The following is a 288,358-nucleotide window of genomic DNA, read 5'->3' as shown; positions in this document are numbered from 1 at the left end:
TTATATTAATAAGAAATGTACAATTTTTGTACCAATAATGTATTTTAGACTATAAGAACAATATTTTTATGTTTTTTTTTGATGTGTCTTTTTTCTTGCTTTTTCAACTTATTACTGAAAAATATATTACATTTTCAGACATGATAGAGAGACCCAAGCAGAGGTATCTGAAGGAATGCTGATAAATTATAGAATGAGAGACAATAGGAAAACATGGAAACCTCTTCTATTTAAAAAAAAAACACCTTTATAAATATTGACATTTGCACATGAGTAGTGTGCACAGAATACATGGGAGTAATGAAGTCTGAAGTTTTTCTATAAATTAAATAAGGTTTATTCTATACTATTAAGTGTGTATGTGTTTGTCAAGTTTTCTTTTGTAATTCCTATGGCTTGTTTAGTAATTGCCAGCAGTACCAAATCACAGGATACATAGGATACAGATACAGAAGGTTTGACTGAAGCCCTTTTTTTCATGGACATAAATGGTGTGTCCTGTTCCTCATGTGAATAAAATCTGCATTAATACATGTTGCTCCATCTTTATATACTTAAGGGGTACAATTAGAAATATTTCCAGGGTTCCTGGGCTGCAATGGCTCAATGACAACATGCATGGCTTTTAAAATTGGTGCTAGAGCAGCACTCCCAACAATGATGAATATTCAGCAATCTAGCATTTTTAAATTAATATTGAGAAAACGTCATCTAGTTATTTGTCTCTTTAGGTGCAGCAGGTCATTGTTACACCTCTCCCACTAAAATAGATGCTGTGGCACAGTGTGATCAAATCAAAATGCAAAAGCTCCATCTCTGCCTACACTCCATGCCAGTATGCTTGTGATTATTGTATTTGCTGCTTTGATCTGGTATAATGATGATGATGATGAATTTGGTATCATTGCAATAAACTTTACTTCTTGTGGTCACTTTTCTGCAGTAGAATGCACTCCTTGGACTGGCTGCTGATACTGAGCTGGGCTATTTACACAAGCAGTGGATACCCAGGTTGTAAGTTGCCATCAGAAAATCTGAAATTTTATGATAAAGACGGAGACATTATTTTTGGAGCTCTTATCCCTGTGCATCTTGAACCAAGTAACATTAAAGTCAGTTTCACTTTAAAGCCCTCATTGGGGAAATGTAACAAGTAAGGCTGTTTTCTACTTCTGATACTCTTAAATGTTAAATACATTGTCAGCAGGGTAGTGATACTGTACAAAAGAGTGAAATTCTTAATATTTCACTTCCCTTATTTGTATTACCAAATTTGTCTTAATAGAGGTAGAAGCAAAGGGGGTTATTTATCAAAGTCCGAATTTATCTCAATATTTTCTGCTGCAAACTCCAATCAAATCCGCTCGGCTTTTTTGCACTTATTTATTATTAAATTTTCCTGAAAATTTGCTTTGCTGAAAAAAAAAAATCAGATTTTCATGTTTTTTTCGGATTTTTCATCCGATTTTCACGAGAATTTTTGGATTTTTCACCCGAAAACTCTGAAAACTTCGGGGTATTGCATGAAACCCAGCACACATCAAAAAATCATTGGGACTTCGCCCATTGACTTATTTGCAACCTCAACAGGTCTGAGATGCCGGATTTTCTGACTTTTCCATCCTCGGGGTTTAATAAATTCAGAAAAATCTGTGATCTTAAAAGTGTGATTTTATAAAAAAAATCACAAATTTTTTGTGATTTTTGTATTTGGAGTTTAGTAAATAAACCCCCAAATGTAATGCGATACAAAGAGGGAAATGCATCATGCACAATTTGCTAATAACAGAAACACAAGGCTTTTTGTAGTACAGGTATGGGATCCATTATCCAGAAACCCCTTAGCCAGAAAGCTCCGGATTATGGAAAGGCCGTCTCCTATAGACTCCATTTTATCAAAATAATTAAAATGTTTAAAAATGATTTCCTTTTTCTCTGTAATAATAATTTTTTTTTAAAACATAACATAAACATAAACCAATACAAAGCCTTATATCTCAAAGCATAACAAAGTAATGTACAGCATTGTTAATCAGACATTGCATTGGAGTTTTTTAATAACACCTCTGGGAAAACATTAGAAGATGTTAAAGATGAGAGAAAGAAAGTTAGAAAACAGAAAAGAGAAAGTATTGGGAAAGAGAAAGTGATGGAAGTTTGGGAGGGTATTCCATGCATAGTAATAGAGAGCACAGTAATTTTCTTGGACGGAACATACACAGAGTACCAAAGATATTGTAAACCCAGTTGTCTATGGATATTTAGGGCCAGCTCACCCAAACACCTAGATGATGCATTACATTGTCAAGTTTACATTGCCAGTCCATATTTGGTACAGTTGAGTTTTGAGGTCTATTCTAATAAGATTCGTTCCGCAGTATCCACAACGACCATGTGTTGGTGAACTTGGAGGGACAGCCTCTAGCTGTATATATTTGTTCCAAAACTGGGAGTGTTTGTTCCACCAGACCTATCCAGAAATTGAGTGTGGGCGGGTGGTCATCTTTCCACTTGATTGCAATGGCTTTTTTAGCCTGAAATGGCAGAAATATAAGGAGAGTTCTTTCTGATCTTGAAAGAACCATGGCTGCCAGATAGTTAAGAAGCAAAACAATAGGATGAAATTCAATTGGTAATGCCATTAACTGAGAGAGGTAATGTAAAGGTCCAAAAGTGCTGAATCTAGGAGCAGTTCCAAACCATGTGGAAGAAGTCAGCTTGGGAACCTTTGAACCTATTACACTGGTCCGGTACTGCCGGGTTAATTTTGTGGAGGAGGTAAGGGGTATAATAATTTCTGTGGAGATATTTGAATTGTATAAGCCAATCCCGGGACTTTATCAGGGGACGCAATGAGTCCTGTAAAATAATTTCCCACTGTTCAGAGGTAAGATCATGAATATTAACAGTCCATTTCTTGTAGAGATCCCGGGTGGCAGAGTATTTGGGTTGTTGGATATGATTGTAGATTACAGAGAGTGTTTTTTTGAGCTGTTCTTTTCTGGGCAAGTCCTCAATGGAGGACTTGGATTCGCATTGTTCTGGGGGAAAATTGCTGTGCCAGCGCATGCCTCAGTTGCAGATAACGGAACAACATCTTATTTGGAAGGTTAAAGTTGGTCTTCAGTTGTTGAAATGAGAGTAAATTATTGTCCACATATATATCTTTAATATATTTTAAATTGTATGGAGCCCAAATTCGAGGGTCAGGTATTAAGAGCAATTGCTCCAGGGACTCGTTATCCCATATCGGGGTGAATGGGGATATATTGAGATTTGTTATTTCATTTTTAGAGTGAGTATGTTTCCATGCCCTGACAACATTGCTCATCATTGATGTACAACGAGCAGGATCAGAAGTTTTTGTAAATATCAAATTTCTCAACCCTTCCTGGGAGCCTACAATTTGGGCCTCTAGCAAGGTTACTGGGTCTTCTGGGTGGGGTTCCAACCACCGTCGTAGAGGTATTAGTTGGGAGGCTATAAAGTACCCTTGCATATCTGGTGCAGCTAAGCCCCCCTCGCTAAGAGGGGGAATTAGTGCTACATATTTGACTCTTAACGGATCCGGAGACCAAAATAATTTGGTAAGAAGGCTACGTAATTGTTGAAAAAAGGCAGGGGAGATCCAAATAGGAGTTTGCCTAAATAGATAAAGGAATTTAGGGAGGAACTTCATTTTAAAAAGATTAATTCTTCCTATCAGAGATAGCGGGAGTTTGAGCCATCTATCCACTGCTTTATGCAGAGGCCATAAGAAGGTCTATGTTCATTTGTTTGTATTTCTCAAGCTGTGGGTGTATGTAGATCCCCAAGTACTTAATTGTATCTACTTCCTCTAGTGGAAGGTATGGGTCCAGAGCCTCTGAGGCTCGTGGGTCAAGGAGCAAGAGGGTAGATTTGGACCAATTAATCTTGAGGCCTGTGTATAAGGTATGGGTGTTTATCAGTTGGAGAGCTGTTTGGAGGGATGAACCAGGGTCATGTAAATAGAGAAGGGTATCATCGGCAAATAAAGATATCTTTTCCCTAAGACGACCAAGTTCAAAACCAGACTTCCGGGCTTGACCTTATTAAACATTCTAGTGGCTCCATTGCAAGGGCAAAAAGACCCGGGGAGAGCGGACATCCTTGACGGGTGCCTCTAGCTAGGGCTATAGGGGAGGCTATGCCAAGATTAGACAGCACTTTAGCAGTGGGGTTAGTATATAAGGCCTGTACCCATGTCAAAAAAAAATTTCGGAATCCAAATTTCGCCAAGGTTTCCCATAAATAAGCCCACTCGACAGAGTCAAACGCCTTCTCATTGTCGAGGGAAGGTTGTCATGGGTAAGTATTAAATTGGTATATAGCCTTCTAATGTTAAGTTCGGCTGCTTTGTGGGGTATGAAGCCTACCTTGTCTGAAGCAACCACTGAAGTAATGACAAAATTTAGCCGTCTAGCCAGAATCTTTGTTAAAATTTTATAGTCCGAATTGATAAGGGAAATAGGTCTGTATGAAGCACAGGATAGGGGGTTCTTACCAGGTTTTAATATGAGAATAATGATAACTTCTCTATAAGAAGCTGATAATTGGGCTGTAGTCAGAGTTTGGTTGAAGATGTTAGTTAAGTGGGGGACTAATAGAGAGGCATAAGTAGTGTACCATGAATTTGGAATCCCATCCGGTCCTGGGGTTTTCCCAGTAGTTAAAGAAGTGATAGCTTCAAGTACCTCTTCCTCCAGGATGGGAGTATCTAATAGAGTCCTGAACTCCAAAGGTAAATATCGAAGGTCGAGTTGGTCAAGGTAATCTGCAGTTTCAGAGGGGTTTTTTTGAGTTTAGAGGAATATAGGTCTTGATAGAATTCGGCCAAGGTTTATATCTAAGGGGTGCGTAAGAATCTCGTTGTCTGAATTTTCAAGAGCATGTATAGCTGTTCTAGAATATTCATCCCTGACCAAAAAAGCTAACAACTTTCCATTTTTATTACCTTTTTCATATAAGGCAAATTTATGATACAGTTGCCCTTTGCGAGCTAGTTTCCACTGTGCCTGTGCAAATTTTCGTTGTGCTATTATGTGGGCTAGCTTGTTTTGTTCATTGGGATTTTGGATGTACCTCTCCTCCTTACATATGCTATTTTTGAGATATATTCCCCTCTAATCACTGCCTTCATGGAATCCCATACACAGGGCAAGGGTGCAGAGTCTAAATTAAGATGGAAATAGTTTTGTATTGTCTGTTGAATGTCTTTCTTGATGTCAGGGTGAGATATCCAGTAGGGACTTAATCTCCAGATTCTTTGAGCGGGCCTCACATGTAGACGCCAGGTTACCAATAGTGGGGAGTGATCAGAGATCCGTCTAGGGAGGAGCTCTGCTCTTATAATTTTGGGAGACAGGTCACTTGAGGCGAAAGCGAGGTCTATCCTTGACATGGCACCCCTAGCGTAACAAGAGAACATGCGTTGATTTGGGTGACTAGCCCTCCACACATCAACAAACCCAGAGGTTTCTGCCCATGCCTTTAATGCACTAGAGCCAGTTCTTCTTATAGGAGCTAGGGAGAGGCGATCCTTTTCACACATGATACGCCTGTGCAATCCATGTTTTTTTTTTTAGTGCATTTGGGTTAGAGGATTTGCAGATGAGTCTCTTGCAAACAGATAATGTGGGGGGAGTACTTGCGAACAAAATTAAACACAAGAGATCGTTTTAATGGGGAATTTAGTTCCCTAACATTCCCTAATATAGCTGTTACATCTGGCATAAATTACATCTACATTATTGTTGCCAAGATCTCTCCCACATGGAAGAAAAGAGAAAGAGAGAGAAGAGAAAAGATCAAGATTGAGAAACAGTTGAGAGAGTATACCAATATCCCCCACCCTACTTACTCCGGTATTGGAGAAGCCTTGAACCATTAACATAGTAAAATTCTGGGGGTGTGCACCAAAACTGAGAAGCGCAGTAACCAAGTTTGCAAAACCTAAACAGTCGTTAACCCATTAAAGGGAATGAAAATCACCAGTGATGTGAAGCAAAAAAAAAAAACGGGAAACAAATAGTGGTTCCCAAAACCAAAGACTCCGAGTAGTGTAGCTATATAGCATTTTGTAGCCATAGTCCGCTACACCGAGGAATTTACCAGGTGGGGGTAGAATGGGCTAGAGTGATTGTCTTGGGTGCTGCGGGCAACCATAGGCCCCGAAATAAGAGGCTGCACGGCTTTCCCCGGATTAGTGGTGAGGTTTTAGCTCTGGGTGCCAACACTTAACATTAAGCAGGACCATGTATGCTATTATGTTCGACTGGCTTCGTTTGGGGAGCTGAAGAAGTATGTCTTACCATCCGACGAGACCCGCAGTTTAGCAGGATATACCATAGCATATTGGAGGCCAGCATCCCTGAAGCGGCGTTTCACCCCCATAAATTGTTGGCGTTGTTTCCGTAGCTCATTGTAAAAATCAGGGTATAAGGAGATGGTTGTGTTTTCATAGTGTAGCTCCCCTTTCCGTCTTGCTGCTGCAAGGGCCGCATCCCTGTCTCTGTAATTATGCAGGCGAGCTATCATAGGCCTGGGAGGGGACCCTGGTGGTGGAGGCCTAGCAGGTATACGGTGTGCCCGTTCGATGACAAAGGCAGAGGAAAATGCACCATCACCGAATTCTCCCTTAAGCCATGTTTCCAGGAATTTTGTGGTGTCTGACCAGGGCCGGAACTAGGGATAGGCAGAGTAGGCAAGTGCCTAGGGCGTAAAGCTGGGAGTGCGCCAGGCACGTACCTCCTCTGTCGCCTACCCAAAGTCCGGTTCCCTTCTCTGCCCAACTCTCTGCATTTCTTCTCGCTTTTTGCGCTTCTGCACATGCGCGCGAACTTCAATTCGCGCACACGATCACAAATTCGCTGAAGCGCACGCTAAACAGGCACTGCGACTGCCGGGCCTGCCTAGAGCGTCTTCCCAGCGTGGCCGGGCACTACGTCTGACCTTTCCGATCTCTCAGGGAAGCCAACGAACCGGACGTTGTTCCTTCTGAGCCAGTTCTCTAAGTCGTCATATTTGGCCTCTGCTGATTCTAGCCAACGATGAAGCTGATCCAGGTACTCGGGTAGTGGGTTACAGGAGTCTTCTATGTCACTCAACCTGCATTTGACTTCAGTAGTTCTTTCTCGGACTTTCTGGAGATCCTGTCGCAGGATCGCAAAATCAACTCTCAGCTCGTCCACCTTTGCAATGGTTGCAGCGTGACAGGTCTGTATAGTGGATTTGAGGGTCGCGACAACCTCTGCCAGTGTCAGTTCCTCGTCAGCCACATGGCTGTTTGGCACCTGTTGCTAGAGGTCTGAGGCTTGTACCCTGGCTCCCTTATCGCCATCTTCTGTGGTAGGTGAGGCATGTGCTCTCTGTGCAAGCCTTGAACGCTGTTCTTTAGGCGAGTCTGGTTTGGACTTGGCCATTTTGGAAGGCCTCAGAAAATCACAGAGATGCGGCCTTATGTCTGCCGTGGCCAGCTTTTTTTTGCCCATGAGCTTACTCATAGCCCTCAGAGCTAAGTGGTGGGCAGTACAGAGGCTGGTAGTATCAGGATAAACACCGGATAAAGTGGTGTAGCTGCAGAGCTAAGGTGGCATGCGTCTACTCACATCAGTAGTTGGCCACGCCCCCATTATTTAATGTTTAAGTGATTTTTATGGTAGACTTAAAATATGATAATCCAAATTACAGAGCAATTCATTATCCGGAAAACCCTAGGTCCCAAGCATTCTGGATAACAGGTCCCATACCTGTACACCTCCTAATCAGGTTATATTAATATGTAATTTATGTATCCACCCTACAGTGAAGAATATGTTGCCATTCTAAAAATTTATATTTTTGTTAATAAAAAGCAAATACCGTACTGAATTTGTCCCATTGCAATCCCAACTGTAACAACAATTTATAATATAAATAAAAGGCTACTTTCTGATGTCAAATTAAACTGTAAACTCTATTTTTTTCTTTTAAACAGTTTGTATTTATATGTAATTGATGTTTACACCCCGCAGTAAGAAATATGTTGGCATTCTTTCAATGTGTTTTTATTAATTATTGTAACAAACTGTTAATTCTTACATTATTTGCCACATTTTAATCCCAGCTGTAACATTATAATTGCTAGACGCATGTATAAATTCAAGGAGTGAGTAGTTTGAACTAGACCAAGACAGAACAGGGTAAGGTTAACACAATAGTGAACAATTAGAAATTGGACAAGAAAAAAGTGAAGATACAGTTAAGGGTTTCACTGGGTGGGATAACATATGGAACCAGAACTTATCCACTTCACACGTCCTTACCCGACTGTAACAAATAAACTACAAATAGGAATTGTGACCTGTAAAGATAAGACAATATTTCAGCCCAGGTTGTATTGATAAGCCTGGACATTTTATTTTTTTCCCCCTTTTATTTCCCTCCCCATCCTATTTTTATATATTATTTTTGACCAGATTGCACTACATTAAGGTTGTTTACTATCGGAAGCATAACGAAGGCGGATTTGTCTGCTCTATGTGAGGTTATTTTGTCTTGTCCACTTTTTTAGTCTCTCTCACTATATGCAGATAATATTGACCTTAGTAGTATATATCGTACTATGTTATTGAAGTGTTAATCTATTTGCGCTATGTTTACTGACCATGTGCAATTTTTTGTAACATTTGGTTTGCTTGACAAAAATAAAGATTTAAAAAAAAAAAATATTTCAGCCCAGATATTGATAAGCCCCCAAGGGTGAGCACTTTAGTTTTAGTCAAGGAAGCAAACACTAGTACAGTTAGCACCTTGTTGTGAGGTGAAGTCAACTTAAGGAAAGTGTCGTTTAAGATGTAGATTGTCCTTAACTGTGTTCTTTTCTATGTGTCAAATCCCTTAGTTATAGTCATATCTGGACATAAAACTCCTGTCTGTGTTGAGGCCACACTCTAGGGTGTTAAACTTTTGCATGAGTCTGAATTCCCACTTCCTTCTGTTTCTGTTGTGTCTTGAAGTTACCCTTTAAAACTGTGACCCGAAGATCTTTGATGCTGTGGGTATTGCTGCAAAAGTGTGCTGCCACTGGGGCATCTGTGTTGCTATGCTTGATGTTAAACCTGTGGGAGTTCATCTGTTGGCGCAGTGTTTGTCCTGTTTCTCCCACATAGAGTCCTGTAGTGGGGCATTTCAAACACATTATTAGATATACCACGTTGTCTGATTTGTAGGTAAATGAACCTTTTATCTGGTGTTAATGTTGACGGTGTGGTATTGGTACCCGGTCTACTGCGTGTATGTGTGCACAGGTTTCACACCTTTTTTGCAGGCAAAAAGATGTGCCATTTCCTGCAGAGCCTTGTAAAGATTGGGGGGCTGTCTGTATGCTAGGAGTGGAGGTTCTGGAATTATATTGTGCAGCCAGTGGAACCCTTACCTGTATCTTCACTTTTTCTTGTCCAATTCCTAATTGTGCACTGTTGTGTAAACCTTAACCTATTCTGTCTTGGTCTAGTTCAGACTATGTCACCTGACTGAATCCAGTTCCCTGGACTATTTACAACCCACCCTTATTACTTTTTTTTCTCTACAAGTTATCTCTGTCTATCTGCCCCTAAACCCTTTTTCAACAGTATACATGATGTGCCTTTTCAGCTTTTATTTGTATTTTGCCTGATGAAGGGGCCTGTGTGCTCCGAAAGCTTGCAATTGTTACTCATTCAGTTAGCCAATAAAAGGTATCACCAAACTTTACATTTTATGCATTTTTGCAATGGCTTACACGGTACAACATCTTAAATCCTAGATACTTGACAGCCTATGTTGCACTTGATTTTGTGTTCTTTTCAGGCTATCGGTTTTCTGTTACTTACAAGTACTCGCCATGGTCTTTGCTATTAATGAAATCAATGAGAATCCAGAACTTCTGCCAAACATTACACTGGGCTTCCGTATATATGACTCCTGCTTTAAAGAAATGCAGGCTATTAATGGAGCGCTACAGCTTATGTCTGGGACCCATTTTGCAATTCCAAATTACATTTGCCAGAAAAAATCTAAGATAGTGGGATTAATAGGAGATCTTCAGTCTTCCAATTCAGTTGCAGTGGCAAGAATTTTGGGGCTGTATCATTTTCCTCAGGTAAGTCAATATTATGTAGAGAGTACACCAGTAAAGGAAAGCCCTGGAGCTATAAGCACAGGGGCTGCATGACAAGAGAGCCAAATAACCAGCAGCCAAATTATACTGGTCTAGGTTAGAAATGGGCAGAATCACATGTAGCTGTGTTTAGGTGAGAAGGAATTAATTAAAGCAGGAGATGTCTGGTCCCAGAGGCAGAGTCAAAGAGGGATGTGATGTCAGGGGAAGAAGCAGTTCACTTCCTTATCATCTGATCAGGTAGAAACATCCCACCCACCCTCCTCATTTTGCATGTTTTGTGAAATGTCAGGAATTTTCTTCTTTATCTTTTCATATTATCCATTAATAACGGAATATGGATGTTTTTCCTGAATGTGTTGTTACTTTGTGGTTTCTGTATCTTTATACAGTTTCATGGTAAAAGTCTGTATTGTATTAATTTATGTTAAATGAATGTCAAATGCTTGATCCAGGGAATGTTTCCGATCGCCATTGGGGCCATTAAGGATTTTTTTCCCTCTTGAGGCATAATTGGCACTGGCTTCAGGCTGGGGTTTTTGCCTTCCTCTGAATCAAAACAGGGGATATATGATCTTATATTTGAAGTTTTATTTGTCACAGCAGTGGTAGGACCTTGCCAGAGTACTGCACAGGTAAATTTAGAAGAAGGAGAAAGGAGGTTCTCTCCTGTGACTGCACGGTGGGTTGATTAATATAGATGCTTCTACTGCTTGTGCTAGGTGACAGCCTGATTGGATTTTCTAATATCGAGATTCAGGAGCAGCAGGAGGACTGAGATGCAGTTCCTGCTGGTAGCAGAGTTTGGGACCATCCTCTCTGTAGGTAGAGGCAGCCTTATATACAGTGGATATAATGACTTAATGCTGATCTCATTTTTCAGCAGAGCATAGCAATGATCTCTTATGGAATTCTGGTTTTGAATAATGCTATGGGTGAGGCTGGCAAGGTCCTCTTTCTTTGAATAAATGTGAATAAATGCTGCGACCAATTGACCCCATTTCTGGCTCCTGGTGTTTCATTAAGGTATGTCACAATGGGGTTCAGTGGCAAGGCTGAAAGCGAAGGGTCAGTTGAGGAGTCCCCTTGTCATGCAAAATATAGTCAATAAGGTACCCCCTACTGTAAAATAATTATTATAATATATACTATTAATATAATTATAATAAACACGTTTCAGTCAATTATGTGACAGAAATTACATCACTAAGCACCAATTATAAGGATATCATTTACAAGATATTCATGGCTCTTGTGTATCATATGCTGCCTGCCTACCAGAATTTTCATGTGCAATCTTTCAGTTTGCCACACAATGTAAAGGGATTTTAATAATCATTTAAATGTAATTATCATTAAAATAAACACAATTACTTTTCCAGATAAGCTTTGGGTCAGCGATGGCACATCTAAGCGATAAAATCAGTTTTCCTTCTTTTCTGCGCACTATTATAAGTGATAAGATAGAGCCTTTTTATTTCAATTTGCTGATGCTCCATTTTAACTGGACCTGGGTTGGAATTCTGGCTGCTTATGATTTTGACGTGTATGACAGTGAACTTCTGAGAAAAGACATTGAAGCATCAGGGATTTGTGTGGCTTTTTTTATGCGGATATCTGCCCAACACACCAGAGATCAGACACTCTCTATTCTCCAAGTCATCAAGAAATCAACAGCCACAGTTGTGGTACTTTTCTGCTCATTGCCAGAACTAATCCCTTTTATGAAAGTCGCAAGTGAAGAAAAAATAACTGGAAAGGTCTGGATTGCCAGTGGCAGTGTTATCACTTCTCCTATATTTTCCTACAAAGAATTTTGGAGAACATTAAATGGTACTATTGGGCAACAAATGCCCTTAACAATTATCCCCAGATTTAAAAAGTTTCTTTATGATATACATCCATCTTTATATCCCAATGATATTTTTATGAAATCATTTTGGGAAGCGAGTTTTGGTTGTTTTTGGCCCAATCAAACACCAGTCAATGGATCATTCTATTGTACAGGGCAGGAAAATCTTTCAACGTTAGAACACCAAGGTTATAATGAAGCAACATCATTGTTTGCCAGCCTTATCTACAATGCAGTTTATACACTGGCCCATGGTATCAACAATATGATTTCCTGCAGATCTCAATCACCATGTTTATCCATAAGTGAAATGGAGCCATGGAAGGTATGAAAAAATATACATTTCCCTTGCTTGTGTACCAGGAATATAGATTATCATTCTCTAGTTTCAACATACTCCATTCACACAGAAGGTGCTGTGCAATCAGTAGGGATGCGGTAATGTTACATTTCTATAAAGTACCTCCAGGTGGGACGAGGATATATGGCACCTACGTTACACTCTGCCTTGGATTGGGAGAATAAGAACGATTTGGGCAGCCCCAGCTGGAGTTGCAAATCCAGTATGGAAGTGCCCCATGTGAAATAAAGCATCAGGTGACTCCCCACATTAATAAAAAAAAATAAGAATGTTGTCATAGTACCAGTGGTAAATGACAATACATTGAAGAGTAGGCTAAATTGCAAAGTATTTATTGCCAAACAACATGCTTTGGTCTCAGATGCCTTCACACATACTACACTGTGTGCTTCATTTAAGGGGAACATTCATTAAGTTGGTAAATTCAAATTTCAATGTAGAATTTTTTTTTGGGTCAAAACTCGCAAATTCTAATTTTAAATGTTAGATTTATCACACCTCAACCCTGGAAACAGTTATAAATCGAATATCCTCCACCTAATACCTGGCGAGTTAATTTACAACTCAATGACAGAGGTCCGTTGAACCATATGAAGATATTAATTGCCTTCCTCACATTCAAGTTTTTTTTCTGAGAAAATTCATTTAGTTCTTATTCAATTGAATATTAGACGTTAGAGTTTTTTCATTAATAACCTCCCATTCGAGTTGTGAATAAATTAGAATTTTCAAGATTTAGGGGCAAATTCATCAAGGGTCGAATATATTCGACTGGGGAATGAAAATCCTTCGACTTCGAATGTTGAAGTCGAAGGATTTTGCGTAAATACTTCGATCGAACGATCGAAGGAATAATCGAACGATTAAATCTTTCGAATCGAACGATTCGAAGGATTTTAATCCAACGATCGAAGGATTATCCTTCGACCAAAAAAAGTTAGCCAAGCCTATGGGGACCTTCCCCATAGGCTAACATTGAGTTTGGTAGCTTTTAGGTGGCGATCTAGGGGGTCGAAGTTTTTTCTTAAAGAGACAGTACTTCCACTATCAAATGGTCAAATAGTTGAACGTTTGTTTAGTTTGAATCCTTCGATTCGAAGTCATGGTCGAAGTAGCCCATTCGATAGTCGAAGTAGCCAAAAAAACACTTCCAAATTCGAAGCATTTTTTCTTCTATTCCTTCACTCGATGGGCCCCTTAGTATACCCCAACGGTGCAAAAAGTCCAAATCCAAAAATCCGTTATCTCAAACCTGCTGAGGTCATGTAGAAGTCAGTGGCAGATGTCCTTTTTACAATTTGAAGATATCGTTATCTGCACTGAGTTTCATCTGATAATCTGGAGAATTTGAGGTTTTTCTGGCAATAATCCGGAAAAAAAACCAGCAATTTGGGTGCTCAATTTTATCGAGTTTTTTCCTAAGTTATTTTATTGATAAAATAGTGTATGGAAGTTTGGTCGAGCTTGGTTTGATAAAATATCAGATAAGTTTGAAAAAAAGTTTTAGTAAATAACCCCTACATGTTGATCATAAATCACTGCCAAATTCCTTAAAGTATGTGATACAGAAACACTTTTGTTTGACCAATGGTGGTTTTTGGGGGGGGGGTCACTCATTTGTAATCCTGTCTGCATAGTACACAGTGAGGCACAATTATTAAAGGTCGAATTTCGAATTCATGTGTGTTTTTTTAAACTCTATTAAATTCGAATATACTCTAAATTCGATTGGGGGGTTATTTAATAAACAAATCTAATATCTGAAACTCACACTAATTTTACCGAATTTCTACCAAACTCAATTTGATTTTTTTTCTCCGCAAAAACTCAAATGTCAGGAAGGCTACTAACATGTCCAAATTGGTCCTTGGACTTCTCCCATTGACTTATACATGAACTCGGCAGGTTTTAGGTGGTGAATAGTTAAATTTGAGTTCTTAGGGATAGAGTGTGATAAATGTAAAAATTCAAAATAAAACTCGAATTGAGTTTGGATAATTCACAATTCGAGTTTTGACCATTAAAAAGTGTAAAAAAGTTGAATTTGAATTTTCACTTCAACCCTAAGGGGCACATTTACAAAGCTCGAGTGAAGGATTCGAATTAAAAAAACTTTGAATTTCAAAGTGTTTTTTGGGCTACTTCGACCATCGAATGGGCTACTTCGACCTTCGACTACGACTACGAATCGAACGATTCGAGCTAAAAATCGTTCGACTATTCGACCATTCGATAATCGAAGTACTGTCTCTTTAAGAAAAACTTCGACCCCCTACTTCGGCAGCTAAAAGCTACCGAAGTCAATGTTAGCCTATGGGGAAGGTCCCCATAGGCTTGCCTGAGTTTTTTTGATCGAAGGATATTCCTTCGATCGTTGTATTAAAATCCTTCGAATCATTCGATTCGAAAGATTTAATCGTTCGATCGAAGGAATAATCCTTCGATCGTTCGATCGTAGGATTTGCGCTAAATCGTTTTATCGAGTCGAGTCGAATATCGAGGGTTAATTAACCCTCGATATTCGACTCTTGATGAATCGGCCCCTTAATAAATCTGCCCCTTAATAAAGGCCTCTGCAGCCAAAAGTGCTACATATATGTTTCATTCAAGTCTAGTAGAGAATCTAGGAGAATTTGGAAAGCTTGTTTTGTAGTAATTCAAGGACTCACCTACTAATTCCAGGGCAGTTAACCATAGCAACCAATAATATTTTTGCTTTCATATTCTTCCTGCAGCTGACTGAAGAAAGCTAATCAATGGTTGGTTGTTACAAATTCCTTCTCAGGTACACATTGCACATTTACTAAGCTCGAGTGAAGGATTAGAATAAAAAAAACATCGAATTTTTAAGGTTTTTGTTGGCTTCTTTGACCATCGAATTGGCTACTTCGACTACGACTTCGAATCGACCTATTCGAACTAAAAAACGTTCGACTATTCGACGATTCGATAGTCTAAGTACTGTCTCTTTAAAAAAAACTTCGACCACCTACTTTGCCACCTAAAACCTACCGAGGTACAATGTTAGCCTGTGGGGAAGGTCCCCATAGGCTTTCCTAGCAATTTGGGATTGAAGGAAATTCATTCGATCGATGAATTAAAATCCTTCGATCGTTCGATTTTTCCTTCGATAAAAATCGGTAAATCGAATTGCGGTAAATCCTTCGACTTCGATATTCGAAGTCGAAGGATTTAACTTCGAGGTTCGAATATCGAGGGTTAATTAACCCTCGATATTCGACTAATAGTAAATGTGCCCCTAATAATTGAACTTGATAGATTGTACACAATAAATTCCACATTGCTGCTTAGTATCAATATTTACAGTAAACAGACATACTTACTCAGCTCACACCTCTAACGCATTTAAATTGTAAACTACATAAATACCATATAAAAAAGCACAGTAAGCATAAATTGGTGTTTAGGTTCATGACCATGCCAAAACCAGGCTAACAGTAGCCAGATAGTTGTTGGAATTTTCAAATGATCCTTTAGTCTTTATAGCAATTAGAATGCTGGGGACTATATAGATATAGTATTAACAAACAAACACTGCTCAATCAAGTTGGGCAATGATAATAATTAATAATAATGTGCACAATGATCCTGAAAAGGGGTAAAATTGCTTGGCCACTTTATTTGTAAGATGCAGTTACAGGTATGGAACCTGTTATCCAGAACACTTGGGATCTTTCTGTAATTTGAATCTTCATACCTTAAGTCTACTAGAAAATCATGTAAACATTAAATAAACCCAATAGGCTGGTTTTGGTTCCAATAAGGATTAATTACAGTATATCTTAGTACAAGCTACTGTTTTATTATTACAGAAAAAAGGTAATCACTTTTAAAAATTTGGATTATTTGGATAAAATAGAGTCTATGGAAGACAGCCGTTCCATAATTCAGAGCTTTCTGGATAACGGGTTTCCGGATAATGGACCCCATAACTGTATTTAGTCCGTGATTGTGCTAAAGAATAGTTTGCAACTATAGATATTCAGATATGTGTATTTAAATAAATAATATTTATATAAGTGACAGTATGTACCGAATGCGCTGAACTGCAGCTGTAATCTCCTTTTAATATGTTTTTAATAATAATTCATAGATAATGTACTAATAACAATCAGTTATCATACATATATCATACATATCATATCCATATAATTCTTAATTATAACATAATGAATTGCATTGAATTCATTAATTTAATTAATATTACACCACTTACTTTATATTTGAACAATTATAATTCATTGTGTGTAGATATATATATATATATATATATATATATATATATATATATATATATATATATATATATATATATATATATATACATAGAAAAATGCTGAAGCACACCAGGGTTTCTCAATCAAAAAACTCATTTATTCGATCAATATATATATATATATATACATATATATATCCAATAGGTTGCATGTGTAACAATATATATTTTTTGTTAATTCCCCGTGAAAATTCCCTGTGTTGCTGCATTTCTGTGGATGCATTTTTTCTTACTGTGCATCGGGTTTGAGACTTTAGACGGTGTGCTGTCCATTGCAAAATACTATATACAGTATATATATATCTATGTGTATATTTGCTACTGTTGTTTATAGATTTTGCAGTATGTCAAGCGTGTGAGGGTAAAAAACACTGCTGGCCAGGAGTTGTTCTTTGATGGCAACGGAGACCTGATATTTCCACTTGAGTACGTGAATTGGCAAGCTCTTCCCAATGGTGAAGCACAATTTATCAATTTTGCAACAGTAAAAGAAATTCCTAAGAGTCATATTGTTCTAAGTAACAACACTATATTCTGGAGTGGAGGTTACACAGCAGTAAGTACAACTAGTATTGTATAATCCATTGCTAACTTGATAAGGCCCCAAGGCTCAGCTCTTTCCACTGCTTGTATGTATTAGTGAAAATGAAAATCACTACTGACAGCATCATCCGATTGGTGGGTAACAGGGTCAACACTATTTTTGGTTCAGTAGTGCACCAGCTACATATTGGTGTCTGAGCCCACTGAAGCGCATTAATTGAGTCAATCTGTAAGAGGAATTACATATAATAAGCATAATGTATTCTTTTTACTATGTACCACAGCTTCTTCTGAACATAAGTAGCTGTAAGAGCATTGACATACACTGCTCAAAATGCATTTTTATAATTAATGGAATCATTTATTGTACAACACTGCAGAATATGCTACTATTATATTACTCAGCTAACTCCTGCCTCCTTTAATCTATTCTATGTACCAAACTTCAGGTCATAAGAAAGGAGTTCTGGGGAATTTTGTCCTACATATATGCATCTTGGATAGGGGAAAAATAATGTTAAAGGAAAAGTAAGACAATTTTTTTTAAGTAAAAAATCTATTCTATCATGCATTAATATTAGCTCTATCCTGCACAATGTTCAATATTTTAAATGTTTTATTAAAAATATTTTGCTAAAACTCTGCTTCTGGTCTACTGAGAAAGATGAAAGGGCGACATTCACTGTGCAGGATCCAACTTGTGGTGCTCAACTTCTCCTCCGAGCACAAACAAGTAGAGAAAAACGACATTGTGTCAGACTGATTTATCTCTGTAAGAACTGTGAGCAGTAAAGGCAGCACCCAGGTCAGCTATAAATTTAAGGACTACAGAAGACCCAATAAAGTCAGTGCACTCTGTACTACTCGCTCTTTACTACTCGCAGCTCTTACACAGTCTCAACCATTGACAAATTTTTTCTCTGCTTGCTCGGGCTAAGAGGAGAAGTTAAGCACCACATGTTGGATCCAGTTAAGTGAATGTCGCCCTTTAGCCTTTCTGAGTAGACCGGAAGCAGAGTTTTAAGCAAGGTATGTTTAATAAAGCATTTAAAATATTAAACATAGTGCAGGGTAGAATTGTGTTACTTTTCCTTTAATGTTGGGTACTCATTGGGTAATCTTTCTCTACTAGCTCAGTAAGTCCTTGTTCTGTTACCTATGCCATTTAGTAAGGATGATTCCTTCCTGAAGGGCAACTATGGAAAGTTCCTGTCCACAGGCAATAAAAAAGGAGGGACCACATGGCTCTTCCTCTTTGGATTCTACCTCTTACCAGGGCTGGTTGCTGCTGAAGAACCTCTAGCATAAGGCCCCAGTTGCCTTAGTGAGGTCAGGGTGCAGGGCCTCCACGAATGAGGTATAGCATTAGATAATGACAATGAAGTTCCTGTCATAGTACACCTCAAAGGTGCAAGACAGTCAGGATGGCTTAAAAAAGCAGCACTCTGATCCAATGACGACTGGAGGTAGCTCTCCCAGGCTATACCTTGCATAAAGTAATGGTACAGTCAGCTGGAAAGAAACTCAGACTAGCTTTAATCGCTGACTGGAGACAGTTAACCTTCCTTAATGTGTATGGGGTGTTGCCAACTGTAGCCAAAATGGGGAATACATACAAACCCATTCTATTAGTGATCTGCTTAGAAACTGTGACAAGGATCCCAGCATTGCTAGTGACCAACGTTTACATATTTGTAACTAAATGCCACACACTCTCATGGTGATTCATGATGTTAATGAATGCTGTAAGCACAATATATGTTGGTTGTTAGTAATATAGAAAAGTAAAATGATTTAACTTTACAGTCATTTCATGATAAATATGTTATAATTGTGTAAATCAGGCACCGGAGTCCACATGCAGTACCAGCTGCCCTCCAGGATACAGAAAGGCCCCACAGAAGGGACAGCCTGTCTGCTGCTTTGTCTGTATCTTATGCTCCGAAGACGAGTTTAGCAATGAAACAGGTAGGGAAATACTGTGCCTTACTCAAGGTTTTCAGCTGATATATGAAATAAGAATCCACATTAGTAAAACTGAAAGCAAAACTTTTATTTGAACGTATTTTATAACAATTAGATTGTTGGTCAACAAGCGTTTTTATTGAGATGTAACTTATTGAGAGTAAGAGCACTTATGGAAAGTCTCTGCCAGGTCACTACAACACTGCACTGGAGTCAGGGATACAGCTCGGTCCTATGTGCCACACTGCATGCTAGCCAGTTTTTTCTGACCCTAGGTAAGTCACTTAATAAAATGTAATAATAGAAAAAAAATAATTAATGGAAAAATAATCCCTCTGCACAACATTTTCCATTTCACAAATGTAATATTAACTTTTATGAACCAGGAAAGCTTTTAATGACTCCAAGTGCTAACTATATTAGTGATGTGCAGGGCAAAAAAATATCAACCAACGTCTGACCCAACTCCGCTTGCTTCCAACCTGACCAAGCAAACTGTATGTATTTATAGACCCGCGCCCCAACCTGCCCATTACTGATGTCCCCGCAGGGGGTGGGGTGCAGCGGGTGCGTTTATAAATACAGACTGCTGGAGGAGAGAATGGGAGAGTTATAATAACCAGACAAGATTCCTCTCACATTTCTTTTGTAGGACATAACCCCCGGGGGTTTTACAGATACAAAACTTATCTACCAAAAAATTTGCAGCACCACAAAAGTTTTAGGGATAATATATCTGAATTTTTGCCAAATAAGCACCAAAGCTTAGTAACCTGAATGTATTTTATTGACAAAAGAAGAATACAATCAGTTTTATTTTGTTTTATTAGATTCAACAAGATGTATGAAATGCCCTGAAGACATGTGGGCAAACGAGAAACATAATGGATGCTGGATGAGGAACTTGGAATTTTTGTCTTTCAAAGAAACTTTAGGGGGTGCATTAACCTTTGTCTCTGTTCTAGGATCTCTCCTTCTTCTCAGCATCCTCTTAATTTTCCTAAAAAATGCAGAAACCCCAGTTGTGAAAGCGAATAACCGGAATCTCAGTTACATCCTTTTAGTTTCCCTGTTCTTCTGTTTTCTCTGTGCTTTAATGTTCATTGGTCGTCCCATTACTATAACCTGTATCCTCAGGCAGTTTATATTTGGGATCAGTTTTGTCATGTGCATTTCATGTATCTTGGGAAAGACAATAATGGTGGTGATCGCCTTCAACCTCACCCAGCCAACAAACAACAGGAGAATGTGGTTGAATTCTCGAGTAACTAACACCCTGGTGCTTGTGTGCACAGCTATACAAGTGATTATATGTGCTGGGTGGCTTGTACACTCTCCACCTTTTGACTACCAAGACAATAAATCTAAGATGGGCACCATTATTGTGGAATGTAACAAGGGATCGCCTGTTGCTTATTCATGCACAATGGGATATATGGGATTTTTGGCTACATTATGTTTTGTAGTTGCTTATTTGTCAAGAACATTGCCAGGCAGTTTCAATGAGGCCAAACTGATCACCTTTAGTATGTTGATATTTGGAGCTGTTTGGATCTCCTTCATCCCAGCCTACCTCAGCACCACAGGGAAGTACATGGTGGCAGTGGAGATATTTGCAATGTTATCTTCAAGTGGTGGATTAGTGGCATGTATATTTTTACCTAAGGTTTATATTATTGTTCTAAGACCTGAGATGAACAAGAGGGACAGAAAAATATATATCAAATAAAACCTAACACAATAGTTGTATCAGTTAATACCACTTACCTTATACCTGAACAGCAATACACTTCTATAAAATGGGCACCACTACTGGAGAAATGTCTTTAATGACAGCACCAAGATTGCAGTGCTTTACATTTAACACTTTGCTTCACATTTTTGTGTAGAAAAATGTAGATTTTATATTGTCTGTTACTTTACTTGCCAGCGATGTAAAATTGATGTTATTGATAGGAAAAGGGTTAATGCCATTTATGAATACAATTTTGTGACATCTGATGGCAATATACCATATCCATAACCCCGTTAGAAAGGTTAAATAAAGAACGACAATAATATGAATAATAAAATCTTGCTAGAGATTAGTTACTAATTTAAGAAATCATACAATAGCCATTGCATATCATTATACTATATTAACATTGATTAAAGATAGTCTTTCAGTAATGGGATTGTTTCTAAGTTCCTGTGGATAATTTTATGGTCAGACATACTGTACATTTTTCTGGTAATGGTTATTTCTGGGTTATTCTCCATGTTAGCAGATGAATGAATGTATATATCAACTTTAGCTATGTAACAAAGTAAATAATGCCAGTCATTAAATTGTCCCGTTGACCAGTATACCAACACTTAATTTGTTCTTATGTGGGGTTAGGTTAGTATGAACATATTAATAAAAACTTTTCGTAATGTTTATTTATCTTCTCTTTATTGATAAGAGCCATAGCAATGAATGACCAAGGCAGCCAATGTAAAAAGGTGAACAATTCATAATTTTTTGAATGGATATTTGTTCTTACAACTATTAAATTAAAATTACAGATGTCTTTATAGCAGCACTCTGTGTTTTTTGAATGCCACACTGTCATTGTCAGATAAGTACTATTGGACTATAGCACTATAGAACTGAAATGCACCCAGCACGGCCAGAAAAATCAATGAGGTTTGTACACAAATAGGTTGTATAACCAGCCTCAGAACCCTTTGTACACTACGGGGCAGATTTGCATAGGGTCGAATATCGAGGGTTAATTAACCCTCGATATTCGACAGCCGAATGTAAATCCTTCGACTTTGAATATCGAAGTCGAGGGATTTACCGCAAATAGTTCGATCGAACGATTAAATCCTTCGAATCGTTCGATTCGAAGGATTTTAATCCATCGATCGAACGATTTTTCGAAGTATGGGGTCGAAGTTTTTTTAAAGAGACAGACACTATTCGAATGGTCGAATAGTGGAACGATTTTTAGTTTGAATCATTCGATTTGAAGTCGAAGTTGTAGTCGAAGGTCGAAGTAGCCAATTTGATGGTCGAAGTTCGAAGTTTTTTATTCTATTCCTTCACTCGAGCTAAGTAAATGGGCCCCTACATGTTTTGCCACACTGCACTAGCAATCTAATTGGCCAAATAAGCAGGCCTATGATTTGTTGTCAAAAAAGACAGACTGAAGATTGTCGCCTTTGAAAGCCCCTAGGTACATGATTTGTTGCATTTGGTCATACCCTACAGAAAGCTGAAATCTGATTGCAGAGATTTTTGTAGGCAAGGATGTTGAAGTTGCTACCAGTGACTGCTACTCTCCCAGCCAGGTACCAGATGGGCCTTTACTTTAAGAAGCAGGAATGGAATATGTTGATGTAATGAACCAATGCAAACTTTTATTAAGCATATAACATTTCCCAGAGGATCCTCTCCAATCCTCATACACATAGGGGCACATTTACAAAGCTCGAGTGAAGGATTCGAATAAAAAAAACGTTGAATTTCGAAGTGTTTTTTTGGCTACTTCGACCATCGAATGGGCTAGTTCGACCTTCGACTACGACTTCGACTACGAATCGAACGATTCGAACTAAAAATCGTTCGACTATTCGATCGTTCGATAATCGAAGTACTGTCTCTTTAAGAAAAACTTCGACCCCCTAGTTCGGCAGCTAAAAGCTACCAAACTCAATGTTAGCCTATGGGGAAGGTCCCCATAGGCTTGCCTATGTTTTTTTGATCGAAGGATATTCGTTCGATCGTTGTATTAAAATCCTTCGAATCGTTCGGTTCGAAGGATTTAATCGTTCGATCGAACGAATAATCCTTCGATCGTTTGATCGAAGTATTAGCGCTAAATCGTTCGACTTCGATATTCAAAGTCGAACGATTTTAGTTCCTAGTCGAATATCGAGGGTTAATTAACCCTCGATATTCGACCCTTAGTAAATCTGCCCCATAACATTTCTCTTACGAAACCTCCAGTACCATTGTCATGTGGATGGACACTAGCAGATTGTCATTAGCTGTTCCAGGGACTTTTCTCCTTCACTCTATCCATTTCTGTCATGTCCACATACAGTACACAAGTGTCTAAAGACTGTAGCTTCCCTCTAACCTACTCCTTAATGATTTAATTCCCTAACTGATGCAAATTTGCCCAGGAGCTGTAACCCAAATATTCACTACTCAGTGAGACTCAGCTACCCTAGCTTTCTCTCACTTTTACAGCGAGCTATCTCTCACTTTTACAGTGGGCTGGTAACAATCACCTACCTCTCTATCCAACTCTAAAAGAAGTCATCATTGACCTGATTCCAAAGGAAGGAGAGGAAAGTAAATTAAGATGTTTCTTGCAGATGGGGACCTGAGATGTCCAGGGCCATTGCATACAGGATATGATGTTTTCTAAAGCAAAAGTAGTTGGTGATGTCCTTGTGAATAAGAGGATAGTCCCTGAGAATCCCACACGAGGCAGGTATTGAGGTTGTACAAGATCTGAATGGCCAACTGGTCCTAAGTTGTTTTTGACTTAAATGGTGAATTTCTCTACAGTTAAATGGGCAGTATTATATGAATGAAACAATTGTATGCATTTGTTCATTTGTAACATTACAATGTATCTGCATTGTATCTGTATCCCTAATGTGGGCCGAAACTTTGCATGCACAAGTGATGTTTGAATAAAGATTTTCACGCATTTGAAGAAATCGGAGTGCAGATCCATTTTCCACTTTGAATAATCGAGTACCATGCATTACCAGAGTGCCATTCTCAGCCAGGTAAGAAACTTTGAGACTTTGGAACATAGTGATTGTTCCAAGGTTTGCACCCGACATTGAGTGCTTTGAAAAAAACAAGGGGCAAGATGAACTGTGGACAAAAGAATTGATACAGCTGTGATCAAGTGGAGAGATCCCAGTGGAGAGAGAATCAGGAGATGTGATTGCCCTGAGGTTGATCCAGTGACCACTAGTGATGGGCGAATTTATTCGCCAGGCGCGAATTTGCGCGTTTCGCCGCCAGCAAATAAATTCGCGAAACGCCTGCGAAAATTCGCGACAAAAATTCGCCGGCGTCAAAAACGGGCGCCGGCGTCGAAAAAACGGGCGCCGGCGTCAGAAAACGGGCGCCGGCGTCAAAAACGAGACGCCGGCGCAGTTTCACAAATTAGCCCATCACTAGTGACCACTACTGGAATATGTCGCAGAGGTGAAGTGGGATACCTGCCAGGTCTGTCCCCAGGGAGTGTCAGCCTGTGTCTGCTCTAGGTGAGCCTGCCTGCAGATCTTTGTGATCTCTCTATATGCTGTTGCCTCAACTCCTGCGTGAGTACAAACCTGATGTCACTTGCCTCGTGCATAGTTCAATAAACCTTGTTCCTGTTTTATTAAGAACCTCCTGGCGCACAAGTCTTTTGTTATTGCACAGTAGCCTGTGGGAGTTGAAGTTACACTACACCACACCACACCTTTAATCTTCCATTTAGCGAAGGCCCTAACCTGAAGTGTTAGAGTCACGTGTAACCCATGCTCTAGTGCACTAGCTGGTGAATTAACCCTGTATGGCCCAAATAGGTGTTACAGATATAATTACATACTGCTGATCTTAAGTCTTATTGGCAGAGCATAGTAGCGATCTCTTATGGAATTCTGGCTTAAGAATAATGCATTGAGTTAGGCTGGCATGGTCTATTTAAAATGTGAATGTATGCTGTTGCTATTTTACCCCATTTCTGGCTCCTGGTTTTTCATGTAGGTATGTAACATTGAGGTTCAGTGGGATGGCAGAGACTGAAGGGTCAATGGAGGAGTTCCCTTGTCATGTGAGAGTAGGCAACTGTCCTGGATGCAACTACTCTCTGAATGAGCCCTGAGGGTCATGATTTTGTGCCCCTTTGTGTTCTAGCTCTAGAGCAGGGATCCCCAACCTTTTTCACCCGTGAGCCACATTCAAATGTAAAAAGGGTTTGGGAGCAACATAAGCAAGAAAATAGTTCCCAAGGATGCCAACAAAGGGCTGGGATTGGCTATTTGGTGGCCGATATGTGAACTGGCATCCTACAGGAGGCTCTGTTGGGCAACACAACTGGTTTTTGTGCAACCAAAAATTTTCTCCAAGCCTGGAATTCAAAAATAAGCACCTGCTTTGAAGTCACTGAGAGCAACATCCAAGGAGTTGGGGAGCAACATGTTACTCACAAGCTACTGGTTGGTGATCACTTCTCTAGAGTATGGGGAAATACATGAAACCTGTGGTGCATTGTGCCTGTTTTTGCACCTTACAGCTTGAACCCAAAAAGGTGCATTGGCTTATCCTGACACAGTGAGCAAAGTGCAATTTGGAGTACAATCATTTTATTTTTTTCCCTACAATGCAGGATTTTCCGCAGAATTCCAGTGTCAGTTTGGGCACGATGTGGGTGTTAAGCCAGAAATCTGCCTGGCAATTAGTGTTGCCACCTGTCTGGTCTTCACCCGGACAGCCCAGATTTTGAAAGAACTGTCCAGGTGAAGAGTTAATGGCATGGTGATCAGCCACTCGCTGATTGCCACGTCATCAGTCCCGCCCCTGATGTCAGCAGCCCAAATTATATACAGGTATTTGAATAATGAATTTATTATCAACAAGGTTTAATACGTTTAATAAGAAGGAATGGGTTCCCAGTGAGCATTGGGGACTCAGTCTTACCCTTCATCGTAATTCACTCAGGTGGCAGCGATAGTAATACTGTCAAAAGTGAGAGACAGAGACCCCCGGGTAACTTGAAACCGAAATCCACATATTTTATTCAGAGCAGGATCTACTTACAAAACCAGAACAGATTGGTTCACTGGTATTCTGCATATATAGGACCTGACCATTAAAACTGTTGCACGAGCAATAAAAAACCTTCTTTCTACTTCCTGGAGAGTTCCCTCACAGCTGCTGACCTTTTCCCAGGTGGAGAATCAGTCCCTGTGCCATTCCTGAAACGTATTATTCTGTTTTTCCCTAGTGCAGGCCTGCATTTATATGGACCCTGAAGACAAAGATAATTATATGGCTTTTTATAAACATGGATCTCGTACAATTAGCAGTATTATATATCCGAAAATCAATGCACTATAAATACAGAACTATTTTTCTGCTATCACAATTACAGACATTTTAAAACTCTCCTATACAGCATGCAGTTGGTGGCGCTTCTTCGGTAATGTAATACTCATCTTTTACATCTTACTTAATAGAACAGAAATCAGATCTATTATCCAGAAGTCCATTATCCAGGAAGGTCCAAACTATAGGAATGCCATTTCCCATAGATTACTATTTAAGCAGCAGCCTCTTGTTTCTCTTCTGTAATAAGACGGTACCTTGTACTATATGGTAACTGTACTTTTTGGCTGTAAGAACAATATTTTTATATTTTCCTTATTTTATGTAAATGATCTTGTTTTTTTCTTAAATTACTGAAAAATGTATTACATTTACATACATAAGGAAGGAGAGACGCAAGAAGAGGTATCCAAATGAATACTGATAGATCATAGAATGAGAGAGAATATGAAAGCAGAGAAAAACATGGAAACTTTCTTATTTTAAAAAAACTTGTATGAACATTTACGTTAGTATATTAATAGGATGCACAGGAAAAAATTTAGTAAATCACTTAATGTTTTTAAGCTCATTCTTGGATTGTAACTAAATACGGTTTATACTATACTGCTATTTGTTTGCCAAAAAATATGACGAATATATCAAGCTTCCTAATCTATGATATTGTTAACAGCATGTTATGAAAATGATTTCAGTTCAGCCTTTTAAAGAAATAACTATAGGGAGGCTAGAAAAATTGCATTAACAACTTTTGATCCATCGGTATATTATTTAAGGGGTACAATGAGAAATATTACAAACTTTTTTTTTTTTTTTTGAAAATATTTTATTTGATTTTCATGATAAATAAATAATAACAGTATGACAGCAAATTTTATGCAGATGAAAGACAAGTTAGAGCAAACGTTATATAGACATGTGGCTCTTCAAGTCCTGCAGGTCATTATAACACCTCTCCAACTAAAATAGATACTGTGGCATAGTGTGATCAAATCAAAGTTCTCCAAATGCAAAAGCCCATTCTCTGCCAACACTCCATGCCAGTACTCATGTTGTTATTATTTTTGTTTTGCTCTTGTATAATAATGGTGAGCAATTAATTATCACTGTAATGAACTGTACTTCTTGTGCTTACTTTATTGCATTAGATTGCACTCACTGGACTGGCTGCTGATACTGAACTGGGCTATTAACATGAGCGATGGGGATCCAGGCTGCAAGTTGCCATCAGAAAATCTGAAATTTTATGAAAAAGATGGAGACATTATTTTTGGAGCTCTCATCCCTGTGCATCTTGAACCAAGCAACATTAAAACCAATTTCAGCTCAAAGCCCTCAATGGGGAAATGTAACAAGTAAGGCTGTTTTCTGATATTCTCATTTTGGAAATACGGGGTGATATATATATATATACATACAGTAAGGGATGCACAAAATCCAGGATTCGGTTCGGGATTCTGCCTTTTTCAGCAGGATTTGGATTCGGCCGAATCCTTCTGCCTGGCCGAACCGAATCCAATCCTAATTTGCATATGCAAATTAGTTGTGGGGAGGGAAATCGCGTGACTTTTTGTCCCAAAACAAGGAAGTATAAAAATGTTCCCCTTCCCACCTCTAATTTGCATATGCATATTAGGGGTTGGATTTGGTTCAGTATTCGGCTGAATCTTTCACAAAGGATTCGTGGGTTCGGCCAAATCCAAAATAGTGGATTCGGTGCATCCCTACATACAGTTTATCAATTGAAAATACTAGGAGTGAAGGGTTAACAGGGCTTAACTTTTAGTAGTTTAGGGACCTCAGGGTACAGAGCTCTTGCACCATATAATCCATCTAGTAACTGTAACAGCAACATTATAAGCAATCAATTCAGCTATCAACTTTGATAAATGTGTTTATTTATTAAAAACTGTTTTGATTGTGAGCCATCAGTTGCAAAACAGATGAGCTTGCTGAGAATTATGGGATGCCTTTATCCAGAGAGCTCCCAGAAGCTATGGGAAGGCTATCCATTTTAAGTGAATAGTTCAAATTTTTAAAAAGGTTTTTGTAATAATAAAACAGTACCTTGCACTTGTTGCTAACTAAGCAGTGTGAATCCATATTTTTTGGAAAAATAATCCTATTGGGTTTATCTAATGGCTAAATGATCTTTAGCAGGCTTCAGAAATACCTTATCCAAAAAAAACCATATCCCAAGCTTTCCGGATAATGATCCTATAACTGTACAATAAATCTACCCCTTAGATGTCTGACAGCCTAATTTGCACTTGATTTTGTGTTCTTTTTAGGCTATCTGTTTTCTGTTACTTACAAGTACTTGCCATGGTCTTTGCTATTAATGAGATCAATGAGAATCCAGAACTTCTGCCAAATATTACACTGGGTTTTCGGATTTACGACTCTTGCTTTAATGAAATGCAGGCTGTTAATGGAGCACTACAGCTTCTGTCAGGGGCTGAAAAAGCAAATCCAAACTACATTTGTCAGAAAAAATCCAAGATGGTGGGATTAATAGGAGATCTTCAATCTTCCAATTCCGTTGCAGTGGCAAGAATTTTGGGGCTGTATCGTTTTCCTCAGGTAAGTCAAAACCATGTAAAGGGTTTATCAGTATTGTAATATAAGAGTAATGTTGATCAGTTCAGAAAAATGCTCTGTCCAAAGCACTTTCAATGTAAGGACAATGGTAGACTCCAAGGGATTATCATTATGGCTTTAAAAGGGTCACACTGGAAATATATATTTATATACATAAAATGACACCAGGCAGACTGTCCTATTTACGCAGTTGGATCCATTTTGCCAAATCGAATGCATTTGTGCTGGATGCACCACAATTGCATCCAATTCAAAAATCACATTGTGTCCAAAATGATGCATTAATTTATAGGGAAAAAGATGGAGCTTGCTCTTGAAATGCACTTTGTTCACTGTGTCAGGATGTGTGAATGCACCCTATCCTTATTCTTTGAGCTGTCAAAAACTATTTTATACTATGGGCCAAGAACTTACAAGTCTACTCCAAATTAAAGTGGACCTGTCACACAGACACAAAGAGCTGTATAATAAAAGTCCTTTTCAAATTAAACATGAAATCCAATTTCTTTTTTCTATTAAAGCATTCATAGCTGTTGTAAGCGCATTTAAAAATCTTAGCTGTCAATCAAATATTGTCTGCTACTCCTCTATGCCGTGGGCAGGCGGGGCAGACAATTACTTGTACTTTCCATTCAGCACTTCCTAGAGGTTGCTGCTCTCCCCACATTCTGTTAACTGTTTAATGATGTAGCCAGGGCAGGGAATGGACATCAGGTCCCTCATTCTGGTGCACAAACAAGATTCTGAGATGATACAAGGCTTGTCTTAATAACAGTGTCCACAAAATGGCTCCTGCCTGCTTGCTATAATTATGAATTCCCAGACTGAAGGAAACAAGATTCAGATCATTGATATTGTGTATTTAAAGTTTATTTTGCTTGACAAATGTGACAAAATAGGATTTTCAATAATTTTTTGGGGTGATGGGTCCCCTTTAAGTGGAAAAGGGTAGAAATTGTGGGATTTTTTGCATCCTATGTAAAATTTATCATAAAACAAATCTATGGAAAATTCCTACACATTACTTTTTTTTCCACTTAATAAAAACTGCGAGGAAACAATGTTAAATACATTTGCATTAACTAACAACGCAAAAGCTTTTCGCTGGAAATAGAAGTAGAAAAAACATTATTTTTCTTTAACAAATTTGATTCAAGTAACTGTATGAGTTACATCAATGTTACAGTTTTTTTTTTTTGATGAACAATACAAAGGATTTTATTAATATCATTAAAATACACAACTTCTTTTCCAGATAAGTTATGGGTCAGCATTGTCTTATCTAAGTAATAAAATCAACTTCCCTTCCTTTCTGCGCACTATTATAAATGATAAGATAGATTCTTTCTATTTCAAAATGCTGATGATCCATTTTAACTGGACCTGGATAGGAATTCTGGCTGCTGATAATGATTTTGACCTGTATGACAGTGAACTCATGAGAAAAGACATTGAAGCAGCTGGGATTTGTGTGGCCTTTTTTATGCGGATATCTGCCCAACACACCAGAGATCAGACACTCTCTATTCTCCAAATCATCAAGAAATCAACAGCCACAGTTGTGGTACTTTACTGCTCAATGCCAGAACTAATCCCTTTTATTAAAGTAGCGACCAAAGAAAATATAACTGGAAAGGTTTGGGTTGCCAGTGGCAGTGTTAGCACTTCTCCTATATTTTCCTATAAAGAGTTTTGGAGAACATTAAATGGTACTATTGGGCAAAAGTTCCCTTTAACAATAATCCCTGGATTTGGAAAATTTCTTTATAGCATTCATCCATCTTTATATCCAAATGATATTTTCATGAAATCATTTTGGGAAGCAAATTTTGGTTGTTTGTGGCCCAATGAAACGCCAGTCAATGGATCATTCTATTGTACAGGGCAGGAAAATCTTACAACTTTAGAACGCCAAGGTTATAATGAAGCAGCTTCAGTGTTTGCCAGTCTTATCTACAATGCAGTTTATATACTGGCCCATGGTATCAACAATATGATTTCCTGCAGATCTGGATACCCGTGTTTAACCATAAGTAGATTGGACCCATGGAAGGTAAGAAAAAAATATACATTTTCTTGGTTATGTACCAGATATGTAGATTATTTTACCATTTGCTCAAATTTAAAGCAGGAAGGCCATAAAGGAACAATACTGTGAATGAACAGAAAGTGCAGGGGTATATTTCATGGCAATATACTTTAATATATGCACACAGCAAAATATTCAATGTATGATGTCTCTAGTGAGGGTAAATATAGAAAACTATGATCAGATACCTCATATTAATTGGCATAAAACAAGGGGCAGTTTTAACTTTTTTCATCTAGTGTGTCAGTTTTGTCTTTCACAGAGTTATTAAATCCTTAGTGTTCTTATATCCTCAGATCTTTCCACTGGTTTAGCAAAGGACACTTCTTTTGCACATCAGCTCTGGGATAATCCTTGATTCTTCCTTAAAGGAGTTGCAACCCTGATACTTCTTACCAATTATGAAGCTGTTTTGAGGGCAAAATCTCACCTTCCAATGTACTTACTTTTCACATAGGTATTATCATCTTGCATGGGTACTGCAAACAATTTCAACTCCACAAGCACTGTTTCATTGGCCTCACTTTATAGCTCGGACATTTAGATATGAATAAATTTCAATTTAAATGGCACTGATTAATGCACAAATAAGGCTAGTAAATATCCTGCAGGGTTTAATATGAGTGAGGAATGAGCTGAACTTGGCACCATAATGCACTCCCTGATATAGAACTATTGACGTATTTCCCATGGTTACAGTAGCCACAGGCAGGTCTGGACTCTGAGTCAAAATAGGCCCTGGCAACCGCCCAGTCCACCACCAGCCCACTAAATAGTGACTGTCTATGGAATCTTACAGGAGCCTCTCTGGCATTTGCCAAAACTCACAGGTTGCCAGTCTGGACCTGGCCACAGGGAGTGGGTTAAATCAATCATAAGCAAGATGAGCATACACTCGAAAGATCTGAAATCCTTAAATTTTGAGACTGAATCACCAACTTTATATTTAAACAATTATACACATTATTGTACAATAATGGGTCTCCAGATAATAGATCTCATACCTGTATATGTTTTTTACATTTATTTGTTGGTTGTTTTTAGATTTTGCAGTTTGTTAAGGGTGTGAGAATAAGAAACACTGCTGGCCAGGAGTTGTTCTTTGATGAGAATGGGGACCTGAATTCTTACAATGAGTATGTGAATTGGCAAGCTCTTCCCAATGGTGAAACACAATATGTCAATTTTGCAACATTAAAAGAAACTCCTGAGAGTCACATTGTTCTAAGTAACAACACTATATTCTGGAGTGGAGGTTACACAGAGGTATGTGCAAATAATATTTTATTATTCTTTGCAAGAGAATAAACTAGCAGATCTGAAGCGTGCATCAAAATACACTTTGTCATTTTTTGTCATATCAGCCTGTACATTTAGGAAGAGTAGGGCAATGAACAGGGCTGGCAACGAACAGGGCTTTGGGGTAATGAATTACTTAACTGAAGAATAGGCCAACATTATACTAGAAGAATATACTTTACAGCTATGTAAAGGAAAAAGGGACATTTTTATTAAATTAATTTAGGAAGGAAGCATCATTTTATATCCCTGCACCCGCTATTTTATTTGTGTATATCAATATCTTTCTATCTTGTTTTGCTCTTATCTGACAAATTTGTCGCACAAAATGCTATCTTGACTGTATTCACAATTTAGAATACAAACCGGAATATTTCAGATTAATCATATTAAAGAAAACTTGCCAAGATTCTCTAGACGCCAATATGAAGTGATTCTTCAGCATTCAAGTTTATATTTGTTTTTTTTCTAAGAATTTAATGAATTTTACCCTACATAGTCCCCCCCTCTTCTCCCCCCCCCCCCCAGCCTAGCTTTTACCTTCGGAAAATGCAGATTCAGCGAAGCGGAGCCCACGGGCACCATCTTCCGGCTCTTCAGATCTTCAGATCTTCTTCTGGCACTTCAGCAATTGCAGTCAATTTCGGCACATGCGCAGTTGTCAAAAACGTAAAGTCAGCTCCAACTGCGCATGCGCCAATATAGCACTTACTTCCCGAAGAAGACCAAAGAGAAGATGAAGCCTGTGAGCTCCACTGTGTTAAATCTGCAAAGAGAGGTAAGTAAAGAGATAGGGGCATTTACCGAAGGTAACAGCTAGGCTGGGGTGGGAGCAGGGAGGGGGGTCTATGTAGGATTGGGGGTAGGGGTTTTTATAATTAAGGGTTTTGTTCTAAAAAAAAGTGCTAAAAAAAATTAAAACAATATGTAGTAAACATGGACCTAAACATGTTGTGCCAAATTCAGCATTAACTAAATGTCACATATCTGTTAGTTTTGTAACTGATTAATGATCTAAACACCCTGACACAATAGGCATTGGGTTTGTTTTAGTACTACAGAAAGGTATAAGCAAAGCTGGTATTTAACTTAACAATCATCTTAATATAAATGTAATATAATCATGTATATTGTACATTAGGCACCGATGTCCAAATGCAGTGAGAGCTGCCCTCCAGGATACAGAAAGGCCCCACAGAAGGGACAGCCTGTCTGCTGCTTTGACTGTATCTTATGTTCAGAAGATGAGTTTAGCAATGAAACAGGTGATAAAAATGAAGTGCCTTGAACTTATTACTCTTATTTGCAGTGAGATGAAGGGCACCCAATGGAGAAGTTTTTTACTGGAAATGATGACTGGTGGACCTAGCAGAGACTTCAGAGCCTCTTCATTTTATTTAAAAAAGTGGTCTCCCCTGATCCCTCTTTATCATAAACAAACATGAATGAGAGACAAAAGAAATAAACGTTGCTCTCACATCACTTTTGTTTATCAGGACCGTAGGGTTATACAGATACAGAAGGTAGATACTTTGCACCACTATGATATGTTTCAGAAAAAATATATCTACTTTGTACCTCTTATTGTCAAAAGAAGGATGTCTTAACCACAGGAGATGTATTAACCTCCATAGACATATTATGTTATTAAATAGCACTGTAAGTGATATAAAGTGGCCATTGCTCATCTTAAGTTTTTTTTTGTGTTATTAGATTCAACAAGCTGTATGAAATGCCCTGAAGACATGTGGGCAAATGAGAAACATAATGGCTGCTGGATGAGGAACTTGGAATTTCTGTCTTTCAGAGAAACCTTAGGAGGCTCGTTGGCTACTATCTCTGTTCTAGGCTCGCTCCTTTCTCTCAGTATCCTGTTAATTTTCATTAAAAATGCAGAAACACCTGTTGTGAAAGCAAATAACCGGAATCTCAGTTACCTCCTCCTTCTTTCACTTTTTTTCTGCTACCTCTGTGCCTTAATGTTCATTGGTCGTCCCATTACTATAACCTGTATCCTCAGGCAATTTATATTTGGGATCAGTTTTGTCATGAGCATTTCATGTGTCTTGGGAAAGACTATGATGGTGGTGATCGCCTTCAACCTCACCCAGCCAAGGAGCAACAGGAGAATGTGGTTGAATTCTGGAGTAACTAACACCCTGGTGCTTGTGTGCACAGCTATACAAGTGATTATATGTGCTGGGTGGCTTGCACACTCTCCTCCTTTTAAATACACTGACAATAAATCTAAGATGGACACCATCATTATTGAATGCAACAAAGGATCACCAATTGGTTATTCATGCACAATGGGATATATGGGATTTTTAGCTACTTTGTGTTTTGCCATAGCTTATTTATCAAGAAAATTGCCAGGCAGTTTCAATGAGGCCAAACTGATCACCTTTAGTATGTTGATATTTGGAACTGTTTGGATCTCCTTCATCCCAGCCTACCTCAGCACCACAGGGAAGTACATGGTGGCAGTGGAGATATTTGCCATGTTATCTTCAAGCAGTGGATTAGTTGCATGTATATTTATACCTAAGATTAACATTATTATTTTGAGACCAGAGATGAACAAGAAGGACCGAAAAATGTTTATCAAATAAAGCCTACCACATTACTCAGTTATAACATGTTGCCTGAACAGCAGCAATATAATTGACTAAATTCCCATATAATATTCACATGGAACAGTTGCAAAAACCTTAAAATTATGCCTCAATGCCTATGGAGTGCAAAAGGGTTAATTTAATATGAGTAGCTGCAAGTACTGAAAAAATTATCAAAATTGCAATAAGCATTTCCAAATCAAGACCCAGGACAATGGGGAAACATGAGTTAACTTATGCCCCAGTATTTTCTGGCTATTTAGTTTGTTGTTACTTATCTCTTGCAGTTGTCTGGTCTAGGTCTATACAGAATATCATACAAGTAAACAAGATTAAAAATGAAAGACCAAAGAGAAGTCCTTGTTACCAGTTTTGTTATGTTTTGCATTTGTGAAACAGAACAGTGGTTTATTTCTAGCTTCATGTTGCTTGAATGCTAAGGGGGTTATTTATTAAAGTCTGAATGCTAAAAACTTGAAAATATTGAGTTTTTACTATGATAAATACAAGCAAATCGTGGATTCTAGTTTGGTCTGACCTCTTTCATTTTAAAAAAATCAGAAAAATTCAGATTTTGATAAATATGAAAAAGACAGAAACATAATATTTGGAGGCCTTATACTTTCATTGGCTAAAGTATAAAGTTTTAAATCCCAAACATACAAGGTGCTGTTTTATTATTACAGAGAAAAAGGAAATCATTATCTAAAAAATTGATTATTCGGACAAAATAAGAGACAGCCTTCTCGTAATTTGCTTTCTAGATATTTTTTTATTTCTCCAACCTGAAAAATTTATAGCTTTGTAAATTTCATCATCCAAGCAAACAAAAACATTCAAGAAAAACAGACCCAGAAATTGTAGTGAAAAAAAATAAACACTTAGAATAGTTTTTTTTTTAATTTCCCATCTGAATCTGAATGCAACTGAGAAAAACAAATAGATCACATCCCAAAGCAACAGGATGATTATAAAATATGACTCAATAAACACTCATAATATAATAATAATTTTTTTGAAGTACTGTCTCTTTAAAACTTCGACATCGACCATTCGCCATCTAAAAGCTGCCGAAGTGCTGTTTTAGCCTATGGGGGACCTCCTACAACCTGTATAGAGGCAATTGTCTCTTCGTTTGAGAGATCGAAGGTCGAAGTTAAAAAAAACTTTGAATCGAAGTAAGATCATACGATTCGAAGTAGGCCGAATTTGGCCCACTTCAACCCCAAAAAAACTTTGACCTCCATTCGATTGGCCTTTTTGAATTCGAAGTTCGAAGTTTTTTTAACTTCGACTTTCGACCTTTGATAAATATGCCCCCAGTTGTAAGTTTAAGTGTACAGTATATTGATAACCTAAGATGATTCATCCCTGTAAAAGTACATGAAAAAGCTCTGGAATATTCTTTATTGACATTGACAGGGTTATTTACTAAAATCCGAATTTATCTCATTTTGTAAATAAAAAAACCATGACCAAACTCTAATACCAGATTTTACCTTATTTATTATTTAAAAAGCTTGACTTAATTGGTTCAGGTAAAAACTATATAAAATTGAGCGAAAACCAAAATCGTACAATTCAGTTTTTCCCGAATTGCTCGAAAAGGTCGGATTTTTCGGCTAATTTCTAGCGCAGACTACAGAAACTTCAAAATATGATAAGGGGCCTTTGACTTTTAAACAAACTCGCAGGTCTGAGATTTTTGGGTTTGGGCTTTTGCTGCATTGTGCTTTAATAAATCTCGAAAAATTTGAGTTTTAAAAAAAACCCAAAAAATTCTAGTTTTGCCCCAAAAAACCCAACCTGAGTTTAAGTCTTTGGATGTGCACAGTGATTTATTTTGTCTGCCTGTAAGTGTGGTATAAATGCTTTTCCAATCTCTCGAACGCTGGCCAGCAAACCTGTTTTTCTTCCCATTTTTCTTCCTATGCAGACAAAGTAAAAAACTATGCTCTCCACATTTTATCCAGCATTACAAGAATTAAAAATATTACTTACCTAGGGGCAGATTTATCAAGGGTCGCATTTTGAAGATAAAAATACTTCGACATTTGACCTTCGAATTAAAATATTTGGCTATCCTGCGGTTGAAATAATCGAACGTTTCGGAGGATTTCAGCGATCGATCAAACTATTTTTCTTCAACTTCAAAAAACTGCTCTAGAAGGTCCCCATAGGCTAACATAGCACTTCGGCAGGTTTTATTTGGCGAAGTATTGAAGTTTTTTTAAAAAGACAGTATTTTTCAAATGGTCAAATATTCAAACTATTTTACTTCGAATCTAATTTGAAGTCGAAGTCGTAGTATCCTATTCGATGGTCGAAGTATCCAAAAAATTACTTCGAATTTAGATTTTTTTTACTTAGAAAATTCCCTCGAATTCACTTCAACCCTTGATAAATCTACCCCTTAGTGTATCTGTTCCCATTTGGTATAATGTGAGCAAAACCTTAGCACTGGGTATTTGCAGGATGCATGCACTGAGCTTAATTAGCAATTGGTAAAAGCTGCAGCAGGTCACATGTAAACAAACTGTACTTTTCTTATATGATGATAATGTGGTTTTGCCTTTTGTTTTGTGAATAATAAGATTGTAAGCTCCTTTTATGGGAAGATAGAAAGTAAAATGTATATTTATAGAAATTTATTTTTTCTTGTTAATAGTTTCAAGTTTGTTGTAGCTGAATGTACCTTTAAGAGCACGGGCTGCTGGGAAAGGCAGATTTACATACTTAAGTAACATACAAAATTCTGTTTCGAAGAACTCCTGATCTCAGAGCAAGCAGTGTAGGGTGGCTGCCTGGAAAAAGGTAGTTGCAAAGTACTCTGTTTATTTTTGTTATATGGAGTTGGAACAGTGCTTTCTGTGTTAGCTCTGGAAATAAATTTACCTTCCAACAACTGCCGGCTACTGCCGGCTCCTGGTCCTTGATGAATGCAGGAAGAACTCACATCCCAAAAGTGCAAATGCTTATTTTTTTCTAAAAAGCAAATATGTGTTTTTTGTAGAAGAAGTTGGAATGTTGACCTGATATGTGGTGCTAACTAAATGACAGTTAATCTGTTTTTTTAAAGGGTATCTGTTGATTGTTATCTACATGTACTTGCCATGGTCTTTGCGATTAATGAGCAGACTGGGCAAGTCAATCTAAAATGGTTGGTTTCATAGGAGATCTTTTATCCCTTTCCTCTGTAGCGGTTGCAAGAATTCTGGGGCTGTATCGAATTCCTGAGGTATGTAATCTTTTTAAATATAAATAGCAAGTTTGCTCTTTAGTTCCAATATCCATTCCAGCCAATCAACATGCACCATTTACTGGTCAGCTATTAAAAAAAGGCCAAGGCAAAGTGTAAACCTTTTTTACATAATTCTGCTAATAACTTCTGTAAAGTAGCAATGGACCGATCACTAGCCCTCAGGAATATCTCCTCTTCCTTAGACATATCCAATATAAATCACGGCAGTTAATTTTCATTTCTACATTCTGGTGGCTAAAAAAAACTTTAATTTTTGTTCTAATGATTCATTTTCCCAAAAAATATAAACATATGCATAAAGTCTCACCAAATTACGACGTGCATGTTGTATGCAGGATAGAAGAAGTCTTTTTAGTTTTTTGTAGTGCTAACAACTGTTGTTTTTTTTCCAGTCTTAGAGGATGATCAAGTTACATTGATTCTGGATCCCATTCCAACAAAAGTAGATGTGCCACAGGAAACCCAAGAAATGCAGATGCAGCCTGATCAAGAGCAGGAGGAAACAATCAACCATAATGAGACTGATCCTCTTGAAAAATCCTTTCACCACCTCTCATCAAGGACTGCAGAAAACAAAAAAACACTCAACAAATGAAACAAGCCTTGATTCTAATCCATTTGGACTTTATGGAACTAAATCAAAATTTACATGATACAGCACAAGTCTTGTTTCACTTGAAAAGGCAACAAATAGATCTTATTCTCAATCAAAATCGCATTCTTAACAACAGAATCAGCAAATTATGACTCAAAAGCAGGTACTGAAACAGCAGCAACTTGAGCAAGAAAAACATCATTATTTATTGAGGTTAACAAACACATCTGGGGACAACCTGCCATTCTTTCTAACCAAAAATCTTCCATGCTAAATGGGTGTGGCCCTCGAGTTAGGGGGAGGGCTTCAAGGGGCCAAACAAAAATAGTCCAGCTTGATTTGTGATGTATTGGTGCCAGCTACCTGAGCAAATACTCATTATTTTGCATTTTGTCACACACCATTTGAACATTTAAGGAATGGGTGTTCTTATGATTCCTAAACTGTTCGTCATGTCAATCATGACATGTGTGCAGTCTATGGCCCCAGCACATTGGGCATCCCACCAATCTGATAGTTCCCCATCTTAAGATCTTGCCAGGCCTGGTTAGAAAATGGGAAGGATAGATAATGTAACCCTAATTTGGTAACTGTCTCTTTAAAAAGCAATTTACCCTTGGCAATCCAGGGGCCCTGAGTCCCTTTTGCATATGAAAAGTACCGGGAACTGGGAATTACAGCACACACCTCAGGGGGATTCCACTAGGGATAATAAAACATACAGTTTGCAAATGAACAAATATAAACTTTATATAAACTGCAGTAAAACTTGGGCCAACTAATACACCATGCACTCCTACACTGGGGACACGTGGGACACTACCTAAATCACTATTAGGTACTTAACTGTTGCTCAAACACAGTCCTTTTTAATATCAAAGTCCCAATCCTCTGGAAGGGGTTAATAACCACACAGTTCAAATGAAATGTCCCTTCCCCAGAGCTCTTATTCCCCAGGTAGTGCTACCATTTCCCAAAAGTATCTCTCCCTTTGGAAGTTAGCAGCAGCTTCCATGTAGCAGGTAACTACACAAGACTTGTCTTCACTTTGGGGCCCCACGCTTGTATCCGTGCCAGTATCCTCCCTTGGGTGGCTTACTCACCAGGGTGCTCTCAGAGATAATCACACTGGAGATTATAGGCAGCTCTGCAGCAGGATCAATCTCGCCAGTGGCACCTTTCTCCTTCTGTGTCTCTAGCAGCTTGGCAGGGAACAGTCCGTGCTCAATCTGTACCTCCACATATTCCACAGATTTAACAGCTTCTCTGTAGTTGACAGTCTTACAGCTACTCATGCTGGCTCTGCTCAGCTCTCTGGGAGACCCCTTGCATTTGGCTCCAAAGTCAGGCACACCCTCTTTTCCAAGGATGCACTGGGTGACCAGCCAATCGGATCGCTCTCCAGCCTATAACTCGGCTGGATGATGACACATGCAGAAAAACAGGGGAAGGATTCCTCTTGTCCCCTACAATAATGTTGCGCTTGTTTAAGGATAACATCAAACACTTGGGGAATGATTCCAGAAAATGATGGCTTATATTTCTCAAAGTGAAGTCTGACATTGCCAAGGTCCACTAGAGTGAAATTCCACCACTCTGCATTCATTTGTATTTTTAAAAGAGTGTTTATTCAGTGTGTGAAAGTGAGAGTTTACCCTTTGATTAACACTCTTTTAAAAATCCCATTGAAATTGGGAGTGGCAAAATTTCACTGTAGCAGACCTTGCTAATCTCACACTTTACTTTTTCAGAAATAGACCCATAGTAGGCTGGCTGATTGCCATTACTTGAGATATGACATGTTGGGAGCTGCCATTAGCTAGAAAATCTAAGACAAAGAGAAGCTTACACATCACAGCCACAGCATGACTTCTAGCCATCAAAGGTTGAAGGTCTTTGCTTATATGAGCAAATAGCTCCAGAATTGCCTGACGGTTCAAATGAAACATTAGCACAATTTGCTAATGAGACAAATTCTCAACTAATGCCAATCTTTCAGGGAAGATTGGAGCCCTTCCATGTTAAATGTTCGTGGCTCGTCGACTTCTAAAAGGGTTGTCCCTCAAGTTAGGGGGAGGGCTTCATCAAAGGGACCAAAAGATAGTCCTGCTTGATGTGATGTATTGGTGGCATGCATTTCTTGAAAAATGTAAATAAATATTTGAATGTAAAAATGGAATGTTTTGATAAATTGTTTGATTTGTAAATGTTTTTTTGTTAAGGTCAAAACTACCACATGCTACATTGTAATAGAAAAACAAATTTGATCAGGTATTGGGGGTCATTTAAGTAGAAGTTATATTATCAGCAAGTTTCAGGACTATCTAGATATGTTTGGCAGCAATGTCATTTAACTACCCACATGTTTTCCTTACAATCTAATAACATATTTTTATTAAAAAAAACAGACTTACCGCAAAACAAGAATAGATTTTGTATGGAACAAATTACAATTTAAGCTCCTAAGAAAAAAAGTGTGGTTTTGGCATTAATGAAAATCTATTTATACACTGATTGTTTGAAGTGAAGTTGTTGAAATGTAGTGGCCTAGTAGGGAAAAGTGAGGCAATTAGTTCTCTCACACGCCTTCCATCCTCAGTAGCATCTTTGTGGCTATTTGGCATGGAAATTCTGGCATCTGGCTGGTATTTGAACAATGAATTTATTATCAACAAGTTAAGGAATGGGTCACCAGTGAGCATTGGGGACTCAGCTTTACCCTTCATCGTAATTCACTCAGATGGCAGAGATAGTAATATATTTTCAAAAGTGAAAGACAGCGACCCCCAGGTAACTTGAAACCGAAATCCGCCTATTGTATTCAGAGCAAGATCTACTCACAAAACCAGAGCAGACTGGGTCATTGGCATTCTGCATATATATAGGACCTGACCATTACAACTGTTGCATGAGCAAAAAAAACTTCTTTCTACTTCCTGGAGTTCCCTCACAGCTGCTGACCTTTTCCCACCGACTCCCACAGCTTCTGCTGTTTCCCGTAGAGCATATCTGGGAAAGATATTCCTTCTCTCTAGGGTTTCTCCAGTGACTGTGCCATACCTGAAACATATTATTCTGTTTTTCCCTCCTGCAGGCCTGCATTTATATGGACCCTGAGGACAAAGATAATTATATGACTTTTTATTAACCTGGAACTCATACAATTAGCAGTATTATCTATACAAAAATCAATGCACTATAAATACAGAACTATTTTTCTGCTATCGCAATTACAGTCATTTTGAAACTCTCCTATACAGCATGCAGTTGGCGGCACTTCTTGGGTAATTTAATACTGATCTTTTACATCTTACTTAATAGAACAGGAATCAGATCTGTTATCCAGAAGTTCATTATCCAGTAAGGTCCAAACTTTAGGAATGCCATTTCCTATAGATTACTATTAAGCAGCAATTATTGTTTCCCTTCTCTAGTAAGACACTACCTTGTACTTTATATTAACTAAGCTGAATGAATCCATGTTGTTGGCAAACAATTCTACTGGAATTTTGAAAATTGAAATGGTTTTAGCAGACTAGGAATGGTGATCTAATGGTGCTCTAAGTTACTTGAAGGCCCTTTATCTGGAGAACCCATAGTAGATCCAATATCTGTAATTTGAACAGTGGTGTATAAGAATAATACTGTACTTTTTGACTGTAAGAACAATATTTTTATGTATTGCTTATTTATTTAAATGTTCTATTTTTTTCTTAACTGATTGAAAAATGTATTACATTTACATAGATACGGATGGAGAGACACAAGAAGAGGTATCCGACGGAATACTGATTATAGAATAATGGAAAATCATGTAAACTTTACTATACTATACTTATATTTGATAGCCAGAATATATGACGAATATGTCATGCTTCTTGATCTATGGTAACAGCATATTATGAATATGATTTCAGTTCAGCATTGTAAAGAAATGACTATAGGGAGGTTAGAAAAATTGCATTAATAAGTTTTGCTCCATCTGTGTATTACATAAGGGGTACAATGAGAAATATTGAGCAAACTATATATAGACATGTGGCTCTTCAGGTCCTGCAGGTCATTATTACGCCTCTCCCACTAAAATAGATGCTGTGGCACAGTTTGATCAAATCAAAGTTCTCCAAATGCAAAAGCCCATTCTTCATCTGCCAACACTCCATGCCAGTACTCATGTTATTATTATTTTTGTTTTGCTCTTGTATAGTAATGGTGAGCAATTAATTATCACTGTAATGAACTGTACTTCTTGTGCTTACTTTATTGCATTAGATTGCACTCACTAGACTGGCTGCTGATACTGAGCTGGGCTATTTACACAAGCAGTGGATATCCAGGCTGCAAGTTGCCTTCAGAAAATCTGAAATTTTATGAAAAAGATGGAGACATTATTTTTGGAGCTCTCATCCCTGTGCATCTTGAACCAAGTAACATTAAAATCAATTTCAGTTCAAAGCCCTCAATGGGAAAATGTAACAAGTAAGTCTGTTTTCTGATATTCTCATATGGGAAATGTGGGGTGATGATACTATACAAAAGAGTGTAATTCTTACTATTTCACTTCCATTGTTTTTATTACTTACATTTGTCATAAAAGATGTAGATGCAGAATGTAATGCAATGTATTTATCCCATTGTCGGCCCAGCTGTAACATTATTAACTATTAGATGTATGTAGAAATGAATGGAGTGACTGGAGAAGAATACAGTACATACATATATATATATATATATATATATATATATATATATATATATATAAAACAAGGGAAAGTTGTGCTCACCACTATTTTTTAAAACCATTAGGCGGGGGTGCAATGAGGGCGTGACTACAAAATACATATAGTCAAACACAAGAGTCCTCTGCACGCAACCCATTATCAATATATTTAAGACAGAGACATTTTGTGCATACTGCTACTGAAAAATGCCTTACCCTTTAAACAAAACAGGGATTGTTTGTCCATATATTGCAATATATTTAAGCTGGCCAACTACGTCAAAGTCATCCCATATCTGGCCAGTCCTATGCTCAATTTTATCAAATAAAATCAGATAAAAGTTTTGAGCCGAAACGTTGAAATAAACTTACACTATTTTCTACATTTTGAGCAAGTCCTGAAAGTGCGGTTCTTTTTTGAACTTATATATATATATATATATATATATATATATATATATATATTTATATATATATATATATATATATATATATTTATATATACAGTTTATCAATTGAAAATACTAGGAGTAAAGGGTTAACAGGGGGTAACTTTTAGTAGCTCAGGGACCTTGGGGTACAGAGCTCTTATACCATATAATCCATCTTGTAGCTGCAACAGCAACATTTTGAGCAATCAATTCAGCTATCAGCTTTGATAAATGTGTTAATTCATTGAAAACTTTTTTGATTGTGAGCCATTTTTATAAATTGCAAAAAAGATCAGCCTGCTGAGAATTATGGGATTACTTTATCCAGAGAGCTCCCAGAAGCTATGAGAAGGTCATCTCCTATAGAGTCCATTTTAAGCATTTTAAGGATTTTGTAATAATAAAACAGTACTTTGTACTTATTGGTAACTAAGCAGCATGAATCCATATTTATTTGGGAAAATAATCCTATTGGGTTTATCTAATGGTTAAATGGTCTTTAGCTGACTTCAGAAACACCTTTTCCAAAAAAAACCCATATCCCAAGCTTTCCAGATAATGATCCTATAACTGTACAATAAATCTACCCCTAAAGCTCCCCATAGACGCAACGATTCTTCTTGCCTGAACGACTGATTTTAGGGAAGTCCGACCAATCCTTCGAAATTATCGTGCGGTTAGTGGGATTCTAACGATTGTACATCTTACGATTTTTCGTCAGGAAATTGATCGGCCAGGTCAAAAAATCTTTGTCGGTCCCAGTGCAATCTATCTATGTTTGCAGGGCCAAGCAGGCAGCTCCCCTTTGTTTTCGGATCGTTCCGAGAAAATCGTGGTCTCACGATGAGGATCGGATCTTTTAAAAATCTCAACATCTCTGGCCAGCTTTAGATGTCTGACAGCCTAATTTGCACTTGATTTTGTGTTCTTTTTAGGCTATCTGTTTTCTGTTACTTACAAGTACTTGCCATGGTCTTTGCTATTAATGAGATCAATGAGAATCCAGAACTTCTGCCAAACATTACACTGGGTTTTCGGATTTACGACTCCTGCTTTAATGAAATGCAGGCTGTTAATGGAGCTCTACAGCTTCTGTCAGGGGCTGAAAAAGCAAATCCAAACTACATTTGTCAGAAAAAATCCAAGATGGTGGGATTAATAGGAGATCTTCAATCTTCCAATTCCGTTGCAGTGGCAAGAATTTTGGGGCTGTATCGTTTTCCTCAGGTAAGTCAAAACCATGTAAAGGGTTTATCAGTATTGTAATATAAGAGTAATGTTGATCAGTTCAGAAAAATGCTCTGTCCAAAGCACTTTCAATGTAAGGACAATGGTAGACTCCAAGGGATTACCATTATGGCTTTAAAAGGGTCACAAATTTTATAATTTTATAAAATATAAAATTTTATTATATACATAAAATGACACCAGGCAGACTGTCCTATTGTGCATTTGTGCTGGATGCACCACAATTGCATCCAATTCAACACTCACATTGCGTCCAAAATGATGCATTCATTTATAGGGAAAAACATGGAGCTTGCTCTTGAAATGCACTTCGTTCACTGTGTCAGGATGTGTGAGTGCAACCTATCCTTATTCTTTGAGCTGTTAAAAATGATTTTATACTATGGGCCAATAACTTACAAGTCTACTCCAAATTAAGTGGAAAAAAGTAAAAATTGTGGGAATTTAATTCTAAGTAAAATTTATCATAAAACAAATCAATGGAAAATTCCTACATCTCAGTAATTTTTTTTACTTTTTTCCACTTAATAAAACTGCTAGGGAACAATGCTTTCCACTGGTAATAGAAGTAGGAAAAACATTATTTTTCTTTAACAAATTTGACTCGAGGAACTGTATGAGTTACATTAATGTGACATAATGGGTTTTTTTTGATGAACAATACAAAGAATTTTTTGATATCATTAAAATCTACAATTTATTTTCCAGATAAGTTATGGGTCAGCATTGGCTTATCTAAGTAATAAAATCAACTTCCCTTCCTTTCTACGCACTATTATAAATGATAAGATACATTCTTTTTATTTCAATATGCTGATGATCCATTTTAACTGGACCTGGATAGGAATTCTCGCTGCTGATAATGATTTTGACCTGTATGACAGTGAGCTCCTGAGAAAAGATATTGAAGCAGCTGGGATTTGTGTGGCCTTTTTTATGCGGATATCTGCCCAACACACCAGAGATCAGACACTATCTATTCTCAAAGTCATCAGGAAATCAACAGCCACAGTTGTGGTACTTTACTGCTCATTGCCAGAGCTAATTCCTTTTATGAAAGTCGCAACTGAAGAAAATATAACTGGAAAAGTTTGGTTTGCCAGTGGCAGTGTTATCACTTCTCCTATATTTTCCTATAAAGAGTTTTGGAGAACATTAAATGGTACTATTGGGCAAAAGTTCCCTTTAACAATAATCCCTGGTTTTGGAAAATTTCTTTATGGCATTCATCCATCTTTATATCCCAATGATATTTTTATGAAATCATTTTGGGAAGCAAGTTTTGGTTGTTTGTGGCCCAATGAAACGCCAGTCAATGGATCATTCTATTGTACAGGGCAGGAAAATCTTACAACTTTAGAACGCCAAGGTTATAATGAAGCTGCTTCAGTGTTTGCCATCCTTGTTTACAATGCAGTTTATATACTGGCCCATGGTATCAACAATATGATTTCCCGCAGATCTGGATACCCGTGTTTAACCATAGGTAGATTGGACCCATGGAAGGTAAGAAAAAATATAAATTTTCCTGGTTATCTACCAGATATGTAGATTATTTTGCCATTAGCTCAAATTTAAAGCAGGAAGGCCATAAAGGAACAATACTGTGAATTAAATCCTAAAAGTTCTTATATCCTCAGATCTTTCCACTGGTTTAGCAAAGGACACTTCTTTTGCACATACTAATCAGCTCTGGGATAATCCCTGATTCTTCCATAAAGGTGTTGCAATCTTTGAGGAATCACTGATTCTGTTAATGATCATCATGTTCCATTAAATGTTCCATTTACTGAGGTTTTTTGGTCCATCGCTAATACTTCTAACCAATTATGAAGCTGTTTTGAGGGCAAAATCTCACCATCCAATGTACTTACTTTTCAGGTATTATCATCTTGCATGGGTACTGCAAAAAATTTCAACTCCACAAACACTGTTTGCTGGATCATTGTAGTATCTATATCTATAATGGCCTCACTTTATAGCACGGACATTTAAATATGAATACAAATCCATTTAAATTGCAGTGATTAATGCACAAATAAGACTGGTAAATAACCATGAGTGAGGAATAAACTGAACTTGGCACTATAGTGCTCTCCCTGATGTAGAACTATTGACTTATTTCCAGGGGTCCACCCGAAAACCTTAGACTGTGGGCCCACTTTCCAAACTATTATTCCTCCTCTCCTCACTCAACCTCTTTATTCTCTAACGGGGGAATGTAATAAAAATCGCTAACGGAAAAACTATTCGCAATGCGAAAAGTTATGCCTTTGCGCGAACAAATTTTGCTTTGTGCGAATTTAATATAGCTTTTGCGAGCCCGGAAACTGTTTAGCGACCACTTCCGACAGTGAAAGACCGTTTGCGAATTTTATAGTTTGCGCCAATGCGCAGTCAATGTAATAAAACTTCTTACTGAAAAAGTCGTTATGTTTGCTCCAAAAGATTACGACACCTTCAAGCACTTCTTATGAGTGCGCAATTAAAATTCGCAATGCTCAATTAAAATTCGCAGTGCGCAATTAAAATTCGCAATGCAATAACCGTTTAAGGAACAATATTACATTGCGAGATGTGGATTTTTAGTCTTATTGGTGCGAATTGTTTTGCTCTTTGCGACTTTTATTACATTCCCCTGTAAGTCTTTTATCTCTACATACTATAGTCTATTCTTCCATTATTGAGCCTCTTTTTTCCCATGAATAAATAGGGAATGCCCATGAAATAGACCAAATGATTAGAGGCAAGAGGGCCCACAGACACCTGGACCGACCGGGAGTTTTCCTGGTATCCCAGTGGGCCAGTCCGACACTGCTTATTTCACATGGTTACACTCCGACCAGTAGCCACAGGGAGTGGATTAAATCAGTCTTAAACAAGATGAGCAGGCACTCCACAAGATCCCCACCTACAGGCTAATTACTTAAAAACAAATGGGGGAATCTAATATGTTTCGCTAGCGCAATAAACACTTGTTTACGTTATCAACAATCATTGCTTCCTTTTTGACTGCTTAAAGACCTCAATGGCTTCATTGCAAAGTTTGCAAACAAATGGCCTTTGCCAACATTCGCAGCGTATGTAATTAAATTTCGCAAGCTTAAGATCTTTTTAGCGACAAAATATTTAACAAAACTCCAGAGCAGGTGTTAACGCTAAACTTTTGCTTAGAGAAAATGCAATGTCCAGAAAAAAATGTTTAGTGGGAGCACTTACCGGACACCAGATTCAAACATGCTGCACAGCCAGCCGCCATCCCATGCGGTCAAAGGGATCCCAAGGATAAGAAGAAAAAACAGCGGAGCACCGTAAGAGTCCAGTAAAAGTATTAAAAAATGAAAAATGTTTTATTCAGTAAGCATATAAAAACAGGTTACATGCAGAATGTAATATTCGCCAGTGACTGATTTTACATTGTGAGCAGTGCTAAACATTTGCAAAGACACCACGTTAAATAACACTTGCCACTTTTAATTACATTCCCCCCAAATTGTTTTTATTATGTTTACATGTCCTAAAAAAAAAAAGCCTTGTGCATTTCATGCTACAAAGCACACTTTAGACAATCTCTAAAACCACTTGATTAGAAATACTGATATTTTGATTCTGAATCACCAACTTTATATTTAAACAACTATACTCTTATAAAACATAATTGTACAATAACGGGTCTCCAGATAATAGATCTCATACCTGTATACGTTTTTATTTTTCACATTTATTGTCTGGTTGTTTTTAGACTTTGCAGTATGTTAAGCGTGTAAGAATAAGAAACACTGCAGGTCAGGAGTTGTTCTTTGATGAGAACGGGGACTTGAATTCTTACCATGAATATGTGAATTGGCAAGCTCTTCCCAATGGTGAAACGCAATATGTCAATTTTGCAACAGTAAAAGAAACTCCTGAGAGTCACATTGTTCTAAGTAACAACACTATATTCTGGAGTGGAGGTTACACAGAGGTATGTGCAAATAGTATTCAATAATCCTTTGCAAGAGAATAAACTAGCAGATCTGGAGTGAGCATCAGATTCAAAGGACTTCCACATCCACTTAGGTCCCACCAGTGGTAGAGTTTGCAGACATTCACAGTACATTAATAAAAGACCCTTGACAAGGGTTCATGGAGGCACAATAAATAAGTTGTGGATCAGTGAGAAGACATATACAACACAAATGCTTTAAAGGGGTTGTTCACCTTTGAGATAACTTTGAGTATGATGTAGAGAGTGATATTCTGAGACAATTTGCAATTTTTTTTTCATTTTTTATTATTGAAGATTTTTGAGATATTTTGCATTTTATTCAGCGGTCCTTCAATTTGCATCTTAAACAATCTGGTAACTAGGGTCCAAATTAACCTCGCAACCATGCATTGATTTGACTAAGAGACTGGAATATGAACAGGAGAGGCCTGAATAGAAGGAGCAGTAATAAAAAGTAACAATAACAATACATTTGTAGCCTTTCAGAGAATTTGTTTTTTAGAAGGAAGTCAGCGATGCCCATTTGAAAGCTGCAAAGAGTCAGACGAAAAGCGAATAACTATAAAAAATAAATAAAGAAAAACAATTGAAAAGATTGCTTAGAATTGGCCGTTTTATAACATAATAAAAGTTACCTTAAAGGTGAACCACCCGTTTAAAGATGTCACACATAATAACCATCATGTATTCCTTCAACTGCTTCTGAACCTTGGTCTACACCTTTAGCAGATGTAAAAGCCATGACATACGCTTTGTAATTTCTCGTCATATCAGCCTGTACATTTAGGAAGAGTAGAAGAGCTGGCAATGAACAGGGCTTTGGGGTATTGAATTAATTTATGTTTTTTGACTGAAGAATAGGTCAACATTATACCATAAGAATACACTTTACAGCTATGTAAAGGAAAAAGAGAAATTTTCATAAAATTAATTTATCAAGGAAGCATCATTTTATATCCCTACACCCGCTATTTTATTTGTGTATATCAATATCTTTATATATTGTTTTGCTCTTATCTGACTAATTTGTGGTTTAAAATGCTTTCTTGACTGTATTGACAATTTAGTCCTGAATATTCCAGATTTATCTTTTTAAAGAAAACTTGCCAAGATTCTCTAGAATTCAATCTTCAGCATTCAAACCGTTTAGATTTAAGTTTTTCTCTAAGAATTTAAGACTGTTGAGATTTTACAGCCTCATTGAAAATTTTTTGCAACAACTTTAATTGAATGTTTCATAAATTGATAATATATTTTTTATATGACCACATTTATATGAGAACAGCCTATTCCAATGATGGACAAATGGTTATGTGTCAGAGTGTAAGAATAATAAAATCTAATAACAAATGCCCCTATCATTCTGACGCTGCAATAACCACATGCCCAAGGCAGGAAAGGTGAAGGGAGAGGTGATGTTCCCCCATTTATTTATTTTCTTATTAATGACACCCAGTGATGAGAGTTCACTTTGTAAGTTACTGACAGAATTCAGAGTGTCAGCAGATACTAGATGAGGCCCCTTTCTTCAGAAGTGTTTTCTTCATTTACTGGGTCCCACCCTGTGTCTGCTGTTAACAGATAAAGAACTGCAAGGCTATGGGACAGTTGTGAGCGGGAAACTATTTTCAGTGCAATATCTGTAGCTAAGAACATTCAGTCCTCTTCCAACATTTTGGGAGGGTTCAAGTTATATAACGTATGTATGTGTACTCCCATTTTAATCTATAAAAGGGGAGTGTCTTTGGCAAAACGCTCATGGGACACTTCGGTGTAACATTGACTGTTTTCAAAACCATTAAATATTCTTTGCTAAACTCAATAAACCTCATTCCATTTGAAATAGCTTTATCTCGATGTTTTGCTTTCCATATAACGAGGTCATAGTAATAAAATTATCAACAAAATATATGTATCAAATGAGAAAAGCTAGATTTGTATAGCATTCACAATTTTATAGCATTCACAGATTAAATGAATAAATCTCCCAGTAAAAGTTGGCATGCAAATGTCAATGAAAGTTGCTGATTCAATCCTTCCGGGTGGGCCTGCCCGACTATTAAGAGAAATCTGACAGAAAATCTCCTAGCTATTGCTTGGGTTGGTTTCAAAATCCCATTGGGATAGGGATAGTATTGCCCTGTATTTGCTGTGGCCTGTTATCGCCCCCCTCAAGTTGTGCACATCGGAAAAGATACGCTCATTTGCAGGCCCGGACTGGTAATCTGTGGGTTCTGGCAAATGCCAGAGGGGCTGCTATAAGGTCCCATAGAAAGTCACTATTTAGTGGGCTGGTGGGGGCTGTTTGGGCCTCTATGTGGGCTGATTTGGCCTCTGTGTACCTGAAATGCCAGGGCCTATTTAAATTCTCAGTCCGGACCTGCGTCATTTGTTGACCTTGCCATAGAGGAGATCTTTTAGTGTATGGCCAACTTAGGAGTTTCTAAAACTGACCAAGGTTAAACTGACCTTGATTAAAGGATACATTGCTGCTTTCTACAACCACAACAAGAAAAAAAAGGTTCCTGCTACAGTATTGAACATTAAAAAAGGACTAAAATTAAAACAATATCTAGTAAACATGGACCTAAAACATGTTGTGCCAAATACAGCATTAACTAAATGTAACATATCTGTTAGTTTTGTAACTGATTAATGCTCTAAACACCCTGACACAATAGGCCCTGGGTTTCTGTACTACATAAAAGTATAAGAAAAGTTGGTATTTAACTTAACAATCACCTTAATATAAATGTAATATAATCATGTATATTGTACATTAGGCACCGATGTCCAAATGCAGTGAGAGCTGCCCTCCAGGATACAGAAAGGCACCACGGAAGGGACAGCCTGTCTGCTGCTTTGACTGTATCTTATGCTCAGAAGACGAGTTTAGCAATGAAACAGGTAAGAAAATGAAGTGCCTTGAACTTTTTACAACTCTTATTTGCAGTGAGATGAAGGACACCCAATTGAAATGTTTATTACTGGAAATGATGACTGATGGACCTAGCAGAGACTTTTTAAGCCTCTTCATTTTATTTAAAAAATTGGTCTCCCCTGATCCCTTTTTCTCATAAACAAACATGAAGAAAGACAAAAGAAATAAACGTTGCTTTCGCATCACTTTTGTTTTTCAGGACCTTAGGTTTATACAGATACAGAAAGTAGATACTTTGCACCACTATGATATATTTCAGAAAAAATATATCTACTTTGTACCTCTTATTGTCAAAAGAAGGATGTCGTAACCACAGGAGATGTATTAACCTCCATAGACATATTATGTTATTAAATAGCACAGTTAATGATATAAAGTGGCCATTGCTCATCTTAAGTTTTATTTTGTCTTATTAGATTCAACAAGCTGTATGAAATGCCCTGAAGACATGTGGGCAAACGAGAAACATAATGGCTGCTGGATGAGGAACTTGGAATTTCTGTCTTTCAGAGAAACCTTAGGAGGCTCGTTGGCTACTATCTCTGTTCTAGGCTCGCTCCTTTCTCTCAGTATCCTGTTAATTTTCATTAAAAATGCAGACACACCTGTTGTGAAAGCAAATAACCGGAATCTCAGTTACCTCCTCCTCCTTTCAATTTTTTTCTGCTACCTCTGTGCCTTAATGTTCATTGGTCGTCCCATTACTATAACCTGTATCCTCAGGCAGTTTATATTTGGGATCAGTTTTGTCATGTGCATTTCATGCATCTTGGGAAAGACAATGATGGTGGTGATCGCCTTCAACCTCACCCAGCCAAAGAGCAACAGGAGAATGTGGTTGAATTCTGGAGTAACTAACACCCTGGTGCTTGTGTGCACAGCTATACAAGTGATTATATGTGCTGGGTGGCTTGTACACTCTCCTCCTTTTGAATACCAAGACAATAAATCTAAGATGGACACCATCATTATTGAATGCAACAAGGGATCACCAATTGGTTATTCGTGCACAATGGGATATATGGGATTTTTAGCTGCTTTATGTTTTGCTATAGCTTATTTGTCAAGAAAATTACCAGGCAGTTTCAATGAGGCCAAACTGATCACATTTAGTATGTTGATATTTGGAGCTGTTTGGATCTCCTTCATCCCAGCCTACCTCAGCACCACAGGGAAGTACATGGTGGCAGTGGAGATATTTGCCATGTTATCTTCAAGCAGTGGATTAGTTGCATGTATATTTATACCTAAGATTAACATTATTATTTTGAGACCAGAGATGAACAAGAAGGACAGAAAAATGTTTATCAAATAAAGCCTAAGACATTACTCAGTTATAACATGTTGCCTGAACAACAGCAATATAATTGACTAAATGCTCATATAATATTCACAAGGAACAGTTGCAAAAACCTTGGAATTATGCCTCAATGCCTATGGAGTGCAAAAGGGTTAGTTTAATTTAATAGTAGCTGCAAGTACTGAAAAACTAGTGCAAAATTGCAATAAGCATTTCAAAATCAAGACCTTAGGGCAATGGGGAAACATCAGTTAACTTATGCCACAGTATTCTCCAAGAATTTAATCTGGTGTAACTTATCTTTTGCAGTTGTCTGGTCTAGGTCTATACAGAATATCATACAAGTAAACATGATTAAAAATGAAAGACCAAAGAGAAGTCCTCGTTACCAGTCTTGTTATATTTTGCATTTGTGAAGCAGAACAGTGGTTTATTTCTAGCTTCATGTTGCACCTTGAATGCTAAGGGGGTTATTTATTAAAGTCTGAATGCTAAAAACGTGAAACAAATTGAGGTTTTTTTACTATGAAATCCAAATTTTTAGTGGAAAAAAACCTCAGATTTTTCAAGATTTATTATACCCTGAGGCAGCAAAAGGTCTAAATATGAAAATACTCCTTCAACCTGTCGAGGTCCTGTAGAAGTCAACGTCAGAGGTCCTATTTGCAATTTGAAGATATTGTTGTCTGCACTGGGTTTTGTATGATAATCTGAACATTTTCAGATTTTTGCACAACGATCTGAAAAATTTGCGTTTTCCCTGATCTGATTTTTTTCTAGTTTTTTTAGGCTTTTTTTTATTTTTATTTTTTTTTTATAAACAAGGGATTGGTCTGACCTTTTTTATTTATAAAAACTAACAAAAAATAACCCCCTAAAACTCCAGAAAATCTACACACAAATTTGTGTAATGAAGGATATATTAGTAACTTGCTCATAGCTCCTTCTACATTAGCCTCTCTTTCTCTTTGCTTCTCTGATCTCCTGGTCCATTGTCTTTTATAAAGTAAATATGCTAAATAGCCAGATTCCTATTTACTATATTTTACAAAGCAAGTATATTTCTCTGACATGACCTGTCCCTCATAAAGTCATGCTGATTCCTGCTTATAATTCCATTCTCCAAAACAAAATCTTGAATGTGATCTCTTGAGAAACCTTGATTTACAATCCTCACTACACATATTTCTAGGTCTCTTATTTGTCTGATTGAGGCCATAAACCCTTTTTTAAAGGGATAGAGATTTCTGCTGTTTTTAGTGCAGCAGTGCCAAAACTCAGGGACCCGAAGGTCAGTAGGTTCTGTAGAGCACTGTCAATAGGACTTAGGGGGCAAATTCACTAACCGGCGAAAATTCGCCAGCGATGGCTTTGCGCACATCGCAAGACTTCGCCAGGCGTAAATTCGCCTGGACAACGCTAATTCACAAAGAAGATCCAAAGTTGCGCACAGGGTACTGAACGCTGGCGAAATTACGCTCAGCAGCAAAGTTACGCTACCATTAGCTAATTAGCATACGGCGTGCAGTTAAAATACAATGGCCGTATATGTTGCAGCAAATACATTACACTACACAAGGCCAGGGGACCTTAATAAAATAAAATAGAGATGTTATAATGCCCTACACATGTGCCCACTGTACAGTTTAGGTGCCATATGTTAGGAAATCTAGGAAGGGTACCCCAAAAAAATTTACGATCTTTTTCAGCCTATCACCTTTAAAAAAGTAAAACAAAGTAAACAGCGTTTCTTGGGAAATGTTCAACTTTTTTTTGAGGAACTCCTATCTACTCTATTGCTCTTCGCCTGGTCTGCGGTGGCGAAGGCAAGTCTGGCGATAGAGGTAATGTTCAGTAAAATCAAAAACGTAGTGAATTTGTGTAGGAACGCTCTTTCGCCAGACCGAAAATTCACCTGGCGTTAGAGTGCACCAGAGTCTATCTCCTTGGCGAAATTACGCCAGCTACCATTAGTAAATCGGCGAAGTGACAAAATTATGTCACGCTGGCGAATTTTCGCCAGCGTTAGCCACTTCGCCCTTTAGTAAATTTCCCCCTTAGAGAGAGAAAAAGTAGTGTTACTATTTTTTATTCCTTAAATAAGCAGCCAGCTACCAACTGACTAAACATGTTCCTTTGGCAATCAGATGTATCGTTGATTTGTTGTAGACCAGAAAATACAGTGTTTAGAAAAAAAATAGACATCTAGAAGATATCAGGTCTGGGTGAAGACTGTGCTGCACTATTTAAAGGGTTGGTTCACAATTAACTGTTCGTATGTTATAGAATGGCCAATTCGAATGAACTTTTCTTCATTATTATTTCTTTTTATAGTTTTTTTTTTTACATTATTTGCCTTCTGACTCTTCCCAACTTTCAAATGGGGGTCACTGGCCCCATCTAAAAACAAATGCTCTGTAAGGCTACAAATGTATTGTTATTGCTACTTTTCATTGCTCATCTTTCTATTCAGGCCTCTCATATTCATATTCCAGTCTCTCATTCATATAACTGCATAATTGCTAGGATAATTAGGACCTTGGCAACCAGATGCTAAAATTGCAAACTGGAGAGCTGCTGAATAAAAAGTTAAATAACTCAAAATCCACAAATAATAAAAAAATGAAAACCAATTGCAAATTGTCTCTACATCATACTAAGGGGCAGATTTATGAAGAGTCGAAGTGAATTCGAGTGAATTTTCTAAGTAAAAAAATTCGGAATTCAAAGTAATTTTTTGGATACTTCGACCATTGAATTGGATACTACGACTTCGAATTTACTTCGAATTAGATTAGAAGTAAAAATAGTTTAAATATCTGACCATTCAATAATCAAAGTACTGTCTCTTTAAAAAAACTTTGACTTCAATACTTTGCCAAATTAAACCTGCCGAAGTGCTATGTTAGCCTATGGGGACCTTCTACTACCATTTTCTAAGTCTTTACACATCGAAGTAAAATTTTTGATCGTACGCTAAAATCTTTCGAATCGTTCAATTCGATTGAACGATTTTACTTCAATCGTTCGATGGCCAAATTCGAAGTATTTTAATTCGATGGTGGAATTTCGAAGTATTTTACACTTCGAAATTCGACCCTTGATAAATCTGCCCCTAAAAGTTAACTCAAAGGTGAACAACCCTTTTAAGAAGTGCAAAAAATTGTTGTGTCAGTACAGCTTATTTACAATCGTAGCCACAGTTCCATAGAAATGGACACAGTAGTTGTGTAAATTCATGGCATTCATTAATTGCTTCCAAAGTTACTCCATTCACTTCCATATAGTTGCACTGGAACTACTGCATCCATCCCTCCTCTATTTTGAATCTCAAGCAAGTGTGTGAATTGACACAGAGGCAGTGGCGTAACTACTGGGGGAGCAGGGGGTGCGATTGGGCCAGGGCCCGCACCCCCTCGGGGCCCCCCGGCAGCTCGCACGCCACTCGTAAATGGGAAATGCTGGCGTTTCCGGCCGTACGGAGGGGGGCGGGGCCCGGCTGCACATCCCGCGCCAGGGCCTGCCCCCCTCTAGTTACGTCTCTGCACAGAGGAGTCCTGGAACTACTGGAACCTTCAAGCTGTCAGGATCTCCAGGGTTCCAAAAGCAGCCAGTGTCAATATGCACAGTGGATTTGTGCTAAAGAATCAGGCATCAGACATCTAAGCAACATTGGGGCTTAGAAAACTTTTACTTCAACTGTGTTCAATTTGCATCAAAACACAAGTGCACATGTTTTGACACACCAGATGCAACACCCCTTGCTGATGCAATTATGCTATAATTGTGGGTAAAACATGGCATTCTTGGTAAAAAAAAAAAACCATGACTTATTGCATCTGATATTGCACTTTGCACACTGTCCTTTCTGCTGTAAATGACCCATAGTATCTGTTATATTGGAATTAAATGTGTCCAAACATTTGGTACCATATCAGAGAGAGGCGTAGCCAACCCTATTCATTATTTCCCTTGTTCATTTTCTTTCCTATTCATTTTCTTTCCCTTTTCATATTCATTTCAGTTCCTTTTTTCAAATTTGAAAAATGATAAGGTCTTTGAAATAGGAGCTGAAATGTTCTTAAAACTGGTTGTGATTAGCCTAGTTAACCAATAAAGATGTCACCTTTGCATATATTTTATTATGCTTCATAACAAAGGTTTTACTCTACAACATTTAATTCTTCCTTCCAACACCATACTGACCAATCAGCAATTATTCTATCTTAATCACTAGTGATGGGCGAATGTATTCGCTAGGTGCGAATTCGCGGCGAATTTGCGCGATTCGCCACCAGCGAATAAATTTGCGAAAATTCACGCAAAAAATTCGGCATCAAAAAGGGGAGCCTGCGTCAAAAAAACGGGCGCCGGCATCAAAAACGAGATGCCGGCGCCGTTTCGCAAATTTTTCGCCATTTCTCGAATTATGCGCGAAATTCGCTAATTTTTCGGCAAAGCGAAACGGCGGAAATTCGCCCATCACTATTAATCACCTAGCAGCAATAAGACTAATAAAATCAAAACTATATTTCATATATCACTCTTGCACGAGGCTAAATCTTAACAATGTAGTTTATTTAATAATGATTAAAATAGAAGACTGAGCCCTCACAAAATGCGTTTTATGTTTAGACCCTAGGGTCTATTATTAAGTGCTAAGTGGTAAGCATGAAATGCATTGGCATTATTTTCTGGGGTCAGTCTTCTATTTAAGCGAAATTAAATAAATGAATTATCTTAAGCACTGTGCAAGAGTAATATTTAAGATATTTATTTAGATTTTATAACCTGTCTAACTGTGTGCCATACATGTCCCACACATTAAGAAAATACATTTGCAAGAGTTCAAGAGTAATATTTAAAATTTGTTTAAAACCTATTTTAAAGGACAAGGAAAGGCAAAAAAATAAAATCCCATTTTTTACTTTCTTTAATGAAAAATAAACCTATCTCCAATATACTTTAATTACAAAATGTGTACCGTTTGTATAAGAAACCTGACCGTATGCAGTGAAATTCTCCCTTCATTTACTGCTGTGGATAGGAATTGTCAGACGGTCCCTAACTGCTGAGCAGGGAAACAATCATACTTATGAACAGCAGGGGGAACCCCCGCCTTACTTCCCAGCCATGCAGAATTCAAGCAGCTTTGTTTATGACGATCCCTAAGCAGCCCAGACCACACTGAGCATGTGCAGGGTCAGGGTCAAGAAACATGTTTAACAAAGTTACAAGATGACAGCCCCCTGTGGCCAACTTTGAAAGCATAAATCATTTGTTTGATTAGGCTTGTGGTGCAGTAAGTTCATGTTTATGTTTAGTATACAAAATACAGCATTTCTAACCTTATTCTATTTTAGACTTTACATGCACTTTAATGTGTTCGATACAATGAGAAAATACATCAAAACATGGGGAGCCTTACTTACAAAATCCAATTTTTTCTTACCATTTAAATAAAAATGTCCAGCAAAACTAGAACCCACCATTGGACCTTATTTATTATTAAAAAAGCACAATTTAATTGGATTGGGGACAAACATGAAAAAAAGGAGCATAAATCTAAATAGATTTTTCTTGAAAAGCCAGAATTTTTCAGATTTTTGCCTAAAAAGTCCGAAATAGTCGGATTTTTGGGCTAATTCCAGCTCAACCCTCAGAAACTTCCAAATAGGATAGGGACCTCTCCCACTGACTTACATACAACCTTGGTAGGTCTGAGATGCGGATTCGGACTTTTTCCATCCTCAGGGTATCATAAATCTCGATAAAGTTTTTTCCCACTAAAAATTTGGATTTTGTAATAAAAAAAATGAATTTCTCAAGTTTTTGGCATTAGGACTTTAGTAAGTAACCCCCATAGAGTTCTTAATAAAAATGAAAACACGTCCATTGACTAATCCATTTGGACTAAAAAGTTGCCAAAAGAAAAAACAGACATTGACTTTAATGTAATTGGAGTGAGAAAAATTGTCACATTCGTAAAAAATTGTCACGTGTAAAAAAAAATTAGACACCCATTGACTTCAATGAGTTTCGAGATTTATTGAAGTATAAATATAGTGGTACTTTCTTATCACCACCACCAGCACAGAACTGCATGACTCCTATGCAACATGGTAATACAGTTATCATCTTTACCATTTACTATGCATTAATTCTTTATTTTTATCCATGAGTGACTTTCCATAGACTTTTAGTCATAAATTAAATTTGTAGCTATAATGTAGTCATTCTATTTCTTAACCTTTTTTTCACAGGACCGAGATATAATTAGGGAGTCCGTTTTGTGGTACAAGATAAACCAAACTGGCACACAGATGCGATTCAGCTTCATGGGCACCATAGCGGAACATGATTTGCCACAGTTCAAAAAAATTATACTCACCTAATCATGGGCTGCACTTGTAAAAGCAGGATGCCGTGAGGATGCCGCAAAATTGCCGGTTATATGAGGCTCCCAATGGGTATCGTCTAGTTGATCGGTGCATCACAAGAAGGAATTTGGCACTATTTTTCCCTCACACATGGTGCTTCAATCCGGGCTAATGACTTAAGGGGTTATTTATCAAAGTCTGAATGTCAAAAACTTGAAAAATTTGAGTTTAAAATCCGAATTTTTAGTGGGGAATTTTTCAGGATTTATTAAACCCAGAGGCTGCAAAAGGTCTGAATCCGAAAATCCAGCATCTCAGACCTGCTGGAGTTGGATATAAGTCAATGGGAGAGGTCCCTATCCTATTTAGAAGATTCTGTGGTCTGCGCTGAAATTAGTCCGAAAATCTGACTATTTTGGGCTTTCAGGCAAAAATCTGAAAAATTCAGACTTTTCAAGAAAAAGCGATCCGATTATATTGTGCTTTTTTAGCACGACGGTGAATTTTCGCCATTGAATTTTCGCAGGCGTTTCGCGAATTTATTTGTCGGTGGCAAATTGTGCAAATTCGCCGCAAGTTCGTGCCTGGCGAATAAATTCGCCCATCACTAATTGTGAATAAAACCAGGAATTTACAGACGTCCTTGCTTAGTGCCAAGTTAAATTATACACAAAAAGGCAGGTCCTGAGTACAAATCCAGCTATAGAAAGACAGGACATACACTAGAAATCAATTCTTCACTTCATTAGGTCCACAAAAGTATTCAAGTGCCCTCACTGTATGTACTCACTGAAATATGTAAACCCAAGCAGAATACAGAATTAGTCAGGAAATCTTAGTCAAATGTAGAAGACAACCATAGCACTAATAATAACAATGGAAAAAAAGATAACTGATCCTGCACAATAAGCCCTCTGCTAAACTTTCCTTAAAACGCATTATTATATTGTCTTTCCGTCATGCAGGCCTGACATTATCTGGACCTTACGGAAAAAGATAATGATACAACGTTTAATTTTCACTAATAGCCTGGATACAGTATAATTATCCTACTACATAATAGGGAATTTTCTGAAGTATAAATACAATGTAACTTTCTTGTCAGCATCACAGACTCTACAAGACGCCCACACAACATGCCTCTCTGGTAATAGAATTATCATCTTTATCATTTACTTTACATTTATAAATATCTGTTTAAAATGTGAGTGACATTTCCATAGACCAGGGATGCCCAACCTTTTGAACCCATGAGCAACATTCAGAAGTAAAAGGAGTTGGGGAGCAACACTAGCATGAAAAATGTTCTTGGGGTGCCAAATAAGTGCTGTCCGGTATTCAAAAATAAGCACCTGCTTTGAGGCCACTGGGAGCAACATCCAAGGGGTTGGAGAGCAACATGTTGCTCACGAGCTACTGGTTGGGGATCACTGCCATAGACTATCAAAGATATTTGTAGCTATAATGTTGTGATTCTTAACCTTTTTTGAGGATATGTGCAATGCTCTGGTACAGTTGTTATAATATCAGTGTAATGTGGATTGCAATGACTCTTCTCTTGTTATTACTGCTTTCCAGTAAATGCCACTGGCTGAACTTGCTGCTGCTACTGAGCTGGGCTGTGTATATTAATAAAGGGAACTCCGGCTGCAAGTTGCCATCAGAAAATCTGCAGCTTTATGAAAAAGATGGAGACATAATATTTGGAGGCCTTATCCCTGTGCATCTAGAACCAAGCAGCAGTAAACCAGATTTCACTACAAAGCCATCACGGGGGAATTGTAAAACGTAAGGCTGCCTATTAATCATTGACTACAGTATAAATCCCAAACATACAAGGCACTATTTGATTATTACAGAGAAAACAAAATCCTTATTTAAAAAAAATGTATTATTTGGATAAAATGGGAGACAGCCTTCCTGTAATTTGAAGCTTTGTAGATATTTTTTTTATGTATCCAACCTGAAAATTTGCTTTGTAAATAGCATAATCCAAGCAAACAGACATTCAAGAAAAACAGACCCAGAAATAATTGTAGTGAAAGAAAAAACAGATAGAATAGTATTTTTTTTTTTATTTCCCATCTGAATCTGGTCCAAACATTATTCAATCTGAGAAAATGCAACTGAGAAAAACAAATAGATCACATCCAAAAAAAGGACGATTTTTTCGTGAAAAACATCCAATTTTAAAGATTTGTTGAAGAGTTGAATTTTTTTTGTAAAAACGTTTCAATTTCATGATTTTTCCATGAACTTTCCGATTTCACGACTTTTCGCCAATTTTTTGGGAAATTCCTGAATTTTTCAGCAAGGGAAAAATTCGCCCTTCGCTTCAACCTAGTACTCTTTGTATAGAGGACTCATTAGTTGTAAAGTGAAGTGTATATTGATAACCTAAGATGATTCATCCCTGTAGAAAGTAAATGAAAAAGTCTGTTTTTAGCTTGTGAATTGCTCTGGAATATTCTTTATTGACATGGGGGGGGTTATTTACAGGACTAAAATCTGAATTTATCTAATTTTTTTAAATAAAAAACCATGACCAAACTCTAATATCCGATTTTACCTATTTATTTTTTAAAAAAGCTTGATTTAATTGGTCCGGGTAAAAATTTGATAAAATCGAGTGAAAACCCAAGTCATACATCGAGTTTTTTCCCAAATCGCTCGAAAAGGTCTGGTTTTGGGCTAATTCCACCGCAGACCACAGAAACTTCAAAATTGCATAAGGGACCTCTGCCATTGACTTATACACAACCTCGCAGGTCTGAGACGGCGAATTTTTGGATTTGTGCTTTTTGCTGCAAAAAAAAAAATATTAAGCTTTAAAAAAAAAAAAAAATTCTAGTTTTGCCCCAAAAAGCCCAACCTCAGTTTAGTAAATAACCCAATCTAATTTCTGACTGTAAATCTTTTGTGCAAAAGTTTATTGTTTCCTTAAAAGCAAACATGTGTTTTTTGTAGGATTGAAGAAGTTGGAATGTTGACCTGATATGTGGTGCTAATTAAATGCCAGTTAATCTGTTTTTTTTAAAGGGTATCTGTTGATTGTTATCTACATGTACTTGCCATGGTCTTTGCGATTAATGAGATCAATGAGAATCCACAATTTCTACCGAACCTTACTGTGGGATATCGTATATATGACACCTGCTTCAATGAAATGCAGGCTGTTGAAGGAGCGCTACAGATTCTGTCTGGAACAGATCGAGCAATTCCAAATTACAGATGTGAAAGTAAATCTAAAATGGTCGGTTTCATAGGAGATCTTTTATCCCTTTCCTCTGTAGCGGTTGCAAGAATTCTGGGGCTGTATCGAATTCCTCAGGTATGTAAACTTCCCTATAAATATCTATAGCACGTTTGCTCTTGGTACATGTTCCAAAATCTATTCCAACATATCAAATTCCATTCCATACCATTTACTGGTCAGCTGTTTAAAAAAAAAAAAGGCCAAGGCAAAGTGTAAACCTTTTTTACATAATAACTTCTGTAAAGTTGTAATGGACCCCTCATTAACTCTCAGAAATATATCCCCTTCCTTAGACATATCCAATATATATCACAAGCAGTTAATTAAATATTCTTACTCATACAGTCCTAAAATGATGGCCAGCCAGCTTAACAATACATATACTATAGACAGCAAGCTACTGTCTATTTGTTTTTAATTGTGAAGCCAATAAAGGCTACAATTTTATTTTAATTGGAATATGTGCTTCTGTTGTGAAGTACTATTGAGATATTGGGATGGCCGAGGACTGTGCAGCCTCTCCAGTTTGGATGGTGAGCTGGGATTGGCTTTTTCTTTACAACCTATTTATCAATAAATATATAACAACAAAGAAATTGCAAAAATCCTAATTTATACATCTATTAAACACCAATTCATAAGGTTTAAAAATGCAGTTTGTGAGGCATCACAAAGTTCATCAATGTAGAGTTAATTCCTTATAAAGAGAAAAAAATGTGCATCTTGTGTAAGATGGGGTAACAGGAGGATGTCAGGAGCAATATTTTAAGGGGTATGTCTCACAAGGGAATCTTTAAAGGGGTTGTTCACCATTACATTAACTTTTAGTATGACGTGGAGAGTGATATTCTGAGACAATTTGCAATTGGTTTTCATTTTTCAATATATGTGGTTTTTGAGTTATTAAGCTTTTTATTCAGCAGCTCTCCAGTTTGCAATTTTGACAGTCTGGTTGCTAGGGTCTAAATTACTCTAGCTAGCAATGCTAATTTTACTATGTGCTGTAATTTCATGTAAGGAATGAACAGAGGGGAAATAGTGGGCCCCGCTGTGTGAAATTACAGGGCTCATTTACAGCACAACTGCAGGTGTGGTGCACTAAAATGCACGTAAATGCCGTGCTTTATGCCTTGTGCATGATCTTTCACATGTTTCTTGCATTTAGCACCCCAATGCTTCCCCCTGCTATGTTGAGATAGATGTCAGGTCCCCTGGAAAGTCAAAAACACAAATAACTAACAAACACTCACTTTCTGTCAGCCCTTTGGATTTAGGATTCAAATCCTGGCCTTTGGGTTATTCGACCATTGCATTGCTCTATTGTGACACTGGAAGCTTTTAGAGTTCAATGTTACTAGTAATCCAAATAAGTATGCACTACCTCTGATTTTCTCACAGCCTCCACCTCTGGTTTCATTTTGGTCATTAAACCCTATAGCTGTGATCTAGCCTGCTGGTTATTCCCAAAGCTTCTGTATCCCTTCCTGGTTCCTGAGTCCTTGACTTGCTCCTGTGCTCTTGTGCTCCTGTATGGTTCCTGTACTTCTGTGTTCATTGCCTAGTGGATTACCCGGTTCTAACATATGGCTTGTATAGCTAGAATCAGCTGTGCCTACTGCCTGCCCTGATCTTTGGCCTAAATATTGGACTCAGCTTCTACCTGCACAATGTCCTGTCCTCTGGTCTGTATAATTTTTCAATATTGCTCATGCGACCATTTACTGATGTTACTCAGCATATAGGTTCCAGTCCAGCTACATCCAGCTGTTTAATCCAGACTTCTACAATATTAATTTATGTGGAGGGGGGGGTGAAAACACATATGGACAAAAGTAGGTTAGGACTTGCCCATCCAACATACCATTCCCAGTTCAAAGTGATTAATATGAATGAAGGTTTTCATTCATCCAGGTAATGGCATATCTTGTAGAAGTAAATCTAGAGCAAATTGTCACCTCTCTGGATAGTTACATTGAACCATTGTGATTGGATTATTGGAAGAGTTTATATGCAGGGGATTTCCCATAACAGTCAGCTGAACTGATGAAGCTGATCAGATGATTAGTGAAACATCTTCAATGATTACTCAGCAAGTCCAGTTGCTCTAGATTTACTTCTACTAGATATCATTTATATGAAGTTGGCCCTCTCTTTGCAGCTAAAACAACCTTATAATCTCATGGGAAGGCTTTCCACTACATGTAGGAACATTGCTGGTAGGATTTGTTTCCATTCATACTTGAGAAATTGGGAACTGCAGTTGGATGATCTTATTGTCCAATGCGACTTCTTGGAGCAGGAATCACAATCAGCAATTACTGTTAGAATAAATATTAGCGATTTTAGCTCTCTTTTTACATTTTCATTTCTGCTATGTTGTTGATTCCTTGTTTTTGCCAATACACATTTGATTACACAGTAAGGAACTGGAGTTTTGACCAGCAATCTTATTGTGTAATATATTATATGTATGTATATTTTTATTTGTAAAGCGCTCCTTGAGGGCAAAGCACTGTACAGCAAAACAATAAATTAGTAGTAACAAACAAGGGGTCATTGGAATAAAAAGTAATAATAAGTGCATAATTAGAAATACAATTCTACAATATTGTTTATTGATTTTATTTTTGTGTTGCATTTCCAGATATTGTATTGCATTGTTTTTGCCTATATGATCTATGCTTTATATAACTCTATATAACTCATAAGGCAAATTCACTAAGATGCAAAGTTGCGCCAGGCGCAACTTCGCCGCGCTTCGTCGCACTTCGCCAGGCGTAGTTTCGACAGCGCTCCGCAAATTCACTAAAATCCGAAGTTGCGCTCAGGGGTAGCGTAAGGTTGCGAAGTTGCGCTAGCGTTGATTCGCTATGTAAAGCGAAGTTACGCTAGCGAAGGCTAATTTGCATACGGCGCGAAATTCAAATTTCAATGGAGGAATACGTATCAGCACTACAAATGCCTAGAAAACCTTCAAATCTGCAAATAAAAATTTTATTTTGCCCTACACATGTGCCCACTGTCAGGTAAGTTGCCATGAGTCAGGAAATGTAGGGGGGAAGGAGGGGAGCCCCAAAATTTTTTTCGATCTTTTTCAGCCTATCACCCATCATGTAGAAAACACGCCAGCGTTTTTTGGGACTTAGAAAAAAAATTGACTTTTTTTGAAACAATCCCTATCTACTCTATTGCGCTTCGCCAGGTCTGAGGTGGCGAAGGAAGTCTAGCGTAAAAGGTAGCGTTCAGTACACTGCGCAAGTTAGTGAATTTGCGTAGTTACGTCGCTAGTGAAAATTCGCCTGGCGTAAGGGTGCGAAGTAACACTAGCGAAACTACGCCAGCGTTCATTAGTGAATTTGCGCAGTAACGAAAATGACAAACGCTAGCGAATTAACGCTAGCGTTCGGCGCTTCGGCGCTTAGTGAATTTGCCCCATAGTTCTTAAATCATCGTGTTTATTGGCAAATGGTAGCAAGCTGTTCAGACAATACCTGGAATTAATATTTATGATGTTTCTCTTTGTATAAACGGACAGGTAATAGAAAATATGCTCTAGAGTGAAACCTTTAAGACAGCTTTCAGAAATTTACATTTTAAATTTAAATTTAATTCACATTTTAAATTTAAATTTGTCAGAATGTGTACTTTCCAAAAATAAATGTTTTTCTACAGTCAATGTTAGAGGCTTTAATAACACATGAATTGCAGGCATTGTGTTGTTTACACAAAACACAGAAAGTAATCACCAGCACACGCTGTGGTGTTAACTAGTTGCTAGAAGCCCCCTTGCGTTAGCGCTCGGTCTAAACCATATTCTGGAGTTGACCAGCTGCTATAAATGCCATAAAAGCCATTATTTGTACACAAAAAAAGAAAGAAAAATTGCCAGTGCACTGTTTGCCTTTAAAAATCATGAGTAAAGGGTAAGTGCACTATGATCTTACTACTCAGTCACACTGTTTGTTGGGGGATTTAACTTCAAATGCACTACAAACTTAGAATGCTAATAGATAGGACACAAGGAGGGGCTTTAACGTGAGCTTAGATATTTTGGCCAAAGTGTGGTACTAACACCTCATATTTGTAACAATTCTTTTTAAAGGCAATCCATGCTCTGGCAATTTTTCTTTGTGTTGTTTTTGCAGTAGCCAGGGTGTCAGTCATTAATATTTCTATGTACTATATTCATATTTAGTTATTTACATGTTTTGATATTGGTAAGCATAGTGAGGCTATTAATAATCAGTATTGAACTAGGGTGTCTGGGTCCCACTGTGGCCGCAACTTTAAGGGCCCCTAAAGGGCCTCTCAAAATCCACCCCCCCTGCATAACTTTTAACTCCTTCCTTCTCCTTACCTTTGTGGCTGTGTTTGGGGGTAGGGGGAGTATCCACAGCTTCCATGGGGAAAATATTTAAAGGAGACCCTGTTAATATATAGGATTTATTTTTATGTCATTGAATATTTAAAAAACACAGGGACATAGGTTATTCTTTCTAAAGAAACAGTTAGCATGTATAAGCATCTGAGGAAGTGCCAGCTGCCATATTGCTAAGGTATAATTTAATATTATCCATATATTCTAAAAAAAATCCAGAAATTCCAGAAAGAGAAAAACAAAATAATTTAACAAAACAAAATATTCATGTAATTGCATCTTACAGTAATCCATTGGACTGGCCATTACTTTATTTATTAGTTATGAATGTGTTTCTTTCTTTCTTGTTCTTTTCAGGTTTAAGAATAATAATGTAACACTTGGGTAAAAATATACATGCCAATAATCCGCTGCTTGAAGACAAAATGGCAAACACTTCCACTGCCACCATGTACTTCCCTGTGGTGCTGAGGTAGGCTGGGATGAAGGAGATCCAAACAGCTCCAAATATCAACATACTAAAGGTGATCAGTTTGGCCTCATTGAAACTGCCTGGCAATTTTCTCACCAAATAAGCAACTACAAAACATAAAGTAGCTAAAAATCCCATATACCCCATTGTGCATGAATAAGCAACAGTTGATCCCTTGTTACATTCCACAATAATGGTGCCTGCTTTAGCTTTCATATCATTGTACTCGAAAGGGGGAGAGTGTACAAGCCACCCAGCACATATAATCACTTGTATAGCTGTGCACACAAGCACCAGGGTGTTAGTTACTCCAGAATTCAACCACATTCGACTGCCACTCTTCGGACGTGTAAGGTTGAAGGCGATCACCACCATGATTGTCTTTCCCAAGACACAGGAAATGCTCATGACAAAACTGATCCCAAATATAAACTGGCCGAGGACACAGGTTATAGTTACGGGCGCCCAGTGAACATAAAGGCGCAAAGAAAGCAGAAACACAGCGAAAGTAGGAGGAGGTAACTGAGATTCCGGTTATTTGCCTTGACAACTGGAGTCTCTGAATTTTTTATGAATATTGTCAGAATACTGAGAGGAAGTAAAAAACCCACAACTGATAAAGTAGCCAATGTGCCCCCTAAGGCCTCATTATATGTCAGATACTCCAAATTCTTCATCCAGCATGTCTTCAGGGCATTTAATGCAGCTTGTTGAATCTAATAAAAGAAAGTAAAACATGAATTTCATTCTGAGAAATATTGACACCTGCAAGTTAAGTTTCCTTAGTGTCAGGAGAAAAGGGACATTTTAGCTAGAAGTGGAATTAACCTGTTTGGTGTCAGCTGACTTTTGAATTCTGTAAGCTTTTTTTTCCCTTTAGGAGGCATTTTCTGTGAAAATGTGAACTTTTACTTACCTAGGAAAACAATTTTTTTTTCAGGACAATGTAAGACAATTAGGGATGCACCGAATCCAGGATTCGGTTCGGGATTGGGCCACAATTCGGCCTCTTTAAGCAGGATTCGAATTTGGCCGAATCCTTCTGCCCAGCTGAACCGAATCCAAATTAGGATTCTTTTGCTAGCGAATTGTCCTTTACGCCTGTTGGATTTAAGATTCAGCCGAATCTTTCGCAAAGGTTTCGAAGGTTCGACCGAATCCAAAGTAGTGGATACGGTATATCCCTAAAGACAATTTACTCTAAATCAGACTGGAGTTTTATGTAATTCTACCAACATTTCATATTTTTTATGATATAGAGAAATATGCAAAGATGATTTGGAAAGCCCCTTTTCACCCCTAGCACACCAATAGAAAATAGATTGTATAGGTTTATGGACATTCCTGACTTCTATAGCTCAAGCAGCCACAGCACTATGCTATTAAATACACATTCTTATTAATCCAAAATGGGCCTGTATGTCTTTCTTCTCCTAACTATCAAACATCAAAGCTTTATTAATATTAAATTTCTTTAAACAAATTAATATGTTGCATTCTAAACTACCAAAGTGCAAAAGTCAGTTTTTATGAAAACTCCAAAATCAACTTAAATCCAACAGGCGTAAAGGACAATTCGCTAGCAAAAGAGTACATCGCTAACAAAGTTTCACACCCTTTCACCAGGCGAATTTTCACTCAGACAAATGATCGTTACTCTGCAAATTCACTTAAGTGTAAATTTTCCATAATGTTACCCCTTTCACCAAAGTTTTCTTCGCCAGCTTATACCTGGCGAACTGATAAGATGAAGCTACATCCTCCTCAATCTCATGTCAGTGACATCATATCCTGTATGCTGAAAAGTTATAAAACAAAGCAGAAACACTGGCGTTTTTTTCATGTTTTAAAGTGGGATTGTGTTTAAAAGTTGTAACTGTTAAATATATATTTTTTTAAATACATTTTTTTAATCATTTGAGGGACATGCCATAATTGTTTTAGGATGGGCTCATGTCTAGGGCATTAGAGGATCTCTTTTGTCTTTATTTTGCTTCCTTGAACACTTTTAATAATAAGTGGTGACCCATTGGTCCATTGTAAACTGGTTCTTTCCTAAAGCAGAGGTGTCAGCAGGGCCGGATTTACATAGCAGGCACCCCTAGGCCCGCTGTCATTCATCACCCAGTCCCCTCCCTCTTATTCAATCAAATTTTCATCATCGGGACCAGAGCAATGTGGATTGGCGTACAGGAAATTTTAAAAACTATCGTATCTCCTGCACCTTCCCAATGTTTCTGAACCAATGTGGGTGTGGTTGGGCAGCATGCCGCCCCCTAAAATCCTGCCACCCTACACCCAGGCCTAGGTAGCCTCTCCACAAATCCGGGCCTGGGTGTCAGCCTTCCAGAAGTGATTTGTTTAGAAGTTTTTGGCTAAACCCCCAATGCCCTGTTGCTCACAGACATTTACCTCAGCCCAGTATATAAATCCACAAAACTCCTATAAAAATCTGGGATGGCTGACACACCTTGATAAATTCCCCATTCATTTTACACAGCTTTTTACAATGTTTTTTTTATGTGTTGGCAAATTTTGTTTTACATAATAAATAGGCCCCTTAGTTTGATAGCTGGTTAGTTTGTAAAAAATTGTATTTGATTACCTGTTTCATTGCTAAACTCTCCTTCTGAGCATAAGATACAGTCGAAGCAGCAGAAAGGCTGTCCCTTCTGTGGGGCCTTTCTGTATCCTGGAGGGCAGCTGGCAGTGCATGAAGAAAATGGTACCTAATGATCAGACGATATGAAAAGAATGTCTGTAAATTCACTATAGAGATATTTAGACAATTTCTATAATGTTTAGAATTCACTGTTTCTTTTATTTAGAAGCTGTATTATGAATAGTGGACAGTTAGCCAAAAATTGAATCTTTACAGGCTGGAGTGACTGCATGTCTAACATAATAGCCAGAACGCTTAGAAAGTTAATACAATTATGATATTTTACAAATAAATGATGGTGTCAGACTGTAGGTCTTAAAAACCCCTCTTGGACCATTATCCTAAAGCTGGGCAGTACTAATTCACAGTATAATTTCCACTCACCTCTGAATAGCCTCCACCCCAAACGAACGTGTCGTTAAATGTAGAAATAAATCGCTCAGGAAATGCCCTTGCAATTGCGAAATGAAGGGATTTTGTTACATCATTGGGGAGAGCCTGCCAGTTCACATACAGGACAGTATCACACAACTGGTCTCCATTCTCATCAAAGGACATCTCTTGGCCAGCAGTAGTTTTGGCCTTTACTTGTTTCACATAGTGCAAAATCTGGCATCAAACAGACAAAACATAATTAAATGATTTATTTTGTTTCATTTGGAAGTGGAAAACTTTGGATATCCTTCAAACATGTTCTGATCTAGGCTTCAATTAGTAGTTAATACAGTGGGTAGAGAGAAGTGAAGTCCTACAAGACAAGTAGCAGTGGGACACATTTGAATCAATGCTGAAGCAACAGGATTATGTTTTTACAGAACACACATATCTAGGCAGGAGGTTGTGAGAACCTATTTGTATTTGGACGCAGAATAATATTCCTTGGGTACCTCCACTGGACAATACACATTCCTGGCAGATAACCAGAATTTCCTGTATGTTTCTTACTTACCCTCCATGGGTCCAGTGTTTTTATATCTAAACATGGTGCTCCTGGTCTGCAAGAAATCATGTTGTTAATGCCATGGGCCAGTGAATAAACTGCATTATAAGCAAAAATGGGAAATGGGGTTACATTCTCTTGATACCCTTGGTTTTTTAAATATTTCAGATTTTCTTGCCCCGTGCAATAAACCAGTGTTCCATTGTCTGGATTTTCTGTGATATTTTTCTCATGCCATAAACAGCCAAAACTCGCTTGCCAAAATGCCTTCATATACATATCATTTGGGTACATAGATGGATTAATCGTATACATGAACGTTTCAAATCCAGGTATTAATGTGACAGGGAAATTCAACCCGATGGTACCATTTAATATTCTCCAAAACTGTTTGTTAATAATAAATATTGGGGAAGACATAATGCTGCCACTAGCAATCCAGAGCTTGCCTGTTAAATTTTCTTCAGCTGCTACTTTCATAAAGGGTATTAATTCTGGCAAAGAACAATAAAGTAACACAACTGCAGCTGTGGATTTTCTGATGACTTGGAGAACAGAAAGTGACTGATCTCTGGTGTGTTGGGCAGATATCCGGACAAAAAAGGCCACACAAACCCCTGATGCTTCAATGTCTTTTTTTAGAAGTTCACTGTCGTAGAGACCAAAATCATTATCAGAAGCCACAATTCCTATCCACGTCCAGTTAAAATGTATCATCAGTATGCTGAAATAAAAGGGCTGCAGTTTATCACTCACTATAGTGCGCAGAAAAGAAGGGAAATTTACTTTATTACTTAGGTCAGATAACGCTGACCCAAAACTTATCTGAAATGACAGTAAACATATTGTTTTAAATACAGGTAATGATTTTTAACAACAGACATTGTTAGTTAAGGGGCTTATTAAAAAATATTTAAAACATTTACCAACATTCAGATTTAAAAATGTGTTTTTGCTCTAAAAATACAAGTATTTAAGAAATTTCTTTAAAACTCCAGATGTATAAACCATGAAAAACTCTAATACAAAACTTCTCCAAGTAAAAGCAGTCAAGGTCCCAAAAGAAGGCAATGGGAGCTGCACTGATCCTGTTGGACTGTTTTTTCCACTGGTAATCATCTGAAAAACTAAATTTAAAGAGGTTTTAGAGACATTCATATTTTATTCTGCACTTTTTTCTGTTAATACTTTTTATCAGATCTTTAAATAACTTTCTTGGCATTCGTGATTTTAGAGATATAGAATTTAATTGTGGTTTCAAAAAGCTCTAATAGCACTAAAATTTGACCTTTAATAAATGGGCCTCCCAAAGACATTGTACTTATTTTGAAGATTAAAAATGCAAGCTCAGGGTTCAGATAGGGATAATATAGAAATGAGCCCTTAATTAAGCATTTCTTTTTCTAAGAGTAAACAATCATATCAAAGGCAGGACGTTCCTATAGTTTTAGATAGTTACCTGGCCTAAGGAATTGTGAAAAAATATTGGTACATCTTACAAGTAGATCTAAAATGAACTCCTTTTATAGGGAACAAACCTACAGATGAAGCCAAAAGAGATTGTGTGTCTGCTGCACTGTAACTGACGCCTGAACAACTTTTCCATTGTGAGCCTTTTGTAGCTCTCCCATGACAGAAATCGGCTCAACAAAGTATACTGTTATTTCTCCAGAAACTGGAGTACAAATGTAATATATATATATACACTCCAAGTGATTCCAGTCAGCCTTTTACTCCAAGGTTCAGTTCCCTGCTGCCACCATGTTAAGAAGAGAGACACTCATCAAGGAGGTACTTACTCAGGATCTAGTAGTGCAGTCTTTATTAGCTGATCCCAATCGAATCCATTAACTGCTGCACACACAGGGGGTCATTTATAAAGTTCGCACAGCGCATATTTATTCGCAAATGTTTGTATTGCCCATGCTTTTTTCTGAATGCTAAAAATGCTATTGCACTGCTGTGCCAGTCTTTCCAGATTTTCGCAAATTGCATTGTGAATACATTTTTGCAAATTGCCTGCAAATGAGACGGGTGTTTGCGTGAGTGCGCGAGGTTGTTGTGTGCGAAAATACCGTTGACAGTAACTTAAATTCGCAATTTGCAAAACTGTTTTGTGAATATTTTCTCCCAGCCACCAAATTTGTGGCATAATTCAGATGCAGAGTATTCGCAATTTGCATTTTTCGCCATATTTAAAAAGCTCTTATGGACATTTGCAGTGTGAAAAAATTAGCCATTCTGTTTGCACATTAAGTACACCACTCTTAACCAGCTTTATAAATATAACACTGTGCGATTCATTCTGCCCTGCGCAAAGTTTAAAAGAGCCCCACAGTCTGTATCTACCAACAAGTCTTTCCAGCTAACCCTAGCACAAGCCAAAACAGTGAGACCTCTAGTGGCCAGTTGTAACATATATTGCTACACACATATCTACCAAAAAAAATGTAATTGAGAAATACTAGGGTTGATTGCAAAATTCAAGGTTTTACTAGTGTTAAATATTGATGGGCAAATTTATTTGCCAGGCACAAATTCGCGGCAAATTCCCGTTTTTTGGACGCAGGCGTAATTTCGCCAAAAACGGATGTCAGCATCAAAAAAACGGACGCCGCCGTCAAAAAACGACACCGGCGTCAAAAATGAGACGCCGGTGCCGTTTCGCAAATTTTTCACTGTTTTGCAAATTTCACTTGAAATTCGCAAATTTTTGGGCGAAACGAAATGCCCCAAATTCACCCATCACTAGTGTTAAACTTGTTTGTGAATCAGCCCTAGAATTACATCATGCACAAATTTGCATGGAGCCATATTTGAAAAAGATTTCGGAGAAAAGATTTGTAGATGGCACACAAATCATATGAAGAATAGTTGTGGTAAAAATGCCTTAACCACAATCTAGTTTTGCCTTCCTATGGACTCCAATGCCTTTGGGAGAAATGATGTGGTGTCACCAAATTTTTAACAGTTTTGCAAACTTTTACCCAAAGCAAATGCAGCATTTGCTCATCTCTATTGACAACTGACAATTGTATTAAAGAGACGTAAAACATAAATAAATACAACTATTATATTAAAATGTGGATATAACTTAAGAATAGGTTTGAGATCAAATCCGGGGACACATGCTGCTGTCTCTATGGCAGAGAAGGTTTAAGGGGAGACTGAGATGAACTGAGCAAAATGGGTAAGAGCAGACCAGCAGTGGGTATTGAACTAGATAGGTCGGTGCTGGAAAGTTGCAAAGAGAAATCTCCTGAAGGTTTTGACTTCTGCACCTCCTTATCAGCTAACCCCATCCACCTCTCTACCCCCAATTTCTTCTTTTATAGCCAGGTCCCTATCTTACCTTAGTTCTACAGGATTTCTTACTGCTTCCTTCCAACATGTCTAGTTGACAAAATGCTCATGAAGAATATTTTATAAAGGTAAAGTCACACAGAATTAATTGCTTATTTTCTTATTAATTATTGCTTATTTTCTTCCTAAACTAGAGAAAATGAGAGGTAATCCATACTGACCAATCAGCAATTATTCTTATTCACCTAGCTGCAGTATGTCTAACTGGTTCCTATGACTTATTAATTTAGAGTGAAATGTACCAATGCTTTATGACTTTCATCCAATTTTTTTCCCAAAATATTCTTTATTGGTTTTAGCATCAGACATATGCATCATAACAACATAAGTATATAACACCCAAAGGTTTACAGTTTTGGGGGGTAGGGCACCGCATTGCCATCTCTGATCTATTCCTGATCGTTTTATTTATACTCTGTATGAAGCTGGGTCTGTTATAATAATATAATAATAATAATAGAATAATAATGTAATTGCAAAAGTGCAGAGAACAGCACTCTGAGCAATTTTGAATTTATTTGTTTTTAAGGTGTATATTTAGCATAGTGCAGCTGTCTGTAGGTGATAAAACTGTCAAGATCAGCAATTATTCAAACTCTGGGGGTGTGTTCCTGGGACTGTGTCAGGAGCGCCGGTCGGCTCGTGCTTCTCCGACGACGTTGCATCCAAGATGGCGATGCCCATTGTTACCACGTGGGTATCAGCACGCGCCTGACGCAAAAATAGAGAATATAAACCTTTCCAGTCTGGATATTGACCACGATTACACCTGATCTTATTTGTACCGTGAACTTGGACTTAAAGCTACCTTCTTGGTCCTAACTAATCCTGCTGGGAGCAGATAGGCCCCCTGACAGACTGTACACTTTCAAGTTGAACCACTTGAGGCTAGTACGGCTGCTCCTGACCAGTCCTCCTACTTATTTATTCATTGTATTTTCTGCCTGCTCCCTTGTCTCCGCCCACCTCATTAGTCCCATGTGTTCTTCATCCTGTAATCAGGACCCATTATAAACCTGTCCCTGACCATTGCTCCTTGCTTGGTCATTTTGCTTCCTAGCCCTGATCTTGCCAGTCTGACTCATGTTCCAAGATGCCTGTTCCTGGATTCCTGTTCCCGAGACCTCCCTTGTTCTCTGATTCCCAGCCTTGTTCCTGTGCTTCTGTCCCCTCCTAGCCTTTCTTATTAGATTTCCCAGTAGTGATCTCTGGCCTGCTCCTTTGGCCTGATCATTGGACTCTGTTTATGTCTGCCGATTCCTTCTGTCACTGGCTGATATATTTCTTTATATTTTCATTGAACACCTGTTTAGTTACTTTGACCGTGACTCTAGGACTCAGTTCCGCTCTTTACGGGTAAACCCAGGGTTCCCCACCATATAGGCTTCCCATCTGTTTCAAATCAGTGTCTGATTTTTACAAAAACACATAACATGGTGAGATGTGAGCAAACCATAGTAAATAAAACGGGGAACATGTTGTACAGTCTAACTTAGTGGCAAGGCAAATCATCCACAAAGAGGCAGGTCCTGAGTACAAATCCTGTCGTGGACGTACAAGACATACTCTAGAAATTTTCCATGTTATCAGGTCCATAATAGTAATCAAGCAAATGCTCATTTGTCTAACCAGTTTTCTTTATTTTGAAACACTGGTACGAAGATAATGCCATTATGTACCTGAAGAAACACCACATGAGTTGACTGATCATACAGTCCAACACTGATCCCTCTGTAAAATTCAAAATATCTATGATTTAAGTTTGTGTAAGTACTATGAGCAAAGTACCACTCTCCAAGGTGATAACAAAATGTATTTATTGTGTGGAACGGTGTACATACATTATGCAGTGGACAGTACTACTCTGATACTGGGTGAACAAATTCTACACCCTCCATTCTGTCTCCGCCTAGTCCCATCCTTGGATGTAAAAGTATTCACTGAAATATGTAATCCCAAGAAGAGTATAGAACAAGTCTGGAAATCCCACCCAAAGGTACAAAAATAATTATATAATAAAAAACATAACTGATTATGCACATTAAGCACTTAAGTTAACTTTTGCTTAAAGTTCATTATTATAATTGTCTTTCCATCATGCAAGGCCTGTCATTATCTGGACCCTGAGGATAAAAGCCTGGATGTGGCCCAATTATCCTAATTACATGTTAATAATTTACTCAAGTATAAATATAATGCTCCTTTATTATCACCAGCACAAACTCTGCAAGGTTCTATCATGCAACATGCCTCTCTGGTAAGAGAATTATCATCTTTACTATTTACTGTGCATAGACTATTGGTCATAATGAGTTAACTTTTATTATGATGTAGAGGGTATTTGCAGTTGTTTTTTTATATTTATTATTTGTGTTTTTTAGCTTTTTATTCAGCAGCTCTCCAATTTCCATTGCAATTTCAGCAATATGGTTGCTAGGGTCCAAATTACTGTATCAACTGTGCATTGATTTGAATAAGAGACAGGAATATGAATAGGAGAGGGCCTGAAAAGATGAGTAATCAAAAGTAGCTGTAATTATAGGTGTGTAGCTTTATAGAGCATTTTTGTTTTTAGATGGGTCAGTGACCCCTATTTGAAAGTTACAAAGAGTCAGAAGATGAAGGCAAATAATCAAAAAACTATAAAAAAAATTGGAAAGTTGCTTAGAATTAGTTCTATAACATATCATAAAGTTATCTTAAAGATGAACCACCCTTTTAACCTGTTTATGCAGGGGACCAAGATATAATTGGGGAGTCAGTTTTGTGGTACAGGTATGGGATCTGTTATCTGGAAACCTGGTATCCAGAAAGTTCCGAATTACTGAATGGCCGTCTCGCATAGACTCCATTTTATACAATAATCATAATTATTTCCTTTTTCTCTGTAATACTAAAACAGTAGCTTGCAGTTGATCCTAACTAAAATATCATTAATCCTTATTGGAAACAAAACCAGCCTATTGGGTTTATTTAATGTTTACATGATTTTCTAGTAGCCTCAAGGTATGAAGATCCAAATTACGGAAAGATGCCTTATCCGGAAAACCCCAGGTCCCGAGCATTCTGCATAACAGGTCCAATACTTGTACAAGCTAAACCAACCTGGCACAAAGATACAGTTCACTTTTGTAGGCACCATAGGGACCCACTCTAAACATCACGGTGACCCGTGGGGGGGTCTCAATTTACAGGTTCTTCAATAAGCTTCATTGTCATTGATACTATATCCATGGGAAGATACATATGAATATTACATTTATTTAGTGGCATGGGTGGTAGAACACTACATTTCACATATGTTTGAAAAGGTCACAACATTATTATTGTTAAACAAAAAAAAATTAGTTGTATCATGATCTTTTAAGCATCTCATAAATTATTATTGCAGTTCTTAAACTGCAGATGCCCTTAAAAAGTTTTTTTTATTTGGAAAGACAGAAGTAAAACCCCCCGCTCACTTATTGCCAAGAAAAAGTTATTAATAAATAACTTGTGAATTCAATTCATTAATTATAATAATTTAATTGGTGAAAAAGTGTACAGAATTAAAGTGCTAGTGCTTGAATATTATAATTGATACCTATAAATATCGAATTAATAGCCTATATTTTTAAATATAATTGATTAAATCCTTAAAAACTGTACCATCAATTGTGAGAAAATAAATTCAATTAAATTAATGAGATTACTAGTGTTCTTGCTGAAGAATCGCAATTGAATTAGCTTAACAATTGTGAACTTGAATTCATTAAGTTAAAGTGCTAGTGCTGTGAAATAAGTTAAGGTGAATTAATTAAGTTAAAGGTTAAAAATCTTATGTCCTAGACCGTCATTTGAAGATTGAAATGGGAATAGGAAAATGATAGAGGTGGATAGGTCCCAAAAACTTCAGAGGTATTTTCTATGCCCTGGGACTCCACACGATAAGAAAGTCAAACACTGGGGACTGTGGTCTCAATTGTAACCATATCTATCTCATTGGGAGAGGCTAAACTCGATTATAAAACCACAGATCCTTCCGTGGCATTATTAGTAGAGAGAATTAGGAGAAAAGGATATCAAATGCGGTACTAGGATGGCCAAAGAGTGCTCAATTGGGTTAAAAAATCCAACCGTTTTTTAAAAAAAAGTTTGGTGCGAATTAAAGTTAAAACCAAGCTACCAAGGTGAAGGAATATGCCGACGCATTTTGCTGAAAAGCTTTTTCAAGGCAAAATTTATTTTCTCACCGATGAATTCTATACACTTTTTCACCAATTAAATTATTATAATTAATTAATTGAATTCACAAGTTATTTATTAATACATTTTTCTTGGCAGTAAGTGAGTGGTGGGTTTTACTTCTGTCTTTCCAAATAAATTAATTTATACCAGTAAATTGTACCTCCCTCTCTCTGTAAGGTGAATTTTCTAGAAGAATAGGTCTGTTTCCCTTTTCGGACCTAAAAAGATGTAATGTTATCTATGATAATGATATATATACAATGCTCTGGTACAGTTGTTATAATATCAGTGTAATGTGGATTGCAATGACTCTTCTCTTGTTATTACTGCTTTCCAGTAAATGCCACTGGCTGAACTTGCTGCTGCTACTGAGCTGGGCTGTGTATATTAATAAAGGGGACTCTGGCTGCAAGTTGCCATCAGAAGATCTGCAGCTCTATGAAAAAGATGGAGACATAATATTTGGAGGCCTTAACCCTGTGCATCTAGAACCAAGCAGCAATAAACCAGATTTCACTACAAAGCCGTCACGGGGGAAATGTAAAACGTATGACTTTTCTCTGATTTTGATACTTTTATTGTACAAAAAGCATTAATTACAGCATGATGTTTTAAACCCCAAACAAACAGAAGGTTGAAACCTCTTACAGATCATTCAATACTAACTACGAGCAGAAGCAATATAGAACTAAAACAATGCAGCATTACAATGGGGCAAATAATGTGATATGTACCTTATATATTTTATTGGAAGTTCTCATTTATATTAACTCCTTATGATTTACTAACAACAAAGTGCGGGTGAATTAAAGGGGAAATATTGCGAAAATGAAAATTCAATATCTGCTTCATTATACTGAAATAGGACTAAATATAATAAGTTAAAAATTCTTAGCCATTTCTGAAATATTAAAGTTACTATTCACTATCCCTATCTCAGCATCTGTTTCTCTTCATTTTCTCTTCATGCAGGAGTTAGGAGTCTGATTTTGAATGGCAGATCCAATATATCTTTTAGGGGAACTCCTTTTGCCTAGAAGATGTATTAGAGCTCACTCTATTAAAATTACCAGACATCATGTCTCTCTACATGCAGAATTTGTGCCAAAAGCTGTTATTTTGGTGTGCGGGTGAATTAAATGGTAAATATTGTGAAAATGAAAATTCAATATATGCTTCATTATACTGAAATAAGACGTTTTCTAAATATAATAAATAGGGATGTACCGAAACCCCGAATCCTTCACGAAAGATTCGGCCGAATACCGAACCGAATCTGAACCCTAATTTGCATATGCAAATTAGGATTCGGATTCGGTTAGGCCAGGCAGAAGGATTCGGCCGAATCCGAATACTGCTGAAAAAGGCCGAATCCCGAACCGAATCCTGGATTCGGTGCATCCCTAATAATAAATTAAAAATTCTTAGCCGTTTCTGAAATATTCTATAAAATCACTAGACATCATATCTCTCTACATGCAGAATTTGTGCCAAAGGCAGTTATTTTGTTAGATTTTGTTTGTACTTGAATCAGTTATTTGAGTGAGCTCTATACATCTGCTAGGAAGACAGAATGAAGAGAAACAGATGCAGAGAGGGGGATAGTGGAGAGTTGCTTAATTATTTCAGAAACTTTTTAATTGATTGTATTTAGAAAGTTTCTTATTTCAAAATGCCCTCTGTGCCATCAGCCATGGTCAGCAGTGTAACAAGTGCATGCCAGGCCCCCCACAAACAATGTCCCAATGTAAAGGGGAGTAGTGGAGTAGTATTGTAAATATCACAATTTTAGCAACAACCTATTTTGAGTTTAATGTTGTATTTCTGCTTTCCATTAAGAAATAGCAACTAATGTCTGGCAGCTCTATATGACAGGTATCAAGTATTCCCATTACTTTCCGGAATTTCCCTTTATCTTATTGAGTGCCAAGGACTCATTTAAACATCAGTTTTTTTCAGTTTTGCTTTTCCAAGATGTTGAAATCACTTGATTTGTAATTTATAATTGTTTATGTTTAATATGTATCTGATACAATCAATCTGTAAAATGCAAAGGTGTGAATGATCTGATCTAGGCTAACAGACAGATAGCATTTAAAACAACAGATGCATGGCAAATGAAGCCTAACAGAAAAACTGTATTGAAAGCCAGAATCAGATAAAACAAAATATTTTATTTACCATTTGAATATGCTCTGATTTCTTTTTTAGTCCCAAAAATGTTATAAAGAAAAATCAGACCTACATGAAGCAATATTTATTAAAATAATACAGACTTGACTACCACTTCTGAATATGTGCCTTTTAATATCAGGGAGAATGAAAGAAGTCAGAATGTTAACCTGATTTTTGGAACAATATAATTCCAGTCAATCTTTTTTTTTTTTAAGGGTATCTATTATGTGTTATCTACATGTACTGGCCATGGTCTTTGCTATCAATGAAATCAACGAAAATGTAGAATTTCTACAAAACCTTACTGTGGGATATCGCATATACGACTCCTGCTTCAATGAAATGCAGGCTGTCGCAGGAGCGCTACAGATTCTGTCTGGAACAGACAAGGCAATCCCTAATTACAGATGTGAAAGTAAATCTAAGATGGTTGGTTTTATAGGAGATCTTCAGTCCCTTTCCTCTGTAGCAGTTGCAAGAATTTTGGGGCTGTATCGAATTCCTCAGGTATTTGAACATCTAGCTGCAATATGCATTCCAACCAATTGACATTTAGCATTTACTAGTTGGCCATTAAAAAAATGCAAATACAAAGGGGGGTAATTTACTAAACCTCGATTTTTTCTGCTCAAGGTTAATTGGGAAAAAGAAAACTTAAATTGTTCAAGATTTATTATACCCCAAAGCTGCAAAAAGTCTGAATCGGAAAATCCTCCATCTCAAACCTGTCAAGGTAATTTAGAATTTAATGGAGATATTCTTGAAGTTGTTTCTAGACATCTGGATTTGCGCTGAATTATCTGAAAAAGTCTGAAATTTCATCAGATTATTCGAAAAAGTAGAGTTTTCGAAACTAAAATTCGATAAGTTGATGATGAGTGTCAATTGTATGATACCAAAATTTTCGGATTTGGATTTTTAGCAGCTTTGGGGTATGATAAATCGCTAAAAATTTTATATATTTTTCTCCTCGAAAACTTCTAGTTTTCCCCTTTAAAATCGCGAGCAAAAAAATTAAGGTTTAATAAATGGGCCCCATAGAGTATAAAAAACACAAAAAAATCACTAGATCCAAAAAACAGGTACAGTGAATAATGTAGTACCAAACTTCATGCATCAAACTTTATGCACTGACCTATTTTGCTGGTATGTTTATCTCAAACTGCCCTGGAACCTTATTCTCCATACAGACAGTGTCAGGTCTCCGGATGTGATCTCTCAACTTTCTTCTATGGATGGGTTGACAATGCTTATCTAATATATGTGTCTCTCCACCCTGTTTTGTATCCGTAAATCTTTAACTGATTTTTTAAAGGGTGCATATTAATTTGGTCTTGCTCACTTTCAACATCTCATGAATCATTATCAATATTCTTTTAAAACCTATTTATCGGCCACAATTTCCTTTTTTTGTTTTTGTTGCTTTAAAAAAATAAACCTGGGTGTGTTCTGTATATAAGGAGTTAATTCTAGATCTTGCTGTTACCAATATTTCTTTATTCCATTTGCTGTACAAGCAAACTGTTAGCATTGGAATCTAATACTATAGGAATGCTCTCCTTTTTGTATGCTGAATTAGTCTTAGGGCAAAGTAATTCTATCTTTTTTCTAAGAGATAATTGATAGACGTATTACTGTTGTCTTAACCCTTTTGTAATAACAGTTTTAAATAATTCAGGCATGCATTGTAAAATTTTCCCAAGTATTTTCATGACCATTAATCATTGAATGTGGCTAAATTTATTAATGTTATTTTTTTCATTTTAGATAAGTTTTGGGTCAGCGTTATCTGACCTAAGTAATAAAATCAATTTCCCTTCTTTTCTGCGCACTATACTGAGTGATAAACTGCAGCCCGTTTATTTCAGCATACTGATGATCCGTTTTAACTGGACGTGGATAGGAATTGTGGCTTCAGATAATGATTTTGGTCTCTACGACAGTGAGCTTTTAAGAAAAGACATTGAAGCATCAGGGATTTGCGTGGCCTTTTTTGTTCGGATTTCTGCTCAACACACCAGAGATCAGACACTTTCTGTTCTCCAAGTCATCAGAAAATCAACAGCCACAGTTGTGTTACTTTATTGTTCTTTGCCAGAATTAATACCCTTTATGCAAATAGCAACAGAAGAAAATCTAACAGACAAGGTCTGGATTGCTAGTGGCAGTGTAATGTCTTCCCCAATATTTACATACAAACAGCTTTGGAGAATATTAAATGGCACTATTGGCTTAAATTTCCCTATCACATTAATACCTGGATTTGAAAAGTTCATGTATACGATTAATCCATCTTTGTACCCAAAGGATATTTATATGAAATCTTTTTGGGAAGCAGGTTTTGGCTGTTTATGGCATGAGGGAAATCTCAATGTCACTGAAAATCCAGATAATGGAACAATGCTTTATTGCACAGGGCAAGAGAATCTGAAATTTTTAATAAATCAAGGGTATCATGAGGACATAACACCATTTGCCAGTTTTGCTTATAATGCTGTTTATTCACTGGCTCATGGCATCAACAACATGATTTCCTGCCGATCTGGATCACCATGTTTAGGTTTAAGGACACTGGAACCATGGAAGGTAAGTAAGAAACATTTGGAAATTTGTTTTCAGCATTTAAACAAAGTAGTAATAAATACAGTAAATGTCTATCATGCAAAACTAATAAGGAAAAAAATATTGCCAATCAAATATAAGCATATATCTGTATCCTTACTCGAATCACCCACATACTGTACTTCTTCATAAAAGGGACACACATTCAGGCAATGGGCATTGGGACCCAAAGGTGCATTATATGCAGTGAAATGGGCTTTGATAAACAAAAATGCAATACAATATTTTTCACAGCACAAAATACAATATTATATGTTTTCAAAGTTTCTTTTGGTATCAAGAACCTTGTTGTTACAAATAAACGATCAGTATTTGACACAGTCTATCAGTGCAATGTTTTCACACATTGGTTAACTGAGCGTCTTTTTAGCTGCAGAAAATTGCCCTCTTTCTTAAGCCCTGTCTTAAACTCTTGAGGCATGTGACAATTTCCCCTTCTGTTGCCCCCCCGTCCATCTATCCTTCCTACAAAATTTCTGTAACATAATCCTCTTAACCCTGTTCTCAACTACACATTGCCTTAACAACACCCCTCTCCACCTACCACAGGCACTCCTACACTCTCCCCACCTACTCCATTCTCACCTACAATAGACTAATTGCCTTAACACAAAACAGCTAATTGCTTCCATAACCTTCCTTATACCAGTCGTACGTTCCCTGTTATTCATTTCATACTCTGATTTCACAAAATATCCTTTGATTTGTTTATGAAAAAAACATGGCTCTATAACATCGGGTTTTGTATGCAAATTTGTGATTGCAAATAGTGACACAGGCAATACTTATTTTATGTACATTTTCCCATGCTGTGGTGTGTACTTTTCTATGAAATAAAGAAAATCATTAAGGCAACTTTATAAATAAACATGATGATTTTACACAGAGTAAAACTCACTGAACAAAGAAAATAAGTACAGAAAAGGTACTTTAGTTAGTACACCAATTATTCATAGAAAAACCTTGACATCATATTACATAACACAGTTTCGCTTGCACCACCAGTTATCTGCTTCCAGCATTCCAGGATCTCTCAGGCTGCCATCAAGAAAATTCACAAACTACCCTGGTCCTAAGCCTCTGGTCCCTACAGTCACCTTGAGAACTATATCAGTGTGCTATGACATATGACACCCTATGCCTTACTAAAAGTCTTCCTTCATGAGGTCCATTTCCCTGACTTCTAATTCCTTACGGTACTGCCTTCTCTTTTCTCAGACTTTCTTTCTCTGGCTCCCAGAGCTCTACTTCTCCCCTTATGTTTCATCCCCTTCTCCATCAAGTTTTATCCCATTAGTGGTGTGAAGAAGTGTAGGATGTTTTAGCTTTTAAATATCCATAACACATCCAGGTCAACAGGAGCAAATCCCCCCCCCCCCACAGGACATATTTAACACTCTTGGGGGATTTTCCATACACTTTCCCTACAGCAGAGTAGAGGGGACACTGGCTCTATTCATATTAGAGAATCTCGGAGACAACAACCTCCTCAGGATATTTATGGCCACGTACATTGCATTCTTAGACCGCATGTCCATAAACCATGACCATGCCCTGACCAACCCCAATGTAGTCCTGATCATCTCTCTCCCCCAAAACCAGGTCTATAAGTTTGGGATCCAAATAGGGGAGAATATAGCTCCATATAGAGAGGTTGTATTGAGCAATAATTAATGGTCAATACATTATTCACACTTTATTAAATAGAGACGGCTAAGTATTTTTTAGAGGTTTCCCTTAGATTTACCACTGCTATTTTCAGCCTGATTACAGCGGTGGTTTCTCAACCTGCTATCATTAGTCTAGATAAATATGGCTATGATTTAACACAAGATTACAAACTAAGCCCCCGAAACCCCATAAAAATTAGATAAAATTATGACTTTATGAAACCTCCATCTCATGAATGTTGGTGTTGCTGGCTAATTAAACCCTATTGGCATAATGTTTGGTTGTTATGGGTTCTTCTAAAACAACTGGGTAATTCTAAAACAACTGGACTTGCTGAGTAGCCATTAAAGACACTACTCATCAACAGTCTGTTGCCTTATATCACTGGGTTTAAATGGGGTATCATACTACACTCCTGTCATTGACCAAATGATGACAAATGATAATGTCTTTGTGTATCGAATAACTCACCATTAACTAGATTCATATTTATAAACTATACTATTATAAGTGTTCTTTTCTTTTCTGGCTGGTATGATTTAGTGGGGCATATTTACTGAAATCATTTTTCCCGTATTTCGTTTTTTAAAATGTAAATACACCAAAATGTTGCTGGTCTAATTACACAAAGTTTTTACAGCAAAACTTTGCTGCATTTACATTATTAAGTTGCTACCAAATGTCCATGGGAAAATGACAAGGTTGAAAATGGATATTGGATTATCCAATGAAATAACAATTTGAATGCTATATTGTGAGTTTCCAGGTGTCAGAGTGGATCTTGTTCTGTCCTCCCATATGTGATATAGATTAACAGGCAGCTACAGTAATCTCCTTCCTTCATCAATTTACTGAGACCAGATTAGCATGTTTCAGCCTAATTCACAAAGGTTAGTTAAAACAACTAAGCTACCACAGGGCTAGATGGGGGTAGGATTGCTGCAGATTAGGTTGTTTAGCTTTGAACACTAGAAAGATAATGGTTATACTGATCATTTCCTGGATTTAAAAATGGTACATCCTAAAGAAAGGTTAGCTCATGAAACGAGTACAGATAAAGGAAAATATGTGCATCAGTCATGTAGCCATAGTTCCAAGAATATCTAGGACACCACGTGAGACTCAGATTAGAACATACTCGAATGGTCTCCAACTGTCCAACCTCCAAAATTAAACAAAATAATTCCTTTGTGTATGGTTTTCCTGTTTGTTTCCAGATTTTGCCCTACGTGAAACATATAAAGGCCAAAACTCCTGCTGGCCAGGAGCTGTCCTTTGATAAGAATGGAGAGCAGTTGTATGACAGTGTCCTGTATGTGAACTGGCAGGCTCTCCCCGAAGATGTAATAAGATCTCTTATTTTTGCAATTGTGAGGGTATTTCCTGAGAGATATATTTCTACATTTAACGACACGTACATTTGGAGTGGAGGTTATACAGAGGTGAGTGGAAATTATAAGGTACATCAGTGCATCCAAATGGAGGACTGTGGACCAGATGTCACATTTCTGTTTTTTTAATGAACCCCTTAACCTGTTGAAAGGTTTTAAAACAGTTTTTTATTGTATTACATCATCATTTTATTAAAATCTCATCTCCAGTTGTTGGCATAGTGGATATCACTGACACGCTATCTGGAAAAAAAATGAACAGAATCCCTGTTTAATTTATTGTTAGTATACTGTAATCATGACTTAATCAAAGTAGAAACTTTATATATACAATTTGATCATACTATTTAATTAGAAAATAACGCATGTCCTGTAAATACAATACGACTCATTGTAATACCACAAGCCATGAGTGCAAAGTACTAGTTTAGGTGCAAATCTGAGCACACATGGGCGCTATTTATAAATGTAGTTGACCTCATATATGCTCCTAGCAACCTGAGACCACTATCAGTCATAGGATTTGCACCCCTTCAGCCTGTTTTGAGCCCAACTGTGTGTAGGGATGTTGGTGTACCCTGGAACAATCGGCAGCTTGGATTTGGAGTCAATATAAAGATCCAGAATCCTATGTTTGGAAAGAGGTAGCATTAAAAGGGAAGTATAGAGTACACCTACAGCAAATATTATTTTCTGGCCTAAAATATTTTGAAAATGCCTTCTGCCAAATATTGCTGAAAATGCCTTCTGCCAATCCTTTTATGTATAAAGCATTAAGGGATCATTGTTTTATGTTTACATTCCTTTGATTAGCTGAGCTGAGTTATTTTGTTTAATACATTCTACTGGTAATCAGATAAATTCTCTCTCCCTCTTCCGGCATTTGCCCCAAGAACCAGGAAGTTCCCTGTTTTGCTCAAGAAACAATCAAGGAAAATATTTGTTTCCTACCTACCTGTAATCAGCTGAGTTACTTTAATTGCTTTTATACTAATACCTCCTTGTAATCAGCCAAGTAGTTTAATGAATATAAGCAACCCCCCCCCCTCCATTCCCTTATTTGTAGTGTCTGGCTGTTTAGTCCAGTATGCAGTGGGCACCGTTATTTACATAAATTTCCTTCTGGTCCTCCTGCAAAAACAGGATGTTTGAACATGAAAATAGTTTCAGGTTCTTTGCCCTGTTGACAACAACTAACAAAATTGATTTTCTTTATTAAAACAAATGACAAAAATACATTTTAAGAAAGTGTTATAGTGCCCCATAGTCACATGGTCTATTTTTCACCATTGTTCCTGACAATGTAGCCTGTCATTTTCTTTAATGGAAACAGTAGGTGGAATTTGACCGGCAACTTTTGGTGGAGAATACGTCAAATGTGCCATGAGCTGTATGCAACTATTAAAGTATGTATATCTTTTTGAACAAATAATATACTTTTTAAACACAAGAGAATTACTTAAATAAGATATATTGTGATTTGGTTTAATATGTTTCGGGATCATGATTTACAGAACTTGTACAATCATTAGGTTCCAACTTCCTTATGCACTGCCAGTTGCCCTCCAGGATACAGAAAGGCCCCACAGAAGGGACAGCCTGTCTGCTGTTTTGACTGTATCTTATGCTCAGAAGATGAGTTTAGCAATGAAACAGGTAAGCAAATAAAATGTACTATACAAACTAACTGTACACTTATATTAAACCAGCAGTAAATGATTAAGACATGCAGACTGGAGGTTCCAGGCCTTCCGGGGCCTCCACCGCAAGGGCCCACCCTGCCATCCCAGTTGCAAACTCTCCCACCACTGAAAACTCACCTCCCCATCACAACCTTCCTGACACCATACCTTTGGCCATCTTAGAGCCGCTCCAAAATTATTGGGTTGGGGGACAAGGTAACCCCCATGGGCTCTGCCAGCCCAGTCCAACCCTATTTGCAGAGCTGTCAAACCTCAGTCCTAATTTTTACAGTCTACTGGATATATATGTACTGGGCTGGGGATATTGTGCAGGAGTATACCACCACAGTTCCAGCAGCTTGAGACACTTCTTTTTGCAGACAAGAAGTAAGACATCATAGAGATCTAAGGTAAGGACTGTATAACAGAATTGTGTTGCCCACTCAATGTATAGTTTAGGGACTATGGGTTGAACATGCTGCCCTATAAAAGTGAATATGGAGTGGTTTTTGAGTGATTATTTAATGACACAGAAATTAAGTGGTGCCTTGATTTTGTACTGATTATGGCTATGAAATGATTTTTAGTTACGCATTGAATAATTATGAATTAATTGATTATTGTGATTAAATACAATTGTAGTAATTCAAGAAGGAGCGTGGGAGTAATTTAAAAATATTGATTGCAAGGCTTAAGTGCTCTTTTTTGGGCTCCTTTTTTCCCTGGGTCTTTCCCATTTATATGAAGCAGGTAACCTAAATGAAAATGTAATTAAATCCTAATCTGTTTTACTTTGTTTTATTAGATTCCACAAGTTGTAAAAAATGTCCTGAAGACATGTGGGCAAATGAGGAACACAATGGCTGCTGGATGAGGACCTTGGAGTATCTGACATTTAATGAGGCCTTAGGGGGCACATTGGCTACTTTATCTGTTGTGGGGTTTTTATTTCCTCTCAGTATTCTAACAATATTTATAAAAAATTCTGAGACTCCAGTTGTCAAGGCGAACAACCGTAATCTCAGTTACCTTCTCCTCCTTTCCTTGTTTTTTTGCTATCTCTGTGCTTTATTGTTCATTGGTCATCCTGTTACTATAACCTGTATTCTCAGGCAATTTATATTTGGAATCAGTTTTGTCATGTGCATTTCATGTGTCTTGGGAAAAACAATCATGGTGGTGATCGCCTTCAACCTTACAAGGCCAAAGAGCAGTGGGCGAATGTGGTTGAATTCTCAAGTAACTAACACCCTGGTGCTTGTGTGCACAGCTATACAAGTGATTATATGTGCTGGGTGGCTTGCACACTCTCCTCCTTTTCAGTATAATGATATGAAATCTAAATCAGGCACCATTGTTATGGAATGTAAGAAGGGATCCCCAATTGCTTATTCATGCACAATGGGATATATGGGGATTTTAGCCACTTTAAGTTTTGTAGTTGCTTATTTTGCAAGAAAGTTGCCAGGCAGTTTCAATGAGGCCAAACTGATCACCTTTAGTATGTTGATATTTGGAGCTGTTTGGATCTCCTTCATCCCAGCCTACCTCAGCACCATAGGGAAGTACATGGTGGCAGTTGAGGTATTTGCCATATTGTCATCCAGCAGTGGGTTATTGGCATGTATATTTTTACCTAAGGCCTACATTATTATTTTAAAACCAGAAATGAACAAGAAAGAAAGAAATACATTCATAAATAAAAAATAAAATAATGGCCGCCCAATGGATTATACTGGATAATAAATGTATAAATAGAAGATATACTATACATTCTATAAATACTTGTTTTGTTAAAATGCGTTGGATCTTTTTTCGAGAATTAAAGTGACATAATATTAAACATTTTGGGGCATCGTGTATATGGATTTATAGATGATATTTCTTTATACATCGAAGGATGGAAAAGAAAGCTAAGGATGCAACATGCAGCTGCCACTTCCTTAGATACAGTTATAAACATTTGTCTATAAATTAACATAACTTTAAAACCTTTATTTTCACAGCCTGCAGGTATAAATGTCTCTTGATTAGTCTTCACAACCTATGGACTTTGAGAAGTTACAGAGTTACATACAAACACACACACAGACAAAGTGTCTGCACTCTATCCCTGCTTTTTGTTTGAGGTGCATGGTCAAATAAATGTACTGTTTTGCAGGCACCAATAAAAAAATTATTCACATACAGTACCATCTGTGTCCAACGTTTTGGTCCTCATTAGAACGTCTATCAAAGATCTTATTCTAACTATGTATATATTAGTTGGAAAATACACATCCACCAAGTTCACTCTCACTTTGTATAGTACTTACACTTCTATGTTTGGTTCAGGGGGACTTTTTTATTACCCATTGTCTAATGATCAGGAATGTCATTCTAAGATGTTAACATCACCGTCACCCCTCACTGGGTTCAAGATTGCTTTCTAGCCCTCTATACCAAGTCTTCTTTCTTCCAACCAGCCTTTTATTATACCCAGGACGTACCCAATGTACTCCAAATGCACCAGCCAACCCCCTCCACAAACACAGGTGCTGGGATTCTTTAAGCTCAAGGCACATGATATTGCCTGCAAACTCTCCATTATAACTGACAGCTGGAACTTTTCACATGCTGCAGTCTCTGGATGCTTCCCATGTCAGTTTGTTTTTCCATGATCATTGTAGTTTATCCATTCACATGTGGCAAAAATCATACAATATCTGGTCTGTTGATAATTTAATCAGATATCCATGAAATAAACCCAAGCACCTTTGCTACCATATTTCAGGTATGCCATAAATCAAAGCAGTGTCTTTATTGACCATCTCAAGGGGTTCCATTAATTACAGTGAAAAAAGAGTCTTTCTATGCTCTCAAGGCTTCGCGTCCACAATCCACAATTAATTGTAAAGGAAAAAAAAAAAGAGTCTCTTTTGGCCAGTGTGCATTTTCTCAGCCTTACACTTAAGGACTGTTATTATATTCTCTTATGCCAACCTGTCCTTATGTGGTCCTCCAAGGACGAAGATAATTAACAACTTTCTTATTACTTAATTGCTACCAGAATCTAGTGCAATTATCCCTATGGTGTTATTGTACAATGTTACTGTATATGTGGATTGAATGGAGTATAAATACATCATTGCAATTGATGCCTTCGTGAACCAACATGAAACATGCTGAATTTGGGACATTTCAGGTAATGCAGCTATTTGTTCATCTTATAGAATCAACAGTTTTAGGGGCACATTTACTAAGCTCGAGTGAAGGATTCGAAGTAAAAAAACGACAAATTTCGAATTATTTTTTTGGGTACTTCGACCATCGAATAGGTTACTATGACTACAACTCGATTCGAACGATTCGAACTAAAAATCGTTCGACTATTCGACCATTCGATAGTTGAAGTACTGTCTTTAAAAAAAAACTTTGACTACATACTTCGGCAGTTTAAACCTACCCAGGTACAATGTTAGCCTATGGGGACCTTCCCCATCAGTTTTCTAAGGTTTTTTCGATCGATTAAAATCCTTCGATCGTAGGATTTGCAGTAAATCCTTTGAATTCGATTGAATTCGAAGAATTTTACATCGAGGGTCGAATTCAAGGGTTTATTAACCCTCGATATTTGACCCTTAGTAAATGTGCCCCCTAGTGTCCCTATAACAAGGTTGCCTATTATGCATTTTATGACCCTGTACTGCTTTTTTTGGTGGAAACTTGTTTTTAATTGCATTGCCAATTCTTCATTAGTTTGCTGCTTAGCTTGAGGGGATGTGGGGGTCAAATCTCAGGTAGGAGATTACAGACTACAAATAGGCTGTCTGCATCATATCCCATGCATGGGATATTATAAAAACTCCATTGTGTGCTGCCTAATATTACCTTCTGCATCTTTCTTCTTCCAAGAGCATAGCTTGCTTCCTCCATCTGGGCAAGAGTTCTAGAGTCTAGACTTTTGCCTGTTATTGATAACAGTGTAAGAGCTAGTAACATTTTCTTGCAAGTGTTTTTTGCAGCTCAGTAACTTCTGTTTATGTCTGACACTGGTAAAGAACATATACTGGGTAACAGTTCTTGGTTCTTTTCAGAATATATTGTGATTTTTGGGGGTTTTTTCACCAAACATGCAGGCCACTCCACGTTAAAGGAAACATTTAGTTTATTTTCTTCGGTTCAAATAAATCTCTCACAGACAAGCAATGGCATAAAAATCAAAAGAGCTTCAGTTTAGCAACAAAATAAGTCCCAACAAAAGAGCCGTGTACTTGCCAAGAAAACTTGCAGTGTACAGTCTGCCGGGAGTGACCTCCCTAGTCTTTTAGAAAAGAACTTTCTCCAACTCCACAGTGAGTAGCCACACATGAAAACCAAACTTTTCTGTTTAACACAGCAGTGAGTTTCCACCCCTGAGAAAAAACTCCCACACACCTTTCACCTGCTGCTCACCTCCATTAAACACCCCTTGGATGTCCAGCCCACCTCTGGCTGGTTAACCCCATGGTGTCTTTTAAAGAGGTAGTTTTAAAACCTAAAGAATGGGGATATATATCGGTCTTCTACAATATATCCCCCCCAGCTTCTACAATATATATGTTGATAAATGTCATGCACCTGGGATGTAAACATTTTCAAGCCATTTATACCCTTAATAGGACTGCACTAGGCAAATCCATAATGGAAAAGGACCTTGGAGTCCTTGTAGATAAAAATTTGGCTGTAGCAAGCAATGCCAGTCAGCAGCATCAAGGGCAAACAAGGTCTTGAGCTGTATTAAAAGGGGCATAGAGTCACAGGAGGAGGGGGTTATTCTTCCACTGTACAGAGTGCTGGCACAGCCCCATCTGGAATATATCATATAGTTTTGGTCTCCAGCACTCAAACAGGACATTATTGTATTAGAGAGGGTACAGAGAAGGGCAACTAAGCTGGTAAAAGGTATGGAAAATCTTAGCTATGAGGAAAGACTGGCCAAATTGGGGATGTTCACGCTGGAGAAGAGGCGCTTAAGGGGTGATATGATAACTATGTATAAATATATAAGGGGATAATATAATAATCTCTCTAATGCTTTATTTACCAGTAGGCCCTTTCGACTGACCTGTGGGCACCCTTTTCTGATTAGTAGAAAGAAGGCTCCATCTTAATATTTGAAAGGGGTTTTTACAGTGAGATCTGTGAAGATGTGGAATCCTCTCCCTGAATCAGTTGTACAGGCTGATACATTAGATAGCTTTAGGAAGGGGTTGGATGGCTTTTCAGCAAGTGAGGGAATACAGGGTTATGGGAAATAGCTCATAGTACAAGTTGTTCCAGGGACTGGTCCGATTTCCATCTTGGACTCAGGAAGGATTTTTTCCCCCACTGAGGCAAATAGTAGAGGCTTCAAACTTGTTTTTTTGCTTTCCACTGGATCAACTAGCAGTTAGGCAGGTTATATATAGACATAAAAGGTTGAACCTGATGGACATGTGTCTTTTTCAACCATGTTACCATGTATACATGACGGATGCCCACCCTGCTGCCCTCCCACTCTGATGCATCTGTAGTCTTATCCTATCTTCCTCTAACACCCACACTTCCTCTTATATTTGTTCTTTCCCAGTAAATGTCATTGCCCAGAATGGCTGCTGATCTTCATCCTGGTCTTCACTAAGAGCAGTGATTCCAGCTGCACATTACACTCAGAAAATCTGCAAGTGTATGAAAAAGATGGAGATGTTATTTTGGGAGCCCTTATTCCTGTGCACCTGCAACCACACAACAATAATCTCAATTTCACTATGAAGCCCTCAGTGGGGAAATGTGACAAGTAAGGCTGCATTTTCATATTGCTTCTCTTATCATCTTAACAGATGTCATTGTATAGTTATTTTAATATTACCGTATATACTCGAGTATAAGCTGAGTTTTGCAGCCCCCAAAATATGCTGAAAAACTCTACATCGGCTTATACTCGGGTCAAGCGCAAAAACTGTCGCCGACGTCTAAGAATAGTCGCCGCGCCTAGGAATAGTCGCCGGCATCCAAGAATAGTCGCTGGCATCCAAGAATAGTCTCCAAGAATATTCGCCGGCATCCAAGAATGGTCGCCGGCATCCAAAAACGAGACGCCGGCACCTCCAATGGGAGCAGAAACCTTCAATTTTTTGATTGAAACTTACCAGAAGCTGCTGCATTTCTCACCCTCGGCTTATACTCGAGTCAATAAGCTTTCCCAGTTTTTGGAGGTAAAATTAGGTACCTCGGCTTATACTCGGGACGGCTTATACTCGAGTATATACGGTAGCTTCATGTTGTGCATGAAGTCAGAAGGCAGCGTGTCTTCACAATTTAGTGGTACAGGTATGGGATCTGTTATCCCAAATGCTTGGGACCTGGGGTTTTCTGGATAACGAATCTTTCTGTAATTTGGATCTTCATACCTTAAGCCTACTAGAAAATCATGTAAATATTAAATAAGTCCAATAGGCTGGTTTTGCTTCCAATAAGGATTAATTATATGGATGAAGTATAAGGCACTGATGTATTATTAAAGGGAAAAAGGAAATCACTTTTAAAAGTGTGGATTCTTGGGTAAAATGGAGTCTGTGGGAGATGGTATTTCTGTAATTCTGGGTTTCCAGATAATGGATCCCTTACCTGTACAGAGAAAAAAATTGTCTTGTAATCGATAGTATCCGATCAGCAGGTAGCATTTACTTGTCCGCTTTTTAAAAACCCACATCTGATTAGTTGCAGACCTTTTATTATATTAACATGACATGGCTATCTAAAAGAATGCTGGCTTTTCCCATAGCAGGCAAACTGCAGAATACAGTAGAACCCCCAATTTACGTTTTTCAGGGGACCAGAAAAAAAAATTGTGTAAAATCCTGGAAAATGTAAAATCAGGGAATGTATATCCATAATATATGGGTGGGACCACAAACAACAATGTAAAATGAGGGAAAACTTAAAATCAGGGGATGTAAAATTGAGGTTCCACTGTATTAGATTGACTAGAGGACTCAAAAGGACAAATGGCCCAGCAGCCTTTTCAATATTGTCTGAAGTCACTGGGGGCTCTTCATAACCAGAACAAATTTAGCTTTTCTCATTGCCTGTACAGACATATAATATGATTCTCCCTTGGATCCCCATGAACTAAGCACTGTTCTGCAGGAAAATCCAATGGCATATTGGCCCTTTATTGTTATTCCCAATTTAATTTACCTGTATTTTTAATCAAATTGATTCCCTTTGTTGGTATTAAGACTTCTTTCTTTAATCCCAGGCTGTCTAACCTGTGTTATCTACAAGTCCTTGCCACAGTCTTTGCTATTAATGAAATCAATGAGAATCCAGAACTTTTATCCAACATTACACTTGGCTTCCGTATATATGACTCCTGCTTTAATGAAATGCAGGCTGTTGAAGGAGCAATGCGAATGCTGTCAGGGACAGAGAATGCAATTCCTAATTACATTTGTGATCAAAAGTCCAAAATGGTGGGATTAATTGGAGATCTTCAATCCTCCTGCTCCCTTGCAGTAGCAATAATTATGGGTCTGTACGGATTTCCTCAGGTATGATAACCTTTCAGTTTATAACCAGATTAAAAAGGATTTTCTCTTTATGATAGTGAACTAGTAAAACACTCTTGTCCACAACACTTGGGGAAGATTTCACAGAGTGTGCTGACATGTAGACACATTGTTAGTAGGCATACTCTTTAGAGTTATTGGCTTCCCAGGAGCAATAATCAGTGGGAGAGAATGTCTGACTACAATAAATGGAGGTTAGTATTCCTTTAAGTCTGTAGAAGCTGCAAGGGTTTGTGTAGTCATCTTGAGATGGTAGTGAGCAGCGCCGCCCCTAGGTCGCACGGTCGGACCAGGCGGCTGCGCGGTCCTAGCACCCACCTCACCTCCCCTTCCCAGCGCCGGCGCAGCTGCTGTAATTGAATGGGGACGCACACGTCCCCATAATGCGGCTAGGCGGCATGCCGCCCCTATTTTTTTGCCGCCCTAGGCCCGGGCAAATCCGGGCCTGGTAGTGAGAGACCAGGGCTGGAACTAGGGGTAGGCAGAAGAGGCACTTGCTTAGGGCACAAAGCTGGGAGGGTGCCATGTACATACATTCTCTGTTGCCTACCTTTAGTTCCCTCACTGCCCTGTTCTGCTCCCCCTCATAATCCAAGCATGCGCTCGAGTCCCTGTTTACACATGATGTGCACGCCAGCGGAGTGGGGCAATGTGGCTGGCCTGGCTACTGTGAGACACCCATTTGTAATTTAAGAAATGGGTTAAAATGACCCATAGAGTAATCTCATATATTCTATATATATATATTCTCTTATATACTGTATAACTGCAAATAAAGGGCAAGGTTTTTCATTTGGACTTTTAACAGTATTCAAAAAAAAACTTGTGTTAGTACCTAGTGAGTATCAAGTGTAGTTGTGTATCATTTCTCCTCCATTTTGTCATGTACTACACACACCAGAAAAGTTAGTGCCTATAATTTGTTTTGGAATTTGTGTTATTTCGTATCTGGAACTGGTGCTCCATTCTTTAAAAATCATACTGGCCCAAGGTAGTTTTTGGCAGGGAAGTTGGCTGCCATTTATCTCTTTGTTCCCAACCAGGTCAGGCTTGGTGCAAGTGAAGACCGGGTAGATTATGGCGGAATGGGAGTTGGCCATCTTTCTTCTTTTCCCAGCAATCCTCTTTGCCAGGTCAAGCTTTACCCTAACCCTTTGGGAAAGTTGGCCTTGACCCTTCACCCAATAAATCACTGCTTGCTCTTTCATTGTTCCATCTTCCTTTTGACCTCTACACTAAGCATTTTGAAAGGGATAAAAGGGCTCTGTACTTCATTGTACTACTACGGTGCATATGGTTGATTATGAACTACTGGTGTAAATGGCTCTGCATTTTACTCCTGGGCAAAGGCAGTAGGAACACAGGGGCTCCATATTTTACTTCTCCATTGTACTGCTAGGACACATGTGGTTGTGCTGTTAAGGCAATATAAATGTTGGAGGTCATTACATAAACAATTAGAAAACATGCACACATATAAATATTTTACCTTTCATTACAGATCAGTTATGGCTCAGCTTTCTATGAGCTAAGTGACAAAATCCGTTACCCTTCATTTCTGCGTACTATAATGAGTGACAAGGTACAGCCATATTATTTCATTAAGTTGATGATCCATTTTAACTGGACCTGGATAGGAATTCTGGCTTCTGACAATGATTTTGGCCTGTATGACAGTGAGCTCATGAGAAAAGACATTGAAGCAGCTGGGATTTGTGTGGCCTATTTTATGCGGATATCTGCCCAACACACCAGAGACCAGACTCACACTATTATCGAAGCCATCAGAAAGTCAACAGCCACAGTTGTGTTACTTTATTGCTCAATGCCAGAACTAATCCCTTTCATGAAAGTTGCAAGTGAAGAAAATATAACTGGAAGGATTTTGATTGCCAGTGGAAGCTGGATGTCATCTCCTATTTTTTCATTCAAAGAGTTTTGGAGAATATTAAATGGAACAATTGGGTTAGCTCTACCTTTAACAACAATCCCAGGATTTGGAAATTACCTTCATAGCATTCACCCATCTTTGTACCCTAATGATATTTTCATGAAACCATTTTGGGAAACTAATTTTCATTGCTTGTGGCAAGGCAGGAATGAGACAGAAACAACCACTAATTTAACAACAACCTACTGCACAGGGCTAGAAAACCTTAAAGCTTTAGATCACTATAACGAAAAGACATCAGCATACGCCATTCTTATTTACAATGCAGTGTATTCACTGGCATATGGTATCAACGACATGACTTCCTGCAGATCAAATGGTCTGTGTTTTAACATAAGTAATCTGGACCCATGGAAGGTAAGAGATACGAAGACAGAAATGTTTTTATGATGTGTCTGGTGTCCACAACACACACAGGGTTCCCATTTATTCTGTGGGGTAAAATGAACAATCAATACTCCATCAGTATGTTATGTAATGAAACAAACTAATCCTGTGTTGCATACAATGACAAATAGGTTATGTACTTTGTTTGTGTCATCAGCTTTCCGTATAATTGTTAATGGTTATAACTGGGGCTTAGTGCAAGCAAATCTTGAATGTATGGACTTAAATACAGGTGGGTCCTAATCATTATTACTTTTACAGTTATTAGCAAGATTGCAATTAGTTTCAGAACCACAAATAGAATTTCATTTTTTTCTTCATCCTTGCGACTTCTGTGAGTCGCACTCGCAATAACACATCATAGACAGGCTGGACTTGACTATTTTTATGTTGAGTCCAGCCTGTCTATGATGTGTTATTGTGAGTGTGACTTACAGAAGTCGCAGGGATGAAGAAAAAAATGCAAAAGGGAAATTCTATTTGTGGTTCTGAAACTAATTGCAATCTTGCTAATAACTGTAAAAGTAATAATGATTAGGACCCACCTGTATTTAAGTCCATAAATAACCAAATGGAATATATACAGATACCAAAAGGGTAAGATTAATAAGAAACCTGACCATCCCACCACCTGACCAGTTCATGTACCCCAGATCAACCACCCATATAATTAAAAACATCACCATCCATAAAATCCGTAAAATAATGTAAAGCCTAAAGGTTGACTACAACTTAACAGTCATGGTTTACAAATAGAGATTCAAACAGTACCCCAATACAATTAGTATTTTCTTTATCTGTATAAGTTGGAACCTAGACCAAGAGTCCACCTATGTACCCCTACATGTTTCACCACAACAGTAGCTTTATTAGAGGCAAATGTGACTGATGAATCAGTGATGAATGTGATTGTAATTATATACTGTAAGTTTTAAAGGCATCAATTAAGATCAAGATTTTGTGCTCATTATACACTACTGGTTGACTTGAGGTACCTAAGACTGAACTGGTCCACTTGGAGTGATGGGGATGGGCAGGTTCTCTTCATCCTTAATTTTCTGGTGTCACCATTCTAACCTCCCAACACTTCAAATATTCTTGACATCCATCCTACTACTTTACCTAGCTTGTTGGTTGAACTGATATGTCCATGTTAATGTTTATATTCCTTATAACATATTATATATTAGAATTACTGTTTTTTATTATATTTTACAGCGCCAACATAGCCCTGTTTATACCACCCTATCATGTGAATAACTTCTCAGTTTTTTTTACTGATACCACATACAAAACTGGTTTGATTTCTCTTGTTTTTTTTCAAGATTTTACATCATGTAAAGAATGTGAGGATGAAAACAAATGCAGGGCAGGAGTTGTTCTTTGATGATTATGGAGATCATCCATATAAACAAGAGTATGTGAACTGGCAAGCTCTCCCCAGTGGAGTAACACGATATATCAATTTTGCAAATTTAATAGAAGATCCTGAGCCTCACCTTGTTATCAGTAACAATACTATCTGGAGTGGAGGTTATAGGGAAGTAAGTAGCATTGTGTTGTAATAGGAATATATCATTTGGTGTATTTATTACCTGATCGGTTAGAGAAGTATGGTAAGCAATGCATGTTCCAAAAACACCTGTTACGGTTGAAAATGTATAAGCAAACCAGGTACCCAGGACAATGCTGAATCTTTCCAAGCAGCTTACATGGTATGCTTCACTGAAACAGAGAAGCAGGAACAATACTCACTCTATTAGGACATTTACCCCAAAACACCTCTGTAGATAAATCCCTAAGTGGGTAGGTTGAGTAGTGGAGTGGTGGAGTAGTAGTCTCACCAGCATCTGTAGTCTACTATACAGTAGAAATACATATACAGTAGAAATAGACTCAAATAGTTGTAATAGGAAAATTACATTCATTTTTTTCTTTTAGGTACCAAAATCCTTATGCAGTGAGAGCTGCCCTCCAGGATACAGAAAGGCTCAACAAAAGGGACAACCTGTCTGCTGCTTTGACTGTATCTTATGCTCAGAAGATGAGTTTAGCAATGAAACAGGTAAGCACAATAAAACATACTGCACATGTTGTTCTATATTATTCAAATACAATGTAGGCATGCACAATATTGTTACATTATAATAAAGCAAGCAAAAAGTAATTGCATTCAGTAAACCCAAAAGCAATCAGTGATACATTCACATTCAATAATAAAAGAGACAAATTGTGCCCAAAGTTGTCATAGTAAATGCAAAGTGGAATCTGGAAAGCGGGATGACTATCTAATTAGAGTGTCATTTTATTTGTAGATGATATTGTATTCTATGAAATGCTTACACTTTTTGTATTTTCTCAGATTCTACAAGTTGTTTAAAATGCCCTGAAGATATGTGGGCAAATGAAATGCATGATGGCTGCAGGAAAAGAACACTGGAGTTTCTTTCATTTGAAGAGTTCCTAGGTGGTACTTTGGCTGCTCTTTCAGTTATGGGCTCTCTCTTTCCCCTAAGTATCCTGTTTATCTTCTTAAAAAATGCAAATACCCCACTTGTGAAAGCGAATAACCGGAATCTCAGTTATATTCTTTTGGTTTCTCTGTTTTTCTGCTACCTCTGTGCCTTGATGTTCATTGGTCGTCCAGTTACTATAACGTGCATCCTCAGGCAATTTATATTTGGGATCAGTTTTGTCATGTGCATTTCGTGTATCTTGGGAAAGACAATGATGGTGGTGATCGCCTTCAACCTCACCCAGCCAAGGAGCAGCAGGAGAATGTGGTTGAATTCTCGAGTAACTAACACCCTGGTGCTTGTGTGCACAGCTATACAAGTGATTATATGTGCTGGGTGGCTTGCACACTCTCCTCCTTTTGAATACCAAGACAATAAATCTAAGATGGGCACCATTATTGTGGAATGCAACAAGGGATCACCAACAGGTTATTCATGCACAATGGGATATATGGGATTTTTAGCAACTTTATGTTTTGTAGTTGCTTATTTGGCCAGAAAGTTGCCAGGCAGTTTCAATGAGGCCAAACTGATCACCTTTAGTATGTTGATATTTGGAGCTGTTTGGATCTCCTTCATCCCAGCCTACCTCAGCACCACAGGGAAGTACATGGTGGCAGTGGAAGTGTTTGCTATTTTATCATCAAGCATTGGATTGGTGGCATGTATATTTATGCCAAAGGTCTTCATTATTATATTGAGACCAGAGATGAATAAGATAGGAAGAAATAAATAATAAAAGAATAATGACCAGATTATGTTATACTGTATAATTATACTATGAGTACAGTGATATTTATGATCCATTATTCCTAATTTAAATATCTTTTATAATATTAGATGTGGAATTCATATGGTTGCCAATTTAATTAATAATTTAATAATTTAATAATAAATAATAATTTAATAAGGAACTCACCATCTCTTTCTAGGTTGTGACCTGGGGAATCACATTTGAAGGTCACACCTGATCCTACCGGAATAAACTACAGATGCTTTCTAAGCTCTTGTAACTTTTTGTGCAGTTTAATGTCTCAAATATTCTTTTTAGCTTGTTACTGGACTACTGAAGTACTGAGGGCCACCAAAATGTGTCCCTGGAGCCCATAAAAAAAGCACTTGTGCCTCTATGAAATGGTGCCAGATTGAAAATCCAGTTCAAGACAAACTTTAAGCTTTATCATACTGAACTAAAAAAAATCTAAAATAAACAGTTTACAATTCTGCACTGTTTCTGTTTATCACTCCTCTCAGCAATCTGGACCAGGATCATGGAATCATGGCTTGATTTATACAATTTTATGAGGTGCAGGTGATATAATTTGATGTTACTTGGTCAAAAAGCAAAATCATTTTTTGATCCAAACCAATTATATTTCTGCTGTAACAATCCCTTCCATCCAAGATTCATCTGCTGTGGCCATCCAAAAAATGGCCATGTGTATTTTTGAGCTGTTTACTTTCATGTCAATGGCAGGTGGCCCAGGCAGTAACAGGTACTTTTGCAACCAGATTGCTGAAATTGCAAACTGGAGAGCTGCTGAATAAAAAGCTAAATAACTCAAAAACCACAAATAAAAAATGAAAACCAATTGTAAATTGTCTCTGAATATCACTTTCTACATCATACTAAAAGTTAACTTAAATGTGAACAGCCCCTTTAAAGAAGTAGCTAATTCCTTTGGGGTAGTGGACACTTTGTTATTCTGTTTTAATGTTAAACTCTTGGGGGAAAGTTAATGATAATGATTTACCTGGTACAATTATCAATTGTTTTTCTTCTGGTGCTATGACAGTATAATACAGAACATTACAGTATAAATACCACTTTCTCATTTTAGTATTATTGTTTTTATTTGGAATTAAAAACTCTACCATGTGCAACATGGCATTTGCCTGGTAAGATTATTCTATTTCCATCTGTTGTCATTTAAAAATAATCATTGCTTGTTGAGGAGGAAACTTTGGATCTTCAAACATCCGATTAAGGTGATACAAAATAGCTGTCATTTCTGGGAGATATTCCATTAAAGAACAAAGGCCATAAAAAGTCAGAGTTAGAAAAGGTATGGCCCTGACAATATAGCAAGCCTGAGGTAGGAAATTACATAAATCAGCAAAATTTAACTAGTGGACCTCTAAGTTCTATTGAACAATCCTGATGTGTATAGTATAAATATATAGCAAAGATCAGTACATGTATCGGATCCGTTATCCAGAGCCCTGTTTTCCAGAAAGCTCTGAATTATGGGAAGACCATCTCCCATAGACTGCATTTATTCAAATAAACTAAATTTTAACAATCATTTCCTTTCTCTCTGTAATACTAAAACAGTACCTTGTACTTCTAATTACACCTTATTGGAAGCAGAAAATCCTATTGGGTTTATTTAATGTTTAAATGATTTTCTAAAACACATGAAGATCCAAATTATGTAAAGATCCATTATCTGGAAAACCCTAGGCCCTTAGCATTACCATTAACCCTTAACAGGCCCCGTACCTGTATATATAATTTGTCCTTTGTGCTTTTAGTTTCATTGCTCCAATAGTTAATCTCCTTTGGGCCATGAGACTTGCAGTATTGTTTTTTTTCATTATTGGATATAGGCATAGACACATTAGCTTATTTATTACAAGACTGTACAAATGGTAGAGCTATCTCGAGGAGAGGCCATGAATAGCTATGAATATTAATTCATTATGTGATATTGGGTCATTCACACCTGTCTTGGCCCAAATTATTATACCATACAAAAGGTTATGCACTCTCAAAAGAATTTTACAAATATAGACTCAGGTGGTATCAAAAAAAATCTTGTACTGTTTAAAACAATTTGGCAAAATACAATTGTGTTAGCAAAAGTTTAGTTTATACAGCAATGATATACAAAGTAATAGTATACATATGGTTTGTACAAAGCAGAAAAAAGAAGCAGCAAGGAGCGGATATACTTGCCACAAATGAAAATAGCCCCAACGTTTAGGCACAAATGCCTTTGTCAAGGGGGGCCCAAAATTATGTTTTGGCTACTCGCAATGATGTGGCGTGGAAGGTATGGTCTTGTTATTGCACTGCATTAAAGAAGCTACAAAGAATGAATTTTAGATGGCAGTAGTTATTAAAAAGGGTTTATTGAACAAAAAGAGTCGTACCCACTTATTACATATGAGGTAATGTTTTTTTGGTGACATTCATTTATAAAGCAGAGACTGGTACCATGTACTGTAGGAGCAGGACTTGGTAAGCTAACACTTACCTTGGGATATTTGCTATTTGTCTGGATCTCCTCTATTGGAAGCCTCTCAGGGAGAGTAAAATGAGCCTGATGGCTTGTTCAGCTGGGTGTCCACTCAGTATTACCTGGGAGAGACACCTCCAGGATACCAATTGATGTCGGAGCCAAGCGCTGCTATTTCTAGATTGAAATGGTTGTTACATACTGGTATTTTTCTCACAAATTAGGTAGGGACACAGTGAGCAAAGTGCAATTTTAATCATAATCATAATTTTTTGTGAACAGGAATTAGCTCTTTCTTTCTTTCTTTTTCTCTCTCTTTCTTGTGAATTAGTCTGCATATGCTTATCTCAATATCGAACTGGTGACTTACTGACAAAACACCAAATTCAGTTGAATTACGATGCCACTTGATTTGAATGAATCTCTGTAATATAGTTTATGGTATTGTGCTTGCTGTAACCCAGGATATGTTGCCTGCTGATCTGTCTCAGCTGTACTGTCTACATCACCAGAGGGAATTCTGCCTGCCAGCTCCCATCTAGAAACTTGCAGGTTTATGAAAAAGATGGAGATATTATTTTTGGAGCGCTTATCCCTGTGCATCAGCAGTCACACAGAACTGAAACAAATTTCACAGCAAAGCCAACATCTGCGAAATGTGACAAGTAAGGAAGAGTCTCTGTTTGAAATTCAATTATTGTAGGTAATTTAAAAGTACAAATGATAATGATTACAGTGTAGAATCTACATTTTTATTTTCCCCCCATGATCATAAATTACAATTTGTGCATTTGGTGGAGCAGACTCAATTTTATTGTGGATTTTTCTTTTTCAAGATAGGGTCACTTGCCAGCAAAGTACCTTCTACTGTAGAGTTTTATTACTAATAATAATAAATAATAGGACTTCCTTTGCCCCCTTTGGTTGGTATGATCGTTCCTTGTGGATATAGGGCGCCCTTTATCAAAGTATCTGGTGCAAGAGAGGAGTGTGCAAAATTTCCCTCATCTGAACCATCAAAGTAGCGAACATGGTCTGCAGCACTTGTAATGGGACTGTGGCTGTTGTAGCAGATACAATAAGCATTGAATAACTTGCTAGCCTATACAATACAACGTTAATTATGAAGACAATAAGGCACAATGGAGACAATATTAACTGTCCTTTTTTCCATTCATGCAAATTGTGGGGCTAAGTGACTGATTCAATCTCCAGATCAAAGCAGCAGCAGTCACAATAAAATGAAGGCAAAAAAGTGACATTGGTCCCCAGGTATGACACAGGTTTCACTGGCTTAGTTTCACTGACCCAGGCCTATTGCCATTGACTTGTGCTGCCATTTTTTCGGTACATTGACAGGTGTTGAATCTTTCATCCTTTTACTTGTTTAAATAAATTATTGCAGTACAAATAAATATGGTCATTATTTGCTTTGGAATGTTCTTTATAAGAGTACAATCACAGTAAAGCAATCCCATGTTATGGTGTTCTCCAAGGTTCTACATTCAGCGGTATCTAGAAGTCCTTGCCGCAGTCTTTGCTATTAATGAGATAAATGAGAATCCAGAATTTCTACCAAACATTACACTGGGTTTCCATATATATGACTCCTGCTATGTGGAAATGCAAGCTGTTCAAGGAGCTCTACAAATCCTATCAGGAATAGAAGGGGCAATGCCAAATTACATGTGTAATAAAAAATCCAAGATGGTGGGTTTGATTGGAGATCTTCCGTCTTCCTCTTCCATTGCAGTGGCAAAAATTCTGGGACTTTATAAATTTCCACAGGTATGTGAAAACAACTCTTGCTGTCCCACTCCCTTTAATTTACTCATCTTTAACAGATTTTAAGTATTAAAGGAGAAATGAACCTGCAGGGAAAAAACCCCGTACCCCCCACCCCAGGTAGACCTCCCTCTCTCCTCTCCCCAGGCTAACTAACCCTCCCCCAGGGAAATGCCCTATACTCCATAATTACCCCTCGGCGCAGATTCTTCCAGCGAAGTTCCACGCTTCCATCTTCCAGCTCCTCGGTAAGCTTACTGAGAGTTCGGCAATTTCCGTGTAATTCCGCGCATATAGCATATATCTTATAAAGGACGCGGAATATGGACGCGTGGAACTTCGCTGGAAGAATCTGTGCCGAGGGATAAGTATGGAGTATGGGGCATTTCCCCGGGGGGAGGAGGGAGGTCTACCTGGGGTGGGGGGTATGGGGTTTTTTCCCTATAGGTTGATTTCTCCTTTAAGGAAAACTATGTAGAAATAAAAGGAGCAAAGGCAAGGCTTAACTTATCTCTAATTAGACAAGTATTCAAGTTTGAGTTCAGATAACCTATGTTTACTCCCCTATAAGGTTATAACTTATGCCCTGATGTTACACCTATATTCTTAAAGAACCCAAATATGTTGGACTTGCCTGCAGGGTGAATATTTTACCTGTAAAAATAATAAGCATTTTCACTGTCATTCCAGATAAGTTATGGGTCAGCACTTGCAGAGCTAAGTGACAAAACCAAGTATCCTTCCTTTATGCGCACTATTGTGAGTGATAAAGTGCAACCTTATTCTTTCAGTAGGCTAATGATTCATTTTAACTGGACCTGGATAGGAATTCTCGCTGCTGATAATGATTTTGGTCTCTACGACAGTGAGTTCATGAGAAAAGACATTGAAGCATCAGGGATTTGTGTGGCCTTTTTTATGCGAATATCTGCCCAACACACCAGAGATCAGACACTCTCTATTCTCCAAACCATCAAAAAATCGGCTGCTACAGTTGTGGTACTTTACTGCTCAATGCCAGAACTAATCCCTTTTATGAAAGTCGCAACTGAAGAAAATATAACTGGAAAGGTCTGGATTGCGAGTGGCAGCTGGATGGTTTCTCCTATATTTTCATACAAAGAGTTTTGGAGAATATTAAATGGTACGATTGGTGTAACCATCACTTTAATTCCAGTCCCTGGATTTGGAAAGTTGCTTACTAGTATTCACCCATCATTATACCCCCAAGATATTTTCATGAAATATTTTTGGGAAACAGGCTTTGGATGTCAATGGCAGGAAGAATATAAAAATTGGACACAAATACAAAGTCAGGGAGGTGGACCCTATTGTACAGGGAAAGAGAACCTTACAGCTCTAGAATCTCTAGGATATAATGAATTAAAAACAAGACATGCCATGCTTATTTACAATGCAGTTTATTCCCTGGCTCATGGTGTCAATAATATGATTTCATGTAAATCAGGATCACCGTGTTTTAACATTATTACACTGGATGCATGGAAGGTGAGAAACATGAACATATCATGATATTGAACAACATTCATTTACAAATTTAAAGTGTTAGAATGGATGCAAAATTGAGCATGCATTAATGAAATCCAAAAAGGTACAATGTACTTGCTTCTTGGATTTTGCTGGAAGCACCTATGTATTTATTCAGCTTGCTTTGCAGAACTGCATTCACACCCATGATATAAACTTCGTCTCCATTTGTTGATATAACCCCCTCTACTGGTTTTTTTTTTTATATTTGGAACACTGTCAGTAGATGCCAAAAGCATTAATGAAGTTGGGCACTGATGCTTGGAGATCAGGACTTGCTTGCTGTTGGAATTCAAGTTCATCCCACTGTAGCGGAACTGAGTTAAGGTCAGGGCCCTGTGCAGGCCAGTCAAGTCATTCCACTCCCATCTCAGAAAGTCCTTGTTTTGTGTATGGGGCATCCCCGGATTTTTGCCCCATAGTAGGAAGCATGGAATTGTCAAACCATGAAAATAGAATCATTATTCTTCCTCTATTAAACTCTACAGTTGGCATTAAGAAAAAATTCATCAGTTAAGGTGGCCATACCTAGGCATCTTCAATCTGTCGATGTGGGCCCTTTAGACTGATTCCCCAGTTTAGCTGCCCTTGTATGAGGTCATCCAACAGGCCCACCTGATCGATATCTTGCCAAACATCATCCAGATGTCAATTGGTTTGATTTTGCCATCAGATCAGGGATCACATGGACTAGTTGATGCAGTCCTCACTCCCACAGCTTGTTTAGATAAAAGCCCAATATTGTCCACCTTAGGTAACCAAGAAAGATCCCCCCAAGGTTGCCAAATAAGCACACCTTAAATGTTCTTCTGGCATGGGTGGACACGTTTCCACTGTTTCATAATCCAATGCCAATGACCATTCCAGTGGACACTTATGCGTTGTGAATGGTGATGTAATGCCTGGGTGGGCTGTTGTTCCATAAAAAACATGTTTCCAAATAAGTAGTTCTTGTACTGATGTTGCTTGTAGAGAAGGTTTGGGACTCAGCAGAACGAGTACATGGGGGTATCTTGACCATGCCATATTATTTGGCCAGATACTTTTGGCTACAAATAGTGTGTATTATTATCCCATTCACTGAATATTGGGTGAAGGAAGTCCACATTTCTTCAGTGGTAGTAACTTAGCTACATACAGGGGCATATTTATCAAAGGTCGAAGTGAAAATTAGAATTAAAAAATTAGAATTTTGAGCTAATTTTTGTATACGCGATTTAAATTCGATTTAAATTTGAAAAAAATTTGAATATCGAAATTTATCATGTACTGTCTCTTTAAAAATTAGACTTCGACCATTCACCATCTAAAACCTGCCGAATTAGCCCATGGGGGACCTCCTAGAACCTATTTGGAGTCAATTGGTGGACTTTGAAAAATCAAAGGTTTTTTTTGGAAAAACTTAAAATCGCATTCGATCCAATGCACTATTACTTAGAGTCATATGATTCGAATTCGATCAAAAATGGACCTATTTGGCCAAAAATTTTGATTTAATTTCAGTTGGTCCTTTTGAATTCGAATTTCAAAGTTTTTCAAATTTGAAATTCGACCCTTGATAAATCTGCCCCACGTAGTTACATAACAAAGTTCATCAAGTTCAACCCCTCCAAATGAAACCCAGCACCCATACATACATACATACACTCACACCGACCCCTCCATACACTCACATAAACTATATATATATATATATATATATATATATATATATATATATATAACAATATCTTTATTAATTGTAGATTTTAGTATCACTATATCCTTAGATATAATGCATGTTCAAGAAATCATCCTTATCACTACTTTTTCACCAACTGTATCTATGTATATTTCATTTTAATATCATTTATTTTAGCTTCTCCACTACACAAAGTGGGTAAAGACTTTCAATAGTGCTGGCCTGGAATTGTCCTTTGATGTTAATGGAGACCAACCTTGCAAATATGAGTTTGTGAACTGGCAAGCCTTTCCTAATGGCACAACCAAATATTCAAAATTTGCAGAACTTGCAAATGACCATACTGTTGTGAATGATAATGTTTTATGGAGTGGAGGTTTTACACAGGTGAGGTAAAATTAATATTAATAATTAAATACATTCATTAAAAAAACAGTAGTTTGTTTTTGAAGGACATAGTATATATTTTCTTTTTTGACCCTCAGGATCTGCTAATAAACAATTTTCCCTAGAATACCTCTCCCTGACTTCTTTTCCTAATTTTTCACAAAAATAGATAGGGTCCACTTACATTTCCCCAAGACTGAATATAATGACAGAAAAAAAATCAAACATAAAAAGGCCTTCCCTAAAGTTTATCTGGCTAAAAATGTGTCTAGATACTTTGGCCATATACAGTAGTATATGTAATTTCTCACCAGAAAGGCTTCCATCACATCTTTAACCACAGCCAAAGAATCCCTTATTACCATGTGCCTGGTAGCATTGTGACACATTTATAGACCTTGTAGTACAAAACTTTTTCTTCTGTCTCTTAAGGGGTTATGTAATTAAAGGCACTAAGTTTCAGTATTTAATATTGAGTAAATCAGTGCCATTTTTAGGGAAAAGTATGTAAATCTACTTCTATTAAGAGTTACAGCCACTTTGCATGTGTGCATTAGAATCTAGTTCTGTCATTGGATTAAATTAGCAGTCCTGGTAGAATATTTCATTTTTTGACCCCAAAAGACTGCAATATATACACACACATACTCATATCTATATTCTAACATATATAAAAAATATACGCCAATACCAATATGCTTGTTAGATCTTTAGATATTTAGATATTATGCTTGCTCAAGAAATCATCTAAGCCACTCTTGATAGAATCTGCCATCATATCATCAACAGGGCATTCCCCAGCCTCAGTGCCCTCACTGTGAAGAACCAATTATGCTCCTTCAAATGAAAGTTTTGTTCCTCTAGTCAAAAGGGGGCCTTTGGTGCTGTGATCCTTTCTATGGGAAAAAAAGATCCCCCACTGGCCTGTTTAAACGTCCCTTTGCAAGTGCTTTTTCAAAAGAGAAAGCAACCCCAACCATCATAGGAAACAGTCTTTCCTATAGTTTATTTCTTCAATTCATTTTACGAGTTTAGTTGCAAGTCTCTCCAGCTCAGTAATATTCAGAGCCCAAAACTGCACCACAAACTCAAGGTGAGGTCTTACCAGGCACCAATAAAGCTGCAAAATTATTTTTTTAACCCTTGAGTTAATGCCTTTTTTTATGCAAGACAGAACTTTATTTGCCTGGTAGCCACTGAATGCTACTGCCTAGACACAGCTTGTTATCCACAAAAATCCCCAGATTTTTCTCAATTAAGGAAATCATACTACCATTTAGCGTATAACTTGAATTTATTTATACCAAATTGCATAACCTTAATAACTTATTAACATTGCACTATGTTTGCCACTTTGCTGACTAGTTTTCCAATTTAGTCAGATAAATCTGCAAAGTGGCAACATCTTGCAAAAAAACTTTTGGTATTGAACAATTTAGTATCCTCAGCAAAATTTGAGATAGTAATTTCAATGCAAAAGTACAGACCCCTGCGGTACTTCACTAACAACACTAGCCCAGTTAGAAAAAGTTCCATTTACCACCACTATTTGTAATCTATCCTTCAGGCATTTTTCTATCCAAGTGTTTTCCAGGCCATATATGCTTAGGATAGCACTTTTTTTGTTACATTGTCCTTGTTTTCAAGACTGTAACTCCCTAAACTCCTAGGTCCAAGTTACAAGCAAGTGGTAAAAGTTAAATTGCTGCCCATTTCATCTATGGGACCACACAGCAGCCAGATTTACTAAAGCATTCATTAGTATATGAGGTTAAGATTTTTAAGGCTGCTGGACTGCCCTAATCTTTTAGATTAAACATGATTAGGACGGTGTTACCTAATACTAGTGTACTTATATTCAGCAAGTATAATACTGAATTGGCATTTATAGAATAATAAAACAATAAAGCACGTGAGTTCTTCAGCCAAGCTGGCAATCATTTTGAATAAACTCTTATCCTACATGTTGTATATTAGGCACCAGCGTCCAAATGCAGTGAGAGCTGCCCTCCAGGATACAGAAAGGCCCCACAGAAGGGACAGCCTGTCTGCTGCTTTGACTGTATCTTATGTTCAGAAGATGAGTTTAGCAATGAAACAGGTAAAAGAAAAGAAAATGCCTTTTATTAGAAAATATGTTTCTGCTATTAAAAAAACTGTTTACACAGTAGCTTGTTCTTTAGTAGCTTGAGAAGAACCATATAGGAGCTATGGGCAAAGAGTTAAAAAGTGGATAACAGAAACTGACTATAAGGGGGTTATTTATCAAGGTCCGAATTTATCTCAATATCGGCCGCTACAAACTCTGATCTAACCCGCTCGGGTTTTTAACGCTTATTTATTATTACATTTTCCTAATAATTTGTTTTGTGAGAAAAGATCAGATTTTCAAGATTTTTTCGTGAATTGTCCGTGAAATCTCAGAATTTTTTTTCACCCGAAAGCTCCGAAAACATTGTGAAATTGCCCGAAACCCCCGACATAACCAAAAAGCAATGGGACTGTTGCCATTGACTTTTATGCAACCTCGACAGGTTTGAGATGCCGTGTGTTTATATTCTGGCTTTTTAGCCCTCGGGGATTTAATAAATTCTGAAAAATTTGTGATTTTTTTAAAAGTCCGATTTTATAAAAAAAATCCTCATAATGACTAGATTCTAATGCATACATGCAAAATGGCTGGTTCTCTTATTAAAGGTAAATTAACATACATTTCCCTAAAATTGCACTGCTTTACTCAGTATCTTTAATTACATAACCCCTTAAGAGACAGAAGAAAAAGTTATGAACTACAAGTGTGTCACGGTGCTACCAGGCACATGGTAATAAGGGATTCATTGGCTGTGGTTAAAGATGTGATGGAAGCCTTTCTGGTGAGAAATTACATACACCACTGTATATGGCCAAAGTATTCCAGACACATTTTTAGCCAGATATAATTAAACAATCCATCTAAAATGGCTTTTCCTCAGTTTGAAAACTTTAGGGAAGGCCTTTTAATATTTTAGCATAATAATAACCCAATGCACATAGTGGAGTCCGTACATAAGGGGTTCACCAAGATGAGAGTGGAAAAAAACGACTGGCCTGAACAGAACCCTTATCTCAACCGAAATTAAACCATTTGGGAAGACATGGAATGCAGGTTGTGAATTAGGTCACTAACCCCACCAGAAATATTCCAACATCAGTGGAGATCCTTCCCAGAAGAGTCTGTTACAGCAACAAAGGGAGGACTAACTTTATATTAATACCCTTGGTGTTAGAAATAAATATTGAACAGTTTCTGGATCCACTTGCCCATATGGTGTATATAGTTATGATTATTAATACAATACATTATTTAGACTGGCTTCTATAATCCTTTAATGTGTTCTGTATTTTCTCTAGACTCAACAAACTGTTTGAAATGCCCAGAAAATATGTGGGCAAAGGAAAACCATATTAGCTGCTGGAATAAAACATTGGAGTTTCTGTCATTTGAGGACAACTTAGGTGGCACCTTGGCTACATTTTCAGTTGTTGGTTCTCTTCTCCCTCTCAGCATCCTGACAATTTTCTTAAAGAAATGTGAAACTCCAATTGTGAAAGCAAATAACAGAAGTCTCAGTTACCTTCTCCTCCTTTCCCTGTTTTTTTGCTATCTCTGTGCCTTAATGTTTATTGGTCAACCTGTTACCATTACTTGTATCCTCAGGCAACTTATATTTGGCATCAGTTTTGTCATGTGCATTTCGTGTATCTTGGGAAAGACAATGATGGTGGTGATCGCCTTCAACCTCACCCAGCCAAAGAGCAACAGGAGAATGTGGTTGAATTCTGGAGTAACTAACACCCTGGTGCTTGTGTGCACAGCTATACAAGTGATTATATGTGCTGGGTGGCTTGTACACTCTCCTCCTTTTAAATACACTGACAATAAATCTAAGATGGGGGTCATTATTGTGGAATGCAACAAGGGATCACCAACAGGTTATTCATGCACAATGGGATATATGGGATTTTTAGCTACTTTGTGTTTTGTAGTTGCTTATTTGGCCAGAAAGTTGCCAGGCAGTTTCAATGAGGCCAAACTGATCACCTTTAGTATGTTGATATTTGGAGCTGTTTGGATCTCCTTCATCCCAGCCTACCTCAGCACCACAGGGAAGTACATGGTGGCAGTGGAAGTATTTGCCATTTTGTCTTCAAGCAGTGGATTAGTGGCATGTATATTTTTGCCAAAGGTCTACATTATTATTCTGAAACCTGAGATGAATAAGTCTGGAATAAAAAAGAACAACAAAAGCATGAAATAAATCCAATCTTTTAAATTAAACTGTATTTTTTGTGTAAATTGTATTGTCTGTCATAGCTGGTTATACAGTATGGTATTGCCCCATGATTCTGAAATAAACGGTTATATATATATTTATTATTTTCTTATGATGTGACTTTTGGAATCACCTTTGAAGGAGACGCCTAATTTTTCCTTACCACTTACAGTTTGTGAACCTTTTAAAGGACAAGGAAAGTCTAAAATAGAATAAGGCTAGAAATGCTGTATTTTGTATACTAAACATAAACATGAACTTACTGCACTACAAGCCTAATCAAACAAATGATTTATGCTTTCAAAGTTGGCCACAGGGGGCTGTCATCTTGTAACTTTGTTAAACATCTTGGCCTGACCCTGACCCTGCACATGCTCAGTGTGGTCTGGGCTGCTTAGGGATCGTCATAAACAAAGCTGCTTGAGTTCTGCATGGCTGTTAAGTAAGGCGGGGGCTCCCCCTGCTGTACATAAGTATGATTGTTTCCCTGCTCAGCGTTTAGGGACCATCTGACAATTCCTATCCACAGCAGTAAATGAAGGGAGAATTTCACTGCATACAGTCAGGTTTCTTATAAAAACGGTACACATTTTTTAATTAAAGTATATTGGAGATAGGTTTCTTTTTCATTAAAGAAAGTAAAAATTGGATTTTATTATTTTGCCTTCCCTTGTCCTTTAACTCTGATTGGTGCAAGAATGTGAAAAAACAGACTGCACACATGAGTGCACATATGCTTGGGCAAAAATCATGGGGGGGGATGTAAAAGACGATTGATGCTAAATGATTGTGGTGAATGCAAAGGCTTGAAGCACAGAAGCCCCACAGTGCTCTAATGACAGTTTAACCTAAGATTCTGTAATATTCCAGAAAAGACTTAAGCCTAAATTCTATCTGGCCAGGATCTGAATAGTGAAATAACAGAAAGGGAAAAAGACGCGGTCTAGGCAGGCGGTAATCAAGTCTACAAGAGTTAATCAAAAGAATGGTAAAAGGAACCAGCCAGTCAGTAACAATGAAAAACAGAACCAGTATAGTATTCAGCAATTATGCATACAGTAGGTTCAGTTTCAATGGAGGGTGATTAGCCTGCCTGTATGTTTTGGATTGTGGAAGGAAACCAGAGTACATGGAGCAGTGTTCGTCAACCAGTGGCTTGTGGACAACATGTTGCTCACCAAACCCTATAATGTTGCTACCAACGGCAACAAAGCAGGTGTTTATCTTTAAATTCTTGGTGTAGAGGAAAGTGTTGCTTAAAGACTAGGGGGCAGATTTAGTAAGGGTCGAATTGAAAATTCAAATTCAAATTTTTTTTTTATTTATAAAACACTCAAATTCGAATTGTGAATTATCCAAACTGGATTTGAATTTGAATTGAATCTATCAAACTCTGGCCCTTTAAAAATTATAATTTGACTATCGCCACCTAAAGTCAATGGGGGAAGTCCAGGGACCCATTTGGACATGTTACATGTTTACGGAGAAAAAAACTCTAATCCAGTTTAGTCAAATTCGAATTTAATTTGAGTTGGTAAAATTTGTACGAGTTTTAGATATTCGATTCTTTTATTAAATAACCCCCAATCGAATTTTAAATACATTCGAATTTATTAGAGTTAAAAAAAATACTCAAAATTCGAAATTTGACCTATGATAAATGTTCCTCCATATGTACTACCAAACAGGGCCTCCTGTAGGCTGCCAGTCCATATAGGGGCTACCAATAAAACCTATCACAGCACTTATTTTGCACCACCCAGGAAGATTTTTCATGCACGTGTTGCTCCCCAACTCTTTTTATATCTGAATGTGGCTCACGGGTAAAAAAGGTTGGGGACACGAGGAGGACATACAGACAACTTGCACTGCAGATGTGAAAACCAATTAGCTTCCATTCTGCCCAATAGTTTACAACCTCACCCTTGTCCACCATCCATCTTACTTAGCTGACCTCCTACTTTTAGACAGGGGTTGTACAACAAACCTACGTTTGTTTAGGTCTGTGGGATAAAAACCATTGCCATGTTATACATTTTAAATTGCTAAACTGTCTTCTTTATTTACAAATAGTAATTCTTCTCCACTTTTAAAGAGCTAGTCCAAAAGAAAAAACATGAGAATCTTATTATGCCCACTTTTACAGAAATACTTATTCACTTCTGAAAGCATATTATATTTATGTAGAATATATTTAACTCAGTCTGGCTCCATGACAAATAAATTGTTATTTTGGAAACAGTGAGTTAGCCTTCTTATTTGAACTGGGTCTACAGAGAGTTTCAAAAATAAGACACTTGTAACAAAAACCAGATTATAAAAACCCACACATTGTTTCATTGCCTGTTTATGATGCCAGGCTGTGTCTGTAATTTGCAGAATATGCTCAATAATATACTATTCAGCTCTCACCTGGGTAAAACTGAAGGCAATTGACTCATGCATGAATCATGGAAAGCTAACCAATAATAATAATGAGATTGCCTATCATGGCATGGAAATATTTCCTACAAACTCTATTGTAAAGTTTTTGTAAAAACTACAATGAAACAATATTTATTTTGTATTTATTATTATTGTTAATGCTTTTAGCTGATGATAAAAGGTTTGTTCGGTTCTTTTATGTTTTATCTATGAAGCTGAAAATGCTTGAATCAAATTGTATGATGCAATTGAGATCTCAGTCCATCACAGGTGAAAATAATATTATTTCATTCGTTTTACTGGTGACAACTTCAATATATTTTGTTGGTGTCAAAGGGAACATAGAAATGTGTCTGCTGAAAGGCACAACACTGCAAAGTTCCTTCAGAGATGGTGATGTTATTTTGGGAGCTGTAATGACACTGTATATTTTTTCAGAGTCAAAAAACCATAGATTCAAGGAAAAACCTCCTCCGTGCACATGTTCTGGGTAAGCAGTTTTATACAGCATATCGGGAGGGTTAATAATCATGGTGAGAATCTCCCTGTTACTTTTTATTTAATGATAATACAAATTAGATTACAGGTGAAATTAGTCTCTTAAAAAAGATAATTTTGTACATTTTCTTTCTACATAAGCTTAGCAAATATTCCATTAGGGTAAAAATGTAAAAAGGTCCAATTGACACATGAAATTTGTAGATGTAAAAAATTTTTTAGATATCACATTTAAAGATGAAAAGAAAATTTAATATAAGCTTCAGCATACTGAAATAAGAAACTTTGTAAATACAATCAATTCAAAATTCTGCAATGTTCAGAAATAATCAAGTTTATGTTAGCTGTCCCTCTCTCAGCATCTCTTTCTCTTCATTCTGTCTTCATGCAGGAGTCGGGTGTCAGATATTCATTGACAGTTAGATCCGATATATCTTATAGGGAGGGGGGCTTCCTTTCCTAGCAGATGTATTAGAGCTCACTCAAATAACTGATTCCAGTACAAACACAATTTTACAAAATAACTGCCTTTTGCACAAATCCTGCATGTAGAGAGACAGCCTGTCTGGTGATTTTAATAGAGTGAGCTCTAATACATCTTCTAGGCAAAAGGAGCCCCCCTATAAGATATCTTGGATCCAACTGTCAATGAATATCTGACACCCAACTCCTGCATGAAGACAGAATGAAGAGAAACACATGCTGAGAGAGGAATAGTGAAGATAAACTTGATTATTTCAGAAACAATACCGAATTTTTAATTGATTGTATTTAGAAAGTTTTTTTATTTCAGTATGCTGGCTCTTATATTAAATTTTAATTTTCACGATAGTTCCCCTTTAAGTTCAGTGACCATGTAAATGCAAAAGACAACAGGCCATCCCCATGCCTGATTTTACCTTATTTATTAATAAGAAAACTCTAATCACATCTGTAAAAAAAACAATAAAATCGAGCAAAACCCCAAATCGTCCGATTTCTTCAGACTTTTTTTCGGAATCATTAGATTTTTTTGGGATTTTGCCCGAAAACCCAGAATTTTTCAGATATTCGGGCAAACAACAATAACTTCAAATTGAGCTTGGTGCCTCTCCCAGGACCTCGACAGGTCTGAGATGCTGGATTTTCAGATTCAGGCTTTTTGCAGCATCGGGCTATAATAAATAAATTAAAAAAAATTGAGGGTTTATTTCCCCCGAAAAATTTAAGTTTTTGCCCCAAAAAGCCCGACCAGATAAATTCAAAGTTTAGTAAATAACCCCTGAATGTATATTTAAATCACAGTGGCCAGAGTTGTTGCATTGTAGTGCCAAACTCACATTCAGTTCCAACAAGGGAAATTGTCTGCATTGTTTTAGAATGTTCTGCCTGTGTCTGCTCTTTTCCTCTCGGTGTGTGCTTCCCTCCCACACAACAAAAACAAACAGGCAGCTTAACAGACTCCTGGTGAAACTGATATTGTGAGTGATACAGTATGTGAGTAGGGAAGGGGCAAGTGTAAATGCATGAACATTCTCTGTAAAACAATGCAGAATATGTTGCTGCTACACATACAGTATACAAAAGAATACTTATTGTAAATAATGATGTATTAAATAATACATTGTAGACACTTAATGCATATTGAATAGGCTTATTATACAGAGTCTTGAATGCTGCCATCTTGTTGAATCAGTTCTCAGTGATGAGCAGGTTCTATGTAACGGAATAATGTTGTTTTCTTGATGTGTGAGCACCTATTCATTTATTTAACTAAGGAAGAATGTATTGTATTTCAGAGTGTTTCTGCGATATTACAAACATATCCTAGTAATTATGTTTGCTGTAGAGGAAATTAACAGGAATCCATCGCTTCTCCCGAATGTTACATTGGGCTATGAGATTTATGACTCGTGTGGCTATGTGTCTAAAGCAGTGGAAGCCACTTTGAAATTGTTCTCTGGGAGACAGGATCATGTTCCAGGCTACAGATGCACAACCAAAGGGCCACTGGCTGGATTTATTGGACTGCCGTATAGCATGGCAGAACTTACGCAAATATATAGATACCCACATGTAAGTACAGAACAGTATTTAGACCTGTCAATGTATGTAAAGTATACAATGAAAAGGACTTTTATATATGCAGTGCCATAGCCAGGTTCGGAGTTCCTCAGTGCCTTGTCTTGCCAGCAGTCCTTAGCTTGCTCATCTGAATGACACTCAACCTGAGGCAACTTCTCAGTACTGTCTATCTACCACCCCTCTTTATTGCCGGAGTAAGGAGTTGTACTACATAGTCCTTGTTGCTAACCTTTGCACCTTTTCCTGCCATCATAAATGGCCACACAGTTGGTAACCTTTTTAAGCCCTGTTTCTGGCAAGTTTTAATAATAGGAGGAGCTGGCCTATCAGCCTTTGATATGAGATCTCATGCTCGAGGCGCTGGTTTAATTCCCTGTTGCAACTCCTTGTGACTCTGGACAAGTCACTGCATTTGCTAGAGTCCCAGCATACTTAATGTGCCTATAATGGCTGCAAATACTTGTTGTATAGCACTTTAAGTATTTGAACACTCCTTTAGTTCTCAGTTTAGTTACGTACTTTCTTTTATGTCCCTAGATGAGTTATGGAGCCCAAGACACAGTTTTAGATGACAAAACATTATTCCCATCTTTCTTCCGGATTGTCCCTAATGACCGTTCCCTGTATGCCGGCTTTGTACAGCTCCTTCATTATTTTGGCTGGACATGGGTCGGACTTGTTGCATCGGATGAGGAACATATTTTGAGAACAAGTCAGGAGCTAAAGGCCGAATTGCATAAAAGTGGGATATGTATTGCTTACTTTACAGTCTTTCCAACCCACCATAGTTTTAGAGCCTTCAAAGTCATTGAGAAGTCAAACGCCAATGTGGTTATTACTTTTTGTAGCCACTTGGATCTTGTGGATTTGATTTACACAGTTACTGTACATGCAGAGCTTGGGAGAGTCTGGATCATTTCAGCATCACTTTCATTTTTTACAGACAGCTTACTTGGTCAATCTCTCAGTCTTCTCAATGGTTCCCTACAGTTTTCAGTACATAGAGAGGAAATTCCTGGGTTCAAAGACTTTCTTATCAACATGAACCCAACCACATTTCCCAATTTCTTTACATCTGTTTTTTGGAATGAAATATTTCATTGTCTTCCCCCAAATGAAAGCACGTATAGGAAAATTGTTGCTCCACTAAATAACTGCACTGGAAAAGAATCATTAAAAAACATTTATACTATTTTCAACGTAAACACTTTCAGAGTAACAAATGCCATTTACAAAGCCGTGTATTGGTTTGCTGCTGCGCTGCATGAAATGCTGTCATCCACACAAACTCCTCGTTATAAGTTAAATCTCAGACATAATTTTCAAGCTCCCATGGTAAATTAATATTTTACTGTTAAAAAACAGTTGATAGATAGATATTTAGAAACAGACATTTAGATTATAGATCTAAAATGTGTAATGCAAAATCTATTCAATGATAGATAATTAATAGGAAAGGATAAAAAGAACATAGATTTTCGATTTCGTTTATGGATCATTAACCATAGACACCTCCAGCAACTTTAAGGGGCAAATTTATCAAGGATCGAATTTCGAAGGGTAAAATACTTCGAAATTCCACCATCGAATTAAAACACTTTGAATTTGAATATCCAAGTCGAAGTATTTACCACCGAGTTTGGCCATCGAACGATCAAAGTAAAATCAATCGAACGATTCGAACGATTTTAGCGTACGATCGAATGATTTTACTTTGATGTGTAAAGACTTAGAAAATGGTTGTAGAAGAACATAGCACTTCGGCAGGTTTAATTTGGCGAAGTATTGAAGTCAAAGTTTGTAAAAGAGACAGTACTTCGATTATCGAATGGTCGAACATTCAAACTATTTTTACTTTGAATTAGAAGTAAATTCGAAGTCGTAGCATCCTATTCGATGGTTGAAGTATCCAAAAAATTACTTAGAATTTCGAATTTTTTTACTTTGAAAATTCCCTCAAATTCACTTCGACCCTTGATAAATCTGCCCCTAACTTTTCCATGTATTTCTTACATCTTTGCACATGATTAAAATGAACAGCACCTGACTTTAGAATAAAGAAGAATAATAGACTAGACTTAAAGCGTTTGAACGGAAAAAAATGGTGAACGATACAATAAAAAAATTAATATCTCTAAAACCGATTTTTTTTTTCAGACAATTACTAATAAAAAAATTTGAAAACCTTTAAAAGTCTGAAATAAAAAAAAAGCTCCAATAGTATCAGTGCAGCTTCCATGGACCTCTATGGCAAGAGCTTTTACTTGGCTCAGTTTTGTATTGGAGTTTCTTTTTCGTTTTTACACGTAATGAATCTCAACGATTCTTGAAATAATGGAAAGCCACATGTTCGGGGCAGTCAATAGGCCCCTAAGTTGTAGCCCTTTACATTGTACTTTTTATATTTGTGCTACTAACATAATCATTTCCATAAAATGTTTTAATATGAATGCCATATTGGTATTTTTCATAATTAACTTTTAGATGTTTTTGCATATTGTAACAATATTTGGTAAAATTTTCCTAGCTTAGCCAGTACCTCAAAAATATTCATCTACAAACAAAAAACAGAAAAGAATTTTATTCTGCAAATGAAGGACCCATAGGACAATTTGATATCATGAATTTGGTGACATCCAATAGACCTATTACCCTTACTCAGGTTGGCAGCTTCTTCCCATTTTCTCCTCCAGGACAACAACTGATAATCAACAAAAGTAATATTAAATGGAATCACAAATTTAAAGAGGTAACATATTCATCCAACCATAGTCCAACTAAAGTAGTTTTTTATTTTTGTAAATGTGTATGTGTGTATAACCTTGCCCTCGCAGACTAATGTACCAAATTGCACATTTTAAAGCACAATCATGGGGCATTTTAGGACATGACCATGGATTTAATTCCTCCCTTAACATGTAAGCCAATCTATTTTTGGCTAAACTCAATTTAACATTGTTGAAAAGTAGAGGACAAAGAGAACCAAAACATTTTTATGTCTCAACTCCTGCAGAATTATCTATTACCACCTATTACCTACTTCAGAGGTACAAGCTACAACAGACCCAAACAGATGTTTTTTATATTCAATTTGGAAATCTGACATGGGGCTAGACTTTTTGTCAATTTCCCAGCTGCCCCTGGTCATCTGACTTGTGCCTGCACTTTAGGAGAGAAATGCTATCTGGCAGGCTGCCGTTTTTCCTTCTCAATGTACAGTAACTGAATGTGTCTCAGTGGGACAGGGGTTTTTACTATTGAGTGCTGTTCTTAGATCTATCAGGCAGCTGTTATCTTGTGTTAGAGAGCTGTTATCTGGTTACCTTCCCATTGTTCTTTTGTTTGGCTGTTGTGGGGGAAAAGGGAGGGGGTGATATCACCCCAACTTGCAGTACAGCAGTAAAGAGTGATTGAAGTTTATCAGAGCACAAGTCACATGACTTGGGGCAGCTGGGAAATTGACAATATGTCTAGCCCCATGTCAGATTTCAAAATTGAATATAAAAAAATCTGTTTGCTCTTTTGAGAAATGGTTTTCAGCGCAGAATTCTGCTGGAGCAGCACTATTAACCAATTCATTTTGAAAAAAAATGTTTTTAGCCATGACAGTATCCCTTTTAGGGGGCTGTAGATTTGTACCCTACAGCACCATTATTAAATATGTTCCAAACTAATGTTAATTTAGAAACGTGCTAAAACAGTATTGAGTTTTAGGATCATAGCGCAAGTGGTGTTTTCTCCAGCACTATTTTTCCATTTTAGGAGCTCTGTCTGTATTCGATTTTCGTTTATAGGCAATGGGAAATGCTCCATGTACCATGAGCCTTTGGCCTGCATTCTTAGCTAGAAAAAACTTTTTTAAACTCAGAAAAAAATGAATTATTGCTAAAGTATTGTTTTCATTATTAACCCTTGTAACCCCTTAGCCTAAAGGGTTTCTATCAGTAGGCTGTAAAACAAAACAGGATTCACTTTTAGATTCCAAAATCCATATGCAGTGAGAGCTGCCCTCCAGGATACAGAAAGGCTCAAAGGAAAGGACAGCCTGCCTGCTGTTTTGACTGTATCTTATGCTCAGGAGATGAGTTTAGCAATGAAACAGGTACAGAAACACCCAACAGAAACTACTGCATTTGTTTTGATAATGTTTTAAAATCATTAACATATAGGGGGTTATTAATCGATGGTTACATTTGTGAGGTTTTTTCTACCTCAACTTAAATGTTTGCTTATTTCTGAAAAAACCCAAACTGCAATTGGGGAAAAAAACTTGAGTACCTTGAATCAAGTTTATAGGCTAAAAACCTCAAATACTCAATTTTATCGAGTTTTCGAGCGCAAATCGTAAAAAGAATAAAATCATGAAGGCAAAAAACATCTTCAAATGGTTAAAGGGACCTCTGCCATTGACTTCTACATGACCTCGATGGTTTTTAGCTGGAGCATTTTTGGATTTTAGCAGATTTGGGGCATGATATATGTTGAAATATTCGACATTTATTATTAAAATAAATTGATTTTTTTTAAAAAACTCAACCTTTAATAAACAACACCCTTGGGGGCAGATGCATCAAGGGTCGAATATTGAGGGTTAATTAACCCTCAATATTCGACTGGGGAATGAAAATCGTTCGACTTCGAATATTCAAAGGATTTTAATCCAGCGATCGAAGGATTTTAATCCAACGATCGAAGGATTATCCTTCGACCAAAAAAAGTTAGCCAAGCCTATGGGGACCTTCCCCATAGGCTAACATTGAGTTCGGTAGCTTTTAGGTGGCGAACTAGGGGGTCGAAGTTTTATTCTTAAAGAGACAGTACTTCGACTATGAAATGGTTGAATAGTCTAACGATTTTTAGTTTGAATCGTACGATTCAAAGTCGAAGGTCGAAGTAGCCCATTCGATGGTCGAAGTAGCCAAAAAAACACTTCGAAATTTGAAGGTTTTTTTTCTTCTATTCCTTCACTCGAACGTAATGAATGGGTCCCATAATGTTGGCACCACAAACATGATATTGTAACCCAAAACAATGAATACATTTTTCATTTCATTATTAAAACTGCACTATATAAAACATGTTTTTTTTTCCTCGTTTTCTCAGATTCCACAAGCTGTATGAAATGCCCTAAAGATATGTGGACAAATAAAATACATGATGGCTGCAGGAAAAGAACACTGGAGTTTCTGTCATATGAAGAGATCATAGGTGGCAGTTTGGCTGCTCTTGCGATTCTGGGATCTCTCCTTCCCTTAATCATACTGTTTATCTTCTTAAAGAATTCTGATACTCCAGTTGTGAAAGCGAATAACCGCAATCTCAGTTACATCCTTTTGGTTTCTCTGTTTTTCTGTTTTCTGTGTGCTTTAATGTTCATTGGTCGTCCCATTACTATAACCTGTATCCTTAGGCAATTTATATTTGGGATCAGTTTTGTCATGTGCATTTCATGTATCTTGGGAAAGACAATGATGGTGGTGATCGCCTTCAACCTCACCCAGCCAAGGAGCAACAGGGGAATGTGGTTGAATTCTGGAGTAACTAACACCCTGGTGCTTGTGTGCACAGCTATACAAGTGATTATATGTGCTGGGTGGCTTGCACACTCTCCTCCTTTTGAATACCAAGACAATAAATCTAAGATGGGCACCATTATTGTGGAATGTAACAAAGGATCGCCAACAGGTTATTCATGTACAATGGGATATATGGGATTTTTATCTGCTTTATGTTTTGTAGTTGCTTATTTGGCAAGAAAGTTGCCAGGCAGCTTCAATGAGGCCAAACTGATCACCTTTAGTATGTTGATATTTGGAGCTGTTTGGATCTCCTTCATCCCAGCCTACCTCAGCACCACAGGGAAGTACATGGTGGCAGTGGAAATATTTGCCATTTTGTCTTCAAGCAGTGGATTATTGGCATGTATATTTTTACCCAAGGTCTACATTATTATTCTGAGACCAGAAATAAATAAGATACGAAGAAATGATCAGTCTTTAATATTATACTGATTGTAGTTTTACTGTACATTTCATTGTCTGTCATATGTGATTATATGTAAGGCCCAAGACTTTATGATATTATGTGCAAAATGTGTTTAATTATATAGGTTTAAGGAATTCAGATCCACTTTATAGGACGTAACCTGTGGAATCAACTTCTAGTTCTTCCTTATCATTTCCAATTCTTGTACTATACCTTTTAATGCTGCTTGGTGGAAAATCACGGACTGTAAACATGAGTTGAACATGACAGGGACATGTGCTGCAAAGACAGAGCTAAATGAATTGCGGGCAAAAACATTTTTGTGTCAGGTTTTTATTTTTGCATTTTGCTACTTCCCTCCTTTAGAAAGTGAGCCCTAATAGAACATTCTTCATATTGCTCCTCAAACAGTCTGCAGTAGAAGTTTGGACAATCAACTGTCAACATTCAATCTGAGTTTCCTGGGATCAAGATATGCTCTTGTAGGACTTCGTATAGGCTTGAAATGAAAAGAAAGGGTCACTGCAACCAACTGAAATAAAGGGTCTCTGTGCACAATTATGCAGATTATCTTTGTGCCAAAAGATGTGTCATGACTTTATAGAAGGTTTAATTTGCTAAATCTATTATTGAGATGCATGACCTTATTCAGATTGGGTCTATGCGACAGCTTCTATTCAGCTTCCATAGTTCTTCAGTTTCACCTCTTTGTTGCTTTCCAGTCTCAAATCCTCTGCTCTGTAAATGAGCACTAAAGGTGCTCTTACAGCAGTGAATTTGTAAATTTATATACTGAATTATGTTTATTTCATAAACAGGTGTCATTAAAGGAATTCATTTTGTACACTTGTATAGGGAAATGCAAGCCCAATTCAGGGCAGAAAGCTAGTGTTTTAGTTTGTAGGTCAAGAAGATTACAAAAATTTGGAGGATTGCAGAATAGCCAGCAGCAATGGCAGAAAGGGCAACTCTATAGCAAGATGGAATTAAATTGGGCTTGATACCAAATCATTGTGGTGTATGCAAAAGCCTGAGGAACAGAAGTATCACAGCTGTGCTCTTATACACGTGTTTGCTAAGGATCTTTAATATGCCTTCAAAGTGAGCCTGACAGTGACAGTCCATGTGCTTAAAGATGCACTAGACTGGGTGCTTAACATTATTTAGATAAGAGGCAGTTAGTGATGTTGGATAAATGTCAAAGTTATAAATGGGGTGAATAATACATATTTGTGTGTTATATTACATATGTGACATTCAAACCCATAATACGAAACTAGATTTCTCCGGGAAAGAGATGTGAAAGAAGAAGAGGAGGAGTACATTTTAGCATCGTTACATTGAAGCACTGCTGTTATCAGTAGTAACCCATTATCATGTAGTTGTGATCAGTTTACATCAAGTTAAATAATCAGTAGTAACCCATTATCAAGTAGTTGTGATCAGTTTACATCAAGTTAAATAATAATTTCATCTGTGCTATGGGAAACTGCACTGGTGATGTTTCTGGTTACCCTGAGTATCACATAACTAAATGGCATTTTAGAGGTAAGAGAAGAACCAATTAAGATAATTTTTAACTTTGACCAAGTGACATAAATTGTCCTTAGACTTTGGCTGGGGTATTCTGCATTGCTGGCTCTGGCATCTTTCTCTGTGAGTACAATGTTGCAAATAAAGTGGAGCACAATGCAAAGTGTAAATGTACTATGTAGTGATGCAGGACACCTAAATATACATTATAAACTGTAGTGTATGATGCACTTGGATTGGTCCATACCATTCCTGAATTTTCTCAACTCACATCAAAAGTGTTCCAGAACAGACATTATAACAGTAACTTTGTTATTTAGAATGTTTAAAAACATGAAAATGATACATAAAATGACTGCCCTAGAAGCCTGTATTATGAAGAGCAGCAGTCAGCAAAAAAGACCATAAAACTAATTTACAAATGCAAGTGCAAAAAGAGATTATGGACACAAAACTGATTGAATATAACTCTAGGAAGGTAAATGTGTCCATATATGCTGTTTAGCACCTTGCCTTGATTGAAAATGCACCCTCAGCCTGCTTTTATGAATTACATACAAGTGCATATATTGAGTCTAGGGAACCTTGAAATTACCTATAGCATGGGCTTGGTGAAAATTTTTAGGGTTCTCCTGGTGGGTTGTATTAAAAGCTACACATGGACTTTGACATGTGAATTAGATACAAATGCCATTATTAATGCTGCATGCTCTATGTGACGTCATTCATGTACACAATTAAGATGTAATTCTGGTAGGAAATGCTGTATTGTATGTAAGAACATGGCGATTTGTGCTGTAATTTTGAATGAACCATCACATGTTGCAAGCAAATAATCTGGATACGCAAGAAAACTAAAGAAGAAATGATTCCCTTTGGGATTAGTGGACTGAACCTTTTTTTATCAGGCATGACAGTCTTTAACCCAAACCTCTTGGGGAAAGTTAATTATAAAAATTTATCCAGTACATTTAGTTTATTTTAACTGTGCTACTATCAACACATTTCAGTAAAAAATTAAGACTTTCTAATTCTTATTATAAACACTTAATAAAAACTCTTCCTCGCACAATGGTATTTGACTGGTAGAACTATTTTACTTGCTGTAATGAGAGCTGTTATATATCATCTGAAAATATACTGGGGCTTTTTTGGAGGATGACATTTTTGCTCTTCATAAATCTTCCTGTAGAGCTCTTCTACTGATTTAAAATTATACTGTACTTGTCACTTCTGGATGACGCTCCATTAAAAATATAATACAGAGCGTTTGCTAAGACCCAGCAACGTAACTAGGGGGGCGGGCCATGGCCCTGGCACCCCCTGCTCCCCCGATAGTTACGCCACTGCTAAGACCACAGAGACCCCTGGCAATGAAAAAAGCTGGGGTGAAAGAATTAAGGAGGATTTTATTATAAATAGGGGGGGGGAAACTTTTTCTAATTATTCCTTACTTGTAAACTGAAACACTAACAATTATTATACAATAATAATAATAATATCATTTATGTTCTACAAGTTTTCGAATCCATAAAAACTCTGTTGCCACTATTCTAGTTTTGAGAACTAGATCCCAGTTTACCATACTTCACTGAAGTCAATGCCTCTGATGTAATTGCAGAAGTTATTCGCTTCGAGAGGTAAGTGGAGGAAGAAAAATTGCATTCTTTTGCCAACTTCTCCAAGCAATGAAGGTTTACCATAATCCTGGCAACCAGACATGGTTTTTATGATGCCTAGCAACATGACGAGGGGGTGGGGCTAGGGTGGAGCTGGGGGTCAATGGGGGCAGATCTAGGGTGGGTCAGAGGTAGACCAAGGAGAATCATTGGAGGCGGGCTGGGTCTTCTGTGAAGTTAATTTACCCTTCTTCTGCAAGTCCAGGCAACTGCCACTGAAGTGAATAAGTGATTCTGGGTGTTTTGCTACCCACCTGCAGAGGACTAAAATGGAAAGATCTGCATACAAAGTGGTCAGGAGGATGACATGGCAATGATACATTTTTAAAATATTTTTATTTCAATATGAGGCATTACCCTACCCTTCCCCAACACTAGCATATAATGGAAGAGCCAAAGAGTTCAGGGTGATAAGGATGAAAAAGAGCCAATAAGAATTCAACTTTGCAACAAATGCTGTAAATGCCTTTTTAAAATTGATGGTGTTCACTTCATTCTACACTAAAAACAAGGCCTAAAAACAAAAACTTGTGGGTTTAAACTCTCATTTTCCCATTAAGTCTGGGGACATACAAATTACTCCTACACAGCCAACATTTATATATTGGGTAGATTTGTAGAAAAATGTTCTTATCATTTGTAATACTAGTGTCAAATTCTACTACTGTGAGGCAGTGAGAGAGTTCATCTGAGTTCACAGAGGGGCAAATTCTCTAAGATGCGAAGTTGTGCCAGGCGCAACTTCGCCGCACTTCGCCGCACTTCGCCAGGCGTAGTTTCGCCAGCGCTTCGCAAATTCACTAAAATCCGAAGTTGCGCACAGGGGTAGCGTAAGGTTGCGGAGTTGCGCTAGCGTTGTTTCGCTATATAAAGCGAAGTTACGCTAGCGAAGGCTAATTTGCATACGGCGCGAAATTCAAATTTCAATGGAGGAACACGTATCTGCACTACAAATGCCTAGAAAACCTTCAAATCTGCAAATAAAAATTTTATTTTGCCCTACACGTCTAGGTAAGTTGCCATGAGTCAGGAAAAGTAGGGGGGAGGAAGGGGAGCCCCAAAAAATTCTCGATCTTTTTCAGCCTATCAGCCATCATGTAGAAAACACGCCAGCGTTTTTTGGGACTTAGAAAAATTTTTGACTTTTTTTGAAAAAATCCCTATCTACACTATTGCGCTTCGCCAGGTCTGAGGTGGCGAAGGAAGTCTAGCGTAAAAGGTAGCGTTCAGTACACTGCGCAAGTTAGTGAATTTGCATAGTTTCGTCGCTAGCGAAGATTCGCCTGGCATAAGGTTGCGAAGTAACACTAACGAAACTACGCCAGCGTTCGTTAGTGAATTTGCGCAGTAGCGAAAATGCCAAACGCTAGCGAATTAACGCTAGCGTTTGGCGCTTCGCGCCTTAGTGAATTTGCCCCAGAGTGTGAAGCATCACTTTATATGACTGCTGAACTGATGCCAAGTCTCAGCCATATCTTCAAAAAATCCTTTAGTGTACAATGCTTTGAAAAGCTTGAGCCTGGCAACTGTGATTGATCTGGAATGGTTGAACAGTGGATATTTTACCAGTATTAATAATTGTTATTTATACTGTCCTTTCAGATACTGTAATTATGGGTCAGCCGGGTGACAAAATCAAATGTTCTTCTTTTCTGTACAGTGTTGTAAGTGATAAGGTACAACCTTATTATATAAACAAGCTAATAAAGAATTTCAAGTGGATGTAAATAGGAATCCAAGCCAGAGTGTAGAATTCTAATGCAATAGTCTTTAGGCTATCATTAATTAAAAACTAGACATTAAGTGCCCCTATCGCTGTTACTATGAGTGCTGATGATGGAGCACTTACAGTATCCATAGCCATACACAACAATCCCAGCATCCAGGAAATATCATTAGCTGGCAGACTGGCACTGAATATAAAACTCAATAAGTCAATAATGACATACTATTGTACATCTCACAACTAGGGTTGCCACCTTTTCTGGAAAAAAATACCGGCCTTCCTATATATTTATCTTTTTTCCCTATTAATAACATTGGGCTCAGACATCATTTTTACCGGCCAGGCCAGTAAAATACCGGCCAGATGGCAACCCTACTCACATCTATCATTTAATTGCAGAAACTAGATAACTAGCAGAACTAGACAAATTTGAAACATACAGGCATTTTAACTGGAAACTAGGCACCCTTGCCTGTCTCAAAGAAAATGTTGCATTTATGTGGTCACAATCTCATTTTAAATATCTAGGGGTTCTGGTTCCTAAAAACTTGATAGAAACATACCTCCTTAACCTTTCTTGCAACAGTTCAGTAAAGATCTTGATAACTGGAACAAGCTGAACCTTTCCTGGTTTGGTATAGCAAATGTAATCAAAATGAATATATTCCTCAGACTGTTTTACACGCCATATGATGCCAAGTTCCTTATTCTTTCTATGTAGACACCTGGGGGCTGAAAATTTAGTAGGATCTCCAGGCTATACGATGTCTGCTCTTTGCTCCCTGTATGTACCTTACTCTGCCTGCCCTATGCTCCCTGTGTGTGCTATATTTTGCATGTCTTACTCTGCCTGTGTGTGCCATACTCTGTCTGCCCCATGCTACCTGTGTGTGCCATACTCTGCCTGCCCCATGCTCCCTGGGTGTGTAGTACTCTGCCTGTCCTATGCTCGCTGGGTGTGCCGTACTCTGCCTTTGTGTACCATACTCTGCTTTCCCTATGCTCCCTGTGTGTGCCATACTCTGCTTGTCCTAAACTTCCTTACCTTTTTTCACATATGAGTGATGAGTGAAATCCCTGCAGTGAGCACCAACCATTTGTTTTTTGGTGTGCTACCACAATTAGTATGGATATGGTCTTGTGGTAACATGGGTGTGGTTTCAAGTGGGTGTGGTTTAAAAACAGGGAGTGGTCAATACTGGCTTCCACTATTGGCCTTCCGCCATGTAGGCCAGAAAAATTCCGGCCCTCTGTACCACAGAAGTTGGACAGCACTGATCTAGACAAAGGCACATCAGCTTCAACATTTACAGAAAAGTGAGTCTACATTAATAACAGAGAAGATCTCCGATAAGATTCACAAAAACCATTCTCGGGCAAAGTGATGGTAGGGAAGTTGAAAAACTGTTTCAGAAAATGTGCCCAGAAAAGAGAGCTTCTAGGCATAGTATTGAGAAACAAACAACACAATTGACACAAAACCACTGTAGCACACAATCTATGCATTCACACAAAGTGGTACAAAAATTATTTTCAAATACCATATGCATTATTCCAACCCAAAGTCTACGGTGGTTTAACATTGAGTCTGCCTTCACAGTGTTCAAAGTATTTAATCTGACACAGTTCTTATTATCCCAGTTCATGCTCCACAGGAAACATTAACATTGTTCCCAGTCTCACTCAAGGCATGCTTCACAATATAGGAGTGCATTTTTTGTGCATCCTGGGGGTTTTAATATTCCATGAAATTACAGTTCCTTTTCCTAAATTCCAACTCTGGCTAATGGAAGTCCTTAACATGAAATAAACCAGTGTTAGGGAGACGACTGTTTCTTGATTTATAAAACATTTTTGTAAATCAATACTATACAATACTATTCTTTGTATTATGTATTAAATACAAAGAAACACTAAGGCTGAAATACTGGCCATCATGTTCATCCTTTCACTAGTATAATTTGTATTATTTATTAGCTGACAAGATCAATGTCAAAACTCACATAAGAAGTGTTGTTAAAGCAGCATCAAATGTCGCATGTTCTTCCACTCAATATTTTTACCTCTAAGTCTCTTTAGACAGAGTGAACATGAATAAGCCTAACCAATTATTATTTATTTGAAGATCATCTTATTTGAACTAGGTCTACAGAGAGTATCAAAAATAAGACATTTGAAACAAAAACCATATTATAAAAACCCACACATTGTTTCATTGCCTGTTCATGATGCGGAGCTGTACAACTGACTATACTGTAGTTTGCAGAATATGATCATCAACACAATATTCAGGTCTCATTTGGGTAAAACTAAAGGCAGATAACAAAACATTATTTTGCGATTTTTTTGCATAAATCATGAAAGGCAAACTATTACTAATAACAATATGATTGACTTTCATGCCATGAAAATATTTTCTACAAAACAAACTGTTATATTGTTTTCAATGAAAATATAAGTATTTCGTGCTTATTATGTTAATGCTTTTAGCTGCTGAAAAAAAAACATTTTATCAGTTCTTTTTATGTCTTATCTATGAAGCTGAAAATGCTTGAATCAAATTGTATGATGCAATTGAGATCTCAGTCCATCACAGGTGAAAATACCATGATTTCATTGGTGTTACTGGTGACAATTTCAATATATTTTGTTGGTGTCAATGGGAACATAGAAATGTGTCTGCTGAAAGGCACAACGCTGCAAAGCTCCTTCAAAGATGGTGATGTTATTTTGGGAGCTGTAATGTCACTGTATAATTTTCCACAGTCAAACAACCCAAGCTTCAAAGAAAAACCTCTTCCGTACATATGTTTTGGGTAAGCAGTTTTATACAGGAGATTGGGAGGGTTAATAAGCATGGTGAGAATTCTCCTGTCCCTTTGTTTTTGAAAAAAGTTATTCATTGTACTATAATTTCATTAATTAAAAGGTACATTTTGTGCTTTTTAGGGTAATGGCACACTTATTTTTGGTCTCCCCTGCATTTTTTTCCGCTCTTTGGGATGAGGGGAAATGCTAGATATCACCCATTGGAATCTCTGGGCGTCTTTTTTTGCGGCAAAACTTGACAAAAAATTTCACTCATCACTACTCCTGATATGTGTGATATGCAGCACCATTTCTGCCCCCGCATCGCTAGTGCAGTGAGCGCAGAGACTAATTTCCGTGTTTAAAAATGGAAATTCGTCACTTAAAGTTACCGGAGGCAGCTTTTTGCCACCCCCTTTTTGCCATAACTTGCCTCTCCATGCCGCCTGAGGGAAGGTTCTCGCTCATCAATCAAGGACTGATCTGAATAGATATTTGTTTTCATCAAATTGTAATTTATACAGTATATAAAATGTTGTGCAGGCACCTATTTATTTGTTTTATTATATTTTAGAGCATTTGTGCGATACTACAGACATATCCTTGTAATTATCTTTGCTGTAGAGGAAATTAACAAAAATCCTGTTCTTCTCCCAAATATTACATTGGGCTATGAGATCTATGACTCGTGTGACTATGTCTCGAATGCAGTGGAAGCCACTTTAAAATTGTTCTCTGGGAGACAGGATCATGTTCCAGGCTACAGATGTACAACCAAAGGGCCCCTGGCTGGATTTATTGGGCTGCCGTATAGCATGGCAGAACTTACCCAGATCTATAGCTACCCACATGTAAGTACAGAACAGTATTCAAAAAGAATGTACAAACTTCAATGTGTGAACAGTGAAGAAATATTGATGTATTCATTTATTAAATTCAGTAGTTTAATTTATCAGATTTATCAGACTGCTGCTATTGGCATGACTAGGAGTTAAGTCTATGGTATATAACATTTTTCATGCTCGTATAAAATGGTTGTGATGAAAAATGCTGGAGGCTCCAGTATAACATTTTGTACAGGACCACACCTTTTCTGATTTGAATGCCCATTTTCCTATTCATTTATCAACCCATGTCCTCCTTACACCTGCTTATGGGATCTGAACTTCCTCGCTTCATACAGTAGTTTTTTCTTTCAGTGAAATTCTCCCTTCATTTACTGCTGTGGATAGGAATTGTGCAACAATTTTTCAGTGCAATGCATATTTCTTTGTAAATGAGCCCTCATGTGCAATATTATATTGCTGCATAAGGTTTATAGATGTATCAGAATCAGCATTAGCTCACACAGGCCTCATTCCAGGCTCAACATGCAATGCTCCAAATAAAAATAACTGCCTGACCAGTTGGTTAATTAATGCTTATGGGAAGCTCCCGTGTTTACTGAGGCACCATAAACAGGGGATTTAATCAAGTACAGTATTTGTCCAAGTGAGCACTATATTACTAATAACCACCTGCTCTCCAGTGTCTTTATTCAGAGTATCTTTTATTGCTAGAACATTTATGAATAATTTGTTCAATTTTAACCATTAACTATCTTTTATGTCCTTAGATTAGTTATGGAGACCAAAATCCAGTTTTAGATGATAAAACATTATTCCCATCTTTCTTCCGGGTTGTACCTAATGACCGTTCCCTGTACGATGGCTTTGTACAGCTCCTCCATTACTTTGGCTGGACATGGGTCGGACTTGTTGCATCGGATGAGGAAAATAATTTGAGAACAAGTCAGGAGCTAAGGGCAGTGTTACATGAAAGTGGCATATGCATTGCTTACTTTGCAGTTGTTTCAACAAAATATGTTATAACCTATGTGCATGTCTCGAAAGTCATAGAGGAATCCAAAGCCAGTGTGGTTATAACATTTTGTACCCACGTCAGTTTTTTAAATTTGATTTACTCAGTTTCTAAAGGTCCACAACGTGGTAGAGTCTGGATAATACCAGCATCATTTTCATTTTTCACAGACACGTTATCATCAGCTTTGAGTGTTCTCAATGGTTCCATCCAGTTCTCAGTGCACAGAGAGCAAATTCCTGGGTTTCAAGACTTTCTGTACAGCATCAATCCAACCACATGTCCCAGCTATTTTACTTCTGGTTTTTGGAATAATTTATTTCTGTGTCCACCCCCAGATAAAGCTACATATAGGCAATTAGTTAAGCCAAATAATTGCACTGGAAATGAGTCATTAAAAAGCTTTGATATTATTTATGAAATAAAGAGTTTTAGAGTAACGTATGCTGTTTACAGAGCTGTGTATTCATTTGCTACCGCACTGCATAAAATACTGTTGCCCATGCAACTTTCTGGTTACCAGTTAAATCTAATGAAAACTTTTCAGCCTACAATGGTACATTTCTGTTTATTGATTACTGGTAGATGTACTGTAGATATGTAGAAATAGATTAGATACATATATGTCTATCAAGTTCAGGTTCCAATTTTGGCTCTCAGGAAGGTGAAAAAAGACTACAGTGGGGAGAGGGAGAATACATTCTTTACTGGCCTTATTATGGTAATCATTCCTTTGATTTATGGCTCTTACTAGTGATGTGTTGGTCCCTGACCCGCACCCGACCCTAACCCGCCCTGCTACAACCCGCGCCCGCCCCCACCCGTGCTTCCGCGGTCCTTTTATAGACCCGCGACAACCCGCCCCGCCGATGACGTCACAATGACGTCACAAAAGGGCCGGTGCGAGCAGACGCAAGACTATAAAACCGGAACCCGGAAGTCGGATGCCACCCGCGAGGAGCAGTGCGAGGTCGACCCGAACCAGCCCGACCCGCGGGTCCGGTGGGTATCGGGTCGGCCCGCACATCACTAGCTCTTACACACAGGTGTTCTTTTATGCATTTAAAGTCCTTTTGAGACGAAATTAAAAAGTTTTACGTTTGCTCCAAAAGTTTATGCCACTTTCAAACAGGTGCTAAAGGTTCACAATGCGCAATAAAGATTTGCAATGCAGTTAAAGATAATGAATAATATTGCAATACGACATGTGACTTTTTATTCACAAATTTGTTCTTTTGTGAATTGTGTTACATTTCCCGCAATGTGTGTTTTTATGCATTTAGCATTGGATTCTAAATGCATAAAAAAGCCTGTGTGTAAAAGTCCTTTTTATGAACCCCTCTTTCATGGTGAAATCTAATCAATGAAATACAAGATATACAAATAAATAGAATGATGTAACATCTTATCTAATATAGCTAACTGAATAAGACCAAAATATGTTAATTTAGGGTTGATTGCTATTGGTTATGGGACTAGTAAATAAGTGTTTTGATAGTAAAAGTGCCTTTCTTAGTAAATATGATGGCTGTTTAATAGAAGCAATTGCCATATAATTTTTTTGTTTGAGTTTCACAGCTATTTGAAGTCTAAGGGGGTTATTTATCAAAGTCCAAATTTATCTCAATATTTTCTTCTACAAACTCGATCAAATCCACTCTGGATTTTTATGCTTATTTATTATTACATTTTCCCGAAAAAGTGCTTTGCAGGAAAAAATCTGATTTTCACGATTTTTTCAGATTTTTCATCTGATTTTTAAGATTTTTTTTTTTAGCCTGAAAACATCGGGATATTGCACGAAACCCAGCGCACATCAAAAAATCATTGGGAGTTCCCCACTGACTTATATGCAACCCCGACAGGTCTGAGATGCTGGATTTTCCAGCCTTGTGGTTTAATAAATTCTGAAAAATTTGTGATCTTTTAAAAGTGCAATTTTATAAAAAAAAATCATTAATTTTTTCGAGATTTTTGCATTTGGAGTTTAGTAAATAACCCCCTATATGTGGGGAATCGTCACCTGGTATCACATTTCAATACATACTTTTTACCTTGGTGGCATATATGAAAGACTTGTATCCTAGAATAGAAAACATTAGTTAGGATTACGTACACTCAGCTTTAAAAGGATTAATTAACCTATAAGTAGAGACCAAAATAGGTCCCCATGCTCTTTAGGGTGGATCTTCCTGATCTATTTCCTACTGTAGAAACTAACACTTAATATGAGGTGCATAGCTAATTTTGAACAAATTAGTAGTTTGTGAAGATCATTCCCGGAATGAATTTGGATGCCTTTAAAAAAAAGGTGAAGGACCACTAATTTAAAGGAATGCCATACAATTACATTTTTCTTACAGAAAGGTGTACAAACAATACTTGTTCTGAGGTTTTATAATATCTCTAGGCAAGGGTATAAGAAAGATTAATATGGAGAATTCCATCTTCAGCTGTTACCAACTGGACATGCCCTCATTGGACAGATGTGATCATCCCACTCTCAGCCAGCCAGTAAACAACCCCCCCCCCACTGGCATTTGGTAAAGTTATTATTACACTATAGGACTGCTACAGAAGGTGATAAGGAAGGCAGTGGACAGATAATGGCAGAGTAAGGCCTATACCTTCAAATGTGACCAGTAAATGCTACCTGCTGATTGGTTGCTATATGTGATAGGAAGTGTAGCACACTTTGCTCCTGATATTGCGTAACCCCCCCTTATAAAAGCAAAGCATTGTGGATGGCACTGGCAATGAAATGTCCAGCCCAGTGTGCCAGCCTTGTAGAATCTGTATGTACAGGTTCAGGGTTGGACAGGGGCTTCTAGGGGGGCGGTGACAGAGGTAGGGGAGCCCAGAGGGGGTGGGGGCCCTGTTTGCCGAAGCCCCGTTGGACCTCCAGTCCGATGCTGTACAGGTGTCTGGTGCTTCTGCTAAGGGCAGTGTGTTGTCAGGCAACACATGATTCTGTTGGTTTTTAATATTCCCCTTTGACAAATTCATTGGGGTAATTAAGAAAGCTGAAGGTGTAGACACTTGTAAAAGTCCCTTACATTCTAATCTAAAGCTTTAACTAACAAAGTTGTTTCATGACAATACATTTCCCATAGAAAGCATACATGAGACTATGAATGCCATATTTGTACTTTCAACAATGTATATTCAGCTGTATTTCCACATTGTAACAATATTGTATATCTGTTTGTAATATAGCTGAGCCAATACCTCAAAAATATTCATCTCCAAACTAAATCAGGAGAAAAATTGTATTCTGCAAATGAAGGACCTATAGGACAATATGATATTATGAACTTGGTGATATCCAGGGGAACTGATACCCTTAGTCAGATCGGCAGCTTCTTCCCATTCGCCCCTGCAAGGCAGAAACTGATAATCAACCAAAGTGATATCAAATGGAATCACAAATTTAAACAGGTAACATATTTAATTGATAGAAGAGGTGTCTCTTCAAAACCACAGCAACTGAAATGTAGATCACTGTGACTGTGACCCTAATTCTCAGCTGAGCCTTCAGTGGTCATGTCTGGGGGAAAAGTGTTATTGTGAACTGTAACTTTCAGGATGCACCAGTTTAAAGAATGAAAAAAACGAGTCAGTAGGTCCTTACCATGAACGGAAGGTTTACTGAACAAACAAAAGGTACTTCCTTTAAACAATACTCAAGGAGGCAATAGATTAGTGTAGAGACAAAATATACTCACACACTCAGGTGTGCTAGAGATGGATAACTCAGGAAGAACACCACAGTGAAACTGATCCCCTTCAGTGGAAGCCCCATTCTAACTATCGTGCCTACTATTTCTCCTTGGTGGAGCATGTATGTAAAATTGGTATAATATTAGAACTGAACTTAATTCTAATCAATGCTTCTATTTATTTTCTTTTAGGCACCAAAATCCATATGCAGCGAGAGCTGCCCTCCAGGATACAGAAAGGCTCAAAGGAAGGGACAGCCTGTCTGCTGCTTTGACTGTATCTTATGCTCAGAAGATGAGTTTACCAATGAAACGGGTAAGCACAATGAGAAATACTGAATTTGCGTTTCATAGTTTACCTTAACATGTAATATAGACACAATCAGAATCTTGTAATCCTAAATAATCCCTATCAAGAATTTTACTTCCATTATTAAAATTCACTCAAACCATATTTACTGTAAGGTCTAAAGAGGAAATCCAGAGAGCTGGATGGCACTCAATACAAACCATTTTTTACTGGCACTTTTCTTTTTATTGTAGGTTACATTTTATTTGTTATTGTAGGTTACATTTTCTTTTTTATTGTTAATGCTTTGTTTAATTTTTCAGATTCTGCAAACTGCATGAAATGCCCTGAAGATATGTGGGCAAATAAAATGCATGACGGCTGCTCGAATAGAACACTGGAGTTTTTGTCATATGAAGAGATCTTGGGTGGCACTTTGGCTGCTCTTTCTATTCTGGCATCTTTCTTTCCCCTAATCATCCTGTTTATCTTCTTGAAGTATTCTGAAACTCCAGTTGTGAAAGCAAATAACCGCAATCTCAGTTACATCCTTTTGGTTTCCCTGTTTTTCTGTTTTCTCTGTGCTTTAATGTTTATTGGTCGTCCCATTACTATAACCTGTATCCTCAGGCAGTTTATATTTGGGATCAGTTTTGTCATGTGCATTTCATGTGTTTTGGGAAAGACAATGATGGTGGTGATCGCCTTCAACCTCACCAAGCCAAAGAGTAGTGGGCAGATATGGTTGAATTCTGGAGTAACTAACACCCTGGTGCTTGTGTGCACAGCTATACAAGTGATTATATGTGCTGGGTGGCTTGCACATTCTCCTCCTTTTGAATACCAAGACAATAAATCTAAGATGGGCACCATTATTGTGGAATGTAACAAGGGATCACCTTTTGTTTATTCATGCACAATGGGATATATGGGATTTTTAGCTTCTTTGTGCTTTGTAGTTGCTTATTTGGCCAGAAAGTTGCCAGGCAGTTTCAATGAGGCCAAACTGATCACCTTTAGTATGTTGATATTTGGAGCTGTTTGGATCTCCTTCATCCCAGCCTACCTCAGCACCACAGGGAAGTACATGGTGGCAGTGGAAGTGTTTGCTATTTTAGCTTCTAGCAGTGGATTAGTGGCATGTCTATTTTTGCCAAAGGCCTACATTATTATTCTGAGACCAGAATTGAATACGATAGAAATAAAAAACACAAACAAATAATGACCAATCATATTATCATATAATTCAGCTGTTAATTATATTGTCTATCTAAAATAATTCTGTATAAATGATCCATTGTTTCAAAATTAAAAATGAAGAGTGCAATGTATTTGTTTAGTCTTGTAAATTTAGTAAGGTGTCCACTATCTCTTTCTTGGTATCACTTTTGAATATTGATTAGTTGGGAAAAAATGGAGGTTTGTTGAAACACTTTCCATCTCCCTCAATTTAGTAATTACGCCTAAATGAACCTTTCTGCAAATTGTTCCTCAAACACTCTGCAGTACAAGTTAGGAAAATCCATTTGCATATGACAATTTGATCTTACTGGCTTTTTATTAAAAATGTTATCATTGAAATTGGAGGCACTATAAAAACTGGACCTATGAGACATGTTATGTTTTAGTAGCTGAGGATGAGTAGAGTATAACAGTGCTTTATTAGCAGGCTCATGCAGGCATTACACAACAGTAAGCAACTCTAATACCACAAGCTGTATGCACAGTATGCACAGTATAAGTCTTGAGCACAGTGACATCTACAGGCCATTTGTATAAACACCACATATTCCTCCTATAGTAGGAAAGCATTTGGACAACTACAATAAACAACAACAATTAAATAGTATGCATTTTAAAACAATATTATACATTCTTGACATCACAAAGTCCTTGGTCCATGCAGATAGTTTTCTGATTATCTCAGGACGCCTTTTAGGTTCACTTTCTTCAGGCCTATTGCAGTTGACATCAGGAGTAGGAAAATGTCCTTCATCAAATGGAGCTTCTCCAAATCACATCTAACAGGAGCAAGATGACTTGCATTCCTTAAGCGTCCATCAACAGTTCATATGTGTATGGTCCTCGCTGGCGTCTCACTTCAAGTGGTGTAGTAAATTTAGATGGAAGTTTGATGTCTGCAAGATGTAACTTAGTGCACATTTGTCTGCCATGTAATAATTCAGCTGGAGATGATTGGGTTGTTGCATGACACATTGCTCTGTAGTTATGTAGGAACTCTGTTGTAAATACTTTCCAAGATTTCCCAGTAAGGGCAAGGCCAGACGTGGCGTTTTTGCAGCGTTTTTATGTTGCGTTTTTAAAAAGAACAGCCAGGCATAAATACGCCACTGAAACCACATGCGACCGTCAACATGCGTTTTTCAAACGTTTTTCAGCACGCAGGATTCTTTTCCCAACATGCACTTCTCATTGTTTTTATTGTTCTCATTGAGAATTTGGATGCCATATTTAAAATATGCTGTGTATTTACGCAAAGTGTGGTTTCAAACGTGCAGATCCCATAGAGTCTATTGATTTGGTAGTTTCTTGACGTATTGGCGTTTCTGCTAAAAAACACCAATACTGGCGTCCTGTGGCGGATTTCAGCTTGCAAGCGCCCTGTGTGAATTGCCATAGTGCGTTTTCCATTCGTTTCAGTGGTAGTGCAGTTTATGCGTATTTAAGCCTGGCTGTTCTTTTTTAAAAACGCAACGCAAAAACGCCACGTCTGGCCTTGCCCTAAGATATTCTGTCTGTAGTTCTTCTTTCAGACTTCTGTTGAATCGATCGATTTCTCCATTTGCTTGTCGGTAATACACTGAAGATTTCCTATGCACAATATTCCTCTCTCTCAGAAAGGATTCAAACTCAGATGAGACAAACTGTGGTCCGTTATCTGAAATTGTACAGTCACTGGCAAGCAACCAAGCACAGGGATTGAATCCTTTAAGTAACTGACCAGTTTCAGGGCAGGTGCAACAAGCGGATCTTTTGCAAAGTATTTCAAGAAAATATCCTTTGGTAGTATAGAAACAGCTGAACCTGTATCAAGAATCAGGTTAATGGAGTGTCCCTTGTCAGCAGACACAGTATTGACACTGACAGTGCATATAAACTTGTCTGGAATAAATGTACCAGCTTTATCCACACTTAATACTGTGACATTTGTAGTAGTGACTTCATGAACATCTTTAGCAGAACTACGGCAGATCTTAGCAAAATGCCTTACCTTTTTGCATTTGCGGCACCGTACAGCTTTTGCAGGACATGTAACATAATTTGCAGTGTGTTGTCTTGAGCCGCAGCGAAAGCAGTATTTTTTATTTGTATTTGCTGCTCTGTTTTGCAGTGTAGGTGAATCCCTTTCCTTAGCAATGTATTTTGCCTGTGACTGTGCATTATTAGGCCACAGTGCTGAATTCACAGTCTGTACATTCCCAGCAGTTCCCTGACTGAGAGTTTTGGCCTCTGCCACTGCTGTTTCAATTTGGCTAGCAACTGTAATAGCCTTTGCAAGGGTCAAATCCTGCTCTAGGAGCAGTTTCTCTCTAATGCGAGGTGAGTTTGTTTTTTTCCACTATTTGGTCTCTTAGCATTTCATCTGTTAGATTCCCAAACTCACAGGTAACAACCAGCTCTCTCAAAGCTGCTACAAATTGTTCTGTGGATGCTGTCCATGTTGGCGGAATATATATCTTTCAGCCACCACATTTACTCTTGGCACAAAAAAGTTTTTTATAACAGTAAGTGCAGTTTCATAAGTCTCATTAGGTAATGGTGATGTATAGAATATACGCTGTCCCTCTGCTCCCAGGCAGTGAATAAGTAAAGCATGCTTTCTAGCAGCAGAAATCTCCCCTTGGTCAGCAGCAATAATGTAATTTTCAAACATACGGATCCAAGCAGTAAAAGGTATGGTAGGTTCACCAGGGTGTGGGAGAAAAGGTGCAGGCTGCTGCAGAGGTAGAAGAGACATCTTGTCACCAATTTGTTATGTTTTGGTAGCCGAGGATGAGTAGAGTATAACAGTGCTTTATTAGAAGAGACTCATGCAGCCATTACACAATAGTAAGCAACTCTAATACCACAAGCTGTATAGAAAGTATGCACAGTATAAGTCTTGAGCACAGTGACATCTACAGGTCATTTGTATAAACACCACAGGACAGTTCTGAGTTTGAGCTACTTCTGTGTTTTCTTCCCTTGGGTTTTTTACTAAAACTCACCATAACAAATGTTTCAGCCCTATACGCTATCATTTACTAGAAAAAAAAGATAATTTTTGCAATAAACATGCATGTTGTTCTTCTACATCTTTGAGCTAAGCACAATTGGGCCTGCTTAGTCCATATAATAAATCGTGCAAAAGTTTGTCAATCAACACCATGGAAATCTTAAGCTACCTATACTGTGAATAAATAAAAATTCCAGGGTTCCCGTTGCAGGCTGCATCGCTACAATTTCATATATAAGGAGGAGCTGGTCTAGATGTTGTGACCCTGGACAAGTCACTTAATTTCCTGAAGTCCCAGCATACTATAATGACTGCCTTGCTTATTGTAGTGTGTTTTAAGTCATATAGAAAAAAAATAAATATATAAAAAAAAATTCTCTTCCAAACTAAAGAATAACATGCAAGTGTTATTTTGAAGCGGAGCACTAGAAATTACTCCATCTTGGCTCAGCTTAGCTCAAATTTGTCTTTTTCAGATAAAAATGCACAGCACAATTGTGTGTGTTTTAACTTAAATTTTGGATAAAATGCTGCTTTATGGTTTTGTAAATAAGCCCTCTGGAGTTTAACAAGTTGTGTCTAAAACAATGCAACACTGCAGAACATGTGAAGTTAAAGAAAATAGCTGCAGGATTGTAAGTGGATCCATATAGAGTAGCTATGCAGTGTAGTGCAATCTGTATAACTACGTATAAGAAATTCATTCATTGAGAGAATTGCAGAAGACAACACTTCGGGGCCCATTCATTAAGTTCGAGTGAAGGAATAGAAGAAAAAAAACTTAGAATTTCGAAGTGTTTTTTTGGCTACTTCGACCATCGAATGGGCAACTTCGACCTTCGACTACGACTTCGACTTCGAATCGAACAATTCAAACTAAAAATCGTTCAACTTTTCGACCATTCGATAGTCGAAGTACTGTCTCTTTAAGAAAAAACGTCGACCCCCTAGTTCACCACCTAAAAGCTACCGAACTCAATGTTAGCCTATGGGGAAGGTCCCCATAGGCTAGGCTAAGTTTTTTTGGTCGAACGATAATCCTTTGATCGTTTAAAATCCTTCGAATCGTTCGATTCAAAGGATTTAATCGTTCGATTGAGCGATTATTCCTTCGATCGTCCGATCGAAGTATTTGCGCAAAATCCTTCGACTTCGAAATTCGAAGTCGAAGGATTTCCATTCCCCAGTCGGATATCGAGGGTTAATTAACCCTCGATATTCGACCCTTGATGAATTTGCCCCTTCAAATCCATTAAAGGGATGCTTCACCTTTAAGTATGTAATAGAATGGCCAAAAGCAATTTTTCAATTGATCTTCATTATTCATTACATTTTTTTTTGCCTTTTTCTTCTGACTAATTCCAGCTTTCAAAAGGGGGGTCACAAGTCACTGACCACATTTATCAAACACATGCTCTGTGAAGCTAAAATTTATTGTTATTGCTAATTTTTAATACCCATCTTTTTATTAATTTCCTCTCCTATTCATATTTCAGTCTCTAATTTAAATCAATGCATATTTGCTAGGCTAATTCAGACCCTGGCAACCAGATTGCTGACACTGGAAACTGGAGACCTTCTGAATAAAAAGCGAAATAACTCAAAACCAAATAATAAAAAAATTCAGAAAATCTCAGAATATCACCCTCTACATTATACTAAATGTAAAGTCAAAGGTGAACAACCCCTTTAATATTGCATATGATGGAATTTATCAGAAAACAAATGACTGACTGAACCAACCTTACTGCCCAAAATGTGAAATGTTGTATGTTATACAGTATATGGCAAAATATAGCCAAATATATTTCAACATTATAAGACGTTATAACTAAACAAATATATAATCTGAATTAAACTCCAAACTGACTATATGTTTGTAACTTTGGTGAAGGGAAGTTAATTTACTGTAAAAGAAATGCAAAAATGTTAAAGAAATGGTCAACCGCATCACAGTTTGTCCTTAAAGAGTTAGCAATAAGCCTGCTTTGATGGCTGGTCAGTGCAAAGGGTGCTGTTTAATATGTATTTTATGTCCTAAGTAATATTCTTTTAAATATTTTTTTTAATAACAGATTTCATCATGATTTATAATCTTTACTCTTAAAGAGTATTATAAATAAATGCTCAAGCATTGGATTTGCACTAGTGCAGAAGAGCAGTAGACACTAAAAACTATATATTGCAAAGCAAATAATCTAGACAAAGCCTTTATGCAAGGTTATAATTAACAGCCCCAAAACGTACTTTAAAAGGACAACATCAAATATGTTTGTAAATTTTCAGCATCCATACGTCCACCATCATGGTAATTCATAATGTCACTTCCCTAGGCCCAAAGCCTAGTCCTCCCTGCTGTTGAGATCCCTGAGACAGATGGGGCATTGTTACAAACTTTTATACATCTATTCTGCATTTATTTGGGCCATTGATTACCTCTTCAAGGAAAAATGTACCCCCCCCCCCCGTTGGACATGAGTTTGTTCAGTTGGGTTTAGTAGAAAAGAAGTATAAACACTATCTAAACTTCCAAAAATAAATGAAAAAAAAAATTTTCTTTACAGAGACAGTCCTGTTTCCACAGATTGAAAGGAAACCATTATACACTGATGAATCATTTCCCAACGTCCCTGAGGCTCAAAGTATAATATAATAATATAGCAAACCCTTCCTCGTCTTGTTCCTTTGTGAAGTGATGGATTCTGGGACTTGAAGTCCTTCTGGACGGTGGATTTTTTGGAAAGCAGTGGGATTTGCTGGGAGCTACCTAAGCAAATGGCATTTTCAGGGTTATTAACACTATGGTATCAATGCCAAGATAGTTATTACCTTCTTATATATGTCCATAATCCCTGGGGTGATGAAATCTGAATAAGTTCACTATGTTGGTTTTTTATAATTAATTAGAACAATGATGATTTTTTAAAAATTAAATCCAAGTAAAAGTTATGTTTCCTCGCTACTTTAGTTATGGTTCCTGGTAGAATGAAAAACAGTAGTGTCCAAATAAAAAGGGTTTCGGGTGACCATTCTGAAGGAAAAAGAGTCTTTTGATGTGGGTCTACAGAAATACCCAACTGCATCAAGACGGAATTATCTAAATCATTTTCTGTTTTGATCTGTATATAAAGCCCCTGTCCCAGTAAAGACCATAAAATAGAGTTTATATAGTTTATATTTCCACGTGGTCATTACGGCAGAAATGTGATGAAACGGAGAGATTCTACAAGACTTCTCTCGGGCTTCTGCTTTTCTCTGGAACTCTCTGCCTTGAGCTGTCAGACTTTCTCCTTCTTTCCAAACTTTCAAACGCTCCTTAAAGACCCACCTGTTTAAAGAATCTTATTCAATGTACCTTAGTTAATCAATCATTGCTGTATCATAAATCACAAAATAGTTTCTAAAATCCTAATGTCTCAAACCTTTAGTTTCTAAACTCTCATGTGTAGGGCCCTCTAATCCTCTGTAAACCTGTGTTTGTTATTCACTATTTATTCCCTGTTTGTTATAACTATGGTAAAGCACTGCGGAACTTGTCGGCACTATATAAATAAATGATGACGATGATGATAATGATGATGAAAAGTCATGAACAAGATTCAATTTGAGGAGAAGAAACTTCTCGAAATTCAGTTCTTCAATAGAGTTTTCATGTGATATGTGATAAAACGTGGACTAATAACTCCCTTGGTCCACATTTATAGAAATACTTCTTTGTCTCTGAATGCATTTTATTTTAAAAGTTTAACCTAAAACAGTTGGCTCTGAAGCCAGATAGGTGGGTTGTTGGCAGAATTCTACAGGAATCAGGGAAGAGAAGTAAAAGTAGAAAACATGACTGTGAATGACATAAAGATTTTCTTTTTTAGGCAAGAGAGTACATGGTATTTTGAAACTCTAGAAAAGAGGTAATTTAATAACTGATACTTATCACTTGTTTGTCAATATATTGCAATATATTTAAGTTGGCCAACTACGTCAAAGTCATCCCATATCTGGCCAGTCCTACACTCAAATTGCATCTGATTCATTAAGAATTCTATTGCTTCATTAGACATTTTACACAGGGACTAAGTTTTACCTGAAACTCACTTGCTGCTTTCAAAGTAAAACTCCCGAACTTGGTTGTCCTTGGTTGGCCACCAGTGGGATCACATGACTATAACTGGGAAGGGTGGCCAGCTTAAATATATTGCAATATATGGACAAACAATCCCTGTTTTGTAAGACATTTTTTAGTAGCTGTAGGCACAAAATGTCTCAATGTCTTAAATACAGTATATTGATAATGGGTTGAGTGCAGAGGACTCTTGTATTTGTCTAAACACTAGTATGACATGAACATCTAATGGAGTTGCACACTAGCATTGTATCTACTAAACTGGCCATACCAAACATTTAAAAAAACCATATTTGTTAGGCCCACCCTATGACTATGGCTTGCTTACTATTGTTTCAGATAGCTTGCCTTCACAATGTTCATGTAAATATGCTCACATGATGTTCAAAGTATCTTATCTGGCAAGGCCCTCATTATCTAAGTTGATGCTCAACAGGAAACAGAAGGCTACAAGGCTGGTTCTACTGAACTCTTCTTTCATTTAAGGTATGCTTCACAGTATATGAGCTCCATTTATGTGCTCCCTGGGTGTTTGATAATCCTTTGAGATCATATAACCTTTGCCTAATCTTCAACTCTGGCTAGGGTGTCCTAAAAGATGAAAACCATCTTTGCAATAAATACTTTTATTTTTTGTTTTGTGAATTAAATACAGTGAGACTACAGAGATGGCAAAACTGTCCACAAAGTTCAGTCCTTCATTGACATGTGTTTTTATAGTTGACCAGGTCAGAACTAGTCTAGAATCTAACTAGAATCTGACAAAAGAACTGGACAACTTTAATAAATAGTGAGTAAATAGTGAGTAGGGTTAACAAGTATTTCAAAAGCAGCACCCAAATGGCACCTGTTCTTCTGAAGTATTTTCACCTGTTGGTCCCTTTAGACCAATATGTCAAACCCCTAATTACTCATTCCAAGTTAGTCACCTTATTTGAACTGGGTCTACAGAGAGTTTCAAAAATAAGTATAAAAACCCACACATCGTTTCATTGCCTGTTTATGACCAGGGCTGTACATCTGGCCATACTGTCTGCTTGCAAAATATGCATTTTTAGAAAATGTTCAGGTCTTTTTTGGGCAAAACTAAAGGCAAATGACAAACTTTTATATTCTGATTTTTGCATTCACAATGAAAAGCTAACTGAAAATAATAATAATACTGTCTTACCTGAGTAAAATACCAGGCATGGGGATCATATGGAAGTATTTTCTACAAACTCTATTCTAACATATTTTGCAAAAAAAAAAGTACAACGAAAATGCAATTAAATTCTATGATGCCGGTTAGACCAGGTGAATTTATTCTTATTTTACTGGTGACGATGTCAATCCCTTTAACTGGCGTCAAAGGAAACAAAGAAATGAATTCAAAGGCCATGTGTCTGCTGAAAGGCACAACGCTGCAAGGCTCCTTCAGAGACGGTGATGTTATTTTGGGAGCAGTAATGTCAATGTATAATTATCCCTCGGACACAAAATACAACTTCAAAGAAAAACCCCTTCCATACGCATGTTCTGGGTAAGCAGCTTTAAACAGCAGACTAGGAGGGGGGCGGAATTTCCCTGTTGCTTTGTTTTTGAGTTCTTTCTTGTTTTATTAGTTTTAAAAAAAGTGAGAAACGTGATCTTCTTTAACAAAGACAATTTTTGCTTAGTAAAAATGCAATAAATATTGCAAAATTGTGATGTGTGAATATGGAAATTGTACAGGTAAAAACTATAATCAGGGACTCATCAAACCAAATAATTTGTATGAACAAAGACGAGAGCATGTCAGGTTAGGAAGTATCTTATACAGGTATGGGACCTGTTATCCAGAATGCTTGGGACCTGGGGTTTTCCAGATAACGAACCTTTCTGTAATTTGGATTTTCATACCTTAAGTCTACCAGAAAATTATTAAAACATTAAATAAACCAAATCGTCTGGTTTTGCTTCCAATAAGAATTATATTTTAGTTGTGATCAAGTACAAGGTACTGTTTTATTATTACAGAGAAAAAGGAAATCATTTTTAAATATTTGGATAAAATGGAGTGTATGGAAGACAGCCTTTCAATAATCTGGAGCTTTCTGGATAATGGGTTTCCCGATAACAGATCCGATACCTATAGTTAGTTGCCACATTTCTCATAGGATTTAGGAGTTTTCAAAATACAAGTAGTTTTTATGTATATAGAATCCCTTTGACATTACACAGAATCAGTCCAGTGTAAACTTTGGCCTAGACAATAGGGATTTCTAAACTCTGGTAGTACTAAATCAGCAACAATAACCACTAACCCTCAGACTGCGCTTCCCCATCTTTTGCAAATTATAAAAGTTTTTGGTGATATCTCTTATTACAGAATTAATGCGGAGAAGACTCAGGCATTGCCCATTGGTCTCAGTTCCCTGGTTGTGTCTGATCTGCAACAATGTTATTCTTTTGATTGGAGAACTGACTATCTTAATTACCTTGGTGTTAAGCTCACCAAAACTGTACATGCTTTGTATAAACATAACCATTGTACTTTGACAACGGTTTTGAACAAAGAGCTTTTGCAGTATAAAATGACATATGTTTCATGGTTGGGTCGTGTTGCTGTGGTAAAAATGATGATGTTACCGAAAATTTTGTATATGCTCAGAACGATACCTATCATACCCCCAGATGTTTTTTTTATGTCTGTTCAAAGGTTAATGCTAGACTTTATATGGAATAGCAAGATAAGGCGGGTTGCTAAAGACACTCTGTTCAGACCACGGACTTCTGGGGGCCTGGGTTTTCCGAATCTTAGGGAATACCACAAAGCGATATTGTTGGAGGCAATTCTTTATTGGTCGCTCACGCATCCAGATAAGCATTGGGTTAATATTGAAAAGCAAGCTGCTTGCCCGCTAAGTCTTGCGGAAATTGTCTGGTCACCGAAAGCGGTAAATCCGCTTAAATGTAATTTTACCTTGCAAACCATCAAGGATCTACTCCTAGTATGGAGTCGTGTCAGGAAACACAAGATATTTGCATTCACCATGTCCTACTTACAACCGATTTCTAGTTTTGAAAAAGCTATTCCGGGCTTATCTTTGCAATCCTGGAAGCTCCATGGCATCCGTACTGTGGCATCAATTGTGAGTAAGGGCTATATTCAATCATTTCCCAACCTAGTACTGCAGTATGGACTACCCAATGCAGACCACTACAAGTACCTGCAAGTACGCCACTACCTCACTACACAAACAACCTTCCCTCTGGGTCAGAAAACCTGGTTGGAAACTGTTTGCCTCCAAGATAAACCACTGAAGGGCATGATATCCTCCTTATATAGGTTGCTGCTTTCACCTTATTCTGAGTCAAAGAGTACTCATATGGTCAGATGGGAAACTAAACTTCAATTACAGTTAGAAGTGGCTGATTGGGAAAGAGTTATACAACGAGTTAAAAGGGCCACCAGGTGTGGCAACCATCTAGAACAATATACTAAGCTTTTGCTTAACTGGTACCTGACACCACATCAGTTAGCTCGTATATATCCTAACACTTCTGCTCTCTGTTGGAGACAATGTGGAGATGTTGGATCCCTGCTGCATGTCTTCTGGGACTGCCCCAGGGTACAGGCTTTGTGGCTAGAGGTTGAGAGCCTTCTTCACACTCAGCTGAATATCACAATTCAACTTACCCCAGCAATAGCGCTGTTACATATTTTCCTGTCTACCCTAGAACGTGGGGAGGAATATATATTACATCACATGATGTTTGCAGTGAGGGCCTCCATAGCTAGACTGTGGAAAGCAAGTGCAGCGCCAACTCTACATCAAGTACTTAGAGATGCCCACTATAATATGTCAATGGAGGTATCCTTAGACTGCGATATCCAGAGAGCAACCCACAACACCGCTGTTTGGAAAATTTGGAGACGTACACAATTGCTAGATCTATGTCGGCAAGCCGGCTCAATTTCAGGTTCATCGGTTCCATTGGCCTGATCTACTGACACGGGGTATTTCTGTGTGGGATTTTTCTTTGTCTGGAGCAATGTGCTTTTGGGTTAAATTTGGAATGGGCCTTTTTCTTCCTTCTTTTGTTCTTTCTTTCTTGCTTTCCCTCTCACTAACAACCTTCTCCCTTTCTCAACGGTATACTTGATATTCGTAATGGAAATTGTATGATACATAAGACTATGCTGTATACCTATACTGCGTTTGTTTTTCTCTCTTTGAAAATAATAAAGAATATTTGGAAATAAATCAGCAACAATAACTAATATGCATAATATATGAGGATGCAGTGATTTTGCATCACTGCAGCAGAGACTATTAATAATACTGCAAGCATTTCATATACTTGTAATTTAAAAACATAAAACATAAATTACACATACCTGTACAGATTTCCTGAGATATGGCAATAAGCCTTGTTTTCTTATGTAAGAGCATTTGGTGGGATCTCAGTAAATTGGTATTGTTTTTGCACATGGCATGTGTCTTTTGTATTGTGATTTATGCATCTGTTATCTGTATCTATATCTTTATATTTATATAGCAGCACAAATGTGCACAAGTGTTCTACAAGGCATAAACACAAACAGAATTTGACAGGGAAAATAAATACGTAATTGCTTGGTGTATATGTGCACAGTTGGAATGAGGTGCCTGCTACAAAGAGCTTACAGTCTATCTTATTGTATCCAAATACTATTCAGGGCAGAAGAATTTTATATAAGCCATAATGTACCTCTTAATATAAGGACAGCACACATACAGGTCAAGTGCCTTTATATTTGTCACTTATTTTGGAGTAGAAAGTACATTAACTTTAATAATACATGAGGGTTTTTGGTACAGGTATGGAACCTGTTATCCAGAATGCTCGGGACCTGGGGCTTGCCAAATAACGTATCTTTCCATAATTTGGATCTTCATGCCTTAAGTCTACTAGAAAATCATTTAAACATTAAATAAAACCCAATAGGCTGGTTTTGCTTCCAATAAGGATTAATTATATCTTAGTTTTGATCAAGTACAAGCTACTGTTTTATTGTTACAGATAAAAAGGAAATCATTTTTAAAAATGTGGATTATTTGGATAAAATGGAGTTGATGGGATTCAAAAGCCTTTCTGTAATTCAAAGCATCCTGGATTACGGGTTTCCGGATAATGGACCACATGCAGTACCTGTATAGGGATGTGCTGTGTGAACATGTGTAGAGATAGCACAGAGAACTAAAACTGTGAACACTCAGAGGGGCTGTCAGGATATATTTAACTGTATTTTCAATGTGCACTGGCGCCGTGGCAAGAGGTGCTGCCTTGCATTACTAGGAACCTAGGTTCAGTTCCAACAAGGGCAATTCCTGGGTTATTTGAATGTTCTGATTGTGTTTAAATGGGTTTCATCTGAATTTCCTCCCAAAACATACAGCCAGTTTAACTGCCTCCTGATTAAATGAATCCTGTTCAGTTTGATATGTGCCTGGTATAGGAACAGGTATGAATGGATATTCTTTGTCATATGGTAGTACAGGTATGGGATTCGTAACCCGGAAACCTGTTATGCAGAAAGCTCTGAATTTCAAAAAGGCCATCCGTCTCACATAGACTCAATTTTATCCAAATAATCAACATTTTTAAAAACAATATCCTTTTTCTCCGTAATAATAAAACAGAATCTTGTACTTGATTCCAACTAAGATATAATTAATCCTTATTGGAAGCAAAACCATCCTAGTTGGTTTATTTAATGTTTACATGATTTTCTACAAGACTTAAGATATGAAGATCCAAATTACGGAAAGATCCGTTATCCGAAAAATGCAGGTCCCGAGCATTCTGGATAACAGCTTCCATACCTGTACTACATGTACATTAAATATAATTATACATATGCAAATTGAATGGGCAGGCACTAATGTATTTAACAGACTGTATTTTCTTACAGAGTGTTTCTGCGATATTACAAACATATCCTTGCAATTATGTTTGCTGTAGAGGAAATTAACAAGAATCCTTTGCTTCTCCCTAATGTTACTTTGGGCTATGAGATTTATGACTCGTGTGACTATGTGTCTAAATCAATGGAAGCCACTTTGAAATTGTTCTCTGGGAGACAGGATCATGTTCCAGGCTACAGATGTACAACCAAAGGGCCCCTGGCTGGATTTATTGGGCTGCCGTATAGCATGGCAGAACTTACCCAGATCTATAGATACCCACATGTAAGTACAGAACAGTATTCAAACCTACCAATGTATGTACAATAATTACAACAACCAAAAATGTACATATTGTACAAATACAATGTTGTTATTCATCAGTTGCTATTTACATGACTAGGAGGAGTAAAGGTTGAGGGCATTTTACATTGTTCATTTTGACTAGCCATATACCCCTATAAACCCTACATGTGGGATTGGAAATCAGGATCTTCGTACAGTCAAGGGTTTTTATTCTTCAGAGACAAATCTTTTATTTTAAGCCATATGAGCCATAGCCCAACTGTGCTCATAAACCTTGCAATCCCTGTAGCTGTATTTATAACTACCCGATGATTGACAAAAGAACATCATACTATTTATTAAAGAGAAATCAAAGACTCTATTAAACATGTCCTGATTAAAGAATAGCTCTAATGCACAGGACTGCTGTGAATCTTAAAGTGAATTACAGGTATGGGACCTGTTATCCAGAAGGCTTGGGACCTGGGGTATTCCAGATAAGGGGTCTTTCTGTAATTTAGATCTTCATACCTTTTAACAAATAATGTAAACATTGAATAATTCAAGCAGGCTGGTTTTGCTTCCAATAAGGATGAATTATATCCTCGTTTGGATCAAGTACAAGGTACTGTTTTATTATTACAGCGAAAAAGGAAATCATTTTTAAAAATCTGAATTATTTGGATAAAATGGAGCCTTCCCATAATTCAGAGCATTCTGGATAACAGATTTCCTGATAAAGGATCCCATACCGCAAAACAGGATTTTTAAATTGAATTTTAATTGCCCTTTAAATGTTGACTTCTGGATGCACTATGCACCACATTTTTAAGTAGCCCAAAGCACAGTACCAAAACACCCAAAATAGTACCCATAGATTTTAAACATCTGACAAGTGTTTGTGATAGGATCCTGAAAATGCATCTGCATACAATTACATGATAATTGCTGCTCTAAGTGCTTGTCGGACAATTGCAGTGTAGGTTCATTCGCCACTATTCTGGCTACCTAAAAATATAGTGCTTAAAGCATCCCTGCATACAATGACCCCAAGAGCCATAACTAAACGGAGGGACATTTCTAAGAATATTAAATATATTAAGATGAGGAATAGAAAACATGCACAGGGCTGTCTTAAAATGCAGATTTAACTAGGACACCTAATAGGACACCTAGGGGCCTATTTATCAACCGTAACATGTTTGTGGTTTTAGTGGATTTTGAAACCAGGACTAAACTCTAAAATGACGAATGGCGTGAGATTTATTACAAAATCCAAATAAAAAAGTAGGAACGTAAAATTACACTGAACGATGCACTAAAAGTACGAATACCTTGAAAACCTCTAAAAATTCAAGTTTTTCAGACAATTCCTAGTAACGGAAAAATACGAAAACGTAATTGATTTACAGATCTGCGCAGCTCTCACTGACTTCTATAGGACCTCGACAACTTTTACCTGGCGAAGTTTTAAATTAGTGGTTTTCGTGGTTTTCACACCAAATAAATGTCAACATTTTAGAGCTTTTTAAATAAATAAGAAAACCAAATTTTTTTGAGAATATTATCCCTCCTATAGTCATTGCACTGGTGTATCATTAAATATCACTAAACAGATACTAATTAATTGGACAGTCACATATGTTGCTTGAGTTAATAAGGACATATTGTACTTTTTAAATAAGAATTAAAATATTAAACTGTTAAATCTAGCTCATGCCAGAGATGCAACTTGTGACACCATTTTTGTGTAAGTGCAATCATGCTTTGTTAATACTGCAGGTCTGTCTTATATTTCCACTATACATGTCTAAGTTATAACTCCCATCACTTGTTGGTAGATAGAGATGGCTCTGAGGAAGTGCCAGTTACAAAACGCGTATGCAAATACACTTCAATGATGTGCGTTTGAATAAAGGTGGGGTATTTTAACATTAGGAATCTCCGTGAAGAAGTGTTGGTGTAAAGCCTCTACAATGTGATTTGTATATTAATAGCGATAAAGCCAGTGGGTATTACCCTGTAATCATATCTAGATGTATTACATTTCCCATATTTTTTTTGCTGCAACACTGCTTATTTCTTAGATTATCCAATATATATCTTTTGTTTCTCCAGATTACTTATGGGACCCAAGATCCAGTTTTAGATGATAAAAAATTATTCCCATCTTTCTTCCGGATTGTACCTAATGACCGTTCCCTTTATTCCGGTTATGTAAAGCTCCTCCATCACTTTGGCTGGACATGGGTCGGACTTGTTGCATCCGACGAGGAGCATAATTTGAAAATAAGTCAGGAGCTAAGGACAGTGTTACTCAACAGTGGTATATGTATAGCTTATTATGCAGTTTTTCCAACCCAAGATATTTTCTCCTTTCTAAGTGTCTTTAAAGTCATGGAGAATTCAAATGCCAATGTGGTTATTACTTTGTGTAGCCAGTTGAGCTTTCTGGATTTGATTTACACAGCCGCTATACGTGCAGAGCGCGGGAGAGTCTGGATCACTCCAACATCACTTTCATTTTTCACATACAACTTATTTGGCCCTTATCATAGGGTTGTCAATGGTTCCTTGCAGTTTTCAGTACACCAAGAGGAAATTCCTGGGTTCAAAGACTTCCTTTATAGCATCAATCTAACAACATTTCCCAATTTTTTTACTGCTGTTTTTTGGAATGAAATGTTTCAGTGTCTACCGCCAAACGAAACCACATATAGGAAAATAGTTAACCCACTGCGTAATTGCACCGGAGAGGAGTCATTACAAAATGTTGATGCTAATTTTGACATAAAGACTCTCAGAGTAACTTACACTGTTTACAGAGCTGTGTATTCATTTGCCAATGCGTTGCACAACATGCTATCATCAAAGAAAAGTTCTGGTCAGAAATTAAATCTATTAAAGGATTTTCAACCTTCAATGGTAAAATAATATTTTACTGTTAATGATTGATAGTTAGATTGTTAGTTTTAACAGATAGATAATAGATAGATAGATAGATAGATAGATAGATAGATAGATAGATAGATAGATAGATAGATAGATAGATAGATAGATAGATAGATAGATATTGAGTTGAGGCCTAACATGAAATGTACATAGAAAAATAGATAGATGATAGATAGATAGATAGATAGATATTGAGTTGAGGCCTAACATGAAATGTACATAGATAGATAGATAGATAGATAGATGATAGATAGATAGATAGATAGATAGATAGATAGATAGATAGATAGATATTGAGTTGAGGCCTAACATGAAATGTACATAGATAGATAGATGACGATAGATAGATAGATAGATAGATAGATAGATAGATAGATAGATAGATAGATAGATAGATAGATAGATAGATAGATGGATAGATAGATAAAAAGAAAGAAATCTGAATTTATTGAATTTTTTAAATAAAAAACTATGACCAAACTTTAAAACCCGATTTTACCTTATTTACTATTAGAAATGCTCTCTTTAATAGGTTTGGCGTCCAAAATGGTCAGATTTTGAGACTAATTACAGTGAAGATCACAGAAACTTGAAAATAGGATAGGGACCTCTGCTATTGAATTATACACAACCTCAGCAGGTCTGAGATGGCTCATTTTCAGATTCTGGCTTTTTGCTGCATTGGGCTTTAATAAATCTCGAAAAATTTGAGTTTTGAAAACCCCTGAAACATTCGAGTTTTACCCCAAAAAGCCCAACCGGAGTTTAGTAAATACCCCCTGAAATGTACAAAGAAGCAAAATCATAACCTCATCTCTTGCATCTAGGAAATGATTATGAAGTTGACAACATAAACTAACTGATGGTTGGTTGCTATTGGTTATGGGACTTACACACTTGCACCTTATTGTTTTACTATGAAAGGGTATATGAGCAAGATAACCCTAGATAATTCCAACTTTTATTTCCAATTGTCTGCATCACCATTGTATAGATATCATCATTCCCTTATCCAGTAGGTCACATACCCTGCTGGTTCTGTGTAAAGGCGTTATAACACTTTATAGTTACTATGGAAGGTTAATAAGGAAATCTGTGAAAAGATAATCGAGGATAATGGAAGTTCAAAAGCATAAAGGTAGAGGAGAATATTTACAAAATCCATGTGGGATACTGTATATAACAGCGATTAAGGTATAAAAACTAGTTACGTTCCTTATATCCTGATTTGAGTTTCTAATTAACATTTCTAATCATTTTCATAAAAATACATTTTCTAGAGTCTACGCATTGCATCAATGAATTTAAGATATGAATGCCATATCAGTACTTTTTAAAAATATACTTTAAAACATGTCAAATATTTATATATGTTTTATATATGATTTATATATGTTTATATTTTCCTAGCTGAGCCAATACCTCAAAAACATTGATTTTCAAACAACATCCGGAAAAGAATTTCATTCTGCAAATCAAGGACCCATAGGACAATATGATATTATGAATTGGGTGACAACCAATAGAACTATTACCTTTGCTCAGATTGGCAGCTTCTTCCCATTTGCTCCTCCAGGGCAACAACTAATAATCAACAAAAGTGATATCAAATGGAATCACAAATTTAATGAGGTAATCATGACAATGATATGAAACAGTCCAATGACACAATTTTTTTAATTTCCTATAAATGCAAATCTATATATAACCTTGCACTCGCAGGCTTTCTTGACTCCTGAGTTATAGTTGTTAGCATATTGAAACAAAACATTAGGCCACATCCAGTTATGCACCCAATGTGCACAATATTCTGTATATTTATGGGTAAAGCCAAACCATTATTGCAACCCACTTGGTTGATTATACTATAACCCACTTGGTGGTCTATACCATTTGGCATACTGGGTCACGTGTTAAAAAGGTATGTGACTGCATTATACAATGCTGCTGGAAAACAGAAGACTACAAAGGTACAAGTTGTTTCCTTCTTGTATAAAATAAGCAGGCAGCATTAACTGGTCTGTAGTTACAAAGTCAACATCTGATTTATTGCTGTGGTTCTCTGGAAAAGGAGCAAACATTGCACTTTTTTAACATTATTTTATTAAATGATGATTTACCCCAGTTAAATACACATGTAAAACACATTTCACATGTGATACACATCTATACAATCCCAAACAGTAGCAACGTCTAGCTCTAATAATGGTTGTAGCCCCCTTGTGTGCCCCCCACCTACCTGCTGTGTTTGCTTACCATGTGTAAACTTTAAATGGTATCACTACAGAGGTAACTGACCCCTGCATTCAGGGGTGCTTCGCCAATGAGGCGAGTTGAGGCTATCGCCTCAGGCGGCAGTGCCCCACTAGGTACCAGGGGGCAGCAAAAATGCTGCTACTGGTACTTTAAGAGCGAATTTCCAGGGGAGGGGGGGCAGCAGTAACTGCTGCTGCCTCAGGAGGCACAGGGGCCAGGATCGCCCCTGCCTGCATTGTTTAAACCTCAAATTCAGACGAATTCCCTGTATTGTTCACAAATGTAATCCCCCTGCATTGTTCCCACTTGTAAAACCTCTATTGTTCACACCCAAAGCCCTGTACTGTTCATACCTGAGACCCAGACTGAAACTGCCCATATTGTTCACCTGTTCACACTTTATTTTATACAAAATGCTAATGGGGCACCAGCACTGTGTCACTGTATGTAGTACATATTAGAGTGGTCCTGATGGGGTTCCCTGTCTCCTGCTCTATTCTGCCTTCCCTATGCTCCCTGTGTGTGTCCTACTCTGCCTGTGAGTGACATACTCTGCCTGTGTTTGACATACTCTGCCCTTGCGTGCCATACTCTGCCTGTGTTTGCCCTGCTCTGCCTGTGGAACATAAGCCTGGTATTTGTTCTGGGGTTTGTTAGCATTTGAAAATAAATTATTGTTAGGTGTTTAATCATGTGCTAGGGGTGCTGTGTTATCCACAGGGGAGGAGAGGCATATGGATTTAAGGGTATGTCTTAATATGACAACTTTTGTCACAAATGAGTGATGAGTGATGTCCCTGCAGTGAGCAACAACCATTTGGTTTTTTGGTGTGCTACCACAATTAATGTGGACATAGTCTTGTGATAACATGGGTGTGGTTTAAAAACAGGGAGTGGTCATCACTGGCTTCCATTATCTGCCCTTCACCATTGTAGGCCAGAAAAATTGCGGCCCTCGGTAACGCAGAAGTTGGCCAGCACTGATTTTGATTATATGTTCTTTATGAAATACAGTAATTCAGTACCATTTCCCCTAGCCTTGGGCAATAAATTGAATGTATGTGTTGGTACCACCTTAACTCATGCTTCATTTCTTGCTTTTTAAAGGGAAAAGAAAGTACATAATAAACTCCTAAGTAGTTCCTTATACTAAAAAAACACTATTGGGGTTATTTATCAAAGGTCAAATTTTTTTATACGTTGAATAAACTCACAACTTAAGAAAAAACTGGAATCAGTGAGTTTGGGGTTAACAATTTTCAGATGGAAAAAACTTGAATTGCTCAAATTGATCGAGCTTTCGGACAAAACCCTTCAAATAAAACTCAAACATCATGAAGGCTATTAACATCTTCATATGTTTTCAGGGCCAGGGCACACGCTGCTATTTCAGGAGATTAGTCGCCCAGCGACAAATCGCTTCTTCTTCGGGCAACTAATCTCCCAGAACTACCTTCCCACCGGCTAGAATGTAAAATCGCTGGCAGGATGGCAGTCGGATCGGCTTTCCGAAGTTGCCCGAAGTTTCCTTGTGAGGCAACTTCAAGAGACTTCGGAAAACAAAGCACTCTAAGTGCCATCCCGCCGGCGATTTACATTCTAGCCAGAGGGAAGGCAGAAGAAAAAACAATTTGTCGCTTTATGAGTAATCTCCCGAAATAGCAGCGTGTTCCCTTACCCTAAGAGACCTCTGCGATTGTCTTTCACATGACCTTGTTAGGTTTTAGTTGGTGTATTTTCTAATTCGAGCTATTTCCAGGGTCGGGTATAATAAATCTTGAAAAATGCAAGTTTTTTTAATAAACTCAAAAAATTCAAGTTTTTTGTGGTAAACACAAATCGATTGATCCTCAATAAATCTGCCCCTATTTGTTTTGTCTGTTGCTGTTTCTAAAGCTGGGTGTGGTTCTGTTTAAACTACATCTGTGCTGAGAAAACATGTTTACAAAAAATTCATTAGCATTCATATATCTAACTGAAATGAATCCCATGACCACTACAGTTGACCCATTGTATGCACTTCTGGTCAAGATCTCACCTTGTCTGCCTATAAATGCACAAGTGACCCCTGCTGCCATCTTGCAGATGTTTAACCAGAGCAGCAACACAGAGCATGAGCTACCTGAAATTTCCCAGGCCCCTAGGCAGTCCCATTGATCCTCTGTAATGAAAACCTATGCATGTCTAAATTAGAAATGTATTCTGTAATGAATATGGAATAACCATTTTTTATTATCAATATAAATCATTAATTCAATAAATCTTTTCATTACATCTCAGACACCACTTTCATTGTGCACCAACCAATGCCCACCAGGCTTCAGGAAAGCTGCCAGGAAGTTGGAGCCCATCTGTTGCTATGACTGCATTGCCTGTTCAGAAGGGGACATAACCAACTGTACTGGTGGGTTTCATGTTAGCCTAATTATGAGCATAATGACATTCTGTAAGTGTTAATAGTTTTGCTTTAAAGTATAAGAACCGTTTATATCTATGAGAAAACAAGTGTTCCTAAATGTTTGAGTGTTGGATAGCTAAATTGTGGTAGCTGTCAATTATTTTTATTTATAATTTAACCAAACCAGTCACGTTGTAAAGCTTAAAAATGGTCTTCATTCTAGAGGCCCTTCAATTTTCATCACCTCTGTCAACCACCACATATTTAACAGAGATGGTTATAGATTTGCAATTGTTCTCAATTATTGTCTGTATTGCTTTTACCAGTCTTCAGAAACCTGCATTTTTGGTTAGACACACTGACCCAGCTGTCCCGGGCTTAGGTTTTGCTATGTTTTCTTCTTGTGGGAAAATTAAGTGGGGGACATTATTCAGTGTGATGTTTTTATCTTGAACATGAGATGCCTTAATATAGGTCTCCATACTTTTGCAGGGGTATATGACTCCTGGCACATAAGACGTCCCTACTTATCTACACTAAACTATTGTTATAAATAGGGATGCACCAAATCCACTTTTTTGGATTCGGCCGAACTCCCGAATCCTTTGTGAAAGATTCGGCCAAATACCGAACCGAACACTAACTTTCAAATTAGGGGTGGGAAGGGGGAAACATTTTTTACTTCCTTGTTTTGTGACAAAAAGTCACGTGATTTCCCTCCCCGCCCCTAATTTACATATGCAAATTAGGATTAGGATTCGGTTCGGCCAGGCAGAAGGATTCAGCTGAATCCGAATCCTGCTTATAAAGGCTGAATCCTAGCCGAATCCTGGATTCAGTGCATCCCTAGTTACAAAAATTGTTAAAAAAAATATATATGTTATAACAGAATAATCTATTAAAATAAAGATATTTTATAAATGTTTTTGTTTCCCTAGCATTTTTTCCATCCACAAATGTAGATCTCAGTTACTGTTGTAGATCGTTTACATGTGAATCATCTCCTATCAATCCATTAAATTCACAACATTTCTTCTTTTTGGCAACACAAGCAAAACAGCCACTACTCACCCCTAATGCAGTTTATATATATATATATATATATGTATATATATATATATATATATATATGTTTAAAAGGTAAAAATGTTTTTTTTGGCTACTTCCCCTGGATTTGCCATTGGCACTTCTGGTGCTCAGTGAAAAGGTTGTATTTTCAGGCTACTGAAACTTAAAAAAGTATGATTCAAAAAAAGTTGAATCTGTTGATGACAACGGGGCAGAGTGCAATGTGAAAAAAACCTTCTGCCAGTCTCCATTTTTTAACATACTTTGTATCCAACCTTGCACTAGAACCCACGTGTGTAGGTGAACCTGTGTTTTCTGCGTGAATAAAGCAATGCCAGTGATCCACAGCATATGTTCATAATGGGTGGCCAGATTGAGATACATAGTCATCCAATGTCTTTATACATCCGCTTTAGAATTGAATAAAAAATGTCAGCTTGTTTAAAGAACTGATTGCTACTACATGTATCTCATTACTTTCATGTTATTTTTATTTAGATATGGAAAACTGTATGACCTGTGCTGAAGATCAGTGGTCAGATGAGAAGAGGACTATGTGTATCTCAAGAACTATCGATTTCCTCTCCTTTTCAGATGTACTTGGTATAGTTTTAGCTTCTGTTGCCATTTTCTTTTGCCTTATCTCCACGGGAGTTCTTGTAATCTTCTTAAAATATAGGAACACGGCCATAGTGAAAGCTAATAACAGGGAGCTAAGTTATATTTTGCTTTTATCACTAACTATGTGTTTTCTGTGCTGCTTGTTATTTATTGGACGTCCAGAGGCCACAACATGCTTCTTTCGACAAGCAGCTTTTGGAATTATTTTTGCAGTCGCAGTATCAGCAATTTTAGCTAAAACCATTACTGTTGTTATTGCATTCAATGCTACCAAACCTGGGAGCCGAGCAAGAAAATGGGTAGGATCCAGAGTATCCACTTACCTCGTGAGTTTGGGTACATTTGGAGAAGCATTAATCTGCCTTGTTTGGTTTCTCCGCTCACCACCATTTCCAGACTTTGATACAAGGGAAAAATCTGTGAAGATGACTCTAAAGTGCAATGAGGGATCAGAAACAGCTTTCTACTGTATGATGGGATATGTTGGACTTTTGGCTGTTTTAAGCTTTGTTGTGGCATTTCTAGCAAGGAAATTGCCCGACACTTTCAATGAAGCAACACATATAACTTTCAGCATGTTGGTTTTTTGCATTGTCTGGGTTTCTTTTATTCCTGCTTATGTGAGCGCCAAAGGGAAATACTCGGTGGCTGTTGAAATATTTGCCATCCTGGCTTCCACTGCTGGGCTGTTAGGTTGTATATTTATCCCTAAATGCCACATTATAGTGATCAGGCCTGACTTAAATACCAAAGAACATCTAATTGGAAGAAAGGGAAAAACTTACATAGAAGTAAATTAATACTGGAACATACATGTTTGTCTAAGTATTGCAATTTTACAGTAGAGGTATGGATCCATTTTACAGACTGCTCTTAAATATACCATGTCCCATAATGTCCTATTCAAACAAACTTCCTTAAGGTTGTCCTGCATAGAATGCCTGCTATAGGTATGCATTAAGTACAAAATTCATTCTGCTCTTTGTGACCTCCAGTTTCCAATTGTGTGGCTGTGAATGAGGCACAAGCTAGTGGTTGTTTTAGGGCATGCCCGTTTGTTGCCAGCCAGACCTGCATGAATATGGCTTTGCTAAATGCAGGCAGTTCTGTACAAGTTTTTAAAAAGGCGCAACACGGTGTTTATTGTTAATAAAGTATATATCTGGAAAGATGCCCTTGATGTGTACGACAATGATGTTATAATAATGTAGTTATACTAAATATTTACAGGTATAGGATCCATGCAAGCCTAGAATCTCACTTATAATTATCTTTTTTTGTTGCTGTCAGTTGTGCAATGTACTTATGTGTCATTTAGATATTTGGTAGTTTGGACTCCTGATCAGCAGAATACACACAGAGAATCAAATTTTACTTTCAGATACACAGAGGCAAAGATGTTTAACTGTTCTGTTCTTCAAAGCTGACATTGGTTTAGCATACATTAAGAAAGCCAGTCTAAAATCTCCCATAATGCTAAGGATTATTTTAAAGAAGGAGGAACTGAAAAATGGATAGCATTTCAGAGTGGTATTTGACATGGATACGTCGGTTGAGCGGTGTGCATATAATATGTTTAGGGGAAGTAATTGGAGGCAGGTTTATAAACCTCTTTGTACATTGTGCAGGTTAGGAGACTGACCAGCATTTACTTAAAGGGATACTGTCATGGGGAAAAAAACTTTTTTCAAAATGAATCAGTTAATAGTGCTGCTCCAGCAGAATTCTGCACAGAAATCTGTTTCTCAAAAGAGCAAACAGATTTTTTTATATTCAATTTTGAAATCTGACATGGGGCTAGACATTTTGTCAATTTCCCAGCTGCCCCCAGTCATGTGACTTGTGCTCTGATAAACTTCAATCACTCTTTACTGCTGTACTGCAAGTTGGAGTGATATCACCCCCTCCCTCCCCCCCCCAGCAGCCAAACAAAAGAACAATGGGAAGGTAACCAGATAACAGCTCCCTAACACAAGATAACAGCTGCCTGGTAGATCTAAGAACAACACTCAATAGTAAAAACCCATGTCCCACTGAGACACATTCAGTTACATTGAGAAGGAAAAACAGCAGCCTGCCAGAAAGTGTTTCTCTGCTTAAGTGCAGGCACAAGTCACATGACCAGGGGCAGCTGGGAAATTGACAAAATGTCTAGCCCCTTGTCAGATTTCAAAATTGAATATAAAAAAATCTGTTGGATTTCAGTGCAGAATTCTGCTGGAGTAGCACTATTAACTGATGCGTTCCGATGACAGGATCCCTTTAACCAATGATGCTGAAAAGCAGGGACATGCATCTGCACATGCTGTGGTGGATCAAGAAAAACAATTAATAGTTGCATAAACAGCACAAGGTAACTAGGGATAAAGCTGTTAGAAGATCAGTCATAGTTAAGCAGGCTGTGGTTGGCAGGAATGGCAGGAATGGTTCAGATCAAAAAGCAGGCAGCAGAGTAGAATTCAAGCAGGAGTCACAATGAAAGGCAGTCAAAAATAATGCAAGACTCACAAAGGTGGGAACTTGATAAAAATGAAATCATAGCCCTGTGAGCTACACCAGTAAGAATTATTACAGATTATTTATTTACCACCTAATACACATTATTCAAACCAGTCCCTGCCCCAATGTAGCTTACACATAAAGGCTCATACTGTCTAGACTCCAGGGCCTTTTGCATTATAACTGATGCCCAACAAAACTGGAGCAAAGCTTGATAAATGGCAGGGACGGGCCACGCTGGCCATGCGCCCTAGGCAGGCCCGGCAGTCACGGCGCCTGTTTAGTGTGCGCATGCGCGAATTTGCACTTGTGTGCGCATGCGTGAATTGAAGTTCGCAAGCATGCTCAGAAGTGCAAAAAATTAGAAAAAATGCAGAAAGAAGGGAACCGGACTTGGGGTAGGCGACAGAGGAGGTACATGCCTGGTGCCCTCCCAGCTTTGCACCCTAGGCACATGCCTACTCTGCCTACCCCTAGTTCCGGGCCCTGATAAATGGTGAAATTTGCGTTTGTGTTTTTAAAAGTGTGTGTAATACAGTACTGTATGTAGACTGAGGGGCATATTTATCAAAACAAAAATATATTTATACCATTGGCAGTGGCAAAATGTACTCTTCGTTTCAGATGAAAAATTCTGAGCAAAACGCAGAACACAACTCATTCTCATTCAAGGGAGCCCTGCAAACAAAAAGAGCAGGTGAATCAATGTCTGTTATTTCTAGAAAATAATAGTGAATAATCCTGACAAAATACAATTTTTTCCATCTCATATTTTTTCTCCCCAATTTTCATATTTAAGAAAAATCTTGATTGCCTTAATCTCGAACATAACCAAAAACAGTATCGTTATTGTGTGGAAAAAAATTATTAATGCTTGACTTGTTGGAATACTGATGACACCTTTCCAGTTAAGTTAAATGGCAGATTTAGGTGTCGAGATATTCTATGAATTCATTTTGCTAAAACATGGGCAACAAAAAACAATATTGCTTTAAAACACAAATTGTGTATTTGATGAATAGGTTCAAAATCACAACCCTGAGTATTAATATATTTGCCATGAGTTTCCCTGGTCCTTTGCTTATCCTAGAATTACCTAACTTGATCACTCTGAATGAAACACAAGATAATGGTGTTTCAAGTAATGCCCATGTGCCCACCTCCAGCCCCTTCTTTAAGTGGTGTTGCTAAATGAAGACAGTCCTGTATACAGAGCCAGGCATAATCCTTTGCATTCTAAAAAGGACTGTGCAAAGTAATAAAAACAAGGTGCCGTTTGCCCTTTTTTTTGCACCTTGATTAATTTCATTCATGAGCCCCTTGGCCGAAACGTCTTGTCTAGTTGGTAAAGATCATCTCTTAAATTTAAACTGCAAATGGTATTCCAAAGATGAGTTTTTGTTCTCTAGAGGGTATATTTTTATGACTGCTACACTTATAATATGAATGTATAATTACACATAACTCAGGTGCAGAAATGTGCTGTGTATTTTGTATGTCAGAGCACCAGCTGTCAAAAGCTCTGACATTTCTGACCCTTGCTGACTAATGTGTTTACACTCATCTCTCAAGGTGAAGGGGTGGATAAGGCTAACCTGTCATTATATCTTACACACTAGCTATTTGATTTGGGATGGGTCTACAGAGAATTCGAAAAATTATAGTAGGAGTTTTAAAACAAATTATAGCATTGCCATTTATGAAATATATAAAAGCTCCTGGATTCGTTCACGTTTTTATTTATGGTGCTGTGTTGGAGAAAAGGCCACACAGTTTCCATCCTGAATTTGGAGACTTCGTTTTTTTTATCTATTTTGTCAAATCTGCATGCACTTTTCATTGAACAGGTTTACTACTTTTGAAACAAGGAATATATGATTATATAATATATATATTTTGCACTTCATTGCAACACAAAATTAGCATTAGATCCAACATGATTCTTATATATTTTTAGTGGAAGCAATCACACTCATTTTAATACCAGCTGGATTTCACTAGAGATTCACACGATTTTTTCTGTAACATAAATCAATATATATTTTATAATGCCAATGAGTAGTGCAAATATTCAAGATGAAATCTGCATTTTTGTATCAATATTATTAATTGCAGCTTTCCTCCCTCTTCCTGGTGTTCACGGGAGCAGCATCATGGAATCAAACAAGACTTGTGTACTGAACAGCACATTCGTGGAAAGCTCTGCCAGAGATGGAGACATTGTTTTGGGTGCAGTTATGCCATTGTTTAACTTTCCCTCCCCGAATCCAAATACTTTTCGCAAAAAACCTATTCCACACATCTGCTATGGGTAAGCATTGTGCCTCTATTTTGTCTTACAGTCAGACTACTGTTTCGTATTTGTGGTTTTCAAAGCAATTCGGAATACTTGGCAATTTGTGATAAACCAACTTTTTAAAAATGTATTTGTCTCTCAAAGAAGATGAAACGCAAGCAATATGTGTAGAACACAGCACTAGGGTTGACATCATTTAATACACTGGACCCAAAAAAAAATAATTGCAAAAAAAAAAGATTTGTACAAGACAAAATCCATAAACAGGTTTATTTGTTATAGAGGGTGTATATGCTGAGCGTTAAACAATGACTTTGTTTTATTGTATGACTGCTTGTTTTTAACAAACACAGGAGACTTACAGGTATGTTACTTTTGTGCCTAAATACAGTGTCGGACTGGGATGCCAGGGGCCCACCAGTAAACCTCAGACAGTGGGCCCTCCAGAAACCATTAGACCATGGGCCCACTTTCCAAACTATTATTTCTCCTCTCCTCACTTAACCTCTTTATTCTCCTAGTCTTTTATATCTACTTATTATACTCTATTTTTCCATTATTAAGCATAAGAAATAGGGAATGACCATGAAATAGGCCAAATGGTTAGAAACAAGAGGCCCATTGATACCTGGGCCCAATGGGAGTTTTCCTGGTATCCCGGTGGGCCAGTCCGACACTGCCTAAATAAATTGTGTTTCTATTTTTATTTTATACATGGAATTAAATGAAGGTAAGAATGGTTTATTCCCTATTATTTATAGAAATCCCATTTGTCTAACACCTGTTCTCACCTGAACTTTCACCAATATGTTGGGAATTTATTCTTGTAAAAAATTGGACAAAATTAATTGAAAGTGAAAACTATTTGTGATTGAGTTTAAATAGAATTTAAAAATCAATTAGGGCACAGATCAACTTCAACATTGCAATTCAAATGATTCTACCCTTGAATATAATCCGCTTCAGTACACAATCTATGCTTTTATGTATGAAAATATCTCATATGTTCTATAGTGATTTGCTGCTGAAAATGGCAATATATAACACAACTACAGAATTTTCTATTGGGAAACACATTATCCAGATAACTTTGACGTTTCCTACAGATCTATATTTCAGGAAATAAATCGAAATATTTGCTTTTTCTTTTGTAGAGTTTAAGTACTTAACATGAGTGAGAAATTAAATATAAGTTGAATATAAAGGAGCCTTTTTTTTTAGCAAACAGTAAAATATAATTTGCCGCAGTTGATAAATATGCCCCTAAAAATCCCATGCAAGTAGATATGCCCCAAAAGTAAGAACAAAAAGGTGATATTTTTGGTTGTTCTGTAAACACTCTGATATTCACAGAAAGTTTAGGTATAAACATAACCAAATTGATAGAAATCGAAATATATTGTATTATCTACCAAATGTTCCTAAAGCCAAGTATTGCCCATTGTTAGATCACCTTCCTGGCTGCTTTACAATATAAAGATTGTTTTAAACTGGCTAGAGACATGAGGGTTTATTTACATGTAACAATATGCTGTTTAATATTGTGTTTTCTCTTGTACAGTAGCATACAGACGATTTCCTTTGTATGGTACAGTAGATCATAATGTGATTACCTAAAGTAGGCCCACACTTTTTTTGCAAACAGGCTAAAAGCTTTCTTATTGAACAGACTGTACCCCTTGCAATATTCTGTATATTTTTCTGAAAATGTTTTTAAAAGAACTCATGGTGCCCAAGTGACATGTGCACTGTGAACACATTTATTTTTCTTATTCTGCACATATGAATGATGTTGGTATTGCCAGATGTTTCTGCAGTACAGGTATAAGATCTGTTATCCGAAAGCCTGATATCCAGAAAGTTACAAATTACGGAAAGGCTGTCTCCCATTGACTCCATTATAATCAAATGATTTCCTTTTTCTCTCTAATTATAAAATAGTACCTTGTACTTGATCCAATCTAAGATATAATTAATCCTTATTGGAACCAAAACCAGCCTATTGACTGTACAGGTATGGGAGCTGTTATCCAGAATGCTCGGAACCTGGGGTTTTTCAGATAATGGATCTTTGCGGAATTTGGATCTTCATACCTTAAGTCTACTAGAAAACCATGTACACATGAAATAAACCCTATAGGCTAATTTTGCTTCCAATAAGGATTTATTATATCTCAGTTGGAATCAAGTGCAAGCTACTGTTTTATTATTACAGAGAAAAAGGAAATAATTATTTGAATTAAATGGAGTTTATGGGAGATGGGCATTCCGTAATTTGGAGATTTCTGGATAACGGGTTTCCAGATAACAGATCCCATACCTGTATTTTATATTTACATGATTCTAGTAGACTTAAGGTCCAAATTACAGAATGATCCGTTATCCGGTAAACCCCAGGTCCTGAGAATTCTAGAGAACAGGTTCCATACCTGTACAAGGATTCTCCCTATTCAGGTTTATTGCACAGTTTTTCAACCCATTTACTTTGTGTACGTTATAAAGTATGTACATTTGTTGTACGGTACTGTATAATTCCTCTCGTAAATAAATAAAAATCATAACATACAATCTGCAATTTTTTAAATATTATTTATTTATATATATAATTTATCATTTAAATATAATATTGCACACAATTTTATTGAAATGAATAATATAAGAATCCTTATTTTTCAGGATGTATCTTCGATACTACAGACATATCCTTGCTGTGTATTTTGCTATTAATGAAATCAATGAAAATCCCAACCTTCTCCCCAACATTACCTTGGGGTATGAGATATATGATTCCTGTTCCTATGAAACTAAAGCGGTGGAAGGAATATTTAAATTAATGTCAAGGAAACAGGACGCTATTCCAAGCTACCAATGTAGTGCCAAAAATGTCATCGCTGGGGTCATTGGTGAATTTTTATCTACTTCAACTTATAACATGGCACAAGTTACTGGGATTTACAGGTACCCACAAGTGAGTGCCGCAAATACAAAATGAATTGCCTCATGAATAATAATTGCAAATACCTGAAAAATACTTTACATTATTTTGCAAAGCAAACAATATTCAACTGTATCTGAACTGAAAATATGTTTTAATGGAAGGCCAATGAATTTTATTAAATATGCTACATGGTTTAAAGGACACTGACATATTTGAATTATTAGGGTTTAGTGGATCCCCAGTGTTCCTTTGAATATGGTCTTTTTTGTGTTCTAAAAATGCCCCTGTAGAATGGTAATGTTTCTTTAGCATCTGCACTACTGACACTGGGGAGCACGGGATGAGGGTGATTTTTTTTTTGTGTGGAGTGGCTAAAGGTGACTATGCAAACTGATTTAAAACTGAACCATAATTTCCACTGGTGTAAAAAGAAGTCCTTGATTCATGCTTTACATATCGCAGGTTGTCTATGTGCGGCTCTGACCCGTTTCAGGTATACGTGGGGGGTTATTTATCAATGTCTGAATTTATCTCAAACTGCTGCAAACTCTGATCAAATCCGCTCTGGTTTTTTGTGCTTGTTTATTATATTTTCCCAAAAATTTGCTTTGCGGAAAAAAAATTCCATGATTTTTTTTGGATTTTTCGTCCGGTTTTCACGATTTTTCGAATTTTTCATCGAAAACTCAGATTTTTGCCAAAAAACTTTGGGGTATTGCACAAAACCAAACGCACATCAGAAAATCATTGGGACTTCTCCCATTGACTTATATGCAACCTCGACAGGTCTGAGATGCCGGATTTTCTGATTCGGACTTTCCTCCATCCTCAGGGTTTAATATATTCCCGAAAAATTTATGATTTTTCAAAAGTCCGATTTTATAAAAAGAAAATCACTAATTTTATGTGATTTTTGCATTCAGACTTAAGTAAATAACCCCCTAAGGGTCAGACAGCACTCCATCTTAAACTAAAGCATAAGTCTATGGCAATGTACACCTTACATACTATTGCCCCTGGCATTGCCAGAATATCCAGAACTATTCCTGGGCTTGACACTAGCAACATTAGTGCTAAAAAGCTGATTTTCCGGCACTCAATGGATTTTTCTCCTGCCATTTAGACAACTGTGCTATTGCTGCACCACCAACATTGTGGCTACTAGGCATATAAGCAACTCCTGATGCAAGGTGAGAACCCTGACTCAGATAGCAATGTGCGGCAGGTTTCCAGGGGCAGCAAAAAGCTGCCTCTGGTACCTTTAAGAGCTGATTTTTTTTTTAAGCAAATTCAGCTCTTTTACTTCAAAGAGTGCACTAGTGCACTAATAAATAGTAAATGCCCTATTTTTTCAAACTTTCATAACCTGCCAAATTTTGTAAAATGAACATGGTAATTAGGGGGTGTGGCCACATAAAGGGCGTGGTCAAGTATGAAACATTTTTTGGCCCTCTTTTTACTTCCAAAATGTTGGGAGGTCTGTACTCACATTCTATTTATTGCTCCATGCTCTTTGCTTTTCCATTATTTCTCTTTTGTTTTCATGTTTTTTCTCCTGCTCCTCCACTAGCCCTTTTGTGTGTTTTTTGTTCTTTCTTCCATCATTTCCTGTTCTTTAAAAAAAATCCAACTAACTTAATGGCAGACTATTTGTCAAACACTACCCCTAACCACCCCTTCTGGCCCATGAATCAGCCCTTTGCACTTCTCAGAGATCCCCTCTGTCATGGTGGCCCTGCTTCTGCCTATAACCTCCTTTCTGTTCTTCTTTCTCATGTGGGCTAGAACTAAATGTATACGTTTGTGCGGCTGATACACTGGGATTTTTTATAAACATTCCTAACACGCAAAGGGATGCACTGATCATTATTTAAGAGCAATCTTTATTTCATCCAACAATGGTCAAACTTCTTTAAGTAGCATTATTTCTAAGTATTATTAGATTGCCTTATTTAAGAGCCCACTAAATTAATGACATATAATTCATTTCTTACAGATTAGTTATGGAGCACAAGATCCAGTTTTAGATGATAAATCATTATTTCCATCCTTTTTCCGAATGGTACCTAATGACAAAACCCAATATGAAGCTTTTGTACAACTGTGTCTTCAGTTTGGCTGGACATGGGTTGGTCTTGTTGCAGTGAATGATGAGCGCAGTGTGCAGAGCTGTGAGGAAATCAAAACGGAGCTTATGAAAAATGGAATCTGTGTTGCTTACTTTGAGATTATCTCACTGACAGTTCTAAATGGTTATCAACGTGCTGTTGATACGATCAGACAGTCAACGGCCAATGTAGTCATTGTGTATTGTAGCGCTGTCAATTTCTTTTCATTTATCTTCACTGCACAGCTCTCAGAGATATCTGCGAAAGTCTTTATCATACCAACGGTACTTTCAGCTGCTTCGGACTCTATATCCAATTCTTTCTTTAGTGTATTAAATGGCTCGCTCCTGTTATCAATACATAAAGGAGAGATTCCAGGGCTGAAAGACTTCCTTTACAGTGTCAGTCCATACACACTTCCCAATGATTACTTCACTGCAGCAACATGGAACTCCGCATTACGCTGTTTGCCTGTAAATGCAACAGAATTTAGGAAAAAATTTGGTCCAGCTAGGAACTGTACAGGGAAGGAGACTCTAAAAATATTTGATTCATCATACGATGTCAACTCCTTCAAAATAACCTACGCTGCCTATAGAGCAGTATATGCCTTCGCTTCTGCGCTACATGATATATTTTCCTCCATGCAAAATAAATCTGTGTTTATGTCATATCTGAAAGAGACATTCCATCCTTCAATGGTAAACAAATATGAAGAATAATTTGTTAAACACATTACTGCATGCTAAATATAATATAATATAACTACTACATATGCATACTTATATTGGCTATTTGGTAATTATAGGAGTACCTATGTCTATGGTGGGCAGTGTGCAGGCAGAGGCTAGGCTGGCTTCCTATGCTATGCATGCTGGGGAAAAAATCTTTGAGGGTTATTTATATGTTGCTCCAACTTAAGTACAGCACTCAACAGGTCTTGTGCAAACAAAAATAAGTTTTATCTTTTTAACCTTATTTTTGTTTGCACAACACCTTTTGAGTGCTGTACTTGCAGACAATATGTGGAGTGCTCCTCCATTGGGACTATATATATATATATATATATATATATACAAAGAGCATAAACTGGAGCACTCCCAAGTCAAAATCAATGCCTAGGTGCTGGTTAAATAATTAATATCAAATTGGCAAATAAACCGCACAACCAGGTCTTGCATAGAGTGTAAAAATCACAAACTTATTTATTTATCGACGTTTCGGCTCCAAACTTAAGCCGTCTTCAGGCTTCCTCCTGAAGACGGCTTAAGTTTGGAGCCGAAACGTCGATAAATAAATAAGTTTGTGATTTTTACACTCTATGCAAGACCTGGTTGTGCGGTTTATTTGCCAATTTGATATATATATATATATATATACTCACAATTTGGAATAAAAAATTCCCAGGCTAGCACTTCCCTTAGTAAATCAAGTGATTTTTTTCACAGTGCTCCAACGTTTCGGTCCCTCTTGGGACCTTTTCTTTGATTGATATTTGGCCGTGCACCCCTGAAATTGCTTTGTTGGAGTGTGGATACTGAAGATATAATATAGATATATATATATACTCAGTCTTGCTTCTGACTGGTTCCTTTCACAGGGGCAGCTGCCGGGGCAGTTATATTCATAACTGCAGCTATTCTCTTTTTTTTATATGATGTTTGACTTCATTTTGTAATTTCATGCCTGAAATGGTAAAGGAAAGCCAATAAAGGTATTAAATTTATGCCACCGTTCTTCTTACCTGGAGTTTTCTAGATAAGTGGCTTTTCCTTAATTTGGATCACCAAACCTTCAGTATACTAAAAATATCATTTAAACTTGAAATAAACCTATAGGACTGTTTTGTCTCCAATAAAGATTAATTATATCTTAAGATCAAGTACAAGGTACTGTTTTATTATTACAGAGAAAAGGGAAATAATTTGATTAATATTGAGTCTATGGGAGATAGCTGTAGCTTTTTGGATAAATGGCTTCCAAAGAACAGATCCCATCCCTGTAGTAAAACTTTTTTACTGTTTATTTTATACGTGTATTATTACACTATATATTTACATTTAAAGGAGAACTAAACTCTAAAACTGATTATGGTTAAAAATGCCATATTTTATATACTGAACTTATTGCACCAGCCTAAAGTTTCAGCCTCTCAATAGCAGCAATGATCCAGGACTTCAAACTTGTCCCAGGGGGTCACCATCTTGGAAAGTGTCTGCGACACTCACATGCTCAGTGGGCTCTGAGCAGCTGTTGAGAAGCTTAACTTGGGTTGTCACAAATTGTCAAGCAGAAAAGGAGATTGGCCTGTAATATAAACTAACGCTACAAGTCTGATAATTAAACTCTGATGCAAGTTGCACTGGTTTCTGTGCTGTCATGTAGTAATTATCTGTATTAATTAGTAATCAGTCTTATATTGTAACATTTATATTCTATGTTTACTGTATCTTGTGTGTCGGTCCCTAAGCTCAATAAGTGACAGTAGCACAGAGCATGTGCAGGGAATCAGCAGAAAAGAAGATGGAGATCTACTGGGGCATCTTTGGAGACACAGATCTTTACTACTCAAGGGCTGGGGTTCAGCATTTCTAGACTACTTCTTTGGTTAGGCTTTAGTTCTCCTTGTAAAGGATGCAGTTATTTTTCACTTATTACCTTTTCGTTGCCAATTGTCTCAGAATATGACTGGCTACATCATGATGAAAGTTAATGTCTCAAGCAGCTCTGACCAGGAATTGTTTGGGGTGGCTGAGATAATGGCCCTATACATGGCTAACAAGCTGTCGGTTTGTTCAGGAACAGTCAAGTCAGCATTCATGTAATCAATCAATTGCAATTTCTTTTTACAGCTGAACAAATACATAAGAAAGGTCAATTTTAAAACAAAATCTGGTGAGGAATTCTACTTTGTGAATGGAAGTCCTGCAGGGCAATACGATATTATGAACTGGGTGATTGCACCCAATCAGTCTATTATCACTACTCAGGTTGGCAGCTTTCTCTATACTGCACCCAAAGGGCAACAACTTTTCATCAACAAAAACAAGATCATGTGGAATGCAAGATTTAACCAGGTAACTATTGTAGTTATTGCTTTAATTTCTAGTTCAGATACAAATACCCAAAACGATGCATGATTATTAAATGGAAATTCTGTGAAATGCTAGAAAACACAGGATCTTATTTTAGGGTTTCCTTGTTACTGTATTCATTAATATTATGACTTTATTGTTATAAAGTATCGCAGGATGTGATGTACAAACTTAATGTACCTTAAACCTTCTCAGACGCCACGGTCCGTGTGCAGCGAGAGTTGCCCCCCAGGGTACTGGAAAGCAACTCGGAAATTAGAGCCTATCTGTTGCTATGACTGTGTCAGCTGCTCAGAAGGGGAGATATCCAACAGTACCGGTGGGTCCTCTGTAGGGGTAATTATATCAGTGCTGGTATTTTGTATATGTTGAGCCCCTTGTTTTACATTATGTTTAGTAATTATGATTTTTGGACAGTCTGCAGCATAAATAAGGCAAAATCCACTACAGTAGCTAAAGTGGTAGTTTCCATTCAGTGGCCCTTAAATAGATATGAATATTCTCATATAATGAACAGAACATTTCTTTGTTTACAAATATTTGAATATTAGCCATATTGTTTGACTCTACTGCAACAAAGACTCTGGGGCAAATTCCCTTCGCCAGGTCTAAATTCGTTACAAATACACTAATTCACTAAAATGCAAAGTTGCGTCTCTGTAGCCGAACGATGGCAAAGTGTCGTTAGTCTGAGCATTTCATAGCGAATTTGCGGATTAACGACCGTTCATCTGAGTGACAATTCGCCTGGCGATAGAGCACGAAACTGCCCTATTGATGGTCTCCTTCGCTAGCGAATTGTCCTATACGCCTGTAAGTAAATTGAGTAAATTTGGTAAATAATGAAAGAGGTGTTAGAGTGCAGTGCTGTTTCTGAGTTCTAACATCTAACTGAGCAGAATGGCATTCAACAGCATTCTGACGGTTTGAAACTGGCATATTCATGGCTTTATTCAAGCATTGCTCAGAGTTATTCATGGGATGCTATGCCCTAAAAATATTGCATTAAAATTCTTCTTATTATAGGTGAATACCAATATATAGGAAGAGGGTAAAAATTAGTAAGATGTTACATATCTGATGCAATATTTGTAGCGTCACCTGTTTCTGTTCAACTTACTCTAGTATAAGAATTTATATCAGCATTACTATTTATTATTTGGTTTAGAATATATTAAGCAACTTGTTTTAATAACTATTTTCTTTTGGGGGCAGAAATTTCACTTTATTGAAGACCCACCCTAGACAGCATTTTGGGTCCTAACCCCTAGTATAGGATGTGTTTCCTTTTAATATCCAGTCACTGTAAATCTGTGTATTCTGTGTATTTGCATTATGTGTAATATTCTTATCAGACACTGTTTTCTTGCTAGATATGGAAAAATGTATCATGTGTGCTGAAGATCAATGGTCTAATGAAAACAGAACTATGTGCATCTCCAAAACCATAGATTTCCTTTCTTATGAGGATGCTCTGGGCATAGCCCTGTCAGTCACTGCTATTTTCCTTTCCATTGTCCCACTGGGATTGCTGGGAATATTCCTAAAACACAGTGAGACGGCCATAGTAAAAGCCAATAACAGGGAACTAAGTTACATTTTGCTTCTTTCTCTCTCCCTGTGCTCTCTGTGCTCCTTGTTATTCATTGGACGCCCTGTGGCTCTGTCCTGCTTCTTCCAACAAGCAGCTTTTGGAATCATTTTTGCAGTTGCCGTTTCATCAATTCTGTCTAAAACCATTACTGTTGTTATTGCATTCAGTGCTACCAAACCTGGGAGCCGAGCAAGAAAATGGGTAGGATCCAGAGTATCCACTTATCTGGTGAGCCTGGGTACATTTGGAGAAGCATTAATCTGCCTTATTTGGTTTCTCTGCTCACCGCCATTTCCAGACTTTGATACAAGTGAAAAATCTGAGAAGATGACTCTAAAGTGTAATGAGGGGTCAGAATTTGCTTTCTACTGTGTGATGGGATATGTTGGACTTTTGGCTGCTTTAAGCTTTGTTGTGGCATTTCTAGCAAGGAAACTGCCTGACAGTTTCAATGAAGCAACATATATAACTTTCAGCATGTTGGTTTTCTTCAGTGTATGGATTTCTTTTATTCCTGCATATCTGAGCACCAAAGGGAAATACACAGTGGCTGTTGAAATATTTGCCATTCTGGCTTCTACTGCTGGGCTTGTAAGTTGCATTTTTGCCCCTAAATGCTACATTATAGTGATCAGGCCTGATCTAAATACCAAAGAACATCTAATAGGTAAAAAGGTCAACCGATATATTGTAGAGCCAGCCTGAACTAGATTTATAGACCTACTAATTGTTCATCGCTCTCTTCTGGAACCCCATGAGATTCAGTCACCATATTTTCAAATAGAACATAGTATATTTCCTCTGAAAAGGTGTCAGTATTATTTAACCTTCAGAATAATAGAGTTTAATAAATCTGTGTAACAAATTCTTTTTTTTTTCTTTTATGTTTTTTGGATAATTGTTTTCTCAACCTAGCATTAGTTTTTGTTGCTGCTACCAATACATTCACACAGGAGCCACAACTGACAAAGAGTATTGTTGAGTTGCTTGCAGAAGGAAAAAACTAAATTAGTCTGAAGTAGCATACAAATAAACCTATATCTCAAAAAATACAATTAGAATTAATAAACATCCACCACACTTATATCAAGGACTTTTGCCCTTTAGGGCTGGACACACTGGGCGATTTGGGGAGATTTAGTCGCCTGGCGACTAATCGCCGCGACTTTCCACGACCAATCTTCCCCGAATGCCTCCCCTCGCTCTGCGCCTGGCTAAAATGAAAAATCGCCTGCGCTAATCACACGCGGCGATTTGTTTTCCGAAGTTGCCCGAAGTAACTGCGGCGACTTCGGAAAACGAATCACCGCGTGTGATTAGCGCAGGCGATTTTTCATTTTAGCCAGGCGCAGAGCTAGGGGAGGCATTCGGGGAAGATTGGTCGTGGAAAGTCGCGGCGATTAGTCGCCAGGTGACTAAATCTCCCCAAATTGCCCAGTGTGTCCCAGCCCTTAGAAAGAAAGCTAACATTATTTAAAGATGAGGCCCCCAACAGGAACTCTAATTATGGATTTTTAGAGTTGAATGTGCCCAAGTAAATTATCTTCTTAGGGTTGGTTTTATATGGAATCCTCCTTAATCTGAAATATAGCAGTAACCCATCCATATGTAAGAAGGAATGTTCTGTGTTCACATTATGCAATTCCCTTCATATGAAATGTTAATTTATTTAAAAATTAGTAACAATAACAATAAGATGCTTTCAGAGTGTGAAAAAATATTTTTTGTTTCTTACATATATGGATTCTTTCCTTTATGTTTTAAATGTTCTATAGTACAGAAATATAGAAATAAAATTTGTTTTACTACAATATTTGTAAAAAAAATTGTGTAGCTCCATTCAACAACAAAAATTGTTTGTTTTAAATACATTCTCCCCAAAACCTTATTGTATTTATATTATTATATTGAACATTTAGGGATTTAAGATACAATAAAAGATATGTTTTCCCTGTTGTGCAAATTCCCTGGCTCCTTACCCATGTAGCAACTCCGAAAATGTAGTACTTAATATTCGGGCAGTTCCCCCCTTTAATTAGGTGGTCCTTTGTTAAACCTTGCACTTACTTCCCTTTCCAGGGTCAAGAGTAATCTGAGACCAGTTCAAGAAATACCCAGTAGTTGGTGGTGTGTGTAGGAATATAAAAGGCAGAACATCCATGTGGTCAGGGTCTTTCCTGGGACCTACAGTACTTCCCTTTCCAAGGTAAAGAGTAATCTGAGAACAGTAAAAGAAAAATGCAGTAGTTGGTGGTGTGTAGGATATAAAAGACAGAACTCCCATGTGCTCAGGGTCTTTCCTGGGACTTACTTCCCTTTCCAGAGTCAAGAGTAATCTGAGACCAGTCCAAGAACTACCCCATAGTTGGCAGTGTGTAGAAATATAAAAGGCAGAACACCCATCTGCTCAGGGTCTTTCCTTGGACCTTTTCTTGCCAGGGAGGTGGATACAGGACCAGAGCCTGAGAAAGTGATAGAGTATGTTTTAGTGTGTGGTAGTAAGTTTATTATTATAATCACTCTAGGAGCAAAAGGTAGGCTCGGGGAAGGTAGCTGAGCAGCCCTTTTCTCCTAGGAATTTAGTGGGGTTAGGACCCTGTGGTGATCAAGCCATTAGGGTGGTGAGCTAAGGACCTGGTAGGGTTCCCAGGAGCAAGATACCATTGTGAGACCGCCTATACTTGGGAAAGGATTAACAGATAGAAGTGTGTTATCTCACGGGAGGAGATGTATTTCCAAGTGTGAGGTTAAATCTGAATACTGTTGTCATGATCAAGAATCTGGCCATATTATGTACAAGTGAGTTACTACCGATATAACCAGATGCTAAACTACCTGGGAGTTAATAAAGAAGTTCCTTGTTTGAAAAATACACCTGTGGTCTTGATCATTTTGCCAAATCTGTTGGTTGACAAATATTTATTGCGTGATCTTATTCTCAACTATATGTCTGGTACACACCAGAGTGAGAAGAGCTGAAAGTAATATGTTGAAGGCAATTGTTGGGAGTTGTTCACTAAACACTGGGTCTCACAGGGCACACAGCAAGGAGTATACACTTGTATCACTCTATAACTATATTTCTATAGCACGCTCACAGGCAGGCCTCGACTGACAATCTGTGGGTTCTGGCAAATGCCAGAGGGGCTGCTATAAGGTGCCATAGAAAGTCAGTATTTAGTGGGCTGGTGGGGGCTGTTTGGGCTTATGTGTGGGCTGATTGGGCCTCTGTGTACCTGAAATGACATGGCCTATTTTAATTCTCAGTCCGGACCTGCTCACAGGTGGGCTACATAGCTTTACCTGCTAAGTACAACTTAACTTGCAATAGCATATTGTCCCAAAGTTATTGCTTGTTAAACAAAGAAACCACTCTGCCCTTTTCCTCGACATCTTTGGAATACCATTGCATTTCAGTCTATATATGATGTTTTCTGTTAAAATCAATCCAATAAATTTGATTGAAAAGTAGCAGAAAAAAGTGCAAAATAACCTGTATTAGTATATTTAATAAAGACTTAAAATAAAGTGAACATTCACTATAATTACAAAGAAAGTATCTATATCCTTACCAAGCCAAACTTCAATTAATGTTGTGGGCACATGCATCATGAATGACGACTCATCCCTTTTCCTTATGATTAAAAAAAAATGTGTTGAAACTGTTGAAAATAGCAAAAGCTGTTTTGAAAATATCACTTCCTTAACTTGGTGTGAGTGACAGTTAGCCCATAAAAACACGCACACCCATATAATTGTTAGAATAATGATTTTGGGTCAATTGTCAAGTGAGACTGCAAGTGCCTAGGGTGGAACAGTGGGGAGGGAGATGCCAGGCATGTACCTCTTCTGTCTGCTGTCCAAAACAATCCTATTGGGTTTAATGTTTAAATGATTTTTAGTAGGCTTAAGTTACGGTCATGCAAATTATGGAAAGATCCCTTATCCAGAAAACCAAAGGTCCCAAGCATTCTAGATAATGGATCCCATACCTGAACTAATGAAGTAAATCCTACTATAGTTAAACAGCTTGTAATTCTCATCTTAGTTCTTAGAGCCCTGTGGAGCTCCTTCATCTCTTTGACTACACCAGAATTGTTAGCATAGGTGATTAGTCACCATCGTAATGTTATAAGTAACAGCTACAACTACAGTATATTTCCATACATGTGCAAATGGGAGGAGGATCTACAACTCCAAATCATGTCAGAGCAATGGCAGGACATCCTCTTTGAGCCAAAAGGAGTCACTTGCTGCACAAAACATATTGAAACATATTAAGCCAACTTTATGATTCACTTCAGCATCTCCAAACATCATTATTGCACTTATATCCAGCAGACCTTCTGTGACTTATGTTAACACACTAGGCTCTCTCATTGCAAAACTATGGAAAAAACAGACACCCCGTGAATTCAACATCTCATTCAACACATGGATCACAGAGCAACTATGGAAAAAGATTATTTCTACAACTACATCCCTAAAAGCTAAATCTGCCAAAATATGGGACAAATGGCACCAAGGATGAACCATATACAGTACATCACCCTATCCAAGGGCCCAAATCCTTATCTCTGGACACTACTCCACCCAAAAGATAAAAATATTCTTGTCATCCCTTTTATACATCCATGTGCTATTAGGGTTTTATTTATTAAAGGTTGAGTTGTGTTTTCTCAAAAAAATTGAGTTTTTCGATGTTAGTTTCACTAAAAAACTTAAATTGTTTTGGGGGGGAAAAACTCGAATTGTTCAAGATTTTTTATACCCGAAGCTGCTGAAAGTCCAAATCTGAAAAAAACAGCTAAAACCTCTCAAATTCATATAAAAGTAAATGGCAAAGGTCTCTTTAACTATTTTAAGATGTTTTTTGCCTTTATGATTTTTGAGTGTTTTACACTGGCTTGTGCTCATAACTCGATCAATTTGAAGTAACATAGTAACATAGTAAGTTAGGTTGAAAAAAGACACACGTCCATCAAGCTCAACCTTTTAACTATTCGAGTTTTTTCCCCAATTACATTCAATCAAGTTTTTCACATTTAAATTTTTTCATAAATAAACAAACATTTGCGTTTGTTTAAAATGTGAGTTTATTTGAGGTAAAAACAAAAAACTCACAAGCTCGACCTTTAATAAATAACCCCCTAGAGTTAAAATCAAGCAACCTGAATCGTATGTTATTAAGGATTTGTATAAGCTTTGTAGCTTTGTGAACAGTTTCTCAAGGCAACTGAATGCTATTCCAAATTGAACTATCTGAAGATGTTAATAGTAGCGATGAGGCAAATTTTTGCCAAGTTTGGTTTAAAAAATTGTACCCCATAGACTCCAATGAGAGAAAAAAAATGTTGTGCGTCAAAACAAAATGTTGCGCATTTGACACGCAAAAGTCCAGGGTTTTTTTCCGCGGAAAACTCAATTCAAGTTTTCAGGTCGGGACTATCAAATTTAAGACTTTTGAATTTTTTCATAAATCATATACCATTTGAATTGTGAATAAAATGGAATTTATTATAGCTTCCATTTTCAAGGATTATTCACTCAAGGATTAAACAGAATCAAACTTTTGTTAGATCTGTTGTATGTTTGATGGTATCTTACAGTGCAGTACATAAAACAGACTCCTTTTCCTCTCCTAGCCTTGTTTGTTGGCGGAATGCTGCTTGTGCGGGGGCAAGAAATACTGATTCTTTGAGCAGCAGTCCTAGTAGGTATGACATGAGACTTGGTTACAGAAAGAAGCATGGGTCCCGCCTGCTCTGTGTGGATTATCGGCGATTAGGGAGGTTATTTATGAAAAAACTCAAACATATAGGGGCAGATGCATCAAGGGTCGAATATCGAGGGTTAATTAACCCTCGATATTCGACTGTGAATGAAAGTCTTTTGACTTCGAATATCGAAATCGAAGGATTTTGCGAAAAAACTGTGATCAAACGATCGAAGGAATAATCCTTTGATCGAACGATTAAATCCTTCGAATCGAACGATTTAAAAGATTTTAATCCAACGATCGAATGATTATCCTTCGACCAAAAAAACTTCCCCATAGGCTAACATTGGGTTCGGTAGCTTTTAGGTGGCGAAGTCGAAGTCGTGGTCGAAGTAGCCCATTCGATGGTCGAAGTAGCCCAAAAAACACTTTGAAATTTGACGTTTTTTTACTTCGAACCCTTCACTCGAAGTTAATGAATTGGCCCCTAACTGTCTGCACCCACCAGGATTGTACAGATTGTACACTTAGGGGCCAATTCATTAACTTCGAGTGAAGGGTTCGACCATCAAATGGGCTACTTCGACTACGACTTCGAATCGAAGGATTCGAACTAAAAATCGTTCGACTATTCGACCATTCAATAGTCGAAGTACTGTCTCTATAAGAAAAAACTTCGACCCCCTAGTTCGCCACCTAAAAGCTACCGAACCCAATGTTAGCCTATGGGGAAGGATAATACTTAGATCGTTGGATTAAAATCCTTCGAATGGTTCGATTCGAAGGATTTAATCGTTCGATCGAAGGATTTAATCGTTCGATCGAAGGATTATTCCTTCGATCGTTCGATCGCCGTTTTTGCGCAAAATCCTTCGACTTCGATATTCGAAGTTGAAGGATTTTCATTCCCAGTCGAATATCGAGGGTTAATTAACCCTCGATATTCAACCCTTGATGCATGTGCCCCTTAGACTGTAAGCTTTATGGAGTAGGGACCTCCTTTCCACTATGTCTCTTAGCACTTAAACTCTTTGTCCTGATATGCTTCTGTATATATTTATTTTGTGATTTGTCATCCCTGTGTATACTTTTATATATATATATATATATATATATATATATATATATATATATATATATATATATATATATGTGTATATATATATATATATATATTTTTTACTTTTATACTGTACAGCACTGTGGCTCCTTAACAGCGACTTACAAATAAAGTTATAAATACATATAGGATGCGTACCCACTGCTGCAAATTGAGGTGCTATTGGCCAAGTTGAAGCGGGCCGCTTATTTCTCCTTGTTGGACCTGGCCAGTGGCAGTGGGGTCGGAGGACCCGGCCAAGACTGCATTCATCACTTCCATGGGCCTATACAAGTTTATCAGAATGCCGTTTGGCTGGGAGATATGAACTAGGACAAGATGCTCATATTGGTCGAACGATTTGAATTAGATCGAAAACAGCTAAATTCACTCAAAAAAAAAACTTCTAATTTCTACAATTCGATGGTCGAATTTCTAAGTTTTACCACTTGGAAAATCGACCCTTAGCAAATGTGCCTCTAAGTAAATGTGCCTCTAAATGTACTACAGTATGAAAATATAGCAATAAAATATTTTTAATACTGAAAAAAAATGTTGTCTCTATCTAAAAATTGTTTCTTTGAAATGCTCTTTTGTTACTTACTGCTACATTCTCTTTAACATATAAAAATAATAATATGTTTTATTATTACAACTTAACTTATTGCTCCAAAGTTATTGCTTGTGAAACTAAGAAATCACTTTACCCTTTGACATCTTTGGAACTCTGTTTTATTTCAGTCTATACATGATGCTTTCCTGTTCAAATCAATTCAATAAGTTGGATAGAAAATTTGCAAAAAAAAAAATGGCAAAATAACCTGTATCAATATATTTTATTAAAATATTTACAATTAAATAAAGTGAATAGTCACATAATAGCAAACAAAGTATTTTTTTATCCGTATCAAGCCAGACTTCAATTAATGTCCCGGGCACATCATGACTGCCGACTTGTCCCTTTTTCTTATGATGAAAATTTGTATTGTGCACAGCTGTTTTGAAAATAACACTTTGTGGTAGTGACAGAGTTAGTCAGTAAAAATATACACTCCCATCTAATTGTTAGAATACTGTTTTTGGGTCAATTGTCAAGTGACTGCAGTCTAACAAAAATACATCCAGGGCCGGAACCAATGGAAGGTAAAAGAGGCAAATGTCTAGGGTGCAACAGTGGGAGACATCGGGTACTTCTTCTGCCTGGTGCCCCTAGTTTTTTGGCTGACTGAATCTTCAAGTTTTGGTGAGCGAGTTGTGTGAACATGAGCTGGAGGGCAGTTGCATGCAATGAAGAAGGTGTTGGGGCAGCTGGGCACAGACGCAAAGATTTGATCGTACCAATCTCCGTTTTGGGTGAAGTGTCCTGTCATTTTTTGTGCCATGGTGATCAGTCGTTCAGTTGATCAGACAGGTTAGAAAATTTCTGATGGCTACCGATAATATCTCTGCATGTATTACCGATCTGACGATATCAGTGGGAGACTGTCACCAGCTTTTGTCATAACTTTCGTACGATTGCTGTCAGGGTCAGAACATCGTCTGATCTGTTCTTTTACTACTTTAATCTGAATGGTTAGTGGTAGATAGGGAGATGGCACAATCGTCGTCCGATATGAAGGTAAATCTGCACGTCTATGGCCAGCTTTAGGCCCAGCACTCATATTATGTCATGCAATAATACCACACATATTGCACTTGGCAACTACACATTGTAAAAAAGCATAAAATAAATGGTAGCTAAGGCAAAAAGCTAATGTTATCATTGGGACCATTGTGAATTAGATTAATAGAAAGTCCCTAGGTCTGCAAAATCATTTTATTATGGATATGGGACCCCTTATCCATAAACCCACTATACAGAAAGATCGACATTACAAGAATCTCATCTTCCATAGTCCATTTTAAGCAAATTATTCCAATTTTTAATAATGATTTTTGTTTTTTCTGTAATAATAAAACAATACTTTGTACTTGTAATTAACCTGCATGAATCAATATTGGTGGCAAACCCATTCTTATTGGGTTTATTTAATGTTAAAGATTCCTTATCTCCGGAAAACCCCAGTTCCAGATAATGGATCCCATACTTGTACTAAAGAAGCAAATCCTGCAATAGTAAAATAGCTTGTAATTCTCACTTTCAGAAGATATTTTAATTCTTATTAGAGCCTGGTGGTGCCACTTCATCTCTTTGACCACACCACATTTGTTAGCATCGATAAGTACGGCACGACTTTTTAAATAGAATCGGTTAATACCATTTTAACCAAACCTTGGGGGTGTTTTTAAGGGAATCCGCATAAACGTTGATCTCTTTTTCTTCTTGCTCAGAAATCACAACTACTTCTCTAGTCATTCTGTTTTCTTAAGCCCCCTGTGATTTGTGGTTTTATAGGAAAGTTAGTTCCTTATACCAGATAGACAAGGTAACTTTGAGGCCACATTCACAGAAGCGCTGACTTCTCCATCTTTGTGGGGTCACAAGGTAGCAAAGTACCAGTTAGGTTCTACGGGACTTCTCCACCTGCTTTTATTTCAATCTCCTACTTATCTATGAAATCTGAGCAATGATAGTAATTTAACTGGATGAATTTTGATTTTATTAATTGGCACACTCACTTTATTGTGAATTAATGGGTCATTAGTTAACCCCTTCTATATTAAGTTGCAATCATTGTTGTTAATTAATTGTTAAGGAAACACAAATCATAATTAACCTTCAACTACGTTTATCAATACAGTCACTTTAACTCTTATGAGGAGAGGTTAATGAATTGACTTTATTTATGCACTAGCACTTTATATTAAGCACATGGTCTCTACGTAATTGAGCTCTGTATATGTGGGCAATTAATTTGATATAATTCAGTTAGTTCATTTTAAGATACACTATTACTGAGGACAATTATGCAGTTTGTTTTTTTCTCAAAACTGTAATATAGATTCCTTCAGCTTATTATCAATCAAGAAGGGGTATCTTTTGTTCTACTCAACATAGCATCGATAAGTAGTCACAAGCTTGAGTATCTTGCACTAACACAACTATAGGTCAGAAGTGATGGAACTAGACTTCAGGATCTGACACTGAAATGCTCTAGTTAAGGCAGGCAATTTATATAACTAGTGAGTGCATGAAGGTTAAACCCAAGACAATTTGATTCCCTTTGCAGTTGTTTAGGACTGTGAGGAACTTCTCATGAGAGAAGACCACTTAGGACATAGTTTTCTCATTTATGTAAGTAATGTACCTCCTAGTGTACTCCATAGGTTACTATAAATGGAGCAAAAATAGCACATTTTAGTACTTAATCACTGCTTGATAAATGTGTGCCCAGAAAACTTTAACAATCTAAAGCATGGTATAAAATAATTTAGTTTTTTCTGTTTCCTTTTCAGGATTCGTGGATTTTCTTAGCAGCCCTTAAAGCAGATTTCATGGCTGTTTCTATCCATCCATGCGGATAAGCCACATGCTCTCCTGCAAAATAAATTCTTCCTTCATTTTTAGTTAGTTCTGCTGCATAATCTGTCATTTGAAATGGAGTGAAAGCTGCAAATGCTCCAAGGCTGTATGGATCCTGGCTCCATTTCTTCACAATCCCAGATCTGTCCCAGTATTTAAAAACTTTATCGTGACCATGGATCCTAGCAAGATCATTTGCAGCTGCATTCATGCAATCTTCGTCACTTAAACCATCAAATAGCTTGGCTTCGTCTGACCAAGTATAAGAAGCCAAGATCACTCCACCATTTACATTTTTAAATACATGGCTAGGGTAGTAGATGAATCGAGAGGGGTGATCTGTTATCGACTTGCCTCCAAAAATTCCATCATCCTCCCAAAAACGAACATTAAAGTATAAATAAATCTTTGTAGAACCAGAATAATGAATGTTCTTGATAGCTTCAAACTTTTTAGTTGAAAGTGGAGGTTGGAATTCTACCATCTGGAGAGCTTTGGCAGTTGGAGTGAGAAGTATGTAGTCAGCACTGATATTATGCTGTTCCTGCTGTTGCCAAAATAATACAGACCCCCCATGTTTATTGTGTGACACGTTCACCACTTTGGAATCATAATAAATAGGGCTAAAAAGCTGTTGGTAGAATGCTCTTGGGAGATTGTCAAAACCTCCAACAATCTCGTGGTACCTGTATAAAAGTTAACATTAATAATGTCAGAGGCATACAAGTACTTTGTATGAGACTTTAAAATATGTTTTTAATAATCTCAATTGACAGTGACAAACACATTACAGGTTTTCATTGGCAGATATAAGGCAGTTTATTGCATGAACCTAACAGTTTATATTATCCCCTCCCACAACAGATTATTATACAGTATACCCCTCAATCTTCTTATTTCTCACTGTAGGTTTCTCTTACTTTCTCTACCTTCCCTCATACTTTACTGAACGTTTACACATTGTGCCTAACCATATTTTCTCATCCACTCTCTCTTTTTCCATTCCTCCCCACCCCCATATTTTTAAAAAACAATTTCCTGTTTCATTGTAATAATAGAACTTTACCTTGTACCTAATTCCTAACTAAGATATAATTAACCCTTATTGAAGGCCAAACAATCCTTTTGGGTTTAATATATAAATGATTTTTTAGTAGACTTAAAGGGGAACTATCGAGAAAATTAAAATTTAATATAAGCTTCATCATAGTGAAATAAGAAACTTTGTAAATACAATCAATTAAATATTCTGCATTGTTTCTGAAAAAACAAGTTTATGTTCCCTATTCCTCTCTCAGCATCTGTTTCTCTTCATTCTGTCTTCATGCAGCAGTTGGGTGTCAGATATTCATTGACAGTTAAATCCAATATATCTTTGCCTTTCCTAGCATATGTATTAGAGCTCACTCAAATATCTGATTCCAGTACAAACAAAATCTAACAAAATAACTGCCTCTTGCACAAATTCTGCATTTAGAGAGACAGTATTTCTAGTGATTTTAATAGAATGAACTCTAATGCATCTTCTAGGCATAAGAAGCCCCCCTATAAGATATATTGGATCTAACCGTCAATGAATATCTGACACTAGTGATGGGGAATTTATTCGCCAGGCGCGAATTCGTGGCGAATTTGCGCGATTCGCTGCCAGCGAATAAATTTGCGAAACTGCCGCGAAAATTCGCGGCAAAAATTCGCCGGCGTCAAAAAAAAAAATTACGAAAAAACTGACGCCGGCGTCAAAAACGGGCGCCGGCGTCAAAAACGGGCACCAGCATCAATAAAATGGGCACCGGCGTCATAAACTAGACGCCGGCGCCGTTTTGCGAATTTTTCGGCGAAGCGAAACGGCGCAAATTCACCCATCACTATCTGACACCCAACTGTTGCATGAAGAGAGAATGAACAGAAACAGATGCTGAGTAGAGGAATAGTGAACATAAACTTGATTATTTCAGAAATAGTAAAGAATATTTAATTGATTATATCTAGAAAGTTTTTTATTTCAGTATGCTGAAGCTTATATTAATTTTTCATTTTCACAATAGTTCCCTTTTAAGGTATGGAGATCCAAATTACTGCAAGACCTCGTATCCGGAATACCCCAGGTCCCAAGCATTCTGGATAATATATCCTAAACCTGTATGAATTCCTATTTTACATTTCTGTGAATCAATTGCTGCAGTTTAACAAATCACCAATTAGCTTGTGCACTGCAGATATTAGAGAAAATAGTTATTTTATTGGTGGTTACAGGCTACTGCACTGTCACAAAATTGCCGCTGAGGGTAAATGTTAATAAAAAAGCCATTTGTTAAACATATTTCAGATTGTAAGATATTTTGGCCAAGGCCCTCTTTGCCTCTTCTGTTGGCTATTGGTTGTATTTTTGTTTGTGATTCACCGAATCCTGGATTTGGTCGATTTCAGCAGGATTCAGGTGAATCAAAGTGCCTGGCTGAAAAGAATCAGACTTTTCATCACACATACACGTAAGTAAAAAAATTTCTGACCGAGTGCTGTCTCTTTCACCTGTCTTATTATAATAATATAGTTTTTATTAAAATTATTAGGGATCTGCACCCTGCATCCCTCCAGCTTTTGTTGAGCTACATCTAACTGTTATGCCAGGGGCCCCTAATAAAAAACTTAAGCCCTGCTTAATTTTTTGTACTATATTTTCTTTACTTTATAGGCCCAGATATATGTTGAGTTGCCGCCATTTACAATGCACTTTACCTAAAGCATTTGTTTATTCAGGTTATTATTTTTTGCTCTACCCTAGAGAAGGAAGTTTATCAATTAAGAAAGTATCATTTTTGCTGCGGCTTACCTGACGGTGTCATTGATATCGTATTGAATTTGCAGCATTTCAGGGAATGACAGAAACATAAAGCTCTGCATGTTCAGCAAATCTCCAATCATTCTGATAGCTTCCCAGCTCAGATTGGATTTCTTAATGAAGTATTCCTGTTTGATAAGAATGGGTTCATTATGGAGATATATGAAAATATACTTTTATACATTTTATAGGTTATGAAATTTTGCATTACGGTAAAATACATTTATAAAGAGTTATTGAAATTTCTTTAATATGCAGTTTTTATGCAGTGGTATCCATGTAGCTCAACTGAAAATGCCGGCATCTTCAATCTTCTATCAATGGAAAATCACTCTTAAATCACACTTATTCCATTGTGCTGCAGAGATTGGCGCAGGCCACTGTAGGAACCCAAGAACTAACACCTGGTTAGGAGGTGCTGGTAGCTCCAGGGTTCCTGTGTCAAAAGGTGCAACTGTGCAGAACTTGACCGGAAGAAGTAAGTGGAACCAAATACAACTACACAAAATTAAAAGGAGTGCAAGTTGAAGCATGTAACTTTAATGGATCGTTAATTTTTTTTTGCACAAATGAATGCAGTCAATTCAAGATGAACACAACAGCATTTGTGCTTGTAAATGACACTTTACAATAATTTTATTTATCGAAGGCCAAATTTTAAAGGTTTGTGAGCTTTTTTAGGCCTCGACTAATCTCACAACTTGAATGGTTTTTAATGTAAGAAAAACTTGAATGGAAAAATTTGAGCGAAAACCCCCCAAAAAAACTCGAACATCGTGAAGGCTACAAACATCTTCAAATGGTTCAAGGAACCTCTGCCATTGACTTCTACATGACTTCAACAGGTTTTAGATGGTGTATTTTCTTAATCAGCTTCAGGATTTAATACATCTCGGAAAAAGATTTTTATTTTTAAAAACTCTAACGTTGTGGGGGTTTTTTTTAGCCTGAAAATTTCAGTTTTAACTGAAAAATACCCTTGAACACCTTTTCATTGAAAAAAACAACTCAACTTTTCTAAATAACCCCCATTATCTCTTTATATAGTGTCGACCACAAGGTTACTTCAGAATACTTCTGTGATTGAGAGCCCAGAGGAATAATGCGGTTTGTAAATTAAAACGACACTGCACTTGTTTGTTAATGTACTTTTTCAACACAATTTTTGTGAGTAAAGGTATTGGACCTGTTATCCAGAATGCTCAGGACCTGGGGCTTTCCAGATAATGGATCTTTCAGTAATTTGGATCTTCATATCTTAAGTCTACTAGAAAATTATGTAAACATGAAATAAACCCAATAGGCTGGTTTTGCTTCCAATAAGGATTAATTATACCTTAGTTTGGATCAAGTACAAGGTACTGTTTTATTATTACAGAGAAAAAGGAAATCCTTTAAAAAAAAAATTGGATTATTTGGATAAAATGGAGTCTATGGGAGATGGTCTTTCCATAATTCAGAGCTTCCTGAATATTGGGTTTCCAGATAACGGATCCTAAACCTGTACTTGCTTTGATCTATTGAAGAATTCTGGGTAAGTAATTGCACTATTTTCAGTGTTATGAAACCTGATAATACGTAGGTGTATGTCCGGTGACTTTGTCTGTGAAATTCTGGTCTGATTTGTACACTAAAAATATACACTTAAAATGAGCACAGAGCAGTTATTACTGCCCACCACATAAGGAGCCAGATTCCATTTCCATTCATGGTTTATCAAGTAAAAAGTCATGGACAAGATTCAATTCAAGGAGAAAAAAACTTTCCTCCAAATTCAATTCCAGTTTATTCCCATAGACTTTAATTTAAACCATGAGATATGTTTTTCTGAAGTGAATGGCATCTCAAATTGAATCTTGTCCATGAGTTTTTATAGGATAAAACATTTTCTCAATGAATTGAATCTGGCCTAAGACATTAATAAAGACGAGTGTGTTACTATAAAGGCAAGAAATTAGGTGCAAGAAAGAAATAATGCAAAATATAAAGTACCTTGACAGTGTGGGAATCATACATGTCCATCACTTTCTCACAGCTGTAGTTGCTAGCCTTGAAGTCCTCTAAAAACTTTAAGACATTGAATAACAAAGTCAAAGATGCTCAACATATCCGCTTTGATAATAACAAATATAGTTCTACATAATTACAGTGATAGCATTAAGTAATTCAGTGACTACATGATATTTTATACCCTGGGGACCATTGACTTTTTGGGTGGGAAGTTTTGTTTTGATATTGTTTATTTCTTTCTAACAACCAGTGTGTTATTCCTACATGTCACATTACCTCAACTACTATATCTACATAAATAAATATATCACTTTAGACTAATTTATACCCATTTAGAGCCACAGTTTATGAGGTGTTTGTGCAATGCCTAGGCACATTCTGATCACCGATATAAGCAATAGCATACCTTTGTCTGCCATCTATACCAGAATACACCAGCCCCCCCACCCACATTATAAGAAAATTGGTGGCCAGGGCCCCTCAAACATACATGCCTTCCCGAAGTCAGCAGCTCTCACAAAGATGGGGGGCCCGGCTAATCAGTAAGTGTGTCGTGGCTGGGCCCCCTTACCCTCGGGCCCCCTACAACTCTCCCCCCTGTCCCCCCCTGATGGCTGCCCTGTGTGTAGGTGTACTGTATACAACATTTGTGTGTCATCCAGAAAAGTGTTTTTAAGATGAGTTCAGGTGTGAAGAGAGATGCAAAGAAAAAGAAACATGGTAGATCGCGAATATATATGAAAATGATTACCTGAGTCAAGCTATCTTGAAAAAGCTGATCAGGAGATTTTCTTTTTTCAGATTTTTTCACCTTGTAATCCAACAGGTCAGGATTCTCATTTACAGCATAAGTTCTTTTAAGAATGTTATTTGCAGCAATCCATGTATTTCCATTGTACTGAACAAACTCAGAGACGTCAAGGTGAAACTTCTTTATGTACGTCATGACAATCCTAGGAAATATTTAGTAATTTTGGTTAAATAAATATAGTGTACAAGTGAAGATACCTATCATTGAAACATTAAAGGGGAACGCCACAAAAACATAACTTAAGCTTTATGAAAAATAAACATAATTTCAAGCAACTTTGCAATATACATCAATTAAAAAATATGCAGGCTTTTCATGATTTTTAATGGTTTCTGACCATAGGCCTAGCCCCCTGCTCTCCTGCTGATCTGTCTGGCTACTTTTTTGAGCTGGCTGACTACTGTTACTGTGTATCAACAGCCAGCTGTCCTTAGCCTTCATCCTCCAAACCCACAATTCCCTGCACACATGATTTCAATAAGGAATGGAACATGTGGGTTATGTAGTTCCTGCATGCTGTCTGTAAGCTGTGGAGAAGGTGCTATAATTTGTAACATCAGTGTTTTAGTCCCTCCTTCCCTGCCAGGATTTCAAATGATGCAGAAAGAGAAGAACTGTTGGATTTGAGCATAGAAAATGGCATTTATTCATAATTTTTGATTTTTAAATATGATGGGTATATCAGAGGTGTATGTGTTATGTGGGCCTCAAATTTTTGTTTGGAAGCCAGAGTTCCCCTTTAAATAAACCCAATGGGATTGTTTTCCCCCCAATAAGGATTAATTACATCATAGGGGCCTATTTATTAACAGTCTCATTTTAGTGGTTTTAGAGATTTTTGGAACCCCGACATGGTCCAACTGGATAAGCGCAGCTCCCGCTAACTTCTACAGGACCTGGACAACTTTTACCTGGCAAGGTTTTGTATTAGAGTTTTTCATGGTTTTTACACTTAAAAAAAATCTTGAATTTTTTGAGTTTTATAGAAAAATAGAAATAGCAGGTAGGCCCCTTAGTTTGGATCAAGTACATTGTAAATGTAGGAGAGCTGTGTACACTCTCCTCTGTTTTGATTCTGTGCAAGGAAGGAGAAGAGCACCCTCTGTGAGCTGACAGGAAGAAAGAGGGAGAGAGAAAGGGCTGCTGCGAGAGAGAAAGGGCTGCTGGGAGAGAGAAAGGCCTGCTGGGAGAGATAAGCAGAGATTACAAGCAAAGTGTGCATGCTACCAGAGTTTGTGTGTGGGAAAGTTAACAGGGAACCCCAGTGGCAGAAAAGCACACTCTCTTTAGGGTGCGGAAGGAAAGGGGGTCCTTGTCAGGGCTCTGAAGAACAAAGCGTGTTCTTCTCAGGGCATGGAAAACCAAAGGGAGTCCTTCTCAGGACTTTGAAGCAACTGCCACATAAGTGGGGATTCCCCTCAGTAGTTCAGAGATCATCAGCTGCATTTATTCAGTGAAGTTGCTCCTGGCTGGCAGGCTACCTGTATCACTGTAATTTAAAGGTATAGTAAATAAAATAAATAAATCCATCAACCATTCCACTGTGTATGTCTATTGTGAATCAGAGATGTTCCCAGGGAGGGGTGTTACAGTTCAGCCTGTCCTGACCTTGGGTGGAGGCACGCCATATTAAAGTGTACCTGCTCTCCCATATAGCGAAGGCACAGGACTCCTGTAGCGCCACATGCAACTAAATGCGTGTTAGATCTCATGCAGTAGCAGAAGAGGGCTATATTCTGTTTCATTATTACAGAGAAAAAGGAAATGTGCTTTGGATAATTTGATTAAAAAGGAGTCTTGGGAGATGACCTTGACATAATTCAGAACTTTCAAGATAACAGGTTTCCAGATAATGGAGTCTATCCATGTATAACAATCTTTCCACTTAACCCTGTTAGGTTTTGCAAGGGTGTTTATAATGTGAGATACCCATGGTGTGTGTTGCACACAGTAGAGTCCTCTGCGGGTCCATTTTTTGGGACCCGTACCCGACCCGTACCCGCAATCCGCAACCCGGACCCGCATTCTTACCCGATTGGAACCGCTACCCGACCCTAGCCGCAAGTATCTTACCCGCAACCAGGACCCACGACCTGCTGACCATCAAGAATCAGGAAGTGCTGTCATTGTAAGCCGGAAGTGACATCATCGCAAGTAGACATGATCAGAAAAAAGGGAGTAAAACAGGAAGTGCTGTCATTGTAAACCAGAATTGACGTCTTTGGAAGTAGCCGTGACCAGAAAAAAGGTGTTAATATCGCTATTGAGAAGACCAGCGGCCCGAACCCCGACTGCAGAACCGCCGACCCGCGTCTTTAGCCGCATCCAAAACTTCTCCCCTCCACCCGCAAGGTACCGCAGGTTTTTGTGGGTACCCGACCCGCTGCATGACTCTAGCACACAGTACTTTGGCAATTATGGTCCTCTAAGTGAGGAGTAGTTCAAAAAAGAATGGCAGCCTGCTTCCCTTCCAGTTAAATAGGGAATGCTAGCCACTAGACAATATTAAACAATGCCAACATTTAGGCACTCCAGCCCAGAAAGAGCCATTTACAGCAGTCCTTTTCTCCCTAAGAGGACTGCAGTGGTTAAAAGGTGCATGTGATATGATCCTAGCTCTCCCTATATAGATTCTCTGTTATCTCTCTTCTTCATTCTGCAAAGCTCTGGCTCCTTGGACCTGAATTCTGGATTATTGTATCTGGATTCAATGTAAACTCCATACGTAAGAAGTTTGATACAGCTCTACACCTAACACCTCTGCTTATATTTTCAAGTACTTATATGACAAATACAAAGACTTTCCTCCTCTCTTGCTTCCAGTCAACACTCTCCTTTGAATGAGACTTACTTGTGGTAATCAGGAATTCTCATTGCTCCTAATTCAGCATACCATCCAGTTTTATTCCTGTAAGTAAGTACCCGTCCTCCTATACGACTACTGGCTTCCAGTAATATAACCTGTTCAGGAACATAAGATAAAATAAATTTTTTCCAAATTATGTTGTTCTGCCTTACTTTTTGGTACAGTGTTATAGCCAATATATTAAATGTATATATTTATGTTCTGCCTGGAGTTATATATGTTACTAGCTGATGTGGGACATTATAACGAGTGGATTTGTTTCTGCAATTAATTATAAATTGTAAATGACTGTACATTTTTTTTTGCCATAAAATTTCACTTTCCAAAAAAAATGCAAACACTCTTCCTTTTTATACTTCATCATACATTTAACACAGTGGTATAGACTCTTTTTCTCTGCTATTAACACATGATCCTCAGTGATTCTTGTCCACTCCAAAAGAGGGTACATATTCATATTCAACAGATTGTTATTACTATTTATTATGTACATTAAGGTACTCTTCTTTTGGAAGAACTGGCTGGCATTATCTGAATCAGCTCTACATCATCAGTTACAACCTTACCTTGTGCCCTGCATCTTCTAGAACCTTCGCTGCAGTTAACCCAGCGATTCCTGCCCCAACAATCAATACACGTTTAGGTTTTGACGTCTTCTCTAGACCTCTTTCTGCTATTTTTAGCAGACCGTTGTAGTCTTTATCTTGGAAACATTTTGCCAGGGGACTAGTATCTCTTGGATATGCAGTCACCCAAAGAAAGTTCGTTGCAATCAATACTAGAAAACAAGAAAATATATTGTTAGTGTAGGGATGTGAAAATCTTAGACACCCTTACACTTTACAGACAGGCACATCCCTAGTAATATGGAAATATAATATTCAGAGCAAGCTCACCAAATTTCGTTGTTGGCTTCTTCCACAGGTATTCTGTGTATAATACCCAATAGTTCAATGCATTCAGTAGTTTGTGGAACAAATCCAGGGCAGCAACAAGGGGACCTTGTGCTTATAAGTTTCCCAGAGTAAGTCTTATGCCCCTGAAGAAGCCGGGTTTCCGGTGAAACGCGTTGGGTGGCATAGGTGGACAGTGGGGGACCAGCTCCCATCTGCTCCCTACGTAGCTAGGCAGATTCACTCTGGGAAACTCATGGAAGGGTGGTCTGGGAGGGCTGGCTGTGCTAATGACCAGTTTTTGGAGCATACTCTGACGTTTGGCTACTAAAAGGCACATTTATTCTTTGGCTAAAAGGAAAAGCCATCCTTTTCTGGTTCTCTGGAACTAACTACTAATAACCAGAATTAATACTGGGCTTCTCACTATCTGTTTATATATAGATAAGAGCAGGGGAATAATTTACCTATACCTCATCACTGATTATATCTGCAGAGATAGTGGCTGATTGGATATCAGTGCACTATTTCCCCACTGGTCCATCCTATGTGTTTTTAAGTTATATGTATTTAATGGACATTGTCCAGCTTCATTGAGGAGGATCCCCAATGATGTGTTTTTGTAGCGTGATCTTTTAAGTGAACTTAATAAAAGTTGAGTTTTAATTAACAAATTACCTCAGCACCTGAACTAGTTAACTGGAGGATTGCAGGTGGGATACAGAAGCAATTATGTGTTCCACCTTGTATTTCCTCAATAGATATATATGACCTTGTGCTTATGTAACCCCTGTAATTCACACAGTGTACACCAGATGGCACTGTGCCAGAGTATAAAAGGTTTAGGAACCATGTGCTCTGGGTCCATGGCTTTAGCCCAACCAAGCAGGCTGGAAGGGAATGGGTAGTGCTGACCCTAGGCGACTTGGCCCTAGTAATTAGACAGCTATACTCGTTTTATAAATCACTCTAGGAGTGATAGAGAGGTTAATTAGTTGCGCAGCTCAAGGCTCCGCCGAGGAGATTAGAGGGATTAAGATCCTAGGGTATTACTGACCCAGAGTAAGGAACCAAGTGTTGAGATAGGGATGGTAGGAGTTCCCCTAGTCTGCCACTGGAAGATATCCTGAAAACTGGGCAATACCCATCACATGCTGTCAACTTACTCTCTGCTGTTTATTCCCTAGCCTGTGGGGATTCAGCCTATACGTGCTGTGATTATATGCTTCCTTTATGCTGCTGTGTATGTTCTATGCTCCATTGTGGATCAATGTGCTAAATGATCTATGTGCTATTGTTCAATAAATACCGTTCTTTGTTCAACTGTTAAAGAACTACTGGCGCCCATCATTGTGCTATCGCACATAGTTACAGTTACACTACACCCTTGCCTCCACCGCGTTGCGAGGGCTTACCCCTGAGAAAGAGAGCTCATCTTTGGTCTCAGCCCACAAAGGAAAGTAGCTAAAACTGCCCTAGCACAAGTCAGTTTACTATAGCGCTACATTAGTTTATGGTTTTTTTTTAATATAAGATGGATAAACTTGCAGTGCAGGGGTACTGAGTTCAATCCCATCCTGGGCATTATTTGTAAGGTGTCTGTACGATCTCCCCATGTCTGTTAGGGTTTCCCCGAAATACCTTGGCTTCCTCCCACACTCCAAAACGCACAGACAGGTTAAATGGCTCCTAATAAAACTGAAAATAATAAAGGACCCCTAGTAAATGTTATGACTGCAGTTAAAATGCAGGACTATAAACTAAAGGAATCAGTTTTCTAACACTATTGTATCATACCTAAAATTAAGCAATTTTTGTAAATAAAATCTTCATTTACTTTTTATTTATGGTAATGGCATTTGTTTTCCCTGTAGACAAGAATGAAACCCGGAGATATAACTTGTTTATGTACGTAAGTGCTCTGTGCAAAATGTTATATCTAGTGAAAGAAGCCATAGGTTTTTACCCACAATGCAGCATTTTTCCTATGATTCCATCATAATAGTGGATTCAAGGTTGGCATGCTCAGCACAATCAGATATGATTCGTTAAGTGCAGGTGCATGTGTTTTAAATCACCAGTCACTCTTAAAGGGGAACTAAAGTCTAAAATAGAATAATACTAGAAATGCTGTATTTTGTATACTAAACATAAGCATTAACTTACTGCACCCGAAGTCTAATTAAACAAATGATTCATGTTCAAAGTTGGCCACAGGCGGTCATGCTCTTGTAACTATGTAAAACATCTTCGCCAGACCTTGAACATGCTCAGTGTGGTCTGGGCATCTGTTGGGCGCTTAAGCTTAGGGATCTTCATAAATTATCAAAAGTCAAATAATATCTGCCATAGAAGCTGATAAAAAAAGACTGATTAATAATCAGAATATGCAGACTGCACTAGGTCCACAGATACAAATCTCTACACAGTCGCTGGCTGCTTTACAGGGAAACAAACAAAGCTGTTTGAGTTCTGGGAAGTAAGGTCGTTTGAAAGTATGATCGTTTCCCTGCAAAGCAGTTAGGGACTGCTATCCACAGCAGTCAGAGCAAGTAAAACAAAGGCCGAATTTCACTGATTACTGTCAGGTTTATTATAAAAGCGGTAGACGTTTTTTAATTAAAGTATATTGAATATAGATTTATTTTTCATTAAGGTAAGTAAAATGGGATTTTATTTTTTTGCCTTTACATCACCTTTAAGTGAGGTGCATTGCCACCTTGAGGCCACTATTACAGGTCAGCTGCTTTAATTAAAAAAGGCCACTGTGAGAACCTTTGTTGGGACCAGCAAACCATGTTTCAAGTGACCACATCCCTTGTATTTGACTATATGTATTTTGTGGTCACAGCCTCATTGCACCCCCGCCTAATGGTTTTAAAAAATAGTGGTGAGCACAACTTTCCCTTGTTTGTTATAGTTATACAGGAGCAGTGACCAGCTCCATGTTGTAGCTCCCACCCCCTCCCAGCTATAGTCAGGTGATCCCACTGGTGTCTAATAAAAGGGCAGCCAAGTATGGAGGTTTACTTTGAAAGCAGCAAGTAAGTTGCAGGTAAAACCAAGTCCCTTTGTAAAATGTATAATGAAGCAACAGAATTCTTAATGAATCAGATAAAATTGAGCATAGGACTGGCCAGATATGGGATGACTTTGACGTAGTTGGCCAGCTTAAATATATTGCAATATATGGACAAACAATCCCTGTTTTGTTTAAAGGGTAAGGCATTTTTTAGTAGCAGTATGCACAAAATTTCGCTGTCTTAAATATATTGATAATGGGTTGAGTGCAGAGGACCACTTGTATTTGACCACATCCCTTTATGCCCAAAGTACACAAAATAGAGCCAAACAGAAGATGGTAGTCATGGTAACCACTGTACTTTAAACAACAACCTCCCATATCCCAGGAAGCAGAAAGTGAGCGTGGGACATTTTGTCCACTTCATTTCATGTTCATGTCCCTTCAGTGGAGTGTTAGCCATTATTGTTTTTACCTTACTCTGCCCTACTCCTCAACATTTGGCAGTGTGTGTGCTGGTTTCCACATGGTATCATGATGCTAGGTAAAACTGATCAGGGCTATATCTGGTTTTGTCAAGCCAATGGAGATTATTTAAGCAATCATGGTCTAGTGAACTCCTGATTACACCGACTGCTGACCATGGTAACAATTGTATTACCTAAGCAAACACCCTGTGGTACTTTTATTGACATTTATGTTACTACTGAGGTTGGGTGGGTGGCATTTAGGCATTCTTAGCTGCCAGAGCATATCCTTCTGCTTGTCTTATTCATATAATGCTGATCTGATAGTCCTAGTGTGTTGGGGTTTTCCTGAATTGAGAAGGATCTATGGTTTTTTTTTGTAGATAACAAGTTGTCTGCCTATTCCCTTTTGCATATTCATATAATGCTGATCTGATAGTCAGAGTGTGTTGGGGTTTTCCTTAATTGAGAAGGATCTAGGGTTTTTTTGTAGATAACAAGTTGTCTAATTCCAGGCAGTGTCATTATGTGGCTACTAAAGAAAATAAAGTTCTGTCTTGCATAAAAAGGCAATTAACGCAACATAGTTTTGTTTCTTTATAGATCCCTGGTAAGGCCTCATCTGGAGAATGCAGTGCAGTTTTGGGTTCCAGTCCTTAAAGAAATACTGACACCAGAAATTAAACTCTTTTTTACATCTATCATGATGTTGCCTTAGGCTACTTGTAACTTTGCCATAAAGTACTTGCAGGATGCTTTTACATTATCTGTCTGATACCCCATGTTCATCTATGAGGAGGCTGCCATATTTGTGCAGCAGAAGTCCGTTAGCATTAGAAACTTTAACTGACAGTCTGAGGTGGGACAGTCAGGTTGGCAAAACAGTCAGGTATTGAAACTTCAACTAACAATTACTTACAAAAACAAACCTCTCAGCAAAAAACAATCAAAATGACCTATAGGTAACTGTTAATGTACATTCATGTTTTAAAAAGTATTTTTTTAGTGTCAGTATTACTTTAAGTAGCTAAGTATAAAAATGAGCTGGAGTGAGTGTAGAAAGGTGCAACTAAACCTAAGGTATGGAAGACTTCAATTATGAGGGTAGATTGTCAAGGTTGCGGTTGTTTTCGCTGGAAAAAATACGCTTGTAAATGGACATGATTACACTTTACAACTAAGCCCTGTGATTGAAACCAATGCCCAGGTCAGGAGACCTTTATTTCAGGTAATGCTTTTATGCAGGGAGGCTTTGGCATTTGAGTATTATGACCAGAAGTAAACAGTTAGGGATCGCCATATGGGTTTTACCTTGATGTGGTATGGTGGCTTATCAATTTTATGATCATAATTTTGTTACTTAAAAAACCCCTGTCTTTGTAAGTACATGCATCTATATAGATTACTTATGCGACAGGGGACCAGGGAATGTGCATTGATCAATCTCTCTTCTTTTTCTCTATGTCTGTAGTTAATTTGGCCAGATCAGTAGCACTTCCATTGTATTATAGTATTTAGCCATGGAGTGCTCCCACAACTTTTCTCTTTTTGCCTAATAGACAGAAAACGGGCGGTCTATTTTTCCATAAATAGATTGCCGCACCATAGGCCACCCCTTTAAAAAAGAAGAACAGAACTTAATTTGAAGCTGAGTAAGTGGTTTTTCACAGTAAGGACAGTGAGGTTGTGGAATGCACTTCTGGGTGATATTTTGATGGTTGATTCTGTAAATGCTTTTAAGAGTGGCTTGAATGATTTCTTGGGCAGACATAATATCAAAGGCTATTGTGATTTGTGTCCGCACTCGTCTGCAAATAATTTGTTGAGGTGCACGGTCAGTTAAGTATGCATATGATTGGTATGGTTGGTGACCAGCACTCAGTATTCAATTTAAAACAAAAAACTCATTATTTCACATATCACTTGTGTCCAATGTTTTGGTCCACATTAGGATCTTTATCAAGGATACTGGTATATACAGTATATAGTTTATACAAGTGTATGGACAGGTTGGTGTGTGTATGTAAGGGCACTGGGTTTCATTTGGAGGGGTTGTATTCGATGGACTTTGGTCTTTTCAACCCAACTCAATTATACATGCAAATATTTAAATATAAAGACATATTAATGTTGTAGGGATGTGATAATTTAGACACCCTCACATAATATTGGCAGGCACATCCTAAAGGTTTTAGATGCCTAAATGGGTCCTAATGGGGACTTGTGTCAATGCTCTGCTTATATAAGCCCCTGTTGTTCTCTCAGTGTACTGTAGATGGCACTGTGCAATAGTATAAAGCTCTAGGTAACCATGCGGTCTGGTTCCATTTTGCTTTAGCCCTTACCTGAGCAGGCAGGAAGGGAATAGGCAGTGGAACCTAGGTGTATTAGGCCTAGTACAGGATAAGCATACTCCAAAATAGGTCACTCTAGAGTGACAGACAGGTTATTTAGTTGAGCAGCTCAAGGCTCTGATGAAGAGAGTCAGAAGGATTAAGATCTCGGGTACTAATAAAGGAGAAGTATGGACTAATTGCATAGACTTAGGGATGTAGAGATTCCCCTAGGTTCAACTTAGGGCACATGCTGAAAGCTGGGCGTACCTTCTCAATTGCTATTTAACAACTGCTGCTGTAACTGTTGCCTTGCCTGCAGGGACGAAGCTGTTTCTCTGGTACAGTGAGTATATGCTATCCTTAATGCTATTTGTCCTATGTACTCCTATGTGGATTGTTCTGTTAAATAAACTCAGTTCTATGGTTAAGCATAAAGAACCACTGGCGCCCACTTATTGTGCATTGCACTTTATTACAGTTCCACTACACCCTGCCAACATAACGTTGCAAGGGCTTACTCCTGAGAGAAAAGTTTTATCCGGAGCACAAATATATATAAAAGTAAGCTCATAGTAGAGACGGTGCCACTTAGTTTACTATACTACCACTTTCAGTATTTGATTCATGCTGTTTTATTAACACATTGTCTAACACCACACATTTTACTTCCTGGGTCTTGTGAGGTTGTTTCACTGGTTAACATGACTAATAGCCTCTGTTTGGCACTGTTTTTTGTACTTTGCTTGATAAGGATAAATTAACTTGCAACATTTTCGAATAGGAATGAAAATGGTCACTTCAGATTCAAATCAATAACCAGTAAGGAAAAAATACTCATTATATATAATATGCATGTAGTATGAATCAAAATATCATATTCTTACATAATATTTTCATCTTCCAGACAGTCTTCTGCTCTTGATGTCAATTACAATTTCAGTGTAAACTGCCAAATTCATAAAAAGGACAATCAGAAATTAGTGGGGAAAGAAGATAAGTTAGTAGCATTTTGGTTTTTTAAAATTGTTCTCATGGTCTTTCCGTAGGCTAATGCCATACGTCTTCTTCATTGCCTGCGCCTGGGAACATTGTGGTGGTCCAAGTGCAGGCACATGGGGTAGATTTGAGTTAGTGAGTATGCATTTCAGTGGTGAAATCCGTTATATATGCCTGCACCCGGGCTGGCTCAGTGGTTCTGGATGCAAGCAAGAAATAAGGCTAATACTAGCAGAGGGGTTGATTATCTGCCTGTGTCTTTTGACCGAGAATCAGCCCTGTGATTAGTTTTTCTATTAATAAATAAACTAAAATGGGGCATGGGAGTGTTTTTTTTTATTTAAATAAAATCTGAGATAAATTCATATCAGTAGTAAATAACCCCTGAAGAGTATCATAATGGACAGAAGATGGCGCCTGTGTACTCTGCTGCGCTGATCTGCTTTTTTATCTGAGGTTTTGAAATAGGAACACCATTCTACGAAATAGAAATCTGGGGACAGAGAGGTGAGGGGGGCCGAAGGATGGTAGTTAAGGGGGGCTGTTGTGTGTGTCTGCCATGACAACACGGCATACTCTCTGCCTGGCTACAGCCTGAAATTTCTTACATGTATCTTTACTGTGCCTTCACCTGCTCACATGATGCTGTGTATGTGTGTAAGAAAGAAAATCTGTCCTAGAAAATGAGGCACACTCAATTATTGTGAAGGGGGCTGTACTCGCATAAGCATCAAACGCAGGTGGGACACAGCATGTTGCATTTCACCTGCGTTCGGCGCATACATGCGTCTGTGTGAGTACAGTCCCCATCACAATAATTGAGTGCGTCTACTCCTGCGGCTGAATGGAAGAAAGCGCAATGCAGGGGAGTGCAGGAAAAACCGCCCGTGTATAAGAGCCCTAAGTTAGAGCCCAACTGTGGCAAGGAATTTGTTTTCTTTTATGCTTGGTTGCTCACAAAGTCTGTACATGTGAACAATAAATGCACTTTTCCCTGTTAAAGAACTGTCTGTTCGTCTGATCATGCTCACAATATATATAATATAATATATATATATATATATATATATATATATATATATATATATATATATATATATATATATATTAGGGATGCACCAAATCCACAATTTTGGATTCAGCTGAACCCCTGAATCCTTCACGAAGGATTCGGACGGATTTGCATATGCAAACTTAGGATTCGGATTTGGTTGGATGGGCAGAAGGATACAGCCGAATCCTGCCGAAAAAGACCAAATCCTGGCCCCATCCCGTACCGAATCCTGAATTCGGTGCATCCCTAATATATATTTATATATCTCTCTCTCATATAGCCCATATAGTGGAACTAATGGATAGCCACATAAGTGACTGCTTTTGGTTAAATGTTTTTAAAATACTGTATTTAACATAATGACACTTTAAAGAAAACATTTACCTCACTATTATGTGTTATTTTAAAAAGCATAGGCGAGTTTTGAGTGTTATAGTTAAACAGCAGCCTGAGCAAGGCAAGGCAGCATTTTTTAATGGTACAGTATAATTGCTGATTTGGGACTCTCTGTGTGTAATATGCAGATATGTGAAACTGTTTGTAACAGTTGTGAGTACAATTATAATGTGATTAATTCTGCTCTCTGTGAATCTGTGAAATGGAAATACAATATGTCACTATGTGGCTACTATATTAGATATTATGTTATATATATATATATATATATATGATAATTGATGAATGTGATATTGGTATTCTAGCAGAGACTTACTGAGATATATCTGTGTATATAGGAAAAGTTTTGCAGTACTGCTTTTAAGAGCCCACTTCCAACTATTTTTGTTTTTTCTTGAACCAAAACAGAATAAATCTGTATTATTTGTTTCCTGCCTGCCTGAAAACACCAATGAACAGTTCCGCCGCTTTTCTTCCATCTGTGCTATTATGTGTAGGAAGGGGACAAAGAGAAAATTAAAATAATTTCCCAAGTACAGGTATGGGAACTGTTATATAGAATGTTTGGGACCTGGGGTTTTCTGGATAAGGGAACTTTCTGTATTTTGGATTTCCATACCTAAAGTCTACTAAAAACAATATATAGGATTGTCTTTCCACTAATAATAATTAATAATATTTTGGTTGGGATCAAATACAAGGTACTGTTTTATTATTACACAGAAAAGGGAAACGTGACTCTACATTAAAACATCTACATGCTGTATCATCAGATGTTCCTGCTGGGTACTATATGGAATATTTCTGTATATTATGTTAGAAAACTGATGCACCAGAGTCCATGCATAGTTTAAATATCATGGATATTTGTCACAGTGTAATGTAAAAATGACAGAACAGGAAATTCTGTATAAACTAACTAAACAGTTACAATTTTACCATGGCTTTAAAGCATAGAATAGAGTGTGTGCTCCAACTTACCTCCTCCTCTCAGCCTTGGGACAAAATGACTAAGTGGCCTTCTGTAAAGGATCTCCGCCTTTTCTGCTCTGGGTTTGAAAGAGTGCAAGAGATTTTATGGCTTTGGGCAGGTTCAATTACATGGTGATTTTTCAGACTTTCGTTTCCTCCTAAAAATGAAACCAAAGTTTCTTCTTTCCAATTTGGTCTGGTGATTCATTATTGTTAAAGAGATCCTGGCACATTTTTTTTGAGTTTACATGATCATACAACGCTGGCAGGGGATCTTTAGAGAATGTAGACTGTCCTGCATCCGGACATAGGTGTGGCAAGGTATTTGAGACCAGTAATATAGTACGAAATGTTTCTATTTTTCCAGCACCAACTAATGTAAATGGTACACAGCATTGTGATTGATTCCTCCTGTCCCAGCTCACTGGTAGCACTCTAAAATGTGCCCAAGATTGTAATGGGTTTTGCCTCCTGAAAGCAGCAAGAATAAATACATCCAATAAACAGTTGATTATTTGTGGTTTATATCTTTTTATCTGCTGGCTTAGAAAAAATAACCTGTGTGAAATAAGTGTTGCATAAAACTTTTGTGTTAGATAATAATGGGCATTTTCAAAAATCCTAAATAAGCAGGATCATTATGTGCAAGAAAAAAAGCACCCCATAAGACATATTTTAGCTTTCTATATATGCCAGTACCCGGCTTTCCCCCTACATTTCTTAACATATGGCACATAAACTATACAGTGGGCTCATGTGTAGGGCAATATAACAACTCTATTTTCTTTTATTAAGGTTCCCTGGGCTTGTGTAATGTATTTGCTGCAACATATACGTCCATTGAAATGTAACTTCCAGCCATATGCAAATTAGCCAAAGCTAGCGCAAATTCGCTTTGCTTGCTGAATTAACGCTAGCGAAACCTCGCCATCGTCCGGCGCCCTGGACGCAACTTTGCATTTTAGTGAATTAGAGTTGTCCTGGTGAATTTTCGCCTGGCAAATTGTGGCGATATGAGCGAAGCCGTTGCTGGCGAATTTCCGGAGGTTAGTGAATTTGCCCAATAGATATGCATTCTAAAATGCTGGCCTTTATTTTCTAAGAGTCGGCATATATTTAAACAACACCCCTGTAATTTGTGCCAATTAAGGGTGTGATTCACCTTCAAGTTAAAGTTTATTATATTATAGAATGGCCAATTCAAAGAATTTTTTCAGTTGGTTTTTATTTATTTTTTACAGTATTTTAATTATTTTCCTACTACTTTGGACTATTTCCAGCTTTCAAATGGGAGTGACTTTCGCTCTGTGGGGCTACAATTCTATTGTTATTGTTACGTTTTATTACTTAGTTTTCTATTCATGTCCTCTCCTATTCATATACCAGCCCCTCATTCAAAAAACATGTCCTGGTCCCTATTAATTAAAAATAAAGGCAAAGTGTCATTAGAATATTTTTCTCTACATCATACTAAAAGTTACCACAAAGGTGAACAATCCCTTTAACTTGATAGTTCCATTTGTGCATACCATCTGTGTGTGGTCTCTTTTTACCTCTGTAAAATCATGCATGTGTAAATGAATGCCCATGTGTTGCCCTGCCCACCTGACTCTCAAAATGACACCTGTGCAAGCTATGTGCCATTTACAAAGCGGTCCATTTTTTTCTCTGTAAAATTCTGGCCACAATTACACTGTAATGGTGGGAAGAGGCAACTAAGGAAAATAACAAAGTATTGACCCACTGTGGGATAAATAGGAAAACTGCAATTCTTGCTCTTTTCACTTACAGACACTTTTTCTTAACTGCGGATCCAGAAATGAAAACCAGTGTTCCGCCCACGCTGTTTTGGCCAGGCACAGTGCCCGGCTGTTTTCCCCTTCCACACGGCTCCTCTCCGCCCCCCACTCTGCTCTCATATGGAGTGCCAAGTTGAAATCTTCCTGCTGACACTGGTAGACCTGTGTGCGTATTTGCTGCAGTGCACAGTACTATCGACATTTGTTTAAAAAAAATACATTTTAGAGTGGGAGGCACATATTTTATTTTTCTTCCCTGCCCGATTTTTTTTCTGGGGCGAACTCTAATGCTGTGATCCCTAACCAGCAGTTCCTGAGCAACATGCTGCTCACCAACCCCTTGGATGTAGCTCTTAGTGGCCACAAAGCCGCTGCTTATTTTTGATTCCTTGTTTGGAGGCAAGTTTTGGTTGCATAAAAAGCAGGTGTACTGACAAACAGGCTGTGCAGGGGCTACCAAATTGCCAATCACTGCATTTATTTTGCACCTCCGAGAATCATTTTTTTATGCGTGTGTTGCTCTCCAACTATTTTACATCTGAATGTGGCTCATGGGTAAAAAACTCAGTCTAATGGCTTGGGCCTAGGGCGGCGAAATTTTAGGGGCAACATGCCGCCCCACCGCATTGTAAATTACATTGGGAACTCTGAGTTCCCTTGCACTAAGGCGCATGCACGTGCTTGCGGCGGGGGGGCAGATTTACACATGGCCGGTGGGCGCTAGGACCCATAGGCCTTGGGGCGGCAGGCAGTGAAATCCGGGCCTGATGGTTCACATTTCATCAATCATCCTTTTGATTTAGCTGTACAATCTATTTAAAACACAGGCACCCAGAAGATGTTTATAGTAAGTCCTACCTAGCCATCTGTTACCAATTATCTGTACTGCACACAATGCCTGTATAATTGGTACAACAATATATCCAACTATGCTTGCCAGAATCCACTTATGGGTCAGATGATTAACATTCAGTTCTGGCTAAGCTTACAGACAGGTGGGACAGCACAAATGCTAACTCTTTCTAATTTTTTAAAGGCCAGCAACATACAACCATACTGGCACTGGTGCTACAGTCACAGGTAACAATGAGTCTACATTTCTGGGTTCCATGTTATTCTATGGTGGTCAATGAAAGTGAAAGGGGTTGTTCACCTTTACATTAACTTTTAGGGGCTGATTCACTATGGGTCGAATATCGAGGGTTAATTAACCCTCGATATTCGACTAGGAATTGAAATCCTTCGACTTCGAATATCGAAGTCGAAGGATTTAGCGCAGAAAATTTGATCGAACGATCGAAGGATTATTCCTTCAATCGAACGATTAAATCCTTCGAATCGAACGATTCAAAGGATTTTAATCCAACGATCAAAGGAATATCCTTCGATCAAAAAAACTTAGGCAAGCCTATGGGGACCTTCCCCATAGGCTAACATTGACTTTGGTAGCTTTTATCTGCCGAACTAGGGGGTCGAAGTTTTTTTTAAAGAGACAGTACTTCGATGGTCGAAGTAGCCCAAAAAAACCTTCGAAATTCGAAGTTTTTTTACTTTGAATCCTTCACTCGAATTTAGTGAATCAGCCCCTTAGTATGATGTAGAGAGTCATATTCTGAGACAATTTGCAATTGGTGTTCATTTTTTATTATTTGTGGTTTTTGACTTATTTAGCTTTTTATTCAGCAGCTCTCCACTTTGCTATTTCAGCAGTCTGTTGCTCGGGTCCACATGACCCTAGCAACCATGCATTAATTTGATTAAGAGATTGGAATATGAATAGGAGAGGACCTGAATAAAAAGATGAGCAATAAAAAGTAGCAATAACAATACATTTGTATTCTATGGTGATCAATGAAAGATAAAGGGATTGTTCACCTTTACATTAACTTTAAGTATGATGTAGAGAGTGAATTTACATTTTTTATTATTTGTGGTTTTTGACTTGTTTTTTATTCAGCAGCTGTTCAGTTTGCATTTTTTAACTGTCTGGTTGCTAGGGTCCAAATTATCCTAGCAACCATGAGACTGGGATATAAATAGGAGAGGACCTAAATAGAAAGACGAGCCTTACAGAGCATTTGTTTTTCAAGGGAAACTATCACGGATATAAGCTTCATCATAGTGAGATAAGACGTTTTTAAATGTAATCAATTCATCATCATTTATTTATATAGCGCTGTCAAGATACGCAGTGCTTTACTGCAGTTATAGCAAACAGGGAATAAATGGTGGATAACAAACAAGGATTACAGAGTACAATAGAGTTAGAAGGACCTAGAGATTAGAGTTTACAAACTAAAGGTTAGGGTACAATTGAGACACTAGGATTATATATACACTTTGTCATTTTTGATACAGCAATAAAATTCTGACTCTTTTAATAATAATAATAAATAATTTCAAGATACCCTTCACTATCCCTTGTCAGTATCTGCCTCTCTTCATTCTGTCTTCATGCAAGAGTTGGAAGTCTGATATTGAATGACAGTTAAATCCCATATATCTATTAAAATAATCAGAAACCCTGTCTCTCTACATGCAGGATTTGTGCAAAAGTCAGTCATTTTGTTAGATTTTGTACTGGAAACAGTTATCTGAATGAGCTCTTATACATCTGCTAGGAACGGAAGCCCCCCTAAAAGAGATAATGGAACTGACAATGAATATCTGACACCCAACTCCTGCATGAAGACAGAATGAAGAGAAACTGATGCAGAGAGTAGAATGGTAAATATAAACTTGATTATTTCAGAATTTTACAGAATTTCAGAATTATACAGAATTTTTTTTTTGATTGATTTAGAAAGTTTCTTATTTCAGTATGACGCTTGTATTACATTTTCATTTTTGTAATAGTTCCCCTTTAAGATGGGAGTCAGTGGTCCCCCTTTTGAAAGCTGGGAAAAGCCAGAATAAACAAATAATTAAAACTACTATTAAAAATAAATAATGAAGGCCAATTGAAAAGAATTAGCCATTCTATAACATACTAAAAGTTAATATAAAGGTGAACTGCCCCTTTAAAGGATAAGCAAACCTTAAATATAAGTGAATCTAAAATTAATAAGGGCGCTATTCTAAGAAGTTTTCCAATGTACATTCATTTTATTTTTTTTAATTCCAAGATATTAAAGGTTACATGTACTGTTGACATCAATTAATTCTGTTACAACAGCAGCACCTGCTGGTCATTTTCCGACCTGTCTGAACACCAAGTAGTCAAGGAGGTTGTCAGGAGAAAGAAAGAGGCTGCTCCAATGTTTTTCTGGTTAGGAAAGATCTGAGAAACGTTTCGAATTTTTTTCCTAGACAGAAGAACATCAGAGCAGCCTCTTTCTCTTGACAACCTTTTTGACTACCTGGTGGTCAGACTGGTCGAAAAAAATAACCAGCAGGTGGCTCTGTTGTAACAAAATGAATTCATGTTAACAGTACCTGTTTAATATCTTGGAATTTAATATCTTGGAATTTAAAAAAAAAATAATGAATGTACATTGCACAAGTTCTTAGAACAACACTCTCATCAATTTTACATTCACTTATTTTTAAGGTTTACATATCCTTTAAGGTTCCTCCAACCCTCAGTAAGTCCAACTTGACCATGCAATGACTACGATCAGAGTGGCACATACACAAAGGCAGATCTATTTCTGACATAACAGCCCAGCTGCTGCTGACATTAATATGGGAAACCACAAGATGCTTAAAGCTTTGGTTGTCTAAGCCACATTCCTTTTTTTGTTGGGACAGATATATTCCTTATGAAATGAAACTACAAATGGGGAAATTCCGTATTCATTTCTGTGTAATTCATGCTAATGGAAAACACATAGTTTAGCAAGGCAGAAGTCATCCCGTAATATTGTTATAGGTCATATGATGTCACTGATGGTGATCACTAATTATATGGTGAGGAAGCTCTGGAGAGATAAAATAAAACATAAGGTTATTTCCACATTTCTAGAATTTCCTTGGTTAAGATAAAAATAAATAATAATTATCACATGAAAGTGAACATGTACCTGACTACGTGAAATAAAATTCTATAAAAAGCTTTTTATTTATTCTTTTATGCACGTTCACATTAAATTCCCCTAAATCTGGATAAGCAGGTCTTATGCATAGAGTCTTCTGCTAATCAGCCTTAGTACAGGTGTGGGATCATTTACCTGGAAACCCATTATCAAGAAAGCTCAGAGTTACAGGGGCTCATTTATCAACACAGGGCTAATTTGCCCATGGGTAGTTACCTATAGCAACCAATCAGTGATTAGCTTTTTGAAGCCAGCTGCAAGTAGAACAATGAATGCAGCAATTTGATTGGTTCCCATGGGTTACTGCCCATGGGTAAATTTGCCCAGTGTTGATAAATGACCCCCACAGAGAGGCCATCTCCCACAGAAATAATGATTTCCTTTTCTCTGTAATAATATAACAGTACCTTGTACTTGACCCAAACTAAGATATAATTAATATATATAATATAATACAGAATAAACATAATATAACAGGTCTTATACCTGTTCCAAACGACTTTCAACTGATGCCTTGAATTTGCAGCTACAGAATCAAGTACGACTGAAATTGTACATATTTTAATGCATCAGAGCATAGCCACCTAGCATTTGCAATTGTGGGTTCAAAAACATGGAACCTTAAAATGCACATTGCACGCTGCCCTTGCACTCCATTTAGTAAATAAGCCCTTAAATCTTTCCAATCTATAAAGAGGCATCATTTAACTCATAACAAGGCTGCACATATACAGAAACATAGTCACTGTGATAGATATCCTGAGTAATGCAGGCAATAACTTAAAGGGGTTGTTCACCTTTAAATAAACTTTTAGTATGCTGTAGAGAGTGATATTCTGAGAGAAATTGCAATGTGTTTTTATTTTTTATTATTTTTTTAGTTATTTCGCTTTTTATTCAGCAGCTCTACAGTTTGCAATTGAAAAATCTTGTTGCTTGGGTCCAAATTACCCTAGCAACCATGCCTTGATTTGCTTAAGAGATTAGAATATGGATAGGAGAGGGTCTGAATAGAAAGATGAGTAATAACAAGTGGCAATACATTTGTAGCCTTACGGAGTATTTGTTTTTAGATGGGGTCAGTGACCCCCATTTGAAAGCTGGAAAGATTCAGACCTTGAAGTAGAGTTGCCACCTGCCGATTTTGACCCGGGCTGCCCGGGTCAAAACTACCTGCCCGGTTTTCCAGTATTTCCTATAATTGACATGGCGACTGGCCAATCGCCGCATTATTGCCCCGCCCCTGATGTCACAGTCACTGCCACGTCATGGTCCTGCCCCCTGCTGAGATGTCAGGGGCCGAAAGTTGGCAACCCTAAATTGAAGGACAAAAGTTGCTTAGAATTAGTCATTCTATAACATACTAAAAATTAAAAGGTGAACCGTGCTCTCCTCTGCCCGTTGTTTCCTTTATTGTATCCTTTATTTCCAATAAATTTTAGCTATGCACTTGCATTTATAAGTCCTGCAAATGTCCCGGTGCGCATTCCGATGATCCTTAACTTAGAGGTGAACCAGCTTTAATCTAGGGACCCATATGTTTAAGCATGCCCCTATGCCCCTATGACTTTAAATTCCTACACTTCCTTATTTTCCTAGTTGCTGGGCAGATGCCCATGTATCTAGTTGCTAATTTACATATTCCAGTTATTGACCTACTGTCTTATGACCACATTGTTCCACACTGTAGCATTATGTTTGGTTAGGGGTGGATCTTCCTCTTTGGCTTCTGGTTGCTAATCCAGCTGGGTGTTTTGCAGGGAGCCTGGGTTCACCAAGGCCCAGTAAAGCCTTTCTGCCCTTGAGGGACCAGTACCTCTAGGGATAAATCGGAGAGCAGGGACCCCGTGAATATTTCCAGGTAACAGATCCCATACCTGTATCTAAATCTAGTGGATCAATCCAGTAAAACTAGAAAAATATGTCATGGTCTACTAACCCATAGCAATCTATCTGATGATCTCAAACAGGTGACTGGTAAATGCTACCCACTAAGTTGCTACAGATGACTAAACTATCCAGAAGTATATGTGATCTTTTTCTCAGGCTAAAGAGGAAGGAAACCCTCTCACTTTGGCATTTTTAACTATTAGCCCCTGGCACAATACCCCCTTCTCCCTTGCTCAGTATAAAACATATCTGTAACCCTTATTCCTGCAGTCTAAAAGCAGGCTGAGAGATTCCACTTTGTGATATTGCTGTTTGGATATTCTAAGGCTTATAGATTGACACTGTAAATTGCAATGTTGATTATATTGGCATAAATGTGTAACAGTACTGCTTCTATATCACATTTCGGTAAATTCCATTAGAGCTGTGGGAATACGTCAGATGTGTGACTCTGTTTCCTCTTTTATGGGGTAATCTACCTTAAAGTTAGTTTTAGTATGATTTATATAGTAGCACATGAATACAATTTGCATTTAGACTTCACTTTTTATTTGTTGTGGCTTTCAAAATTTTCACGTTTTTTGGGTATGAGATTCTCACCCTTTGAATTTCAACTTTAAACTAGTCGCTATGGATTATTTTCCCTAGCAACCAGCCCATCCTTTTGAAGTCCAGAAGACCACAAGGAAAAGGCCTCAAAATAAAACTATACAGTGTACATTTAAAATAGAATAACAATAAATAGCAGAGCTGAACCTTCACAGTTGATCTGTAGAATAGAATAGGGATGCAGAAAATATAAACATAAATATATCATGACAAATAACAAAATGTGTAAATTGGAATCATAAGTCTAATAGTGTATTTTGAATCATAGCGCTTGGCTATTGCAATACATGATAATGGGAAGGATCTAGAATAGTGATGGGCGAATTTGCACCGTTTCGCTTCGCTGAAAAATTAGCGCAAAATTCACGAAACGGCAAAAAATTTGCGAAACAGCACCAGTCTCATTTTCTACGCCGCCGTCCATTTTTTTTACACCAGCGCACATTCACTGGCGAAAATGTGGCGCACATTCGCTGGCGAATTTTCGCTGCCGTTTTGCGAATTTATTCGACAGTTGCAAATTGCGCAAATCCGCCGCAAATTGGCACCTGTCGAATAAATTTGCCCATCACTAATCTAGAAGCCTATACAGTAAGTGTAGGACGGTTGTTTTAATCATTAAAGATAAGGCGGACATGCTCATAATGTATTTCATGAAAAGAGTTTTAACACGTTCACTCTTAAAACTTGCTCTTTTTTTAAACCAAGCTCTTATGTAACCATTCAAAACTAAGATGATGATAATTATCCATAACGGTATTGAAATAAATGTACATGACAAAGTTGCATAGGGATAGGGTAAAATAAGTTTAAATTCTTTGTTTAATTGACATACCTCCCAACTGTCCCGTTTTTAGAGGGACAGTCTTTTGATAGCTCAAACTGCAGTCCCTCATTTATACTGGAAAGCCTGCTTTTCTCTGCACTGAACAGCCAGAAAAAGAAACAAAGTTTCTAACTTAATTGGCTTTTGGCAGAGAGCCCAGAACAGCTACAGCAGGAGATAAGATACTTTTGTAACAACGTCGAGATAAGGAAATAAGTCATTGTAACAAGATAAGATAACAGGTCCCTTGAGAAAAGTTAGACTTACAGCTTAGGGTAAGGGCACACCTGGAGTTTCGGGGAGATTTATTCGCCCGGCGACTAATCGCCTCTTCTTTGGGGTGACTTATCTCCCGAACTGCTTCCCCATGTCTTCCACCTGATTCAATGAAAAAACACCTGCGGCAATGCACTCACGGCACTTCGATTTCCGAAGTCGTCCGAAGTTTCCTTCGAAGCGCCACACCTTCATTAGCAAAACTGTAATAACTGGAAAAAAAACACAGAAATATGTTCAAACTTTCATAACCTGCAACATTTTGTAAAATGAACATGATAATTAGGGGTGTGGCCACAAAAATGGGCGTAACGCACGACTTTTTTGTCCCTCTTTTTATTTCCAAAATGTTGGGAGGTATGAATTGACTACAGCACCTATTGTGCTTTATAAATCTATATCCCCGCAGATAACATGATAACATGATGGTGTTGGTGGAGCACCAATGCTATAAAGGTTTATTTAAGTCACATTAGTGATTTGTGGGTCGACAAAATGTCTACCCGCAGCTGAGCCTAACCAGCCTTTCCGCATACACTTCTGACCCTTACCCAGGGCACTTCCCTATTTATACACAGTGGCGGAACTACCGGGGGAGCAGGGGGTGCGAGCGGTCCAGGGCCCGCACCCCCTCAGGGCCCCCGGCAGTCCGTTCGCTGCTGAAAATGCCGGCAAATTCGGCCGTACAGAGGGGGGCGGGGCCCGGCTGCGCGTCACGCACCAGGCCCGCCCCCTCTGGGATCGCCACTGCTCGCAACCCAGGAGATGAGTCAGGACAAGAGTGAGGAGAACGTTAATTGGCGGGTTCTTCGAGGCCGCGGTGTGCTCTGCGGTGCGCTGCGTGTGACCTCACTGGTGGCGCACTGATATTGCGTGTGATGTCGCCTCTCAGGTACTGCTAACTACAAAGTTCAGTCAGATCATGCACTCGCTCAGGGGACAGACCGCAGGTAATATCGCAGAACCCGCTGTCACAGCCTATTGTAGCACACACCTGAATATTGACTTTGTTGCCCTAAGAACGACAGGGCATTGGCACCTTTATTTAGTCAGCTTACAGAGTGCAGCTATGTGTTACCAATAGTTGTTCTGCCACTGCTTACAGTCAATTCCAAAGGGTTCAGTTGTCTATCTGTCTGCAGTCGCCTGGCATCTGTTTGTTTATATTTCTCCCTCAGAGTCTGACCAATCAGGGGCTGGCAGCAAGTGTAGTGAGGAGAGAGACAATTTGTCTGGGTGACAAGGGATAGATTATGGGTGGGGTGGCTGTGAAGAGTGGGGGTTGGGAGGGGTGAAAGGTAGGAATTATATTGTAATATGCAGTGGGGGAAAAGGGGGCTGTACATTTAGGGAAAGAGCTACTCTACCAAACTTTATTGGATGCTGTGTGATGGAGAATGTCCTTTCTCAAGATGAGGGTAGAAGCTTGGCAATGCTTTGTGCTTATTTTTCATTATCTTTAGTTTAGACTGAGGTTGGATGCAGTGCAAAGCAGTACATATAATACAGGAGCAATAAAGTACCTATAAAATAGATGGTGAATAAAGTACCCCCTCTTGTAAAATATAAGGATATTATACTGTAAGTTACAGAGGAGATTCATTACCATATAAAAACACGAGGCCAAAGGATACAGGTCATGGAACTCCGAGGTGACTTCAAATATCCTCATATTTTGCAACTGGGGGTACTTTACTTATTATAATACACAATTTCAGTGAGTCATGTGACAGAAAGGACATCAGAACTCACCGTGTATAACTGATGACATCAGAACTCACCGTTTATAAGGATATGATTTACAAGATATTCATGGCTTTTGTTTATTATATTCATATAACACACAAGAGCCATGAGTATCCTATATAATATGTCCATATAAAGATAGCTTACTGATGGTTTCTGTTATAATCAGTGCTTAATGTGGTAATGAGCCAAGGTATGGCCCAAACCCTATTTTTGGAATTCCGGTGAACCCCAACTCTTTCAGGAAGGATTCAGGCAAATCCTGAACCGAATAAGTTCCCCTGAAGCGGGAAGTATTTCGATCACCTTAATCATGCACCCTTAAGTCCCATCATAAGCCACCCCTTATTAGGTTATGTGAGTGTAATTAGAGCAGGAAGCACCTCCTCCTAAAAGGGGCCGCTGAGATGTTGTAAGTAGCGAAAAGCCAGTTTGCTGCAAGTCTGTGATCAGCTCTAATGGTCCTGGCTTGAGTTTGTTTAGGTCAGTAATACTGTGCTCCAGCTAGGGTTGCCACCTGGTCAGGATTTTACTGGCCTGGCTGGTAAAAATGATGGTTGATCCCAATGTTATTAATAGGGAATAAAGATAAATATATAGGAAGGCCAGTGATATGATCCCAATGTTATTAATAGGGAATAAAGATAAATATATAGAAAGGTCAGTGATCCCAATGTTATTTATAGGGAATAAAGATAAATATATAGGAAGGTTAGTGATATGATCCCAATGTTATCAATAGGGAATAAAGATAAATATATAGGAAGGCCAGTGATCCCAATGTTATTAATAGGGAATAAAGATAAATATATAGGAAGGCCAGTGATCCCAATGTTATTAATAGGGAATAAAGATAAATATATAGGAAGGCCAGTGATCCCAATGTTATTAATAGGGAATAAAGATAAATATATAGGAAGGCCAGTGATCCCAATGTTATTAATAGGGAATAAAGATAAATATATGGGAAGGCCAGTGATCCCAATGTTATTAATAGGGAATAAAGATAAATATATAGGAAGGCCAGTGATCCCAATGTTATTAATAGGGAATAAAGATAAATATATAGGAAGGCCAGTGATCCCAATGTTATTAATAGGGAATACAGATAAATATATAGGAAGGCCAGTGATCCCAATGCTATTAATAGGGAATAAAAAGAAATATATAGGAAGGCCAGTGATATGATCCCAATGTTATTAATAGGGAATAAAGATAAATATATAGGAAGGTCAGTGATATGATCCCAATGTTATTAATAGGGAATAAAGATAAATATATAGGAAGGTCAGTGATATGATCCCAATGTTATTAATAGGGAATAAAGATAAATATATAGGAAGGTCAGTGATATGATCCCAATGTTATTAATAGGGAATGAATATAAATATATAGGAAGGTCAGTGATCCCAATGTTATTAATAAGGAATAAAGATAAATATATAGGAAGGTCAGTGATCCCAATGTTATTAATAGGGAATAAAGATAAATATATAGGAAGGCAGGTATTTTTTTCCAGAAAAGGTGGCAACCCTAGCTCCAGCCCAAAGTGTGGAGGTGGGGGGTCGCAGGAGTTAGGGGGCCCAGTTGTAAATTTCTGTACCAGGGCCCTCGGAGGTCTAGTTACGCCACTGTTTATACACCCGCACCACCCTGCTCTGACATCACAGAAGAGGCAAACCCGCCAGTGCAGAAGTTTGCCCAAATGACTTTTTTTTCCCGGTTGTCACCCAGCTGGCATTGCACCAGACTAGTTAGTAAATCAACAGTTAAAGCTGAAGGTACCATTTTATTATAACAAAGAAAAAAGTAAAAACTAATTTCTTATTTTTAAATTTAAATAATTTTAAGAATTATTTCATTAAAATTAAGTATATGGGAGATGGTCTTCCTTGATGAATTCTGGATAATGAATTTCTGGATAACAGATCCCATGCCTGTATCAGTGATGCAAATTCACCCCCGGGGCATTCAAGTTCAGGAATAAGGCATTCAAGTTCAAGGTTGTCATCATCTGTATTACAGATTTGCAGGCAATGTACTTGTCTGAACATTTCTAATGCCTTGCCTTCCCCTCACCTCCCTGATCTGTTCCACTACCCAACCCACCCTTTAAAGGAGTGGTTCACTCCTTTAACTCAAAAACCACAAATAATAAAAAATGAACCACTCTCTACATCATACTAAAAAGTTATCTCAAAGGTAAACAACCCCTTTAAGGCCTCAATCCCCATTCCCACATCTAGATCCCCAACCTGCCCATTTTTTGCCCCCAAACTGCCCTTTCCCCACTCTAATATTGTCTCCACCCTGTTAAAAGGGGAAGCAAAGCAAGCTTTTGTTAAAGCTGACCTGTCACCCAAACATATAAAGCTGTATGATAAAAGTCCTTTGCAAGTTAAACATGAAATCCAGATTCTCCATCCATACCTGTGTAGGGAAGTGTTATTTGCCCTTTCCCTAACTGCATAACCCTGTGACTTTAAATCTGGATCCACCAAAAGCATGGCTGCTGCTTGCACTGCAGTGAGACAGTTTTCAGCCACAGCCTGGCCAATCAGCAAGAAGGATTTGCTTCTGACCTTGTGACCTCTCTGAAAGAAGTTTGGAGCCAAAATGAAAGTGAGGCTTAGGTTAACCAGGAAGAAGAGTAGAGGAAAGCATGGACTAATACACTGAGAGCAGCCTGCAATCTCTCCTTCTCTCTTGTGAGTGTTCCTGCTGATTTATCTGAGTAGGAAGCTAGGGATTTCACCTATAGAACATGTACCCATATAGGGAATCCCATAATTAGAGCACAGGGAGTTAGTTAACCCTTTCCAGTCAGCCATCATAGTGACTGGAACTAGTGCAGCTGCCTGAGCTATTGTTAGGGAAGTAATCCCTGTAGGATAGTTAGGACTTCAGCCCTGTAGTGAGTTGCCAGCGTGTACACCAGATCTGGACTGTGGATTTCCCACCAGCCTCCGTGACAGTGGATCTCGTCAGGAATTCAGGAAGCCTTTCTCTACACCAGCATTTCAAGCTCAGTGTGAATTAAAGCTGCCAGACTGCTTCCCTGTATCTGCTCTGCCTCACAGGATCTCTTTCTTCTTTCATTATCACTGGGAGTTGGTGAGACCTTCACTTTACACACCCCGGGTGCATCAATCTAGTGTTGCAACACATACCTCTTCTATTACTACTTTGGTATATACTCTCAGACCCCTAGGGGCAAATTCACTAAGCGCCGAACGCTAGCGTTAATTCGCTAGCGTTTGGCATTTTCGTTACTGCGCAAATTCACTAACGAACGCTGGCGTCGTTTTGCTAGTGTTACTTCGCACTCTTACGCCTGGCGAATTTTCGCTAGCGACGTAACAACGCAAATTCACTAACGCCCGCAGTGTACTGAACGCTACCTTTTACGCTAGACTTCCTTCGCCACCTCAGACCAGGCGAAGCGCAATAGAGTAGATAGGGATTGCTTCAAAAAAAGTCAAAATTTTTTCTAAGTCCCAAAAAACGCTGGCGTGTTTTCTACATTATGGGTGATAGCCTGAAAAAGATCGAAAAATTTTTGGGGCTCCCCTCCTTCCCCCCCAGTCAATAAAGGATTTCTTCTTTGACCTTGCAGCTAAAAGTGTTAGTATTTTTGCTGTTCATCTTCCTGTTCAGTGAACTTCAGTCAGGCCCGGACTGGCAATCTGTTGGTTCTGGCAAATGCCAGAGGGGCTGCTATAAGGTCCCATAGACAGTCAGTATTTAGTGGGCTGGTGGGGGCTGATTGGGCCTCTGTGTACCTGAAATGCCAGGGCCTATTTTAATTCTCAGTCCGGACCTGCCTTCAGTAGAATGCTATTTAAAAGGGTTAATCTACCTTAAAATTTACTTTTGGTTATGTTGTAGACATTTAGAGGGTTATTTACTAAACTCTGAATGCCAAAAAGAAACGCGTTTTTTTTTTGTATAAAATCCGAACTTGTAACATTCAGTTTTTTTCACAAATTTTTCGGGGTTTTTTTACCCGCAAACAAAATTTTCAGAAAGTGTATTAATATATAGGGAGAAAAAACCCGTGCAGATTTGGTCTGAGTTTTTTTCAGAAAATATTGAGATAAATTCGGACTTTGATAAATGGGCCTCCTATTTAACGCACACTTTATAAATATCCCCAAATGAGCATTCTCGAATTGGAATTTTTTTGGAATTACAGGTACCTGTTATCCTGAATGCTTGGGTCTAAGGGATATTTCCATAATTTGGATCTCCATAAAAGGCAGATTTATCAAGGGTCGAATTGAAAATCCAAATTCTAAAATAAAAATTTCAAGTTTATTTTAGCGTCATTCGACTAGGGAATAGTCCAAATTCGATTTGAGTTTAAAAAAAATTCAAATTTCGAATTTCAAAATTTATCATGTACTGTCCCTTTAAGAATTCAAATTCAACTATTTGTCATCTAAAACCTGCTGAATTTGTGTTTTAGCCTATGGGGGACCACCTACAATCAATTTGGAGTTGTTTGGTCGACTTTTGAAATTCAGTTGAAATTCGATTAGAGTTTGCAGGTGGATCCTATTCACCCGAATTTAAAAAATTTGCTTTAATTTCAATTGGTCGGTTTTTTTTCTTCAAATTTTGAGTTTATGGGAGTTTTTATAAACTCTAAATTCAAACCCTTGATAAATATGCCCCTAAATAATTATTTAAACATTAATTAAAGCCAATAGGATGGTTTTGCCTACAATAAAGATTACTTTTTTTAGTTTGGATTAAACATAAGGTACTGCTTGAATATTTATTTATATAAATTATTTGATTAATGGAGTCTATGGGAGATGGCCTTCCCGTAATTCGGAGCTTTCTGGATAACGGGTATCCTGATAACAGATCCTATTCCTATGTTTTTTGAAATAGGACTGGGATACTAAACCTGGAATAGGGCCCTCATACGGTTTGTTACCCCTTCTCATTTATCAAAGCCTATTTGGCTTTTTTTTCAGCTATGCCTTATCTCAGAATTGACTTGACAGTTATAAACAGTCAAAATAAGTTGTTTTTTTTATGGGGAGATAGACTCTAACAACATCATTTAGTTTTCATTGAAAACAAGGACTGTTTAAAAAACAAAAAAAGTAGCAGGTTAGGCAATGTAGCAGATTGGTCATTTTGTAGTATTTTATTTGTATTTTACTAATGTTTCTTTTTATTTTACCAATAGTTTTTATTTCCATATTAAATCCTGATTCACTTTTGTCCCGTCAAGGCTTGCAGACAAGTTAATCGCAGTCATTATGACATCATTATTTTTTTTTTTTCACAGTCATTATGACATCATAATCAGATGTGCATATAGCTACATATGAAAACATGGCTTCAGGAATAGTTCACATTGCTCCACTGCTGAAAATAAATAAATAATGCTGTTTAAGAAGAAAAACATCCTTCCATAAGGAAATCATTTAACATTCAAACATTTAACAAGCTAACTTCCACTTGAACTATCCATAGCAGGTATAAAGCAGTGCCGGCTATATCGCCATGACAACCAAACAATGGCATTATGACATCACAGTGTCGCCTGTTGATTGTGTGCAACTTGATTTCAGCTGAACATTTTGCTGGAAGCTTCGACGGAAGAACAAGCAAAATATCTTTCTACTACTTAACAATGAATATTTTAATTTTACTAATATTATTTTTCAATCAAATAACACCTACTGTAACCCTTTTATCGTGTCTAAAATGTAGCAAGGATTCTGAGCAGGCTACAGAGAATTTTTTTAAATATTTGGAAACAGAGAACTGGTACTCCAGGAGAGAATATGAGACACTGATAACATTTTTTACTAATGAGCAAAAGGATATGGCGAAACATGATACAAGGAAACTAGGTAATTATTAGCAGTGTAAGAATTCAGTAACTAGTACCGTTTTAGGGTATGGTTATTTTTTAATATAAGGCTATAGTTATATAATTATTATGGACAGTGGTGTAACTACCGGCAACCAGGCCTCCCACAAAAAAAAATCTTCAGGGGGGCTTGGCTGTGTGTAAGCGGGATGAGTGATAAAGTGAGGGGGACTACAATGGAGGATATGCTGTATTGTAATTATGCTGTTGATTATTGATATACTTTGGGGCAGATTTATCAAAGGTCCAGGGGAATTTTTGAATGAAAAAAATTCAAATTTCGAGTTATTTAAGTGTGCCTTGACAAGGGAATAGTCCAAATTCGATTCGAATTTGCAAAAAATTAAAAAATTCGAATTTCGAAATGTATCATGCTTTGTCTCTAAAAATTCAAATTTGACCATTCGCCATCTAAAACCTGCCGAATGGCTGTTTTAGCCTATGGGGGACCTCCTAGAACCCCTTTGAAGCCAATTGGTGGACTTTGAAAAATCGAACTTCAAATCGAATTCAATCGAATACGCCATTAATTCGATTCGTACGATTCGAAATCGGCCGAATACAGACCTATTCGGCCAAAAAAAAACTTCGACTTAATTTCGGTTGGTCTTTTTGAATTCGAAATTCGACCCTTGATAAATATGCCCCTTTATATTATTTTCTTTTTTATATTACAAATATTAATTAAGTAAGTCAACTGATCCCATGGCATTCCTTTCAAAATGTGTAAGACCCCAAAAAAATACGAGAGCATTTCGGCATTGTGTAATTTATTTGAATCTCTAAAGTACATGTGTATATAGAATATATATTGAATAAAGTACCCCCTCTTGTAAAATATAAGGATATTATAAGTTACCGAGGAGTTTCATGACCATATAAAAACACAAAGCCGAGTGTTTTTATACAGGTCATGGAACTCCGAGGTAACTTCTAATATCCTCATATTTTGCAACTGGGGTACTTTATTTATTATAATACACAAATTTCAGTAAGTCATGTAACAGAAATGACATCAGAACTCACCGTTTATAAGTGATGACATCAGAACTCACCGTTTATAAGGATATCATTTACAGGATATTCATGGTTTTTGTGTATTATATAGAGCTACATATGAACATAAGAGCTTATAGATGAACAGAAGTACAATTGGCAATAGCAACCTATCAGCCATGAACACTGAACTATCTGCCACAAATTAAAAAAATAAATAAGAGCAAACAGCTGAATGGTTGCTATGTGTAACTAGCCCCTATGCTGTTAGTAATAATTAAGCTATTATTATTATTATTATTATGTATTTAGTGCCGACATATTTTGTAGCACTGAACTATTAGGCATCATTTCCATGCCTTACAAGAGAGAACATTTATTCTGGTGAAAAGGAGAAAGTTTTATTGACCATTGATTTATTTTGAACCTTGATTTTAAATAAAATAAATTCAGACTCCAAAAAAAAATGAAAGCTGATATTTTAATAACCATTTATTTCTATTACAGATTATTTCGGAATGTCTGACTTGGCTGAGACGTACGGAAATATACTGAAATCCATGGAGGCCTCAAGATTAAACGGTAAAATAAGCCGTATTGGGATTGACCTGAACAAGTAGGAGAAATAGTGGGTTACATTCACGTGCTCTTATGGACAAATAGAAGACTATATACTATGGGGCATATTTATCAAGAGTCGAATTTCGAATTGAAAAAACTTCGAAATTTGAATTCAAAAAGACCAACCGAAATTAAGTTGAAGTTGCTTTGTAACTAGAGGAGGGCGGGCCCTGGTGCGTGACGCGCAGCCGGGGCCCCCACCCCCCTCCATACGCGTATTTTCGGCCCGCATTTCAGTGGCGCGGGCTGCAGGGGGCCCTGAGGAGGTGCGGGCCCTGGCCCTCTCGCACCCCCTGCTCCCCCGGTAGTTCCGCCACTGATATCGCATTCAATCGAATTTGATTCAAAGTTTTTCCCAAAAAAAACTTTTTCAAAGTCCACCAATTGACTCTAAATAGGTTCTAGGAGGTCCCCCATAGGCTAAAACAGCAATTTAGCAGGTTTTAGATGGTGAATGGTCGAAGTCTAATTTTTAAAGAGACAGTACATGATACATTTCGATATGCGAATTTTCGGGTTTTTTTCTAATTCGAATCGAAATTGGACTATTCCCTAGTCGAAGTACACAAAAAAATAGCTTAAAATCCAAATTTTTTAAATTTGAAAATTCACCTCTACCTTTGATAAATCTGCCCCTTAATTTATAATTGTACGTATTAGATGGGCACAAAAAATAGCTCAAAATTCGAATTTTCTAGCCCTATATATTTATATATATATTATAGTGAATATTAGGGATGCAACGAATCCAGGATTCGGTATTTGGCCAAAATTCAGCCATTTTCAGCAGGATTCAGATTGAGCCAAATCTCTGGCCTAACCAAATCCTTTAAATCATGTGACTTTTTTTTCACAAAACAAGGAAGTAAAAAAAAATTTAGTTGCATGCACACCTTTCTTTTCCCCTCCCCCTCACTGATTTGCATTTGCAAATTAGGGTTTGGGATTCAGCCGAATCTTTCACAAAGGATTCAGGGATTCGGCCGAATCCAAAATAGTGGATTCAGTGCATTCCGAGTAAATATACTACACATAGGGTTGCCACCTTTTCTGGAAAAAAATACCGGCCCTCCTATATATTTATCTTTTTTTTGTATTTATAGGCAAAGATCTTCTCGGCTTCATGGAAATAAAGTTGCAAGAACTAAAAGTGAAGGTTGACAACATCTTTAACAGCTATGAAAATGAACGTAAGTTGTGTAGCTATATATAAATATGTATATTACACAATTACATCCTTATAAATAGTGCTTAGTGATGTAATCAGTTATAATAGTGATGTCATTTGTGTCTATACTAGATCATGAATAGTGATGATCGAATTTTTTTCGACAGCCATGGATTTGTTGCGAAATTCTGCATTTCGCCATCTGTGGGAAAATTTGTGACCAAGACAAAAATGTCGCTGAGGCAAAAAAAATCGCAATAAAAAAAACCCATTGACTTTAATGCATTTGGTCACGCACAAAAAAAATTGTCGCTTATTGACAATTTTTTTTAGCAATTTCACGGATTTTTCAGAGAAACGAGACAAATTCGATCATTACCAATCGAGTACCACAGTCACTTATATCACAATATCCCTATATTATACTATGGGGGCACATTATTCTCTATATAAAAACTGTACATAAATATCTTTTATTATTAATATTGAAGAGTTTTTTTGAAAGTACCAATTTAAAGGTCTTTGTGATCCCCTTGAAACAGGCAATTCTAAATATTTTTCTTTGTCTTCCTTTTTAGGTGTATGTCCAAATCTGAAAAGTAAGTTGGCTTAATCATTATTACTATTCTTGTACATAGTATATTATATTTTGTGCTTTTAGGGGCAGATTTATCAAAGGTCGAGGGGAATTTTTGAATTAAAAAAATTCTAATTTTGAGCTATTTTTTGTGTACTTCAACTAGGGAATAGTCCAAATTGAATTTGAATTTGAAAAAAAATTAAAGAATTCGAATATCGAATTTCGACCATTCGCCATCTAAAATCTGCCAAATTGCTGTTTTAGCTTATGGGGGACCTCCAAGAACCTATTTGGAGTCAATTGGGGGACTTTGAATAATCAAAGTTTTTTTTGGGAACTCAAATTTGATCGAATGTGCTATTACTTTAATTCGTACAATTTGAATTCGGCCGAATACGGACCTATTTGATTGAAAACGGACCTATTCAGCCAAAAAAAAACTTCAACTTAATTCCGGTTGGTCTTTTTGAATTAGAATTTCGAAGTTTTTCGAATTCGAAATTTGACCCTTGATAAATATGCCCTTTGATGTTCTGTTCTAGGCTTTGTGTTAGCTTTATTAATGTACACACATCCACCAAAAGAGATTTTATTTTAATTTAGTTCAATTACCAATCCCTACTACTGGGATGGTATTGATCCATATGACTACTGTATGTTGTACATGTCTGTAGATATTAAAGGGATACTGTCATGGGAAAACATGTTTTTTCAAAACGCATCAGTTAATAGTGCTACTCCAGCAGAATTCTGCACTGAAATCCATTTCTCAAAAGAGCAAACAGATTTTTTTTATATTCAATATTGAAATCTGACATGGGGCTTGACATATTGTCAATTTCCCAGCTGCCCCAAGTCATATGACTTGTGCTCTGATAAACTTCAATCACTCTTTACTGCTGTACTGCAAGTTGGAGTGATATCACCAGCTCCCTTTTCCCCCCCAGCAGCCAAACAAAAGAACAATGGGAAGGTAACCAGATAACAGCTCCCTAACACAAGATAACAACTGCCTGGTAGATCTAAGAACAACACTCAATAGTAAAAACCCATGTCCCACTGAGACACATTCAGTTACATTGAGAAGGAGAAACAGCAGCCTGCCAGAAAGCATTTCTCTCCTAAAGTGCAGGCACAAGTCACATGACTGGGGGCAGCTGGGAAATTGACAAAATGTCTAGCCCCATGTCAGATTTCAAAATTGAATATTAAAAAATCTGTTTGCTCTTTTGAGAAATGGATTTCAGTACAGAATTCTGCTGCAGTAGCACTATTAACTGATGTGTTTTGAAAAAAAACATGTTTTCCGATGACAGGATCCCTTTAAGAGTAATGGATAGCACACCCGATTGAAAAATTAAATACATTTATTACAAAAAAGAAGAAAAAATAATATACAGAAAAAAAAACATAAGGAGGTGAGCCCAACGCGTTTCGACCTTAAGGGTCTTCTTCAGTTGCACAAAATAAACAAAAAATCAAAAAGGCAGGTGCCCCTGAGGAAGACCCTTAAGGTCGAAACGCGTACTCTTAATACTTGCAATTCTGTCTGGAGACCCTTATGGGGAGTCACCTATGGATTAGCACCCTGTAGTTTAATTGAAGGGTGTGCGCCTTCTCTCTCTATTCCGTACTTGTCTGTAGAGGCTGTAACCAATTCTATCCCATTATCTACATTTGAAAAGACGGTGCTATCACTGGGAGTGAAATTGTCACAGACATATTATATTTTTAATACAAAGCGGTTTATATTTCACACCAGCAAGTCGCAGTAGAAGATGAGATCTTTGCCCACAATATTCTTTTAAACCCCTTAGCTACAAATAAATGGGGATCCCAAGATAACTGAAACTTTATGATAAATCGCTTTCCCCTAAAAGATGAGCCTCGCACCCTCTCACCAAACACCTATTCATATAAGCAGCGAGTGTCACATACTACAATGTTTATGATTTAGTTGCCTTTAAATGTGGAAATTGTTATAACTGTATGTACTAACACTTGTCTTTGTCTTCTTTTCTCTTTATAGATGGATCAAACTGTGGTAAGTAAAACAGAATTATATATGGGCATTATATACATTTTATGGGTTGCTGATAGCTTGATCATTTTTAGTTTCTAACTGAAACTAGTGTAATTTTAAAAAAAAAATATGCTGAGCTCTTTGTCCTGCCTGGTATGTATTGCGCCATCACCAGGACATGTGGCGCAAGTCAGATATATATAGTAGGAGCGAATAGTCCTGGTTTTCTTTTCTGAATTCCTAGTAGAGAAAATGAATCTGACATATCTAAATAGCTTTCTATGTTTATATGGAGTAGTCCTTGACCCATATTAAACATGAAGATTTTTTATTAAAAAACCCTTGAATTTGACCCTTGAAGTAAAATCCGTCTAATTCGATTATCGAATTCGAAGGATTTTAGCGCAAAAGCTTGGATCGAATAAAAATCGTTCGATCAAATGATATCGTTGGAATCGAACAATTCGAACGATTTTAATAGATCGATCGAAAGATTTTTATTCGACCCAAAAAAACGTAGAAAAGTGCTGGGGAAGGTCCCCATAGGCTAACATTGGGGGGGCAGATTTACATAGGGTCGAATATAGAGGGTTAATTAACCCTCGATATTCGACTGCTGAATGTAAATCCTTCGAATATCGAAGTCGAAGGATTTACCGCAAATAGTTCGATCGAAAGATCGAACGAGAAATCATTCGATCGAACGATTAAATCCTTCGAATCGTTCGATTCGAAGGATTTTTATCCATCGATCGAACAATTTTTCTTCGACCAAAAAATTGCTAGGAAGCCTATGGGGACCTTCCCCATAGGCTAACATTGCACCTCGGTAGGTTTTAGGTGGCGAAGTAGGGGGTCGAAGTTTTTTTTAAAGAGACAGTACTTCGATTATCGAATGGTCGAATATTCGAACGATTTTTAGTTCGAAACGTTCGATTCAAAGTCAACGGTCGAAGTAGCCAATTCGATGGTCGAAGTAGCCAAAAAAAAAAATTCGAAATTCAAAGTTTTTTTAATTCTATTCCTTCACTCGAGCTAAGTAAATGGGCCCCTGGACTTCGGTAGGTTTAAAGTGGCGAAGTATGAAGTCAATGTTATTTTTAAAGAGACTGTACTTTTATTATCGGATGGTCGAATGATTTTTACTTCGAATCGTTCGAATCACTCGATTCGTTCGAATTCGATCAAATTTGACCAATTCGATGGTCGAACTACCCAAAAAATTACTTAGAAATTCGAATATTTTTTAATCGAATTATTCACTCGAGCTTAGTAAATCTGCCCCGAACTGTGCGTGTTTTCTCACAGTCATCTAAAATAAGCCTATAATATGAACCTCCAATTTTTTAACTATAATAGTTGTGTTAGTGAAATCTGATTTGCATTATTCATATGATTTTTTATTTTTTTTTTGCTGCTGCAAGGTGTTCTGGAGCAAAAAGTTATCGACTGTAGCACGTGCAATCACCAGACTTTACTCTGTGTTGGAGGCACAAATGAAAATAAGTGTGATGGTAAGTTTTTATTGTATCATGTTGCTTTCCTAAAATAGCCCTCAATTTACAAGCAAAGATAATACAATCACAACTAATTACATTGTAGCCACTGTTTTCTGCCTCTATTACAAGAGTCATTGGGAAAGCTCCGTTTTTTGACCACTAATGAAATGTTCTCTGTTCTCTTTTAGAAATGGTAGCCAAATGTCCCATGTGTGTGTGCATCGATGGATCATGCTTTCGTAAGTCATCAACAGTACTCCTAATTGATAAATTGCCGGTAAAGTGATACTGACACTACAAAACTACTTTTTTAAAACATGAATGTACATTAAGGGGGTTATTTACTAAACTCCGAATGCAAAAATCACGAAAAATTTGTGATTTTATTTTTATAAAATCTTTCGGAATTTATTAAACTCAGAGGATGGAAAAGTCCAAATCTGAAAATCCAGCATCTCAGACCTGTCGAGGTTGCATATAAGTCAATGGGAGAATTCCCAATGATTTTTTGATGTACGCTGGGTTTCATGCAATACCTCGAAGTTTTTGGAGTTTTCGGGTGAAAATTCCAAAAAACTCTTGACAAAAACCCAAAAAATAGTGAAAATCGGATGAAAAAATCATGAAAATCTGATTTTTTTTCCCGCAAAGCAAATTTTCGGGAAAATGTAATAATAAATAAGCGTAAAAAAAACGGGCGGATTCGATCGAAGCTTTTAGCAGAAAATATTGATTCATGGTATGACTTTTTTTGTTTTTTAAAATACTTTAAATCGAATTCGATCTTACTTCGATTCGAACGATCAAATACAGCCTATTTACCCGCAAAAAAAAAAAACTTTGATTTTTTAATACATTTCATTGGTCTTTTTTTATTTGAATTTCAAAGTTATGGGAGTTCAAAAAAAAAACTCCCATTACTTTGAAATTCGACCCTTGATAAATCTGCCCCTTATTGTTGTGTTAAAAATATAGACTTGATAATGCAAAGCAATCTTAATCCTGTCCTGTTTATATTATGGGTATAGCCTACATTTAAACCAGTAACACCGTAATGTGCCAGTGCCTCCATCAAGAAATAAAATACTAATATCAATATCAATGTCTCTGCAGATAAGAAAACAAAGAAAAAATGCAATGCCTGCCCTGGATACTTTAACTGCCTGAATGAAGTTTTAAAATGTTCGAGTAAGTAATCTAGTTTTTTTTTTTTTTTTTTTTTTTAAACCAAATAACCCAGTAAATCCCAAGAAAAGAAAGGCCAATATAATTTCTTTCCTTTCAACTGAAGCAAAGTAGGGTTTATTTTACCAGATAATATGCCAAGGAGAGAAGGTAAAAATTAATGCTAAGCTGATTTAACTTTAAGGGGCCGATTCACAAAGGGTCGAATATCGAGGGTTAATTAACCCTCGATATTCGACTGGGAATTAAAATCCTTCGACTTCGAATATCAAAGTCGAAGGATTTTAAAGCAAATAGTGCGATCGAACGATCGAAGGATTATTCCTTCGATCGAACGATAAAATCTTTCGAATCGAACGATTCGAAGGATTTTAATCCAACGATCGAAAGAATATCTTTCGATCAAAAAAACTTAGGAAAGCCTATGGGGACCATCCCCATAGGCTAACATTGACTTCGGTAGCTTTTAGATGGCGAACTAGGGGGTCGAAGTTTTCTCTTAAAGAGACAGTACTTCGACTATCGAATGGTCGAATAGTCGAACGATTTTTAGTTCGAATAGTTCGATTCGAAGTCGTAGTCGAAGGTCGTAGTAGCCCATTCGATGGTCGAAGTAGCCCAAAAAACACTTCGAAATTCGAAGTTTTTTTACTTCGAATGCTTCACTCGAAATTAGTGAATCGGCCCCTTAGTAACTGTTTGCTCTTGTGATTTTCCAGCCCACCAAATAGAAATTCATGAAGGTGAAGACCTAGCTTTTGAATGCAACTTCAAGTTCCTTGGCAACATAGAGGAAGAAATCGAATACGTTTATGATAAGGTATCGTGGCATTTTGTCTTTTGGGAAAATATAATGATTATAATGTGGACATTTGTATAATATAGTTTTAGATGGAAAATACATGTATTATTCTACATAATAGAGGGTCCTTCAATATATTCGAAAGATAATGGACACTGGGAGGCCCTTTTATCACCGGTCGAATTTCAAATTCATGTTAATTTTTTTATTTAATTCGAATATACTCACAATTCAACTGGGAGGTCCTATAAGAAAAATTTGAATGTTTAATATTCGATCGAATGGTTCCCACCCGAAAATTCGAATCATATTTGATTCGTACGAATTGAGTTTTTCTCCGAAAAAACCCTCGAATGTCAGGAAGGCTATTAATATTAGCAAATGGTTCAATGGACCTCTGCCATTGACTTGCACATGAATTTAGCAGGTTTTAGGCGATGAATATTCAAATAGGACTGTTTCCATGGTCGAGGTGTGATAAATCTCACATTGAAATTTACATTCGAATATGGGGATTAAAAATAGAATGTGTAAATTTTGACACAATTTACTTATTGACCCTTGATAAATCTGCCCCTGAATTATTAACCCGTATATTAATGTCTCATTTTATATTTTTTACTTTTAAGAGACACAATTTTCAAATTCATCCACTGAAAACTGGCAGCAAATCTAACTATGCCAAACCGTTTGCTACAAGTCAAGACTCGGGACATTATACTTGCACTGCAAGGTCAAAAGAATCCAAGTTTCCCTTTGCCAGAGAGGACTTTATTGTAAAAGGTATGTACTGTATAATGTATTTATTAGGAAAGTATCTTTGCTCCTTCTACATGAATTATTTGTTTGAGTTAATATAGCTTCTCTTTTTTAACTGTGTGCAAATCTGCAGTTCTCAATTTTAGGGTTGGGGCAGATTCGGGGAACTGCCTTCCGCCTACTTGAATGAAGAATCGCCTGCGCTAATGCACTCGCAGCGCTTCGATTTCCGAAGTTGCCTCACGAGGAAACTTCGGGCAATTTCAGAAATCGAAGCTCCGCGAGTGCATTAGCGCAAGCGATTCTTCATTCAAGCAGACAGAAGGCAGTTCGGGGAGATTGTCGCCACGCCGAAGAGGCGATCAGTAGCAAGGCGACTAAATCTCCCCGAATCTGCCCATCTTCCCCAAACCTTAGCATGAGGTAGCTTTTCTATACAAATATAACTTGCAATAAATATTTGGGATGCACCGAATCCACTATTTTAGTGGAAAGTGTGAAAGATTTGGCCAAACACCGAACTGAATCCGGACCCTAATTTGCATATGTAAATTATAGGGGAAAGGGGGAAAGAGACATTTTTGGGAATCAGATTCAGTTCAGATTCGGCCAAATCCAACTGAAGAAGGCTGAATCTTGGCCGAATCCCGAACCAAATCCTTAATTCAGTGCATCCCTAATAAATATCCCTCTTTTTCATTTGTGTGTATATTAACTATTATCTAACCACTACTCTGTGCTTGCTCGTGTAGTGAAATCTGAATCCGGATCAAGATCTATGGATGTGCCTGACCCTGCCTTTGCTCCCAAGGTAGCAAATGGTGGTATCAATGAAGAGGACAAGGAGGATCCATTTGAATTTACAATAATGATTGTTGCTATGGCTGCCACTGTAATAGTCATAAGCATATTTGCAATGTAAGTGTGTGTTTTAAGGAACATCTAAAAGTAAGAGTTTTCTACTAGTAACTCTACAATGTGGGTGATGTGTAGAACACTGTACATGTAGAACATTTGGCCTAGTCACAAGACCATAAAGGAATGATTGATAATCAATGTAAACTTGTCATCCATGTAGTACAATAGAAAAACATGTCTATTATATACAGGGCTGCCATCAGAAATCGCAGGGCCCCATGTGAAAAAAATTCCTGGGCCCCCTGGGACTCGCCCACCACAAGCCCCACCTACAGGTCTGCCCTCCCCACCCCACAGGTCCACCCCCCACCATACACTAAAAAAAAAAAAACATTGGTGGCTATGGTTCCCACATGTTAATAAAAAAATATTGATGGTCAGGGCCCCCCCAGAAGTTTAAAAAAAATGTGGTGCCCAAGGCCCCACACAACGGGGACCACAAAGGGTTACCTTTAGGGGGGCCCTGCCATGTTACACTTACTTCATTAGTGTGTCAGTGAGCTGCCAACTACAGAAGGGAGGAGGGGAGCACAGGTGGCTGTATCTTCTTCCAGTGACAGCATTTTCTTCCCTTATTGGTCATAGAATTTCAAGTCCTGGAAAAGCTGCATGGTGATTGGATGAGCTGGAGGAGAAGTTCAAACCTCAGTTATCCAATCCCTGAGCAGCTCAACTGGGACTTAAACTCAGTGACCAATAAGGGGAAGTAATGGGCAGAAGATACCTCTCCTTGTGCTCCCGCCCTGCCTTCCCGAAGTCAGCAGCTCTCAGAAAGCAGGGGGGCCCGGCTAATCAAGAAAGTGTGGCGTGGCCGGGCCCCCCTTACCCTCGGGGCCCCCTACAACTCTCCCCCCTGTCCCCCTTGATGGCTGCCCTGATTATATAAGCCCAATTCAGCAAAAAATTACCACTAGCATTGAAACAGGCAAAGGGCCAAGAGGCAAACTATTCAGCTCCAGAAACAGTCACCCTTATAATATAGCATGGATGAAACATTCTATATAACAGTATTGATAAGGATTATTTTATTCATATTTATTACTTATAATATAACTTATTCCTGGAAATGGCAGAAAATGCAGTACTAATGATGTAAAAATCAGTCAAATAGATCTGACAAGAAACCTTTTTTTTCTCTTTCAGAATATTAATTGTATATATTAAAGTAAAACGTGCGCCTAATAACACAGAAGAAAATGAATTTGGAAATGTTTAGGATCCTTACTGACAGTGAAAACAAGGCAGAAGATATTTCTTCAAAAAAATTATTTTTATTTAAATATATAATTGAATGTGTGGTCCAGATTTTATTCTTAAATTTCATGATATATACATATTATATATTAATAAAGACCTTTATAATTTTCCTTTTTTGTCTGACTTATTTATTAGTTGTTGATGGAAATTTTAAAAATAGATAACCGCTCTTATGGAGCCTGTAATTTAATACTACTCAAGAAATAAGTCTAAGGGGGTTATTTATGAAAAAAAAAAATAATTATACCTCGAATGAACTCTCAAATCAATTGGTTTCTTATTTAAAGGGGAACGATCGCGAAAATCAAATTGTGCCACTGGATAGATAGGATGAAAATAATCATTTTGTAAAATATATTTGTTTAACAAAAATGCTTACTCTTTAAATAAAAAGAATAATATGACAGACTATTAGGAGCCTTTCTCTGAGAGCCAGGTCAAGCAATTGTTGAGTGGGAGTGGCAACTCTAGTTCTTGCAACCCAGCATTTTAGGCTGTTTCACTTTAGGGTCATTTCCTGGAGGGGGCTGTCAGTTTACCCAGGAAAATGTTTTTCTTAGAACAACCAAAGCTTTCAAAATATGCTAGAATTTTGGTGCGTAGAGAAATGAAAAAACAATAGTTTCCCATATTATAAACATATATATCAGAAACAGAATTTATTTTATACACAGTACATTTGGAAAGTTCTATGTTTCCTGAATGTGTCAACACCAAATATGACCTCAAAGCTTCCAGTCTACAGCATCATATATCCCACATATCATTATGTAACCAGATAAAACACCCTAAACGGAACACCTGAACCTAAAGACACTCCATATGAGCTATCAGTTCTGCAATTCCAGATACTGCAAAATCAACACATTTAGGGGCACATTTACTATGGGTCGAATATCGAGGGTTACCCTCGATATTCGACCATCGAAGTAAAATCCTTCGAATATCGAAGTCGAAGGATTTACCGCAATTTGTTAGTTCGAATGATCGTAGGAAAAATTGTTTGATCGAACGATTAAATCCTTCGAATCGAACGATTAGAAGGATTTTAATCCATCGATCTAATGATTTTCCTTCGATCAAAAAAGCTAGGAAAGCCTATAGGGACCTTCCCCATAGGCTAACATTGTACCTCGGTAGGTTTTAGGTGGCGAAGTAGGTGGTCGTAGTTTTTTTTAAAGAGACAGTACTTCAACTATCAAATAGTCGAACGATTTTTAGTTTGAATCGTTAGATTCGTAGTCGAAGGTCGAAGTAGCCCATTCGATGGTCGAAGTAGCCAAAAAAAACATTCGAAATTCGAAGGACATGTGTCTTTTTTCAACCTTACTATGTTACTATGTGAAGTTTTTTTCCTTCTAATCCTTCTCTCGAGCTAAGTAAATGTGCCCCCTAAAGTATTTTATCAGGGGCAATGGTACAAAGGGTACAGAAAACCATATCTTTTTTGGAAAGTACACATTCCCCCCGAATCCAGATTGGGTATACATGTCTTTCTACTCCAAAGTTCCAAGTCGCAAAGCTTTCCTAAATAGGGCGATTTGGTGACATTTCGAAAATCACCTTAAAGCTTCCTCTTTGCAGCACTTGTCATTAGGCGCCAATCTAATCTCCCTAAATATGAATGCCAGGGGTCCGATGAACAGTTTGATACCCATTGTGCACAGGTTTACCTATGTATATGGTGTACAGAGACATCCAAATGAAAATATAGCAGACAAACTAACCAATTGCAGATTGCAATAAAATCACTAAAGTTCAATATAACTACTCAAAGCAATGCATTTTAATTATTTAGATTGGTCTAATAAGTTTTATGGGCACAAACAAGTAAACACAGCATATATGGAACTGAAAATGAAATAGAATCACAAAAATTGGAATATAATCACCAAAAAAACATACAAAAGGTATTGCAAAGCGCAGTTAGCAAATATGCTATTTGCAAGGGCAACAAAAAAAAAAAAGCTTTTTTCAAAGTGTGTGTGTGTGTGTGTGTGTATAAAACCTCCTGATTGCCCAAAAATGCATGTGTGTTTAAGTGTGTGTTTTACTTACTTGTAAAACTAGGCAGGCAAAGCAGGAGGACGCCACCATAGTCACTCAGGATCTGCAGGAAGCAACGCTGAGGTCCATACATGCTGCCTATCATGAAATGCAGGGGGGCCACCAAGTGTCTGTCACAGGTAGTGCCATTGGGCAATTGTCAATACACTTTGAGTTTTATTATATAAATAAAGTCCTATAAATCCATGATTGTCCTGCAGACACTGCAGTGGCTAGTACGCCATAAGTGCCAAAACGCTATTTTTGGGAGAAGAGAGTTATAGTTCTGTGGTAGTTACATCACATCATCATTTACTGATATGAACACGTTTTGCTGTAGAAACATTTGAACTGCAGTGTTTAAACTATAACACAGAACTATAACACCCAAAAATAGCTTTTAGGCACTTTTATGAAGTGGAATTCACTAGTATCCCCCTCATTTCAGTAAAATTATGTAGTTATTATCCTCATATCCCCAGTAGAATTACACAGCCATTCCCCAGTATCCTGCTCATGTCCCGAGTATCAGCATAATTATGTAGCCAGGCTCGGACTGGGGGGTCAAGGGCCCACTGGGGCTGCTGCCTCAGGACCCCCTGCTGCAAGTCTCTTTGCTCACCCTCCACGCCGTGCATGCTCACTGTTTTCTTCCCGCCACTGGCTGTGAGAAGTGAGGTCACAGCAGGATAAAGAGGTCTGGAATGCAGATGTGCAGGGAGTGGGTCTGGGCCGGTGGAGCATACTGTTTTTTTCCCGGTGTCCCTGTACGTTGCCATTCCCAAGTATCCCCCCTCACATCCTCAATATCAGTACAATTACTCACCCATTCCCCAGTATGCCGATCATATTGTGAGTTTCAGTACAATTACACAGCCAACCCCCGGTATTTCCCTCATCAATACAATCAATACAATTACGTAGCCTTTTCCAAGCAGCCACAATATTATGTGAAGGATTTTGTAGCCCCTTCCCAGCAGCCCCCATAGTACAGCCCAGGCCTGCAGAGCCTGATGGGAATCAGTGTGTGAATTGCCCATAGGGCACCAGATTCCACCATATACTAATTGCTGCATTGCAACACTAAGGCCCCAGGCTATTCCCAAATCTACCCAATCCAGCCCTGGTTCCACTCCCTCTTGCCCCCACAGTTTCCTCAGACTCCCCTCCCTCCCGCAGTTTCCTCAGACTCCCCTCCCGCATTTTTCTCAGACTCTCCTCCCTCCTGCTCCCAGTGTTTTCTCAGGCAGCTGTCACAGTGACATGACAAGTGGGAGGGGTAGCGTGGGTGCTTACACCTCTTAAGTGGGAGGTGTAGCGTGGTTGCTTACACCTCAAATGTTTCTACAGTAAAACGTGTTCAAATCAGTAAATGATGATGTGATGTAACTACCACAGAACTATAACTCTCTACACCTCAGACTCGCCTCCCTCCCGCAGTTTCCTCAGACTCCCGTCCCTCATTTTTCTCAGACTCTCCTCCCTCCTGCTCCCACAGTTTCCCCAGATTCCCTCCCTCATGCTCCCAGTGTTTTCTCAGACAGCTGTCACAGTGACATGACAAGTGGTAGGGGTAGCGTGGGTGCTTACACCTCTTAAGACTTAAGTCTTTCAACATTTCCTAAGAGGCAGATCTTGTAGGTAGGCACAACTGAGCCATAAATGTATTGTATTTTACATTTGACCAAGCATAGCACTCAGGGTTCATATACAGCTTTAAAACTCTGCCAGAATCTCTACATATACATGGAGTTCACTTTAAGTTAACTTTTAGCATGTTATATAGAATGGCCAATTCTAAGCAACTTGGTCTTCACTGTTAATTTGTTTTCGAGTTTTATAATTATTTGCATTTTTTTCTGCTTTCAAATGGGGGTCACTGACCCATCTATCAATGCTCTGTAAGGCTATAAATGTATTATTATTGCTCTCCTCTGTCCAGTCTCTTATTCAAATCAATGCATGGTTTCTAGAGTTATTTGTACCCTAGTTAAATAATCCTAGCTAAATAACTCAAAAACCACAAATAATAATACAAATGCAAACCAATTGCAAATTGTCTATGAAAATTACTCTGTACATCATACTAAAAGTTAACAACGGTTAACAACCCCTTTAAATATTCTTTCATAGATGATACAAATGTATTTATATGGGCAACACACACACTGGCACAACATTTTGGCTGTGAGGGGATGGTTTGTTTATTTGGTCCAGTATGTGCCACCTAGGGTAGAGAGCATACCAGAGCACAAGATGAGCTATATACGGCTGACTTATTGACTCCACAGCATAAGTTCTTCAAACAATACATTTGGCAGGGCAAACCAGTATGGAGACAACCAGCATTTAATTTAGACCATAGATCCCCATATGCACTCTGTATATTTATTATGTAAGCAGATGGGCTTTAGTGTGTGCCTCGTTTATTGCACATAACATATCTCTGTTTCAAAATAAAGAAGCGGCCCAATGCCACTGTACCAATGGTGAACAGAGAAGGAAGCCAGAGAGCTGCCGGTGGGCCCAGAGAGCTGAGAGGCTCCACCAGTGGAATCAGGTTGGCACAGGGAAGCCAGATACTGTGCCTGGAGGGACAGAGAGTGTGAAAGGAATTCAGACTGGAGGAGAAACCAGCAGGAGATTCCTATCTGAGCATCCATAGGGGCTGGTAGTCGCACTGTATGACTGAATGTGCTGGACTGGCTTGAAGAGAACTCTAAAGCATCCGAAGAGGATTTGTGTGAGTATCCTGTTTAAAGGGACAGTACCCTAAAGAGTGCTGAAGATAAAAAGACTCTTTATTAGAGGACTTTGCCTTTTTAGTTAGCTAGACAGCTTTGCGCTAACAAGTTAGGTAGTGAGGCCCTTTTGCCACCGGTTAGGATTTATTTTAGATAAACCGTTATTCAGTTTTATTACTGTATTCCTAGTGGGGCCACCCGTAGGTGAATTCCCAGATCCCAATAGGTGGAGGCACTGCGCTAGTAAGTACCAGGTACCCAGTCTCTCCCAATACCACTGCAGAGTGGCTCAGGTTTTTCCCCTGCCACCAGGTAAGCGCCACACGTGGAGTGTAACACCGACAAAGGTGTGTCGAAAGGGTTACATTTATTTACAGTTTTATTGCAGCTAATTATTGGTAGGGTCCTATGAGTTAAAATGTTTGTAAATTCCTTGTGATATGTAATAAGTTCATAGTTATAGGGGTATATACTGCAAGATTTCAGTACAATCTTAACTCAAGCATGAGAGACCTCTCGTGGCCAAAAGAGGTAATACTCAAAACAAAATATGATGTACTCGTGCATATATAGTTAGAAAAAAATGTATTTATAAAAAGTTTATTAATACAAATTAAAATCTATTACATCCCACAAAAAAAGCCTAATGCTTACCCAGCACTAAATTATAGGCATTAGTCTATCATTCGACTTAACTTTTGATATATGCATTAGTCTCAATAGACTAAGTAAAGCAATTTTATTTTGCTAGAACATTTGATAGGCAGGGGGCTGTAATCAGCTATGGTAGGGACTAGTAAATAGGGATGCACTGAATCCAGGATTCAGCCAGGATTCTGCCTTTTTCAGCAGGATTCGGATTCGGCTGAATCCTTGTGCCTGGCCGAACCGAATCCAAATCCTAATCCTAATCAGGGATGGGTAGGGAAATTGCTTGATTTTTTGTCACAAAACAAGGAAGTAAAAAATGTTTCCCCTTCCCACCCCTAATTTGCATATGCAAATTAGGATTCGTATACGGTTCAGTATTCGGCCGAGTCTTTCGCGAAGGATTCGGGGGTTCGGCCAAATCCAAAATAGTGGATTCGGTTTATCCCTACTAGTAAAACACATCAAGTTCCATTTTACAGTTACAATTAAGATATGCTGAAAAATATGAACCTTTATGAAGTCCTATGCCAGATGTGTCATGAATATACTATAAAACACATCTAAAACACATGGGCTCATATCAGCAGCATTTCTAATAGCCTTTTTTTTTGTCTTGGAGTTTACAGAACATCTGGTTAATTTTTGCAAAAGATTGCAGGGACAGGCCTCCAAAGGGCCAAAGTAGCTGTGCAATGCATATAGCTTTTTATTATCTGGACAGCGAAGTTGAAAGTGCTGCAGAGAAATACAGGACTGTCCATCAACTTGGCCACCTCCACCAGGGATGTCCAAAAGGTAGATCTGGTGATCATTAGCAGGGCCGCTCCGGCCATGAGGCAAGGTGATGGAGAAAAAGCAGAATTTCCATTTTTTAAAATGCAAATTCGGCTCTTCTATTGCAGCGAGCACACTCGAAAACCAAGGTTAAGGGGCCGATTCACTAAGCTCGAGTGAAGGATTCGAATGAAAAAAATTCGAATTTCGAAGTATTTTTTGGGTACTTCGACCATCGAATTGGTTAAATTCGTTCGAATTCGAAAGAAATCGAACGAATCGAAGTAAAAATCGTTCGACTATTCGACCATTCGATAGTCGAAGTACTTTCCCATTAAAAAAAACTTCGACCCCCTACTTCTGCAGATAAAACCTACCGAAGTCAATGTTAGCTTATGGGGAAGGTCCCCATAGGTTTGCTAACCTTTTTTTGATCGAAGGATTTTCCTTCGATCGTTGGATTAAAATCGTTCGAATCGTTCGATTCAAAGGATTTAATCGTTCGATCGAACGAAAATCCTTCGATCGATCGATCGCAGGATTAGCGCTAAATCCTTCGACTTCGATATTCGAAGTCGAAGGATTTCAATTCGAGGGTCGAATTTCGAAATATTTTTTACTTCGAAATTCGACCCTTAGTGAATCTGCCCCTAAGTGTTACTTATACATCACACAATATATATATATTATGCTGTTTAATATACTTTGGCTTGTCTCATTTGAGGAAAATACTATGAAAGCAGAAAGTATCAACAAATAATTATTGCTGAATTTAAAAGAAAATATATAACAAATTTGTGTTGCAGAAAAAGCCCCAAAGGGGTAGTTCAACTTTAAGTTAGCTTTCAGTATGTTATAGAATGGGAAATTCTCAGCAACTTTTGATCTGGTTGACATTATTTATTTTTTATAGTTTTTAAATTATTTGCCTTCTTCTTCTTACTCTTTTAAGCTTTCAAATGGGGGTCACTGACCCCATGTAGAAAAATGATCTGTAAGGCTACAAATGTATTGTTGGTGCTATTTTTTATTACTCATCTATTACTCATCTTTCTTTTCATGCCTCTCCTATTCATATTCCAGTCAAATTACACAGCCCCGTCAGGTTGAAAGAAACTAGCAGCAATGCTGAGCACTGCGTATCTTGACAGCGCTATATAAATAAATGATGATGATGCTGAGAGCAATTGTGCTCCATGTCTGGCATGGAATATGGTCAGGCAGGAAAAGAAGAAGCAAGGAGCAAGCGAGTAGATCACAAGGTAACAAAGTCTAGTCACCCCTGCTCTACATCATACTAAAAGTTAACTCAAAGGTGAACAGCCCCTTTATTGGCTGATACCTGATACTTAATGGAATACAGGATCTTGTTTCAAAAAGGAAAAGTAATTGGAAAAACACCAAAATATAGTTTCATTTGTAGGAAAAAAAATAGTATTCATGTTATACCACTAAAACATGAAACATTTTGCTCACTAAAATTGTACAAACAATTATATAAAATATAATGAAAAATGTAAATATGTATGAATATTTAAGTTGTCATGGTGTCAGGAAGCATTCAATCCATTCGCATTGCTGTTCTGGGCATCGGGTGGAAATTCCTGGGCATCTCTGGGTGCCGGATCCATGCTGAAAGGAATGGGTGTCTCTGGTGCAGGTGGCAGTGCCAGCCAAGGAGCTTTAATATGCAGGTGCCCATCCTTGGATAAGAAGCACACAACTTGCTCAAGATTCACACCTTTTGGCAGTTCAGCTTCTCTCTTCCATTCTCTGTATTCATGGACATAGCTTCTATCCTCAGTGTCACTTTTGTTCTCATGTTTTCCTGTTACAACCACTCTCCTTCCCTGTGTTTTCACTATTAGTTCATGAGCATCAAAGTCCCTCATATCCAGAGTCAGCTCAAAGTGATCCTTCCCATCTTTGCCTGAGTTGGGAGAGGTCCCCTCACTTTCTGGGGCTCCGGGCTGTCGAATCTGATCTCTAATTCTGCTTATATCCATGTCCTGAAAGAGGAGCTGGCACACTTCATTCACACTCTGCATTCTCCTCTCCAAGTCATTGTCTCCAAGATTTTTATCTTCCAGCTGACCAAAAAGTGTGAGTGCAGGCTGGCTGCAGGGACACAGAGGGGAGTGTGAGGGCTGTAGGAGGCTGAGAGGAAACATCTTCTCCTGATTTCCTGGAGCTTCTTGTCAGAGAAGAGCTAGAGAGATTATGTTTGCTTGTGCACTTCTGCTTTCTTGCTTGTCAGTAGTGCAGCCAGTCCCAGCCCCAGCACTTTTATATTACTTAATTAGTGTTGAAGTACATCTGAGATTGCCATGTGCTCTTTGGTTATTGGGATAAGGGGAGGAGCCTGTGTGTACATTGTTAATTATCAGATACTGAAGAATGAAGCTTCTGAAAATGATACATTACAGGGAAATATCTACCCCTTGATGTTCTTATTTACCTACAGGCTAAGTGGCTTGGGTTGATACTCAATATATGCAGTACCCATTAACTAAGCTCTGAAGTGTCTCTTTCCTCTTGGTAAAATTTATATTATTTACAATATATGTAATGAGTACTAAAGGCTCCTTGCAGGAAATGCACTTTGATCATAAATCCCTTTCTCTTCTATAGGTGGAATACATTTAACTAAAAGAGTAAAAAAAAAAAGTTTTTCTTCATCGGTGTAGCACGTATCAGGGTCTTCCATGACAAAAGTTTCCACATCTGTCTCAGTATCATAATCTCTAACACAATGGACCACATAGTGTCAGTTGATAGCCTATAATTTAATACCATTAAGGCAAAAAGTATTTTCCTTAATGACTATCTTCATATAATAAATCTTTCATTTTTAATTCCTTTTTGCTTAGGGCTTAATAACCCTTGGCTTTGAACCAGAATATAACCCCCATTTGGTTTTTGTGTACCGCTTCCTCTGAGCAAATTTTCTTAATCCTACAAAACTGATCAAAAGAAACATTGTGTAACAATGAAGGTGGATGAATGCAATTAAGGGTTGGTCTCTAGCAACCATTGTCCCCAATAGTTACACAATATTCATTATGGTCAATTTTGTAGGATTTAGAAAACTTGTTCAAAGGAAACTCTAATGGGGATTATATCTGGTTCAAAGCCAGTGCTTATTTAACAGAGATAATTACAACTTCAGAACAAAAGGCTGTAGAATTAAAAAGTAAAGATCTACAAGTGGTACCAATAGTATATAATACAGGAAATACCTGCTGCACATTTTATAGTACCCTTTATAACCATGTATACTTTGCTACCAAGCAAAAGAACTGTAAAAAAATATTGGGGAGTTCTAAAAGCAAGTGAAATTTTAGGTTTAATCTTACCAGGGAGCCCCTATAATTTAAAACAATTGCTTTTCAACAATAATATAGAAAACACTAAATAAAAAGGAATGAATCGACATTGAGAAGTTTCCAGCTTTGTGTGAATCTTGTTAATTTGCTAAGAAAAAGAAAGCTTGATATCAAAATTAGGTCTCCAAAAAAAATCAGAAAACCCAAAAAGATATGTACACTTTATTCCAAATGCAATGCCTGCACAGCTCCTTAGATATGAATGGGGAAACCTCTGATTCCATTGGTTGATAATGACGTCTACATTATTTCCAATGCAAACAGACTTCTTTATTTTTCCCAATCAAATAAAACACAACCCCGAAAAGACAAAAATTTTGCAGTCAAGAGAGTTTGCTCAACCCTAATCACAGGTAACAGGTAAAATATTATATTCTGCAGTGTAATAATTGTTTCAGTGTAAATGTTATTTATTGCATGTAATGTGAGTTTGAAACATTTTTAAGACAGACAGCTATATGAATACATAAGAAAGGGATTAGAAAAAAGGTTTGACTTGTGTCTCCAAACAGTTTAAAATTAAACATTATAAATATCCAAAGGCATGGCATGTTGCAAAATAGAGAATGTTACTACAGGATGGAGAGGGATATAATCAAGGCCATGGTACAATGTGAAAGTAGGTGAATGCATCTATGAGCTTCAAACCACCTTTCCTCAAGGTCTCAATACTGTTCATTATTTACATATTTAAGGAACAAAATTTCACGTATAATGTGTTTTGTTAGGTTCTATAATATATGTATGATTGCTTTGTCCAAAAATGCGACCCTAGTTCTACCAGGGACACGTTCTGATGCAGTTTGTCTCAACTGTATTCATCATTGTCTACCAACTGAACCTACGGGGTAGAGGTTATGAGGTTTTAGACTCCTATTTGAAGTTTTATCTGAGCAATTTTTCGAAATTATACAAAACTGACCTTAACTTATATATTGTGTAATCACTGTGCGTGATGGTCGCTAGAGTCCAGTATGTAATTGTATGCATCCACTACAATGGTTACTAAATAGTCTTTTGGTTCAATTTTGTAGGATTAAGGAAAATTACTCAGAGAAAGCAGTATAACACCAAATGGGGAGTATCTTTCCTCTAAGGGACCTTTAGCACTTATTACATATATTGTAAATGAATATGTTGTGTGTATAATATGAAACTATGGGTTTATATTGAGGTAGGTTGTGATCATGACCATAAAGTTCCCATTGAGGCCTCTTTTGTTCTTTTTTTGTATATTCATCAACCAATTAATATTACCAAACACTGATTTCCTTTTAATATTATTTCAATTGATTTAGGCAAATAAAATATAAAAGCTTCATTCTTCCCCAATGGACTCATCAATATTAACTGGTTATGGTAAAAACTAACTATACAATTTGTAATGCTATTTCATACATTTCCATTCTTCAGTCGTCAATTTTGTGATGATAATTCTTGTGTTATACTTTACTAAACTGTGAGAAACAGCATATGTAGTGTGTATATGATAATATGCCTACACATTTTATTACCTAAGCACAAGGAAAACTATACAGGGTTTTGGGGAGGACCCCTTTGTCAGGTGCACTTCCCCATGTGCACAAAATAGAAAATATAGGCTAGGAAGAAAGAGAATATGTATACTATAGGTATCACCATTATACACTAAGAGGAGACCTTAGAAGTTTAGGACACATTATCTTTGCAGTGGATGTGCATAATTTAAGATAGGTTAAACATAAAATACTAGGGCCATGTCAAGCTGTAAATGGTAAAGGTTTTTATATATGATCACATACTTTAATAATGGTTTGAAGCAGAAGGTATAAGAACAGTAGAGTAACTAAATGGTCCCACAGCAAGAACCTTCTATCCTCCCAAGCATTTATAACAATTATGTGTTTTTAAACATCAGTGAGGACCTCTGGTCTCCTTCTTTATCCTCAGTGGTTGTCAGACAAATCTTGTGCAATTTAAATAACATTTCTCTTACGAAATATGCTGATAAACAATAATGAGCCCCCTACTAATATATATATATATATATATATATATATATATATATATATATATATATATATATATATATATATATATAAAAATATTATAAACTATATATATATATGTATTTATATGAGTCAGTAGTTCATCATGTTTTATACTTACATTTTTTTTAAAGGGTACACAGTAAAGACCAAAAGATAGTTTTATTTTATAAAAAATTTAAATATACCTGCTGCCATAATAAAACTGAAACATTTTATAAAATGAATAAAGAAAAAGTATATAACCAAGTATTGTAAGAACAAAAGTCCTTTCATGTTATTAGAATTCAGTCCACTTGTTGGTCTCCTTCTGCATTGCTGGTCTGGGCATCAGGTGGGAGTTCTTGTGCATCTCTGGGTGCCATATCCATGCTGATAGGAATGGGTGTCTCTGGGGCAGGTGGCAGTGCCAGTCGAGGAGCCTGAATATGCAGGTGCCCATTCTTGGATAAGGAGCACACAACTTGCTCAGGATTCACACTTTCTGGCAGTTCAGCTTCTCTCTTCCATTCTCTGTATTCATGGAAGTAGTTTCCATCCTCAGTGTCACTTTTCCGCTCATGTTTCCCTATCACAATCACTCTCCTTCCCTGTGTTTTCACTGTTAGTTCATGAGGAGAAAAGTCCCTCACATTCAGCGTCAGCTCAAAGTGATCCTTCCCATCTTTGCCTGAGTTGGGAGAGGTCCCCTCACTTTCTCTGGACTGTCGGTTCTGATCTGTTATTCTTCTCATCTCTGTGTCCTTAGAGAGGAGCCTACAAGCCTCATTGACACGCTGCATTCTCCTCTCCATGTCATTCCTCATGCTCAGAATGTCATCTTCCAGGTGGCCAAAGATGAGGCAAGTGGCTGGTCAGAGTGTGAGTGCAGGCTGACTGCAGGGACACAATGGGGAGTGTGAGGGCTGTACGAGGCTGAGAGGAAACATCTTCTGCTGATTTCCTGGAGCTTCTTGTCAGAGAAGAGCTGGAGAGATTGGGCTTGTTTGTGTTCTTCTGCTTTCTTACTTGTCAGTAGTGCAGCCAGTCCCAGCCCCAGCACTTTTATATTCCTTAGTTAGTGTTCTGGGACGTTCCCGAGACTTCCATGTGCTCTCTGTATATGTGGAGAAGGGGAGGAGCCTGTGTTTGCATAATAAATTATGTCAGCTCCTTGAGATGGAGGCTGTGCTAGCAACTTCTGGCATTCACTGGGGCAGTGACATCACAAGTGGGAGGGTCAGTGTGTGTGTGTGTGTTGGATAAAACAATGGATTTAGTCCAACGCTTCCACCTGTGTAGATTGCTCACTTTCCGTTCGGGCCACACCAGTAGACCAACATGTAATCATTCAAAATAGTGTAGGATGAAGCACACAGTAGGCAGGCTCTGCTGCAATACATTTTATTCAGATCACAACATGTTTCGGATCTGCATGGATCCTTTTTCAAGTGTGTGTGTGTGTTTACTGGAAGCTGCAAGAGAATTAGGTATTGTGGTGTAAACCATGTATATCTAATTTTCATTTGTTTCCCATGTCCAAATGTGTATATTTGTTGAAATACAGTGAATTACTTCTACTTGACAGCCATTCGGCAGCCCTTGTGGCTTGTGACAACGACTGTGCGAGTAACTTCTAGCAGTGACATGACAAGTAGGAGGGGCAGTGTGGGTGCTGGAGGCTGACGGACAGTTCAGAGTAGGGTGATTAATACTAATAGAGTAAGTGTATTTCACTGCTCTGCTCTGTACAAAGAGTCACTGGGGCTCATTTATTAATGCATCGCAGCGCTAAAAACCATGCAGAGGCCCAACATTTGCCCTGCGCATGAGTGTATTTATTAATGTAGTGCACGATGCTTGAAAGGTGCAAATTTTGTGCGCTATTTTTGAGTGCGGTGTGTAAATTTGTGCATTTGCTGTTGCAGCTAGGCATACCTGCGCATTTTAAAGAGCGTTTCTATTACGCCAGGAATAGACAGTCGTAAAAAATATGTGCTGGTTTCCTGGCGCACTAATGCACACGTATGGTTGCAATTTTAGCGACAACTGCAAACCGTTCGCACTGCAGCCACACCCCCCAGCCAAGTCCTAAAACACTCTTGTAATAGTCTGTCCACTGACATGCAGAAAGACTACGTTTCCCATGAGACACTTTGAGGTTTTACTTATTGAATGAGCAGGATTTACTGCTGTAAGAATTAGCTGGCTCTGGTCCACCACTCGATTGGCTATAGCTGAAAATACTATTAAAAAGATGATGTACCAAGAGTGCAGCAGTAACACATAGAAAAGGCTGAAATTCTCTATTTTTAGATTACTGTATTTCCTAGGCACAAGCTGGATATGATGGGAACTGGGAAAGGCACACTGTAAAAAATATATTTTAAAAAAATGATAGTTATAGATAGTTACTATTTACATCACTAAACCAAATTTAAGGATATATAATGTATTCTACATCATTTCTCTTTTGAATTATGAAAACGGTTACAGGATATTATAGCAATATCCTTGGTTTTTATACTTGTATACTATTATTTTTTACGTCTACATAGATGATGCATGGGACTACAGAAAATAAGGCACTGCACAGACCCTCTATTATACCTCAGATACACCTATGACTAAGCGCCGGAGGGTGCGAAACGCGTAAGGTGGGCCTGGTGGGGTTGTTTGTAACTGAATTTTAATGCTAATTTAATAAAACAATAATTTTTATGAAAACAAAAGCCTTGGGACAGTTATCTTTGGATAAAGGATTTTCTTATATGTGATCGCCTGAGAACTGGGGCGAGTCCCTTAGGCTTAATTAAATGTAAATCAGATGTGGACTCCCAATTGATGTATAATATACCTCTATTATACCTTGCCAGGTCCGGACTGAGAATTAAAATAGGCCCTGGCTTTTCAGGTACACAGAGGCCCAATCAGCCCATATAGAGGCCCAAACAGCCCCACCAGCCCACTAAATACTGACTTTCTATGGAACCTTATAGCAGCCCCTCTGGCATTTGCCAGAACCCACAGATACACAGATGCTTGATACTACTGTATAGCAAACCTGTTCTATCCATTTGAAACAATAATGTGCAATAATCTCTCAATAGAAAGTTACAAAGTGCTTTGTGAAGCATATAAGCAGTGCAGTTGGTTTATCACATCAGATTGTGCTTCTGTACTGTTAGATTTTACCTGATTTTAACATTACAAATCTGGTAGGATTTACCTTGAGTCTATCATATGTGCTTGGGAGGTGGGGGTTAAAATCTTTGAGTACCAAGATCCACAGTGACCCTAAACTATTTTTTGGGGAGTTAAAATACTCAAAATGCCAAGCCCCCTAGTAGCTTTCATTTTGTTTTGGGTGAGGGGTCATATAATGCTCAGGACAGAGTTTCACAAAATATGATGCCAGTATTAAAAGCGAGGTTTGCTTTCAAATCTGGAGAGCACCTCACACATGGCTGTACCTGCTTTAAGGTCATCACAAAGTCTATGTAAAACTACATTCTGCATTTAAAGGTTGGACTGGTAGTTCAGAAGATTTTAACTTTTGTCTCATAGCCTTGGAAGTATGAACTTTTTCCATGGGTACAGCACAATACACAGAAACATTGGCTGAAGGTTCTGCAACCCTATAATTATGCTAAGGTGTTAATATGATGCATATGTGAAGCACTGGAGACAAAAACAGAGAGAAGCCACCGTTCTATTACATTCCAGTACTATGTGCTGAAGGTATAGACTATAATATTAAGGAGGTTATATAATATAAGTTGGCTACAGGTCTAATCTCCTATGGCAACCAACCAGCAGGTAGCATATACTGGTCACCTGCTTAAAAGCAAACATCTTATTGGTTGTGTATTGGATGGTATACTGTACCATGGATAGAGGAGCATCTTCTCTGTTATATATTGCAAGTACAGGTCTTATATAGGTACAAATCCTTTATAATTGTGTAAAAAACTGTATATACTGTATATACTTGACTTAATTATCTGTCAATGTATAACTCTGATATAATTCAGAGAAACAATGCAAATTTATTAGAACAGATATATAACCCCTTGTCCAGAAACTCTTTCTTTGGAAACCTGTGAATTACAGTAAATTTTTTTAAATAATTATTTTTATTTTTTTATTTTGTTTTACAATAAAAGAAATTGAGTTACAGAGTCTGTTTTCAAATGTACTTGGTCTGCACACAATGGTATAGAGATATGTCAATAAGGCAGAATGCAGTTTACTTATATTGCTTGATATAGGGGAAAAGGAACTCCAATAGTAAAAGTATAGGAAAGAAAACGGAAGAACAAAAGCAAAAGGCAAAACTGTAAAACTTGCAAGTTTACAAAAATTGTATCCATAAGGGTGTGTACACTCAGGTCAAGATATGTTCCTATGGGGGCCTTTGGGGGGATAAGGCGGTCTTTGATTTTTGGCTGCTTTCATGTCATTCCTAATTTAGCTTATTGCTGCTAACCTTATATTGAATCCAGGGGTTCCAGATTTTATTGCAGAAATGCAAATCACCCTTAGCTACTGCTGAGAGTCTTTCCATGGCTAAGTAGTTATCTAACCTGGTTTTAACTTCCTGGATGTCAAGTGTTTTTGCTCTCCAAGCTTTAGCTATTGTCTGTTTGGCTGCTACGACCATCTAGTTTTTGTATGTTTGTTCCCTCCCACCACTCGCCCATGAAGTAAAGCTTCTAGAGGGGACACTCGTTATCATTATGTAGACTCTAGACCAGAATATAGTTGCTCTCGGGCAGTGCCACCAGGTATGCACGAAAGAACCTCTCTGTCCACAACCCCTGAAACATGTTGGTGAGGTGATGAGACACTATTTCGTTTTTCAGGGACTAAATACCACCATGTCATAACCTTTTGGGACATTTTTTGTATCGAAATACTTTGGGAACACTTAACCATATCACGAAACATATGAAGCCATGTATCCTCTTCCAAGCATACATGTAAGTTCTGCTCCCATTGTCTGATAAAGTTAACTTCTTTTATGGGTGAGCTAAGACTTCATAAATTCTAGAGATGGCTGCTTCATACGGGAGGGAGTGTAGACATAAACGTTCTAAAATTGTAAGTGTGGGTAAGTCCTGAAGCTTGTTCCCTGAGATCTAAAGGAAATAATGCCGTGTTTGGGCATATCTAAATGTTTCGGTAGCAGGCATGTGGAATTTCTCAGTTAGGGTTTGGTAAGAGATAAACTCGTTGTTTTGGGTGAGCCAGTATAGGGTATCTAGGTTATTTTCTTGCCACCAAGAATAGGCTCCTCTTTCTTTACCTGGGGGGAATTCAGGGTTATTTAGTAGTGATAATGCTGGGTGGTGGAGTGATAACATGGGGTATTTGTTATGGTTATACTGCCATACTTGCATGGGGGAATATATTGGGTATGCCATTCCACCATCTGTGCCAGTTGGGCAGCTACATAGTAGGCCCGAAGGTTTGGGATTCCCAAGCCCCCTCTAGTTCTGCTGCGGCAGGCTATGTTTGCTTTCAACCTGGATTGCTTACCACCCCACACAAACTTCAGGCATCCATATGAATCCATATTGATGGCAAAGCAATCCTATAGGGTTAATTCAATGCTTAAATGATATCTAGCAAATTTAAGAAATGGTGATCCAAATTACAGATCCCTTATCCAGAAACCCCCAAGTCCCAAGCATTCCAGGTAATAGATCCTATATCTGTATGTGCAAACACACTACAAAAATGTTTTGGTCATGGGTTTTATTGTAACATCTGGAATGTTAACGTAGAGGTTGTGGTCTTTATTTGGTCTAGTATGTGCCACCCATAGGGCATTAAAGGGTATAGAGGGATCTATATGTAAACTGTAGCAGTAACAGCTGAGCAGCTCAAGTATAGATACACCCACCATATATATCTGATCATAATTTGCACCCATACCAGTGAACCCTGTATAGATATTTAAACAAAGTCTACTTGTTTCTATGTATGGTAAGAAATCCTTACTATTCAAGACCATTTTGGGCACTTGTTGGTGTCTAGTTTATATTCAGGTGCAACTGGGCTCACAGAAGAATGTTGAGCAGAAGCCAGGTTACAGAGCTGGACACTTTAATTCTTCCATCAGGATTCTTAAGCATCAGGGTAATAGTCCATTTACGCTGATGAGAGAATAATACCACTGCTAGTAGGGCATTATCTCACCCTAAGGCTCAGATGTCCCTTTAAAAAAATAAAACTTATAGGCCTCGTGTTACTACACTGGATACACTGTAATTAGTTTGATTATATTACTAGAAAGGTCCTATGAGTTAAAATGATTGCAAATTTCTTCCACTGTGTAATAAGTGTATAGACTGATGCAGATTCTAAATAGATATGTAATATAAAAGGAACACCAGAGCTAAAATTGCTTTTTACATCCTACAGTTGCATTAAGGGGTATATGCTAAAAGGTTTCCGTTGTATTTTAACTTTCGACATATGAATTAGTCTCAAAAGACCAAGTTAAGCCATTTTATTTGCCCATTTCCTAGCCAGGAGGCTGTACTCTACTATAGCAGAGACTATTAGAAAGTGTTATGTTGAATTTTAAACCAGATAGAATGAAAATGATCTTGTTCGGTGTAACTTCTATATAGATAGAGCAGCCTGTGACTATTACAGAGAATAAAGCACCTGTATTAAACTGATATTTTCATAAAACATACTATTCTCTGTTATTTGACTTGTTTTGTGCGAAATAATACATTCGAATTGACCAAAAGACACTTTAATTTATTGATAAAATTGATTAAAAAAAACATTAGCCAGGTCAGCCAAAAAAAACCATAGAATTGCAGATCATTAATACAGTAAATTGAATGATAATATATTATTATTATGATAATACTATTTTATAAACCTAAGGTCACTTCATATTATAAGAGAGAGTTCAGTCCATTTGCTGCTCTCCTTCTGCATTGCTGGTCTGGGCATCAGGTGGGAGTTCTTGTGCATCTCTGGGTGCCGTATCCATGCTGATAGGAATGGGTGTCTCTGGGGCAGGTGGCAGTGCCAGTCGAGGAGCCTGAATATGCAGGTGCCCATCCTTGAATAAGGAGCACACAACTTGCTCAGGATTCACACCTTCTGGCAGTTCAGCTTCTCTCTTCCATTCTCTGTATTCATGGAAGTAGTTTCCATCCTCAGTGTCACTTTTCCGCTCATGTTTTCCTGTTATAATCACTCTCCTTCGCTGTGTTTTCACCGTTAGTTCATGAGGAGAAAAGTCCCTCACATTCAGCATCAGCTCAAAGTGATCCTTCCCAACTTTGCCTGAGTTGGGAGAGGTCCCCTCACTTTCTGGGGATCTGGACTGTTGCTTCTGATCTGTTATTCTTCTCATCTCTGTGTCCTGAGAGAGGAGCCTACAAGCCTCATTGACACGCTGCATTCTCCTCTCCAAGTCATTCCTCATGCTCAGAATGTCATCTTCCAGCTGGCCAAAGATGAGGCGAGTGGCTGGCCAGAGTGTGAGTGCAGGCTGACTGCAGGGACACAGAGGGGAGTGTGAGGGCTGTACGAGGCTGAGAGGAAACATCTTCTGCTGATTTCCTGTAGCTTCTTATCAGAGAACAGCTGGAGATATAGGGCTTGTTTGTTTTCTTCTGCTTTCTTGCTTGTCAGAAGTGCATCCAGTCCCAGCCCCAGCACCTTTATATTCCTTAGTTAGTGTTCTGGGACATTCCTGAGACTTCGATGTGCTCTCTGTATATGAGGAGGAGCCTGTGTGTACATAATGAATTATGTCAGCTTGGTTGGAGGCTGTGCTAGCAACTTCTGGCATTCACTGGGGCAGTGACATCACAAGTGGGAAGGACAGCATGTGCTTGCTGGGAGCTGCCTGAGAATTCAGCTTTCTGTATTTTGCCTGACAAAGGGGTCTTGGTGCTCCGAAAGCTTGCAATGTATTTTTATTGTAAGCCAATATAGGTATCATTTCTACAATACTTTTTGTTTGTTTTATTATTTGTTATTTTTGCTATTGGCTAACACGGTACCGCAGTTTTTGTTTTGTGCTTTCTGAAGCAAACACTATCTTTCCTATAGCTAAATAGTTTTCAGCATGCAAATATATACATTTTCCCCTTCTTGAAATGCAATAAATTACTATAGTATAACAATAAATCCAACCAATCCGACAGGTGAATCAAATGTTTATTCATGCCACTAGCAAAGTTGCTAATGGCACAAATAAACATTTGATTCACCTATCGGAGTGCTGCGGGATTTATTGCTATACTGTGGATACATTCCTTGGCAGAGAGGTACACAGCTGTGCACCCGACGCTTCAGAAAACAATATTGACTTTATTATTGCAATAAATTACTATAATTACAACTGTTTTCTCATAATCATGGTACTGCATAATTGTAGATTGAAAGACGTGGAAGCCCATTTACCAAATTTTAGTGGTTTTATAGGTTTTTGAAACCGCTTACTTTTTTACTTTCTCTAAAATCACAAATGTCATGAAAGTTATTAAAAGATCTGAATATAAAAACGAAAACAGAAAAAAACACTGGATGATGCACTAAAAAATATGAATACCTCAAAAAATTCTAGTTTTTCAGACAATTCCTAGCGAAAAACAAATGAGAAAACCTGTAAAAGCCCAAATAGATTAATGGTGTAGAAGGATCACAGCAGCTCCCATTGACTTCTATAGGACCTTAACAACTTTTACCTGGTGAATTTTTTTGTATTTGGTTTTTTTTACACTTAATACATCTCAAATTTTTAGTTTTAAAGAAATATAGAATATCCACGAAATTTTAGAGATTCGTGGAAAAAAAAAGAAATTTGAATGTTAGTAAATAGGCCCCATATACGTGTCTGTGTATCAGAAATAGATTTTACTTTGCAGTAGCCAAGACTGGCATTTAAACATTATACCCCTTCTGCCATTGCACTTGTGAACCATAGCAATTGCCTAATTCAGAATGCAATGTGAGGTTCTCACAAGTGTGTGTTTACTGGATGCCCTCAGTCGCAGATGATCTTTTACAAAATGACAATCGCAATTGATGACTGTACACCAATTATAATGAAAAATGTTGCAGGTTTTTCATTGCTTATTATATTGGGAATGATGTACCCCCTGTTGTGGGCAGGAAGGGAGGAATACTATCAGACTGTGAGAAACATTGGAAGGATTGTCCCTGCAATCACTTACATTAAAGTTTTTAGATAATTAGTGAAATATATGAACATGAAATGCTCTCTATCCACTGGCTGACTAACAACAGACCTACACACATCTAGGTGAAGGGATGTCAGACACTCTGGGGGGAAAAAGAATTTTGCTCAGTTCCGCATGTCTAGAATTTATTTCTCAGTCATCAAGGTTTTTTGTTTTTAACCTGTTGAAATAAATTCTTGATTTTAAATTTCTCGTGTGGACTTGGAGTGCTCACCAACTTTGTACAATGTCAGACACTTTCCCTCATTTAAAGAGTTTCCATGGGCTACTTGGTTTGTCACAAGGCAGATGACAGGCATGGGATTCTGGAGTTGAAGGTCTGTATAATTAAGGTCTCACTGTAAGTTTGATAGGAAGGACCCAAAATGTATACGGCATTGAGAGGTGAGATCCTTATTCCCATACTTATTCCCCTAATCTTCCATAACAGGAAGTGCTGCTGAAGAACACAAAATGCTCTACATTAATTGAGATAATAATAATAATAATAATAATAAAACGGCCACACACTTATGGAGGGGGGGGGACAAGCAGCAAAACAACAGTTTCTACAGACATCCACCTGTGCACTTCAACACAAAAGAGGATGGAACACAGATTACTCTTGTTGAGCTAAAAAAAAAAAGCCTACACATTTTATTAGCTGATCACAGGGAACTATACAGGCTTTTGGGGAGGACCCTTTGTCAGGTGAACGTCCCCATGTGCACAAAAGAGAAAAGATAGGCTGGGAAGAAAGAGAGAATATGTATACCATAAATATCACTATTATACACTAAGAGGAGACCTTAGAAGTGTAGGGGCCATTATATTTGCAGTGCATGTGCATAATTTAAGATAGGTTAAAGGGATACTGTCATGGGGAAAAAAAATTTTTTCAAAACACATCAGTTAATAGTGCTACTCCAGCAGAATTCTGCACTGAAATCCATTTCTCAAAAGAGCAAACAGATTTTTTTATATTTAATTTTGAAATCTGACATGGGGCTAGATATTTTGTCAATTTCCCAGCTGCCCCTGGTCATGTGACTTGTGCCTGCATTTCAGGAGAGAAATGCTTTCTGGCAGGCTGCTGTTTTCCCATCTCAATGTAACTGAATGTGTCTCAGTGAGACATGGGTTTTTACTATTGAATGTTGTTCTTAGATCTACCAAGCAGCTGTTATCTTGTGTTAGGGAGCTGTTATCGGGTTACCTTCCCATTGTTCTTTTGTTTGGCTGCTGGGGGGGAAGGGAGGGGGGTGATATCACTCCAACTTGCAGTACAGCAGTAAAAAGTGATCGAAGTTTTTCAGAGCACAAGTCACATGACTTGGGGCAGCTGGAAAATTGACAATATGTCTAGCCCCATGTCAGATTTCAAAATTGAATATAAAAAAATCTGTTTGCCATTTTGAGAAATGGATTTCAGTGCAGAATTCTGCTGGAGCAGCACTATTGACTGATTCATTTTGAAAAAATTTTTTTTTCCCATGACCGTATCCCTTTAAATATAAAATACTAGGGCCACGTTAAGCTGTTCTACCTGCGGGTCCAGGGTAAAGATTTTTATATATGATCACATACCTTAATAATGGTTTGAAACAGGAGGTATAAGAATAGTAGAGTAACTAAATGGTCCCACAGCAAGAACCTCCCATCCTCCCAAGCATTTACAACAAATATGTTTTTTTAACATGAGTGAGGGCCTCTGTCTTCCTACTTTATCCTCAGTGGTTGTCAGACAAATCTTTTGCAATTTAAGTAACATTTACAAGAAATATCCTAATAAACAATATCCAGTAATGAACACCCTACTAATATTTGTAATTATTTTAGGAAGGATTCAAATGACTTTATTTGGAAATATAAATCTACTGTAGTTGCAGCCTGTTCTCCTACTGTATCTTCAGAATATTCGGGATCCTCTTGTAAATTACTAATTAGTACAAATTACATTATGCCCTCTGTCTATGTATTTAAACTATATACAGTATATGTAAACTATATAAAAATATATATATATATATATATATATATATATATATGTATTTAAATGAGTCAGTAGTTCATCATATTTAATACTTTCACTTGTTTTAAAACATATAGCACAGTAAAGACCAAAATATAGTTTCATTTTGCTTTATTAAGAAAATATACCTGCTGCCAATATGAAACTGAAACATTTTATAAAATGAATAAAGAAAAAGTTTATAACCAAATATTTTAAGAACAAAAGTCCTTTCATGTTATCAGGTAGAATTCAGTCCACTTGTTGGTCTTTTTCTGCATTGCTGGTCTGGGCATCAGGTGGGAGTTCTTGTGCATCTCTGGGTGCCGTATCCATGCTGATAGGAATGGGCGTCTCTGGGGCAGGTGGCAGTGCCAGTCCAGGAGCCTGAATATGCAGGTGCCCATCCTTGGATAAGTAGCACACAACTTGCTCAGGATTCACACCTTCTGGCAGTTCAGCTTCTCTCTTCAACTCTCTGTATTCATGGAAGTAGTTTCCATCCTCAGTGTCACTTTTCCTCTCGTGTTTTCCTGTCACAATCACTCTCCTTCCCTGTGTTTTCACTGTTAGTTCATGAGGAGAAAAGTCCCTCACATTCAGCGTCTGCTCAAAGTGATCCTTCCCATCTTTGTCTGAGTTGGGAGAGGTCCCCTCACTTTCTGGGGCCCTGGGCTGTTGGCTCTGATCTGTTATTCTTCTCATCTCTGTGTCTGAAGTGAGGAGCCTACAGGCCTCATTGACACGCTGCATTCTCCTCTCCATGTTATTCCTCATGCTCAGAATGTCATCTTCCAGCTGGCCAAAGATGAGGCGAGTGGCTGGCCAGAGTGTGAGTGCAGACTGACTGCAGGGACACAGAGGGGAGTGTGAGGGCTGTACGAGGCTGAGAGGAAACATCTTCTGCTGATTTCCTGGAGCTTCTTGTCAGAGAAAAGCTGGAGAGATTGGGCTTGTTTGTGTTCTTCTGCTTTCTTGCTTGTCAGTAGTGCATCCAGTCCCAGCCCCAGCACTTTTATATTCCTTAGTTAGTGTTCTGGGACGTTCCTGAGACTTCCATGTGCTCTCTGTATATGAGGAGGAGCCTGTGTGTACATAATGAATTATGTCAGCTCATTGAGTTGGAGGCTGTGCTAGCAACTTCTGGCATTCACTGGGGCAGTGACATCATGAATGGGAGGGGCAGAGTGTGTTTATTGGAGACTAGCAGGGAATATAGAATACAATTGTTCTACATTCTAAGAATCTATTCCCTATACCTTGTTTTGCAAAGTATTTTTTAACTGTGGGACCCTGCACTACCTCAAGTTTTCACTTCTCTAGCAAATCTGTTCCAGAATGTTTATGCGGAAAGCAATCTCCTAAACTTTCACGCAAGCACAAACACGGTTTCTCTCCCCCCCCCCGTGATGTCACTGCCCCAGTGAATGCCAGAAGTTGCTAGCTCAAGGAGGTGACATAATTCATTATGTACACACAGGCTCCTCCCCTTTTCCTCATATACAGAGAGCACATGGAAGTCTCAGGAATGTCCCAGAACACTAACTAAGGAATATAAAAGTGCTGGGGCTGGGACTGGCTGCACTACTGACAAGGAAGAAAGCAGAAGCGCATAAACAAGCCCAATCTCTTCAACTTTTCTCTGACAAGAAGCTCCAGGAAATCAGCAGAAGATGTTTCCTCTCAGCCTCGTACAGCCCTCACACTCCCCTCTGTGTCCCTGCAGTCAGTCTGCACTCACACTCTGGCCAGCCACTCGCCTCATCTTTGGCCAGCTGGAAGATGACATTCTGAGCATGAGAAATAACATGGAGAGGAGAATGCAGCGTGTCAATGAGGCTTCCCGGCTCCTCTCTAAGGACACAGAGATGAGAAGAATAACAGATCAGAGCCGACAGTCCAGAGCCCCAGAAAGTGAGGGGACCTCTCCCAACTCAGACAAAGATGGGAAGGATCACTTTGAGCTGATGCTGAATGTGAGGGACTTTTCTCCTCATGAACTAACAGTGAAAACACAGGGAAGGAGAGTGATTGTGATAGGAAAACATGAGAGGAAAAGTGACACTGAGGATGGAAACTACTTCCATGAATACAGAGAGTTGAAGAGAGAAGCTGAACTGCCAGAAGGTGTGAATCCTGAGCAAGTTGTGTGCTCCTTATCCAAGGATGGGCACCTGCATATTCAGGCTCCTCGACTGCCACCTGCCCCAGAGACACCCATTCCTATCAGCAGCGATACGGCACCCGGAGATGCACAAGAACTCCCACCTGATGCCCAGACCAGCAATGCAGAAGGAGAGCAGCAAATGGACTAAATTCTCCCTGATAACATGAAAGGACTTTTATTTGCAACAATTCTTCAGTATATTTTAATATCATTGTTATCGAATCAAAATGCAAATATTTGATATAGTATGTCTTTTATTTATTAAAGCAAATTTAAATATATTTGGCCAATTTTTTTTTTCATTTTTGATTAGTCAGAACCCTTACTTTTTTGTCAATTTATAACTATTTCTGAATATTTGTAACAGAACAGATTAGAATATAAATAGTCATGGATAACTTTTGATAAAGGTTTCCATAAAAGCACATCACTGTTTGTTTCAGCATTTCCAGGGAGAATAGATTATGTCACATTGTCTTTCAACTGGGTCTGTTATAGCAGATTACAGCTCCATGCCTAAAATATATATGCAATATCTGGTAAATTAAACAAGTTCACAGAGTCTAATAGAAACAGAATGTACTTCATATATTTAGAAGAATTGAAATACAGTATGTTACAATTAATGATAGGGTGTAGATTCTGCTACAAAGAAGTAACATGTTCAGTAAGATACCATTTATACAGTACATAACGTGATTGTTGTGTAGCACTATAGACATAGGGGTACAACTCTCCAGGTGCTCACTATGCTAGAGCATCGCTTCATGCAACTTCTCTTTTCAGCTGGGCCTGCGCAGATCGGAAGGGATCCCCAAGCTGAATGATAACTCTCACACATACTCAAAAAGAATCTTGGGCACCAGTGATTCTTAAACAGTTCATCTATTGAAGGTAATTGAAATGGGGTACTTCTTTTGGTACTACCCACTTGAGTCTATATAGTCCGGTGGGTCTTGACTGGGAAATTACCCATCCTTGAAACTCATTGTTGAAGCACAGAACTCGTTTTATAAGATCTTAATCTCATACCCCTGGAAATTTCTATAACAGGAACTACCTGCCACAGTCTGGAAGACATTATTTAGGGGGTCTCTTTCCCCAAATTCCTCTAAAAGGTCTACCATAAGGTCCTGGTTTTTCCTTACTGAGGCCTACCTACTGTACCTCCAGCAAATCCACCCCATCCTTTGACTAGGGATCTCCCACAATCTTTTAGTATGATATAGAGAGTGATATTCTGAGACAAACTCAAATTGTTTTTCATTTTTTATTATTTGTGTTTTTTGAGTTACTTGGCTTTTTATTCAGCAGCTCTCCAGTTTGCAATTTCAGCAATCTGGTGGCTAGGGTCCAAATTACCCTAGCAATTATATATTGAATTGAATAAGACTCTTGAATACTATGGGGCAAATTCACTAACAATCGTAGTTTCGCCAGGCGCAACTTCGCCACGCTTCGCCGCACTTCGCCACACTTCGCCAGGCGTAGTTTCGCCAGCGCTTCGCAAATTCACTAAAATCCGAAGTTGCGCACAGGGGTAGCGTAAGGTTGCGAAGTTGCGCTAGCGTTGATTCGCTAAGTAAAGCGAAGTTACGCTAGCGAAGGCTAATTTGCATAGGGCGCCAAATTCAAATTTCAATGGAGGAACACGTATCAGCACTACAAATGCCTAGAAAACCTTAAATTCATCAAATAAAATTTTTATTTTGCCCTACACATGTGCCCACTGTCTAGGTAAGTTGCCATGAGTCAGGAAATGTAGGGGGGAAGGAGGGGAGCCCCAAAAAAAATTTCGATCTTTTTCAGCCTATCACCCATAATGTAGAAAACACCCCAGCGTTTTTTTTGACTTTTTTTGAAACAATCCCTATCTACTCTATTGCGCTTCGCCAGGTTTGAGGTGGCGAAGGAAGTCTAGCGTAAAAGGTAGCGTTCAGTACACTGCGTTCAGAATTTGCGTAGTTACGTCGCTAGCGAAACTTCACCAGGCGTAAGGGTGCGAAGTAACACTAGCGAAACTACGCCAGCGTAGCGAAGTAACGCTAGCGTTCGGCGTTTCGGCGCTTAGTGAATTTGCCCCCATGAGTAGGAGAGGGCCTGAATAAGAAGACGGATAATAAAGAGTTGCAATAACAATAAATGTGTAGCCTCGCACATTTGAAAACTGGAAAGAGTCAGAAAAAGAAGGCAAATAATTCAAAAACTATAAAAAAAAAAAATGAAGGCCTATTGAAAGTTGCTTAAAATTTACCATTCTTTAACATATTAAAAATATACTTAATTCCCCCCCCCAGACTGCTATAGTAGTAGCTAAGGCTTATTCGCCCTTTGTTTTTTTTGTTTTTTTTAAATCTTGAGCTTGAATCTGACTTGCAAAGTGCCCCATAACAGAAAGGCAAAAAGGCAACGGCAGCTTGAATGCGTAGAAACAGAAGTCAGCTTCCCACTGGTGAACTAAGCGTCTGCAGTTAATATTTATGTTCACAACATTAACCCCAAAGCTGTCTTATGGAAAAGAAACATAAATTATAACTGCAGACGCTTAAAAAAACTTTGGTGCTTTAGGTTGTTGGTGTGAAGCTGACTTCTGGTTCAGGAATTCAAGTTGTTGTCACCTTTTCGGCTTTCTCCTATGGGGACACTTTGTAGTTGGTTCATTGCTCCAATTGCTCTATCTGGGGTTAAAAATTAATTCATCGCTGTTTTATTGTAGTATTCTATTCTTATAATTATGCATTCACTGTACAGTAGAGGGCACTTCACTCCCTTTAATCCACCTTCACATTCTGTTGTTTTCCCTTTATTATTATGTAAAGTATCTCTTGATATTATTATGCTGTACTCTGCTGGGCCTTGTGTATATTTTCTTACATAGAAAAGTTGAATTAACTTAAATTGCTTTTCTTTGATTTATTTGCAAAGTATTGTTTATGATGCCAAACCAGTGATGAGCTCCTTGCAAGGGGGAAGTTGCTATTACTATTACTACTTATTTATACTGCCAGTAGATTTTGATAGGGCCCTTAGTTGTTGCTTTCAGTTATTAAACTCTCTTAGTAGGTGCCATTAGGTCAAGGCACACACAATTCTATACCTACAAATATATTAGTAGCTGATTAGTAAAATGAATGCCTGTTAGCTGACCGCCAGTGCAATAGATTTTACATATCCAGGTGGATATTTTTTTATATAATGGTTTTGAGCCATTATGAGTGTTGTCTGGCAAGGTTTAATGCCCCTCTCGGGTAAGGAATGAAGAACCTATATTATCTATTTACTGATAAAGGTCTATCTAATTGCACAGTAAGGGAATGTCCCTACAATGTTGTTTGATGAATATGTGAGCTAGGCTGGATAATGGTAGCCCTGTTACACAATGCAGACATCCAATGCTTTCATTTACCCATAAGCCTGCCTTGTTTCTGCACAGCATTGTTACTCTCCCAGCATAATGTAGACTCATCCTACATAGAACATATCTCCCAACTGTCCAGTTTTTGACGGGACAGTCCCTATCCTAACAGCTCAGCCCTGTTTTTTTCCTGAAATGTCCCGAGTTTCTCTTTCATCTCCTGCACTGACGCCAGAAAAAGTAAAACTTAATTAAACAAGAGGCTTTTTGGCAAAGAGCCCAGAATACTCAGCACTTGCACTTAGATTTGTAACTATTTATGTAAGCAAAGATACAATTATAACTATTTAAGATAAGCAGGTCTCTTGGGAGAACTGAGACTTGCAGCTTAAAGGGCAATTCCCCTTCATTAGAAAAACTGTAATAATAATAATGTTCAGAATGGTAAGAAAATGACCAGCTGGAGGTGCTGTTGTAATAAAATTCATTGATGTTAACAGTACATGAATCCTTTAATATCTTGTCATTAAAAATATATATATAATGAATGTACATTGCAAAAGTGCTAAGAATAGCACCTTTATTAATTTTAAATTCACTTATTTTTAAGGTTTACTTGTCCTTTAAGAGGGTAACTGGCCAAGTGGGACTCTGGTTGTATAAGTGCTACCTTAAGTAATAGTCAAATCTCTTCAGCATTTTGCTGTTTATGCAATTTTAACACATTTTTATTTGTTTTGGCAACATAGAATTGTCCATATCAGTGCTGTCCAACTTCTGTGGTACCAAGGGCTGGGAATTTTGCTGCCCTACATGGTGGAGGGCCAATAATGAAAGCCAGTGTTGACCACTCCCTGTTTTTAAACCACACCCACTTAAACCACACCCATGTTACCACAAGACCATGTCCACATTAATGGTAGTAGCACACCAAAAAACCAAATGGTTGGTGCTCACTGTAGGGATATCACTTATCACCGCCAGTTGGACAACCCTGGTCTATATCATTTTTCAAAAGGCGAGTGACAACTCCCGGTAAAACAATGCATTACATACTCTTTACTTAGATGGGCCCAGCTAATGTGGCAGAAGGGTGTTCCTAACCATGAACAGCAGGGGCGCTGTGACAATGATATGCGTTGAGAAACTCACCTCAGTTAACAGGGGCAGCATAAAGCCTGTAGCTGTTCATCAGGAAGGGAACTTATTGAGACACGAGATGCCGGGAGTTGAAATTGAACCAAAGTTGTTTATTAATATTGTCACACTTGTTTAGCACACAAGTAGCAACACATTCACAGGGCTCAAATCTGCTTCCCTCTTGTGGTACCTCCGTTAATTGCACTTGGTCAGGTGGATACATAAATTCAGGCCCCTCTCAAATGTGCTCCTCAGCTTACACGTTGTCCCTTCCCACTCACCCCTCAGCCTGCAGTGTCCTACCAGGGGGTCTAGTCACCACTTCCCCCTCTTCCCAGGCTTTGCCCTGACATTGCTCACGCTAGGTGGTTCCACTTGAAGTCTCACACCCTTCACCAACTTCTCCTCTGGCTTTGCCTATCCTGTTTAACCCTGACTGGTGGGATACCTGTTGGGTCACTTTGCCCAGTCACTTCTTGTTGGAGCCGTAGCTGCCAATGCTAATTACCCTTTCTCATCTCACACTCCTATAGTGTCCTCTTACAATCGATGGACTCACACTAGCTAAATTCAGTGCCTCTCCAGGAAGATGACTCTACTATTTCAGTGGTTCCCTGCTTGCTATCTTTCAAATGCTGCATCTCTTTCCCAGGGGCCTCCCCTTTTTATAACTTCCCTTTCTCACCCCCTCGTGGCACATTTCCTGACTCTTATGAAACTAATATTAATCTCTAGCTCCCTCTGGCGGCCAACCCAATTACACATTAAAGGACTAGTAACATAATTTTTTTTTTTTTTAATTGTTTCTTTTTAATGAAAAAAAAACACCAACACAGTTTAAACTTTTAATTCGCAAAGCTTTTATTAAGAAATTACTTACCGATTCTCTGCATGCACTCCTCTTCTGAAACGGCGACAGGGCGATGCTCCATCGTGCGGTGCTGGATTTCTCCACCCTGCCTTCTATCGGAGATAGCCAGGGAGGAGAAATCGAGCTCCGCACGATAGATTGTCGCTCTGTCGCTGTTTCAGAAGAAGAGCGCATGCAGAGAATCGGTAAGTTATTTCTTAATATAAGCTTTGCGATGTGAAAGTTTAAACTGGGTTGGTGTTTTTTTCGTTACAAAAAAAAAAATTACTGTTACTGGTCCTTTAACCATTAAATGAACAATTCACATTTCACCTCCTTGCAAGTCACTCCAGCTAACTTTAAGAGCCGAATTTCCGGTAATTTGACTTTTCTAGTGCAGAGAGCATAATTGGGGGAGGCAGCACGAATGCCTTATTGAACATTCAAATATCCTTTGTGATCCTGTGCATCTGATGAAGTTATCATTCCAGTAATATACAGTAGCTGACGGACAAGAGCAACATGCTCATTCCAAATTTGCAGTTGATGCAGTCTAGTATAAAATGGGTCCTTTCCCACTGTGGCTCTACAGTAGGCAAGTATTGCCTGGGGAGCACTAACCCAACAAACCCTCCTAGTTGGAGCACAGAGCTGCTCTTATGAGATTTACTATACAGAATCGAATCTATTACTGACTGATCCTCATCCAAGGGGTCCTAGTCCCCTTTAGTATGTAATAGAATGGCTAATTCTAAGCAACTTTTCATTTGATTTTTTTTTTTTTTTTTTTAATTATTTGCCTTTTTTTATTGTTTTTGAATTATTTGCCTTCTTCTGACTCTTTCCAGCTTTCAAATGGGGACTGTTGACCATCTAAAAAACAAATGCTCTGTAAGGCTACAAATGCTATGCATCTCAAATAAACTGAAACACTAATTCATCACTTTGCTCTCCAGTGGATTTTCAATTTCCTGTTTATATGATAATTCCTTAGTAGAGGTGGCGAACCTACTACCCTATTTGAGGAGCTAAACTTACTTATACTCAAAGCATTTAAGGAACATCTACTACCAGATATTCAGACCCTCTCCTATTCATATTCCAGCCTCTTGGGTTGCTAGGGTAATTTGATCCCAGCCAACCAGATTGCTGAAAGTGCAAACTAGAGAGCTGCTGAATAAAAAGATGAATAACTCAAAAATATAAAAAATGAATAACAAGTGCAAATTGTCTCAGAATATCACTCTGTACATTATTCTACAAGGTAATTTAAAGGTGAACAACCTCTTTGATACTTTTTTTTCAGCAGCAAAGCCCTTTCAGTCTTGGCCCTTGGTATTTCTAGCAGTTACCGCAGATGGGGTACAAAGAACTCAGTACATGGGGTCTCTCCATATTGTATCAATTAGGAAACAGGAACAACCCTAAATATACCCATTGAACAATATCTACCTTTCACAGAGCACAACTCATTCTTATGGGACTTCTTTTAAGAAAGTGTTAACTACATCCCTGCACCTACATATAGATTGAAACCAAAATAATTGGTTGTAACTATACAGTGCCTTGGGGGGATAGTGATAATATCTGTGAAATCCTATGACTTCATACGATTTTCATAACTTTGGGAAACACACTTTTTTAAAAAAAAAAAAAAATACATTTTGCTATAAAATATTCTTTAGTGTCCTGTAGCAAATAATGGGTGCCAAATATGGAAATTATCCATAATAGCATATGATTTTTAGAAGGAATTAAAAACAGGTGAAATAGAAAAATGTGCCCAAAACCAGCAAATTTAGGAAACATTTTTTTTAAAATTTATTGTTCTTTTTTATTTAATTGATTGTTTTGCAGGTCTTCAGTTTTGTATTGAAATTGCACTCATTCACATGAGTAAAAACTAAAGGCTAAGTGTATAATAGCTCAGATCTTCTTTCAGTCTACGTTACCACATTCTATCTTTAGGGTAAAGGTAACCTGTGACCTTCAGTTATTTTTTTGTTGCAATGGAGGCATGTTGCATTCTGGCAGTTGTAGTTCAAGGACTGTGGAGGACAAAAGGCTAATCGAGCCTGTTCTACTAGTTTCCTCAAGAACAAAAACCAGGGTTAGGTATGTAGGGGATTAAAGGGGTTGTTCGCCTTTTAGTTAACTTTTAGTATGATGTAGAGAGTGATATTCTGAGACCATTTGTAACTGGTTTTAATTTTTTATAATTTGTAGTTTTTGAGTTATTTAGCTTTTTATTCAGCAGCTCTCCAGTTTGCAGTTTCAGCAATCTAGTTGCTAGGATCCAAATTACCCTAGCAACCATGCACTGATATGTATAAGAGACTGGAATATGAATAACATGAAGAGGAGAGGCCTGAACAGAAAGACGAGTGATAAAAAGAAGCAATAACAATAAATGTGTAGCCTTACAGAGCATTTCTTTTTACATGGGGTCAATGACCCCCATTTCAAAGCTAGAAGAAGAAGACAAGAAGAAGAAGACAAATAATTCAAAAACTATAGAAAATAAAAAACAAAGACCTACTGAAAAGTTGCTTAGAATTGTCCATTCTATAACATAATAAAAGATAACTTTAAAGCCGAACCACCCCTTCGAAGGCAAGGGAGGGGGATGGTAAATTAAGTTGGGAAGACTACAGAAGTCTTTCCATTGGAGAACTGTATAATTATATATGTGTAAATACAGCAGTTAAAGTAGAAGGAAAGTATTTTTTTGTTTGGGGTGCCAAAAGTTAGGCATCACCAAGTGATTGTACTGTATTTACTTACCTGACACCCCGGGTTGGTGCAGAAAACTGCAACGGCCCAGGGTACTTTCAGAGATCACATTGAGCGATCCTCTTCATGCTTCTTATTTCTTCTTGCGCCTGAGCATGCACAGTAAGAGTGAAAAGCCAAACTTTAATGTAAAAGCTGTTTATTTCATTCTATTGTCTGCCCTGGAAAATTTGAAGGAGAGAAAAGGATGCTCCGTGGTGCGCGCTGGCAGAATCCAGAGTTGGTGGAGTTTTCTGCTGATAGGAGCACTGGCCCAGGGTGTCAGGTAAGTAAATATAACCACTTGGGGTGCCTAACTTTTGGCAACCCAAGTTAAAATTGCTTTCCTTCTCATTTAATCTCTTTTTGGGGAAGTTAAGTCTCCCAAATATATTCTTTATTGGCCTAAAAATCAAGGGTTTTGTACATGTACTAGGAGAACCTAAATGAGATACAGTGGCATGTCCGTGCTTTACTTACTGTGCAAACTGTCATATAAAAAGGGCAGCTACAAGTTAGCATGGCATTGTGTTACTTATTAATGCTCCGGGCCACGTGCAGTGATCAAAAGATCATTTCTGTCAGCAAAAGGTTTTTGGCCTCAGTTTGTGAATTAAGCTTCACGGTGAAAGGAGATCTAGCACTCGCCCTCCCCCTCCCACCTTCCCTCCCAATAACTGGGCAGAGCTCCCAGTACCTCCAGTGAGAGTGACACATATCCACCCAGGCAGTGCATGCAAGGCTCAGATAGGGATCAGAGAGGGGAAACTAGGGCAGTCACTACTCAGGGAACAGGGCTCCAGTTAGACAGTTTGGTGGAGGCATTCCCAGCTATCACTACCAATATTCATTATGTCCGACAGTGTGAAAGAAGGGCCAGCGGAAACCGTGGCAGAGGTTGAGGCAAAACCTACAGAAAGCCCATGCGCTGAACTCAAGATTGCCATGGAGAAATGGTGAGTGACCCAAAATCTCTTGTGCATGAGACTGGATGTGTGTCAATTATTTCACCAACAGGTACTGAGTGCCAAAACATTATAACAACAGGAGGCACCAAGTACAGCTGCTGTACAGGGTTCTGTGGGATTCTGACTGATGCACATTTTCAATTTATCCTGTTCTGGGTTTATTTAGCCTCTGAAAAGGTTTCTCTATGGTTCCTATGAACTTGTAGTTACCCCATTGCCTCCGTCGCATGGATGAGTTTCCATACGGAAAACAGGTTGCAGGAATTGTATAATGAAATTTTCATTACATACATAAGATCTCTCCAACTTGCAGCCCTCCAGCTGCAACTCCCAGAATCCCGCCGACTGTCCGTCTTTCCCATAGCTGGTGCCAATGTGCCTCATGACCTTGTGTGTAGAGGTCACTGCTTTTATTCACAGCTACCTACCAATAGTAGCTACCAATATATTAATAAGAATAAAATAAATCCCATAAGATGTACCAAACTGTACTATATAGTTAAATGAGTCCATATATTGAATTTAGGATGCAGGGAAAAAATGTATAAAAATTAAAACTTATTTATAAAGATATAACTCATTTTGATAGAAACAATGAAACAATGTGATAGAACAATTGGTACAGTCATTTAGAGTAGGGCCTATGGAGACGTGTCATTTTTAACTTCTACTAATAAATATAGTTTTTTACTTTATTTTTTTGGCCCTGTGGATTCCTTTGAGTGCCGGTTGGCCCTGTTTTTTTTCTATTTACAGTCATTGAGAAATACTTTCATTCGGAGAACGTGACGATGCCCGTTTTGCAAAATACTCTTTACCAATTTAGTGAAACATAAAATTCATGCTGCAGGGCTTTCATGCCTCATTAAAGAAGACATGGGCGACCGTCTGTGGTTCAGCAGTTGGCGGAGCTGATACAGGGGGTGCTGGAAGTTGTAGTTCTATTGACTGGTTCCTATACTGTATCTCTCCTCTTGCTTCATTGACATAATTAATGGGCAGACCAGTCAAATGGTAACTGTGTGTGGAAGTTTAAATATATATATGTGCTTGTGTTTTATGCATGTGATTGTATTTATTTACACACACGTGCTTGTGCCCAGTGACGCAGTTCATATTGCTTGTGCTTAGAAAGGTCATTCTATAAATCCATTTCCATTTGTCTGTGGACAGGTAAGAGAACAAACTCTGCCTGTTTTTTAAACCATGATCTTGTTTCTGTTGTGCACTCAGACGCCATGTCACATTTTGTTTTTCCTGAGTCATTAAACAGTAAGAATTTTCACAGTGTCATTGGCTTTTAGCACAATTCCCGGCAGTTATTTCCAGCCTGGGGCTGTGTATGACATTGTAAAATAGAAGGTGCAATATAGGGCTATTGTATACAAAATTTTTAAAAAATCAAAGGTATTTTGCTCTACAATGAGCAGCAAAAGATGTTCTTTCTTTATTAGTTGGTTATCTGAAGGCTGATGGCACATGGGGTGAATATTCGATAAGTATTTTTCAGTTATCAAAGTGCCCAAATCCACTATTGGGCCTTCTCAAATACTGTACCTCCATTTACCTATTCAGGCTATAAAACAACAGCAGAGAATATGGTCCATGTGTCAAATCCCTTATACAGCTGTACAGGCCACTGAAGTCCCGCCAATTGGGCTGATTTAATTACTTGCCCCACCCCGACCAATGATTTGATTGTAGAGAGGGTTTAAAACTACTGATGTAATTAGGATTTTGTCCTTTGCCTTAGGCCCTTTATCCTCTGACACTGACCCTGAGGCAGAAAACAGCTGAAATAGCCGCTATTTGGAGAAGTCGCTAAATGCAGCCCTCACATAAATCATGTTCATTGACTCTGCACATTTTTGAGATGGCCGTGTAACTGCATGAAGATAAAGTGACCAAGAGTTCAGCTCTCATCCTTACACTAATCAGCTAGGGGTCACTAGGACAGAATATTTAATCTATACATAATCATGCACGCACTTCATCCCATAACTTTGCTTATCTTTCATATAGATGGCAGGACTGATAATATCTGTCAGAAACATGGATTATTCTCATAAAGCAGCACAGTCCAGTAGCAGCACAGATTGCACTCCAGGGCAAATGCTCTTATTTTTCTCCAAACCGCATATGTGGCAAAATACTAAGCCTAACACTAAGCTGTATGCCATTAAAGGGCAACGATCAACTTACACAAATGTGCAGCCGGGTATTCACTTGAAAGCAGGAATTCATACTGACAGCTGTAGTGTCTGAGCCCCCCAAAGTGAGCATCAAGTGACAACATACTATCTGGAACACTAGGCCCGGGTCATTCAGAAATATATTTTGGATGTCAGGGGGTACAATTTAAATAAAAGATCAATAGATAATTGGAACTACATTGTTACCAAATCAGGGACATACCATGATGCCAAGTAGGGTTGCCACCTTTTCTGGAAAAAAATACCCTATAAATAACACTGATAATGCTGCACCCAGGCAAGTTACCATTATTTATTGAGAGTGCTGGCTTTCCTATGGACTATATATATATGTAGTCCTGACGACGGCTCTATGTGTCCTGAAGAAGGCTCTATGTGAGCCGTAACGCGTTGATGCACCATGCACGAATAAATATACTTTTGTTGTGAGTGCCTTCTCTGGACTATTATTGATTAATTGGTTAGCACCCGGCCAGTAACCTAATGAATGGTGAGTGCCGTTTTATCTCACATTACAGAAAGGCTGTCTCCCATAGACTCCATTTTATTCCAATAATCCAAATTTGAATAATGTTTTTTCTTTTTCTCTGTAATAATAAATCAGTAGCTTGTACTTGATCCCAACTAAGATATAATTAATCCTTACTGGAAGCAAAACCAGCCTATTGGATTTATTTAAATGTTTACATGATTTTCTAGTAGACTTGAGGTATGAAGATCCAAATTACGGAAAGATCCCTTATCCGGAAAGCCCCAGGTCCTGAGTATTCTGGATAACATATCCCATACCTGTATATAGATGCACACTGGGACTTTAAAATAAAGTGAAAAAATACAAATAAATACATTTTAGATGCTATTTTATATAGATGTACATTGGGACTTTAAAATAAAGTAAAAAAAATACAAATTAATACATTTTAGATGCTATTTTATATAGATGCACACTGGCACTTTAAAATAAAGTGAAAAAAAAATATCTAAATTTATGTGTCAACTTGTCTCCTTATGAGACCTTTCTCAAAACACACAAAAGGAGACGTTGGCAAATAAATTTTGATTTTCTTCACTTTGTTTTAAAGTGCCAGTGTGCATCTATATATACTATAATGCTATACAGTATATATATATATATATATATATATATATATATATATATATATATATATATATATATATATATATATACACACACACACAGACCCACTTTGTTTTCTGCAGGCTAGTTGGGTAGGCCAGTGGAATTTAGGGTCCCATACTCATAATATGGTGTTATATGCAGAATGTCCCAAAAGTACTAGTTACATATAAATACATTCTGCAGCAACTTTTCAAGATTATTATATGTATAATTAACAAGTCCTCCAGCTGCTGGTAAACAACATCTAGGCTCAATTCATGGCAATGCAGTGTTATACTGATATACTAGTATACTCGCCCCCATGCTTGCGTGGTTTCCTCCAGGTACTCTGTTATTGTGTTTGTGAATGCAATAGTGACCTTAGATTGTAAAATCTATTGGGGAAGTGAATGCTGAATAATCTACATAAAGATCTGCTATGAATATGTTGCTGTGCCTTTGGTTATTTGTGGATTCTGGGAATTCTAGCAGAACTGATTCGGACCCTGCTCTGATTGGTGTAGAAGAGAGAGAGATATTAGTGATATAAGGGCATCAGTGAGTAGAATCATTTCCTCATTATAATCCATAAACGAAAGCAGATTAGCAGTGAGACTGGACAGAAGGCATTAAACACAGTGAGGTTATTGCTATGGGGGATGAAATACAGCCAGGATTAGTATAAAAGGCAGAATGAAATTCCAAGTGCCTTTAAGGGTAGCATAAAAATTCCATCCAACTATATCATGTGATATATTTGAATGCTAATATCAGGGACAGAGCAGATCCACATTAAATATCAGTACTCTATATTGTTCTGATAGCTGGTACAGGCATGGAATCTGTTATCCAGAAAGCTCAGAATTACGGAAAGTTGGTCTCCCATAGACTCCATTTTATCCAGATAAACCAAATTTTTATAAATAATTTCCTTCTTCTCTGTAACAATAAAACAGTACCTTGAACTTGATCCAAACTAAGATATAATTAATCCTTATTGGAAGCAGAATGAGACTATTGGGTTTATTTAATGTTTACATGATTTTCTAGTAGACTAAAGGTATGAAGATCCAAATTGTGGAAAGATACGTTACCTGGAAAACCCCAGGTCCCGAGCATTCTGGATAACAGGTCCCATACTAGTACCATCAATGCAGTGTAGGACAGGACCCACGAGAAAACCTTGCATCCAGGGCCCACTCATAACAATTTGAGACATTTCCAATTTATATAGTGGACTATAGGCCTCTGGTATAAATAAGATAGGGTCAACGGGAATTTTTCCAGAGTGGGGCCAGTCCAACATTGATTAGGTGTCTGCTAATAAATCAAACCTTTGTGAGCTGCAGTCAGTCCAAATGCACCAGGACATGCCTCTAATAACTGGTGTGACTGGTACTGCAGCTACACACAAGAATTCCCAGTACAGGTATGGGACCTGTTATCCAGAATGCTCAGGACCTGGGGTTTCGGGATAATGGACCTTTCCATAATTTGGATCTTCATACTTTGTCTACAGAAAATCATGTAAACATTGAATAAACCCAACAGGCTGGTTTTGTTCCAAATATGGATAAATTAATTACATCTTAGTTGGGATCAAGTACAAGGTACTGTTTTATTATTACAGAGAAAAGGGAAATTGTTTTTAAAAATTTGGATTATTTGGATAAAATTGAGTCTGTGGGAGATGGTCTTCCTGTAATTAGGGGCTTTCTGGAGTACAGGTTTCCAGATAACGGATCCTATACCACATTAGAGCATTTAATGAGCGCACGCTAGAGCGTTCCTTGCTTGATGTTTTTTAAAGGGGAACCCAAGCCAAATTATGAAAAAAACTGAAATATTGTCTACTGAAAGGAAATGTAGTTTTAAGCAACTTTCCGATGGAAATGGAGGCTTGGCTGGAGGAGACCAAAATTCTTGTTTCAAGGGTCAAGACAAGCAGTGCTGAAATAGCCAGACAGCTATTGCTTTCAATAGCACTAACATTTATAAATAACATTTTATATTGGAAAGTTGCAATCGTGCAGCAGTTCATGCAAATAAGTCAGTTCTGTGGTTAATGACTTGGTGATAAAATGAAATCCAACTTGTATTGTACCTAGCCAGGACTTTGCCAGCCAACACATACGTCTGTTCCCCTTATTCTTTTCATGGTTTATCTTAAACCTGTAATCAGTAGGCAGAATATAGAAATATAAAGCCGAAGGGTAAAAGATCAACAAGAGAGTTTGCCCCCAGCATGCCCAGGGGTTCCATTTGTTGTAATTCACCCAGACATGGCATAATGTAGTAAAAGACATACTAAAGTTGGACAATACTGTCCAAAGCAATAAAGTCACATGGCAACAAAAGCTGAGAATTCAATCAAATATGCATTGTGGTGCATAAGCAAGTTTGATGTTCTTTTAAAGGGGACGTTCACCTTGGACTTAACCTTTAGCAGGATGTAGTTTTATTTCTGTTCTGCCCCACTCTAGCTTGAAATGTAATAATCATTCCAGGTTTGGATGGTGCATGAAGGTTACATGTACACAGACAGCTAACGTAACTCAAGTACCAGGGAAACACAGATGCAGCAGATATATTTCAGGAACTTGCTTATGCAAGAGTTATTTTTGCAATCCGAACAAGCCGCGCAGGGCACGGAGGAGAAGCTTCTCAAACCTAGTCACTTATACCCAACGGAAACTATAAACCAGCTCTGATTTAAAGCTCTGAAAGCACAGCATGCCACAGTATCAGTATCCATGCTCAGTAGGGTGCCATGACCAGTGAATAGGTGCTCCTGTACATCCAGTAAAACCTTAGGAAACAATGGCATTTGATGGGAGTAAGAAGCTTTTATATATAATAATAAAGAATAATAAAAAAATAAATATATATAAATATATATATATATATATATATATATATATATATATATATATATATAGTATAGAGAGGATCAGCACTCACATTGTTGTTGATGAAGAAAATAGTATTTATTCAAGTGATTTTACATCTTAATCTGACGTTTCGGTCCCACCTGGGGACCTTTTTCAAGGATATCTATATATATACAGTAGGCTGGGCATCAAGGTTACTCATTATCTGTTTCCAATTTTAAAAAAAATATTGTGCCTTGTTGGCACTGCCAGTCTTTATTTATTGGAGAGTCTAATTATTGTAGCGCTGTCTCCCAAACTGACCAACATAACCGAAGCTGGTGTTGACCCACATTTCTCTGGGGCGAGTAGTCATGGCAACAGCAAATCCGCTGCTCTGCGAGAAAGATATTTTGCATCACAGCAAGTAGCTCAGGGCACATAGGAACGAATTCTATTTGAACTGAGATCAGGTCATCTTAGCCTTGTGCACACAAATATTGCTTCTTTTGCACTAGGATATAGAGATACAAAAATCAGATACTGTAGTTCTGCAGTATTTTAATAGCATTAGATATATTCAAATTCTTCCAGCTGTTTTATTGGTGGGGGAGGTCAAAGCAGGGAAACACTCAACCCTGGGCATTGCACCGATATAGAAGCAGTGGTACAAATATATAATCTAGGAATCCTCTATAACAGGGATCCCCAACCAGTTGCTCACCAAGCCCTTAGCTGTAACTCTCAGTCGCCTCAAAGCAGGAGCTTATTTTTTAATTATTGGCTTGGAGGGAAGTTTTGGTTGCATAAAACCAGATTTACTGCCAAACACATCTTATTGTAGGCTGACAGTCCATATATTGACTCCCAAATAGCCAATCACATGCCCAGGAACTTTTTTCATGCTTGTGTTGCTCCCCAACACAGCTTTACAATTGAATGTGGCTCATGGGTAATAACATACCATATATATTTCCCTGGTAACATAGCAGCACCTATATAAACAGTGTAGATAATAGTATCTGGGAAGGGACTGTGACTGTGCGATAGCAGGTATAGTAGGGAGAGATGGTGCCTATAGTTACAGTGGGGTAATAGTCAATGGGAAGGGGTTGTGAGGATAGCAGGTATATTAGGGAGAGATGGTGCTTATAGTAACAGTGGGGTAATAGTCTATGGGAAGGGATTGTGGTTGTAAGGATAAAAGGTATATTAGGGAGAGATGGTGCCTATAGTAACAGTGGATAATAGTCTCTTGGAAGGGACTGTGGCTGTGGGATAACAGGTATATTAGGGAGAGATGGTGCCTAAAGTAACAGTGGATAATGTCTCTGGGAAGGGACTGTGGCTGTGGGATAGCAGGTATAGTAGGGAGAGTTGGTGCCTATAGTAACAGTGGGATAATAGTCTCTGGGAAGGGAGTGTGACTGTGGGATAGCAGGTATAGTAGGGAGAGATGGTGCCTATAGTAACAGTGGGAAAATAGTCTCTGGGAAGGGAGTGTGACTGTGAGATGGCAGGTATAGTAGGGAGAGATGGTGCCTATAGTAACAGTGGGAAAATAGTCTCTGGGAAGGGAGTGTGACTGTGAGATGGCAGGTATAGTAGGGAGAGTTGGTGCCTATAGTAACAGTGGGATAATAGTCTCTGGGAAGGGACTGTGGCTGTGGGATAGCAGGTATAGTAGGGAGAGATGGTACTTATAGTAGCAGTGGGATAATAGTCTCTGGGAAGGGAGTGTGACTGTGAGATAGCAGGTATAGTAGGGAGAGATGGTGCCTATAGTAACAGTGGATAATAGTCTCTGGGAAGGGAGTGTGGCTGTGGGATAGCAGGTATAGTAGGGAGAGATGGTGCCTATAGTAACAGTGGATAATAGTCTCTGGGAAGGGAGTGTGGCTGTGGGATAGCAGGTATAGTAGGGAGAGATGGTACTTATAGTAGCAGTGGGATAATAGTCTCTGGGAAGGGAGTGTGGCTGTGAGATAGCAGGTATAGTAGGGAGAGATGGTGCCTATAGTAACAGTGGATAATAGTCTCTGGGAAGGGAGTGTGGCTGTGGGATAGCAGGTATAGTAGGGAGAGATGGTGCAGTAGAGATTCAGTAGTTGAATAATAGTCTCCGGGATAGCAGATATATTTGCCCCAGCATTACTAGTTCAGGGCTAGGTAGCAACAGCCTGGCGTAAAGTTATCATCAGTGTTTATCTCCCAGTCCAGCCATTACTCAGAGCAATGATTCATGTGGTATTTTATACGTGTGTTTCATGCATATGAGAGATACACATTTTATTCACGTTCCTTTATTACTAGGGTGACTGCACCTTCCTTACAGCTGGCTGCCTAACATACCCTGACAGGGAACTGCCTCTTTATCTGAGAGGAGCAGCCCGTGTCCCGACACTCCCTGCTCAGCGCCTGGGGTGAGCGTGAATAAAAGGTGCTGAGAGGGGGGGATTGCTGAGTCAGGCTGGGCCTCATTAGCTGCAGATAAAAAGGGTGGGATAGTCTGAGTGCAGTTATGCATGGCTAACATGTGCTGCCACATTTCATATTCCAGCCTCCAGGCCCACTTCTTTAACCCATCCGCTGCTTGTGCTATGTTTAGCTATAGTTATGCTTTTTCAGTTACTACAGCCCAGCAACGTCCAAATGATCTGGTCAGCTTAAAGGAGAACTAAACCCTAAAAATAAATGTGGCTAAAAATGCCATATTTTATATACTGCACTTGTTGCACCAGCCTAAAGTTTCAGCTTGTCAATAGCAGCAATGATCCAGGACTTCAAACTTGTCACAGGGGGTCACCATCTTGGAAAGTGTCTGTGACGCTCACATGCTCAGTGGGCTCTGAGCAGCTGTTGAGAAACTAAGCTTAGGGGTCGTCGCAAATTATAAAGCAGAAAATGAGGTTGGTCTGTAATATAGACTGATGCTACAGGGCTGATTATTAAATTCTGATGCTAATTGCACTGGTTTCTGCATACCTCCCAACATTTTGGAAGTAAAAAGAGGGACAAAAAATTTTTTTCCGCATGTAGCACAGCAATTTTTTGACCACACCCCTTTCTGTGGCCACACCCTCTAATTACCATGTTTGTTTTACAAAATTTGGCAGGTTATGAAAGTTTGAAAATATTTCTCCTTATCTAAACTGTGTTTTTGTGTCTCTAAATTGTTACAAAGTATCTTATTTGCACCTGTTAGCTGTTCTGGGCTCTCTGCTAAAAGCCAATTAAGTGAGAAACTTTGTTTCTTTTTCTGGCTGTTCTGTGCAGAGAAAAGAGGGACTTTCCAGTACAAATGAGGGACTGCGGGTTGAGCTGTCAAAAGAGGGACTGTCCCTCCAAAAAAGGGACAGTTGGGAGGTATGGTTTCTGTGCTGCCATGTAGTAATTACTAATCAGCCTTATATTGTGACATTTCTATTCTATGTGTACTGTATATTGTGAGTGGGTCCCTAAGCTCAGTAAGTGACAGCAGCACAGAGCATGTGCAGTGAATCAGCAGAAAAGAAGATGGGGAGCTACTGGGGCATCTTTGGAGACACAGATCTTTCATGCTAAAAGGATGTTGTTGCTTTGGGCTGGTACAGAAGCACAAAATATAATGTACAACATGTGTAAGCTTTAGTTCTCCTTTAACTCTTAGCATCCCACTGTGGTGGCCTCCATTATGTTGCATATGTATGATGGTGTGTGTATTTGGAGCTGATTATACACTATTCATTCATTGATAAGCATTTTTTTAATTCACATGTTTTCCAGTCTGGAATCTCAGCAGCTATCTGGTTGCTTGGGTCCCATTTACCCTAGTAACCAGACATTTTTTCACATAACAGACTGGGCTATGGTGCAACCCCATTTACTAATTATTTTAAAACCACTGAAAATGTTTATTTAATTTATAATGAACATTTGCTTAGAGTTATATTTTATTTCATTGGGGAATAACACATTTTTGGGTGGAGTTCCACCTTCAGTTTGAAATTCACCCCTGTTTCTAGGTATATATAAATAAGCAGTGTGTTGTATGGGCATGTGTATAGTATTGTATTCCCCAGGCCGAGGAGTGATCCTTTGCTTTTCTTTCATTTCTATTTGGTATTTGGGTTACTTGTATAATCCGGGGATGAGCTCAGTCCCAGCAGCTCTGAGACATGCGGAAATGAAGAGACTGCAGGGCAGAGGACTGTGCACCAGAGACATGTGTAATCCAGACGGACACTCCATATGGCTTTCATTATATTTATATTTAATAACATAGTGCCAACAAACACTACTCCATTTCTCCAATCTGAGAGTGACTATATGACTACTGTGCCCTGCAACAAGTCTCAAGCAGTTCTCTCTGCTGTCCCTTAGTAAATGAGACTGTGGAAATGTGTTGATACTATATAGAAGAAGAAAAATAATAAATATCTCATCAGAAATGTGCAAATATATTAAAGTATATTTTGTGTCAGTCCACTAGGTGGCAGTACAGGGAACACCACCTTTCCAACACAGTGATGATGACCATGTAAAAATGTGCAAATGTTTGTTAAAGGGGTGGTTCACCTTTAAGTTAACCTTTAGTATATCATAGAATGGTTAATTCTAAGTAGGGATGCACCGAATCCACTATTTTGGATTCGGCCGAACCCCCGAATCCTTTGTGAAAGGTTCGGCCGAATACCGAACCGAATCCGAATCCTAATTTGCATTTGCAAATTAGGGGTGGAAAGGGGAAAACATTTTTTACTTCCTTGTTTTGTGACATAAAGTCAGGCGATTTCCCCCCCTGCCCCTAATTTGCATATGCAAATTAGAATTCGGTTTGGCAGGGCAGAAGGATTCAGCCGAATCCAAATCCTGCTGAAAAAGGCCGAATCCTGGCCGAATCCCGAACCGAATCCTGGATTTGGTGCATCCCTAATTCTAAGCAACTTTTCAATTGATCTTCATTATTTATTTTTTTCATATAGTTTTTGAATTATTTGCCTTTTTCTTCTGACTCTTTCCAGCTTTCAAATGGGGAACACTGACCCCATTTAAATAACAAATTATCTGTAAAGCTATATATGTATTGTTATTGCTACTCGTGGGCGGGATGAATGGAAGGAAGAGATCAACCAGAAGGCCGCCCGAAATCCACAAACTGTCTGCGGCACTAGTGTAGTTCATTTATAAATAATGCAGTGAGCTGGCCGTGTTTATTTTGCAAGAGCCCATTCTTTCCACTAGTTCCCAGCAGCACTGATGTGCAATAGAATTGCACGCTTTGTGAATATTTACAGGATTTGTGATAGCTGGGCCCAAAAGAAATAACATTTGCTATTTGTACATGGCTATATGGTTAGAAAAAGGGTGGGATTAAGAAACTGGTGGTCATTGGAGATGTGTATCTGTAAGGAGGGGCCCTGCATGAGATTTTGTTCCACAGCCATAGACCCACTTGCACAAGGGTTAGCAGGAGGGGGGAAGATGGACCCAATGGTATTGGTGCCCCTGGTTCCCTATAATGCGCAAATCTGATAGGGATCTTAGATAGTAAGCTCCACTGGGGAGGGATTTTCAGTAATAAAATTTGTATTTGTACATGTTGCTTTAAGTCCGCTTTGAGCAATATCACAACAACAACAGCACCACAAGTACAATGCACGAATTAAACCGAGCAAAATAATAAACAGTTCCAGTGTCGGACTGGCCCACCGGGATACCAGGAAAAGTCCCGATGGGCCAAGGTGTCAGTGGGCCCTCATGCTGCTAAACATTTGGCATATTTCATGGCTATTCCCAAATTCTATGAGAACAAAGAGGCTAAATAGATGGAATAATAGATTATAGTATGTAAAAGAAAGAGACTAGGAGAATAGAGGTTGAGTGAGGAGAGGAAGAATAATAGTACTGAGAGTGGGCCCCTGGTCTAAGATTAATTGGTGGGCCCCTACTCAAAGGTTTTTGGGTGGGTCCCTGGTGTCCCAGTCCGACATTGAACTGTTCAAAAACTATTCTATTATCTATTTATCTACTGTCTGTCTATCTATCAATCATCTATCTATCTATCTCTCTCTCTGTCTATCTATTGATCTATCTATCTATCTCTTTCTGATCACTGATTCACTTGCCATACAAAGTGAAATTCAACTGTAACCAACTTGTGCCAAAATTACAGTAGATATTTCCTCTATAACAAAGGCAATAAAAGTAAAATGTTGGGCACACTTCCTCATAAAATAAAACCACGATTTATTTCCTCTATGCAGTGTGGCTGAGAAAGGAGAAGACAGCTGCCATGAACTAATTCAAGCCTATAAAGACTGTGTGAAATCTCTTGGACCGCAGATCTAAAGTCTGGCCAGGTATATCCTTACTCATCTCATGTGCTGCATTCTATACTCATCTCATGTGCTGCATTCTATACTCATCTCATGTGCTGCATTCTATACTCATCTCATGTGCTGCATTCTATACTCATCGTATGTGCTGCATTCTATACTCATCTCATGTGCTGCATTCTATACTCATCGTATGTGCTGCATGCTATACTCATCTCATGTGCTGCATTCTGTACTCATCGTATGTGCTGCATTCTGTACTCATCGTATGTGCTGCATTCTGTACTCATCGTATGTGCTGCATTCTGTACTCATCTCATGTGCTGCATTCTATACTCATCTCATGTGCTGCATTCTGTACTCATCGTATGTGCTGCATTCTGTACTCATCTTATGTGCTGCATTCTGTACTCATCTCATGTGCTGCATTCTATACTCATCTCATGTGCTGCATTCTATACTCATCTCATGTGCTGCATTCTATACTCATCTCATGTGCTGCATTCTATACTCATCTCATGTGCTGCATTCTGTACTCATCTCATGTGCTGCATTCTATACTCATCTCATGTGCTGAATTCTATACTCATCTCATGTGCTGCATTCTATACTGATCTCATATGCTGCATTCTATACTCATCTCATGTGCTGCATTCTATACTCATCTCATGTGCTGCATTCTATACTCATCTCATGTGCTGCATTCTATACTCATCTCATGTGCTGCATTCTATACTCATCTCATGTGCTGCATTCTATACTCATCTCATGTGCTGCATTCTATACTCATCTCATGTGCTGCATTCTATACTCATCTCATGTGCTGCATTCTATACTCATCTCATGTGCTGCATTCTATACTCATCTTATGTGCTGCATTCTATACTTATCTCACAACATGGTGTGTGTGTAAGGGCACTTGGGAGTTCCTAGCTAATTAGCTCTGTGCCAAATAATGAAAGCAAGCATGTGATTGGTCCCCATAGACTACTGTCCAGCTCATAACCAGGTTGCATATATGCTGTACTGAAACATTGGCCCTGCTATAGTTCTATAGACCCCAAGAAAGCTGAAATCTCACCATAATTGATCCCCAAGCTTGAGCCACTGTATCTTATTCTTTCAGGGAATTTTGATTGACAGCAATATGATCACCACGGGATTTATCTCTTCACATCACCCATAGCCCAGGCTGTGAAAAGTATAATGTGGCCCAAAGCAAATCACACCACATTATCATTTGAGTTAAGCAAATTCTCATTGTTTAAATTTTGTTCTTGTAGGTGAGCGAGTGCTGAGAGGGGCCCGTGTTTTGAGTCCTTACGCCCCCATCATTCTCTCCTCTCCAAATCCGACCATTCCACTGGGACGAACAGATGGGGTAGTCTTACTGTACATGATAAATGCTGTTGGATGTATTTCCGCTGCCTGCGTCACGCCAGGATCTACATTGTACCAGCTGTGTGCCCTCCTGTCACAGGAGAATATGTTGTTCACATGATACTAAGCAGAGTGGAATAAAACGTTCTATATTTTACATGGGCTCTCTCCCATACTGTATCACCAAATTAATTTCTATCACTTACGGCAAAATCGTGATCTTGTCTATAAACCTGACCCAAGGAAAATGTAGCCAACGGAATTTAGCTCATTCTTAATACAGGTTATATAACAGGCACTATGACTATCACTATGGCTGGACTCTCTCCACTGAGACTCCTGACTCTCTCTGATCACTCATGTTATTACAGTATTTGGATTACATCTAATCATGACACACTATAAGCAGAAAAGTGCATGCTCCACCTTTGAGCTCTCTGAAAACTTTTTTTTTGTTGTTGAAAACTTTGCTTCCATCATTAAAGGGCTGCTCACCTTTGAGTTAACTTTTAGTATGATGTAAAGAGATATATTCTAATTTCAGCAATATAATTCAAAATAAATAAACAAACTATATTAAAGAAAAAATAAAGGCCAGTTGAAAAGTTGCTTAGAATTAACCATTCTATAACATACTAAACGTTAACTTAAAGGTGAACCACCCCTTTAAGAAGAATGTAGCAAACTTTTGGGGCTAAAAATGTAATTTTCTGCAAAAGATTTTAATTTAAGTGGCAGTATGAATCAATACAGCAGCAGGACCGTGACTAGGTCAGTATATACATATATATATATATATATATATAAAATTTTTTAGAATATCTATCTACAAAGAAGGTCCGCACTCTCAGGTCTTAAAAAATAAATAAAAATGTTTATTGACTAAAGGACTAACGTTTCGGCCTCTTTTTATTTATTTTTTAAGACCTGAGAGTGCGGACCTTCTTTGTAGATAGATATTCTAAAAATTTTGGACACTGCACCCAGGCATTTCTGTACTTAATGACGAGAGTGCCGACTCCTTCACAATTTACTATATATTTTATATATATATATATATATATATATATATATATATATATATATATATACATTTTTTTTTTAATATAAATTATAGCGATAGTTTTTCTTTACCTGAACATTTTATAAAGCCCTCAGCCCAATACCAGGTACTTGATGTCAAATCCAGCAGCAGCACTAAGTGATTCCCAATGACAAGGTTTTGTGGTTCCCATTGGGGAGCACGATATCCCGTGGGCAACTATGTGCCCCATATGCCATCATCTGCTTATGTGTCTATCTATCTGTCTGTCATCATCTACCTATTATCTATCTGTCTATTATCTTTCTATTATGAATAATGTACCACCTACTGTAACATAAAGTCACTATTAGTTCCAAGACCATACAAGGCATGAAGCAGAAGGCTTCTAATATCCTCATTTTTTACAAAAAGGGGTTACATCATTTATAATAATACTCACGTTTCAGTGAGAGATGACAGAAATCACATCAATAAGTGATGATATCCACAAGTACCATATGTGAGGATATAACTTTTGGGCTATTCATGGCTCTATTTTATTATATTGTGAATAAAGTACCCCCTCTTGTAAAATATATAAGGATAGTATTAGTTACCGAGGAGTGCCATGACCATATAAAAACACGAGGCCGAAGGACCTTGCGGAACGCCGAGGTGACTTCCAATATCCATATATATTTTGAAACAGGGGGTACTTTATTTATTATAATACACAAGTTTCAGTGAGTCATGTGACAGAAATTACATCACTAAGCTCCGATTATACCCGATGACATCACTAGACACCGGTTTTAAGAATATCATTTACAGGATATTCATGTCTCTTGCCCGGGGCCCCCCTGCTGCCCCTGAGCGATGTGCCGCGTGTGTACGCATGTGCATTGCACGCATATGCTTGCACTCGCGCAATATTTTTGCATTATGTTTTCCATTGAGGCCTCCGACCAGTTCGACCCTGGGCTCTTGTGTATTATATATATATATATATATATATATATATATATATATATATATATATATATACATACGCTGCCCAGTGTGCTGATAAAATTCTGCTGACAAAGCCATGAGCAAGCACTTGTACACTGTCCTGTCTCTACCCCGGTAATAAATCATTCAGGAGTGAGATGGATCACATCACTCGTATGACACAAAGGGTGTCAGAGTCACGAAAAAGGGTCAACGCTGATCCTTTCAGCCCACAATGTAAGTGCACTAGGAGGAAACGGATACCTTCTGTCAGATGTATGACACAGTGCCATGTGCCCTGCTGTAAATCTGCAGAGTTTTTTTCCACAGTGGGATGGGCTAATACACAATATACTGTAGTTACTCTGTACATGTACATTAACTACACTGTACATTCCAGTGGGCCGGGCAAAGCAGTCACAGAGGCTCACAGCCCCTACAACTGGAGGTCCCCAGTGGAGGTCTCTTATACAAAGAAAGAAAGAAAAACAAATATATAGTAAATAAAGTACTCTCTCTTGTCAAAGGATATTATAAGTTACAAGGCCAAGTTTTTTGCAAAAGGGGGTACTTTTTATTATTATAATACACGTCATGTGAAATAACATCACTAAGCTCTGTTTATAACTGATGACATATCTAAGCACCATTTCTAAGGATATAATTTACAGGATATCTATGGATTTTGTATATTATATGAAGATAATGGCTTCCTGGGCAGATGGGCCTTTGCCAATGAATTCTATGATCAATTCCATCTATTTTATATTTATATATATATATATATATATATATATATATATATATATATATATATATAAAGTCCCACAGTGCCCGCACACAAACCAAAAGGTAAAGCCAGTGGTGCTCGATCCAAATGTGGTTCATATATATGGAAAGAAGATCAGCACTCACTGTAGTTTTGGTGAATTCGTGTTGATTTATTTGTCAAAAATCACATCTTATCATCACATCACATCTTATTTATTTTTGACAAATAAATCAACACGAATTCACCAAAACTACAGTGAGTGCTGATCTTCTTTCTATATATATATATATATATATATATATATATATATATATATATATATATATATATATATATATATAACTGGAAATGCCAGCACAGCACGTATACTGGTATAAGGTGCCTGGGTGCAGAGCTATGTATTAGTATTTACAATGAATCAAAAACAAGCTAGCACACACAGGACTTATGGAGAAAAAAGGTTTTTATTTTAACAGAAAAAAACTTTTTTTCTCCATAAGTCCTGTGCTAGCTTGTTTTTGATTCATTATATATATATCTATCTATATCTATCTATATATCTATATATATATATATATATATATATATATATATATAACTGTCCCAAATAAGGCATGCACTCACAGGTCTTATCCAAGGTGAAAAAAAGGTGTTTATTGGGCTATATATTCGGGCTAGCCGAAACGTTAGCAGTTTTTGGAGCAGTTATCCAGAATGCTTGGAACCTGGGGTATAATAGATCTTTCCATAATTCGGATTTTGATACCTTAAGTCTACTAAAATATCATTTAAACGTTAAAGGGCAGATTTATTAAGCTTCGAGTTGTGTTTTCCATGAAAAATTTTGAGTATTTTAGAGTCAAAAATCAACTTTTCGAGTTTAAAAGAAATAACTAGAATTTTTGAGATTATCTAAAATACCTTGAATTTTTTCGAGATTTATTATACCCTGACCCTGGAAATAGCTCAAATCCGATAATACACCATCTAGGACCTGTCAACGTCACGTAGGAGTCAATGGCAGAGGTTCTTTGAACAATTTGAAGCTGTTAGACTCGAATAACGAAAACTCGAATAACTCGAGCGATTCGAGTTTTTATTTGCAGAAAACTGGATAATTTGAGTTCTCAGGTCGTTAACACCATGCTTGCTGATTCAAGTTTTTCCCATTGGAGTTTTTTGCATTTCAATTTGCATTTTAAGCAATTTCTTAAATTGGATTCATCTGAGTTGTGAGTTCATTCAAGGTCTAAAAGAACTCTAAAATTCGACCTTAGATAAATAACCCCCTAAATGGTTCCAACAGTTTTGTTTTGCTTCCAATAAGGAATAATTATATCTTCGTTTGGATCAAGTACGAGGTACTGTTTTATTATTGGTGAAACATTTCAGTGTCCGCTCCTTGGTACTCGCTATTAAATACCATAAGAGTGGTGACAGTTTTCCCCCAGACAACAGGAACAGTCAGTACCCTGGCCTTGTTTGTAATGCAAAACTGTGCGGTCAGTGGCGGAACTAGAGTTTGGGGGGGGGCCCTGCAGACAAACATGAGGGGCCCCCTTCCTCACTGAAGCACATGTATACACACGGAAAAAAAAATCCCAGACTTGCCAGTAAGACCAATGCAAATATGTCCAATGATCACTCTCCATAAAGGGGTTGTTCATATTTGAGATAACTTTTAGTATGATGTAAAGACGGATATTCCGAGATCATTTGCAATTGGTTTTCATTTTTCATTATTGAAGGTTTTTGAGTTATTTAGCTTTTTATTCAGGGGCTCTTCAATTTGCATTTTAAGCAATTTCTTAAATTGGATTCATCTGAGTTGTGAGTTCATTTGAGGTCTAAAAAAACTCTAAAATTCAACCTTAGATGAATAACCCCCTAAATGGATCCAACAGTTTTGTTTTGCTTCCAATAAGGAATAATTATATCTTCATTTGGATCAAGTACGAGGTATTGTTTTATTATTACAGAGTAAAAGGAAATCATTTTCAAAAAATGAATTACTTGGATAAAATGGAGTCTAGGGGATAACAGATCCCATCCATGTATAATAGTTTCCATCACTAACAGACAAGCACAGTCAGCAATGCCTTAGCCTGCAAGTGTAAAATACTACCAGTCAAAAAGTCTGTACTGGAAATAATGGCATTTTCCGGTTTCATTAGAAATAAGCCTTTGTCAGAATTCAATGAACAGAAACATTTTGGCACTTGAAAAAGACCAACATATATATCGAAGTTGGCAGGTATTTATTTCGGAGTGCTAACAATTTCACCTGATGCACAGATAGATGAAGTCAGTATACAAAATAGTTTTCATATGATAAATCCAGTGCTGCAGACACTTATCTAATAAATCTGTGGCACCACTATTAAATACACTTGTACCAAGACGCAGCTATAGGAATGTGAGGGTAATTGCACACAGGGAATCTTATCCATCACTGCCATCCAGTGGAAAATAAGGGCAGACAAAGCACCCCTGTCTGGTGAAACATTTCAGTGTCCGCTCCTTGGTACTCGAGTCGCTATTAAAGGAATTGTTCAGTGTAAAAATAAAAACTGGGTAAATAAATAGGCTGTGCAAAATAAAAAATGTTTCTAATATAGTTAGTTAGCCAAAAATGTAATGTATAAAGGTTGGAGTGATTGGATGTTGGAGTGATTGGATGTCTAACATGTCAGTCAGAACTCTACTTCCTGCTTTTCAGCTCTCTTGGTTTACACTGACTGGTTACCCTGGTTACCAGGCAGTAACCAATCAGGGACTTGATGGGGGGCCACATGGGTCATATCTGCTGCTTTTGAATCTGAGCTGAA

At 37.8% G+C, this 288,358-nt stretch overlaps 16 protein-coding genes and 1 long non-coding RNA gene across 18 annotated transcripts; 12 read left to right on the top strand and 5 right to left on the bottom strand.

The window, feature by feature from the left end:
- The first annotated feature begins 9,883 nt into the window (after window positions 1-9,883).
- LOC108695878 (extracellular calcium-sensing receptor) lies at window positions 9,884-20,906 on the top strand. Its single transcript, XM_018224830.1, has 5 exons — window positions 9,884-10,141; window positions 11,542-12,336; window positions 17,004-17,225; window positions 19,057-19,180; window positions 20,008-20,906. Exons 1-5 carry the CDS (start codon window positions 9,884-9,886, stop codon window positions 20,904-20,906), a joined length of 2,298 nt encoding a protein of 765 aa, XP_018080319.1.
- A 6,555-nt stretch (window positions 20,907-27,461) lies between these two features.
- On the top strand, window positions 27,462-34,868 carry LOC108695877 (extracellular calcium-sensing receptor). The gene is made up of 6 exons (XM_018224829.2): window positions 27,462-27,622; window positions 28,559-28,850; window positions 30,124-30,921; window positions 32,002-32,223; window positions 33,398-33,521; window positions 33,970-34,868. The coding sequence occupies exons 1-6, from the start codon at window positions 27,462-27,464 to the stop codon at window positions 34,866-34,868; spliced, it is 2,496 nt and encodes an 831-aa protein (XP_018080318.1).
- Window positions 34,869-44,848: 9,980 nt separating this feature from the next.
- On the top strand, window positions 44,849-53,371 carry LOC108695876 (extracellular calcium-sensing receptor). Its single transcript, XM_018224828.1, has 5 exons — window positions 44,849-45,106; window positions 45,836-46,633; window positions 48,870-49,091; window positions 51,899-52,022; window positions 52,473-53,371. The coding sequence occupies exons 1-5, from the start codon at window positions 44,849-44,851 to the stop codon at window positions 53,369-53,371; spliced, it is 2,301 nt and encodes a 766-aa protein (XP_018080317.1).
- Window positions 53,372-89,358: 35,987 nt separating this feature from the next.
- Window positions 89,359-90,240, top strand: LOC108695875 (vomeronasal type-2 receptor 26; the record flags this gene model as incomplete). The annotated part of the gene is made up of 1 exon (XM_018224827.2): window positions 89,359-90,240. A coding segment is annotated over exon 1 (828 nt), but the record flags the coding sequence as incomplete, so codon positions are not given.
- A 1,496-nt stretch (window positions 90,241-91,736) lies between these two features.
- On the top strand, window positions 91,737-101,736 carry LOC108695874 (extracellular calcium-sensing receptor). Its single transcript, XM_018224826.1, has 7 exons — window positions 91,737-91,759; window positions 94,166-94,372; window positions 95,837-96,128; window positions 97,648-98,454; window positions 99,810-100,028; window positions 100,426-100,549; window positions 100,847-101,736. The coding sequence occupies exons 1-7, from the start codon at window positions 91,737-91,739 to the stop codon at window positions 101,734-101,736; spliced, it is 2,562 nt and encodes an 853-aa protein (XP_018080315.1).
- A 19,826-nt stretch (window positions 101,737-121,562) lies between these two features.
- On the top strand, window positions 121,563-124,953 carry LOC108695873 (vomeronasal type-2 receptor 26). The gene is made up of 3 exons (XM_018224825.1): window positions 121,563-121,691; window positions 122,921-123,044; window positions 124,046-124,953. The coding sequence occupies exons 1-3, from the start codon at window positions 121,563-121,565 to the stop codon at window positions 124,951-124,953; spliced, it is 1,161 nt and encodes a 386-aa protein (XP_018080314.1).
- Window positions 124,954-132,538: 7,585 nt separating this feature from the next.
- Window positions 132,539-145,832, top strand: LOC108695872 (vomeronasal type-2 receptor 26). The gene is made up of 7 exons (XM_041569062.1): window positions 132,539-132,681; window positions 133,248-133,524; window positions 134,289-134,612; window positions 137,750-137,971; window positions 138,445-138,568; window positions 138,865-139,721; window positions 145,797-145,832. Exons 1-7 carry the CDS (start codon window positions 132,539-132,541, stop codon window positions 145,830-145,832), a joined length of 1,983 nt encoding a protein of 660 aa, XP_041424996.1.
- A 7,023-nt stretch (window positions 145,833-152,855) lies between these two features.
- LOC108695871 (vomeronasal type-2 receptor 26) lies at window positions 152,856-163,369 on the top strand. Its single transcript, XM_018224823.2, has 5 exons — window positions 152,856-153,095; window positions 155,214-156,020; window positions 157,458-157,679; window positions 160,584-160,707; window positions 162,268-163,369. The coding sequence occupies exons 1-5, from the start codon at window positions 152,856-152,858 to the stop codon at window positions 163,188-163,190; spliced, it is 2,316 nt and encodes a 771-aa protein (XP_018080312.1). The 3' UTR covers window positions 163,191-163,369.
- Window positions 163,370-167,052: 3,683 nt separating this feature from the next.
- On the top strand, window positions 167,053-177,684 carry LOC108695870 (vomeronasal type-2 receptor 26). The gene is made up of 6 exons (XM_018224821.2): window positions 167,053-167,200; window positions 169,862-170,153; window positions 172,120-172,932; window positions 175,084-175,308; window positions 175,522-175,645; window positions 176,700-177,684. Exons 1-6 carry the CDS (start codon window positions 167,127-167,129, stop codon window positions 177,623-177,625), a joined length of 2,454 nt encoding a protein of 817 aa, XP_018080310.2. The 5' UTR covers window positions 167,053-167,126; the 3' UTR covers window positions 177,626-177,684.
- Window positions 177,685-185,764: 8,080 nt separating this feature from the next.
- On the bottom strand, window positions 185,765-206,069 carry il4i1.L (interleukin 4 induced 1 L homeolog). The gene is made up of 8 exons (XM_018226177.2): window positions 205,876-206,069; window positions 203,333-203,394; window positions 196,297-196,508; window positions 195,716-195,825; window positions 192,805-193,006; window positions 192,036-192,110; window positions 190,035-190,171; window positions 185,765-187,887 (listed from the first exon to the last, which is right to left on the bottom strand). The coding sequence occupies exons 2-8, from the start codon at window positions 203,343-203,345 to the stop codon at window positions 187,131-187,133; spliced, it is 1,506 nt and encodes a 501-aa protein (XP_018081666.1). The 5' UTR covers window positions 203,346-203,394; window positions 205,876-206,069; the 3' UTR covers window positions 185,765-187,130.
- A 4,198-nt stretch (window positions 206,070-210,267) lies between these two features.
- Window positions 210,268-234,859, top strand: LOC108696643. 2 transcript variants are annotated; one of them, XM_018226176.2, is made up of 12 exons: window positions 210,268-210,392; window positions 224,446-224,520; window positions 225,663-225,749; window positions 226,306-226,326; window positions 228,337-228,351; window positions 229,755-229,844; window positions 230,018-230,068; window positions 230,943-231,017; window positions 231,734-231,834; window positions 232,446-232,599; window positions 233,328-233,493; window positions 234,637-234,859. In XM_018226176.2, exons 2-12 carry the CDS (start codon window positions 224,457-224,459, stop codon window positions 234,707-234,709), a joined length of 897 nt encoding a protein of 298 aa, XP_018081665.1. In that variant the 5' UTR covers window positions 210,268-210,392; window positions 224,446-224,456; the 3' UTR covers window positions 234,710-234,859. The 2 variants fall into 2 exon arrangements, with proteins under 2 accessions (XP_018081665.1, XP_041425390.1); XM_041569456.1 differs by lacking the exon at window positions 210,268-210,392 and adding an exon at window positions 222,500-222,922.
- A 7,600-nt stretch (window positions 234,860-242,459) lies between these two features.
- Window positions 242,460-243,376, bottom strand: LOC108697023 (heat shock protein 30D-like). The gene has a single exon (XM_018226698.2). The coding sequence runs from the start codon at window positions 243,134-243,136 to the stop codon at window positions 242,516-242,518; it is 621 nt and encodes a 206-aa protein (XP_018082187.1). The 5' UTR covers window positions 243,137-243,376; the 3' UTR covers window positions 242,460-242,515.
- A 2,973-nt stretch (window positions 243,377-246,349) lies between these two features.
- hsp30c.L (heat shock protein 30C L homeolog) lies at window positions 246,350-247,397 on the bottom strand. The gene is given in 1 exon segment (NM_001172506.1): window positions 246,350-247,397. A coding segment is annotated over 1 exon segment (642 nt). The 5' UTR covers window positions 247,308-247,397; the 3' UTR covers window positions 246,350-246,665.
- Window positions 247,398-253,291: 5,894 nt separating this feature from the next.
- Window positions 253,292-253,939, bottom strand: hsp30d.L (heat shock protein 30d L homeolog). The gene is given in 1 exon segment (NM_001172505.1): window positions 253,292-253,939. A coding segment is annotated over 1 exon segment (648 nt).
- A 3,770-nt stretch (window positions 253,940-257,709) lies between these two features.
- Window positions 257,710-258,675, bottom strand: LOC108696640 (heat shock protein 30D-like). The gene has a single exon (XM_018226174.2). The coding sequence runs from the start codon at window positions 258,490-258,492 to the stop codon at window positions 257,845-257,847; it is 648 nt and encodes a 215-aa protein (XP_018081663.1). The 5' UTR covers window positions 258,493-258,675; the 3' UTR covers window positions 257,710-257,844.
- Window positions 258,676-258,677: 2 nt separating this feature from the next.
- On the top strand, window positions 258,678-259,997 carry LOC108696641 (heat shock protein 30D-like). Its single transcript, XM_018226175.2, has one exon. It carries the CDS (start codon window positions 259,266-259,268, stop codon window positions 259,905-259,907), a length of 642 nt encoding a protein of 213 aa, XP_018081664.1. The 5' UTR covers window positions 258,678-259,265; the 3' UTR covers window positions 259,908-259,997.
- Window positions 259,998-268,569: 8,572 nt separating this feature from the next.
- On the top strand, window positions 268,570-282,901 carry XB5727854.L. The gene is made up of 3 exons (XR_001932305.1): window positions 268,570-268,832; window positions 281,293-281,388; window positions 282,648-282,901. It is a non-coding gene; the product is annotated as an Uncharaterized LOC100489525 L homeolog (long non-coding RNA).
- Window positions 282,902-288,358: the final 5,457 nt, after the last annotated feature.

This window comes from Xenopus laevis, chromosome 7L (genome assembly GCF_017654675.1).
Source record: "Xenopus laevis strain J_2021 chromosome 7L, Xenopus_laevis_v10.1, whole genome shotgun sequence".
Lineage (NCBI taxonomy): Eukaryota > Metazoa > Chordata > Amphibia > Anura > Pipidae > Xenopus > Xenopus laevis.
The sequence above is the reverse complement of the archived record's forward strand: the minus strand, read 5'-3'. Positions and strand labels throughout refer to the sequence as shown.

Bases quoted from the DNA above. Each gene is read 5' to 3' on its own strand.
- LOC108695878 (XM_018224830.1), top strand. From the start codon at position 9,884: ATGGTCTTTGCTATTAATGAAATCAATGAGAATCCAGAACTTCTGCCA. The intron at 10,142-11,541 runs GTAAGTCAATAT...TTACTTTTCCAG, and splicing joins GGCTGTATCATTTTCCTCAG to ATAAGCTTTGGGTCAGCGAT. The intron at 17,226-19,056 runs GTAAGTACAACT...TGTGTAAATCAG, and splicing joins GGAGTGGAGGTTACACAGCA to GCACCGGAGTCCACATGCAG.
- LOC108695877 (XM_018224829.2), top strand. From the start codon at position 27,462: ATGAGCGATGGGGATCCAGGCTGCAAGTTGCCATCAGAAAATCTGAAA. The intron at 30,922-32,001 runs GTAAGAAAAAAA...GGTTGTTTTTAG, and splicing joins GTAGATTGGACCCATGGAAG to ATTTTGCAGTTTGTTAAGGG. The intron at 33,522-33,969 runs GTGATAAAAATG...TTGTGTTATTAG, and splicing joins TGAGTTTAGCAATGAAACAG to ATTCAACAAGCTGTATGAAA.
- LOC108695876 (XM_018224828.1), top strand. From the start codon at position 44,849: ATGGTCTTTGCTATTAATGAGATCAATGAGAATCCAGAACTTCTGCCA. The intron at 46,634-48,869 runs GTAAGAAAAAAT...GGTTGTTTTTAG, and splicing joins GTAGATTGGACCCATGGAAG to ACTTTGCAGTATGTTAAGCG. The intron at 52,023-52,472 runs GTAAGAAAATGA...TTGTCTTATTAG, and splicing joins CGAGTTTAGCAATGAAACAG to ATTCAACAAGCTGTATGAAA.
- LOC108695874 (XM_018224826.1), top strand. From the start codon at position 91,737: ATGCTGAATTTGGGACATTTCAG. The intron at 98,455-99,809 runs GTAAGAGATACG...TTTTTTTTCAAG, and splicing joins GTAATCTGGACCCATGGAAG to ATTTTACATCATGTAAAGAA. The intron at 100,029-100,425 runs GTAAGTAGCATT...TTTTTCTTTTAG, and splicing joins GGAGTGGAGGTTATAGGGAA to GTACCAAAATCCTTATGCAG.
- LOC108695873 (XM_018224825.1), top strand. From the start codon at position 121,563: ATGAATTTGGTGACATCCAATAGACCTATTACCCTTACTCAGGTTGGC. The intron at 121,692-122,920 runs GTAACATATTCA...ATTCACTTTTAG, and splicing joins GGAATCACAAATTTAAAGAG to ATTCCAAAATCCATATGCAG. The intron at 123,045-124,045 runs GTACAGAAACAC...TCGTTTTCTCAG, and splicing joins TGAGTTTAGCAATGAAACAG to ATTCCACAAGCTGTATGAAA.
- LOC108695872 (XM_041569062.1), top strand. From the start codon at position 132,539: ATGTGTCTGCTGAAAGGCACAACGCTGCAAAGCTCCTTCAAAGATGGT. The intron at 137,972-138,444 runs GTAACATATTTA...ATTTTCTTTTAG, and splicing joins GGAATCACAAATTTAAACAG to GCACCAAAATCCATATGCAG. The intron at 139,722-145,796 runs CCAGAATTGAAT...ATAAAAAGGGTT, and splicing joins CCTACATTATTATTCTGAGA to TCGGGTGACCATTCTGAAGG.
- LOC108695871 (XM_018224823.2), top strand. From the start codon at position 152,856: ATGTTTGCTGTAGAGGAAATTAACAAGAATCCTTTGCTTCTCCCTAAT. The intron at 153,096-155,213 runs GTAAGTACAGAA...TTGTTTCTCCAG, and splicing joins AGATCTATAGATACCCACAT to ATTACTTATGGGACCCAAGA. The intron at 156,021-157,457 runs GTAAAATAATAT...ATATTTTCCTAG, and splicing joins AGGATTTTCAACCTTCAATG to CTGAGCCAATACCTCAAAAA.
- LOC108695870 (XM_018224821.2), top strand. From the start codon at position 167,127: ATGCCATTGTTTAACTTTCCCTCCCCGAATCCAAATACTTTTCGCAAA. The intron at 172,933-175,083 runs GTAAACAAATAT...TTCTTTTTACAG, and splicing joins AGACATTCCATCCTTCAATG to CTGAACAAATACATAAGAAA. The intron at 175,646-176,699 runs GTGGGTCCTCTG...TTTTCTTGCTAG, and splicing joins GGAGATATCCAACAGTACCG to ATATGGAAAAATGTATCATG.
- il4i1.L (XM_018226177.2), bottom strand. The intron at 190,172-192,035 runs GTACTTTATATT...CTTATCAAACAG, and splicing joins ATGATTCCCACACTGTCAAG to GAATACTTCATTAAGAAATC. The intron at 187,888-190,034 runs GTAAGCCGCAGC...ACTTTTATACAG, and splicing joins GATATCAATGACACCGTCAG to GTACCACGAGATTGTTGGAG.
- LOC108696643 (XM_041569456.1), top strand. From the start codon at position 222,592: ATGACATCACAGTGTCGCCTGTTGATTGTGTGCAACTTGATTTCAGCT. The intron at 225,750-226,305 runs GTAAGTTGTGTA...CTTCCTTTTTAG, and splicing joins TAACAGCTATGAAAATGAAC to GTGTATGTCCAAATCTGAAA. The intron at 233,494-234,636 runs GTAAGTGTGTGT...TTTCTCTTTCAG, and splicing joins GTCATAAGCATATTTGCAAT to AATATTAATTGTATATATTA.
- LOC108697023 (XM_018226698.2), bottom strand. From the start codon at position 243,136: ATGTTTCCTCTCAGCCTCCTACAGCCCTCACACTCCCCTCTGTGTCCC.
- LOC108696640 (XM_018226174.2), bottom strand. From the start codon at position 258,492: ATGTTTCCTCTCAGCCTCGTACAGCCCTCACACTCCCCTCTGTGTCCC.
- LOC108696641 (XM_018226175.2), top strand. From the start codon at position 259,266: ATGTTTCCTCTCAGCCTCGTACAGCCCTCACACTCCCCTCTGTGTCCC.